Source organism: Aquila chrysaetos, chromosome 9 (genome assembly GCF_900496995.4).
Source record: "Aquila chrysaetos chrysaetos chromosome 9, bAquChr1.4, whole genome shotgun sequence".
NCBI lineage: Eukaryota > Metazoa > Chordata > Aves > Accipitriformes > Accipitridae > Aquila > Aquila chrysaetos.
In genome coordinates this window covers 11635818-11875008 of record NC_044012.1, presented here as the reverse complement: position 1 = coordinate 11875008, position 239191 = coordinate 11635818, and the positions used below count along the sequence as shown (strand labels likewise).

General features: G+C 42.0%; 3 protein-coding genes and 1 pseudogene across 5 annotated transcripts; 1 reads left to right on the top strand and 3 right to left on the bottom strand.

Moving 5' to 3' along the window:
• Positions 1-17824: 17824 nt before the first annotated feature.
• CEBPA (CCAAT enhancer binding protein alpha) lies at positions 17825-20593 on the bottom strand. The gene has a single exon (XM_030026234.2). It carries the CDS (start codon positions 20452-20454, stop codon positions 19477-19479), a length of 978 nt encoding a protein of 325 aa, XP_029882094.1. The 5' UTR covers positions 20455-20593; the 3' UTR covers positions 17825-19476.
• LOC121233521 lies at positions 20532-21179 on the bottom strand (annotated as a pseudogene).
• A 17906-nt stretch (positions 21180-39085) lies between these two features.
• Positions 39086-46605, top strand: CEBPG (CCAAT enhancer binding protein gamma). 2 transcript variants are annotated; one of them, XM_030024024.2, is made up of 2 exons: positions 39086-39199; positions 44432-46605. In XM_030024024.2, exon 2 carries the CDS (start codon positions 44539-44541, stop codon positions 44989-44991), a length of 453 nt encoding a protein of 150 aa, XP_029879884.1. In that variant the 5' UTR covers positions 39086-39199; positions 44432-44538; the 3' UTR covers positions 44992-46605. The 2 variants fall into 2 exon arrangements, with proteins under 2 accessions (XP_029879884.1, XP_029879885.1); XM_030024025.2 differs by lacking the exon at positions 39086-39199 and adding an exon at positions 39707-39855.
• A 3559-nt stretch (positions 46606-50164) lies between these two features.
• Positions 50165-227436, bottom strand: PEPD (peptidase D). Of its 2 annotated transcripts, none has more exons than XM_030024016.2 (15): positions 227351-227436; positions 189730-189913; positions 188309-188436; positions 171961-172024; positions 169881-169928; positions 168131-168192; positions 161255-161299; positions 152514-152589; positions 151030-151076; positions 113489-113557; positions 105992-106069; positions 88631-88779; positions 70452-70636; positions 59119-59310; positions 50165-50838 (listed from the first exon to the last, which is right to left on the bottom strand). In XM_030024016.2, exons 3-15 carry the CDS (start codon positions 188356-188358, stop codon positions 50689-50691), a joined length of 1215 nt encoding a protein of 404 aa, XP_029879876.1. In that variant the 5' UTR covers positions 188359-188436; positions 189730-189913; positions 227351-227436; the 3' UTR covers positions 50165-50688. The 2 variants fall into 2 exon arrangements, with proteins under 2 accessions (XP_029879876.1, XP_029879875.1); XM_030024015.2 differs by lacking the exon at positions 227351-227436 and adding an exon at positions 195301-195383.
• Positions 227437-239191: the final 11755 nt, after the last annotated feature.

The window sequence follows — 239191 nt, the reverse complement described above, 5'->3', positions numbered from 1 at the left end:
TTTTTTTCATCTGTGGCAAGGATTTTAGTCAAATTGAATTTTGCCAGGCTCACTAAGGTTATTAGCAGTATTATTAGTCTTAATAATACCAACAGTAATAATAATACTCTGGATCACCGTAAACCTGAAAACATCTAAGTACTTCACAAATATTAATTAACAAAACTCAATAGGAGGTCTGAGAAACCAGCAAAAATTGTCAGCCTTGCTTCAGAGCTGAAGAGCTGAAAACAGAGCCACAGCACAGAAGAGGCTGTTTGCTTCATGAGTTTCAATTAATGGCTGTTCCTTTGGTGTCATGAAATGCCAGGTGCCCAGTGCCTCTGGCAACACTGCCAGGTTAAAAGCAGCAGCCCACAGCAGATATCTGGAGCAGCAGAAGTCAGTAGTAAGTTTGGGAACTGGAGTCAAAAGGATAGATTCTTCCACTGAAAGCTGGGCTTTCAGTAGCTGCGCCGCTTAGAATGGGACTATCATCAGATGTGCCCCAGGTGTCTTGTGCCTTCGGATCCATGACCAATGGCTCCTTGGGCACTTTGGAAAATCCCACTCCTGCTGATCTTCAATGAAGTTGAAGACCAAGAACACCCCTAGAACCTGCACATGTCCCCAGCGTATGGATACCCACTCCTTTGTCAGCCTTTATATTAAGCCTTTTTGAGTGGAGGAGGCAAACTGACAACCACAAGGAACCACTCTGCAATAGCTGATGGCTACTTTTCCTACCTAATTATTTCCCTGACTTCTCTCTACTGGTATTAAAGCTCCAGTGGTGGCTAAATCATGACAATGGCACCAAGGAGTTTGCAGTATTCATCTTGGTTGTAAGATAATTTATCCTGCAGGTATCACCCAAATCCATTCTGAATCTCACAACATCAGGCACTCGGATTCCTAACTAGTGAAGTCTAAGAGTCTTTGCAGCAAGGGTTAATTACTTGTATTAATTGCAGACTCCTCTAAGGTACATTATGCCACACCATACAGAGGATTGGACATATAAATTGGAGAAGTGACTTTTTTGTTTCCTTGATTTGTTCATAAAATTTACTATTTGTAGGCATAAAAAGGACACAGGCAAAGTCAATCTGGATGTGGTGTTTGCAGTCAGGAGGATGCAGTGCCAAAAGCAACGGCCTCACAACTGAGAGATCCAGGTGCAGTTTCTCACTCTGACACAGACTGCTCATGTGATCTTGAGCATGTCACATAACCTGTCTGTCCCCACCTGTAAAATTAGTATAATAGTAGTTAGTTCATGTTAAAGCCTGAAAGATGTCAAAACAGTAAGAAAAAGAAAGTCTGTCTACACTGAGTCTTCATCCATCAGTGTCTTCTAAGAGTTACAGAAAGCAGTGTAACCAGACTGACTCCATCTCCCTGTCTATGATACAATCACTGGTCTTTGCCTGGTGGGCAACTTTTCACTCTGTGACTGTGCTCACTCCCTATGCTCTATGCCCTGTGAAGACATTGTCTGAGAACCTTTTCTCTTCTCTGGAAAGGTGGATGGCAACCAGATGCTCTAACTTCACAGTCTCATTAATTCAATTTACTCCACTTAACTCCCTCAGTTCTTCACAGAGTTAGGTTAGATGTTCAACTTTGCAATGAATTTGAAGCATCTCATTTGCTGACAATAAATCCCAACGTCTCACATGTTCCTTTACATCTCCTGTGATACCCGCTATAATTGCTCCTTACAAAAAAGACACAAGCCCTACAGCTGAAGTTTTCTGAGGTGGTGTTTTTGGGGGCATGGTGGAGTTCATTTTCCTCCACTTCCCTTTGTCTCGGCAGCCCCAGCACCAGCTATTCCTCTGCAGAAACACACTGGTGTCACAGAAGTTTTCAGTCATGTGATGCCTAGTATCTTTAATGGGAGTCCCACAGCTGCCATCCCACACAGTGCTTTGAAGACCCAAGCTCTGTGTTTCATCCCAGATAGACAGTCTATAAAAGTCTCGCAAACAATTCAGGCACAGTCTCTGGCTTGTCCAGCTCTCACCACTGACATGTTATCCTACAGCAGAAGCAGCCCCCAGGGCTTACATTCGGGCAGGAATGGAAGTGATGCCGCGTCTCTTTGGGAGCCCTCCTAGCCAGCAGATCCTAGAATACACAACACAAGCGAAACAAGGCGGGGGTCCTCTGCACAGCCCTCTGGTGTTACACTCTCCGGGCATAACATTTAGCAAGCATCAAAGAGGGGCAGGAAGAATCCCCCCACACCAGCTCGGCAGGAGTTTTGGGGGTTTCTGCGGGGTAAGGCACGCTTCATCCAAGCACACACCCTTGGCCTGCAGTCATTCTGAGTGCCATGGAATTACAGAGTAATTTCTGAAGAGCTTTTGTGACTGTGATAGGAAAAAAAAAAAAATCCAGGGCAGGATGAAGGGAAGGCTGCTTGAGTCTGTTGAGAGCCTGAGAGGACACCTTTGCACGGGACAACTTCCCGTCCGTAGGCTGGGGACAGTTGTGTGTAACCTGTGCTTGCCACAGGAACAGCTGCTCCAGATTTGGACAGGACCCCCCCCCCCCCCCCCCCCCCCCCCCCGCCTCTCTTAGCTGTCTCACCCAGCTGTGAGCTCTGTGCCCTACAGATACGGTGGCCTCTGCTGCGGTCCTGTTTCCCTTGCACAGCAGGGAAGGACAGACAATCCTACAAGCAGGGAACAGGACCACAGTGAGGAAATCAGTACCCTGATGGGTTGCTGAGGTCCCAGACTCATGGGCACATGGATACAACGCAGGTATCAAAGAGCAGGATCGCGTCACCACAGCTTGCTGCATCCCTCCTCCTCACCTATCCATCAGCTGCTGAGAGCAGCTGCCCAGTGGGGCAGGCCTGCTCCACGCAACCCAAATCTACGGGAGCTGTTCCGCACCTGCAGCGGTGCAATGGTGCAACAGCTCGTGTCCTTGCCTAACCCTTCCTTCCTTACGTTTATCTCAGACACCAGGCTTGTCAGTAGCTGTCTCCTTTACTGAAGAGCACACCTGGGTGTGCTGTCAGGTCAACAGGGACACAGGGAACAGAGTCTTGCCATCACCCTGTTCTCTGGCTCTTGCACAGCTGCAGCAGAGGGTGTAGGATGGCCATCTCTGGGACTAGCTCAGTGCCCAGCACCTCAGCCCTCTCCTTCTCTGTGGCTCCTCTGTGGAGGTCGCCCTCCGCAGTGCAAAGGGAACAAGAAAGATCTGGAACGCTCTGTGGCTCTGTGCTGTTTTCATGTCTGTTTACACACATTACTCTCTGAATGGGCAGAGGTCTGTGAAACTGCTGATTCATGAACATCTTTGCCATCTGTGGCCTCTTCAAATGAGAGTTCACCCTGACCCAAGGATGATTTACTTTTCTTGGCTGTTCATCTCAAACTGATGCTGTCTCCAGTCCCTCAGACTTCGAGGGATTTGGGTAAAAATAAATATTATTGAATCTCTTGTGAAGCTGTTGAGTTAACTCTGAGGAGAGAAGCATTCAAGCCTCTGACAGAGAAGGGAAAGATGTCAAGAGTTAGTGCTGGGGGATGACTTCTCACCAACTTCATACCCAGACATCTTCTTCAAACCTACCAGTATCAGCATATTTGCAAAGTCACGGTTTGGAGACTACTGAAGAATGAGCAAGAGCCTCTGACACTCAAGGGCCCTGAGCTGGGTCTGAGTGTGGATTGGAAACAGGTTAAGCTGCAAAATACTACACACATCCATCCCAAACAGGCTACAGCCACCTCCTGTCCCACCACCAGAAAAGCTTAATTTCCTTCTTCCTCACCCCAGCCATCAACAGCACCTCTTTTCTGCAGATGATTTCAGCTTTAGCCCTACTGCCTTTCCCTCCTTTCTTTTCCCACTGTGCTCTAACAATCTTTTGTTGCCAATCTACTTTCCCATGAATGATCACAGTCTCACCAAGCAGGGCAAAGCTGTGGTCAGTAAGATCTCCTGCCAGGGCATGTTATATGACACTATTGTGGCCAAGCAGCTGCCCCCTTCCTCCCCCCCAGCTACGTCTTCCTACTTGTGAAACCATCCCCTCAGAACCAGAAGAACCTGCTCCAGGATAAGGTGCCTGAATAGGGCTAGCAGGAATTGCCCTTGAAACTTTGTTATTAGAGCTGACACCAGAGTCCAAAGAGGTGCTGCTCAGCTGCACCTCCCACTAACGTCACCAGTGTGGAAGGTGCTTTGCATGCCTCAATATTGGCCCCAGTGTTATCACAAGACAAATCATAACCATCATAATAAAATTTTGCAATAACCCCAGTTTAATTAATAGTAAGGAGAAAAAAGTCTTGCCAGGCCAGATGGCAAACCTTAGTTTCTCACGTGATGACTGTCAAATTACCATCTCCACAAAAGAACGTCACAGAGCACATTTAATAAACCTTGGAAATGTTTATCAAAGCGGCAGTGAAGATCCTGGCTGATCTACCAGGATCTGTCCACATGAAGGAGCCAAATGCAGAGTTGGGTTTTAGTAAGGACGTACTTGCATAAAACCAGACTTTAATTGAACTCAGGCACTGAAGTCCAGAGTCACAGAGGTCACTATCTCTCAGCCACCTGCACTCTGTGGTCTCTCCTTGGTTCACATTCCAGTTTTCTGCTTCCACACCTGCCCAGAACAGCATCTCCATGAGATGCACTTTATGCTATCCTCCATGGGCATCCAGAGATGAGATGGGACTTTGAACGCCCTAAGGCATGGGGTCTTGCAAACCAGCTCCAAGAACACTAAATGCAGCCTGAGGCTCCTCACACCATGAAGCTCTGATCACTTCACTCTAAAACAGAAGCTGCCCACCAAGAGCGGGATGGGGAGAGCAAACATCCTGTTAGTGGAAGGCATGGTTTCACTCTGAAGAGCTTCACCCGGAATAGCTGATCGGCCGGCAGTTAGACAGTCTCATGGGAAGTGAGAGATGAGCACTCTCAGATTGAGGAACGCATTGAACCCAGGTCTCCCACTTCCTCAGTGAATGCTCTAAAATAAAAGACAGTGACTTAGAAGATAGACACCAGCCAGAAGGAAGGAGCACTACTCTTACTTCCAAGGTATTGCTGGCACCGTCCTTGGGGGAAAGCATGCCATCAGAGTCTTTATAAGACTCAAGCATGAAGTCCTGAGTGAGGTTTCTGTGCTCTCATGGGATGGCAGGGATGTGAGAGTGGAAGATTTCTGAAACACCTGTATTTTCAGTCTGCCCTCTAGACATCAAACGCGCTCTCTGTTTGGGAGAGAGATGTGTAGGTTAGGTCTTGATGTAGCCCCGATGTGAACAGGGAGACTGAGGGGGAAGGAAGAGTTATGCCATTGTACCGCATCTCTGCTCCGGTCCCTGGGCGCACACGCTTATCCGGGCTACAGTCTCCTCAGCCTGTCCCAGCAGCCTGGCCTGCTGACTCCTCCCCGTCCACAGGCTAGGAAGCCTTGGCACAACAGCACTGCTTTTGGCTCCAGGGTCTGGCTCTTGAGGCTAGAGATGGCGGCACCTCCTCTTTGGATACCTGTGCCCTGTACTGAGCCTCGCATACCCCGACCCACAGTCAGTTAGCACTTCCCTTATGGCTCAGGGGACTGGGGTGCCTGGGGGGCACTAACAGCACAAGGGTCTTTCATTTCATCTGCACTCTTTGGATGAAAGGATGTGGTTCACTGAAGCTTTATAGGTCTTTTGGCTAGTGAATGGACACGTTCTACAGGAATTTGTTTTGGCTCTTCTATGTTTTTTTCTTCTGATAGAACAGGTCACTGAAAACTGCTTTTTTCCCCCTTTGTAGAAAATAGGAGAAAAAAAATGACACTTTCACAGCGCAGTAAAACATTCTTTAAAGTGTACTAAGTTCTGCCTCATCTGGGTGAGAGTGCATTGTACTTTCATGGCCTTATGTGTTATCTGGCAATAATAATAACAAGAAAACAAACCTTCCATATAAAACAAAGCAATAAAAGTGCATCAGTTGTTTCAAACGTTGGCTGGTAATGCCACACAGAGTATTGTTAGGCCTGTCATGAAAAAAGGCAACAACACAATTTTTGCAAGCTGTTTCTCTTAGCAGATGGCATTTACATTTTCAGTGTAACTCAAAAGGCTAAAGTGACTGACACCACTCTTAACTTTAGTTAAACCCTACTATTGCTGCTGCAGCCACTGCAGAGTTCTGCTTTCATGTTGCTGCTAGCGCAGGGAGTTTCAGAAGAATTTTGGATTGGCTTGGATACAAGTCTAGCAGGGTGCTACAAATAGAAATAGCAGAAGAAGGTAGTAGAGTAAAAATATGCAGTGTTAGATCACGGGTAGAGAAGTAGCGCAGACAGGAAGTCAATGAAAGGGATAGGCATGCTGTTGCTCTCTGCCACTTGCTATGATTTTGAATGCACTCCATTTCCAAATCCCCGACAAAATTCCCACTTGCATTAACCTTGCCTCCCTCCTTCATACTGACATTGGTAGCCATTCTGGATAGAAAGGCAGCCACACTAGGAAAAAGAACGGCTGCTTTTAAACATGCCCCTTCAAAGCTGCCCTGTGCATTGCATAATAGTTCACACGGTCACCACACTATAAAGTTTCATCTCACAACAGGTACAGTGGGGCTGAAGAAAGAACCCTGCACTTGAACCCTTCTGACCTTTGGGGATACATGTTCATAGTCTGGGCTCAATCCATGGTGGCCCACATCTGAAAATCTTGGTGCCTGCAGCCAGGCTTTGTTGATGCACCTAATGGCTGGGCTTAATTTTCCAAGGTGCAGACCATGTCCAGTTCCTACTAACTCCTGTGGGATTCGTCAGTCACATTAAGGAATCTGAATATGGATTTAGGAGCCTAACTTTTGGCACTTGAGGTGGAAAACTTTAGCCAATAAGACTGCACAATCCTATTACCATGACAGCTCGGGAATGTGAGAACTCAGCAGTTTGGAATAAGGCGCCACATTAAAAATAGATTAAACTGAAAACAGCCCTTATGGCCTACGGCGCCTAGGACAAGTGTCTGCCAGCTGAAATGCCTTGTAGGTAACTGTTTGCTAGTGAATCAGGTGCTGGCTGAAGGTGCCCACAGTTGCCTCAAGACACAGACAGATTTTTTTTCCAGAGACACTGTATTATTTTTTTTTTTTAGCACCATATGAAACTCAGCAGCTCCAACCCTAAGGGGATCCATGCAAACCTCCTGCTTGCTCTGATTCCCATGGCACTCACATCCACTGAGTTTCACTTTGAATTTCAGCCTCACAAATCTCCAAACTCGCCCTGGAGTGATAAACTGTGCCAAGCCAGGGCTCCAGCTATGGAGCAGGGCTGTTCCCTTTTCTTTTAACACTACTGTGTGAAACAGTGGAGGAATCAAGTTGCCCTACTGTGACACAGGAAAAATATGATCAGCATCCAGTGCAAGGTGTTGGGAGGACTTATTTCCCGGTCCATTTGCAGCCTGAGGGTGAAACAAAGGGTGAGCTTGTTTCCCTGGCTGGCGTCTTCCTGCTAGCCAGGGACAAAAGTCACTTGTGCCTTTGGTTCTCTTAGATCTGTCCAGCAATGACCACAGAGATTTGCTGACCTGCCGGTGGGCACTTCTATTCATGGGGCAGTTGATGGGGTTGCATTTCAGTGGCTCTGCGTTTTCTTCTCCGACAGGTCCCAGAGGACAATGATGCTTTTATGCTTAATATATGCTGTCATTTTGTATTATATCTTTTCTTTGGAAGTAACTTCGTAAATGACCAAAACAAAACACAATCCCAAACCCCAAAATCCAAACACCAAAGAAAGCTGAGGAGTGCTGCAGACATCACAAATGAATTACTGACCCTTCAGCTGACACGGAGTCAAAAGAAGCCATAGCCCTGCCTGCTTTACAAGAGTGATCTGCCATAGAGTGGTGGTTACTGGTCACTAACATTACTTCCCTGGATTTCTGCTCTTTTTCTTCTCCAGTCCCATGATGTGGTGAGGCCCTTGATAGAGGCTTTTGCTGCTGTATCAGCATTTGTGGCACAAAAAAAATTTCTGACAATAGAGCAAACCTTCGGATTCCACAGCTGGGTTGCTTAAAGACATAAATGACCAAGCACAACCCCAGCGACTAACTGTCCTCCTCCTCCTCCTCAATCCATCCTCCCATGCCTGATTCATGCAGCAGTCACAGAGTGACAGCAAGGGTTACAGTCTTGCATAAAGAACTGACAAATGACTTGCTCAAAGCAGACTGGATGTATTCGCATGTAATGGCTCAATGTGCTGGAATAATATTACAAGCACACTCCATCCAATTTCATCTTCAGCTGAGTATAGTAACTCACTGAATATTGCAATAGACTTGACAGATTAAGAAACCTTTTTATTTTATTAGGTTTAATTCCCTGCATATCTCTCTTTATTTTCCCTGCAGGATCGTTTGGAAATGCCTTACAGTAACAGGATCAAGAAAAGCATAGTATACACCAGGTATGTGAATGACTACCTCTGCCCCATGATAAAAACAATGCCAAAACTTTGGGGGGATTTCAGATTAATTCTATTTCTGTAGATACAAGTTGTCTGAAAACATCATTGACTAGGTTCTGGTGGAATAAATAAAAACAGGTAAATGATAGATGGGGATATATCTCCCCCAATCCCTGGGTTTTTCAAAGACGCCCCTACTGTCTACACTCCACACGCAATCTATACATTTTAAGATCCAGAAGGCACTTTTTTTCATACGTAACTTTAAAAATTTACACTAGGCTTCATAATCCTAAAATACTTCTGTGGCACAAAGCCACATATGCAATACGTGGGTGGAAAAGCTGTCAGCATAGCGGAAAAAATATTCTGCTGAAACTCAAAACTTTGCAGAAACAGCTGAGTCACTCTTTTGCAGTTAAGGTAGTCTGGGCTTGTTACCCTCTTCTACGCCTCTGGATGGTGTCTGGCACACACCCCCATCCTCTGACTGCCAGTGACTCCAGTACACCTCTAAATGAGAACTGCCTTGGAAGTATCTGGCTGACTTTCCTCACACAGGTGTATCTTGTCATCCACACACATGAACTGAATGAATGCTGACCATCCTAGAGACTCAAAAGCTCTTGGGTACATACAGCCATGCGGGTAGATTTGCACTGGCCAATTCATAGATATCAACTCTACTCTGGTATCTGAGACGATACTCAGCAATATTGCCAACTTATGATTTGATCACAGTTCTCAAGGCAAACAATGTTTTCCTGACCTCCTGAGAATTAATGCTTTTTTATCAAAAAGCATGAACATAGTGAAGGTTTGAAAACCTAGCTCAAGTGCACTAAGATAAAGGAGTGAGACAAAAAATTGAAAAAAGATCTCCTCATTTATCATTCTCCTTTTTTCTTTCCTTTTCCCTCTTTTTTTTTTTTTTCTTTTTAAGTCTCCTGATTCTTCAGTCAGCATTATTGTTTTTGGCTGGGAAGAGGGAGCTGCGTATGAGCCATTTATTTGCACATAAAATTACTGAAATTGCAAAGGTCCAGAAGTCATTACTGCCAACAGATTATAGACTCTACTAATGCAGTCACATATGAAATCTATAAAGCTCGTTTTAATAGGAACTCTAGTACAGCTTATACATTTTGATCCCCAGAAAATATAATTTGCCTTGAAAATCTTTTGATCCTTTGACCTGCATTTTAATCAGAATGCAATATTTTCCTGAAAACTTGTATTTGTGTGTCCAAATCAGAAAAGTCTACATACACATAAACAACAGCTTAATTTGTATGTGCAACAATGTGCCAGATTTTCAGCATGTAAGAATAATTTTCGTATGAACTGCAGCAACAATATATACTAATTACCTGCACCATACACACACAGCCATGCAAATGCTATCACTGGGTTTCACAGTTGCTTATGGGGCAAGTTTGCCACTGTAAAATGGCAATATCAGAAGGTAACTTTTGCATTTTAAGCCCGATGACGACAAGCACAGTCTAACTGACAAATCTTCCACAAAAGCTTATTTCCCAGTTTTGTGTTCAATGCTAATATGATAGCTGCTAGCCAGTCTAACTTGCATCCGTGTTTCCTTCTCCAGTGGGTGGATATATTCCATATTGTACATCATAAAAGGGTGCCCAGGATATAGACATACCCCAAACCTGAATTGTTCCCTTACCCTGCTCTCCCATCACACTGGAATTATGGGTGGGACACTTGTGATGGAAGAAATGCAGGGAAGGATTCCCCTACGTTTCAAATTTTTCTGAAACTTTTCTCGTTGTTCTCATATTTCACAAAACCCAGCAGTCCTCCAGCAAGAGCACTTTGCTTTTCACGGGAAATGACTCTGACTGGGGCAAAAATATGCTTTTCTAAATAAACAGATTATGTTATATAGCATGAAAGCTAAAAAAATAAAGTAGCCTCATCACGCCTACACCCTGCCTGCCAGCACCAAGCACAAACACATGCCCAAGCTTTGGCTGGATACCATTTCAAATGCTAGGCCCTCCAAAAGCAGATGTCGGATAGCTTGTTCTCTCTTTAGCCCTCTCTCTCCTTTTCCTGGATTCCTCTCCTTGAACATTTGTTCCCTATCCAGTTAAACTCGATGCAAATTTTGCCACTGGCAGAATCAAACTCTAAATATCCTCACTTCTACTTCCTAACTGCAGCCTTTTTTCTTCTCTCTTCTGTAACTTTCCCTCAGTATCACATTTTCTTCCAAATACATCCCTCCTTGTCTCCAATGGCCTGCAATGACCTGTGCTGTAGCACCATGCTGACAAAGGGAAACCTGCTCTCTCGTTCACATATGTTTTACACACACAGCAGCACTGGAGACGGCATTGCTAGACTCATGTTAGAGCCTTGCTGTGCTCATTTGCTCAGCCCTGTTTCCTCAGTTAGTCCAGAGCACAGTGCCTGCTGTAGCATGAAAAAGCAGAGCTAGGACACCAGCTGAGCTTCTATCACCATCAACTGCATGATTTGCAAAGGGAAGAGCAGCTGCATCAATACATAAACTTTCTATTAGCAGCATACCCAAGAAAGAAAGGGTAGACACAACTCGGTGTCCTTCCAGGAAGCTCCCTCCAAGTCAACCAGTAATGCCCAGCAAAACCAATGAAAAGACACCTGTAACCCATATCAGGCATGGAGCAGGCATCTTGCACAGAAGTATGTAAGCCTTTAAAAACCATTGCTCAGTTATAAGCACGATATACAAATACCAAAACATATACTGTTCAGCTGAGCCCTAAAATGTTTTCATTACTTGAAATCTTCTCCTGTTGGCTACTGAAAGGGGAAGAGCAAATTTCACTTGATTAAACGAATACATGAAAACTCTCTCAGCTGGTTCCTCATAAGCTCTTGCAGGGATAATTCAGGTCACTGACGAACACTGAGGAATATATCCAGCTACTGAACAAAAGTCATGACGAACACCAGTCACGTCAAGAAACACCTGTCACTGTTTAAAATTCTAAGGAAATCATCCATATACAAATTAGCTAATAAAAGTTACAGTTATATTACCGATAGCTAAAAATTCAGATTTCCTACACCACTTGGTAATCAAATTACAAAATAAATTACATGACCTAAATTAAAAATGTGAATTACATTCTTCACATATTATATAATGACCTATATATTGTTATGGGTCTCGTGAAATACCCACTTGGAATTTACCTTAGCAAAGGCCGCCTTTAAATTGGTTTTATCAACTCAGAATTCTTGAAGTGATATTTGCAAATGTTATTGCTCACAATGCAAACATAAAGCAGTATACCTAGAGCTTTATTTATTTACATTACCTACATGTTCACTTAAAATCAGAACTTGATGCTTTCATGTGGTAATCATATATTGATATTGACTTTTTCAAATAAATGCTGCCAATAGAGTTATTATATACATTCCTCACTTAGCAAGCCAAATAATAGAGTGCTATTCTTAAAACTGCAGTCTAGGGAATCAAATCCTAGTTTTACTGCAGTCAATAGCAACCCCCCTCGCCTCCAGAAACAATTGGAATAAGCCAATTCTGTAACCAATAATAAGATAGGTCAAGAAATTTTTGGTATGAAAACTCTGGCAATCCCATTCTTTTGATATTTAACATGAGTTCCAGTAAACACAGGAGGGTTGCTGACTGGAATGAAGCAAGCAGCACTGGCACATAGCCTTCCAAATTTTATATTATTTTATGAGAAGTCTAAATGCTAATTTGCACAATTATGAATCAACAACAGACACTCATTTCAGCCTGACTCTGTCATCACGGTTTTAACTGAACTGGCATGTCAATAAAAATGTGAAAATAACTTTTAAAAAGTTAGTGAATATACATTCCCAGTCCACCAAACTGAACTTGGTTCCACCAAAGCAAATTAAACCCTAATGTATAAATGACAACATAATGAAAGTAAAATGTATATGTGACAGAGATGACTATAAGCTTGTATATAAAAGCTAGAATATGTGACACAGTGACCAACAGCAGGTTTGGCATTCAGCCCTGATCTCAAGAGTTGCTGGTTCGGGTGTACTTACTGGTATTTGTTCACATCATCTCCCCTCCCTGAGGGACTTCAGTACAAATCACGTGGTGGATCCAATACATATCAGCAGCCCAAGATTTATGCGGTTCTTGAGACAGGTCTACAGCCAGATGCATTAGAAGCTGTGGGGGGAATACCCAGAGTGAGAAAACTGAGGTACAAAAGTTTCCCGGTATTCAAGAAAGTTCGGAAGCATTTTGAGACATTTATTCAGCCAAGACTTTCCCTGAAAATGGGATTTAGCCAAAGAAAGTGGTTTGAATGCCTAAAGTGGGGTTAATTCCTTAATGTCGTTCTCTATTTTAAATTTAAGTAATTAGAGATCACAAAACCCTGCTCAGAAAAGGTGCTGTGCTAATCCCTCTCTACAGTCACTCGCTACTAACTCTCAGTGAAGCTGCATTCAGAAAAGCATCCACTGCTCCCTACTACTGAGCATCCTCACATTTTGAAGAAGTCAAGTCATCAAACTAATAAAGGAAGCAGTAATGCCTAAAACTAGGGGAGGTCTTGAATCTCTCTGTTGTTAAAATATAAGTTGCCCTGCTGCATAGAAAATACAGTCAGCACAGGTAACCAGAGCCAGCTTCCAGCACATGGGCCCAATCCTGTTCCCACTGAAGTCAGTGGCAGAACTCCAACCTGTTTAATGGGAATGGCAACCAGCTTTCTATCTACTTAATATAAATGAAGATACACATCTCCTCTTTGACATATTTTGGGCTCAAAGCCATTGGCTGACACTTGTTTGGTTCTCTTCATGTATGTGACTCATGGGATAATATAATGCCTGATTTCCATTCTGTCAGACCTGTCTTTCTCCGTGGTTAACTATTAATTTCAGAGGCAAGATGCAATACTGCAGTAAAATAGGATGGTGTTAAACTAAGAAAATTGCACTTAAATATTTAGAGTAAATCAAGCAGATTCCCTTTTGTGAGGATTCCCTTCCAATTAAAGAGGCATACCCACACAGTCCTTAAGACATCAGCCCATTGCTCCTGCAACGAGAGGAAGTTTGTGGAAGTCTCTAGCAAAGTACTTGGCAGGCAAATGAATGTAAACACACTGCCTTTACCCCAGCAGGACGGCTTGAGGAGCAACCTGATAATGGAAATGACATAAAAAAATCTTTATTCCAAAGAGCTGATTTTTGTTTCAGGCTACCTACACAGAACTGGGTTACTCTGGATATACAGGGGCTTGATAAACTATGAGTACATGCTGATTTTCCACCGAAGCTGTAAAGTCTTTGGGATAAGGGCTGACTTTCTCTGTTTGGGTCCATAGCCTAAGTTTGAGATACTAAGTAGTACCATAAAAAAATATATATATATTAGTAATATACTATGGACTGGAAGGAATTATCTGAACAGACTTTCTGATTCTTCTGAAGTTTCTTGTGATATGCTTATTATTACTAAGTGTTGTCTTGGCTTTAAAATGCAGTTACCTCAGATATGATACAGCAAACCACACTGAAACACAGATATTTCCGTGCAAGGTGTGTGTTTGTATGTGATTTCACTTGTATAAACATGGATTTCATTACAGGGGAAGAAAGTGATGCCCAGAACCAGAGATGTCAACGTATCAAACGCTATTTTTTTACTTAATCTATTGTACCAAGAGAGGGCAGTGGGCCTGATCTGCCACCCTTTACTCAGTTAGACATTTGCCATTCTTTTCACCACTGACTTAGATCAAACCCAATTCAACCAGGAAATTCAAACCAGTAAGCACAAAGCACTGAGAAGCACCTGCTTTCTCCTAACAGCAAAGCATCTTCCACTGCCCCCCCCCCCCCGCCCCGCAGCGTGGAAATTTGTGTGGAGCACTCCAAAACCTGTTCCTATCCTCCAACTCCCTGAAGCAGGTGGATGAGGCAAGCTCCTCAGGGGCAATTCATCCATTGCAGCGGAAAAAAAAAACCAAACCACCGAAAAATCTCGACATTCCTCTGCCACCCCCAACCTGCTGCAGGACATTGCTATGGTCGTGAGCAATCTCTCAACTCTGTACACAGTGCTAGCAGACAACTACTCCCTTCCTCCCCAACATGTGATTACTCGCTCGGCCTCTCAGTCACTGCCCACCCCCACGTCTCACCCCCTCCATGTCCCCAACCCCATGTCTGGGACTGGCGAGGGGTGGAGAAGGAAGGACTGCCCTGCCACACTTGTGTGGCAGGACGGGCAGAGGCTGGCAGCATCGTACTGCTGCGTATAAAAGGAACAGGCTCGGTGGGAAACTTTCAAAAAGCCACCCCGCGGTCGTGAAGACAAATGCCGCTGAGTATATACACACCCACAGCACCCCGCCCAGCACTGGAGCTGCTCAAGCCAGGCTAGTCTTGGTGTGGGGTGCGTGTGTGCGGGGAGATGAGTGGGAATGCCACATGCAAGGCCAGCCCCTGCCCACAGTCCTGCCACACTTACCTGCTGCATCCACGGCACACTGCAACAGTGCAGCCTCTGCCTGCCACCCTTTTCTGCAGAAGCGTGGACTGGCAGCTGTTTTCACATGAGCGTGCTGGACTAGACGATCCCCAGAGGTCCCTTCCAGCTCCAACTGTCCTGTGATATTTGGAGTAGACAGTGCACAAAAATCCTTTCCACCACCCAGCGTTTATAATGCGTGCCTAAATACTGCTGAAACAGGCAAGGCATGGGGTCACACTTGAGACCGGAGCATTGCACTACTGCTGGCTTTGACCCTGGTGTTAAGGCAAACATCCCTGAACATGCTGCTGTGAGAACTTTTTAATCTGGGCAATGACTCGGGGACTTGTCGAAGGCTCAGACGTGTGCCGGCGTAAGGGTTCAGGTCGAGAGGAAGAGAAAATGCAGAGCTGCAGCTGGGGAGGGCCGGGAGGGGGCTGCCGAAGCAAAACGCAGGCTGCAAAGAGCACAAAGAGGCTGCAAAGAGTGCTGTGCTGCGAGAACTTTTTTGTCTAGGCCACGGCTGGGGGCCTTGTCGAAGGCTCAGCCTACAGTTAGGGTTAGGATTAGGGAACGCTGCTCGCTTTGGCACTGTGTTTAAGGCAAGTGTCTCTAAACACTTTTCTGCTATCAATAATTTACCCTTCGTAATATTCCAGGGCATGCTGTGTTTATATAACTATTGAAACACCTATGTGGTAGATAGGTGATCTTAATTTTGAATCATAGAACGGTTGATTCTTCTGCCACTGAAGACCTGTTTAATCTACAGTTCATTTAAATTAATGGAAAAATCTGCTTTGTCTGAGGCCATAAATGATTTGCTGAAACCACACACACACAGAGTGAGTCACAGTTCAGAACATAACTCAAACGACCAGGACTGTATTCCCAGGCTTTAACCACTACATTACAGTCCCTCCCACATATACCCTGCAATAATCTTTGCTCAAATGATAACAGCGTTTCCCCACTTTACACGTTGGACGGCATTACTCAGTAAGGCACATCATACCCGACGGGAGTATGGCTCTGCAGGGCTGGGGGAGGAAGGAAGCACAAGTAAAAGTCATTATTTTTGCCCAACACCACTAGAACTTAACTCTTCCCTTGGAAAATTACCAGCTCTGAACCCCCTGATTTACACCTAACTGAAAAATAAAATTGTTAATCCTGACCTGCACTCATCTCTCACCCATCCCGAGGAGCGAGTGCTGGCAGACCAACCGTCACGGTGGATTTTGGAGGAGCAGCCCTACCTTCCCTCCGCTCCGCAGACTGGCACGAACCCCGCCGGGAGGAGGCAAAGCCCCTCGGCACCCTCCGAGCTGCCCCATGGCCCGTGTGGCGGGGCAGCCGCCGGCCCTGGGGGCCGAGCGGGACTCGCACGGCTGCACCTGCACCGGGCCGAGGCGCTTTGGGAGTCCTCCTGAGGACACGGCCTGCCTCGCGGCCTGGGCGCCACCGGGTCAGGCATCTGTGGGTCCAACTCCCTCCTCGGGGTGCTTAATTTCTGCCCGTCGGTGTGCCGCCCCGGACCCACCACGGGGGCAAAGGAGCGATGGGGAGCTCAGTTCTCCCGGGTGGGTATCACCCTCCCCGAGAAAAGGTGGACAACAGGTGCTGCTGCAGGGGAAGGGACCCGCGGCAGCTTTTCCTCACGCTCCCGAGGCACAGCCCCAGCCCTGCCGCCGGCCCGCCGGGCAGGCGGCGGCCCAGGCCCGAAGCCCCTGGAGGGGACGACGGGCGGCGGCCGGGGGGCCCCGCCGACCTCCCCGCACGACGCCCGGGCCCTGCGCCACAGGCCGGGCCGGGCGTTCCTCCACCTCAGGGCCGGCCCGCCGCCACGGGGCAGCGGCGGGAGCCGCCCCCCCCCCCCCCCCCCCCGACAGCCGCCCCTTCCCGCCTGGCGGCGCGGGGCCCTATCGCCGCCCGGCCTCGCGCCACCTCCCCTCCGCGCGCCGCCGGCCCCGGCCCCGGGGCGGGGCGGGAGCCCCCGGCGGGACGGCCGACCGCCCGCGCGCAGCGCCGCGTCCCCGCCGGAGCGGCCGCTGTCCCCGCCGAGGGGCCCGGCCGGAGCCGCCCACGGGGCCCCGCGTCCCGCCGACACCGAAGAGCCCCCCACACCCCCCCCGGGGCGGCGTCTCTGGGCCCGACCCGACCCGACCCGACCCGGCCGGGGCGAAACTCCCCGGGGGAGGGGAGGGGCCCGGGCCGCGTCTCGCCGGGAGGGGACGGGCAGCGGCAGCGCTGACGGGCGAGCGGGGCCTGGCCCTGCCCGCGGCCTCCTTTCGCAAGCCGCCCCCCCCCCCCGCCTCCCCGCCGTGCCCCGGGTGACAGCTCGTCCCCTGCGCCCCGCTGGAGACCCCACGGCGTCCCCGGGACGGGGCGGCGGGCAGCCAGGCCGGACGGGGCCCGCGGCTGGGGCAGCCGGCGGCAGGCCCCGAGCCCGCCTGCGGGTGGGCTGCGTGTCCCCGTCGCCCGGACGCCTTCCTCGTCCCTGCCGGCTGCCTGTCCCCGCGGCCTGACGCCCGGCGGGGAGAGGCGGCGGGCCCGGCGCAGGCTGGACGAGCCCCCCGGCCCGGCCACGGCGCGGGTGGCGGGGTGAAGGGAGGGTGACTCACAGGCACACATCTGACACCGCAAGGATTTAGGAAATTGCCGTTCTCTTAAAGGCAACCGTGTATTTATTTCTCTGGGGCGAAAACGAGGGAGTCGCGCTCCACGAAGGCGCTTCGGTCACCAGTCTTGGCGGGGAGCGGGATGCCCGGTCCGGAGGAAGAGGAGGGCTTTCGCGCTCCTGCTACAGAAGAAGAACTGGAAACACACAGAGAGGCGGATGGTTATGGGAGAATATATGCCGTTTATTTATGAACGTAACCAGGACTTCCGACAAACTTTATATGCAGTCCCCCCCCAGTTCAAAAAAACCCCACCAATGTGTGTGCATATACATACATGTATACATACCCATACACGCACACCGCATACGCACACGGCACACGCATACACACGTGCCCCCAGCACTGCGCTCCCGCTGTCACGCCGTCAAACAGCTTCACGTCTCCACCTTGTTCTCCTCTCCCGTCATGACTATTTCAACTGGATGAATTCTTGTGCAGCTACGACATGAGGAAGAAACGCTCTGCATCGCTACCAGCGCTCCCTGGAAGGGGGCCTGTTTGTTTGTTTATTTTTCTCTCACCCTGGGAGAAGCTCCAGAGTCCAAAGGTGCCGCAGCACCAGGGACGAGCCTCCTCGTCCCGCTGCAGGCACCCTGCAGCCCCACGGCCTGCACCCCCTCCCAGGAACCCCCACCTCGGGGTCGGGAGGCAGCGGCCAGCCCCGGACAACGTGAAGGCGGCAACACACGCTCACACTCGCCCAACCACACAAATAATAAAATAACATTGCAGCACAAGGGCATAGTCTCTGTCACCAGATAAGAAAGTCGTGTGATGGCAAAGATCTAAGTAATGCAATAAAAATAAAGTGTAGCTAGTATACACGGAAAGGCTTTCTTTCACATTACATGAGGCACAGCTTGGACAGACAGAGACTCGGAGAGGAGCTAAATGTCCTGGAATAAAGCAAAATACACTGAAAGTTCATAGTAAATACCCGCATCGATAGGTATTTATTCATTTGTGCTTCGCCACGTCGTGACATACAGTACAAGACACTGCTGCTCTTCCTTTTGACGGAGGGAGCTCACCACGCTCCCTCGCAAGCTGCTGCTCCAGCAGTCCCAGGCCGTCCAGCGTTCCCGCAGCGGCGGCGGCCCCTGCCCCGCTCCCAGCCAAGGCAGGGGACAGGGCTCGGCAGAGGCAGCCCAGCCAGGCTGGGGCAGTCCTGGCAGCAGTCCGGCAGCTGCCCCACACCTCAGTGCTCCAAACGGGCATCCGGCGCTGCACGTCTCTCAGCCTGAGCCCTCTTCTCCTCGCCGGCCTCCCCGCAGCTGCCCCTGCCTGCTGTACCGCAGGCCAGCTGGGGGAGGAGCGGGGGGGGGGGGCCGGCTGGCACCCCCAGATGCCCCGTCCCTCAAGCCTGCACATCCCTCACTGTTTTGCTTCACGCCCTGCCAGGCTGGGGGGGAACAGCTAGCCCCAGAGCTCCTGCAGCCAGCTTTTAAGGCACATCTGGATCGCTATGCGTGCTTTATTACTATTATTGTTATTTACCCTGTGTAGACACGTGGGCTTTTTAGTTTCTTCCTTCCCCTCGCCCTTCCCCTTATAAAACCCACCATGTTTTCAGCTTATTCGTGTGTCACCCCTAAGGCACAAACCTTGTAATACTACAGCTGCCTGGCTTCTCGCATTGGCCGTCAACTGTTAAAAACCAACCGAAGAGAACCAAACCGAACCCCCGACCTCCTCCCCCCCCCCGAAACAATCTGAGCTCGCTGCGCTCCGGCACGGAGAGTGTCTGTAGGCGGGCGAGGGCAGCCCGGCAGCGGGCGCGGCGGCCCCGCCAGTCCCGGCGCGGCGCGGCGCTAGGCGCAGCTGCCCATGGCCTTCACCAGCGAGCTCTCGGGCAGCTGCCTGAAGATGCCCCGCAGAGTCTCCAGCTCCCGGGTGAGCTGCTCCACCCGCTTGCGCAGCCGCTCGTTGTCGGTGGTGAGCTCCAGCACCTTCTGCTGCGTCTCCACGTTGCGCTGCTTGGCCTTGTCCCGGCTCTTGCGCACCGCGATGTTGTTGCGCTCCCGGCGCACCCGGTACTCGTTGCTGTTCTTGTCCACTGTCTTTTTCGATTTGCTCCGGTGGTCCGCGGGCATCATCTTGAGGGCGCCGGCGGCGGGCAGGCCGCCGGGGGGGTGCGGGTGGTGCGGGTGGTGCGGGCTGGGCACGGGCGTGGGGGGCGGCGTGGGGTGCCCGGGCTGGAGGTGCATGGTGGTCTGGGCGCAGTGGGCGATCTGGTACTGCAGGTGGGACGGGTGCTGCTGCGGAGCGTGGTGGGGGTAGAGGGCCGACAGGGCCGCCGACTTGACCTCCTCCTCCTCGCGGGGCTCCTGCTTAATCACCAGCGGCCGCAAGCCGGGCGCGGCGATGCGCTCGTAGAGGGGGTCGAGCTTGCCGTCCATGTAGCCGGCCACGCAGCCGAAGAGCGGCTGCTGGTGGTGCTGCTGCTGGTGCCCCGGCGCCGAGGCGGCGGCGCCGGCCCCATGCATGCTGTGGAAGTCGAAATCCCCGGCCAGGATGGCCTTGGCTTTCTCCTGCTGCTTGCTGTGCTGGAAGAGGTCGGCCAGGAACTCGTCGTTGAAGGCGGCGGGGTCGATGTAGGCGCTGATGTCGATGGAGTTCTCGTTCTCGCAGATGTCGCCGAGCTCCGCGCCGCCCGCAGCAGGTGCCGCCGCCGAGGGAGCCTCTCTGTAGCTGTAGGCGCTGCCGGGCAGGGGAATCTGGAGCTGGTGGTGCTGGCCGCTGCTCATCGGGGGCCGGGAATCGACCTCGTAGAAGTTGGCTTGCTCCATGAAGCACCTACAGTCTGCCGGGCATGGTGAAGGGCTCCTGCAATCCAGGTTTCGGACGGCAGCGGCGGCGGCAGACTCTACCAAGCCCGCGGCACCCCGCGGCACCCCGGCCCTCGGCGGCGAACGGCACCGCGGCACGGCGCGGCACGGCGCGGCGCTGTGCTGTGGGGCACGGCACGGCACGGCACGGCACGGCGCGCCCGGAGCCCGTCCCCCGCCCCAGCCCGCCCGAGCCCCGCTCGCTGCCTGCCTGCCTGCCCTGTTGCTAGTGGGTTGCCGCGGTCCTGCGTGCCGTATATATACACCCCCGCAGCAGGGCCGGGGATCGCCCTCTAGTGTCCAACCTCCTGCTGGGAACCTTTGACCACCGCGCAGCCGGGTCTTAGCGCCCCGGCAGGCCAGGAGCGGGCCGGCCGCCCTCCCCCGGGAACCGCCGCGGGGCGAGCGGCCCGCACGCCCCGGCCCCCCCCCCCCCCCCCCCGCCGCCGCTCCGAGCTCGGCGGCCGCGGGGCGCTGGGCTACGCCCGCCGAGGAGGTTCCGCGCTGATAAGAGGCCCGGGGAAACGGCGCGGGGACTTTGCGCCCTCCCTGCCCGGGGCCGCTCGGCGGGGCAGAGCGGCCAAAGGCGGCTGGTACATTTCCACCGCCCGCTGCCAGCCCTGCGCCGAGCGCTCCGGCCCGGCGACGCCCCGGCCCCGCTGCGGAGGAAGGCTCAAAGTCCGCCGTCAACCCGCGCGTACTCGCAGATGTCTGGCCGGTCGGGAATAGCCGCCCCGCCGCGTGTGCCTGCGGGACCCAAGGCGCCGCTTCACCGCGGCGGCGGTCACCTGCCGGCAGCGCCCTGTCGCCGGGCGGGCTCGGAGCCGGCGAGCGGGGCGGGCTGCGGCCCGGCTTCGCCGGCGGGACCCGCGGGGCTCGCCCGGTGACAGCGGGACCCGCGGAGCCCGGCCCCGAGCGGCGCTAGGACCCGTCCGGGGATGGCGCCCGGCGGGCAGGGGGCGGAGACCTCGGGGAGGGGGGGGTGCAGCGGAGGCTCCCCCGGCTGCGCTGTGCTCGGGGGTGACCGGCCGGGGGCCGCCCTGCCCGCTTCTGCGCTTGTCGGCGGTCCGTCAAGCCCGGAGGAGCTGCCCTCCCGGGACGGGGACAGCCCGAGCCGGGCCACCTGCGGGCCGGCCGCCCCGCGGCGGTAGCCCGGTGCGGTGCGCTGCCGGCGCCGGCAGCCCCGCGGCTTTCGCCGTACGCACGAAGGGTGGGATAAACGCGCGCGTCTCCCCCCTCGCCCCCCCCCCCCCGCACGAACCAAGCAGGTAAATTTAATTACAGATCTCCCAAAATGCAGACGCAAGCAATCTCGGCCAGTGTCGGGCGCGGACCCACTCCCGGCGTTTACCCGAGCTAAACCCGGGCGCAGGCGGGCCCCGCTCCCGCCGCCCCCGGCGCGCAGCGCGGCGGTAGCCGGGTTACCCGGGCGCCTGCCCGGCCCCGCGGCGGCAGCCTCCGCCGGGACGCTGTTGGCCTTCCCAGCCTCCCTTTCCTGGCGGCTTCGGAGAAGGAGATCGCTGTCCCCGCGCCGCGGGACCGGGGAGAGGAGCCGCACGTCTCGGCCACCGCGCCTCCTCTCCCAGGGCAGCAGGGTACGTATGTTCGTGCAGCCGCAGCCTTCCTCGGAGCCCCGGCTTCGAGCTTCGGCTCGGGAGGGGTGAGGATGCGCGCAGTTTCCTCCTGCTGCCACCCCTCGCGGTCTGCGGAGCAGAGGTATCTGTCCTCCCTTGCCCACCCCCCAGGTGCGCCTTAGGAAGCCCCACGGGCATTCAGCTCTGCTGGTCCAGAAGGTCCCTTTGAAACCGGCGTAGAGAAAGGACAAGTCAAGGCCGTTGGAGCAGGTGCAGGCTTAAAACTGCTACAGGAAGATTTGCAGAGAAAATGATTCAAACATAGCGATGGCTGGAGGAAAAAAAAAAAAGTTGTCTTAGTTCTGGATGTTCTAATAAAGCAGAAACTTGTGACAGTAAATTCCGTGCTCAGAAATGGTTTGACAGATTCCTTGCCATTAAAAATAATCGACAGAAAGTCTTAAATGGGAAACAAAATTACAATGTACCAGGAACCCACGTTTTTGTATCACACAATGCACATGTGGACCTCTGTTTCACGAGCAAAAGCAAGGCCAGCAGAGTCAGTTGGCTTTTGCACTCTAGTATCCTCTCAGGAGAATAGATTCTGTAATTACAGCAGGGAAACATATTAATTTACGAACGACAGAACATAGTTTTCACCGTTCACTATCAACAGAAGAAAAATCAATCCTAAATTCTTTTTATATACAGTCAGTATTTTCTAAAATTATACGTGTTGGCTTCAACGCAGCAGCAGTGCCTTGCAGGGGTGCTTCAGTGGTCCACGGGGAGCTGTAGCACTGTCTAAACAACCAAAACACCAGAAAGAAGTACTCTGAACAAAGTCATGACACAGAGGAAAAGAGCGTTTTGGATGCTTCAGACTGGAGAGTAAAATGTCCCCAACTGCACCCGACTGTCCAAACTCTGCTTGTTCTACTCAAGTGAACCCGTTCCCAGAAAATGGACAAACCCCAAAAGCTGGACTTTTTGCCTGCTGGGAGAAATATCGTCTGGAATAGTAGCTGGTAAGCAGTTTGTACTCAGAGCTTTCGAAAGGCCTGATCCGACTCTGAAGTCAGCAGAAACAGGAATAGGCCATGGACATTTAAAATAAAAGGTCAGTGCTGCATGAAACGCAGAAGCGTATAACTAAGTTTGTTATTTAATAACAATACCTACGCCTCTGTAGTCTTAAAACGCTCTCACATTTTATAATCATTCTGAAATTAAGGCCTAACCACATATTAAAAGAAATTCAAAGTAAATCAGAAAGTTTAGGATCAGATTCCATTCCTAATTACTGTAATTAACGAACAAGTCCCCGCAATTTAAGGACTGGTTTGCTCAGTATTTTTTCTTTTTACATAGACCCCTTTTATCTAAGCTAAGAACTTGCAAATAATCACTTTTTACAAGAAAACATAAATTCCTGTTCAAATTGTTTTAATATGGTATAAAATGAGATTCCCAGACTTAGACAAATAAGACAATTCTTCGTCTTTTTATTGTCCGTCCTTCTTTGAAGGCAAATAAAATGTTTAGAACCTGATCATCCCTCAGACAAGCACAAATGCCTATTTCCACATTCATATCAACAGTGACTGATACCAAATATTTCAGATCTTATGTCAAGAGAAAACTTTTGTTCTCATTGCTTCAGTTACATGTGTCAGGGAGTTAATTTAACTAAAAGAGGAAGGATGTGTGTTGTGTACTATGGATCCCTGAAGCATCGTGGCTGTCAACTCTTGAGGGTGCTATTCTTCCATCTCAAAGCAGATCTCGCTGTCTAGAAGCTAGGGGAGGACAGGAGAAACGCTCCACAATTCAAAACAGCACCAAAAGTCATTTATACAAAGTCAGCTGCGCTGGTTTCTGCTAGCAGGGAAGGAAACTGAATAGAAACCATGATCGTGGAGGAATGTGCATATCCATCTGCTTTATATAAGTGAATTTTGTGACTGCTAAGCATTTTTAACTGCACCGGAACACTGAAGTCTCTTCATTTCACCTGAACTTGGCTCCTGTGCTGTTCTCAGGCCTTTGACTCCCATGGGCTGCAAAACAGGTTACCTGGCTACAGGATCCAGGCTGGCTTTATAGGCTGCATGGGCAGTACAGCGCTCTGCTTTCTGGTCCAACAGCTCGGAAGTATGTACAGAACATGGCATGTGGCAGCCCCGTTAAGAATCAGAGTGCTATTACACTTTTATTTTACTACCTTGTTAAACTAGAGTATTTCATTGCTACTGACAATGCTCCAGAACGTCCTGTCTGCACGCAAAACTTCTTCGGGTGAATGCCAGCGTGGTCCAACCTCTCTTCTCTCCCATCTGCAGAAGGGGTGGGGGGTCAGGGGGGAAGGAGACAGATTTGGCTAGGGCAGGGATGGGCACTGCGGAGCAGAAAGGACAGTACGGCTGTCCCGCAAGTGACAAGGGGACATTATCCTCAGTTGGGCATAGTGCTGTGACCCAAGCACACCAGGGGAGTAGGCAGGGATGGAGCAGCAGTAGTTTCCTATGCGAATAAAGAACTGGCAATCTACCATCTTACTTCTTGTGGTGTAATGAAACACAAACTTCTCCCCTCTCCTGTGTTTTCTGCCCCAGGGAGGGGAAACATGATGCTGCACATAAAAGCTGCCACACATGACAATTTTCAAAGGAAAAGGCTTTATGTGCCAAAGCCTTGGAGGCCAGTAGATCAGTATGCAGCATGGTATGACAAGTCAGCCAGGACCTTCCCTTCAGCTGGGCAAGGCAGCTGGTGACTGATTACCATTTTTGATGTGCAGTTTGGTCTAATGACAGATGATTTAATTACTTATCATTACAGTTTTTCTCCTTTGGAGAAACACTGTTTACAATTCCAAGGTGAACCAACTCAAATCCATGCTATCTTTCTCTTCCCTTTTCATATCATTCCCCTTGTCTTCAGGGTCTCTATGACCATGTCCTCAACCCTTGCTGTCCTTGGGCTCTACTGACTTCTGGCTCCTCTCCTGAGAGCTCGGTCCTTTGCAATTACCAAGCTAGCCGACTGGGAGCATCTTTTCACTTCCATTTGCCTGATTACTGCTCACCTCCATTCAAATGGTGCTCATAACCCAATCTGTTTCCAACTTGTCACCTGTAATCATGTACAATCAGTCTGTGAAGTTGTAAGTAAGTGGTTTATCCATTCACAATTTTTGCATGGTTAATGAGCCATTACGTACATAGTTCCTGTTTTATAGTTAGGACCGTATTTCACTGACCAAATTCATGGTGCCCAGAATATTCCAAATGCTTTTCAGATACAGGATTAAGTACTATTCCAAAGAACACACAGTTGAAATACCACAAAAAAAGGATGTAATAGTATTGCTCCTCACCTCTCACCGTACTGTTTTCTTCTGCAGTATTAGGCCATCACCTTTGCCTCAAGGCTTCCCTGAATCATGTTTACAGTTCTACTGGTATGCATCAATTATCCCTTTGCTCAATATTTGGCCTATCCACAAATCATCCATTTTTCTCTCTAGTCTTTTACCTCAGACTAAACAATAACCTCCCTTCTTTCACACCTGAATTTACTTTCCAATCCTCTGTCTACCTTACAAACTTCAGTGGTTTCTCTCATTATGAATAGCTCAGGATCTTTCATTCATTCATGGTTACATCTCCCTGGGAGGTGAGGCAGTGTTGTCGCTCTCTATTTCACAGCTAGAGAGCTGGGAGATGGAATGACTTGCCAAGGCCATACAAGAAATAAGTAGCAAAGCTGCGAATTTCATCTCTTCTATGACCTGAGCTAATATCACAACCAATGAGTATTCAAAAATTTGACTACTGTTTCCCTACAAATGAAACACTTCATTTTTCATACACTTCCTTGGTATTTTTTTTTAATGGAAAAGCTAAATTAATTTTTATCTTGAAATAAATTTATTTCTGAAGTGAACTGCCAAGACAATATCATTCTTTTCTTTTTGATTTTTGCCATTGTATCCTTAAGGGAGCATATAGGAAATATAGCTTTTTTTTTTTTCTAGACACCAGCCCTAGTCTATTGAATTGAAGACTCTCGTTGATCTGAGTAGGAACTGGTGCAGACCCTTAGCTGGCACACAAATTGTGCAGCAGAATAGTAATAGGGTAGTTATCATACTCCAAACTCAGTTCCCAACTCTGCTTTTAGGGGCAGAGCGTTCTCAAAATACTCTCTGAAAATTATAACTCTTAGAATATGGTTGGCTACTTTTCATGGCATCATCCAAGATGTAATCCAAAAATGGAGATTTAATCTCCTTGTAAATCCAGAAAACTGCAACATATCTTGTACCTGTGTTTGCACACAGGTGACACCAACTTCAGGCATTTAATTTAGATGCTCTCAAATGAGCTATGCAGGGAACTTAGACTCACAAATCTCAATGTCCTGAACTGCACCTAAAACTAGATACCGAAATAACGGGCTCTTGATAGTCTTGTCGTGCATAAAGTCAGCTGGACTGCACACCTGGGTTAGCATCACTATTTAACAAAATCCTGCTAATTACAGCAATAGCATGTCCTCACTTGTATGAGTAATTCACCCTGATACCCAAAGCGTATTATGACTATCAGCTCCTCCTAAAAATACTAATTTGCAATACTAGCTAAAGTAGCAGCTAAGGCTGAACACGTATATTGGTAACTGTTCCAGAGCACACCTATGTCAACACTATCATGTAACACTGAATCACACAAGAAGATGTTTGTCTATTATACATGTATTCTGACTTTGCATTAATCCTTTGAAAATATTCATGTAGTCATCCTGTAACATTATTCACACTTGTTTTAATGCAAAAGACAGTTTATTGGGGTAAGCATAACCTTGGCAATGTGTATAGTCAATCCCAATTCATCCAGTTTTCAGAAGGTACATTTACAAAGATGGGCTAATACATTTTGAGAAGGCTACTTAAGTAATGAGGAACCTTGCCACTGACATAGATATTACTTTTTGCTGACCTCAAAAGACTTTCAAAAAGAAGATGCTACAGCATGGCTCAGGCTTCATCACTCTTTCTAAGTAGTTCTTGTTTGCACTATGGACATTATTCTGGGAGTGTCTGCAAAAATAAAATAAAAATATTTATATTATGGAAGTACCAAAATATGTTAGGCACTTTCCAAAAGTATAGAAAGACACCCTTTGCTACACAAAGAATTTACAATCAGAAGAATGAGATATGAAAAGTGAGAGCGATGGGACTGGAAAGGAAGACCAGCTTGTAAGAATAGAGTCATGCCATTTCTTAATGATGTATTTTAGTACATGACACATCCTGACATGGACTAAGTTCTATGTTCTCATCTTCTCTAAATCAACTTTACTCCTCTTTAGGGGAGATTGTTACGAGGATCAAAATTAAACTAAAGAGTAAAAATGTGGTAAAAATTTACATTCTGTAGTATAGTGCAAATATGAAAGCCTCATGCTGTTGTTCCACAGATGAACACATTGCTGAAACCATGGCAGGCTTCAGCAGGATGAGAACTGCATGAGGCCTCTCAGAGAACTCAAGGATCTGGTGGGCTTTTTACACTTCTCTTACATCAGAGCTATTGTGAGATTCACAAGTCAGACAATGGGATAGCCTCACTAGCCAGTAGCTCATAGTTTTTGATTCCCAGCCTGCAAATATTCGATGCTCAAGGTATCTATGGAATTAAGGACTAAGACCTGGAAATATGAAGATAATACACCTTCGGTGCAACCCATCTTTTATTAATGTCATAAAACATTTGACTTCAGTGGCAGAAAGGTTTGGGGCCACACTTGACTCATATTTTAAAATGTCAGGGTTTATAAGTATTGACTCTATATTCAGAGAAAGCACTTTTACTGCTCAGTGTGGATGCCATCTTGTATCTGAAAATTTGACCTCCCTGTTGAGCTAAACTCAGCTTTCTCTAATTATCCCACTGCCAGCCCAGGGATTACTGGCATGAGTAATCTAAGCAGGAGTTGGCCTACTAAATGAAAAATGTCAAAGGCAGCGAGAGGGAAGGGAGTCACAAGGAAACTCTGCAATGTTCTTGGAGTCACTCGGTGACATCTCCAATGAATCCAAACCGTGATCAAATCAACTGCCAGCACCGGGGAAGAACAGACGCACAGAGGAAGGAAGCAAGTCAGAGGCAATCTCAGCTTGAAAATGATCAGAGTTTTGTTATTAATTTCAAGCTAATCGTAGTGATACTTCCGGCATCAGAATCTCCCTGACTCTCTTAAGAATAACCACTGCACAAAGATGAGACTTAACAGGCAGCTTACACTTACGAGCTGGCATACAGTGCTGAAGTTCCCACCTGCAGCATGTTGACCCCGCCGCAGAGCGATTTCACCCCAAGACTGACCATGCAGCAGGCTGATGGGGCAGCACCGTCTCTCCTGCAACCACCTGCGGGTGACATGAGATATGGCCCTTCATTGCATGCAGGGATTCCAAAGGTCACTCAAAAACATCCAGAGAAAGGACTTGGCACTCCTGCCTGCTGAAATAACACCTGGTCTGCCTTCTAAGCCTTCACAGAAAGAGAAGTTGCACACAGTAACATTCAGCATGCCAGTCCTGTTCATAAAAAATAAGGAGACATGACTCACCACTGCATAAGTTCCGCAAGACTTTCATATTTACATTTTTCTGTTCAAACTGGAATCTTATGCTTTAGGTAAAACAAGTCTTAATCTTGAGTGCAATAAGAGTTAATCACAAACCAGGTGAGTCTAACGATCAGTAGGTTTTTCCTGAAAGGATCACAGTCCCATAAAAATCTAGGAACTAAAGTTGGGGGGTTACAAGGACATTTAAAACTTTTGGAGGAAAACAGGTCTGGCTACCTCAAATTATGAAGCTTGGAACAAACCATTCCTTCTGCTTAGTTTTTAAAGGCAGCTGACAGCTGAGCTACAGAGTGCTTTAAATAAATACTATCAGAATTCGTATGAATAAAATCAGAAAACTTCTTTTGATGGAAGCCATCATATTTTTAATTCATTTTATGGAAGCATAAAAATGATATTTTGTTTGCAGTAATATTTCAGCAAGTAAAAAGCCAGTGACAGTGCAAGGCAGTTTGCAAGATGTTTTGGTATCTAAATCCTCATAAAGCAATGCTGAAAAGGCACTGCCCTTCAGCTAGGAGGTAGCAAGAATGTCATGTGACTTACATGGCCATACAGTTAATAGTGGAGCTAAGTATAATCAAAGCTAATCATTCAGCAAGAGCTCTGGGCTGAGAGGTTTCTAATTCCAAACAAAAAGTGCTTGCAAACTACTTGTGTTTCTAAGTAAAAAATGAACCAGCGATGAATTGGGTTCCCATACTGCACAAATGTCTATTTTTTTCTTTCTACTGCTGTAATTAAAGATAGGAAATGGATTAAGTTTATGGAGTCTAAATTATTCACTTCTTTGAATAATTCTTTCAGGCCTAAGCAATTAAACTAGATGCTAATTTTATGCAAGTTACATGTCATACATTAATGTGAGCATACATCCTACATTCCTTAACAAACCCCAACATTCTATTTATTAATGGAGAATATGAGCAGTACAAACTGCTCAAATTTATGACATAAATGTGGTAAATATAAAGCAAAATTTAACATGGCAAAGTAAAATTTAATTTTAGAAAAATAACTCCTATATTCTTTAAAAGCAGGCAAAACCTCCAGATTTTTAATTACATGAGTTGCACGGTTCTAAAAAGAATTCAAGCAACAAGTTTTAGTGTTGGGCGCTACAGTACTGGATTTTATTTTACTAAAATAAATACTTTTAAAAGGAAGATGATGATTTAAAAATGTGCATGCCACAGAACCCATAGCATGGGGAGGATGAACCCGTGCTGGTTGTCTACAATCTGACACTCAGCTGCCAAGAGGACAGAAAAGTGTAACTCAGCACAGAACCCTGCTGCTCCCTGTCAGAGAAACAATTGCTGACAGTTACCACAGCCAACACAGCTGGTATTTAGGTTGGATAAGGCAGTACAGTTGATAGCGGGTCAGTATTTTCTATTAAAAAGGGGCTATTCCATACGAGCATGAATGTTCGTATGGGTTTAGAAAGGCTTAGTAGATGGAAGTATTTATATAACTAAGTGCAGGGCTTATGGATCATTTACATTTAACTTAAGTCGTCAACAGATCATTTGCATCTATGGTAGGCTCTAGACCACATGCGAATGACTTTTCTCCTTTATTAATAAACTGAAATAAACATCACTTACCCAGCTCAGGATGTCATTGATAAAAGTTTGAGGCTCCCATTTCCTTCTCTTTCATGGAAGTGCAAGACACTATGGGTCTCCTAACTATAGCTGCCCCTTGTACATAGCTGTGCAAGCTCAGCTGCTGATTCCACTGGATATGCAAAAATTGGTGCCTGTATTTTATGGAAGACAATCAAACCCTAAATATCTGTGTCCCTATTATGAGAAAAGGCTAAATGTTCAAACTGTGGGAAATGCTGCAGGTAGAGAGCTCAGATCTTCTGACACATCAACTGCAAACTCAGTCTTCAGGAAGCCAGACTTTGTCTCAGTGCCCCTTGTCTATTTGCTTCAGTGGGCTCAGAGCTATTCAGTCAAATCTCCCTCGCAGCACTGAGATACTTCTAAGTCCTAGGATCTACATATTTTGGTCAGGACTAAAAAAATTCCATCTGGTGGTAGAGTATCAGAACACGTGACGTATCAAATTTAAGCCTACTGAAAATCTTTCCAGAAATGTATTTAAAACCAGAAAGAAAGTAAAAGCATGCACGCTCTTCAGTTTTCCCATAGCTCAGCTACCAGTGCTGCTATAGCATGAAGTATCCGAGAGCTGTCTGTGAACTCTCACTAAACCTACAGCCACAGGTAGCATGCCTTCACATGATGAAAGCCAACAACATATAGACTGTTTCAGAATACACTGCAGTATTCTCTCCTGATGCCATATACTAGAGTTGAATAAATGTCCCTACATTAAGACAGTGTTCACACAAATTAAGTATTTTGTTATAAACTTTTTGTGCTTAAGGCATTGGCATTTGTGCCCAAGGTTTTCCAGTTATTTATGGCACCAGCGAAGCACAACATCCCACGTTAGCTTGTTAGCAGTAAGGCAGTCTCTCATAGCTGGAGTTCTCTGGGACTGGCTGCCTATGTGCATATTCCTGCTAGGACTACACATACACCTGTGTGCACTCATCCTGTCTTCATTTTGTTCATAGGAAGGAGAAGACCAGCACAAGCATTACACCCCCCAGTTTTGTCCCACTTGCTGAGTCCCTTAATGTCAAAGGGCTTTACACAAGAGGAAAAGGAGGACGTGAGGTGAAAGTACACATAAACAACGTACCTCGAAGAATTTCATTTCCTGGTAAGCAAAGTCCTTTTCTCCAACTGCCAAACCACATTACCACTGGGACTGTGGGTGACTTCAAAGCAATGCCTGTACTCCCTGGAGGAGGGCCTCAAAAACCTGGACAAACGATTGTGACTTTTACCACATTCATTGTGCGCTTTGAAGTTTTCTACAATTGTGTACGCCTTGCTAAAGTCCTCTTTGGAATGTGTATCTTCAGCAAATATTGGGTATGCAGAGAAACAGTGTTCAGGGAAGCCACCGCGCTTTAGTAGAGTAAGTAAGTCTCAGTCTCTGCCAAGTGGCTGCTGGAATTGTATTGATTGCCAGTGCACATGCAGCACTGGGAGTCTACAGGAACAGGTTCAATATATTTTGAAGTGTTTTGTGCTCCCATCAACTTTTCCTTTGCATGTTACTCTTTTTTGTCCCATATTTTTGCAGACAGGCTGTTCCCGTCTAAGTCACCAACATCAACTTTGTTGTAATATTGCTGATCCTGAATTCTTTCCTCAGGCAAAATTCCTGATAATTTCAGTTGGTGTCTTAATTGTGTAAGAACTTCTGACCAAATAAATCATGCCTGATGCAGGAAAACCTCAAACGATGGCTAAACAACTCAGCACAAGGACAGTTTTCTCTGTACAGAGATTTGCTGAGTTGGTTTTTAAGGCCAGTGAGGTGCAGAAACATGACTTCAAAGGACATACTAGTGATGGAGGGAGCATAAAGCTTCTCCTGACTATCGGAGGGAAATCTGATCTAGTTACTGATGAGAGAAGAGAAAATCAGATGAACCCTTCTCCAGTGACACTGTTGTCCCTGGGACATGCTACAAAAGTGGCTTTTTCTACAAATTTGCCTGCAGTGTTTACATTCAATAGAAACCTAACACTAGATTCTCTGGTTAGTATGTTAGAAGGTATTCAGAGCCAAAGAGCAGAGCTGTGCCCCACTCTTTCTTTGGAATCTGCTTCCATTTCAGGAGGCAGAAAAACCAGTTAACTCACCAAATGCAGAGAATCAACTTTCTGGAAGGAGGATGGCACTGCTGAGATAAGTACTTCCCTTCTGCTAGGGACAAGAGATAGACTCTACTTGCCTGAAAAAAAGTATTACTGTCACTGATTATCTAGCACAAAATTCTCCTAGATGTTAGTAGCAGGAGGTCAATGACAGACACGCTGTAATCGCCAATACGCTTTCTCAAATTGTCCTCCCACATATTTTGTATGATCCAGGCATAACTAACTCATTTTCTGTTCACTTCTATGAACTGAAGTGAGGCAGAGTAAACAATCAGGTGGACTATCCCCTGCCAGGTGACAAGCTCTCAGTTTCTTTTTTCAAGTGGCTGTTTGTTGAGCTTTTTATTGTATTTCAGAGATCATATAGGTTGCAGGGAATAATAAAGCCATTGATAAGAAAGAAGTTTATGTCCTCATTCTCCCAACACCATGAGACTGAAGAAGAAACAGAGCTATGCCTCTCCAATTTCACTGCTTTTCTGGAAGGATGTCATGGTTTAACCCTAGCTGGCAACTAAGGACAAAGGGTATTTATTTTAGGCTGCTTTTCTGAAGAACCATTTTGAAGCCTGGATAAAATTCGTGCCTAAAACTATTTACTCTTCCTGATATCCTGTGAATAAGGTAAAGTTCTTCACTAGAGTATACCCCATGACAAATAATACCCTAGTAATTATGGGTGGGGATTTTCATGCGGTGACTGATGATGCCTTGGAAAAGAGCCATGGCACTGTGCATTCAGAAGCTAAGCTATCTAAATCCCTGCAGACCTCATTTATGCTTTTGGGAATATAGGACAGGTGTGGCAGTTACTAAACCTGGATACTTGAGAATTCACCTCTTATTCCCAGGTGTGGGCCATTAATTCTCGCTCAGACTTGTTCAGTTCTAACAAGTCTCTTTTGAACCAGATTTTATATGTGCACATATACACACACGATACATAGCATTTTCTTTTCAATCCATTTATCTACTTTGTTTTTACTCATCTTTAGCTATGCAGCCTCACCTTACCTAACATTTTACATACACATGGCAGCAAACCCCAATATTGATCCGTGGCAGTCTACAAATCCCTGTCACATTCTGTGGATACCAGAAGACTCGCAATTTGCATTGTTTAGTACAATTACTGAAGAAGTTCAGGTAAAACTCAAGCCAAGCCCCAGTACAATTCACAACAATGGCTATACCAATTTTAATTGGATCACTAGACATAAGAGCAAAGCCAGAGAACACTCAAACACAAACATAGGTTGATAAAAACTGTAAAATCCTATAAAGAACTTAAAGGAACATGGCACTCCTCCTTTTTGTTAGATGCTCTTCCAGAAATCCAAACACTTTGGGGTAATGTGACACACCTAGAGCCTCCTCTCAGACCAGGCATTCTTCAGGGACACATTTGATAAAAATAAAAAACCTGAAATACCTACAAGAAAGCTTCTAATTCCATATTCTGATGTTTCTATAGAAGGTCACAGATAGTAACCCCAGCTGCTTCACTCACTTCGAAGGGACTTGTGGCTACTGAACACTAATGCGTATCTGGTCATCTTTATTTACTTAAAATACATTGGTCATCTTCCAAGCCATCCTCTGGAGTACTGTTAAGAGGGGATGATATATGTTAAATTTTGAAAAAAGCACACATTTTTTCTGACAATATTTTTATGTGCAGAGAATTGTCACAAGACGACAAAGGACTACTTGGGGTAATGAGATGGTCTTCTACCTCCAAAACCCTCAAGAGGCCACTGCTGTAGTGGCACACTTCTCAGATCAAAGTAGCACCTTGTGAAATGAAACATCGGTATTGGAGAACCTGAGCTGGTTTGGCTTGAAGCACAAATTCCTGACAGCAGGAGGGATAAGCATAGGCTGGGTAAGAGTTTCACTAAAAAATAAATTTATCATCAACAAGTATTTTGTAGCTATGAAAGAGAAGCATCTGATATGTGACTGTTAAAGAACCCAGCTTACTAACCAGAATAATGTAAAAAAAAGTGAAACTTGCAAAAATAGGCACACCTTTACCTATGCAGCTGGCTAATTCTAAAAGTGCTAGCTAAAAGTTTCTGATTAAAAAGTTTAAATTCCTGATAATGGCACGAAATGAAAATACGGCAATTAAGGCACTAAATCTCAGGGTAAAACTAATGCAGATTCTACTTAGATGAAATCAGTCCGTCAGGCATGAAGTACCAATCCCCCACTTAAAAATGTAGAGGAAATGGGAACAGCTGTAGCTGGAGAGAAGTGTGGCTTGTAACACCTATTAAAGTGACAGCTTTTTTTGGGGGGGGTTCTCAGACATTGTAAGATTTCTGTGTTAGCCTGATTCATTTTGCTATCACCCAATAGCCTGCTGAAGATGTAGGGAACAGCTGTCTATTTTTTTTTTTCTTCTTCTTCCATTTGAGAAACATACCCTTTATTCTGCCCACGTAATTGAGTTAATCTGTTTTCAGAAACCAGTATGAGTAACTCTAGATATCTGGATACTGGATAACTGCAAATAAGGGTAGTAGTACTGGAAGATGCAGAACTAGAAACTGGAAATACTTAGTTGCAATACTTATTAGCTGCATAGAGAGAAAGAACAAAGGCATTGGATTTTTCCTGTAAATGAACTCCAGGCAGTGTTACAATAAACTGGATGTTTGCTATTAGAACAGAATGGCTCCTTTCTTTACTTAGTATTTTCTAGAACAAAAGCGCTGTTAACTTTCCAAGGCTATAGTGAGTCAGTGCTAGAATTAGAAGTATGATCCTGAAATAGTGGTCACCACTAAGCAATGTTTCCTCTCCTTTCTCTTCACCTATTCAAAAAGGCTACCTCTGACAAATCATCTATTAATAGACAAGTTTCTATCATTTAAATTATTAAATGGGATTGAAAAAAACCACTCAGAAATTCTGTGCTTAACAAGTATAAGCTTTTTCAAACAGAGGTATTCATAATGCTTTTTCTTTCTGAATTTTATTTTTTTGAAATATAGCCAGATTCCTGATAAATGAAACCCAGCAATCTCTCTGCTTTCTGAAGCTTTTATAACCTCAGCTTTGCAAAATTTAGATTTCTAACAATAGGATTTTGATCTTGGTGCAGGTCAGTCCTGAATGCAAAAAGTAATTCTTTTAATACCAAAATGCAAGGGCTATTAAGAGAAGGGAGGTTTGCAGTAATAAGATTGGGGAAAACCTCTATTACAGACTTTGTATTTCTGGGATATTCCTGAATGAATGTCATCTCCTTGGTGATCGTAAGGAATGCAATCATACTCAGAGAGTGTTTCTATCTAGTTTTGAACAAATCTAGGTTGAGAGAATAGGAGTAGCAGTTACCAAGAAAAGCTTTTATTTTGTTATAATTCAGTGCATTTGCCCTCAAATACATTAACACACTGTACATCACAGCCTGCAATGGTGTGTTTTTACCTAAGGGGCCTATTTATTTCCTCTCATAAAATATATATACAAATACATTTATTTTCCTCTCTTCTAAATCACTGGAAAGGAAATGACTGACTTCTTATCTAGAAGAATTCAAAGGCATGGATGTTAGACCAGAGGAAAAAAACTACACAGTAGCATCACATGTGAAAAGTAAACCTTTAACAGAAATGTGCAAGTCTGAAGTAAAAATATCCAGTGAAGGCTTATCCATGAAGGAAAGAGAGGTAAAGAACTGAATGTTTCGAGAAAAATGTATTTTTTAAAGTGTAGGTTGTAGTCCAGGGTGTTTGTATGGTTTTTATTTTAGGACAAAGAAATAATTGCCCATAAAGACAGAGGTAACGTGCATAAACAGTGGAATTGGACACAACAGAAATTATTCAAATGGCAACAAAATAGTTTTCACACTGTTAAGTGGAAGGCTGCCGAGAATGTCTTAAATGTTTTTTTAAGCGTTAAGAGAACAGACTGAGTGGGTAATAAACAGGGACATTTACCCCCACAGGCTCCTCTGCCCTTTATACCTTCTGCCTCCAATTCCCACAGTTTCTATTTCCTTAATAGCCTTTCTGCCTCTAACTGTGATTTGCGGTGGATTACTTGAAGATGCTGAATATCTGTGTAATTTTTTTTCAGCACTACATTCTTTAAAGAATCATGAGACCAGATTATGCACATGAAAATAAGCTACTATTACAATATTATCTATAGTCGTAGAGGTAGACCGTTGCTATAGGAACACATCCAGAATCAGAGTGAAAAGGACTCCATCCCAGCAGGGACCAGCCTGCTTGCGACACCCGAGTCCAGAGCTACTGCACAGCTCATGTAACTTGTAAATAAGCAGGTAAAGTGTGTATTTCAATGCCACATCTGAAGTGCAGTTGCCCATATATTACTGTGATTACTTTTTAGGTCACTTCCGTAGTATTTTATTTTTACTGTAAAGCTGTGGGGAAAAAAATAATCCTGCAAACATTAAAGTACACTGTGTGATGGTTTTCCTGTAATAGGCTACAATGCCAACCAAGCGCTGGAGCACCTTATGTGCATGGAATTATGTGTGAGCTTTAATGTTTAAAATTATCAGACTTCATGAGAATAAACTGGTCTACATTTTATTTTCTTCAGCTTGCTTTGATGAGGATTAATGAATGAATGGTCATAAAGTGCTCTAAAATCCTAGGAAAGCACTGTAAGAGCACACACTTACTTAACTATTGTGAGCAAAGGATAATGTTTAATGCTTACCTGGAATTTCGCTCTAGCTATAGATGGATGAGTCATTGTCACAGAAAATGTAACAGTTTCAACTGAGAAAACATTAGAGATGTCAAAGCAAATACTTGATGACTGACAAGGAAAAGTATCTTCATGGTAATGAGCTGAGTAAAACTGTTTGCCCAGACTAATCCTCAGAATTCTTCTGCAAATGTGGTTTATTTTCCACAGGGCTTTACAAAAACAACAACAAAACCCCCACACAACATCAGACAGCCATAAAAATGGCAAATACAAATAATTATATCTACATTACTGAGCTCTGCGACTGTGTTTACAAAGCTGATTCTTCCCTCTTCTTTTGCCGACATGAAACATTTCCCAAGTTAAGTCTACGTGCTAAACTGGAGTAGCACACAGACTGGTACTTTTTCTCTGTGCATTTAAAAAATCAAAAACTACTTTCGCCAGTACCGTGTTCACTGTCTGCACACCTAAACTCGTTCAAAACTTGCTTATAAACCAATGATTTTGAGAACTGCCCACTGCAAATATGCATACCTATGTACTGAAGTGTGTATTTCCCATTCGAAGAGCTATAAACACATCCGGCACACATACAACTTAGAGATGCGAGCATATATATTTTTATACTGTGCTTGTTTAGGCAGAACTATGGTGATGTGAACCGAAGTGTCTGGAAAATATTAAGGGCCAAAGAAGTTCTTCTCTACAAAACGTATTTTACAATAACAAACACATACCACTGAATCGGGGCATAATCTTCCTATGACATTTAACTCCTATGACCTAGATGTTTCCTAATCTGCCAGCATTTAGCTTTTCTATTTTTTTTAAAGTATGTTTGAAAAGGAGAATCAGCTAATAATCTACAAAATTTAGGATTTTGCCACAATTTCTGTTGTCAAGAGAACAGTCAACAATTTTATTTGACGTCTTTGGTATTCCTTCCACTGCACCTCACGACATCCTACAGAGGCAAACCATACAGCAGCTACGTTGAGATGGAAATACGCTGCCAGGTGTTAATTAGCAGCCCAGGAACAATTAAGAGATGCCAATCGGTACAGAAACACAACACGATCTTCTACTCCGATGCCCGTGGGGCGCTGGCCAATTCCGTGCCAGCTGCCCCCAAGAAACCACCCAGTCTGGCCCCGGCCGCGGCCTCGCGGGGGGACCGAGGCTGCCTTCTCCCTCACGCGTGGCCCGGGGATGAGCTCCCCGCGCTGCCTGTGAGGGGAAGTTACCGGGGAAACACGGGTTCGGCTTCTCTCCCTCAGGCTGAGGGCAGAAGGCAGGCGTGGGGCCCGCCTGGAGGTGCCGCCAGGCTCCTCGGCCCGGAGGACCGGGGGCGGCCGCCCGGCTCCCCACAGGCGGCGGGGGAGACGGCCGCCTCGCTCCTCTTCCCGCCAACGCCCGGGGCGGGAGGGGAGGCCTCTCGACGCCTCCTGCAGCGCTCCCCCTCCGTGGAGAGGGGAAGATGGCGCCCGCAGGCTGGGCCAGGGCGCAGCCGGCCGCTCCAGGGACACGCGTGGCCGTGCAGCGGGTTTCCCTCCGCCCCGCCTGCGGCAGCACGGGAGCACAAACCCGGGGGAAGCCGTGACACCGCTCGGGCCCTCCGGGCTCCCGACGCGGCGGGCGGGGCCGGCGCCGCCCCGTGCAAGCAGGGCGCAGCCTCACGGGACACGCACCGTCCCCACGGAAAGAAAAAAAAAAAACAAAAACAAAAAACAAAAAAAACCCAACCCCCCAAAACCAACAAACCCCACCACAACACGGCCTCGCCCTTTAAGAGTGCCGGCGGCCTGATTGGCCGCGCCGGCTGCCAATCCGGGCGGCTATTGCATCATCCCGGCGGCCGGCTGGGTGGCGATTGGCGAGGGGGCGGGCGGAGCGGGAGGGTGTCGCAATCGCCGCTCGCCCGCACGCCACACTTTAAAGAAAGAGGCTCGGGCCCGGCCCGGCCCCTCCCGCCGCCGCCACCGCCCGCTCGCCCCGCCACAGGTAAGCGCGGCCGCGCGGGGGGCGGCGGGCCGGGGCGCGGGGAGGGGGGAGCCGGGGGGGCCGCGCCGGCTCCTCGCCCTCCCGCCTCCCTCCCTCCCGCCGTGTCGCAGCGGGCGCCGCGGCGGGCGCCGCGCATGGGAGCGCATGATGCAATCGGCGGGCGGCCCTGGCTCCCCTCCCCTCCCCTTCCCTCCCCCGGTGAAGTCACGGCTTGGCAGCGCCGGGCACCCCCGCGCCCCGCACGGGCGGGGGAGGAGGAGCGGCGCGGCCGCCGACGGGCGGCCCCCGGGCCGCGGGCCCGCCGGGGAGGCCCGCGGGGGAGGGGAGATGGGGCGGGCCGGGCCCCGTCCCGGGCCCGGTCCCCGCGGCGGCTCCGGCCCCGCCGGGCCTCGCCGGGCCTCCCCGCCCCTCCCCGCCCCGCGGCCGGGCCGCGGCGCCTCCAGGTGCTTGTGGCGGCGGGGCCGGGCGGTCGTTACGGCTCGTCCTCCGGCGCCGCAAGGCGCGGCCGTTAAGGAGGGCGCCCGGCCGAGGGAATGGTCTCCGAGCCGGGCTTGGGAGCCCGCCGGCGCCGTTCGCCCGCGCCCGGGAGCGCGCAAGGCCGCAGGGATCCCGGGAGCTGCCCCGAACCACGACAAAATGCCGTGCTCTAACAAGCGGTACTCTTCTATTCTAGCTTCTCAGTGGAGTTTTGAATGTCTTGGCAAATCTTTTCTGGTTCCCGACAAATCTTTATAGCTCCAGACGCAACTTTCGAAACGGGTCTGTCACAGAAAGCTCGATGTTGGTTTTAGCTCTGACATCTGGTGGGAAATAGCAGTCATTAAAACAACTCAGTACTCCCCTCAGTAATAGTGCCATGCTGCTCATAGCGCCTCTTCAGAAGGTATAAAAATTCATAATTTGAGTAACTTCTGGATTTAAGGAATTAGTTCATTAGAAATAGCTACCTTCATTATAATTCGAAAGACAGAGTCAAATTGATACCTCCTTGCCTCCTGGCATCTGGGATTGTTTGCAATTCTGTCATCAGCGCTGCTAGCCTGCAATTAAAATACATACTTAAGATGTTACGAGCACATTTTTTTAAGGATGTTGGAGTACATTTATGAAGATGTTGGAGTGCGTTTTTCTTGTAAGGTGTATGGAAAAAATGGGGATTCTGAGAAAAATACGGGAAAGTGATGTTGTCAGCTGTGGCAACTGATGATAGGTTTGAGCTACCTAGTCTCAGAAAAGTGGTTGCCGAGCCTTCAGTATGTGAGAGTTACCATCAGCTCTTACTAACTTGCCTGTGAGAGTGTGCAGAAAACCACTCAGGAGCAGGCCCTCCCAGTGTTCTGTCATTCTTTGTACAGGGTCATCTGGATTTAGAGTCAGATCCTACTGAGGTATTGCTACTGAAGTCAAAGAGCAGGGAGGCCACCCATTGCTGCTCAGATTGGGACCAATTATGCATTAGACAAGACAGCTGAGTGAATTTGTGCAATAAAGTCATCTTGACTAATGATTAGAATCAACACAGTCACATCTCAGAAAAGGAGCAGAGAGAAGCGCTTTGTATTTTTTGCTGCTAAGTAAAAAAATTACTGATTTAATTAACAAATTAAAACACTTCCCCCCCCCCCCCCCCCAAACCAAACATTTGGAAGTTTAATTTTTTTTTTTTTTTTTTTTTTTTTTTGGTGAAAGCAAAGATAATAAAGGCCTTGATTTGCTTGGGAGTCTTTGTGGTCCCTGAGGAGTGCTGTCAGACAGTAAGAAACATCTCTCTGCCTGAGAAGACACCTCTGAGTTACCAGCTATTATGCTGTAGTGGGTGGTCAGTTGGTGGCCCAAGGAGAGAACAGGGCAGTTCTAACTGGCCACTGGAAACACTACCATGTGCTGGGTGGAACCAGCCTAGGGCTGTCGCTGAGCTCAAGCTAATGAGCAGCTTTATGGGAACAAGATGCTCGGAAACTCGGCTGGCTCTCCAAGAAGCTGCCTCCTGCTGTGCCAGGGATATCATCCATTCACAGGAAACCAACCTGTTTGTGGAGAGGAGCAGTTGTGTTTGTGTGGCACAGTGTCTGAGAAGCGAACTCTAAGACCCGTCTACCTCCCCACCCTCATGGCCTCTCCCGATTACTGTGTCCTTTACCTCACCCTTTTTGAGAGCCCCCTCTATATGTCTCATAGCTGCTGCCTTTAAATCTCCTTGCAGTATTCCCTGAAGGATGCCCCATGGCACCTGTTGCTATCCAGGATATCCTTCCCTCTTGTTGTTCTGTTCAAGAACCGACAATTTGTAATAGGGATCCAGCCTCCAAATAACTAGGGGGAAAATCAGTTTCAAGCCTCAACAGTTACCACTCCTGGGTTATCTGTGATGCAGGACAGTTAGTGCTACTTGCTTTGCATAAATTAGTTGGAGCAGGACAGAAATTCAGGTGTCATTTCTCCCACGTAAGGGTTCAGATCATCAGGCCAGGTAAGAGTGTGACTCACTCAAGAAATAGTTATTTGATACAAAATGGATTGCTTCCAGTGGGAAGGAATTGAGGGAGACTTGTTCTTGCTTGAGAGGTGTGACACTGGTTCATCTTCTCTGCTTATATCCATGTACTGCCCAACTAAAATATTCCATTAAAACGCGGTTTAATGGAACAATTTTTCCTTTGAATTATGGGGGAATTTGATAGAGATCTGAAGGGAATGTTAAAGCAATATTAAATAGGTTCGATAGCATGGAGAGAAATAGCACATGGAACCTGATGATGTGAAGAAACGTGTTACAGGTCGGGTGGGGTGCCTTCAGGGGCAGGAGCCACCCCTTCCTCTGTAGTACCTCATGAAGCACAAAAAGCAGATCGTGAAAATGGTATGGGTTACTTAACTGGGCTGTCCAGATGAAGTTAGCAAGCACTGGTAATATGTTGAAATAGAGGGGACAGGAAAGCATTCTGTCTGACTTTGAAAAGATGCCAAAAATCAGTGGAAAAATTCAGTTGTCGGAGGCGATCTAACAAACAGAGCTATATAGTCTTTGAGGGCTACAGAAATCCTGTATTTAAAAACAAAGCTGAGACAAAGCCAGTATGTGCTCCAAGAGGAGCATACACTTGCATCTTGACTAAAAATGTCAGTGCAATCATACATGCACAGCTATTACAACTGGCCCTGCCAGTCTGGCATTTGTGCACAGCGACATCTTGTTAGCTGTATATGCAGTTTAACTGCTGAACCAAATTGCTTATTCAGTCAGAATCTAAGACTTAAATGTGGTTTGCAAAAGTTGCTTTAAGAGTTAAAATCGGGAAAATACTAAATAAAAAAGTTAGGCATATATGTACATAGATTTAGCTATACAGATTTCAAAAAGAGTTGATGGTCTCTTTCTGCCCTGAAATACAAAAATGAAAAGATTTCTTGATAGGAGGGGTGTGGGTGTACTCACACATCTTCTTCACTTGTTTTAAGTGAGACGACTTCTCAGTGACAGAGAATGTTAATTCTGAATAACATTTGAGCCAAACTTACTAGGCTTTTCCATGAATTTTACTGAACCACACTCTGTTCTGGCTCCCTTATTATGGAAGAAAATTTGCTATTGATCTAGACAGTAGAATTTTAACCTTTTTAATGATACCCCAGCAGAAGGTAAAACAGCAACTCAGACTGCTGAGAAAAACCAGCAGACAAGAACAGTAAACAGCTGATGAACCCATGAGTTTAGAACGACCAGTGACACACAGCAGCTCATTTACAAACATCTCACCACATCCATTCATCAGCTAGACACAGGAGTACAGTCATCCGTCTCTTGTGCTGTTACTGATGCAAGCCGTAATCCCTGGGTTGGACACTGCCGATACTGGGTGCTTAGCCTTGCCCACCGCTAACTTCAGCTACTTGCTTTCCCAGCGGGTCCTCTTGAGGATGGGCAAGAAGGATGTTGAACACTAGTTGTGTGATACTGCATGTATGCATGCAATGCAGTCTGGTCTTGGACTAGGATTGTTTTATGCCGGTTAGATACTTTTCTTTAACATGACAAGAAATCAACACTCGCTTGACCGATTGCTGAGTACTTTTCATTGGAGCTGTAGGTAGGCGTTTCAGGCACTTAGAACAACCCTGTTGCCCTTCCCCTCTTCTCTCCCAAACTTCTCTCCCAGACATTTAGGAGGTCATCCCATGAGATGGGAAGAGAAGGGGAGCAGCTGTTAGCCTTGCTGGGGCCGTGTCCCTGCAGCAGCTGTGGTGGAGTCCTCCTTGTGCCACCAGTAGGGTCAGGAGCAGGCTGACCTCAGCAGCAGGGCAACGTGAGTCAGGTGAGAGGGTGTCCTGCTTGTTTGTTGCCTGGAGAGTGGACAATGACCAGTGCAGGAGCTACAGCAGGGAACGTATTTTGTGGACAAGTCAGCTGTGGCTGCTGTCTTCCTATGGGTGGCAACAATCCCCTGGTCTTTGCTGGGTAGTGATTCTCACATTGCCATCACCCTGTGTTCCTGTCCCACCTGCTCGTTACAGTACTGTCAGAGGCTTAGCTTGTCTTACCTTGCTTGTGGTTGAAGGGGTTCCTTTAATGTCACTCAGTCACAGCCTTTGCAGCACACTACCTTTTTCCATAGATAATTTTTTTCCACTTGGTACTAGTGAGACCTTAAAACAGTCATCAATTTGGACATCACCTTCAAGTGCTGTAAGATGATCGAGGAAGGGTGGACAGTCTGAGCACCCTCACTCCAGAGAAAAGAGACCAGGGAGGAATTTGTCTGTGCATACACCCAGAGGGATGGTCTGAAGAGGACAAGGATCAAGTACTCCTGTTGGTCAAGAGTCAGGCTGTTAATAGGTTTAAGCTGCAGAAGGAAAACTCCAGTCTGAAAATTAAGAAAATTATATAACTGGAGGAAAAGTTAGACAGTGGAACCTGTTGCCAAGACAGAGGTTGTGAAACTGGAGATATTCGAGGCTAGGCTAGACACCCATCCATCAGGGATGGCTTTGGAATAACTGAGTAAAGCCAGTGAACAATGCAAACAGCTTGACTAGATGACCCAGTAACAATCCCTTCCAATCCAAATACGTTCGAGAGGCTTCTGAAATGTAGTTGGCAGCTTGTCCACTTCCAGCACAGTTGTGATGTGTTATTGCCAGATGTACCATCAGTACCTTATGCTAAAGTCAGTGATGTGTAAGATTGTAGCTGAAGCTAACACCTTTAATAGCATTTTTTTTCCCTACTAGGTTCACCTTGCCCTTAATCCATGTGAAGACCTGTTGGAAACACCTAGAAACACAACAGTTTTCAGTCTCCTAATAGATTCTGTTGTGTCCAAGAAGAGCCTGTCCAAATGAGCAAGACATCCCAACAGAACACCGCTACAGATGCGAACGGAGTAAGCGTGATTCACACCCAAGCACACACCAGTGGTTTGCAGCAGGTTCCCCAGCTGGTGCCCGTTGGTCCTGGTGGCGGAGGCAAAGCTGTGCCTCCAAGCAAACAGGGAAAGAAAAATTCCTTTGTGGATAGAAACAGTGATGAGTATCGTCAGCGCAGAGAGCGAAACAACATGGCAGTGAAGAAGAGCCGGTTAAAAAGCAAGCAGAAAGCACAAGACACGCTGCAAAGGGTCAACCAGCTCAAAGAAGAAAATGAACGTTTAGAGGCAAAAATTAAGCTCCTGACCAAGGAGCTGAGCGTACTGAAAGACTTGTTCCTTGAGCACGCACACAATCTTGCAGACAATGTGCAACCTGTTGGCACTGAAACCACCACAACAAATCCAGAAAACAATGGACAGTAGACATTGTTGCAACCTTACGAAATGAACTCTGGAGGTGCAGCTTGTCTGCAACGCCCATGCAGTAACCAAGCAAAAACACTGTTCTTTTAACCATCATTTTGTCAAGATTTTCTTCTTTTAACCATCATTTTGTGGAGATTTTCTTCTTTTTAGGTTTAACACTGAAGATTTGATACAATTAAACCAGAAACTGATTAGGGTATTTGTTTTAAATATTTTTCTCCTCTAAAAGATTTATCTAATAAATGCAGACCTAAATTCATAGTCAACAAGGAGCTTAGTATTAGGGAAATAGCATTTTCACAGGAATGTTCACTTACCTTCTTACAGTTTGCATAATGGGAGGGATCCAGCAGGATGGTTTACTGTAGTATCAGAAACTCGTAATTGGATAAAATGTCTTTTAAATACCTTTTAGTGTATTTAAGTCCTTTGTTTTCTCCGTTACATATTACAAAACTGCAAAGGCCGTGGAGGGTGTTTGCTTTCCTGTTTGGTGGACTACTTTAAATCTGTAGAGCAAGTCCTATAAAGCACCACTTAGGTCTTTCCTGTCCAGTTACAGTTAATGAGGAGGGTGTAGTAATAGTGAGCTGGGATGCTTACTGATGTTTTCTAGAAAAGTAGCAATATACTATGATGATATGGCAGTTGGCTTCCAAATGAGTCTGAAGCACCATGTACAAGAGGTAAAGCAGCACACTGACAAAGCCTTTTAAGCCTGTGTTCACATTGCTCACATAGTGACTGGGGCCTTATAAGAACAAGATTTTGGTTTTCAGAAAATGTCAAAATGCTACCAAAAAAACCGTGCTCTGCAAAACTGCATTCTTGCTGGGGTGCAGGTATTGGGGAAAACAAGATGTGCAGCTTGGCTAAGCAATGAAAGGGGTAGGACGGCATCTGTTCAGCCAGAATGTATGGATCACTGCTCGTTGGCTTTTATCTCCATTTTCATGGCTGTTCAGATTTGCAACCCAGATCTTACAGAAGTTCACAGCTCTCTTAAAGATAAATGGCCCTAGTCTGAATAACTGATTCAGTGGAATTTCTATAGTCATCATACAGTTGTGTGAAGGAGTATCCTCGGTCTTGTTTTATTTTCATAAAAGTTTTTCTATAGCAACTTTTTTAATGCTAGTGCTAAGTCTTTGCCATGATCCATTACACAGTGGTATGTACTATACTGAGGATTTAAACAATAAAAGTAAAGCAGGAACTTTGATGTAACCTTAATTTATTTTCATTTTTAAATATTTCATTGATGGTATGGTTGTGTTACATTTAACCTGTGTGTCTGGCTAGTGGATTATTACACTTGTCTTAGTTTCCCTCCTAAACTACTTTTTTCCATAGATTATTTTGTAGGATGCTTGTTTGCCTTGTATCTGTACTTAGGAAGAGAACTTGGATATTATCTCTATGAAGATGCTGTTAGAAAATGAAACCTTGAAAAGTTCTTTTTGAATTTAAACTTTTAATACATGTGGAAAACTTTCATGGATTGTTTTGGATTCTGGTAGTCTTTTTACAAAGATACAGTTTTTGGTTCTAGCTGCAGCTTAAGTAGGTAGGGTTGAAATATCAGAAGCTAATAAAAACATTTTGCTTCTAGTGCTGGCCTCATTTTTCCTGTCTCTTTTCTATTTCCCTCAAATGTAGAGGTGCCCACCACAAGCAGATGTCTTTGAGAAATCAGTGCAACAATCTCCATTCCTGTCTTCCGCTCAGGTTTTTACTCAATGGAAAGAATCAGAAACTCATTACAGTTTTGGCTTAATTCCTGATTTAAGGGGAAGGAACAGAACACCAAAAACTACAAGGGAAAAAGATGACCTGAAAGCATCTCATTTGTTAACCGTGCACCTACTCTGATGCAAAAGGCAGGAGCTAATCTCTTCCCTCGTTGTCTGCTCTGTGAACTGGGACTAGGTGGCCCTGTTGTCCTGCAGTTGGTTTGACAGGCTGATGTGGAGTCCTCCCCTAGTAACCATAACAGGGGCTCCAAACCTCTGGTATTTGTTTCTGATTTTGGTGAAAATTCTTAAATCTCTTTGGGGGTAGTATTCTTTCTGATGCTCTGGAAGGTGACTTCACCTGTTACTCCTGACAGCTCCAATTCCACTTCCTTCTTGTTTAAAACAAAACCACTGAGTTATGAAAAGTCATTTGTTTGCACAATGACATTTCTGGCTTAGCAGTCTTCACGCTTGTTTTGTTTGCCTAGGGAAGCGTGTAGGCTGTGTGCAGCACATCACTTTAATATGTGCAGCCATGGACCCAAGATTATAACAAATTGTTATTTTAAATCTACCCTCAGAGTTAGATTGCAAGAAAGGTGTTTGTTAGTCTATTATTCTAAGCCCCCTCCTGCCAAAGTAGCTGTCTCAGACCCCTGAGGAGCAAAGGCTGAGGTGAGGCTTTCCTTCTCTTTGCCCGAAGGTGGAGCAGCGCAGGCTGTATGACAGCAAAATGCCTCAATCTTACCCCTCCGCTGCAAGGCACAGGAGAACACCCATACCTAGGTGACTTGGATGATTCTCTCTTCTTCCTAAAGAAAGGCTGGAATAAATGCATATCTACGCAAGAAACTTTCAGTGTAGGCCTATAAAAGTTACGGTTTTCCTTTTGACACGTTTTTCTTAACAACTACAGTGCCCGTCACTACAAGAAGGAGCATTGCAGCACTGTATGTTTCACCAGGAAACCTTATTCCTATTTTCTCACTGTACCACTAAAAGAACAGGTCTACTCTAGCCTCCATGAGCACTAGGAGGCTCTACCACTTTAACTATACCCTGTAGCTGCAGCAGCATAATTGGCGTGGCGGATAAATCCAGAGTGCATCCAACCCTAGGGAGCTGAAGCAATTTAAATGTATCAGTTCAGAAGTGCTGGGACCTTTCTAAACACACAAACTTACTCAACATAACACACTCTGTTATTTTGGTGCCACTCTATTCAAGTCTGCACCAAGGGGAAAAGGCATTTAGGAAAACATGATAGCTAACAGCCTAAAATATCCTAATGTAGTCAAAAAGAAAGTTTGTCATGACCTGTATCTTCCCCCCACTAATAACATTTTAAGTGTATTAAATACCACTTTGCCTTTATTTAGAGGCTTACTCTCCCCTCCCCCCCCCGCCCCCGCTAATTTAGAAAAAAGTTCTAATTCACTTTTGGTTTAAGTGGATAAAAATTACCATAATTACAGAACAGACTTCTGGAAGGAAGAATGAAATTTATATTCACCAAGTTCATGGGCCTGATCATGAAGGAAAATGGGAGATGGTGCACCATCCCAGACCAAAACGCATCCATGTCTCGGGCAAGCAAAACACCAGAGAAGCCAGTTACGTGAGCGAGTGCTTTCCCCCCAGAACTTGTGGTAGGGTTTCTTTGCTGGTACATGTCAAAGCAGAACCAGTTCTGCCTCCTGCAGCCTGCCAGATTGCTCGACCTGTTCTACAGCAGCAGAGCTCAATATTTGCCAAGATTAATCACAGGCAGGGAAAGGCCTATTAACTAGACTGGGGTTACGGCTTAGTTGAAACAATTCCAAACTCTTTTTTTTGAAAATCTGTGAAGTGTTACTTTAAAATAGTAACTGCTATTGAACCCAAGTAGCAGCAGGTTTCAGAGTGCCCAAAGCAGTGAGCGATCTCATGGGTGTGTTCAGAGCATGCCACAGGAAAGCACTTGGATGTGGAGGGAACAAGGCTGAGGCCACGAGCACCGTCTTGCAGTGAAAAAACCTCCTGAGTTTTAAGAGGAGACAAGTCCAGAGCAGCGCCAGTGTAGTTTCTGTGTTCTCCTATCTGCAAAGCTACCAAAGCAAAGCCTGATGCCCTCTGCATAAGTACTACATTTCAGAGGTACGAGACTTGCAGTCGCCACAGAAAGAAGCATCAGCCCAGTTGCACATCCAAGCTGCTGATCTCACACCCTCCCCTCCTCGCCCCTTCCCCTTCCCAGTTGAGACCTCCTGCACTTACCTCTTACAATCCAATGCCGAGCAACCTTTAAAAAAATGTAAGTAGGCTCATTTGTTAATGAAGCGACATTACATTAAACAAGGAGCAAAGTCCCCTGGATTATTTCACAATGTGTTTCTTTAGTCTCCAACATGCAGTTTCCTATTTAGCAATGTTCACCAAGCTGTTACGAATAAAGAACAGGTTCTCATCACACAGAATTAGCAAAAAGAGCTCTCTGTAGAGCAGCACATTTGACAATTTTTAAGGAAATTATTTCGGACCTAAATCCAGTCCCGGGTGGGGGCACGAAGACAGCAACACTAGTAGTTTTTGACACTATCCAAGCTCATGTTGCGCTGTACGCCCCATGTAAGACAGGCACTTGCAGGCACCCAGAAGCTCACAGTTGGTCCCATTGCCTGTGTGCCAGCTCCGGGATGTGAGCAACAGAACTGAGATGCTGAGATCATCAAGTCAGCTGATCCCTTCGTAGTAGGAAAATCCTCATCTGGCAAGTGGTAAGACCCAGAAAGGCCCTGACACCCTGCTGTGACTTCGGTTCCCCCTGACACAGCAGAGGGATGTTCTGAAGTGCCTTGCAGCCAAACCGTGCAACGGAGCCTGAAGACCGAACAGGAGTTTTGATGTGTTCATAAAGGGAGCAAGATTATTTTTATGTAGTTACAGCAACTAGTGCTATTTTATGATGCAAGAAACGTATTTATTCTCCTGCAGGCTGATGAACACCTACAGTAAAGAAAGGCTTCTCTGGGTAATTTAAATCCTGTATGAATGGAAAATAATTTTTATGATCATTATTAATATGTTTGTGGTGTATCCAAATAAAATTTACATGATTTAATTCTGAACCGGCTAACACTGGACAGTTAAAAATAACTCTGTCATTCTGCACAGCATATGCTGCTGAATGACCCTGAGCCCTGCAGCAATGATACCCCCTTCTTGCAATTTCTAAGGCTCGCGAACACCACAGCAGTCTATGTTTTTAAGGAACAAATTAGATGGACAAACCTAATAAGCAGTGGGCTGTGTGTGAAGGGTCAGTACACCCACTACCCACAGCAGAAAAATCTGGCTAATGAAGGGTCAAAGTTTCCAGAGCACAAATTGGTAGAAAGGTCAGATAAAGAAGCAGGAACGGGAGCAGAAGAGCATAATGATCACAAAGTTGTGAGTGTGATGCCAAGGATGAATTTTAATAAAAATTTGATTCTGCTTACTCCATTGACACTGAAATAAGATCCATAAGAAAAATATAAGTGTCATTACGTCCACCGAGAACACCTGATTTTTCTTCTATGTTTTGTGCAGTACTTGTGACGAAGTTTAAAAAAGGACTTAGATTGTTACAATTGCTGACAGCATTCAGATAATCCGTTTGGTATTTTAGAGAGTCCCAATCATCAAAATTCAGATTTAATTGCAAGATATGTCTGAGCTGAGATTTGACAGAAGTGTAAGCCCCACTGATAATGCAGCAGGGTTACTCAAGTGGCACATGGTAACGTAAACTGCTGATTTGAGTTACCTGGATATCAAGTGCTGAAGTCTTCTACCTTCATTTTTAATGAATCATTCCAGTTAATAGCCTGCCTGCCTCTCTTGCTATTAAGAATTGGATGCATTTTATTTTATATGCTGCAGCATTAAATCAGAACAATGACTGATTAGTGTGAGACAGTAAGTATCATCCTGAAGTTTACTGCTTTTGGCTGGAGAGGCAGTCAAATGACTTGGCACCGCTTTGGCCTTCTGCCATGAAAGCCTCTATTTCTTCAACAGTACGCGGGACGCACGTTAGCAGCTCCATTCCACTGGCTGTCACTGCGATGTCGTCCTCGATCCGGACCTGTTACAGAGAACACGTGGTTACTAAGGGATTCCAGCTGGGGATGAGAAGCACATCGGGCAGTGACAGCAGCGAGAGCACAGGGCGCGTTTCAGTCCGTGGTGCTGATGCAACACCAGGCAGAGCAACATCCCGCAAGCACCAGAACTGCCCATTGCCACCAGCGCCGTGGCGCAGAGCTGTGTAGGGTCCAATCCCCCCTGGGCCACCGGCCCCTGCCACCCTCCTGGGATGACACAAGCTCCACGGTGACACCCAGCAGAGCAGCCCCGCAGGAGGTGGTGGCCCCGCAGGTGACTCGGCTGGTGCCTCTGCTACCTCGGGTGCACTAGGGACAGGCTGAGCGAGATGCTGCATCGGTGAGCTCATGCTGTGTCCTTACATGGGGCCAATAAATCTCAACCTCCTGACATCAGGAGCAGCAGAAGGAACATCTTCCCCTGAATTTGCCTCCAGCCTTGCTAGCGCATGGCTTGCTACGGAGAGGTTCAACAGCAGTGCCTCCTGACGCCCAAAGTGCCGGTTCTCAAAGCGGTCCTGTTGCTGAGCTGCAGTTAGCTGCTCTTTGCACTTAAACATCACATTCTCTTTTCTCTAAATACAATAAACATTCAAAGAAGGAACTGCTACGTGAAATAGCTTGTAGCTGATATTCAAAACATTGAATTTTGAGCTGGTAGGGAAGTCCTAAGCAGGTCAGATGTTCCTTTGAAAATACAATCACTACATTTCAAATCATGCAAGGAAAAAGCTCTGTTTTCCAGCTCTTGTTCTGTTAAAATGAAAAGTATGCTCCATTTCTGTTTGACTCTAATCTCTTCTTACCAGTAAATATGCCTACACAGTCATTTCCCGTTATCTTATCAGAAAAATGTTAGCAAGTCGCTAAGCTGCAATAAAAGCAATTTTAGTAAGGTGTAAAATCCAAGAGAACACAAACTCTGGGGACTCCCACCTTACAGTTGCTTTAATTGTTTCTGACCTCTTGACATTTTCAACTAAAAATAAAGCTGGTTAACATTTGTACTTCTGATTGCAAAATAATCCATTTGTTCAAACAAAATGAGTCATCCAGTCCTTATTAAACTGTTTAATGATGTCTTTGCCAGATTATTTCTTTTACTTGGTATCAAGTTAAGTGTATTATAAAGCAGAATTAAATAAACAAACTCCATTGAGTTCACACATTTGATTTGGACAGCTGTAAATTTGAAAGCCCTGAGGCTCTTTACACTCCGTGTGCCTGAAAGGCCGGTGCCTTGCTGCAGAAGAGGAAATCAGCAACACATTGAACGGCTCTGTACACTTGAACAGATTTTAACAGGGTGGGTTTTTTGATTCATTGCTTCGAATTTAGCCAGCTGAGCAAAAAGTAACCCAAGGATTCAGCAAGACGGTCGCATTGCATCTAAAGGTGAATTGTGCCCTCTGCCTTGCAGCAGCCCCCAGCATCTGTCCTGTGGGGTCGGGGGCCTGGGCACAGCCTAGCTGGGTGGACCAGCCCCTGCCAAAAACCTGCTGGTACCAGGCGAGCCCTGCAAAAGTGCCAGAATCCAGGGGACAGACCTGGTGACGTGGTAAAAGCCAAAGGATCACGTTGGCAAGCACACCAATGTAAATGGAGCTGGGCACAGCACTGATGCGGAAAGTAAAAATGTTAGTGCAAAAGTAAGTCCAAGAGCAGAGGGCAGGCCAGCCAAAGCTAGAGCTGACTCTGCCTATGGAGAGAGCCTCTTCCTGAGCACCGCCGGCTTCACAAACCTTCACCTGCTTGAGCAGAAATTCCCCAGTGTATCTGCTACAGAGAAATATCAGCCACAATTCATCTGCTTAACCGGTAAGATTAGCAAAAAAAAAAAAAAAAAAAAGAAAAAATTTGTTGGTGTTTTCCACTTCAGTGTTTCATGCCTTCACCAATACCTCGGCACTCTTTCAGAGGACAGACTGACTTAAAAGCAGAGCAGATGAAAGCCAAAGAGGGAGGGGGAAGAACAAGTGGGACAAGGTGTCTGTCAATGCTGTACCCTCTCTAGGCCATAAGAAAAAATCAGGATGGGGAAGGAGCTGGAAAATGGAGCTAGAGTGATGAAAGGAACCAGGGAAAGGAAGATAGAGTGAGGGAAGACAGGGTTGACAAAAAATGGACAAAGAGAGGTGGGGCTGGCTAAGGACTCCAGGAAGGGAGATCCTGGTGGAGGTGAGAAGCGAGACACCCTCAATAAGGAGAGCACACGGGGGTGCTGGAGCCACCTAAGCCGGGGAACTGAGAGTTACCAAACGGGGGAAGATGGGGAAACCCATCAGTTTGGAGTGCCACACACAGCAACTCATCATATAGGAGAAACGTTAGATCATACAATCAATCCACAGCTGTGAATTGCTGTGACAAGTAGGAGAGCCAGCACTGTCGCACCAGCCTGCTCGCCATCAGCAACTCCAAATGGTCTTTGGGATGTAGCTGGAGGCGCACAGACCCACCGCTCCCATGGGGCCTCAACCATCATCCTGGGAAAGCTCCAGCTCTTTCTCCAGGATCTAACCGTTTCTCTTGTCTGGATGAATCTCACCTGAAATGGGTGCTTGCCATAACAGAGAAGACAGACTTCTCACTCTCAGTGCACCTTTTTCCTTTGCCTAAAAGCAACACAAGTGCAGAGGAACACAGGTTCTCAAGGGGGAGGAAATTTTTGCATTTGCTCTTTTCCTTCACACACTCCATGCTTCACCCTGAGCTTAAACTCAGCAGCAGCAAGAAGCAGCTTCAGAGGACCTGCAAAACCTTCCCTACAGGAGAGCCCGGCATTTGGTCTTGTCTTCTATCCAAATGGACAAAAGATGCTGGATCTGCCTGGCAAGGCTCACTGGCTTGGGACTGCCTTTCCCAGCGGGGGACAGTGGTTATGAAACTTGCTCTCAGAGCTGTCCCTGTTTGCAGGCTCTTTGTTCAACAGTGCTGCTTGTTACAGGGCTACGGAGTGGTTTGGAATCGAACACGGCTTAAAGGAACAGCAAACTGAGGTGTGAGGTTTGTTGTACCAGCAGCTTTCAGCATGCTCTGCAAACACCGCAGGGGAGGCTTTCCTTTTTTGGTGTGAAACGGCACCCTTCAAAAAGCACTCCTGCAAAGGTGAGGTGGCCAGGAATGCCAGGACTGTCCCTAAAATGCCTTTTTCTTATCAAGGGTAGTGGCATGATCTGTCTAGACAGACCTGACTGCACAACTGCCTAATGCCAGCAACAGACCATCAAGTGGCTCGACTGAGCGGACCCAACTCTGTCCCAAAGGAGGGCTGTGCGGGCATAGCCAAGGACAGCATAGGAGTTAAATACCAGGGCTGCTGTCAGCTATATATACAGCCTCGCACTTTGTCCTGACTTACTAATACAGTCATGCTCCCCAGAGCCTCCTGTGTTATCTTCCAAGGGAAGGGGGTTGTAGCACTCATTCATTTCTTTTGGATGATGATATATATAAAAGGGTTTTGAGAACCAAGAAACAATTTTTGCCAATTAAATAGTCCAGATTTGCATGATGACAGATCCCAGATGTGATTAAAAAATACCACTGGTGACATGTCTCCTTTTTTTTTTTTAATCTATTGAGCATTTGTTTCATTATGGCTGTGGAAAGCAGCAATACTATCGCTGCAAGATTTAGAGCACGAGACTCGCCTGGGAAACGATGACAGGACATGGGCCACACATGCTACCCCACAAAGTAAATTAGCACATGTGCTTCTGTCCGGCTGAAGGATCCACGTGTCTCTTTTTATAGCTGGTATCCTACAGAGGCAGATGCATGTAGCCAAGGGGACTTGTTTCAACTCACCAATAATTCTTAATAGAGCAAACTTACCACGAGCACGGTTCAACTTCTATATTTCAGGGAAACTGGTTAGGAAATAGAGCTGCCCTTATGTCAAACCCAGGGATAGGCAGGTACCTTGCAGGGTTGGGGAAAGCACTTTTCCTGTTACCATGTTACACAAAGTGGCAACGCCAACCTGTTTTCTGTCAAGGCTAATAGGCTCTGTGCTACACAATGACTCTTTCTCAGCCCATGCTGCCAGTCTTTCCTCTTCTTATTCACAAGCAAGTCCTCATGTAAGGCACACTTTATTTTAAAGGTCCACATATAAATATTTTATAAAAGAGGATCAAGATCAGTAGGGTGAGATCACGTATTTTATTAGATCAACTGATACAGCTGGAAAAAGAAGCTTCAGGCACACAGTCCCTTCATCCAGGCTCAGAAAGAAGCAATAAACTATAAGCTAAATACAGGTTAGAAACAACTGCTCTTACCTTAACCTAATTATGTTAATTAGACAACTTAAGAGAAAAGGGTTAAAGAAGGTTTATAAGCAACTAGTTGCTGGTTTTGGGTTGCCTACAACTATCACTTTTCTTACAAGAACTTTAAAGAAAGCTATGTATTTCATTATGACAACTGCTTTTCTATGAAAACTTTTCAAAAAATGCTGTGTAGCATTATTACTGCTGCATAATATGAAATATTAAAAAGCAGATGAGCATAATGTTTATTGCCTAGTAAACTATTTCATTCCACAACACACATTCACCATACACCCAGAAACAGAGCTCAACCTTCTGAAAAATAAAAATCAGGACAGAGACAACTGCATGGCTCTCTGAACCAAAGGTAGAAGCAATTAAATATCCTGCTTTTTATTTGGTTTAACATTTGTTCCTGAGTAAGGGAAGTACTATTGTTTTGAAAAATATTGTAGTATTAGCGGATCTGCAAGGTCCTGGGCTTTGTAAATCTATTTAACTTTTAAATGAGAAAAATCTGCAAATGAGTTTTAACATATTAAGTCTAGAGCTAGTTCTACAAATCCTAGGGAAAAATAAAGACTGAAAAGAGACTGAATATTTAAGGCCAAAAAAAGACGGAACAGTTTTACTGGGTCTTTGAGAAAACATCATATGAACTGCATGAATCAGTAATCAGCTTATGAAGAATGGAAATGTCAAACCCTAAAGGGCAGCATTTTGGAGTTGGTATTTCCCCTTCCCTGAGGAATCGGCTGCTTTTCCTGAGCAATATATACAACCGTATAGACATACCTCTATTTGCACATCTATGTTTATTTATGAGAGCGGCGCGGGTAGAGTCCAGGCAGAGCAGAGGTGCCCTGTGACAGGCACTGTGCCAGTGCCCGACGGCAGCCCTTGCCCCACAGAATTTATGACCTCAGTAAATTGGACCTTAGTTTTGCAGATGGAGAACTGAAGTACATGTGACCGACTTCCCGAAATTGGCCGAGGAAGCTTGTGAAGGATTGATCTCAATGGCTGTCAAGTAAAGAGTTTAGGGCTTACAGACAGGGCAGCCGGTGCTCTCAGAAGCAGATACCCTAGCAAAACTTCTTGCCTCCCTCCAGAGGGATCCGTATGTGACCCAGAATAGCTCTTGTTTCGTAAAAGCCCAAATTACGAGGTCCCTGAGCAGCAGTCACAGCCACGAAGGCCGGGCATCTGTGTTACAGGGACATGGGAAGGCTGGGCTGCCGACGGACCTGTTCCGAGTGTGCGCGGGAGCGGTGCCGGTGCCGCCAGCACACGCCCCGCACGCCGGCAGCAATGCAGAGCGGGCGACGGAAAACCTCCTGTGCTCTCTCATTCTTTCCTGCTCTTGCAGCTTTTACAGTCTCTTTATGGCTAATACCAGGCAGCATGAATTACAATAAATGGCTACGGTCTTGCCCTTTTTGGCACGGCAAAAGAGCTTCTCTTCTCAATGCAGAGACTTGTCACAGTCAAGAAAATTATCCAAAGCCCAAAAAAGACATGAATTCAAGGTGAATTCATTAAAATCCACAAATCCCCTGTGTGGACAGTCTTACTCAGAATTACTTTGGTTAACTTAAGTTCATTTTTGAAGTGAATTAAACTAAACCGAATTAAGAACATTTTAATTAGTGCTGAGCTCTGCAGAGGGAAATGGACTACTTATTTCCTTTTGTAGAATGTATTTTTCTTTTAAACTTAAAGGAAGATTGGATAGGCTGTGGTGAGCTCTTTAGCTAGAACTGACACCAGTACTAACCCCTGTACGGTTAGTATTTGTCAGTAACAGCACTAGGCTTCACAAGATCTTTTTTAATCATGTGGAGAGAAAGTTTTCTGACATGCTTTTGAGAGAAATACTTACTCATTCTGGATAAACTAGAATGAACCAGCATGCAGATAACTAGGCACTGATAACTGTGTGCTACACAGCACAATTTGCATCTTCTATTTATGCGGAATCAAGTCAGAATTGTAAAGATGGAAAAATTAATTTTGATTGCATTATAATTCAGCTTTTGTGTAGAATTCAGAAATATTCGGATGTACTTCAGTCTCACATTTTATTTCCATTCTTCTCCTGGACAAAATCAAGTGACAACATCTGGCTCAGGGTATGTGTGTATTACTATTTTTTTCTCTCTAAGTAAAATGTATTGTTCACAGGGGGATCAGAGATTTAGATTTTTGCTCAATCGTTTTTGGGCAGCTCCCCCTTTTAGCAAAGTTTGTTGGCTAGCTCTCCTTACAAGTCATCATTACAGGAAGCTAAGCAAAAAACAGGGGAGAAAGTTAGACTTTGCTTGAAATCTCTGGAACAAAAGTGCCTGATCCAGCAACTTATTACCAAGGTAGAGATCCTGTGCTGTCACTCCTATTCCATGCCAACACAGGCAGCAGGTGAGCCACATGCACGCCTCAAGCTGCAGAGCTGGAGTGCGCACTCACAGCAAGTCATGGAAAAATGTGGGCTTTGCTGAGCATTTCCAGAGGAAGGTCACTAGGAATCAAGGCAACTGCCGAAAGACTCCCACAGAATGTTTACAAGACAGTTAAACCTGTTTTTGTTGCAGTGTCAAGCTACACAAGTGCATTACAGTGTTCCTTTAAAATATACTTCGGTGTGCGGTGCCATATATAATGTGCTCACAGTTAGAAAATGCAGAGTTAGCTGCCTTTTGTTCACCAGTATCTCAGTTGGCTGGCTGGCAAGTCTTGATAAAGAAACAACACAGAGACAGGTAACATCCCAAACCTCAGCAGTGAATTAAGTACCAGCGAGGGTGAAGTCCCGCGTCTCTCGATAAGGCTGCACACACATCATATGGGGAGCCTCCATGGGCGGCTGCCCAGGAGCCCGGCTGGTTCACGCGACTGGCGATGGCACACACAGCTCTTGTGTCAGGGTTGGTGGTTCAAAGCCAGCTCAGACCAAAAGCGTTACAGTAATTACCCTCTCATGGCTGGTGTACAGTGATAAATTAGTCGATGGGAGCAGCAGACAATTCCTAATGAGTGACTTTTCATACCAGAAAATCACCGCTGTTGCCAGTGATTGTTAGCTTTGTTGAGACTTAGCAGAAAAGCCATGAGGAGGATGGGGCATTGCAGCTGCCTGCTCTATCTTCTCTGTGCATGAATACGGAAGCTCGGAGAACAATGTGGCACCCTTCAAATGCTCGCCCTGCTAAAATGAAAACCCACTGGAAGCCACTGCAACTGCTAAACGCTCTGTGAGGGCGGTGGCTTTGAATGGGAAATGTGCCCTGGAGAGCATGGAGAAACAAGGCCCCTCTAACTTGCACAGCAGCTGCCTGCATGGGAATGATCGCCCAGATCACGGCTACCTCCCGAGTCAGCCAACCTTCCTGCGCGCACTCTGCTGCCCGAGCCTGCAATGCGATAGATACCTTGAGCACGGGTGCTCATGAAGACCATCGGCCACTCCCTTGGAAAAGGGAAGGCTTTACATTCACACATTTTGCGCCATTCTGGCAATGGTCCAGTAAGAGCAATATTGCTGTTTTTCTCTACTGCCTCCCTGGCTTAAAAACAGCATCAGGCTCTTCTGCCCTGGGAGGGAGCACCAGACTGTGCTGCTGTCAAGGAAGCTAACTCCAGAACATGGACCTTAGTCTCGTATTTCATAACGTACATGTTTCACACATTGGACAAAACACCTACCTGGCAAGTCACTGTACAGTGCTGGCAGAAGGTATTTCAATCAACAGAAAAATATGGGTCTATCGTTAATCAGATCTCGCAAGTATAAAACTGCATTTAAAAATAACACCCCCCCCCCCCCTCCCAGTTTGTCTGCAGGGTCAAATGGCCCAAGGTGCTGCTTCAGGAACTGCCCTATGTGCAATACATTACAACTTCCAAAAGATTTCTTCTCAAGTACAGAGTAAAGGCAAACAAAGAGAAAACCAATTTCAGAAAACCATCCGGTTAAGAATTACTCACCCCACCAAATCCTCTAAAGCGCTGCAGGACATCATTGTTGATGAAACAGGACTGCGCAGGATCACGGAGGGCTTGGTCCAAGAGGTGGTCGATGAAGTAGATGCCTGGCTCGATAGTCAGCACCATGCCCTGCTCCAGGCTGCGGGCGGTGCGCAGGCTCCTGAGCCCTGGCAGGTCAATGCGCTCCACTCCCTGCGGAAGAAACACTGGTTCTGACAGACAGAAAGGCAATCCGTGGTGACCTTTTATCAAGACCCTCCTACGCCAATTGCTCCATAAGAGACCCAAAATACAAAAACTAATTGGGAAGTAGAGGACTGAAACTGTGCTGTACAGTTACCTCTCTCTCATCAGTCCCTCACTTAGCTTTCATGTACATCAATGACCAGCTTTCAACTCAACACCCAAACTGGTTTTTGCACCACAGAAATCCTGGCTTTGGATATGCTTGATACCGTCACTCTCTGCCTTGGGAGAAGTACTGCACTACAGAGAAAAAAATACTTACTTGCATTATTTCTTTCTATACCCTCCCTTGCAAAGTACAAAATTTTAAGCGACGTGCAAATCTTGAAATGCCCCCTCCACGTCACGGCTGAAATAGCTGAACTATGCAGCAGAGAACAGTTTCTCCAGGGATACACGAATGCTTATTCTCACTGAATGTTATTAAAATTACACATTTATGATCTTGATTCAGGAGCAATGAGTCTACACATGACCTCATAAAAGCAGCCCATTTAAAACTAAACTTTTGTCAGATTCAGACTTTCAGGCAACATGGTGCTGACTGATATTATTAAAAACTAAGTCAAAACAAGTCCTGACTAGCAAAACATTCTCTTCTTCCCAAAAGCTGGTAAAGTAAAATGATATATGAGGACGTGCTTAGTCAAGGAATTAGAAACACTGCAAAGACTAGTTCAGGATATTAATTTTCTTCCCCCAAATGTGCCAGGTATTGCAACATCGGAATAAATATATCTCAATCCCATTAGCTTTTTGAAAATTCTTTGCAACTGTAGCAAAATTTCATCAACAAAATATTGTGATGACCAGTAAACAGCTCACAGGCCCACTAGCTGGCAAACATGCACACACACTTTGCTCATGAACACTTTTCCGCTTCAGCCAGTCAGTCAGAGGTTAACAGGTCTGCAAGACCAAGGTGTTATTATCTGGTCTCCAGGTAGGATTCCCAAATCCTGCTTCTGGCCAAAGTCACCGTAATTTTCCTCGCCAGCAAAAGGAGCGACTCCTTTCAGGATCACTAGCAGCGTGACTGGTGTCACGAGGATGAAACATCCCCTTTCTCCAGGACAAAGCGCGCTGCCCAGTGCCACCCCTGGTGCCTGGCAGCCGGGGCTGCACGTCCCGGCATGGCTGTGCTCCCGTGTTTCTGCCAGATCAATGCAGGGGGGCAGAGGGAGGCAGGAGCATACCCTGCAGATTAGCCACGTTTTCGTCTCATTGAATCATTCGCTCTTCAAAGTGTATATAGCCTCACAGCACTGTTTGCTCCTGAGCTCCACTTTCAGTTCAGAGAAAGCCTGTTTCACAGAAATCCTGCTTGCAACAGCCACTCAGCAGTGTTTGTTTTATTCTCACCGGTCACCCAGGCAATACTGGGGCTGATTTTTTCCCTTTGCAGAGCTTCTGTTCCAATGCACGGCATCTTAGAGCAGGCAAGATTTTCAGAGCTCACCAGCCTGGACATCTGTGGGTAGGTTTGCCCATTTTTCAGAAATGCAGAGCATTTGCTTGCCCTCGCAAGCCAGCAAGTGTATCCTGACCATTTTCACTGTGTCTTCAATACATTTTATTTCCTATGTTTGATCTGAATTTTGCAGAGCATTATATTACACTAAAATAAGAAAGGACAATTTCGTTTTACTGAGGCTAGGAAACAAGAATACTCTGATGGTAAGCAAGGCACTTTGCATTTATATTCTTATCAAAACCCAAAGAGAATCAATATATTTCTAAACTTGAAACAATAACTGCACTGAAATGGAGCCATTTTTCTTTCTGCTGCTGCCCCATGGGGTTTGGCATCTCACATATTCATTGTAATGAGTAAAGGAAATGAGGGCATCCAATCTTGTGGATTAATCTCTCCATGAGCTGTAAACAATTAGATTAGTGTCTGGACCTTTTGGTGTCTTGCCAACTATCTATCGGCTGCTTTACAACAAACAACCCATATTTGGCTTTTAAGTACATTTCTCTTCAATTCTACTTGTAAATGCCTTTTCCGAGGCAGTCAATCCAAGACAGATGCTAGAAAGATGAATGCGCAGCGAGGAAAACAATGGCAAACACCCTCTGAAGGCAGCCCTGACACGGCGTCTGCATTTTTTTTGCCTTCTCTTAAAACAAATGAGGTTTACCACCAGGTGTGACAATCAAGCCTCAATGCCCACTTCAGATACCTCTGTACAGCTGTTAAGGCAATGTGTAGACATTTTCTCTGGATTGCCTGCAGTCTGATTCTGCTTTTAGTACTTCCTCCAAGAAGCTCATAACACAATTACAGCCCAGCAGCAACACCCAGGGATTCATGTTTGGAAACCTCCTTCAGCAGCACAGGCTCCCCTGGCTGTCAGCAATGCAGAGTGGGCACCTGAATACTCTGCTCCCCCCAAAGTAAAATTTTAACTTCTCTAGAAGGAATTCACAAACAGTTTTTGATATTCCCCCCATCCTGTCTCAAGTCTAGGTTGTGTCGGCTCTTGGTTTCATCTCCAGATCTTTGGATTTTGCAGGCACTGAAGCCACTGTGTAAATGGCAGCAGCTGTATCTCTTCCATGAAAGCAACTCTAACGGGCCTTCAGAGAAAGGGTAACACTGCTCAGCTTTTCAAAGACAGCAAGCAGGACACCAGTGGGTGGACATGCAGGGACGAAGCCCTATGCTCCCTTTTAATGGAGGCTAGCAAGGTGTTTACGAAGAGATGCGTGAAATGGATGAAGAGAGAGACAGGTTCTGGCTATCGCGTGTACGTGGCCATGCATACCCTGAGCGGAGGACAGTCCCAGTCCAACTTGCTGCAAGGCTGAAGAACAACATGAGCTGGGACAGGGAACAAGCAGAGAGGGGAAGATGACCAAGCGGGGGAGATGAAAAAATTCCTTCTTTTGAGAACAGCACTGGATTAAAATGTTCATCAAATCATGGCTTCAGCATCCCAAATGACATCTGATCTCTGGGCACTCGTGACCATCTCAATAGCCACCACGGCCATCACGTCTAGGAGCTGACAGTTCTCAGCAATCAGTCTGCTTCAGTTCATGAAAACTAGAACAAACTGAGGATTTTTTTAATGACTGAAACACTACCACCCCCCCCCCAAACAGAAGGTGACAGGTCTGAAACAAGGACGTCACCATTTTCCACCAAGTCAAACCCTGTTGGGAGCAAAGCCTTGCACTGTCATTCATTGGTATGCATCTTCTGCCGTTAACGGATTTTCTTCTCTGTGAGGAGGGAACTTCCCTATATTTTGCAGCTAAACAACTAACGCCTTGTTTTCAACAATAACCATGATGTTGTTTTGTAGTTAGATGAAATGAAGAGTAAAGAATGTTAACACTGGTGCAGCAGCTGCATGGATATCTGTTTCTATTACCGTTATACCCTGGAGGTCCAGCCACGGAGCAGGACCCTGTCACACTCAGTGCTGTACAACTGTAAAGCATAAGCTGGTCATTTGCCTCAAAAAAGTGTAGAGAATAATCTAGAAAATATTAACACCTAGGCATCTAAAAAGAGACTCCCAGTGATATTCTGGGAAAATTACTTTTCAAAGAACTGTTTATTTTCCTGTATATTGCAACAACAGACTATATCCAAAATTGTTTTCTAAGACTGATTTTATTTGGAGGTTCTGCTCACATTTTAAAATTGAGACACTCCCCCCACAGTAAGCACAGATGTATGACACTGTCATTTGTGACTGTACTCCTGCCAAGAACATCAGATTCCAATTAATGGTTCATGTAAGGTAACAAAACCCAGCATGTCTAGGCAATAAGGACTGTCAAGGGAACAAGAGAATTATTATGTAAACTGATTTCATTACTATGTAAGCAAAATAAAAGTTCAAATTAAGTTAAGTGTGCAAGTAATATAAAATATAGATCTATTTTTGGAATAAGCAGGGAATTAGGAAGTATGCAAATATGTCTATCCCCCAGAAAAGTGGCTGTGGAAGACTAGAAGTTGCAATATCCCCAGAATACCTCAGTATAAGGATGAATTACTGCCTGCTCCTATGCAACTCAATGGTTAATGGGTGTATATGTTGTTTTTTTCCATGGAAGAACTGCAATGTGCATCATGCTGGATCTTGTCCCACAGACACCGGCTACCAAAGTGATCAGAAGCAGAAATAGCTTCAGGCCCACTTGGGTGAGCCTGATCTTCGGTCCGTCTTTGGATCAGGACAGAAGAAAACCACAGGTGATGTCTCTGTGCTGCCTGGTCATTGCCCACAGGGCCATTACACTAGCTAGGGATGCACAAACGCAGAGATGCAAGGACACCCTCCCTGCTGAAACCAGGGGCTGCAACACTTAGTTGCCATCCCCCAGAAGTTTCCTCAAGCCAGCAACGGCAGCAAAACATGGCCACAGCACACATCCCCAAAGCTACTCATAACTGCAAATACTGAACCACGTAAAAGGCTCACGTAGTGACACAAACTAGTTTCTGGTACTTTTTTCCAGCTAAATCATCACAGAACTTTTCTGAGCCTAACAAATAGACTGTTGCAGTTGGACCACGTTTAGTACAGTGAAGTCCTAACCATTTTACCAAGCTAAGTGCAATCAAGTATTTAAATTAGTCAGAATACTAACATTATATTTCGATTACATGAAATCAACACTGAAGTGAAATCTCAGCTCTTTGACTCTTCCTTATTCTCCCACTGCATGTACCCAACTTCTAATTAGCCCATTTATTGTAAAAAGAATGGAGCTCTATGCAGCTAATAAAATAAAAGTCTTGAATTCCATTTCACTTGTCTCCTGGTCCCTTCTCTCTAAGCCCTTGTTTCTCTTGCTGAGTGCTACTAATGAAGATTAGTTTATTCAATCTATCCTGCTTTTTCCCAGCAGCCTGAGCTGCCTAGTCACCTGAAGGAACTGCTCATCAGTCTTGCCTTTGGAATCAGCAGCAGGTTACAGGAGAACATGCCCCAAGCACCACATACCACTTGTGGCATTTTTAAGTCAAAGCTTCCATTTCTGCAGGAGAATCTAATTACTAGCTGGAGCTTTTGGGACACAGCTCAAAGTTAATATTGGGGGAAAGGAGGGCACATGATGTTTAACTGGCTCTTTTTATTTGAAACATTTTTGTCTTTTCCTAGGTATTAACTGTGATATCAGGTTTAAGCTGCTTAATAACTTTCCTGTTATTGCAGGGAATGAAGAAGAATTGCCTGCCACTTGTTCAAGGCACCGCTGCCTGCTCTGTGTCAGATAGAACTGAATTTCAATCCATTGCTACAGCGTGCTTCTGAGGATAACTTCCCGTGTCATTTTTGCTTCCTGATCCTTAGATGTCACCAAGCTCCACTGCTATCATAATGGAAATAATAAAACATAGGTTTTTTTTTCTTTTTTCTTAAAACCTAACCGTGAGGAAAAAAAAAAGATATAGCACATAGTAAAAATCACCAAGTTGACAACTACAACATAAACCTGGAAGATGAGGAGAATATTTAGATAGAGAATTCGTAAGACATGAGATAAAGAATTGCAAAAGCTACCAGCAACACTGTTTTAAAATGAGACCAGTGACAAGCACCATTTAAAGTCTAATGGACAGGTTTTCTTGTGAAACACTGAAAGCATATACAGGCGATGGCCATAAATGAAAGAGCTTTTTCTTTTGTGATCCTTTGATACTAATATTAGTGGAAATTGCATAGCAGAACCCCTAAAGCATGCCTAGGATACTTTTTATACCTTATTTTTACATATAATTGAAAGCAGGACTGTACCATTTTGGTTTTTCTCTCCTCCTGTGCCTAGAATAAACTCTTCAAAACCACACAAGCTCTGTTAGTCTCTGCTAAAATGTCAGAAAGATTTGGACAATAAATATTCAGATAAAAACTCTCTCAGCACACAAAGTCTTTTGCAACAAACTTCAACAAGTAAAACAATCATAAGCAAGTATCTCCTTCAAAAAAATTAACCAGAACTAATGAAACTCAAACCAAGCAACAAAAACCCCCCAAGTACATGACACTTTCTTTCTCAGAGGAGGGAAACCCGTGGTATGACAGGGCATGTTCTGCACCATGGCACTGCATTGACACAGCACCTGAGCCTTCCCTCCTCTTCTGCCTCTGCCCAAGTCCTAAGCTTCCATAAACACCCAAACTCCAGCATCTGTCCTCACAGGGAAAAGCTGCTGGGAACCGATCACAATTCTTCTGAGCCACAGCAAGGTAAGAAGATCTATTAACCTAACTCTGGGAGGGGTTTAAAATCCCACAGGAGAATCTTACACTGCAGGAAGCTCTGCTGGCTGGCGTTAGACCCAACAGATAACGGTAAGCACTACGGATTTCTGTGCTGCTCTGCATGGAAATGCTGCGGAATTTAAAGTCTTCACCAGTTTGTTTCTTGCCTGCACTCTGCCTGCTCAACGGCCCACACAACCATAGGGCTCTGCTATGGAGGAATTCAAAGAATCAAAAAGAAAGTGATTCAAGGGGACCCCATGACGTAGAAGCAGCAGGTTTTTTTTTCTCCTAATCTTTTCTCAAGGCGTACAATCGCTTGCAAGAAGAAAAACTAAAGCTAAAACTGGTGGAAGGCCCTTTTACTCTTTGCTCATATAAGTGCCTACCATACAGGTTGTTTCATGTTTGCAGGTCCTGGGTACGCACAGCTAGAGCAAGGCTTTGCAAGGTTATGACCAAGTGAAGCAATTTGCATCACTGGGGCTCTACATAACAGCTTTAGGCTTCTTGGTAAATTCACCTCATCTTCTGCTTCTTAAAGGAAAAAACATTAATGCATCATTTGCAATGCTAACCACAAAAAAATGAAATCTTCTGCTTCAGCATAAAGTAGGATACATAAGGAAAATAATTTTTGCCAGAACAAGAAAGGGAACAAGATTATTCCTGTATTCTCTAGTAGGTTTGGTGACCTAAATCCCCAGACAGTCATCTGGGATCCAGAAGCAAGATTTCTGTTAGAGCCAGATGCAGCTTGTATACCTCTCTGAGTAGCAGAGATGTTCCCCAAGCATGCACAGTAATGGAAAGACATGGATAACTCCAGGATCAAAACAAACCTCTAACCTTAATTTGCTGATGCAGAATAGCGATGAAAGGATCAGCTTTTCATGAGAATAGAGAATTGAATTAAAACTTTAAACTAAGGTAAATCTTATAATTTTAAAAGACAAAACAAAATGAAACTTGTAATTCACAAGATGTTAAAGTCACAGTAGTTATTAACCTAACTTAAATTAACTGGCTTATTATTATAGAAAGTCATCAAATGTACTTAGCATTCTTTAGAGCCTTACAGTCAATTAATATAACATGAAATTGAATCAACTCAAGCATCTAGAGACACAGAACCTAGATTTAAATGAAAACTTCAGCCTCATCTACCTCAGGGTCTGAAAATTTGGGATCACCTACCACATTTTCTCCATTGCAACAGGCACAAACCCTCATTTATATCCCATATCGAATTTACCCAGAAACAAATGAAAGAGTGTGGGAAAACCATCTCCATGATTAAATTTTACAGCTGAAGCTAAGCCCAGTGGAGTTTTCACCCTTTGAAGCTAGCTCTGTCTGACTAAGGGCCAGATTTTCTGAAGTGATTAGTACCACTGGGGCTGAATTTTCAGAACTGCTCAAGTTGTAGTTAGACCCTTAAAAGAAGTAGACAGATTTTCAAAGAAGCGTTCGATGCTCGGTTTCCCCGTGAGGAATACCACGGTACACTGTGGGAGACCTGACTCCCAAAGGAGCTCTTGACTGCCGAGTACTTCTGAAAATCAGGACATTTACTTACGTGCTTCAATGGAAAACATTGGTGGTTACGCTCTTTTAAAAATCTTGCCCTAAACACAGTTGCTAAGCTGTACTTATTGCTGGCCAAAACCAATTATTCTTTATCATGGGAAAAAAAAGGAAGGGAAGTGTTATATTTTTCTAATATCCCAGAGTATCCTTTGCAGAAAATGTGCAAGTTTTTTACAGTGTTTGTCAAAGAGGAAGAAAGTGCTTGTTCAATGCTGCATGTGAAAGCAGCTTACTGGAAAAGATGAAAACTTATTATTGCCAATTTTGAAAAAAGAAATCTTTGGCTACTAATGAATAACTAATCTAAGCTAACAATGTCTGGAAATAGTTTTTTTGGAACACACAAAACTTTGTGACGGATAAAAATTAGGAAATTAAAGCTTATTGTATTATTCCAAATGTAACTGTTTACACTTGAGGAAAAATAATGGAATAATATCCACTTGGAAAGTTTTTATTTTTAAAAAATCCTTTGTAATACTCCCAGAAATTCCCTCAGCCAAAAGCAAATAACTTGCTTCTTAACCAGCTAGAAAAAAGAGCATGATACTACAGGCATGGGCTCAGTGTACAATAAACACACAAATGGCTTTATGAAATTCCTTTGAAAATCTCGCTAGCTGAGATTTAAAACGCACCAAAAATCACTCCACAGCATACTAGATGTCTTCAAAATGCATTTTCTCATGGAACAACGAGGCATAGATGAAAAACCTTCTCCCATTTAATACGGACACGTATCACACTCACATGAGAGGTGCCCAATTGTTCACGTTTTGATTTACCTGGGGAAAACCACGTCCCCTGAAGCCTTCCAATGCCTCTCTGGCCCCGCAGCCCTACGTCTCCCTCCTGCCGTGGGCAGGGACCGTGCCTCCCATTAAAGCTTCAAGCCCAGAGAAGCCTAATGAAGTTCACCCCATCGACAGGCTTTTGATGTGGGTTTTCCACCATCAGGTGCTCCGATGCTCAGGTACCTCACCTTAGTCAAATGACCCAATATAAAGAACCTCATGCTTTGGGTCAGAGAGAAGTGATGGGTCTAACAGAGGTGGAATTAATGCTGCAGGGAGAGTTTAAACGGGCTGCTCTTCTGCAGCACCCCAAATTCATTCTTTTTCAAACTAAGCTGATGCCACACATCCATCTATGTGCACATTTATATGCAAATACAGGACTTCAACTATTTGTCTGTGAACCCACATACACGCTTCCCTCACCTTCAGGAAATTTGTTATTTAGGATTGGATTTTGAAAGTAAATTAGCCATGCAAACATTCTTAGTGTAAGAATGCAGTTGCATGTCTACACAAACAAATAATTTTAATATTTGCAGGTATAAAATTCTCTATCTGCATAGAGCTTTGGTATTTCTACATGTTAAGTATGAAAGTGGAGAGCCTAACTCATTTGACAATACAATCCCTATATCCATTTTTATCTATAACAGGTTGGTCTTTCAAAACTGAGGATAGATCGGTCTGCTTTCAGAAAAATGACGCTTAAATTATAGAATACACTGGATAATTAACAGTTATAAATTTGGTCATATGTAAATAAAAATTGTTTCAAAAACTGATTCTGCGGCTCATATGCCACACTACTGAGAAACCTGCTGAGAGATGGAAGGTATATAGGGTCCATTGCTCTATACTCCCCCAAAATCAGTTCTAGAAATCTCCCTTGAAATTAAGGTACTTGCTCTAACCTTCAAAGCATACAGTTTCTAAGTAAAAACCAAGCATGGTACTTTTCACTCTCACAGTTCTCACTAGTTATCTCTTTACCCCACCAAGTCTTGAACATGTGCTCCAGTTTCCGTAGTAAGTCCACCAAATTCAGAAATGTTATTCACAACACAAGAGAAAACAATCTAAGCAAAGGCATGCAACATTGGAGTCCTGGATTTTTAAGTCCATGAACTCTCCAAGTAATCACGTCCCTTGTGCTTTGCTGAATGCCTCTATTTGTACACAGAGAGAATGCAATTGGGAAAGATAGAGGGGCAAACATCCATCCTTTCTGTATTAGCTAGTGAAGAAACCTTAAAATCAGAATAGGGTTGCTTTTGATTTTTGTTCCATTTTTATTACATGTAAGTTTATTAGCTGATGCCAATACATTGTCACCACAGTATTGTGTCTCAACAATAATTATACTGTGAACATAACGAGTACCCTCAAATATTATATACAGTTTCTTCCCCGCCTGCAAAAGTGAACTCAGCAATAGCAGCTGTTACGTAGCCTGTTCACCCAACATGAACATGCTCCAAAATATGCTTAAACCTTACCTAACAAGTTCTTAGTTTTTTTCAGGTTCTTGTAAAAGAACATCTTGCACAAGAGAGAATGCAAGTGATCCATTTTCATACTGTATTACTGAAAACCCTTAAACAGTTAGCCTCAAATAACCAAAATATAACACACAGAAAATCTTTCTGAAATATTTCTGAAGCTGCTGTAAACTTCCTTTCTTTATTCAAACCTTAAGTTCAATTCCCTGTAGAGACTTTTTTTCAGTATCATTGCAAACTTCTTACCATTTGTTGGTTACAGAATTTTACCCATTCTGCTTTCAAACTACAGTCATGAACCATCATGTTAATTCAAGGAAAAATGTAATCATTCTGTGTTTTCTGCAGAAACTCAGAATACAAGAGGTTATGCTTTCACATTTGCAAAGACTGGAAGACTTGATGGATTTTTTCTTTCAATTCTCATTCCAGGACAACACATCTACATTGGTGTCCATGTTGACACCGGAGACCAAAGTTCAAGACAGGAATATGAGCCAGCTTGTTTCCATACGACACAGCCATTGGGATCTACTAGCCCAGGTGCAGCAGTGGGCTCCCACAGCTGTCTCACATCTGGAATGAAGCAAGTGAGTCTTCCCACTACAGGTCTCAAGTAGACTTGAGATGTTCTCTGCCACAGCACAGGGTATGCTTGAGTGATATACGTTACAGTGGTGACTCATGGAGGAACAACATAATGTATGTAGAAATTGAACAGATTAAGAATGCCCAAAGGGTGGCATCAGTTAACTTGTCCCCATAAGCAATTTCTGTGTCAATGAACTAATAGATTCCCTTAAAGTAAACTGCATAAAATATCACATCCAGAAAAAGACACGCTTAAATGCACATCTGCTCCACCTCTGAGAAGATGCAACCAGCTAATCGTGCATAAACTAAGAGAAATGCTGATCAAATTGAGAGGGGTTAATCTGCAAGGCAGTTGAGAATGGACTAACACTAACCTCTGGGTAGCCTCCAACGTCATGCACGTCAATTCCAAGTAGATGTCCAAGTCCGTGTGGCATAAATATTGCACCCAGATGAACCTTCACCATGTCATCTACATTGCCTTTCAGAATGCCAATTTTAGTCAACTCCTCCAGATGGACTCTGTCAGCCAGACGGTGCATATCAGGCCAGGCGACCCCTTAGAGAGCAGAAACAAGCAGCTGAGTTAACTATTGCTAAAAGTTTTTAAAGACGACTTTCAAAAAGAAGATGTAACACATGTGCCCTTTGTTTATATAAAAAACAAAGGTGGAAAAAGCAACTATACTAGCACAAAAATACTTTAAACAAGACAAAATCATCGTAACATGCACACGATGCACAGAAAACTACAACCGATAAACAGCAGCACCTTATAATCCAGATCCACGTGAAGAAATGTTAAGACATTGTATCTAAACATGTCTATGCAGATGCAAATGTATCAGTGAGTTTTCTAAAAGAATGTCAACTGTAAAATACAGTTATTTAAAATGCAGAGCATAAAATATTACTATCCTATTATTTTCAATAATGATCATACCCATTTAGAACACTTGAGATGGACACTACTTTTCTACATACGTAGAAGATTTAAAGCCCACATCTTTCTGGCAAAGACACTCTCCAGAAATTAATGATTCCCTTGTGTTAATGGGCTGTGTAAAACACAAGTCCTCTAATACACGTACTAAAACAGCATTACAAAATACTGTTGGTTGACTAGAGACAGAGTGCCAGGATACATTAGATTTCTATTATTTTGGTATAGGATACAATTTTGTTTGACAAACTGCTGGGGGGAGGAGGGAGGAAGAAAGCAGCTCTTTTGTTAGTAACACAGTACTGTCTTAATTAGTTCACCATGGCTTTGAGTCATCATCAACTGCGCGGTTGCAGAGTCAAGACAACTAGGGCTAAGGTACAGTAGAAGAATATTTTCCTTGTTCAATTTTGGCATGATTAAACAAATAAAGGCCAAAACCCCATCAAGTTCCATTTGCTTTAATCCAGTTAAACATGCAGCTCTAGGGTCTTGTGAATATGAATGCCATATCATAATTACATTAGCACTTTTACTGAAAGAACTAAGGCTTCAAAGGCTGAAATAAAATCATCCTGTGGGAGTGCTTAAATAAAATTCAGTTGTCTTATATGACTCCCATATAAAGGTCGGAAACAAAATGAAGAGGAAGTGGCTGCTCCGTCTTGCACACCGTCCACACAGAAACCGATGCACTTTTATGCTCCCATTAACACTGACTGGGAATGAGCTCAGCTTGTAAGTTAGTTAACAGGCAGTGTCCTCTTCCCCATCAGATTACTCGGAGATCAAACTTGCTAGCCTGTTGCATGCATGCAGCCAAAGAAGCACCTTCCGTGCCCGAGCAAGACCACGAGACAGAGGTGTGCAGCACAATACGCTGGACAAACTCTCGGTTGCTGTTTCCTCACAAAAGCCAACAGTGCCCAAGTGAGTGAAGCTTACTCATAAAATATGTGCAGTCTTCCTGTTCCAAATGTGCTATTTTTGTGTTTTCCCTCCGTCAGAAAGGAATTTAGATTTTTCCTTCATTAAGAATTAATACAACTATAACCAGTTGTTCTTTGACAACTGTGTTCAACTTAATTATATTTTACAAGAATTTATCTTTTTATCTTTTTGAACATGGACCGTATTGCAATTTTCACTTCTCTAGATTCATCTATGTTTCACAGCTGTCTCACAATAGGGTCCAATATATTGCATGATATATTGAAATCATTACAATCTATTACATCGATATTACGGATATCAAACTGGAAGCATTACTGAATCACAGTTGCTTTCCTCTCTATTTTGTAGTTGTGGGAATACAGAATTTCTGTGTGTAACTCCCAGTTCAGCTTCTGCACTTTGCAATCAACTCTAACTGCTCTAAAAATCTTTAATATTCTTTCTGGGGGACACTAGATGTTCTCTTGAGAAGTCTCCCATGATTTCTTAGCTGAGTCTACAAGTCTTCTATTTTCATCCCCATGACTGCAAAGCTACACGTAACGTCTGACCCTGGTCAACTATTTGAAGCCTCATCCTCTCTTGATATAAACGAAGATAGAACTCTGTTGCTGGAAGAGAAAACACAACTATAACCCAGATGCTCTGAACCAACTTAAGATGAGGTACCTGTTGTTTGCAGTACAGCTTCCCTCTATAGCTGTGCTGGTACTACTTGTCTCAATCCAAACCCACAGACTCCACTTCGGAGTGGAGCAGCACCTTTATCAAACTAAGGAAGAGATACATCTAACAAGAGATAAAGATTAAACTGATCAGAAATAAAACCACCAAAACCACACATCCATTTGTCTGCAGAAGTTTAACAGAGCAAATGAATGAGTCTACTGCCCTAACTGAAAAGATTGCTATGGTTGTAAATCCTGAGTATTTCTGGGCACTGAGCAAATCCATCAGAGCCCCTTCTTCCCTCGCCTCTACTTTTTTCTCTCATTGAGAAAAAGCACGACTATTTCCCCTCTCCTCCCGCCAAGGCTCTGCGTTCTCCATCTGTTTTGGTTTTTATTCATCTTATCTGTTTCATTAGAGACTGAGGACAACAAAAAGCTCCACTGCGAAATAAATAATGAGGCTGGATGGAAAATCTGCAGCTTTGGGCTCTCTCTTGGAACAAGGGCAGTGCTTCGGACAGAGCCCAACAAAACAACTCTGGACCACTCTTTTATCATCTAGCCAGTGCCATCAGTTTTGCTAGAGATGGGAAGTACTTCAGCTCCAGCTCTCTCATGCATGCTGCAGAAGCTGCAGATAGCACTGGGACAGCTCTGGCTGGAGGGAAATTAAGCCACTGCTGGAGGCACCCCGCTAAATAGTACAAATCTTGTTTTACCAGTAAATACGTGTTCAAATAGTCTTAATTTTTATATATATATATAAAAGTGTTATAGATAGATTGCATTTTCTATTCTATTGTCTGGCTTCACATTTTATTCTACTATGACTCCAGTGTGGTAGTATTTTACACTATCAGACCACTCCCCTCCAAACCACTTAACCTACAAGCATTGTATAATACGGTCACACATACACAGACTATTACTAGACAAAATATGAGGATATTTTTGAGCTGACTAGAGACAGTGAACTAAGTGGAGTGACCTTACTGGTCTTCACTTAAAAAAATTGTGATATCCTTGTCTTGTTTGATATGAGCTGATTCCCATCATGCTAGGAATAAACTTTAATAATAAGGTACAAACAGTTTTTTCCTCCTTTTTTTAAACAGGCAATTCGACAAAGAGAAAGGATCTAAATGCAAACCTTCAAGCATTTCCTAGTACCCTTATTATCTTAAAAACATTAACTTTGTTAAGAACTACTTTACAGCAATAAGGCAATTACTTAAAAGTACAGAACGCAATCTATGGAAGAAAGGAAGCATCCTAATTCAAGAACGATCTCTTAGTCCATTTTACATATAAAGTATATTCATATGCTGTACACATTTCATACACCATACACAGATATACAGAACTCTTCAAATTTATTTTAAACCTAAAATTGTATTAGGTTTACCTGGCAATTGGAATCTTTATAATACAATGGCCTGTGCAAACCCAGCTGTCTCTGGGACTGGCTGCCATGTCTGCACTCAACTGTCATTTAAGTTAACTAGTAAGAATACTTGAAGAGCAGAAGTCCTCAAATTCTACTAATCTAATTTTCCTACATACATACTGAACTCCCAATAATGGCAAAAAGCAGAGAAGGGAGGAAAAATTAAATATCACAGCTACCTTGACTAGGAAAGCCATGAACAGAATTTTCTGGTACTCTCACATGACGTGCAATTCAACAATCTGGACGTGCCAGAAGGACTTGCAGTAAGGATATGTGAATCTCTGTGTTAAAGCACAGAGATATCTGTATTCCATTCAGACGTCTGTGTGCACATCTATGTGTGGATAGCTTTAGCATGTTAAAACAAAGAAAACTATAATTAAGAAACCTCTGTGCCGGCAGCCAGGGAACGTTCTGCCCAACAGGACAGCATTTGCAGATGTGAAGAAACACTAAACAATGCTGAATGAACAACATTTTGTACAAAGAATCCTTAATTCATGGAGGTTACTTGATGTTCAGGCACTTCAGTTTTTTGGATTAATGGTGGCGTGGTGGAGAGCTCGGTCACCCACCACAAGCTGATGCAGCAGAGGTAAAACATGTTAGCATTCTTGTAGTGAGAAGAAGCAGTTAAAAAAACAGCTAAAAACCACAAGAAAACAACTTCCACACAAGTGGCTCTAACATCAGTTATGTGAGTTACTGCAATGGCTGACTGTTTTGCAACACCAGCCTGCACTAAGCTCCCACCACCAATCACCCACTAAGAAGTTTTACTCGTGTATTATTCAGGACTATTATTTTTAAGCTTTGGTGAAGTTTATCACAGTTGCAGACATGCTTTTTGTGTAAAAAGGTTAGTTCCATTATTATCTTTAAGCCAATTTATAAACCAATTATAGTCCACTGACAGATGAGGTTTAGAAAGCTAGATTGGAGGGTCCTTGGACTTTGACAGCTTGTACCAAAATGAGTCTGCACTCAGGAAAATCTGCTGATGATGTGTCTGCTCCATTCTTAATTCTCTGCCAAACGAGATACTGGGTAATACAGGTCACCGAACCAGCGATTGGCTCCCTAGGAAAGCTCAGTTACCAAGGCTCATTAGGTTGCGATTCGTTACTTGCCATGCAGCATGTGCTTGGGCGAGAGGCCAGGACAAAAAGCACCTTTTACAGCAACCAAAGCATTTGAGATCCCTTGAGATACGGAGTGAATGAACTACACAGCAACGACCAGACAGTGCATATGTCTGATAACAAAATGTGACAGATCATGGATTAATTAAACAACATATAACTATGGAGCCTATTAGTTTTCAGATACCAGGCAAACAGCATAGCAGAGGTCTGCAGACGTGTGAGGTATTGTGTGTAAAAATGGCAAACTTAATGTATTAAGTTTACTAAAAGGGTTTTTTTTAAATTTACTCCCACCAACCTAAATGTTATCTGATATTCTTAGATACTACTGTGACAGAAAAGAAAGAGATAAAATGAGTATTGTTTTACTTCCTTGAAAATATTTCCTCTCTAATTACCTGTTTGCCAAACCCACCAAATTTCAGATGAAACACCATGTTTTAGGGACTCAGAATCATCATATAATGATCTCTTCACTAATCTGTGACCTCTTTGATCACACCATTGACAGGGAAGATTTTTGTTAAAAGAAAACCAACCCCAAACCAAAAAAAACCCCAAGAAATGCTTCTAGTGAAACCAGAAATCAAAAGCATCTCTACCTTTTAACGAACATAGCATAACTTTTTAAACAGTAGCATTAAAAAGATCAGTTGTTATAACACATCATACTATAAACTGTTCCTCAGTTGCTGTTAACTCACTGGTATTTTCATTCCAGTGATTATTTTCTGATGTTTTATTAGAAGCTATTTGAGAACATAAAGTAGAAACAGCATACAAAAGTAATTTAGAATTACTGCGTGGTATTTAGCCACTTTGGTCAGAAAGTGCTCTGAAAAGGCCTAACAGGATTTTTTTGGCTGCTACTTAGGGTACTTTGTGGTTGTAATGTGACAATGATTAAACCACAAATGATTTAGCAGGGTTTTTTTGTTGTTGTAGGGTGGGGGTTTTTTGCCAGCACAGATGTCACAATCTTACTAAAAAAATGAGTATGGCAAGGTTGTAGTAACTTCTCCCCAAATTGTGCTAAGGTTAAGTTACATTTCATTTCTGAGTGTCCACAGACAAGGGCAAAAGGCCTGATGTCCTCTGGCAGTGCCACTGAAATGCAGACATAACACGCAATCCCTGTCCAGCCAGCAACCCACTGGAACAGACTAAAATCTGCCAACACGCAGTGACCATATCAGCCATAAAACAATAGGTCCTTAAAAATTCCAATCTAACCCAGCTTAAAAAACCAAACCAAAACATCATTTAAATACTAAAACCAATTATTTCTTTCCTCTTCACTTGGGTGCTAGAGAAGAATCTGTTGTATTTCTGATTTTCACGCTTTCTTTTTGGCCCACTAGATGAAATACTCAGTAGTAGCTCAGTTTTCGAGCTTGGTTTCTTGCAGCACCAGTTAAGGCAACTCTGCAACGGGGCGAGGAATCAGAGTGAGAAACCAAAATGCTGTACTCAAACATTGACAATGTCTGGGCAACAGTTAAGCTGTTCAAAGCTTCATATACTGTGTAGGTAACTACCTGTAAGACTCACAGAGTCAGCATTAGATAGCTATATGGATGCCTAATTCAGGGATGTAATTTTAGGCTATATTCTACGGCAGTTGCATGGCTCCAACTGAGTGCCGTATGAAGAGAAGAGCCTGTTAACTTTCCCATGCTAAAAAGGTGATGGCAGCTATATTGAATTTGCTGCTGTGTCATACCTGCAAATACCTGCAGTACTGACGGCAGGGATAACTAGACTTCAGCCTGCTCTGTGCTGTGAGTTCCAGTGCCACAGCTCCAAACTAGGATGGACTCCTTCAAAAACCATCCCTTGATTCCCCAGTAAGATGCACCTGCCTGACAGGAGCAGGATGACTCCTCATCGCCTCCGAAATTCAGACCTCTTCTTCAAAAGGCTGAACAGCGTTGTGCTATTCAGTTGTACTGTGGTATTTCTTTTGCATCACTATGATGGAAGTTTTAAGTGGTAAACCCATGCTCCTCATTATAAATCCTGCACATGTTGATCTATAACACATCAGAGGCAACACCAAGATAAAGTCTGCCATGCTGAAACCTTAGGAAAAGCAATTCGAACGGATGCAGACGTGGAGCAAGAGGAGGGATTTTTTCCATGTTTGGAAAGATGCAGCACTGGGATTGAGCAGCACCAGCAGATGCTATGGATTTTACTGCATGTTCCTTCCAAATAGGCGTACGTTCAAAAGAAGAGAAAAAAGATTGGGGGAACGAGGGAAATGCTTGGAGGGAGTGATTGCAGTGTGGAAACTTATCAATCTTTGAAGCTTAGAAAAGACTCTGTTTAGATAAGATTCAGGGCAAACAGCATAATCTATGTCTAGCAGGTTTGCACACTGACAGCTACAGCTGATGCAGTGTCAAGATCGAAGGACTCAACGAACTTTGTACTTCAACTCAAATTACAATGTATAATGAGTGCATTTCCTGAGTACTGAACTGGGAGAAAATCAGTGCACCAGTGCACATTAGACCACATAAAAGCAGCTTACTCACCCCAAGGTCACTGTTAAAATCAGAATTGTACAATGTTACGATATTATAACCTGCTACAATTAGGAAAAAAGGATTTTTTTAAAAAAATAGCCTTAAACCAAAACCCATTCACTAGAGAAAGGCTAAAAACCTGCAGCCAATTTAGGCTCTAAGTCTGTAAACACTTCTACATGTATTTGCTTTGTACAAGCAGCACCTTTGAAGAACCACTGAAAGTAGAAAAACCCACGTGCGCAGTTGGGCTGGAAAGCTGCAGCTTTGCCCCCAAACCACGGCAGCTCCTGCAGACACTGCCCCAGAAGGGCTGCTCAGAGACCTCCACACGAGAGGGACTTCAGGGCAGAAAGGCCCAACTGTTTTAAAGTGCCTGGTTTTATACACTTGGAAATAACTCAGCTTTATTTTAGTCTTGCTAACATTGCAGTGGTCACTGTATGCATGGGTCAGCTCCTGTGCGTTAGTCACAAGCAGGGAAGAGCAGCTCCCAGAAGGTTTGCAGTCAGACTCACAGTCTGAAATCTTGCATTTCAACAGATTGCTGCTTGCACAGTGGGACTGGAGGATCTGCTGAATTTGACAGAAAATACTGCCTTTTTCCTTCACCTCTTGCCGTAGGTTACTGCTATTCTGGGCAAGGTTAAGTTACGTGTCCAACAACGAAAGCTCCAGTAATCAATGACACCATTTTTATTTAATAATATCTTGCAAGAATCAAGGATTGCAACTTGATTCAGTATTGTCTGTGCATCCTTTAGTTCCTTCAGCTTTTATTTCCTAAGTGGTGGCTGATGCTTTAACCATTTATACTGACAAAACTGGAATTAACTTAGAACAGAAAGCTATCCTATGTTTTCTGGGTCAATCTCAGAGAGCTAGTATTCAAAAGGAAACTCATTTATGAACATTAATGCTAGCAAAAACCACAGCCAACTCCATTCGGTAGAGGAGAGAGCAGACTACAAATAGCTTTTTAAAACATATATTGACAAGATTTACTTTGCAATCTGTCTTTAACACAATAACACATTCTTAACTGCAAGGGGGGAAAAAGTAATACTGCAGTGTCATTCAGCAGGATTTGTGAATATCAAGTACTGGTTACAACATGCCCCGAAAGCAGTTGTTCTTCAGAGGAATTGGTATAAAATCTTCAACTTCTGTCATTAATGTCTTATTTCTGAAAATAATTGTTTTGCTTCAGATATTACAGCAGATTAATAATGATCAGCAGCACTTTGCCTAAAATATGTCAATCTGAATGGGAATAATTCATATGGGCATTTTGAAATTATACAAACTGTAAAATAGACTGTACTCCCACACTCTTCCCTGTTGTGCTGTTGTCAAAAGGTCCAGTTTACAGACCAATTTCTTTCTAAAAATTCATCAAAATTAGCTACTGTTTTTATACAGCACAACAGACAAGCGTGCCCACATGGTGTTCTACTAAGTACAACTCTGAACTAAATAAAAAAAAAACAAACCCAAAAAAACCTCAAATGACTTGCATGCAAAAAATGCCCGCTGCACGTGAATGAGAACCTTGTACTTAACTTGGAAGGAATAAATATTAATAACATTTCCAATTATTTTCTTTAGGTATAATAAATTTTAATCCTAGTTGAATACAGTGACAATTGCCCTAAAGCAGTATTCAAAATAGTAGCAAACAAAAATAAATCTGAATTCTAAAGAAGTTACAGAACTGTCATGGACAGAACGAAGTAGTAATCTGTGTAGTTGCAAATTTTGATTTTGCATATGTTCCTAAGCACAACTCTGCTCAACTTAGTAAGAAAAACAACTGCCAGTAATATGATCTGCTATGTCAAATACCCTAGCTATTAGTTTCCAATTAAACAGTTCTTTAATTATTTGGGTTATTCTAATCCCTGGTCTTAGTACTATCCTACTTGAGCTAAATTTTCCACTATTCTTTTTTCGTTAGAGACTTGTTATTAGAACATAGAACAGGGAATCACACTGCTACTTTGAATTCAAATCACAGCATTTTCTGTTGTATAAAACAGGTTATTTATGAAACCAGTACTTGTTCACTGAAGCTACTTCCTCCTGACAGTCTCACTGAAAGAACAATGCCTCAATATTTAGATACTGAAATATTTTCAGGAATACACACCATCCAAAGTTTACATTCTGCTGTCCAAAAATACAGACCATTCACCCTCTAAAGTCCCTGGGCTTATATCTACCTTCATGAGCTTTACTACTTGAATCCTTTAGCAGCAGGCAAACACGGTGGAGGCAAAACACTGGAAAATAAAGCTGCTGCTTTGGTTTGTCCTAACTGACAACATTCCTTGGAAGGATGTACATGGGGAAACTAGCTGAGGCGGGCCCCTCCATTGCAAAGTGGTTAGGAAGCTACACCAATGAACAAGAATTGAAGAAATCAGGAGAAAGGCACAAAAAGCGGGCATAGGGTTTCACACAGCAGCTCAACACTTGTGCAGTTCCAGCTGCCCAGAAGACACAGATCAAGACCAGGTGGGATTACCTTTGTTTAGCATCCTGCACCCACAAATACACAAGGCCTCCTTCGGTCCTCTGCCACTAAGGGGAAACCAGAAAGAGGAGAGGCCAACACTCAAACTCTAGGCACGACTGCAGCAGCAACCTAAATACTAACATGCTGAGCCTGGTTTTAAGGCTGTGCGTGGCAGGTGGCACACCATGGAGTTGTCACACTTCATCCTAGTGAACTCCCAAGGACCTTTTCTCCTGGTCCTTAAAGGAAGGCCTCAGAGTTAGACCTACAGAAGGGTCTAATACCTTTCTCTGAATGGTTCTGCACCTCCCACAGTTTGGCCCTACATCTACTGAACACGAGAAAGAAATGAGAGTGGAAGGGTTACTGCTAACTTGACAGAAACACCTTCAGACACCTACTCTCAACTGCAAAATGCAAGACTTGACCTGGTGAGGCAGCTGGAGCAGGGACAGAGGAGGGACCGTCAGCTACAGAGAACTTTCCGTGGTCCAAGCCATACAGCTGCTGGCCTGCGCTCACTGCCTGTTTGCTCCAACCCTCTCCGCTCGGCCTCTTTACCTCAAAAGACCTTAGCCTTTTAGGAACTACTTACTTCTTTGCATTTATTCAGCACCTACAGCAAAAGGGCACCCATTCCTGGTAGGCTCTAAGAAGCAGCTGATATCTTCATGATCAATTAAAGGATGTTTTATTTGCTTGGCACGTGGGTTTACTTCTTTGCCTGAAATGTTTTTGACTGTACTTTGTTTTGAAGTGTACCTGACTGTACTTCTTGGTCAAAGATTATACGGCAATCCTGGCATCAATGAAATCCGCAATGGCTGATCTTTGATCCTGGAAGAAAGGATTTAAGAACTTAAAGACCCCATGTCTTTATGTGAAACTTGAGTTCTGGGAAAGCTATAAACCGGCAAGGAATCTTCCAGCCCTAATATGGAGAAACCTCCATCTTCCATTATCAGAGATGTTAGTCCTGGGATGGAGATTTGTTTCAAGATGTTCCTCAACAGCATTTATCAGAAAAGCAAAGCCTGAAAGCCAGAGGCAACACGATACTCACTCTCTTGGATAGTAAAATGCAGGACTCTGGGATATGCAAATATCCCTGAACATGAGCTCCAACTTGAAAAAATGGAGAGATACAAATCCTATAGGGAGACCCTATAGTAACGTCAGCATCCCAAAGAGGAAAGCTTTCACACTGCACATAAACTGACTTGGTGAACAACAACTTCTGTGCATATTTGGAACTGTTTTTTATTTTTCATTTTATTGAAACAAACAAACATCAATCAGCAAATATTCCCAGCTGCACAGCTAATGTCTGAATGCAATTTCGGTTCAATGGGGACTTTGGATATACAAGCTTTTTAAATCATATAAATGTAGAGATAGGGAATTGATTGGCTGCCAACCTGGCCTTACTCAACTGTTCCTTGGGAGCAGTTTGCTAGACAAAGAGATCTTTTTTTTTAAACTGGAATTTAGGACAATAGACCTTACTGATCGAGGTGTTTTAATTCTTTCTCCCTCTACCTCCAAATACTAATGTGTATAAGCTTAGAGATTGAAAAAGGATTTTTTTTCTCTTTTTTTTAAACATACACAGGTTTTGCAGTAGTACCGGGAATGTTAAGCACAACAAGCTCCCTTCCTTCCCCTTCTCCTGTGACTTTCCATTACTCTACAGAGAAGACAGGGAGGAATGTTCGGACGTCCCAGAGTGCAATTGCAAGGGATGAAAATGGAAAGTATGTGATTGCTCCAATATTTAGCTCATTAATCTTAAAGACTCTGTTTATGATCTTCTGCATTAATCCAAAATAGCTTTAATTGCAAAGCTTAAAGATAAGCGTGCTTCCTTTTTATTTCTTCTCAACACAGTAGCAGATTTAATGTATGTGAGAAACTTCAACGTTTCGCAAAATAGAAACTGTATATAGAAACGTTCTATATGTAGAAACCATACTGTCCTCATCAACTAGGAATGAAATTTATAGAACTCTAATTATTCATATTTTTTAAATGCTCAAGATAATAAACCAAAAAATAAACAGCAGAAATCAGAGGCTGGACATGGTGTAAATACACAGTTATTTGCTAAAGAATAAAAAAGAAGCTACTCCACAGTAACTTCCCGAACACTATCAGACTCGTATGTATCACTGACAGTAAAGCATCCATACGAGCACAAAGTGATATTCAAAGCTGGGTTAAGTATGAACGCGCTTCACACAGAAACTGAAGCACATCACTATCTGTTGGCTTGCAAAGTACTACCTCCCCTGTTAAGAGCTAGAGCTGAGCTCACAGGCATTGATTCTCATCAACATCTCTTTTTCTTACATCACTGACATTTTCATTTGCACATTTCAAAACACATTTGGAGTCATGGAGTGATTTAGGTTAGCAGGGATGCCAGGAGGGTATCTGGTCCAAACCCTGGCTCAGAGTAGGGCTAACTTCAAAGCTAGATCATGTTCCTTCAACAAGTTGTTTTCTAGAAGTTTCAGAGAGGGACTTTCAGCAAAACCAAATATTTTACATGTTTCTTCAAATAGATTTATATTAATGACAAAAAGCAAACAATACTGGTCTCCCAGGTGTAACTTATGACAAATGATGGTTAATAAAGCTATTACAATGACATTGGATCTAACTTACGCAACTGGGATAAAGAATGGAGTGAGACAGGATTTGGGAACAATGCACGTGTACCCTTTCAAGTTCTTCAGATCTTTCCACTATCAACAGACCTGTCAAACTTGCTCAAAAAAGGGTCTAATCTACCCCTGCAGTTCAGACTTTCAACTGCTACCATGACGGTTGTCCATTGGAGGTACTGCAGACATCAGAGTTGAGACCTCACACCCTGCCATTAACCATTACACTATATAGCCTTATGCCTACTGATGTTGTGCTACACAATACTTTCTTTTTCCACCACAGTTTGCTTTTTTAAGCCTGGGCAATTACAGGGGTGAGGGAGAGCTACACTAAGAGCAGTATTTTTACGATTACAGCATCAAGGACTCCAGACTTGGGCATTATCAGTTGATGCTGTCTGTGAGAGCTTTGCTGGGACCCTCGGTGCTGACGTGTTACAGGGTCCAGTCCTTCGGTTAAATGACCACCTACTCCTTGAGATGGGATTTCAATAGTAGCAAGGCCTTTTTGATGCTGCTGCCTTTTTCAGTCCTACAATAAAACTTTTAAAACTTTTTGGAGATTTTCAATGACACTCACCAGAGGAATATACGCAGTGCTACCTTTTGTAATATAGGCAGCTGGCTAAAAGACAGAAGACCTGATGCAAGCAAAACTGTGATATCCATTCATGCATTACTACAGACAGGAGAATTCACATGGAGGAGAGCTTCAGAAGTACCTCAAGCCCAGTGGAAAAGCTTCCACCAGACCAACCAAAGCTTCCTACCAACCACATGATGCAAATCCACAGGAAGCCTCAAGTTCATTTAGTTCTAGGGCTACCTTATTTCCAGAAGACTCTAGCTTCAAGGCAAGCACAGCTCCTGCTAGACCACTGAGAATACCTGTTCCTCATATGACTCCTCTCCCATCTGACGAAAAAGCTGGAGGTGTGCAGGAAGAGAAACAAGAGACTTCACAAAAAAAGCAAGCATGGCAAATGCACCTGAACGTTGCCACTGGGAATTAGCAACCATTCTTGCCTCAGACTCGCAGCAGGATGCTAGGCAACTTGCTTCAAACACAATTTTTAATTTTTATTTATTTATTTTACATTTGTTCATTAATCATTTTCTTTCATTTTACCAGTGTCTGGCTTGACAACCTGGAGTCTGATTTGCAGAAAGGCTGGGCACTCACAGCTGTAACAGAGGTCAAAACAGCTGGGATTTGAGCAAGAGCAATGTTCAAATCCCTTAAAAAAAAAATCTCAAGTCTGATGAAATTCAATCTTGATCTTGGAATCCCAAATGAGTCAATAGCTTTTACACTAGCTTCTCCAGCCTGCCTGCCACTGCATACAGAAGGGGAACTGCTGCACACTTTCACATCACTAAGATGAAGTGCAAGTGAACTTACTGCCTGCCAAGCACCTGTGTACTGTTATGATGAGCACTCAGAGAAAAACTGGTGAGGACGTTGATAATTCTGGATTCAGAGCAGGTTTTGAACAGTAGGCAATAAACAGCTTTGGGCCATGCATGGAACAAAAGGTTAAAATAAATTACTGAATAGCTGCTCTTTAGCTCAGCTCTTTCTGTTACATGCATTGCGTGAAGATAGCAGACAGAGAAACAATGGATGTATCTACAAGATTTTAATTCCAATCATCCTTGGAGGTGAAATCTCTCAGTTGTCCCCACTTACTGTGTTTTGGTTTACGCAGTGGAGTTTTGAAGTGCATGAGCTGAATTCATTTCAGATGAAAGTAAACGGGGAGATGTGCTCCAGGAGTGCACCTAATGTGCCTCAACCAATTCAGTAAATCTAATGAGATTAAGAAACAATGCAGAAGTGAGACAAATTAGCACACTAACTTCTGGAATACTCTAAGTCTGGGATACTTGGCTTTACAAGTTCACTCTTTTTTAACAATTCTTTTTAAGTAGAATATCTATGTAAAGACAAATTGCTTCTCAAATGACTGTTCTGAGTAAGAAGTAGATTATGCCTCAGCCACCGAAGTGAATGGAAGTGTCAATATTCTGCACATCCGCCCCTGTATTTTAGTTCTGTGGAAGAATAAATTTAACCCAGATGGACTTGACCGCATTAAGAATATCCCCTAAGTAGAAATGCAACATTCCTCTCTGACATTTTGGATCATGAGCCTGACTTTGTAGGAAAGAGACAATTATCCCACTGCCACACAAGCATGCCTTTTTGACTCTTTCACTTCAGCGACAAGCATCGCTGTCTTCATAGGAGATCCATGTTCAGTAGTTTCAAAATTGCTGCTTATGCAAGACTGAATATGTCTTTCTCCCCTTTTATTTTAAGCAGATTTGGTTTGTGGCAGGAGTTGTGATGACTGCACTGAATTTGGGCTATAATCCCACAGAGAGTGTTTCTTAACTTTCAGAATATATTATTTGGCACACAGAAGGAATTCTGTTCTTTCAGTTGGAAGGTAGGGAGACCCATACATGTGATTTCAGCTGTTTGCATGTTTGGACCATGCACAGGATGTAGTCATATGAATGCTTTTCTACAATAAAATACAATGTTTTGGAGTATTTTAAAAATTATGACAACCGTTTGTATATAGAACTATAAACAAAATGTATTAGGAGGTCTATTATCTCAGAAAGTAACTTTACTTGAGAGTCAATTAGGTTCATATGAGAACCAAACTGAAAAAAGAAATGCAAATCTCTGAACTACACACATCTATATAAAATGTTTTAAGGTTGCTAGCAAATGTGTGTCCTTCCATAAACACAGTTATGTAACCCAGTATTTGGTTAGTGACTCTCCCTAAAGTACTTGCTCCCTATCTTGCAATGAGAAAGACTCTGGGAATCATTAACCTTCTGAAGACAACAACTAGATGTCCCCTGTGACCCTTTGCCACAAGGCATAATTAAGGCCCCAATTCTGCAGCTGGAGAGAAATGCTATTTTCTACAGTTGCTGACTCTGCTGCGTACACTCCTTCTACGCAGCCTGCCCCATGAATGGTTACTGCCATGTGAGCCAAGTCACTTGACTGTCTTTGATCTTAGGAACCCTGGGAAATGAAGACAAACAAAAATAATAGCAAAATGAACAAGGGCTCCATAATTCAGAAAATCTGACTAAAACATGATGGGGCTGGGTTTTACATTTAGTGCCTCTAAACCCACAAGCTTTTCTGCCTCCTTTTTCGGAGATCTAAAGTATTAACTTTCCGTCAGACAGGGAGAAGAGACACTTGAGAGCTGAATTCACATCATCCCTTCCTGCTCCCCTCTGTGACAGTACCCGGCTCCCCCAGGAGTGGATCCTGGTGCTTTAGTCAATGAGCTAACAAATTAGGTTTGTTCAACGAGACGAAGGAGGCTGCAGCCTCTCCCACAGAAACAGCTTTCTCTGGGCAGCAGTAACAATACATTCAGTTTGCATCAACCCCTTTGAGGGGCTCTGGGGTTTCTCAGCAGCCTCAGAAGTATGTGACACTAACCATGCTATGAAGGTCAGTGTTTCTACTTCTTTTTCTACAGCAGAATATTAGCCTTCCAGGAGATCCAATGCCACTTTCAACTAGCCATCCAACAGTACATGACATGGCAGTTTGTCTGTCTGTCTCGGTGTTCAATTAAAACAGCTTCACAAAACATTTTAAAGGAATTTGGTGGAAGGTACAAAGCAGATACATTTCTTTCAAAGCATTTATGAAAGCCTTTTACAGAAATGTCTTATCTCCTATGTTCCCTTTAGTAAGAAAACAAAAGAACTAAGTAACTATTTGAATAACATCTGATTTTTAAAATTATTTAAAGTTGTATACAAAAGAGGATGTCTCTCTAATCCAACTCATTTCAGTTTGAACTGTCTTTAGAACACTGTAAATTCATTTCAGACATTGTAAGTACTTTTCTGCCAACTACCTATTTTAAGTGTTTCATACCAATTTCACTAGTAAACAGTCTTTGGCCTTTGGTGTGTTTTTGAGAGCTCATCAGAGGAAAATATAATATTGTCAGATTTTTTGCATCAGTGGACAGATGGGTTAAAAGGTGCAAAAGAACTAGGGTACCAGCCATACGGACCTAAAAAGCAAACTTTTCCAGATGGTGAAAATTTTTGCGCATTGAAGGACTCTACCCAGATCTGTAATTCAACAGAGTGTGAAAGGTCCAGGTTGCATTTCACTGCACAGAGGTACCAAATTAACCAAACCAATGAACCAGTCCATAGAACATGTGTTTAACCTGCTTTCTGTAGCCAGAAAATTCATGATTACTAGTCTCATAAACAGCATAAATGCATTTGCACCATTCTTCTAAACAGGCAAGACAACTAAAGCATAGTGAGAACAGAAAGTTCAGTCCCATCTTCTGCCAGACTTTAAGAATCATTTCTCTGTCTATGAATCTCAAACTCCCAAGGTTAGTAAAGGATTCTTGCAACTACTTTAAAGAAATACTTAACTTGGTATGTCCTTATTTTCTGACACTGTAAATAAAGTGTTAAGTAAACTAAGGAATTCTCTACACCATCCTGAGTACAGCATCATATTAGGTCTCAAGTTCTGAAGACAGTCCACAAGTTATTAGCATGAAATACTGCCAAAAATGTTACGTGAAGTTAAAGGCAGCACTGAAATGCAAAGCAAACTATGAAGAGGAACAGGAACAAGATTCTTCAGGGGAGAAACAGCAGATGATGGAGAATGCATTTTCTTATTAAAATGGCAAAATATCTAGTCTCGTTTTGCAGATAAGCTTCAAGTGTTATTGCTTCCTTCCAAGCTCCTCAAATGAACAGTGCTGCTGCCAGCTTGTATAACAGGAAAATTACGTATGTTCTGATTGGCAATCCATAAAGCCCATGCACTCAAGGCCCAATGATTGAAAGCTAATATGGTAAATTTAAAGGATAAGTGTGCTTTGTGCATTAAGTACATTTTTCTCAAAGCTGTTCTATTAGTAATACTGAGAAATGCTCAAGTACCTTCACCAGTGAAAGACTCAAAATCACAGCAGCAGTTAGCTCTAAAAGCATTTATTTGCTGCCCTGAAAGCAGAATCAGAGAAAAATAAGATTTTCATCAAGCCAGGCAGTTGCTTCAACTATGAAAATGTATACTTGATGAATTAGCTTGCCTGCAATTTAAAGGCACACAGTGAAGTACCCAATAGCCAGTGCTTTCTAAAGCTTTTTAAGGCTAATTGAGTATCTCTCCCAAAGATGCACACTCCATCCTCTTTTTCAACAGAAGATTTCTATTGAGCTTACACGTAAAATACAGAAAATGCTTGAAACAAACCGAAGCACAACACACATGTTCACTCAAACTCTGACTTCAGTCTTTGGCATAAGCTTCCTGACAAGATGGCTGCCAATGTAAACACACACCAGAGTAACAACTGTCACCACTAGATTAAAGGAATTTTAAAAAAGTGGAAGATTAAAATACCTTTTTAATCTTATTAGTAACTGTTTATGTGCTATTTCTTTAAAAGTGTTGTATGGAAAGTGTTGTGTGTCCTACCTCTATCCTCCATCAGGAGCTGTTTAAACATGGAAATTAATTTTGTCATCTTGTTCCTTTCCAGCACTTTCTAAAATCCAAACATAATTGTCTTGACAGCCTGAATGCAGCCATCAAGCTCGTCAATTCCTGCTGACATGTACCCATCTTTTACCTGGCTTGACTGCTTTCATTACAGCCCGCGATGACTTCAGCACTGCTTCATAGATAGCCCTCTGGTCAGGAGTGAACTTTCCATTTGCAGGGAAGGTGCAGGTGATGTCAGAGCCATAGCAGTAATACTCTCCTCCCATATCAAACAGGCTAAAAAGGAAACAGAGGGGGAAGAAGTGAAAATTTAGTTCTAAAGAAATAGTAGAACAGGACATTTCTCTTGCTCTGCACTTAAAAGCCGTCTGCATTTTGGTAGTTGGCCATATAATCACTATTTGAATGCTGTTCCTAAGTAAAAGGAGACAACAGTCCCTCGGAATCTCCTAGCAGAAGGGTATCTGCATTACATATGGCTTAAATTGACACCCTTATGGACTGCTCTAGTCCTGGATGGAAACACTGAGAGAACACATGAAGGAAGATAAAAAGTACATAAGGAATCCACTTCAAGCTCTTCAGTTCCAGTTTCTAGGACCTCTTCTCAGAAGAAAAAACATGTCCTTTTTTTCTTTCCTGAGAAATGCTAGCATCACATAAAGGGTCTAACCTCAAAACTTAACAGAGAAACGTTAATTAAATTATGGCCTTTTGCATCTAAGTGTCAAAACGCATCTGATGGTTTAAATAAAACGTCCCCAATAAAGGCTGACTGCCACTGCTCACAATATAAACTTTCCTTGAAGACAAACTTGCCTAACACAGATTAAAGAAACAAGGATTATGGGAAGATCCAACCAGAGAAGAACATTTAGTACAGTTTTCTGCATCAGAGATAAAAGAAAAAAACCCCAACATAAAGTGCTGTCTTTTATGGGGACAAAAAGCCTGGTCTACCCCTTCAGAAACATATTTCTTCTGTAGTTGAATCAATGATTCACCACTGATTGCTCAGCTGCCAGAAATCAATCTACAAGACTAGCAAGTGGGTCTCCGCACCCTTGTGAGAACCAGGTTAGACATTTGCAATACTATGCTTCTTGAGCCTACCTGATAAGGCACTGCACTGGTTTCAGCAGGCTCAAAAATCAGCAAATAACAAAATAACCATTTGGACCAAACAATACTTGAGCAAATAACCCCCCTAGTTCATCATATATTGATTACAAGAAGGCACATTTTACATGTAAGACTTTGGTCTTGACACATAGTATTTGTGTGAACTCCTGATTTCTTAGGTAATGAATCAGAGTTGAAATCTGCTAATTTAAGTCTTCTTCCAACCACCTCAAACAACTGTATGAGACTCTTATCATCATAAGAAATATAGTTTTCCTTCACTGTGTTTGAAAACCTTGAAGTTTTCTTCCTCTGGCTTCTGCTTCCCAGTAGGGTCAGCCAGACAACACAAGCAGAGGGAAGGACACTCCACTGGGGCACCCTCTCTGCCACTGAGTCCTAATTACCAAAGTAATTAAGAGAACTTTGCAGCATAGCTCTGTCCTCAACCAGCATACGTGACTAGGTAAAGATAAGTATAAGCTACCACAAAAAGTGCTACAGCACTCAGCTGTAAATGTTCACCATTTCCAACATAACTGCCACTGAAAGCAACGGACAATAAATAAACAAAGGCAACCATGATAAAGCTAAATAATATTTCAGCAGGGTTGGGGCTCTTCTTGCTGCATTGCATACACAGACACATACTCATGAAGATTTACTCCAAGAAATTTTAAAATCCACCCTACAATTTCCTCCGTGAACAAATCTTTGCACTGAGTGCAAGCCCTGCTGAAGTCATCGCCAGCCTCCCCAAACTGGGCAAGGTTCACCTGCAGAGAGACTTGCAGGACTGGAACTTCAGGAACAAACTCAATGGTTTACAGCTGCGGAACTGCACAAAGCTTAAAGCGACAGGAGCAGACTCCTTAGGAGAATGCTACAGAGAGAACTGCAAAGTTATTCATGTACACGCAGAGCTAATACAAACACTATATACATTCACTTAAATATGAAATACGGTATGTTAAAATGGAAAGTTGCTAATTGGAAAAAGATACACAATAGACAGCAAATGTCAGACCCACAGGGTAAAAAACCCCACGATTTGACACCAACATAGCAACTGTAAACCAGCCTAGCCAAACCTCAAAATCAGAAACACCATCAACACTGCCTAAGTTTTGATTTTATGGTTAGACTCACTTCTAAAAATAACTATAATGATACACACAGAAAATCTAAGGATACAGAAAACTAGTTGCAGCAACTAAGAATCATGTAAGCAGCTGCTATGTTCTCTAGCTTGCCAACAAGATAAAGATTTCAGATTAGTTACAAATCTTTCAATCTATCCCAGACCAAACCCTTCCAAAATCACAAATCAAGTTTCATGGTGCTTTGTGGGATTTGCAGCAGTTTTGTGGCCTAACTCTGCTGCATTTACAACTGTAAGTGTCCATTCAGCATGGTGACAGTAAACCCGTGACCAACAACCTCAAACTCCCTGCCCATGTCTACTAAGTTGCTATGCTTTCTATATTTTACCTGAAAAATAGTTATTCCAGACTTACCACAGGCAAAATTTTAGCTATGTCTTTAACCTTGCAATTATCAGCATTTTCTCAAACCCACTCATCACTCTGTAGTTGTTAAATAGTTTTTTGAGTTACTGGAGCACCAAGTAATGGAAAAAAAAAAAAAAAATCACAAAGCTGATGGAACACCAAAACAAGGCTCACAAGCTAGGAAGCACCATTTGTTCAGGTTTCTTGGCTTCCAGACAAGAGGAGACATGAGGGAAGATGATCTTTCAAATTCCACCTCAGAGCACAACACACAAGCCAGCCTGTATGCTTCAGTGAAAAAGCATCCAAACCAAACTGTACATTTGGGAGATATTTTGGCTCTTATTGGGAATTCTCTTCCATTTAACTTCAGTTGGGAACACATCCATTAGTTAAAATGTTGCCCAAGACATGGAAATAGCCCAGATGTTGTAGTTATCCTGAGGAAATAATGGGAGCTTGAGAAGATCCCAGTTTCGTATCTTTGCTTGCCAGGCAAAATAAGTGGTGAAGCACATTTAAGTCAAATAAAATGCATGTGAGCTACTATCTTCTGTTGACTAACTGGAAAAAGTTTCTAAAAGCAGGTTCCTTAAATCCTGGTTCCTTACAAAGAAATAAATTTATTTTACCCTGAAATTAGATGGTAACTGCTAGGAAACTGCTAGTAAAAGAGATATTATTAACGTATTTTAGTACGTTCTCAATTGCATGTACAAAATTACCTGTCTGATAATGCAGTCTTACAAGGGTCACGTACAGAACAACTACTTAATGTTATTTGGACTGTTACCAATGTAGCAGCAATCTAAACAAATTACACGCACAAATGAAAATAGGCCTTACAGGCATCTTGATCTATAGCTTACCTTTTAAGAACTGTTTAATGTAGAGTAACATATGCAATAATATAACAAAATATCTCCAAACTTTATTATATTTCCCTTTTACATAAGATAAATTAAGGGCTACACATCTAGCAGACTGTGTATGTTGTCCATTACAAAACTTAATTGTGAATTCAGTTTTCTGTTAAATGAAGAAAAATTTAATTCCAGAACAACCCTTTCCCCACTCCTTTTTCAGCAGGGATGCAATTGTTAGTTGCTGATCTCAATGAATGCAGAGATGATGTGTCTGAGGCTGTCAGGTTTCCGAGCAGTCTTGAACAGGAAGGTGGCCAGAGGAGCGTCAGTGATCAGAGAGAAGCACGTGGCTGTATGTCAAAGTTCTCACCGATTTAGCTTGATGCTGGTGAAGTCTTTTATTGCATAGCTCAATCTCTTTCAAAACCTTCCAAGAGAGAAGCTCATCTTGCTTTGCATCACTTTGTTGGGAGCAAAAGCAATGAACACCTACCTGGCTTCATTTTAGGGTGAAAAGTACATGATGTATAAAGGAGGTTTAAGAGTCAGAAGACCTGAGCACTCTCTAAAAATCCCATGTTAATCTTTCAATTTGTTTTCTAGCATGAATAAGAAGCTATACCACAAGTAAAAGACACATAGCAAAAATAATCCAAACTCCTTCTTGGAAGCATGGGCATAGCTTTCCTAAGGGAGGCTTCAGTTCTGTGTATATATATAATTCTTCCTCCCAAACATATTGCAAAATACTGCATTAACTAAAACTGAACAATGCAAAGTATGAGAAAAATCAGATAACCTGTCAGTTGCTCTACTGACAGAATGACTTGCTTACATATCATTAATAAGTTAGCCAACAGCATCAAAAAAAAAAAAGTTGCCTTCTGCATCTGTTTTAGAAGTCACCTTCAAAAATGACTAAGAGCATGTCATTCCTTTCACAGGGAAAAGGTCTGACACCACAACTTAAAATCATTTTGTACATAAAACAGTATCAAGTTGAAAAGAAGCCAAAACAAGTGTCTCATGTCACAGCCTTGGAGAAAGGATCGGCTGGACGTGCCACTCCTTACAGGAGCTTCTCAGCTTTTCCCTGGCAGGTCCCCGGCGCTGTTGGCAGCGGCCCTTCTGCGTCCAACTGAACTGGGGTTCTGCTCCCTGCGCAGGGACCCAGGACGGGAGTTTGGAGAAAATATTTCAAGTCCTGTTGATTTTAAAGTGAATACAGGCTTCTAAGTCAGTATGGTAACTGAAATGCTACACGACACGATGCGCAAAAGCTCTTTTCCCTTCCCGTCCCTCTGAAACAATACAGATGAGTACGATGTGGCCGTGTTACTTTCAGAGAATATTTGCACCACAAAATGCAAATTTATAGTTACATTTTTGGCTTTCAAGCCCAGAAAAATAATATGCATTTTGATATCAATTTTAGCTTTCTTAGCCTCTGACTGTGAAGCACCACAAAACACTTTGTGTAACACTTTACATTTGAAAACTGTGGACTATAAAGAGCCGTGGTTCTTTTCTTCATAAAGTCACTGTATACCATTTTTTTAAAAATAAAGCATCATCTTCCTCTAAGCATGTGTTTTACTTTTATAGGCTTGCTGACACTTTTATTGTCAAATAATTTGAAACTGCCAGGCAATGAAGCAAATTATGGCTAATATCACAATGGGAAGCAATACTTTATTTGGGATATCTGAGCCATGTGTATGAATCGTTATGATCCAACCACTAACCCAACCCAAAGACAAGCTCTCGCAGGCATTTCTCAGGAAGCCTACAGCTACTCCCACGAGCTAACACGTAAAGCCGTTGCCTTCCTGCTCTACAGATCTGCTCGGTCTGTACACTTAGAACTGGATCTCCTCACGATAGTTATAAAAACAAATTATTGTTCTGCAGTTGTTAAGGACGCAGAGCGATGACTGCAGTGAAACCCAGTGGATCTCCTCCTGGTGCAATGCACTCCAGCATGGGGTTGTACTGAGTGTCACCTGCCTGCAACCCATGTCCTCCCCAGCTTCTGTTCTCAGGACAAAACTTTCCCTTCCCCTGAGTGGGTTTGCAAGACTAGCAATTAGAAAACTGCTATCACCGTATCTTACCATGCACTCCTTGTGCCTCAGAGGTGAAAGGTAAACAGGTATGAATACTGATGCACTTATACTCAGCGATGTTTACTGAGGTTTTAGGGTTTTGAGCCATTATTAACCAACATACCTATGAGCAGCCACGCAAATGAACTGGTGCCAGCCCAGTCCTAGGACAGCAGCAATAAAGGTACACACAACCTTTTCCTCCTCTTACTGCAATAAGAGCAAGTCATGCCCAGCTGGAGATTTCATTCTGTGTGATCTTGCCGTACTCTGCTCTGAGTTCACAGAGAGCGCTCTATGCTTTACTTCATGCAGCAATTAAATCTTTAAGTATTCATGCACTAAAAAAATCCAACCATTTGTTTGGTTAAACACTTCTAAGGCAATTTTAAGCTTAAGGGAACTAGGTATCAGCACTTCTATGAGTTACATCTTTGGAAACATGCCGACTGATTTGGAAATAGGGTGGTTTAATAGCAGACCACAAGAATGAATTATAGTAAATGATATCACAAGTAAGAAAACGGAGAGTTAAGTGAAACACACTTTTTCATCCACTTGCATCCTGACTAGCCAAGAGTTATCAATTAAAAAAGCAACACCAAGCAAGATAACATCACAAACCCCCCAAAAGAACTGGAACAGTATAGTGTAAAGTCCTACCATGCTCATGAAAGTTTTTTTTCTTAAGAGGTGCCCTGCTGTGACCAGCTTCCATCTGACATGGTACAGAGAGAGCTTGTACCGGCTCTGTCTTGAAGCCAGGCTTGGCTCGCTGATTTAAGGCCAGCTTTTTGTTGTCAGCACCCCTGGAGTCAAGAGTAACCTTAGAAAAATGCTAGAGAATATTTTTTGTGTAGGAAATGTGGTTCTGGATACTCACAAGAAAATACCAAGTTTTTGTTTAAGCCTGCTGTTCAAAAGAAGATCCTGTAGCCCACACAGGTAATGCAATTACAAGAGACACGAAATGGCTACATGACTATTCATCTAGCTGCGATTTACATAACCACGTGGCCCCATATTTTTTATTTGTCCTCAACCATGTCTTTCTATCTTGTCCACCTTCTCCATGACTTTCCCATCTTTGCTTCTCTTGCAGCACTGTCTCACTTAAGGCTTTCCCAGACCATTATAGATAATGGGAGGCTTGTCTTAACCTTTTCTCACAGAAGATGACAAGATATGCCACTAAGCTTTGCTCAGATAGGAAGAGGGTGAAAAAAACCCCAATCTATCTACATTGAATTTTGAAGGAGAGAGGATTGCATACCTGTACCTCTACAATGCCAGCTACAGACTTCAGTGGCTGTAGCAAAAAATATACAGAAGTTTGAGCTGGCTGGATAAAACAAAAGAGAGCCAAACAAAAAAGCCTTCTCCAGGTGCTCGTGCCCTGCACTGCCCAGGGTTTTCTCCCACTGCAAGAGACACAGAGACACGGGCTCCCAGAAGCAGGGCAGCAGCGTGATGCAGAGATGAGCAGCAGTAGGCGGGTGTGCCCTGTTCTGCCTCACCATCACAGGGAAGGTGTGCCTCTGCTCTGCTGCTCCATCCCCACTGCCCAGAAAAAATGGTTTCCTCAACCAACAACAGTGTGTGGGAGTGTCCTCTCTCACAATGATTTGATCCAAACAGAAGAACTTCAGATCCATTTACCTCACAGGATATGAAATCTCAGTCTCACTGAATTCACCAAATAAGCTGCACGTAAGAGTTGGTTCAGTAAACACCCACGTATTCTAGTAAGATTTTACGTGCTATTTTCACACACAGGTTAAGGAGGAGTCCCTTGCTTACAGTATTTATCACTTGGAGAAACCTAAGACAACAGCCTTAAACTTCTGCACTAAAAAAAACAGTTTCCATGATCAAATATAACCCCTCTTCCACCCCCATGCAGTTCGCATTAATGCCTTATTAAAAATGTTGTTTGCCAGAGCAACGAGCCAAAGAACTTTTGATTGGCTTGTTCACAGCTAAATTCGCCCGCGTGCCATCTCCCAGTGTTTCTACTAAGCAGAGGGATGTCTCTAATACAGAATTGCGGCACATAAATAAAGAATTGGGAACACCAAGCTAGCATTGCTGGGTTAGGAGAAGGAGGCAGCAGCAACGGAGGCTTCACAAGATGCAGAAGGTAAAGTGTCAGTACTGCCTACTTAACATCTCTGCTAGACCCACACAGGCAATATGCCAGAGATCAGGAAAAGTCTCAGGTGAAGTTCTGACAAAAGGGTTACCTGTTTGACTTGTCTTTTTGCTGAATGGGCGATTTTTTTTCTGGCTTTATTATCCTAATTATTATCCATTTTTAATTGGCATATTTAATAAGCAAGAGTACTCTCTTTAGCAGAGACAATTCTTTGCTGAAAAGTCAACCAAACAGAGATGGCAGCAAACCCCAAATTTTGGCCAGTTTCCATCCGTTAGAAGCCTCCCCATTGGAAAGGCAGTAGCTGGGGCATTCACGGCTCCGGCTGACTTGCTCAAACATGGAGCAAGGATGTCAGAGCTGCAGGGAAGAGAAGGGAGCGTGCAAGGAGAAACCTGTATTGGCAGCTGAGTACTTCCCAATCAAACTGAGGACAGCAAACCTCATTAGCTTCTCACCAGAATGTGAGATACCAGCACAGGATAACAACACCACAGCTACATTTTAAAGTTACTAAAATTTTGCAGTTAACTAAGCCAGTCCATTTCTAGATGTCTACTGGGAAGTGGAAGGTACCTACTGAAAGTGAATTGTAGAAGTTTGATACTTCTAACACCGGCCACCATTCTTAGGTGCTAACACTTGGGCTTAAGAGCCTTAGCTTTCAGCAGCTGTTTTTGGACACTCTGACCTGTGTTCCCCAGTCTGGACAACCACCGGAGATCACAGGAGTAGGTGAAGCGTCAGACCTTACTTATTGATTTTTACTGTAAATACTGTCAAGTTTTCTTAGGTATGTATGTGCGCATTCACACACACACACGCGTCCATGTAAGTAAAAGGCTAACCCTTCCAATTTTTTTCCATGATGAAAACTGTGCCAGTGTCCAATGGTACAGGTTCACTTAGTTTTTTTAGACATCCTATAGTTGTTCTTGGGGTTGTTCAAGCAACCTCCAAATTATCAGTTCTCAAACGGAATCCACCAGACAGGAATTTCAGAGTACTCCACAGAAGATGACAACTGAATGCAAAAAACCAGACCAGACAGTTGCTAGCCTTTCCATGTACAGGTCCAAATGTTCAAGCCAAGTGCACAGTAATGAAGGCAGCAACTAGTATTTCGGAAAAGGAGGCTGCCCATTCCCTAGCCAAGCATGCTATTTTGCCAGTAAGAACATTTGTTCCCTATTCAGAAGAAATACCTACTCTTCATGGCAGCACCTCAAGTCGAAAGTACAGTACCGCAATGTACAACTGAAATCAGAAATATTCTTGCCTTAAAGACCTAGATCGGCTCAGCCTAGATGTGGAACAGTACGACACTAGAAGGACTCCTCCTGAGGCCCCGGCTCCGCAAGACTTTGCCTCCACCATGGGGTAACAAGTGGTTCTCTGAACAGACACAAGAGAAGAGCCCACGCTGCCCCGAATACAGGGACTGGGAATTACATCTGGTTTGGGGGGATACAGAAAGGGTGCGTTGGAGACTAACTGTACCTTCCCTCTGAGCCATACAGTGGTTTAAAAGCCAGGCAGACTCCCTCTAAAGTTGTATTTTGACCCATACAACTCAGTGCCCCACATCAAGAGCAAGGAGAAAGATTTTGCTACTGAAATCCATCCAAGGTAAGCAACATCCATCAAGAGTATTTCTATCATACTTTTTGTGTATCTGTATTAACAAAGACCACCATAAAAAGTGGATTACACTAATGGCATTTATAAATGACCTATATTAAATCAACAGCTATTAAAAAAAAATACTAGGTTTTACCCTGCTTGTTTTCTTTAAAGAGACAAACACCCTAGTCAAATCAGTCCAACAGCAGCCAAAGCAACTTCACGCTCTCAGGTTTTTTCAGACCACGCTGGGAATGCTAAGCTAAAACTATGACAGATAAAACTCATTTACAGGTGACAATTAAAAAGACATTTCACATACACTATAGAGAGCATAAAATTAAGAGGCAGACCATAACACAGCACTTATAGGAAAGCTAAAATTTGTTACAGCAAACACGCTATTAATGCTTAGCGACCTCTGCTTTGGTTAAAAGGCTTACACATTTCTGACACTAGGCAACCTCATAGCCTGAATTAACCAGTAATAACAGAACACATATTCAATTAGAGCAAAATTATTGTTCATTCTAGCAACTATATTTTTATATTTTTAATCAAATTATTTTTTTCTAGATTAGCATAAAATTAATATAGTCTATAGGTACAACAAAAGGAAAAATAGCTACACTTGATGAAAATAGTAAATATTAATCAAACCAGAGGAATCAAGCCAAAGGAATTATTTCAGAAATGGATAGCCAGTTGATTTTGCAATCAACCAGTAAGTAGTAGCAATGTAGTTCGTATTATTATTAGAAACAAAACCATAACTAACAACAAGTTGTTTCAAAACTGCAGACTGAAAGGTTAAAGCTAACCATAATTTTTGCATATTATTACAGCACCAAACTTCAAAATGCATAAAAAATGCACGAGGCCAAATGAAAATACTAGTCTCACCCACATAAAATACTTGAGCATTTACATCTGACACATTAATATCCTGGGATCTTAAAAGCAGTGCTTTCAAGAAGTAATAAATACAATATTTTGTTCCGTAGGATAAATTGTTTTAATAGCAGACAATGAAGTACTTAGAGTACTTGGAAAAGGGAGGACTTCTATTATCTGATGCAAAAAGATTGGTCAGTTCCTGCTTTTTAATGCAACATTGCCCCCACCTGGACAAATGAATTTTGGTTTATAGGTTGGCATTAGTATCGTAAAACTTGATAAAACACAGTGTAAATTCCGAAAAAGAGTTTGGAAAAGAGTCACAGCAAAGTTCTATCATCTTTTGTAGTATACTTTTTTCAATCTCACCTAAGTCTTTTACTTGACTTATTGAAAGTCTTCTCAATATTTTCCTGAAATAAATGATAGCCACTCCGTACTCATAAAAAGTCCTTTTATATTATACCCTTACTCATTCCTGCAAAACAGTGCATTTTCTACAAATAATGCTGTATACTATTAAGATAAATATGCTGATATAGTTTCAATGCAGTATGTATACTGCATATGCATATTGTGTGTATATATTAAAGATAAATGCACATAGCTTATACAGAAAATGACAAATCTTTTGATTGTAGAAAACCATGTATTATGCTTTTAGATCAAAGAAGTAAAATTAGCAAAGTAACTTCTATTTTACCTAATAGAAGGCTTAGCCTTCATGAACAACCATGAACAACTGTATCTGACCACTTCTTGCAATAAGCAACTTTCTTTTGCAATATTCTTCACACACCTTGGAGTGACCAACAACTCCAGGAAGCCTGAAAACTGTCCTTCGTCTATTTTGAGTAATTAAAAAATCAAAAGCCCTGAACACTTAGCATCTTCCTCCTCTTTTTCATCCAGAACAACCTTTCGCAACCATCTGTACTTGCAGTCAAGAAAAACTCCCTATGATGAGCAAAGCTTCTGAAACGACAAGAGGAGGAGCACTAGAAGTTAAACAGGATCTTTTCACAGCACCGGAAGTTATAATAATAAAAAATTTATTAAAAAGTACATACAAGTGCCAAATGGAAGGAAACAAACCCAAGTTTAACACAGCTTGAGTGGAATGCACATTATACTCATAAAGGCAGTGCTCCTGGAAGGCTGCTGTGCCTTTGGTCTGGCAAGTACAACCCGCATCAAAACATGGGACAATCATCATCTCCTTCCAGAGAGCGCTTATTTTAGTGCCCCCTGGTGTCAGTATTATTCTGATGCCTTAAATTTGCATTAGGATATCAAGGAAAGAAATAGAAACAAAAATATTCCTCAGACTTAAATTATTCTGATAAAGTCTTTTTGCAACACTAGACTGCTTTCCATACCCCCAACTCTATTTTTTGACTAAGCAAATAACAATACCCGTTAATATAGCCAAGACATATTTAAACATTTAACACAGAAGCATTATGCTAAGATTGTACTTTTATGACAGGATGTGTTTGATTTTGTGACACTAACAAAACCTCCCTAGTGCTTAAAATCTCATACCTGAATGCAATAAAACTATTTGCAGGTAAAACTTGTTTCACTGCTATCACCAGCAGGTCGTGGAAACAGCAGTGAGCTTTTGCAGCAGGAAACGTTCTGCTTCACCAAGGATACTGTACTCTTCCCAAACTTTCACTGAAATCAGTAAGCTTAAATCTGAGACTGTTAAAAGAAACAGTCAAATAAAATGAAAGACATCATCTGACGATCCAACCTGCTTCCATTTAAACTTCTAAAGTTAGTTCTATTTTATAAATAATAGATAGTCCCACTGTGAATACAAGGTTAATGGTCTCTCTCTCTCTGAGGTCTGCTGCACTTCACAAGCGGTTGATGCTGTACTCCCCTTATTTATGCTTCCACCCAATAATAAACTCTTAATAAAATTACACTCTGGCCCTCACTCCAGGGTGGACTGGTATCCCCTGCTAATTGCCCGTGCTGCACCGGGCTGTGGACCCGCAGGTGGACGTACCAAAGCGTCCGTCTTCCTTGGGGTGTGCGGAGCAGGCACAGCACAGCCTCGGGGCTCTGCTGGCGAGGGCGCTCCGAGCGGGGACCTGCCCACGCGTGGGGAAAGGAGACCGCACTACGCATCCGGCAGACCTTTGTTAACAATGTGACTTAGGAGGATATTTCAAAACGTTAAAGATGTAGAGTGCTTCAGCAGAACAGACAATTCTTTTCAGCATTTTGTGAAGCCAGAATGGACCAACTAACCCCCCCAAAATGTCATCAAGTGCTTGAAGGTCAGCGAACCTGCCAATAAAAGTTGCTTACTAAGTGCTGAATTTTTGCTGAGACACGTTTGTCACATGCCATAAAAAGACTGAGACCTGCAACTTGTGACACCTGCAGAAAACCATCTCAGGTTATAGCTGTATCTGTTTCAGTGACATCAGGGGTCAGGCTTTTTTTCTCACATTTCTATTATTTAAATGTGAGCCTCATCATGAAGAATCAATCTTTATTTTAAGATCATAGAAGCATTTTCTATTTGTCAAACATTGCAGGAGCCCTGCTGATCAATTGCAATAAAACAATCAACTCCCGACGTGCAGCAATGCCAAGAATCCACAAAGGCAGGCTGCACAAACCACTAGGCTGCAAATTGAATGCAATAAACTATCATTTTCCTGAAAACCTTCTCAAAACCAAAACAAAGTACGCACTTCAGGTTCAGCACCTCCGATGGTTCCTACAACAAACTACCAAACTACAAAGGTGAGAAGAGACGCTTGCCTTGCCCCAGGCTTCCTCTGCTGCACCCTATCTAGTTTGATGGCCAGTGTTCTCCTTCCCCGACAGCCATGGTGTGGCTCCATGCTACTGCACTGGTAGGGCAGGGGCAGAAGACAGAAGGGAGGACCCAAGGGGATTTGCTTCCTTCATTTTTAAGAAAGCAGATGCTTTCATTTTTCAGAAGGCAGATGCTGATTTGTTGAGACCAATGATTTTTGCAGAAACACACTGGCTTTGACTGAACTTTTCACGGATGCTATTTCCCAAGGTCAGGTCATAACTTCCAGCCAAAGTCAGAGATCAATTTGAGGAGAGCTGAAACCAAAGGTTTCTGTCTCCCACGAGGGTTCTCTAACCACTGAGCCGATCTCTTTCCCGAGTGCAAACAAAAGCAAAATAGCTGCATAAGGAGAGATCATGAGACACTTGCCCAGGAAGAATGAGTAATGCAGGGGACGCCATTGGATGGACTGGAGCCCCAGGTGCTCATTTGCTCTTGATTCTTGCATAGCGGGAAGTCGGATCTCTGCTCCTTGAATTTACTTGGAGTTTTTTTTTTTTCGTTTGTTTGTTTTTTATTCTTGATTCGCAACTTTTAATTTCATTCTACTCCCCACCAAACTTTGAAAGACCTTTGGTTATCCAAACTGGATTGCAGGGGCTGGGAGAGTGGCTCAAAAATGCCTGGAAAATTTGGTTTGGTTACTTTCTGGCTCTGGCCTTGATGGAGGCCTCTCGTGTACGGGGCAGGAGACTGCAAACTACAACAAGCACTTTTGCTTATGCCTTCACTTTCCTTATTACAAAACGTAATTACGGCCTCCCTACAGAAACAGCAGGCATCTTGGCACACAATGAGTAATGCAATACCTTGGGATAATGCACTAAAACCTCAGTCTTGGGTGCAGTTTCTATCCAAGCTGTCACAGGTTTAAGACGACAGAAGAAAATCAGTATTTGTATGTTAGCCTGGCTGTACGTAATCACTGCAGGCCCTGATTTGCAACATTCTGAGTAGAAGATTTTATGCAAAGGTAATACCAAGTGAAAGGGTAGAGTGCCTAGAGTTGTGATTCACCAGGGTGGTCAGCCTACCCATTTATCTGCATGACCTTTTTGACCATGGAGATAACAGACACTTGCTTAGGAAAAGTGTTTGGTTTAGACCATATTGATCATACTATTTAAATGTTCACCACATAGATGTTACAGTACATGAATTATTTATATAAAACTCTGACTTGCTGTTATTGCAATGTTTACTTTTAATATATCAGTTAAGTGCACATATCTATTGAATATCTAAACTTCCCTAAAAATATTTATTTCTATGTCAATCATAATGCTTTGTGTTAGTTAGCTATTTAGTTTGTAATATTTAATAGACTGAAAACGACAGCCCTGCTTAGCAATACAGTCCATATCAACAAGAACTGTCAGAAATTTTCTTTACAGTCCTTGCTTTGCATCTTTTGGCACAGAAACTGTACCTGTAAAAATGTGGATTACGATGCAGTATCAGTGATCTAATTCCATACCAGTTTCTTATAGAAGCAATAAACCCATTTGATGTAGATTAATTTTCAAAAAGGAACATCACAAAACCAGGCTGTTCTAAACCTGCCACAGTTTTTAAAGGAGGAGTCAGGATAACAGTCTCAAAAATAAAAAAATTAAAAATGCAACAGCACAAGTATTTTTGCCTATGATCTCCTGTTGCTACTACCAAATCCTTGTAACTCATATTCTTAAAAAAGCAAACAAAGCATGCACTTGAGTGCTTCAAAGAAGCAAAGCACTAGTCTTCCAAATGTATTTTTTCTAACATTCAGGTGCTTTGCTGACTTATTTACTAAAACTTACTGCACTGCACTGCTTTGTACATAAAAAAACCTCAGCAGCACATTTCGGCAAAACTCTTGAATGTTAGTCATATCCACTAAATAATGTTAAGAAAAAGACATGAAATTCTACTGAATAATTTAATAAAAATCATACCAAGTACCCAATCTTCTGATTCTATTACATACAAGTATAGGAATTGTTAAATTAGATTTATACCAAAATACTGGCAGAAGCAGAAATAACCCTTAAAACACTTCTATCTCTTTTTCACCAAAAGTAAAGCCCTTTTTTCCCTACGTTCAGGGCTTCCTAAGATTATCCAACAGAGGGCTCCCAGTAGCTATTAAAAAGCTTAATTGAGAGCCAAATACACAAACTCTAACGTATACATACAAATCAGCATACTGTCATTTTAATAACCTGTTCTGTATGCACATACACGCACACTTATACCCACTTTAGAAATTTGTAAAAGCATACAGTAAAACCACCCAGGTAGTGCCTTGTCATAATTTGTATGCTGCTAAAGTAGGCTAGCTCAAGATTTTTTCTAAACCACTATTTTTAACTGTGGAAAATGAGTGTCTTTTTAAATTGTCTTTATACAAATGAAATTACATTTTCTTATCATTTCTTTACTCCCACTTGAGAAAAATACTACGAAAATCACGTGGAGCAAAGTTTGGCTGCTACCTGAGTATCAACCAGTGCGAGGGGCAAGGGCAGAGACGGAAGCGCAGGCGGGTGCTTGTGCACACAGAGCACTTATTTGCTAAAGCCAATCTACACCTGACAAACTTCACCTCATCAAGACAAAGATGCAACTGGACCACTTCAGCAAGAGTATATTTCAAACTAGATTAAACCTTGTTCTCTTTGTTGAGATGGTTACAAAGTGGGGTTGCAGAACAGTAGTTTTGAAATGCGTAAGTAATCGATGTACTTGGTAGGTTATGCTTTTCTGACATTCAGATGTCTGAGGCTAATAAAACCCTAACATTTTTTTAAGATTTTGCCAATACAGCAGGAAATGTGAGTTTGCAAAGAGTCTTGGTATGTGCTCTTGGGGCTCAGGAAGGACTTCAGCCATCCACTAAACTGACCTCAGAGACTGTTAAGTAAAAAGGTCCTATATATACCCTTCACCATCTACTATTCCCCTCACCATTTAAAGGCCTTAATTTTAAACACAGGACATCATAATGCATTGTGGCATTTCTTCTCTCAGTAACATATGCTGAGATTTCCTGTAGACTACACACTTTTTTTGAAAATTTAATTGAATGCCACAGCCAATAGTATCATGTTGGTGTGTCCTGCCTGGTCAAAAAAACCTCGCAGCACATTATTTGCACAAACACAATGTGATTGTAAGTCAAAGCTATTGTCCTGCAATAAATTAATGTTAGTATTTGATGGGTTTAGTAAGCTATTCACCACAGACGAAGATAACACATAAACTATTGTACAAGAAGCTTTTAAAAAAGTTTTTACAGTATTAAAAAGAAATAATTACCTATCTGTAATTCAGTAAGTTCATTCTGCAGTGCCTACAGATGTGCCCAGAACATTAGCCAACAAGGCATAGTTTTTACTTCTGAGGTTCAATTTGTTTTCCATAATAGCTTTTGAGCTTATTTATAATAATACTAATTTGCTTTCCTCCACACCTGTACATTTAACTGTGAAAATACATACCTGCACCCTTTTTCCACCTGCTACAAAAGTAATCTAATAGATTGTCGGTAATTAACTCCTCTAAAAGTAATTCTGTGCTTTTATAAATGCACACTTTTGACCAAAGTCTTAGGAGGTAAAGTACAAAAGTTATATTCTGCTACGTTACGCATCACACAATTACGTTTGTCTTTCAATTTATAGCGATGTATTTGGTGCTTTCATTCACTCTGCTTTTATCTGCAGTCATACTGCAAAGCATGTGGACATGTAATGCAAGTAGAGAAAAAATTATGGTATTTGCAACTGTATTATGGTAATGCTAAACTCTAAGCAAAACCTTTTTAGAAATTTTTGGCACAATACAGAAGTAGAAGCACCCTGCCCTAACCCGAACTGAGATGAGTTTGATCTCCTCACACATTCAAAAGTCTACTTTCAGGCCAGGGTGTCTGGGTACACGTAAGCATTTAGAAGATCTAATCCATACTGCAATTTGATGCAATTCTTTAAAAGCAGCCAACACTCTCTTGACCCTCCACCCCATCATCAGAGCCAAGGTTTGGATCTGAGGTTCAACAGCAAACTCAGATGCCAATTTTTGCAACTGCCCTTGTACTTAGAATACAGCCATTTCTTAAACTAAATTTTAAGTGCCTTTGGCACAGAAGTGTTTGAAAACAATCTCTCTTTTCCCTTTCAGCTGGAGAAAGTATACAGGACCTCTGGAAGAAACCTGACTAGTCTGGCATGCAACATTACATTCTATTTCAAAGATTTGGACTTTCATCATTATGCAGCCATCATTTTACTGATTAAGTCCAAGAGTACATACAACGCATGTATGGAAACAGTAGTCATGTAACAAAAAGATCAAATGAACTCTGATCCTTTACTTACCACAAGTCTCCATCTTCAATAGTCCTATCATTTGGGGCTCCAGCATGGCCGTAGTGTAAAACAGACGAGTTCTCCCCACTGACAGGTGAAAAGAAAATTCAGCACAATTAATGGAAGAAGAAATGTTAACATCTATAACATGAGAAGGAACATTGTAAACATCAATTTATTCCAATATTAAACTGAAATTTTGCAGTCTGGGAGAACTGCCATAGGACCTGCCTTGGCATGGGCTATAACAGCATACCCTGCAGCTCGCTCAGCAGAAATGGGTACAGAATGGGCATTTTGCTACTCTGACTACAAGATACGACCTTTCTGCAGAAGGAACTTAGCACAGTTCATATAAATACTTCCCACATCCATGACAGTGTTAAGGAAGCACTTATGCAAGAGTAATTTTTCAACCTATACCCGTTTATTTCCTTCTGAATTTTTTTTAAATTACTAAGTGGTACGTTTCCCTATGTGAGGTTAAAGATTCTGAGGCATAAAAACCAAACTTCCACTGGAGTCACATCTGACATGTTTGAAACACTCTAGCGACTACTGGGACTGGAAAAATTCAGCTGTCCAAGTGAACAGTTCCAGTTCACCTCTGGCACGGCTACGCGTGATGTCTGCTGGAGCGGACACACTGCACGCCGCTCGGGGAGCATTCGCAGCATACAATGTCAGCAGCAATAACAGGCATGAGAACTGTCACTCTATTCTTACCTCTTATTAAAAATCACATTACAAAGGTTTTTATTCCTGGAAACCTTTCAGACTAAACTGCTGATTCACAGGAATAAAACATGTCCAGAGAAGGATGGACCCTTGTTCTGTGCTTCTGAAGCTCCACCATCCATTCAGTGACCTATATTTGTCCTTGGCGTCCTCTCTTGTCTACTGACTGATATTCCCCCACGTCTATCAAACATCAGTTAACAGATTGGTAAAGATCTTGAGCTTTACCTATTTTTCTTTTACTATTCTCCTCAGATAGATGCTCCCTCTCTTTTTCTCTTCAAAAAGCTAGAAGAATTATATCATATCCAAAAATACACGTGTTGGGACAGGGTTACTGCAGCATCTCACTGACCCCTCCAGCTGACTTGCCAGTCTGTATCTCACCTTTCATCAAAACTGTATTGGTCATTCTGCTCAAATTTGATTATTTCAAGTTGTGATGGTGAAACAGCTTCATATCTTAGGTGAAAGGAATCTGAGGCTCAATTTCAATGAAACTTTTGTTGTATCTGGAATAAATGTGCCATCTGACATAATTCTCATATTAGACTTCTGGTATGTGGAATTACAAAAACAGGAAAATGTGGACTGTATCCAAAAAGAGATTACCTTCAAGATACATTAAGTACTTGTGATCAGTTAGGTATTTAATAGATCATTGGTCACTCAGATATAATAACTCCATAAGGAATGATGATGGAGGAGAAAGTAGGTGTCGCCTTCAGTTTCTGAAGGCTCTCAATCTAAAGGGCTGGATCATATTAATATTTTGAAAGCAGTAGGTTTTTATTGTTAAGTATTTTTTAGCATATAAGAATCACTATGTAATAAGGCAGTGAAGGACAATGTTTCAGAATCATGGGAATGATTTTCTGATACACAGTGTATTTCTTAAAATTATACACACTCCAAAGAGAAAAATTAAAGTTGTTCAATCAAGAGTTTGAAAACCCCACAGAATTAAGGCTGCAACAAATTTGTTTTGTGATGCTGGTCCAATGGCTTAAGCACAGTTTTACAACCGGCTGCTAGCTGGCTGCTTTTTACTTCCTGGACACCTGACTTGGGAACCTATGCTGTTGTGCAGATAATGAAAAATGGCCCCATAAAGCTTGCACGCAAGATGGAGACAGACGTGAGCTTCCTTCTGACTTGTCCTGTCTACTGGGCACTGGTAGAATAGTTCCTTCTGGCCACAATTCCAGTTTTCCATGCCAGGACGCTTTCAAACTTAGTTTGTCCTGTCTGAAAAAAAGATCTATAATAGGGCAATAGACTGCAATCAAAACAAAAGGGCCTTCTGTGCCAGGCGACACATACGGCGGTGTCCTGGTTTCGGCTCAGACAGAGATAATTTTCTTTCTAGTAGTGTTGTGTTTTGGATTTACTATGAGAAGAATGTTGATAACACACTGATGTTTTCAGTTGTTGCTAAGTAATATTCAGACTAAGTCAAACATTTTTCAGCTTCTCATGCCCAGGCAGCAAGAAGGCTGGAGAGGCACAAGAAGTCGCGAGGGGACACATCCAGGACAGCCGACCCAAACGGGCCAAAGGGGTATTCCATACCATGTGATGTCATGCCCAGTATATAAACTGGGGGGAGTTGGCTGGGGGAGCGGGCAAGTCAGGGAGCGGATCACTGCTCAGGAACTACCTGGGCATTGGTCGGTGAGTGGTGAGCAATTGCATTGTGCATCACTTGTTTTGTATATTCCAATTCTTTTATTACTATTGTTTTAATTTTTATATTATTATTATTATGATCGTTATGATTTTCTTCCTTTCTGTCCTATTAAACTGTCATTATCTCAACCCACAAGTTTTACTTTTTTTCAATTCTCTCCCCCATCCCAGTGGGTGAAGGGGAGTGAGCGAGAGGCTGCATGGTGCTTAGTTGCTGGCTGGGGTTGTTTAACCCACCACAACAGGCAGGAACCATGTTTCCAGCCTCAGCCATCTTCTTTCACATGCAGGTGACAGCAGCGGAGACAGCTCCTACTTCTGCATTGGACTATCAGCCTGATGAGAGGAGGCAGCAATCATTACCTGCCTGAAGAACTGTTTCCCAGGTGGAGGGGCTATGATTTGGGGGCTGCAGCACTTGGAAGCAACTGGAATGACCTTGGTGCTATGCATGACACTGTGAACCCACATGCTTGGTGTTTAAGGAAAAACACAAAAACAATAAAAAAAACCCCAACACCTGGTGCGCACACACACGCTCCACAGCAGTTTATCAGGATTTTAGCTGCAGATACTATTCCTTATCTCCCTCTAAAATGGGGATAAAGCAGAAGCAAATAGCACATGCATATATTTATGATCAACTTCTAAAAAATTATCATGAAGCTTAAGGGCATGACTCCCTGCTAATGTATTTGCAGATAGCTTGTTTACTTATCACATGCTAGCACCTCAGTGTCATATACCATACCAGCTGCATAAACAAGTCATATATATGCTTTGAACAATAGACATTGCAAATACAAAGATGGGGGATTTCTTTTGCACATTTTAAAGGTTTTAGTTTACAAAATATTTCTGTAAGGCTCGGCACCAACTGTTACGGAAGATGCGTGAAAAATCTGTGTTTCAGCACCGTTAGTGAAGCGTTAAGCAGCACACAATCTTTCTTGGCATTTGAGACTCCTTATCCGTCATGCACATCTTGGCTCTGTCGCATAAATGGGATCGTACCACAGAGAGCACAGTTGGTGCTGAAGACCAGATATGCACACCATATGCATTTCAGGTTTTTTGTCTGTTTGAAGTGATTGGGGTGAGGTCTGCTCACCTGGGACTGGCTCTGGACAGGTCCCCTGGGCTGAACACCCATTAGCAACCGAGGCACAAGCAGACCTGCTCCTGAAAGCTCCCCCAGCTGTTTTTCACCCAAAAGAAATCGAGCATGTGCACTCTAGGACTGGTCCCTGGCTCTGAGCAAAGCTCCGCAGCTGGGGACAAGTGGGAGATCTTGCTTCAAAAACGCACTACTGACCAAATTAAAACACCGATGTGGACACACCTCCAGCCCATTGCTGCCAAGAGGTGCAAGTCCAATCCTCCTCACAGAAAGCGTCTTTACCACCATCCCGAGATGAAGGCAGGAAAGATGCTTTGGGAGCAGTGCTACAGAAGTGATATTGTACCCAACAAGGTAAATGCTACAGCTAGCCAGAAATTGTTCATAATGATTCAGTGAGACTTTCAAGGTGGCTTCAAAACAATTTAAACAAAACCCCCAGCCACTGGCAAAGCAAATGAGCCTTCCTGTAGAAACTATTTCTTTTCTTCCTAAGGAACAACAGTTGAAAGGTCTGGCATTAGATCACCAAAGTCAGGGTTTAAAATGAAGCTCTGTGGGGAGGCACGGATCACTGGCAGCTCTGCTGCCTTCCTGGAGGTCAGCACCTCTGAAAACCACCACACGTGGGGATGCCAATGTCTGCCTTCAGGCAACAAACCTGAAAAATTCTCCAAGAGATTTCTGTGTATCTATTTTTATTACTTTAATAATTTGCCTCTAACTGGTGCCAAAGATGTGTTTGTTACAAAAAGAATTGCGTGAAGCAGTGGAAAAGCTGCAAATTAACACCACTGAGAATGCAAACAGTAGGAAGAGATTCAGATTACTAGGAAAGGACAGAAAGTCCCCAAAATACATTTTAAATCAGAAAACACCCTGAAAACAAATGATTAGAAGAAGGAGAAAGAGGAGGAATGTCAGCAGTATTTTAAGAACAGGACTAAGCTGAGCATTAAGCATTACAAAAAGTGCAGCTATTAGCTCTACATTAAGAACATCTAAAGAAAACCCAACAGACCATTAACTAAAACAGCAAACTATTTCCATCATGATTTAAATAATAACATCATTCCAGAAGGAAGCACTATCAGCCTTCTCTCCACTTTTTCATCTAAGAGATGAAATCATAGAAAGTTGTACTGGAAAGAAAGAAAGAAAAACAGATTCAATAAGTATTCTAATCTTACCCAAAAAGCTTTACTTATGGTGATCCTCAGATAGAGGAAGGCATTTTACTGCACTATGTTACTCTTAATCACTGGTATCATCTGCTGAGAGCTGTTATCTGCCTGGAGACATCCGTCAAGAAGATCTGAACTTAAGTCTAAGATGCTGCAGTATCAGGTAGTAGCTGACCATGGCTTCTGCGGTGGTTGCAGAGATACTGATGCCTCCACCTCACCTAGCTCCAGGTGGAAACTCTGCACCTGGTTACCAGTTGATGCCATCCATTGTAGGGTCACCAGGACGCACTGCGCATGTAACTTAACCTTTGTTTTCCCTTTTGTAAAAATAGTTGCTTAGTACACTAAGACACTGCAATGAATAATTCATTAGCATTTGAACACTACCTGGAAGTCAACACTTTGTGGATTAGTGCTAAATATATCCAAGTACATTTATCGAATACTACCATTCTCATTTAATTGCACTTACGTGACGTCTGTTTGCGCTTCAAGCCACTTACAAGTTGACAGTGTTTGAAAGCATCGCTAACTACAGAACTAACCTCACTATGTGATGACCTGTAATACTAGTAGACGTGTTTTATTACTCTCAACTGATTGGACAGTGAATACGTGCAAGTGAATACATAAAGCGTATTTGGTCACACCAAATATTCATTTAACATCTCCCGAAGAGTGTAACACTGGACAGGGACAGCAACAAATGCATGCACTCAACGTGTGGCCAGTCATTTATTTCTGTACTGAAATACGTATTGATTACTCTTGATTTCCAGCTTAGTGAGCATCTTTTCTAAAATCTGAATAACAAGCTTGGTTTTTATTTAAAAGCATGATTGTCTTCTATGGAAATTATCAGGCCTGTAATCTAAAAAGGAAAGATCCTGTCAAAATATCACAGTTTTAAGTGTCAGGAAAACAACAAAAATCAGCATGAATAGAATAAACCACAACTATTCAAAATCCTAATTGCAAAAGCTATTTTTAATCATAAATGTAATTAAGTGTAATATTTACAATGCATGACATTTTCATGGTAATAAAAAATGCCTATTATTTTTGCCATTATTATGTTAATTGAATTCATCAGATAGATCTACTTACATTCATTTTATTAGGACCTAGCTTAAAACTGTTAATATTATTCATTCTTACTTCACCACTTATAGTCAGAATATAGCAATTTACGGACAAAGGCCTTTGTATTCTATCTTATGTAATTATTATTTTTTTTAAATCAAGTTTGTCTGCACTTTTATAGTGGTAGGATACAATGCCAGCTCCCAACTACAACAGTGAGTCATGATATCATTAGGATCTTGCATTTCACGGGCAGCCCTTCTCCATGTATGAAATCCTCCAGCAATTCAGAGGCAGCTCAAACACTGCTCCCATGCCCTGCTAAGCCCCTCCAGTATGGTGGGAAGGGACACCCAGGAAGCTCCTGTCATCACCCACTTCTGAACTACTGCTGAGGTTTTCTTCCTCCTGGGTTCCCTGAGCCGTGTAACACAAGTCCTGGGTTTTTCAGTCCGGTGGAGTTTAGCCTGTCCCCATGGGGTCACAAGGACCCACTACACAAGCATACGGTAGACGTTTCTATAGGTTCAGCGAAGCCATTGATGTTCTCTAGCACCCAAACCAGATCCTGCAGCACGGGTTCTGATTTACTGTAAGTGAATGTGAAGTCTGTATGGCTGTGAAAAACCATACACAGAGACAACTTCATTTTACCATCACAGCCTGTGAAAATACCATAGAGATGGAGTCTCATTTCAATGGGATGCTAATTCTCAAGTTATACGATGGCACTTAAAGCAGGAAACTTTTCAGACAATTTAGATGCACAATTTGCCATAAAACTGCTCATGCTCCTACTGCAATTTTGCATATAAATTGGAAAATTGCATTTACAAATAAGCAATTGAGTAAACAGCAGAAAGAAGCGAAGATGCTAATTGTCCTTATTATCTCCAAAGCAATATAACATTATTGGCATTAACGTAAAAATTATTTTTACTAAGTGTATGTGACTTCAGTGTAGGGCAAATGTTTGTGAGTAGCAGATGATCTACAAGTAGAACATATATACCAACATATATGCCTCATCTAACTGTCTCATATCTCTGATCAGATTAATTCCACTGACTAAATAAGATTAATCTCTCCACAAAGCACACAGCTGTCCTTCAACATGTATCCTACACTATTCTCTTGAAATTCTGCATATTAAAAATGTACATTTCTACAACTGCAGGGAGAACTTTTGTAATACTTTCCCAAATACAATACCTTCAACACTAGCTGTTCAGCAACAAAAAGAGAGAGGAAAAAATTTCCAAATTCCAAGAAGATTAGCTTAATCACATCCTAACCTTTGAGGCAAAGAATTTTGACAATGATATGAAATACTTAAGGTGTATTTCAAAGAGAGTATTTTTGAGCAACAGAGAATAACTCTAAAGGCCTGCTCCATAACGCTATTTAATAAAAAAGCCAATTGCAGCACAGATGTGAGCATAAACATGATCCTGGCAGTAGCAGCAGTCATTGGGGAATCTCTTGAGTGTAGCAGAAACTGTAATGGAGTTATTTCTTTAAGACACAGCGCTAGGCACCTTTCTTTGGCTTCTCCAGAGGAAACAGTTCAAAACTAACTCTGGTGGCACTCGCAAACACATCATGTGCCTAAAAGGAACAATTTTACAAATGTCCAGTGGGAAACTGACCATAAAGGCTGCAACAGTTCAGTATAAACCATAGACTTACCTGCCACAGATGCAAGTGTAGGAAGTGTGGCGCATGCCACCTCGAGCATAGCAGTAGTGCTGGAACAGGCTGCAAAGAAAGGCAGGCAGTAATTAATAATATATTCAAAACCACCACAAGACAGGGAGAAAAGCAAGTCTTGCTTGAGTACAGCTGTGTTGGTGCAAATCCCCAGCTCCCTGATGAGGCTCTCTGCCCATTTCTGCTCAGCTGAGCACTCAAATCCACCCACATCCACAGCTCAGCAGTCCTGCAGAGTGTCACGCAATTTCCACAATGCCCATTAAGCAACTCTGCAGCAGAGAGAGGGGCTCGAGTGCAGCTCGGTAACTTCAAATGGCAAATTGCTTTCCTTAACAACTGAACACAGAAAGGCAAATTATTGTTGGAAAAAGGTAGTTCACCTGACCACAGAACGAACAGGATGGTTAACAGTTAAATGCTGAAGCTGGCCAAACTCTCCAAAGTGGAGTTGACAAAACCACCTCTTGCTGCTTTTCAGGCACACAGTCGCATCCACGATCCTGATTTTCAATCCTGCTGCCTTCAGTCTATGGTGTGTAGATTCAGCAAAACTGAAGTCCAACCAACACTTCACAGGGAAGGAGCTTGCCAGACAGGGCAAAGCTCTTCTTCAAAATAATTTCAGCAGAAGCTTTCTCATTTTTACCACCCCACTGATACCCTCTGCTGAAAGCTGAACTAAATATCCCTATGCGTGTGTGAAGCCTGAATCGCATCCGACTGTGCTGTACACCCTCATCTCCAGACAAGCCAGCAGAGCTCCCCCATTACGTCAAGCCAGGCACCTTCTGCTAGCATCACAGTCCATGCTGGAATGGATGGTCTCATGTTTTCTTGTCTGTAGCACAACAGACAAAGAGAAAACATAAGACTATACAATTTCAGATCATGGTACCTAAATACCTCTATGATCTTCCACTGCCCAAACATGGAAAAAAATTAACACAGACTCAATCCCAACAGCAAGATGATAACGTGATAACATTAAGCTGAGTCCTCAACAACCTATAAAGAACATTACAACACAATATTGTTTGCTTTTGTGCACGTGAAGGACAGGGAAGGGAAGGAAGAGAAACCCCATCCTCTCCAACAGTACTCCTCTCACACTGCTGTCCTGCTGGAGGAGCTGTTTGGCCTTAAAAGCATTAAAACATTTTCATCTTCACTGTCAAAGTCCCCTTCACATGAGGGCAGATGTGCCCAAAGCACAATTAATATAGGATTAGGTGCTTTAAGAGCTAAGCACATATCATGGATCCTTTTATTCTTTTTGAAATATGCTCTAATTACAATCCAATTCCCTTTAATACAGAATGAATTTCAAAAACTCATTTGTTGTAATACTGAAATCATTTCATTAACACAGAGTGATAATGGTGCTATTCAAAGAATAGAGATGTTGTGATTTTGTCCTTCTGCAGCAGCAATCCACCGAACACAATTCAAATTCTTTGAAGGATATTAAAGACATTACATGTTTGTAAATCCAAACCATATTTTAAAATTACACAAAATGACAGTATTTAAGAGAGAGGCAAAACAAAACATACAAATTAATCACACAAGGAAAAAGAAAAGCCTACATTTAGAGGCTTAGTAGGGAGACCCAGTTTACAAGATCTCTCTTCTGTTCCGAATGCTGTGGTTTTACAAGGTAGAAGTAGTAATTTTGTATTGCCCCAGAAAACAGTAGTGATAGGTCAAATGACAGAGAAACTAAGGAGAAACTCTGACATGGTGAGAGCACAGCAGAGGTATCACTAAATTGACCTAATAAAAATTTATCACCTAAACTGTCATTTGCTCTGATGCAAACATTTTTTCACCAAATGGACATTTCATATGGAAACCAAGTTACGGATCTGCTCTTTCCTAGCACGCTTGCAGGCAAGGTTTACTCTGTAAGACACGACACTATGCACAAATATTTTGCACAATAACATATCATGTTATATATGTATAGTTACATTTTAGGAAGCAACTTTTAGTGTATTTTATAGACCCTTCACCTTAAATGATTGAATAAACTATCTCCTCTAGACAGCAACTTTCAGTAACCTTCTAAAGAGCTTTAAAAATGAAATAATGAAGGTTGTAAACATCTTTCCATCATCGGTGATGCAGGGATAGCAGGGTTTATTTTACCATATGACAACTGATCACATATTCATGGTTGCAATTTATATGAAACTGTGCAGCCGAGTAATAGTATTCACCTTTTGCAGTACTCCCTGATTAGCAGTAAAAAGTGGTAAATAAATTAAGACATGCTTCATATAATCCAGCTGTTGCCTGAACTTTGCTTCTGCTTTCTAAAAAATGAACCTGATAGTTTCATCAAACATTATGGACTTTGTTTTAAGAGTAAGTAAGAAGTGGTTGTTAATGTGACTGAGCTGAAGATAGTACAACTTTGCCAGGTAATGAGTTTTCTGGTAGTAAAACTACTCACATCACTTTTTTTGAATTTACTTTTTCAGGCTATGACTCATTAGAAACACGTTCATGCAGTTGGAAAAATCCATTTCTGTCAGAGACAGCCAACATCCTTGTACAACATGTCTTAGGTAAGTGAAAGATTGCATATCCCTTTAATGGCAAATGCTGGCTTTTCAAAGCTGAAAAATGTATATCTAGAATTAGAGGAGCTGCCAGTACTTTGTAGTTAAAATCCTGGTTCCGCTGAAGTTAATGCAGATTCTGCCACTAGACGTCTTCCCACCAGGATTTCACTGCCTACACACTGCAAGTATCTCTATCCAAAAGTGCAATACAAAAGTATGAAGTCTGAAATAGTTGGATAGAATATCATTTAATCTGGCAGTCCACATATATTGCAAATACTGCATCTTGAACTTTGCCTGGTCTTTTTGACTGGAAGATATGTGGGTTTAGGCAGTTTTATGTTGGTGCTGGATGCTTTGCCATGAGCTTTTAATGCAACCAACACAGATACAAACGTTAAGCACCTCATTATGTTCTCCTCCTTTCATGGGTTTCAAAGCCTCCTGTCATGTTTTACACAATATTTCCCTGGAGGGTGTATGTATTACTTGTCATGCACGTACTACCTTGGTGGTGTATACAGATCAGCCATTGGTGTATTTGCATGTCAGACGTTACCTTTTAAATGCATGCCGCTTTGAGCTGGCATGGGTTTTGCATTGCTTTTGAAACAACTTTTTTTTTTTTTTTTTTTAATTTAGAGGTATATCCTAGGTTTGGTGCTTTTTCTTTTTGCCAGAAAACATCAACTTCTTTAACTAATTAACAATATGTAGAGATCGAAGGTAGTTTTAAAAACCTCACTGTTTTTTCCATTAACTTAAAAAAGAGCAAGTATTAGCTGCCATCAACTCAAGTAAATCTGACGTAAGTGCACTTGCCCCCACCCTTGCAAATTTGCTGAGGCACAAGATAGCATTAGCCCCGCCGTTCTGCTGAGTCTTGACTACCTTATTGACTATACTGACTTGAGAGAAGAAAACTCCACCTTCAGAAGTAATGGGTTCTTCTTCATTAGAAATAACAGAAAAAGTATATACTTGCTATATTTGAGATCGTATGGAGTATTGCATACATCCAAACAGAACTCCAGAATGCTTAAAACGCCTCAACTTCAAAACAGCCTAAAAAGCCATTGAAGTAAAACCTTCTATGGATAGTCTTTCTGACAAATTATAAGAACCACTCTGACAACGATGCTTGTGTCTTATGATCATCTTTGGTCCAGTTTCTACTGCTATCTAATGCACACTGACAATTACAATCAGATCTGTGCTAGGAATGTCAATTGAATCAAATAAAGTAGTTTAATGTCAACAGTTTTCCTCACTTAAGTGGATTTACAGAATAAGGGCACTTAAAGCAAGAGGGATAGAAACTATCTGTAATTACATCCCTCGCACTTTTTGCTTATTTTCAGATCTTCCTCATCACTAGAATAACATATCCATACACACTCAGCAGAGTGTGATTTTTATTTCCCAAAAGAAGTAAACAAGTAATCTCTAATTTGAATTCTTGTCATCAGCTCTTCTTGAGTTATAACAAATATTTATAAGAAAACCACATTTTGTATTTCTCAGCTATTCACTCCTGAAACCAAGACACTTCTAGATCAAAAAGGTTTGATTTCTGAATAAAAATCCAATTGAGTATTTTGGCCTGTATCTTACAAGACAGGTAAAAACTGTAATTAGAGAAAACGCAGTAAGTATGAAGAAAAGAAAGATAGAGAAGGAACAAAAAGTGGCAAAAAAAACTATTAAAAACTTAAGCCAAGTTTCTATAACATAGCCCAATCCATTCCTCAGGGGTATCTTCTGATGGTCCCTCTGTTCCAGCCCCACATTCCTAGTAACTACAGTGAAGCGCTGCAGAACGAGGCGTGCACATCACTTTGGGATGGAGAAACAATTACTCATTCCAAGGTTTCCAATGAAGGAGGACCAAAACCACTGAATAACCCTGTTCATTACTCCCAGGTACTGGAGCCCCATCAAGAACACCTGCTGGATACTGGTAGTTCAGGAACCAGAGTTTTAGACTGTGTATCAGAGAGATCTGCTGTCAGAAATGCAACTGCCTTGTGAAGCATACAACGTACAGAAGAGTCAAGGCCACTCATGGGTTAGTATCTCATTAAGGTGCGTATACTGAAAATATATTTATATACAAAATTTTTCATACTGGATCACTCACTGGTTTGAGGATGTTTCAGATCCACAATAATTTCTTCAGTGCACCTTTGAGAAAGTTGCCTCCTAATAAAAAGAAACCTTTACACACTTCAAAAATAGCATTCTTTGAACACAGCCTTTGAGACTTGCATTGAAATGCAAGCAGGTAGTTTTGAACTATAAATTGGAAACCACAGCAGCTTAAGGGAGTTCTGTACAGAACTTGGAGGATTTTCTGTAGTTTTTTGGCTTTTTTTATGAGTACAGTTGGAAGACATAGGTGAGTATCTATTAGTTATCTGTGCACCGAATTACTTTTGAATTACAACTAGAACATGCCCTTATGCTTTTGTACTGTGTAAATATCAAGCTTAGCCATAAGACAGGCTAAAACCCAAAGCTTTTTGAAAGAATTCACAAAAGGCCAAATTTTCCAACGCTCATCTCTCTATTTATGCCAGGACCGAAAGTCACCATTTTGGTCATTTAGACACATAAATATCTTCACATGAGAAAGCTATTAAGCCCAAATAACACAAAACTGTTAAGCCACAGCATATATAATTTGTCCATGTTATCTGAAGTATACTTAACATCATACTAGGCTGGAATAACCGTGCACTGAGGAGAGAACAGGAGGCATCAGTAACAACCCATCAGGGGATATACAAGCAAGGCGAGCAGTGCTTCCTTTAAACCTGCCCTAGACACTGTGAGGTTCTTAAATACAGAGCATTTTTCTTTGCTAACCAATTTAATTTGGTAATGTCATTCATTTTCCATGGGCAACTAGATGCTTTAAGGCTTAGTTTATCTAATCCTATTTTCATTTAGTTCACAACACAACATTGCAGCACTGCAAAACACGTCTGAGGTTGTTTCAATACCAAAGTCAGTACTTCATTGCGAAAGAGTAAAGAAGAGGAGTGGAGAAGAGTAGGAGAAATAATCCAGTTTGCTATTAATGAACAAATGGGGGATTACAAACTCGCACCAGAACAAGAAAATTAGCACTATGAGCAGATGAGCAAAGGTTTCTTCTACACCTCGGAAACAGCATCATTAAAGATTTATGAAAGCAATGTTGTTATTTCAGTGGTCTACATGACTGGAAATTGTTTAGAACAGAACTTACTGCTCCATGAACAACAGGAAACAGAACTACTTCTACGCATTGACTTCTTAAACCCAAGTGTTCACGTTACTTCTAATGAAAATTTTAGAGATTCAAACCACTGGCTGGGTTATTTTGCATGCTCATGGAGTAGAACTGCTGGAGCTTACTATCAACCAGAAATACTGAAGGTAGCTATACTTTGAAGCACCTCTATTTAAAATTGTCCTCATTTGTATCATGCACAAGCAGAAGTAATGTGTTATTTTTTTTTAAAATGTTGACCCTTCTGAACTCCCAGATCTAGATTCTGTTCTCATTTTTGGTGTGTTTTCTTTAACTAAGTTATTTTTATTTATATGCAGCAAACACTAGATAATAATATGTCCTTAGAAGAGAAAAAAAGTTATCTGAGCTCAGCAGGCATAGAAGAACTGTAACTTTAGCAAGCAGGTATGACACACGAAACTGGCAGCATATTAAGGTAGCTACAGTGCAGAACATCTATTATGAAATAAGGAAAAGCTGTGTAGAAGCAGCATAGAAGTGAGTAGTCTCACCTTTGTAATCAAAAATTCATGTTGGTATTTCTAAATGTGCTACTTCCCTTTACTAAAATGCATGACAAGCCAGAGCTCAGGGCTGGAACAAAGGGTAAGATTACCCCAAAATGCAGATATATTTTAAGAATACAAAATGACACAGATCAAAAGGAATGCCATTCCTTCAGGAAACAAAGCCCACAAAGGCAAAGCCATTTCACCAGCCATTAATGCTACCTGGAAACCAGAGACACATTAGACAGAAAGTCCATAAATAATACAAAAACTCGGCACTGTCACATATGTCATATATGATTTGCAATGATTGAAAGTAATTGATAATCTCAGTTCAAGAACAGAGAGTTTAGGTGAGGGGCAATTAGCATTTTAATTGCATAATTGGGAATTATAAATTACCTGTCTTATGTAAAGAATAACTGAAGAGATTATATGACATTAGCTGATATTTCATCTTGTTGGCTAAACTACACGGTGGATTTAGGGAATCTGGAATTGCATTTTCCTCACACACACACACACACACACATACATTTTCTTTTTGTTTTTTAATTTCATGGCTGTCCTTTTATTACCACAGTTAACTATTCCATATGAAGCAAGGTTTCCCCCATCATTTTGCAAACCTAAAATTTTTGAGTAATTTTTGGGACAGAGAACATAAAAACAACATGACTCTGTGATACTGCAGTAGTTTAAGAATGTCTGTGGAATTATCTCCCCTTCTCCCTCCCAGACAGATTGATATAAGTTTCTTCTAACAGCTCTGTTTGAGTTTAAATCCTTTTTTTCTTCCCCAGTATGAGGAAAGGGCAAGAGTTTTAACACATGCAGTTTTAAAGAAGTACATATACCCACTTTCACTTGGTTTGTCTTTCATCTAGTTCTACGCTGGTGCAACATTTTTCTGTGTCACTCTGAAAATTCATCAAACTATGCGTTTTCACAGAAGTTCTGCTAGCCCATTTCATTACCAATGTTCTAATGCAAACAATGGTTATGTATGTCTGTAACCTCATACTCAGCTGCTGCTTTTCCAGAAGCTTGGCAAGACAACTGAACAGGTAACCTGGAGACAGAACAGTTGCCAGAGTGCTCTGTAAATACACCTTTTCAATAACTCAACCTTTAAATTAACACTCAAGAAGCCTGTTAAGAAAGTCTTCAAGTATGGTTGTCAAATTATTGTTTTCCTGAACCTCTTTTAACTCTACTCAGAAAATTCACCTATCATTTGTCAGAATTGTTTGATTCAACTGCATAAAAACCGGTTGACCTACGGATTCAAACATTACATCTATTAAACTATTGAAATCCTTGCAGTTACTGTTTCACAGCAATTAAGCTGATTAAGATATTCATAGTACAAACCTGCAAAGATTTCGATGTTAATTCTGACAAACTTGCAAGTCAAGGTCTACCACACTTTCTGTTTTTTTCGTATGCAGCAGCTCAACCGGCAGTAAGTGTGTGCGCTCTATCAGCAGACGAACATGCCTCTTCCAGAGCTGCCAAGTCTGCCATGGGGCTGTTACAGAGAATACAAATTAAGGTTTACCCAAAGGATTGCATCAGAGCTCCAGTGAGTCAAAGAACTACCATGAACTAACTGACAGAAAAGCATAAATAGTACAAGAGATTGCCATCACTGAGATTCCAGCTATGATTAGACCATTGCAAGTAATGAAACTGAATTGATTTGAGTAACCATCCCTGCAGCTGGCAGAGGTAACAGACCCTGTGTGAAATTCTGGAGTCTACTGCAACAGCAAGTGAAACAGTCTTCAGCTGCCCTCCAGCTGGGTGGTTCAGTACTGGCATCAAGGAGAACACAGCCGTAGAGCATGCGTTTCAAGGTGGGAACTTGTCCTTCTTCTACACTGTGGTAACATCACCTTCTGTATGTTGCTTCATGCTCCTGCCTGCCTGTCAGTCTGGAACTCCCCATCTGTTGTATTTAGGTAGCTAACACAGCAGCGGAATCTCCTCGTGCACAGCTCCTGTACAGCAACGTGGAAGTTATAAAACTTGAATCCAGGATTTATATTCATCCATTTTCTACAGCAGAAGGATTTTAAAATGAGTTTTCAATCTTCACCAAAGACATAAATGGAAAACAGATCCCACTGCCACACTACAAAGCAACAATCATTATGAAGGGTCTCTGTTTTATTTCTTCACCAATTCTAAATTTCACTTGGAGTCATATCCATTAGTAACAAGGCAGAACTAAATTCTGCACTAGTCTAAATTTCATACTTAATCTAATATTATGGAAAGAGATGGCATGAATTTTTCTTGGACTCATTGCTTCATTTCCAGCTCTAATAATTCTAGATCTCAACTGGCATATTTTAAATTAAATTTTTTGTAGTTTAAACCTATTTATCAACAGCTAATTAATGAGGTCTAAATCCTTTGATGACAGAATGATTAAACTGCATTTTAACTAATCCATCTTTAATTAAAATGCTGCCAGCAAACCATTTCTGGATGTGTAAAAAGGACACATTTATAGAAGCTCACTCTTTAACTATGCATTATGTAAAGCCAATAATTAGAAGAACTCATGATTTCAATTATATTTTAATTACTGTTACATATAAAACATGCTTTAATAGATGTAATGCAATACATTTTCTTTCTTTACAACCCACTAATCATTCCTATTGGGGTGACAACCAAATAAAAGGAAGTTTAATATGTGCGCTAGTACAGGAATCTTGTTTTAGCTTTGAGCCAATTCTCTCTCCATTTCTTCTTTGCAACAGAAAGGTACTTAATTACCTCCAAACCTAAAACAGAAACGAATCCCTATAAATCCCTGTTAAAACTCTAAAAGGAGATTAGTGGTAACTGACCATAATAAAGAGAAATGCTTTATCCTTATTATTACACTTGCATGTCTTTGAGTTTCTTCAACTCAAAGCACCCGCTAGTTAATGAAAAAATATAAGGGGACATCTGTACCAATTTTCATACTTCTTTCCTTTACAATTTTGGGAAACCACACGAGCCAAGAGATGCTTTACTTATTGCAGGAGCCATCAATTTTCATTTATTTAGGATACCCCTTTGCCTCTGTCTGGGAAGGGAGGGTGGCAGATGAACATAATGTGATGACTGCAGCCAACTCCCCATTATTTGCATTAATAGGAGGCTGAGACTTATAAATATGAAAGTGATGCAAGCTTAACTGTTCTTTACTATGGCTAAGTCAGTTTTTAATGCAAACATGGAACAAATTATTTCTTTCTGAATCACAGAGAGTACAGATAGCTGGTCAGGAACACTCAGTATCCTGTAGGAATTCAACCTTTAAAACTGCATGTTATTACAATAGGTATTTTTTGCTGAGACAACCTAAAATTTGATAAATTAGTTATTAAACATGTTTCTAAACTCTGCATGTTCCAAGTAGTTGTATAACACAGAATATTCAGTCTTACGGTTTCGCTGCTTTCAGTGATCTGAATCTAGCATGAGCAAACTAATAAGCTTATGGCAGAAGCCTACTTAATTTACCCATTACACTGTACTTTACAAATATTCAAAAAGGTGTATTATATTATTTCTACTGACTCAGATATGTTAAATTTATTTTTCATAAGCTGATTTCTACTGTTTGAATAGATTAATGAAATTGCTGATATTTTGGTTTATTCCAAGTTTTCTCTAAAAAATATTTAGCATTTAACAATCTCTGATAGTAAGATGCTTTCACATCACAGGCGCCTATGAAGTGACTGAACATACAGACATTGAAATACCCGCACAACAAGACTTAAGCTACTGCATAGTTTGATTTCTATAAATCCTTTCCTCTCATTCCCCTTTTTGTCTGTTCCTGCTTATAGAGCAAACTCTTAGGGGCAGGGAATGTATTTCACCACTTTATAAAGTGCACTGCCCGTTTATATTCTGATTAAATAACAACACCTTATTATGAAGATAATATGAACTGTATCTCCTTAAGAGCGAGAGAGCATATCTGGAAAGGTCATTTTGAATATTTAGGTATCCATACTTAACAGATGTCAAGAATGAATGCTGATGTGGCAACGTGCTTTATCAAGGTTTATCAAGAACACTCCTTACTTTTTAAAAGATTACACTAGATCTACCTTGGAAAAAACAAAAAAAAGCAACCCTCTTAAATTTATTATGTATGGCATCCAATTGCTGTTCCACCACGTCAGGAGTCTTGTGGTGCCAACACAAGTGACAAGCAGACAAATGAGACAGTACTTCCTCACATCACCTGTGCTCCCAACCAGGTTATTGTTTTTACTGTCTCTTATGTGTCTCCCAGTATGAGGTCAAGGACAAACATGCTTAAGGACTGCACATACAGTAACATTAAATAAGAAGAAATATTCAAGAACAAGAAGTGCTGGGGAAGGACAGTAATTAGACCAATACCAGAAATAACAAATCAGATATATATGGATGAAGGCAACAGCTTGTCTTACGTGCAATTTAATTTCCTGATGTATTTGAATGCTAACTATAGTAACTACTTTTGTTTTAAGATGGCACTTTGGCCGGTAAGTGCTATGATTTCCTTCTCTGTCTACAGAGACTTTCTACTGAGGCAAGGACACAGCATGCAGATGCCAGCTGCCTACTTGCTTTCACGCTGAGCGAGTCTAGTACACCAGAGTAATGCAGGAACGGAGAGGTGACTAGTTATTTTCTCAGGGGGATACTTTTTTGGAGGAGCTCATGCCAGACAATTTTACTTCCCAGAAGGCAGAACTCTGCAACCGTGCCTGGATCTCCAATACGCTTTCTGGAGTAATGCAGTGCATTGCTGCTTCCCTAGCAGAGAACATGCAACTAAATATTGAAAACCTGGTTAAGTATTTCAGAATAATCTAGTTAACTCCAGAACACTATCCAAACTTTTCTTAAAATTGCATTTTCCAGCCCCCAGCAGCCTACAGTAAGATGGTGTGTTTGGCTGGGTCTGCTCCCAGATAGTGCATCGTCAAAAGAAAAGAAAAGTTTTCCTGGCCTGTGCAGATAAATGACGGATCAGAGATGTCCTTCTCTAATCTTTTTGACCATGTTTCAAAGGTCCTGGTCATATAAAATGAGTGAATAGCTGCCCAGAGGACAACACCATTTACCACAAATTACTTCTTTATGGAAGAATCAATTTTATAGTCTCCTGAATTTCAAACACTTGCCTCTTCAATTCAGTGAAATTACTCTTTTGAGAGCCAAGCCTGAGATAGATGACTCCAAGGTTCGACTCTTGGGGCTATGAACTATCTGTTATAAAAATTGAGGGAGGACTTATAAGTCTTTGAAAAAGATTCCGAGTAAAGAAAACATGTATCAACACTTTAACATTATATGGCTGGAAGTGTCCAGATTAATTTGTTGAGTCTCCAACAATCTTCTGTCCCAACAGACCAGAAAGCTAAATTCAAGTCAATCAGAACCAGAAAGCGTTTTCAAGAGACAGAAGAGGCTGTCCTGGAAAGTCCAACATGCATGTTTTTCTGCTCATGCAGGGAGAATTTTGCAAAGCTGAACTCATGAGAATAAAGTTTTAAAAACATATTAACTGATTTAAACTCCTAAGACGACAACATGCAACTTTCAAAACAAATACCATTGCAAGACATGGGGAACAAAATCAAATACGTACAGCAGAGATGATTCCAACAGCTCTCAAGGTCTTGCAGTCTCAAAAAGAAATCCATAACACTGATCACGGTTCCCTTAGTCCACGCTGCAGAGTACGAATCATCATTCAGGTGAAAGCGAAGGGAAAGTACACCCTCAACAGAACTTTCAACAATTCAAGCTGTCACGCAAGGCTTGACAAATCCACTTGCCTGCTCATAAGTGACACAAAGAAAATTGCCCAGCTCTGTGTTCATCAGTTTCTGCAGATCTACTGCTTTTATTAGAAAGAATTAAAACCATAAGGATTAGAAAGATGACATCAACCAACTATAAATGAGCCTAACATTTCACTGCGTGCCTAAAACTCTGAGGAAGTTTCAGTTACTCCACTCCTGGCATTGCAGAGCCTTCACTAGCAGCAAGTAAAACAAGAATTCTAGTAGTTGGCCAACAGTAGAATTTTCAGATCTGTTTAAAAAATATGAAAAAAAAAGTTTTGTCCCGATGCTGCACATATACTTAGGGCTTGAAACTGCTCATGTCAAGATGTCAAACTGCATAGCAAAGCCACATCTGCCGGGAGGCACAGTCATGCTCCCGTACCAAAATGGCATCATCTGTTCTCTCTGTATAGAAGATTTGTTACCCACCAACCATGGCTCCTTCTCCCTAAAGGAAGGTGAAGGCACACAAGAAAACAGGGCAACATGCAGAGGGCAGTACTTGCAGGACAACAGCTCCCAGACTAACCCCACAAGGTCTGCAGTGCTTGCTGCTGATGTAGGTGAACAAGCAATCACATCCCCAAAGACAGTGGAAAAAGATCTACATAGTCACACTGCCTTAAAGCATGCCACAGGGTTTAATGCCACCTCCAAGGAGCAGCGGGTTCATCTGTAAAATTCTCAACATTCATTTCTTGTCTTGCAAATCTCTGCAACAGGGATGTGAGCGGCTCCAACAGACAGTCCAGGATGCCTATAAGCCACTGGCCCCAACTCTGCCAGGAATAGAAGTGTTTTAAATACTTCTTGATTCAGCTGGCAGTAACCTTTTCACTAGTGTATTATACCTTTCATCTCCCTCTGGAGGTGCCTACACACAGAAGAGGCAAACCTCTTTCACTGGATTCAGTAAACTTAGGAGATATAAACAGAAATATGGGCTTTATTTGCCATTCCTCAGTGACAAAACAAGTATCAGATGAGATCAGTGCTGAAACCCCATAAGCAGGTTATAGGAGCAGCCACTCTTACCATCAGATTTGACAGGTCTCCACAAACACTAAGCAAAAAGACCTGGCTCATGCACTGAGCACTGGACAGAGGACCAAGACCGGGGGGATGTCAGAAGACCAGGACACATTGTTGAAGACCATGGCACATCAGGGAGCAGTGAGGGCTGCTGAATTCTCTGAATTCAGGGTAAAGTTGAGGAAATATTGACCACTGGTTTGCTCAGACACGTGTTTTTTTACACTTAACCTGCCTAAGTCCTTAGTCAGAAAAGTCTTTGCCAAAAAAGCTGGTTTTCCATTTTAAAAGTGCTGATTTTGTAAACAGATAGAATTCACCATTTCCCTTGTTTATGGTTGGTATCTTACCTATGTACCTCAGTTTCTATTCGAGTTTGTCTGGCTTCACCATACAGCTACTAAACACATGGGGGATTTTTGTTTAAGTGCCCAAGTAGCCCCCAACAGTACCTGTACACTCATTAAAGGAATGCTTGTATTTACCAAAATGACTATTCTCAGTGTGTAGGCACTCTCATTTCTCAAGGAAAAAGTGCTCCTTGCCATCACTTTCAAAATGGAGCTGACATAGAAGACATTAGCAGTGACTTTCTACACAGACATTAGACACAGAAATACTACAGAGAGAGATTTAAAAAACATTACCTTGGACTAGATTCATTCCCCCTGAGGTAATTAAGCCTTTGTTCTGATGTATATATAAAAATCTCATTAGCTGTTTCTGAGAGAGTTTCACTACACAGAGGACATGTTCAGTTGTTTGCAAACTCTCATGTCTAAATTATTTCCAGATCACAAGTCCAGTATTCTCTAGCTTTCATCTACATTCTTTCTTCTTAAACTTATGACCTCTCTCTTGTCTATATTAAAAAATTTTAGATTAATAAGCTCAGCTGATCAAATGATCCAGATCTTACTGCTCAACCTTCCCATCATTTTGATGACCTACTAACTCTCAAAGGTCTACATCTATATGATTTATTGGGATCTCAAAATTACTTCTAGAAGTCAAATACCATCAGATTTAATATCAACTCCTTTGTAACCCCACTTGTGAAAAAAGAACAAGCGCTAGAAGATGACTCGTTCTTGACAACTCCTTCTGTCAGTTAGCCAGGTTTTAATCCATTTAATGTGTACCTTATTAATATTGTATACAACTAATCAGAATGTTGTGTGATAATAAGTCAAATGCATTACTGAAGGCTAAGTGTATTACAGCCATGGTGTTAACTTTATCAACTAAATGTAATCTAATTTAAAAAATTAAATCCAGGTTTCTTTAATAAGATGTCCTTCATAAAACCACATTAACTCAAATTAATTAAATACTTGTCCTCCATTACTGGAACCTCGTATCAGCACTGTCATAGTTGCCAAACAGGCTTCCCTCATCAGGAATTGAACCCGGTACCTCCCACAACCCCAGTCTGCACCTACTGGTTGTTCCCTTTCCCCCTGCCCCAAGGGTAAATCAGAATGAGATGACCTGCTAAAACTCAAACCACTTTTTAGATCTTCCATACTGCATACATATATTGGTATTAAAATAGTTAGGAAACAGCAACAGCAAAGAAAGATCATTCATTTTCTCATGAAACGACTGTGCACAGTTTTTCACTTTTAATATTACATCCAGTGGAGAAGAAATGGAAGTGTTAAATGAGGTCTGTCTACATCATAGATTAATTTAATAAAGTTAATCATGAAATGATTTTTATATTTGTCGTGGTTTAACCCCAGCCGGCAACTAAGCATCACACAGCCACTTGCTCACTTCCCACCATTCCCAGTGGGATGGGGGAGAGAATCGGGGAAAAAAAAGTAAAACTCATGGGTTGAGATAAAGACATTTTAGTAGGACAGAAAAGGAAGGGAAAATAATAATAAAGCATACAAAACAAGTGATGTACAATACAATTGCTCACCACCCACCAAACGGTGCCCAGCCAATCCCCAAGCCGTGGTGCCCCCCGGCCGACTCCCCCCAGTTTATATACTGGGCAGGACATAACATGGCATGGAATACCCCTTTGGCTCATTCGCGTCAGCTGTCCTTGCTGTGTCCCCTCCCAGCTTCTTGTGCACTCCCAACCTCTGCTGGCAGGACAGTATGAAAAGCTGAAAAGTCCTTTACTTGGTATGAACACTGCTTAGCAACAACTAAAACATCGGTGTGTTATCAACATTCTTCTCATCCTAAATCCAAAACACAGCACTATACCAGCTACTAAGAAGAAAATTAACTTTATTCCAGCCAAAACCAGGACAATATTCAAGAACATAAATGTGATATATTAAAGCAATTGGTAGCTAAAAAGCTAATTTTAATTATTCACTTTTCAAGTATATTTTAAACTGTATTTTTTAAAGGACTATTTATTTAACCACAGATGTCAGTTGGGTGGTAACTCCACCAAACGAATGACTTGTCCCCTTCATTCTTGAGTTTGGTTACTTTTAGTTGTCCCCAAGTATTCAGCAGAAACCAGTTATATCAATAAAAAAATGTCAGTTTTGATCTGCCTCATGAGATGCAACAGCTCCAGATAGATTTTTCAGTCAAAAGACGGGGTGACTAGAACAGCTATTATTAACAGCCATTAGACAGAGTGGCAGGACCAGAAGACAGCTCCCCAGATTTAGGCTGGATTAAGTGGATACTGTACACAGACAAACCTTCAAGCACTGTAAATAACTTCAAAACCCTACATAGTGGTTGAACTCTCTCTGCTGTCAGAATTGGTTAGGTCACATCACGTAAGATGTTTTACAGCAAAGTGACAAGCACTTTGCTAAACGGCAAACTGTGTATGGCTTATCATAATAAATTAAAATTACTTAATACAGGTACTTGAGCAAAGGTCTACAAGAACAAGTGAGGTACAGGAGATTGTTTGACACAGAACTAATCAGAAAATCACTACAGGAAAGCAGAAAATACATCAGCTTTGCTAGACATATCACTGGCTTTTAAATAACATTTTCTGCTTCTCCCCTGTGCTATCAAATCATGCTTTGGTTTTATGCCATCTGTACTTAAAATGGACTAGTCAAATAGAAATAGTTTTTAATTGGGCAGATGCCCAAGTTTCATGACAGATAAAGCGTTAGGGTAAATACCCAGTTTTCATGAGCCAAAGACAGGACTTCAGTATTATTCATATTAAGAAAGGAATCAAAGCAAACCTTTGCAACTAAGATGTTACACGACAGTTCCTGGTTTTGTTTAAGAAGACGCATAGTGATCATGATAGCATTTAACCTTTTGTTTCATTTTGTTTCTGACACGTTTGCCACCATCCATCCCCCCAAACAAAATCCCATAAAATACAGAGCAGTATAAAACTGAGAATGACTCCGAACTGCAATAAACTTAACCCCAAACAGCTATTGGAGAAGGGCTCAAGTGATCACAGAAATGCTGCCATTTCTTCTTTATTAGTAGTATGTTCAAAGTCCCCCTTATTGCTCTCTGAAGCTCCAGGTTTGTGTTCTGCAGCACTGCAACATTCATAATAGAACATACAATGGAAGAATTACTTTTACTCAAATATTTCATGCTTTTATGCTAATTACCTCTAGGAACTTCAAGAGAGACCACTCTATGCAGCTGCAGTCAACGGTTTCTTTAGCGTGGTACTAGGGAAGAGGACTAGTGTGCAAGCAGATTGCACAAACTTCTGCCATTCCTTTTCAACAGGAGCATCTCTTTATGCCCCTCCTGGATTATTAGTAAGGCTTTGAAATCAAGAGTAGCCGAGAAGATAGAAGGCCATTTTAAAAAGCATCTAAATATCTTGGAAATTTAAGCCTGCACCCCCAAAATACTAAAGCACTGATTCATACTCTATCCAAAAAAGATACAGTTGCCTTTAAAAAATCCAGCCTTTACAAGCTTAAATTCTACTGAAAAGGCACTATGGAAGTGGGACTAAAGCACTTTTCAAAATTGAAACCAAGGTCTTTCCTTACATTAGCAGCAGCTCCTTTGATAATCTAAGCTGAAAGGAATCCAATACATTTTTTGCTCTCTAGCCTTACTTTTAATTCCCTGTTAGCTTGGATAACAAAAACAGATTAATCCATTTCACTTGTAGCTTCTTGTGCACCAGGTGAGCTTGCCAGCCACCAACACAGCCCAAGCCTGCCTTTGGGAAAGCACAGCTCCCCCAGGCTTCTTCAGGCAAGTGAATTATTTCTACCAGTCTTCATTTAAAAAAATGGGAAAGGAGAGGCTTAAGGATAACATTTAACAATTGTGGTGACTCTGTGGAAAGAACACGGATTTTTAATTTCTCTTTTCAAATTTCTAATAATTGAAAACAGACACCTTTGTTAAAATGCACACAATATGGAAATAAACTGCAGTTCTCCAAACTATTTTGTTTACTTTCTTACAAAATAAGCAATGCAGTAAAAGCTCTTTAAATTGCTACAAGTCATCTTTTCCAAGTGTAGTCATTCAGATTTTCATCTTGATCACAGTTAGTCAAAACAAGGCCAAGATGTGCAAAGCTCACCCGCAGCTAAACAAGTGGTATTTTTTCTTTGTACTACTATTTTTATAATACATTTTATCATGTTTCTCTTCAGTGAGTTTTCTGCATAGTCTTGCATAACTGCTTTACGAATACTCCAAGCTTTTGGGGGAGAATAAAAAAAGTTTACCTATTTATTCCAGCTGCTTTCAGTACTTGCAGCAATTACCACACTAGGGTGAACTGCAATTTAGAGACTACTCAGACTCATGTTCCTACTCCATCATTTACCAGCAGTTTAATTTTGTTCTCCTTATATTCACTAACCGTGTTAAGAATCTTTAAAAACAAGTCTACCGCTCTTTAATTAGTCATTTCCTGAGTTGTATTCTGCTTTTATTTCACCTCTTAATGACTAACAACAGCAACAAAACCTTGTAATAAAAGCAAATCTGATTAGCTTAACAGAAATCTGGAATTCAACCTTAATATACTGAACAAGCATAACTGGAAGCTATATATTGCATTTGAAAGGGAAGTGGGCCTTACGGGTGGCTTTTGGGGCACATTTGAGTATTATCACAGAGGAACAAGAGATCCAGCTGAGGTTGGCCATTTGCTGTTATAGGTACCGTATGGAGAATTGGGGCTTCTGCTCTGTCTCCACAGAGAAGAGAAATAATGAAAGGAAAAGCAAAAGGTGGTCAAAGAGACTTGTTTAGCATCTCCTGGCAGAGCTCAGTACAGAAACACATTTTTAACTTCTGGTCCAAGCCTTAGCCCCTGGATACTCTGATCCTTGTCCCAGCTGGTTGAGTTGGCGGTGTCTCAGCTGGCAGCTTTCTTGACTTCTGTTATTAGATGAGCATTTACTATAATTCTGGTTTTCTGTTCTGTTCTCGTATGACAACTGTTGTGCAAGGCAAGTTCATCTACCCCCATTAATTAATTACCTGTACTAACAGTATTAAAAAACCCCGAATATTTTCATACCACAGGATGTATAGGGGCAAAAGCCTTCATAAGGCTACGTGTTGTCACACTGGCACTTAGTGATGCTTTGATGCACTCGCACCCAGACAACAGCAATCTTTAGCCTCAGAGAAAAATCATACATTTAGGCCAATATGTAATTCATTTACTAAGGATTCTCATGTGCAATAAATCCTTAAATAGGGAATACCACTGGACTTCACAGAAAATCAATCTGATACAGTCTCCTAACTGGAAAAAGATAAAGTATACAATATTCTATGAACAACCTATTTTTATTCAGAATAAAGATAATTATATAAAGCCATATACAGCTTCTGAATTTGCTATCTACAACTACCAAACCATTACCTCTCTTTGAATCTTCTTTGAATAAAAAGGAGGAATAAACAAACAAAAAAATGAAACAAATAACATCTTACCAACCTGATGAAATCCTAGTGTCTTCTCACACTCTCAAAAGTCCCTTTGCTGCCCATTTCCCACTCTCCTTTCCTAAAAACCCTGTTAACACAAGGAATCTGGTTTTGTTTTTACAACTTCTTGATATACTTACTCTACATTGAACTTTTCCAATAACAGCGAGTTCACGTAAAATTTGTCTATGTAGATTCTTTGTTGGCTAAAGATCATGTCTATATTTTCTTGTACTTGCTATTAGGTTTAGTAGCCTTATAAGCATTCCTCTTCCATAATCCCTTTGGACTTCTGTATCTTTCAACAAAGTCTCCTCGTAATCCTGCACTCTGACTTAGAGCAGCATTTGCTTTCTCTAATCACTCTGAAAATCAAGACCTTTGAATGCAATTATAGATACAGGGTTTTATATAGCCTAGTCTTCTATGACAAGAGATCAGAACTACACACCAAATCCCCACTAAACCTTTGTGTGCTGCTGAGGCATTTTCCTGCAATATACCATTCCCACTTGTATTTACTTATACTGAAATCTGGGGTGTGCGACTTGGTTCTTCTCATTTCAGTGGTCCTCACCACTGTGCTGCAAGAAAAAACCCAGTGTTCACAGGCCGTATATGGCACACAAACTTTTTTTGCAGACTATGGACACATGTAACAAACCCTCAGGCAGGAGTGAAGTATTGTGGCAATGACCAGATTCACTGGTGTTTTCCTTCTCACCTCTGCAGATACAGATGTTTAAGAGTTGTTTAACAGTCCTGCCAGCCTCCTGCATGTAGATCGGGGAGATAAATGCGGACTAACAGGTCTTGCCAAGAAAAATTTGGCAAAGTTCATGTGTCTCTCCCCAAAACTGTCACTGTAGGATTGGGACTGCAAGAATCTTCAGAAGCTGCTAACAACCCCACAGGGCACTGCCGTTCCAATGGCCTTTCAAGAGAGATGTGTTTCATACCTGTAACGACAACTTCCGAAGCTGCTAAAGCCTCTAAGACATTGTGCTCCATCAGGGCTTATTTAAAGCAATTTTAAGTATTAGAGAGATGTGTGTATGCGCATACATCCCCTATAAACTGAAATACATACAAGTAACATTTTAAACATACATAGAACCTGGCTAGAGTACTTGAACTTCATTCTTCTTTCACCCACACAGCCTGTTTCATCATGTCACACCTTTCAGACTTTCCATGTCAGTGTTTCTAATAATTTCACCAGTGATGAAAATGCATTCTGGAGGCTAACTAGTGCTATTTAAAAAATAACAGTATTCCTTTTGGTCTCTTTCCACCCAACCCTCATTAACAAAGGTTTTGACAGCCCATGTATCTGCGGAAAGCCCTCCTGAATGTTTCTGCACTTTGCAATATTGAACAGAGCAAGCTCTGTGCCAAGTACGCAGATCTTGAAAGCACTCCTGATGACTTCATTTGTTTCAGAATTTAACCATTCAAAAATCACTGTTTTTCAGCTCTTACATTCTCCCTGCAGTAACAGATTGTCATTACTTTATGCTTTTAGAAAGACAAAATTTTGAATGAGAACATATAAAAGATCAGGCTGATAACAAGCAAAATTCTGAGCTCAGGTATTTTTAATTTCTACTCTAATCTCAATTTTTTTTCAGCTTCTCTACTTCATAATTTTTTTAGCAAACTCCTTTCACAGTTATTTTCTGAACTATCCTCTTTCAGGTTCATTACTGTCTATTATAATCTGTCCCCAACATTTCAATGAAATATATATCCCATGTATCCTAAATAGTGGGACAGATACTGTGAGGCAACTTTCCTTGTTTTAGTACATTGCATGTAGCTGAAGAGAGACTAAAAAAAGATTGAAAAGGTGCAAGTGAAGAGGGAGGGAAGGAGGAAGAAATAAAGATGCTTGCAGACTTGCTCTCTGGTGCAATTTAAATAGCAAAAGGGGAAAGAAAGTAAAAATAAAATAAAAAAGAATAAATACCAGTTATTAGGCTAGTTCTTGTGAAATAGCATGTCTCCATAGACATTTCAGAAATGGCTGCCAGCCAACTATTTTTAAGCAATTCCAGAGAAACAAGATATGAAAACGGAGATGTTAAAAATGAAGCTGGAAATTTGAACTGATGTCTAATGCCATTACAAGTCTGGAAAGCAAGAGAAGCTATAGTTTCAGCCATGATTCTTCACTGATACATGTGTACAGGAGCCTCACCAGAGCTCTGCTCTCTGCTTCAAACTCCATGTCAGCAATTGGAAACACAATCGTGGTTGGTACAGAATTTCCATGTTATTTTTTCTATACATCCCATTCAGACAAAAAAGCAGCATGTAGCATGCACGTAAAAAGCTATCTTTTGAATTTTGAGCAACGTAACATTCAGTCCAGTGTGCAATATGATTTAACATGTATTTTTAGAGGAATATCTTGCAAGACAACACTCTGAAGTATTTGTTCAATGAAATGTCATTCCTATCAACAGTCCCATTCTTTGGACAGTCACATCGGACCATTCTTTCACAGCAAGAGGTAGCATGAGTTTCAAGGCCAACATTTTTTGCTGAGTCTTTTGCATAAGATCAAGTCTGTATTGGAAGAAAATACAGCTCCCCCCCCCCCCCCCCCCCCCCCCCCCCAGTTCTCAACTGCTTTCTTTTTTTTTATTATTCCTTAAAAACATTCCTCAGCACAGATTGAAAGCTTATGCTGTTCACACTCAGACCAGCATTACCATGCAGGGTTTATAAGTATATCTCAGAGAGGCACACTTCTAGGGAGTTTAACAGATACTTTGTTATAACAATACAAATCAGCAAGACTAGTGGCTTTAAAAAAGTATTCTTGTTAGCAGTATGCTGTGTGAACATTACTTTTATCAAAACCGTGTGCCAACTCACCCTACAAATAAATTGCAACCTCATAAAGTTGTCAAAATTGTATCCCTTAGGAACAACAAAAGTTTGATTCACATGCACTTTCTGCATTGTAAAATATTTCATATTTTGTTTCTCCTATGTAAAGCGTAATAGGCTACATAATTTGATTTATACTTTGGGGATCCAGTACATCTATTAACTATGTAAAAGACAGCACACCAAATATTTCACAGTTTATGCTCCAAGTTTCAAATATTCCTGACACTGAAATAATGAATGGGTGCAGGCAAGAAAGCATTGGGGGAAAAAACCAAACACCCAACAACGAAAAAGAATTGTCTGCTGACTATTGGCAGCCTAAATCATTATAGAGTAAACCAGGAGCCAGACTGGGGAAACATTAGAGAGCTGAGAGACAAAAAAAAAATTAGCTTCCTAATGCTAGTATTGGGGTGGGGAAACATTTTCATTCATGTCTATACCATCATTTACACTGAAATTAATATTCCTGTATGAACTGAAAAAAATTATTTTATTATGAATAAAACATAATGGATTAATTTGAAATATGAAGAGGAAATAACTCTAGATAGATTGTTACTATGAATGAAAACCTTACCTCAGTTCACAAATTACTAATTTTGGAAATGAAGATCATATATGCAAGTTAGTAGCCACTTTTCAAAAAGATCCCCCACAAATCCTTGTTAAAAGTCACATCAGGAGAGTCTGGCACATAAACTAAACCCCCCTGTCACTATGTGCACATTAATATAGGCACAATGACATTGACAGCACTCTGTGCACTCAAGAGTTAAACTTGTACTTTTGAACAATTCTTTCCATTTTTCAGATTATGAAAACACAAGTTTTCTGGATTTTAATAGCAAATAAATTGTTCCAAGCAGTGGAAACAACTGTTATAATACACATATTAAAACTTTAAGATCAGAAAGATCAGCTCTTCATTATGTCCAAGTTTTACTAATGTATCAAAAAAAGCCTGTGCATGTGAACAGGTCCCCACACAACAGTATTGCCCCTCTGGGTATAAAAATGACAAACTACATCCACAGTTGCAGTACACCCAAACTCTGTAACAGATTAGATTTAAAAATGAGCAATGTACCAAGGCAGCTATTAGTCTTTCAACTCAAGTGTCAACTTCAAACAAATTAACGACGGAGCAGTCTCAACCAAATGGTGTCTTGACAATTACAAACTGCATTTCTAAATCCAAATTCCAGTGCAATATTCCTGAGTAAGTTTTCTGAACTGTAGTGATTTACTTGAGTAAAAAACATAGTGCCGCATGTGGTTCTGCAATATTCTGCAAGCTATCACATCCACTTCACCATCCAATTCTTTAATGAAAGACACATAGTGGAGATGAAAGAAAGGAGATCAGAGCAGGAATTTGATATACAAGAGCTGAAAGTTACATCACATGTGCAATCCTTGTCAAATTGCTCCAACTACACCCGTCTACAAATAATCTATAGCTAAGATGAAATTGAATATTCTCCAAGAACCAGCATGATGTGAACCATATCTCAGTTCGAATCTACAAAGGAATTGACCAATACTTGAGATTTTTGCACACTATCATCTACTTTCAGCACACACTCTTGGAATGAGAGAAGACAAGTTAAGTAGACAGTAACAACTAATTGTATGGCCCTTCCCTTTCCCTTAGAGGTTTATTTTCTCTCTTCAAAGCTTTATAGATTGATTGTAAAGCCATGCTGTAAATCAAAAGAAAGCCACTACTCATTACCTAGTTAGAATTTCCTGGGCTCTTACTGTGAAGCTATTTCTCTGCTGTTTGATCTCAAGGCCACCGGCAATGTCTACAAGCGCACTACCTATCATGGCAGCTGATACGCATTTTTTCCCAAACCCCTTTTCAGCAGCTTGATGAATTTCCACCTGCATCCAGTTCTAAAGAGAACCACAAGATAAACGATTCATGGATTCAAAATACTTGTTCAGGTTGGAAGAAAGACAAATATATGTAAAGCCAGCTCGGAGTGACTCAGAGTTAAAGAAAATCGAGTGTATGGTCTACTGGTGTAGACCAACATGCCCAGCTGTGATTGCCTATGCTCCATCTGAAAAATAAAGGAAGTAATGCTCCCCCCCCCCCCCCCCAAAAAAAATGAAGATTTAAAACTACTGTTACCCCTGTAAAAGTTATCTCCCAGCAAGGAAAAATACATAAAAAGACACATGCTTCCTGCTCATCCCTATCAGCTTCTAAATTTCTTCCTGATGTATGAAAGATGGCATGGAAAGTTCTATTTTCTGGGGTTTTTTTATCTCTGAAATACCAGGAAAGATCAAGCCTCTTCTTTCCAGTGTTGCTGGAGGGCACTGCTCAAACAATCCACTTTCCTTTTCCAGTCCTTCAGCAGGTAACAGCACTCAGTCCTTCACTTAGGTTCTTTCTAGATAAAAGCAAATACTTTAAGCCAGATTTTCATCGCTGCCAGCTTTGAAAAGTTCTGTACCTCTTGTTTTAGTACAAACAGTGCACACAGCTATGAACAGCAGGTCCCCGCCAGCAAGCCAGCCCACTGCTGCACAAGCCCTAGCAGCTGGGGCTAGGGCTGGGCAGGAGCAGCAGCCCTGGTTGGATGCAAGAAAAGATACCTGTAGGAGTTTGAGCATAGCTCTGGGGTATAGGGACTTGTGCTGTGAGGGGCACTGGATGCTAGCAGAGGGCTAGCAAGCAGGTGTGGAAGCAGCGAAGGAAGATGAATGGTACCTGGTAATGACCTGGCATTTATTTGGAGTGACAATGGTGACAGCTGCGATTTGCCACAATTTGTAGCCGTAAGTTGGAAGCCTGGAGCCCCACACCCCATTTAGGTGTTGAGAATCAATGCAAGGCCACCAGCAGACTGTCAAGATGAACTTGGTGCAGAGCGCTGGCTGGCATGGAGGAGCAGGACCCCATAATTGAACTGGTCCCAACAGCACCCTATGGGCTCCCCACTCAGCCCCACTGGCCACGGCCAAGCAAGCTGGCACAGTACAAACCTGTAATACACAATCTTTGGTCTCACACATTCAAAAGTAAAATACTTTAAGAGTCTCTACCTACACATGCTTACACTCATTGATTTTTCCAAGCTGTCTTTAAAGAATCAAAGCAGTGGCAAAGGGCATAACCCTATCCTTCCTTGCTGCGACACCTCACCGAAGAGGAGGGGAAAGTGGAGCAAGATAAAATATATAGGCTGAACCTTGAAGGAATGAAGACACCTGGCAAACAGCAAAGTAATTTAGCTAAAAATAACACATAGGGATCGTGCCCGCAGATGTAGGTACAGCAAGGGTGCCTGCAGAGAAGCAGTACATTTTGTGTAGAGCAAGTAGGATAATGTGCAGGAGGTTACAGAGCTCCATGTAAGATCTGGCCATCTCACCTGAGCTCCATAACATGGTACAAAATCTCAGGGCAGTGCATTTCACCATAATATTTTGGAATACACTCTTCTATATTTGTCACAATATTTTGGAATGAAGTTTTGAACTGCTGAATAGGCCTCACAAAATCTTTTAAAATTAGTTCTTCATAGAATTACACATGTTAAGCATAACTGAACCAAAAATAACTGAACCAAAACCTAACATAACTTTCCTCCGAAAAAAAATTTCAAATTTCATTGGAAGTTCTACACAATAGCCAAATTATATCACTTGTGTCTGCCCACACAAATGAATCTGCATCCTTTAGCATGAGCCCAACAGAAGAAAAACTTACCGATTTTTACTTGCAAGGTTCTCCATTTCTCAAAAACAGAAGCTCTTCACTTAATGTCGTCTGAGACTATTTTGAGTATCATCAATATTTTAAATTTAGAAAAGTACCAAACAACGTGATAAATACAAATCACTGAGGGGAAAAAAAAAGTACAAATGAAGGTGACTCCTCCTGCCCTGTGGTTGGTATATTTGGGACCGATTTGTCTTTATGCCTCACTGCAGTATTACAGTGAGAGGTGCTTCTGCCCATCTCAGACTTGAACTTGAGAGACAGGTAGCATAACACCTCTCAGCATCTCACAACTACTTTCACTTTGCAAAAGCCTTTGAACACATGATGCAAGTTCTATCCATTTCATCACAGTTTTATCACAGTTAATGACCAAATTGTACTTAGCACCAAAGAAGATACATGAGAAAATAGAGGGATGAGGGCAGGAAATCTGCTGCATTTGGATCTGCTGTTTAAAGTAACAGAAAAAATAGCATTTTAACTTCAGCTAGGAATAATGCACATGCTTTGATTGATAAGACTTAAACAAACAAACACCAGAATTAAGGAAGTGATAACGCACACGTTGCATCTCTTCAAAAGAAAGCAGATTCCCCTGAAGACAAGCATCAGCTCCTGCTACCCACTGCTTTCTGCAGACCGATGGCTGGAATATGAGCATACTGCTCTTGTTCACCAAAACATTTCACTCATGCATAATGAATATCAGATGCTAACCCGTGTTCCTAAGCAACCCCACACTCACTCCACATTCTCCCCCTCTGCCACCAGTAGACAAGAGGTTTTAATCATCAATTCACACTGCACCCAACATGCAAGAATCCCGTCACGAGAGGCTTGGGCACAGCACTGCATTAAGCTGCATCAGGCAGCTTCAGCCCCTGCTTTGTCTTCACCAAGGCATGCAGACTATAACTAAGAGACAGCATTGTTACCTTTGAGTTGTTTATAAAGACAAGTTTTTTAAAAAAAATCCTGGCTTAAACATAAAATGCTTGCAAATACAAGCTAAAAATTTATATTCTTGCCAGCAGGTATGGAAACATTCTTTTAGAGGTACTGAGGGTTAAACTTTTTTCTGACATTTATAATATTCAGTGCTGGAAAAAAATCTCTGCAAAGAATAATTGCTCCCACAGGGACCAATCCATGGGTCACAGTTTTTTGCACTTGACGGCAACAGAGCCTTGAATGAGATTTTCTATAAAACCTAGACTTAAGCTTGCAGCATAATCACAACGCTTGCCCTAGCTCTAGAAGCTGAACTAAAGCACCACTTCTACAGTGTAATTATTCCACATATGTTCCAAAAACCCATGGGGAAATTTTATTATTCAGAAGAATAAATAGGGTAAAAATAAATGGTTTTTAATTTTAGCCAATTTTTACACTCCTTATGAATTTTCATTTTTCTTATGCAAGTTTAAGTCCATGGGAGAGAGGATTTGCCTTGAAGAAATAATTAAACTTTCATCTTCAGTTATGCTTCTTAGCAAATACACAGCCACCCACATAGCACATAACACACAAGTGCTATTCAGTGACACAGAATGCCAACATAATCACCAATGCTTCATAATCTTCCTTTCAGTTTCAAATTGAATATTTGAAGTTTGAACTTCTGTTCAACAACACAGAGTAAGCAGAAGCACAGTAAGGGCTTAGGTTAGGAGGAGGTTGGGTCCCAATATAGAGCTTAACTTGCCCTCAATACTTTTTTTGAATACTTGAAATTATTCTTAGAGAATAATGCAGTAATTTGTCATATGGGATATGTAAACCTACTACCTTAAGCATAATAGAAGATTATAACACTCAATTTATGAACCAGTTTTAGTCAGCTGCAGAAGTTGGAATTTTTCTGGGAAGGGAAGCAGAGAAAGCAGGACTCCACCTGGTTCAGGAAGATGCAGGCACATTTTGCGACTAAGTCTACACAGGACCCCTTCTCCAATTCCTGGGAACATTTCAACACTCCTTTCTTAATGCAGGGGCCAAACAAATGACTACAGAGGTGCTCCGTAGGCAGGTCACAAAATCTGCATGTCCCCAAGCTCATTCGCAAGCAAGCCGCACCCTGTTCACAGGGTCCCACTGATCCATTCACTGGCCTCAAGCCACACACCATCTCTGCATGTGCTGCTCCTTTTTCCCCAGAGCTCAGACTGTTTTCCAGCATCTGAGCTGGCTGAAGAGAAGGGCAGAAAGACCAATCACCAACAGTTGAAATCAGAGGTTAATGCACACTGATGGGCTGAAATATAAGAATGGATTAGTTTTCAATGCTTATTCTAAACTGCACTAGGGACCCAGAGAGCAGTAGTTTAGCAATCTTCCTAAAGATGCCAAATCTAGCTCCAAGGGCCTATCATAGTTGGTAAAATCACTACATTGATCCCAAGTATGAAAATGAAGCACAAAGTAATAGAGAAAACTACCAGAAGGAAGTGACAACTTCAAGTAACAGAGACCTCCTTGCCCCTCCTGCCCCAAATAACCAAGAAGCTCACCTGACCCAAACAAATTCAAGACCCTCTAGGAAGGTCTTATGGACACAAGCCTCTCTGATCTGCAACAGCAACTGAAACAGCATTGGCCAGGACCTTCCTCAGTTAAATGGTTTCTTCTCATACAATACCGACTTCCTTCTCACAAAGCCAGGACTTCTGATGAAAACCACATAACTCCTCCCTCAACACAAACATCTCTGAAATCTCCCCAAACCTTGCAGGATTGGGGAGGCAACTCCTTGCCAGGCTGTTGCCATTTCCAACCATAAGAACGCATTAGTCAGAGACATGTTGCTCTTCTCCTCCTTCGAACACACAATAAAGAAAAAAAAATTGTCCTGGAGAGTTGACCCAATCTAATGTATTACACCCAGCATCAAACCTTCCATTACAGAGCAAATCTAGAGATTAGACAGGCAAAAAGCTATTAATAAATCACATCTAACAGACTAAACTTTACACAGTCCAAACATTTACAACTTATAGGTACACCTTGCACCCAAACAACTTCACACAATTTTTACAAACTACCTGCTACCCAGGGACATAAGAATGCCTGCCCACCTCTGCCATTCAGTGCTGACCAAGAGGATGTAGCAGGTTCATTTTGAAATAAGAAAGCACAGAAAATCCAGTCCAATACTCCTGAAAGATACAACATCTTACAAGAGGATTGTACCAAGTGAGAAGTGATGGCAACTGTAATTTACACTAATGAATTAACTTGTGGAGCCTTCAAATATCACATATCTCATTGGTTCTTTTAAATACACAGGTTTCAGTAGATGAATCAGAAGACAGAGTCAGTTGTCAGCAAATCTCTTCATATCCCTCACTTCCCGAGACTGCCTCAAGGCTCAATTTGATCTACTCCGGAAGAGCTGTTGAAAGCAAAATTCAAGTAACCCAGAAATAATGTTGGGTTTTGAGGAGTTCCCAACAGGGGCAAATTCCTTTTAGCAGAAACATCACCTCTACTGTCTAATATGATTCAGGTTTCTCCCCAGTCCTAAGTTTCACTTAGAGCTCATTTTTCATCACTTCTGCCTCGCAACTCAACTCTATTCTGCCCTGCTATGTGACTCAACCTTAGTTACACATGCAGTCTTCAGTGCTGCTCGGACAGCAGAAATGCAGCATAGTTAGGCATAAAGACTTCAGCGCTAAGCAAACTCCAGTACTCTCGCATCTCTCACTACAGGCAACCACCCGCAGCTTTGTCCTTTGCTGCCTTCATTACTTCCCATACATGTATTTTTTCAATTACTGTTTGTAATCTCAGACCTTAATAAGCATCAAGTGACCTAAGCCTACCATCTATCTCCAACAACACTTAAAACCTCACTACCATATAGGTCAAAAATATTACAACATTTGAGAGCGACACAACATTCTGCAAATGAGACCAAGCTCACCTGCATGGAGAACCAAACTAAAAAGACTATCACTTATCATCCTGTAATTATAATCCTGACCTTGTGTTTTTCGATACTGCTGATAATGGGTACGCTAAAAAAAACTACCACCTGTCAAAACAGTACACAGTTCTGCACAAGTCTTCCCCTAGAGAGATGATGCAACAACAGAAAACCAAACAAAAACCAACCAAACAAAGGAACCAGCAGGATAGATGTTAGAAATGCTGCTTAATAAGCTGGAAGGTGGCACTTGCACACTATGGTGATGAGGATGCTCTAAGAACCAATTTGGAAAAGAATTTATGCAGGTGGCATGCCAGCGGCTGGGAACAGAATCTGCTCATTTTCTTTTTATCTGTGTAAAATGGTTTTGATTTTCAGAAGGTCAGTGTGCGACATCATGTTATTAATGGACAGTCTTGGTATTCTACCTATTTCCCTCAAGTTGGGCCTCTAGTCTCTGAGCATGATCACATAGCAATTCTGGTTATCAAAAGATGAAGGCCAACAAACACAAAATTCTCATCTGTCTGCTTTGACAGTAATTAGCAAAAATTATTGAACTAAAGCTCACAATGCAGATAAAGCCTCACATATGGTAGAATCTTTACTTTTGACTTGTCTGAACAAGCATGAACAAAATCCACAGCAAATAATAATGACTTCAGCCTGCTGTCTTTTACAATGAGTTCCATTTCACATATCTCCAATCTTAGCTTGTCATTAGCAATGCTAATTAGTTCACTATCTCAATGCCATACTAGATTCAGTAAAAACTGAGATCATTGCTAATTTGAGAAGAAATGTTGTTCTTTCCTTAATATAAATAATAGTAACAGTCACTCTACAAAACACCCACAGAAATTAATATTGCTTGTAATTTTCAATCAGATTCAAAATTTAAATAAAAATTGCGACTACCTTTTGATTTCCAAAAAGATAATAAAAGGGTAATTACAAATTATCACAGCACTAACTAGATTAACAACCCTGTGAGGACATATAATGACACAGCATTTAAAGTGGGGTTATATCTCGCTACACAAGCAAGCCCAGTTCTATACGCACACACGTTGCATATACATCCTTGCACAGCTCTCTTTCTGAAGGGAACCATTTTCTAATACCAGCATGGTAACTGCTCTTTGGTATCTGTGGGCTGATAGAGGGCTTTATTTTAAAGCTCTCACACAGTCTGATTCCACAATTTTTTGTAGAGATAAAACCCAATTATGTGGAACTTCAATCACAAGTCACAAAGAGACCTGTGCAATTAAACAGCACTCTTCTACACAAAGAGCTAATTAAAGTGACAACAGGAGGTGAACCAAGTTGTCCTCTACTGAAAGTGAGAACATACGAGCTTGCCACAGGACGTCCTGCAAAGGGAAAACGCCGAGAGGTTACTGGGCATATACCGGAACTGTTCTGTTCCCTCCCACAGTTAACGGAGCCCACCACCAACCACCACAACCACACAGACCAGCAGTTCGGGCAAACCGGGTCTCAGAGGCTCCAGTGCCCCCACACTCCCCTCCGCAGGAGGTTTCTGCCCCCTCCGTGTTTCTCCTCTCAGCTGGGGAGAGAAGGAGAGCAGGGCAACTGGAAATGGGTACACGTTTGCCAGGGCTGGGGCAGCTGGAACCTCTCAAAGTGGATTTACTACAGAGAAGCACTTGTCCTAAAGCAGATGAGGTGCTGAGACAGAAGGTCTCCATCTTCAGGAGGTAATCCTCACTCCCACTTCTGCTGAGTTGAGTGTGTGTACATATGCATTTGTGCCTCTGTGGGTCACAGAAGAGGAACAATGCTCGAGGGGTTTCTAAACCAATTTTTAAATTCAGATTTATTTTAAGACTATTTACAACCTTAATTCAGTTGGATTAGGAAATCAGCAGAGACAGCCTAATTTAAAACATCAAAGAACCAGCTGTACCTGAGGGAAGGTAGGCAGAAGGGGAAGGCTGCAGGAAGTGTCTCTCTGAATCCAGTTGCTCTTCCCAGCAAAGATATTATATCTGACTTCCCTCTGGGCACTGGACACCTGAGATTCAGCGGCTCACTAAACCTAAGCAATTAGCAGCTACCTGAAATGTGCTGTCAGAGCTGCACTAAGCTGCTTACCTGGCCCTGGACCACTGTAGGTCATTTCATACCACCATTTTTAGGAGGCTCTGGGTGACCCTGAGCTGCTGTCTCCCACCAGGTGCTCCCCTGGCGGGGGTGCAAAACCATCAGCCCACTGGCTCGGCTAGTCACTTCCCCGCCGGCCCCAGTATGATCCCTGTTGAACAGAAGCTCCTGGGCTGCTATGCAGTACAGACATTTTGCTAATACCAGAAATTGCTGATGATCTATTTCTTCCTTCAACCCTTCTACTAGAACGAGATATAAAGGCAAATAAATAATAATGGGTACAGGATTGTCTTAGTACCAAAACACCGCCCGGACAGCAGGCAGACACATGCACCAGTCCTATCACACAGGTGTGCAGAAACAAAGGGAAAACAAGTGGATTTTTATTTTTTTTTTAATGTGGGGAAAGGCCACCTTCCTCCTCTCTTTCAGATTTTTTCATGTATTTTAAAGTTTTAAATCCAGACTTTTGATAGCCGTAACCTACATTTAAAAAGCCATCACCTCTAATTGTGAGGTAGCTTTGGGAAACAAGGCTGTCAAGCCATTTTCAGGCTACAAAACGCTACCAACTGTTTAAAAAAAAAAAAAAAAAGGAAAAAAACTAAAGGAAAAGAAAATCACATTTCAGTAACTGAGCAGACTGACATGCTGCTTGAGATTAATGGAGTGTTGGTCTCTTGTTTAATAAAAATAAATCCTATACACAAATACCAGTGAGGGTCATGACACAATTCAACACCATTCCCATGTCAAAAAGCAACTGTGAAGAATTCACCTGTGTATTTTCGTCAGCTGCAACGGGCATTCTTGTTTACTATCCACACGCACTTAGGCAAAGGACTTACAAAGGCTACGCTTGAGCTGAAATTCTAAATACAAAAACTGGATCGTGTAAAAAATAGAACTATTTTAAAAGATTATTTGTTGCAGAAGTCAGTGACCTTCTCAAGAACATTCAAAGAGCAAAATCTATAAGGACGTGGTAAGTGGCAAATCCTGATTAGCTAAAATAATCAGCATTATTAAAAGGAAATACCCAAAGGAAAAGAAAATTATTTTGTCTGTTTTCTCTTTTCTAGTGAAATAACATGTATGTTTTATTTTCATTTTGTTCCACTGGAGCAGAGGAGAGAGATAAATGAAAGATGAGAGCCATAATCCATGAGAGCACTCTCAGACTTCCACAGATAGTGAAATTTAACATTGACAGATATGACAGCAACTCATCTCAGTCTAAGTTCTGCTTCGGAATCAGGGACAGCACTAAAAAGAATAGGGATAAAGAACTCATATCAGCCTTGGCTGGTAAGAGAGGCAAGTTGCAATAATAGTCTGTAAGCATTATAAACCAAGAAGGAAAAACCTCTGTAGCTGCCTTCTTGCCATTTTATTCTTTAAATTGTTGCTATTACAGCAGAGTGGAGTTTAAGTTTAGTATTTACTTTGAAATCCCCACAATTATTTGTACGGTTGTACAGACCTAGAAGATCCACTGCACTATATACAGAGGGGACATCTCTACAGTTGGGCAACAAGCTCTTGACCTGGCTGGCACATGCTCTGAATAAACTCCAACTCCCCCCTCTACAACCGCATCTGGAGAACCAGTGTCACACCCAGGAACCTCTCCAGCTTACTGGTGGTAACTGACTGCTGCGAGATCGTATAGAACATATCTTGCCCTCCGTCACTTGTACCAACCTTAGCACCAAAGCATTTAAAGCCGTAAGGAAACGCAGGCAAACCTTACAGAGAGGAAAGCAGACATGTGGAGATCAAGCGGCTTCCCCTAGGCAAGCCGATAATAAATCCTACAGTGCCTGAGCAGTGCCCAAGAGCTACAGGATCACGCATCCTCTGAGCAAGTACGGTCAGATTCTTCTTACTTTGCTGCTTTTACTGATGGAAACAACACACAAAGTACTGTTACCCACCTCTGACACCGCGCATCACACTACCTGCCCTTTACACTAGCTCCTTTGTTTTAGAAGAGCCCACTCTGCAGGATCAGGATCCAAGTTTTTGGATCCTAGGTGCTGGAATCAGAGTTATTTGCATGGTAACACTAAGGTGCTCCTGTGTTCAGCAGTAGCTCAGAGTTCAGAGACAGTCAAATAATCTAGGGAGATCTTGGACAGGGCAATGAGCATTTAGGCCTGGCTTAGTGCTGCCCAGCATCATCAAGGCAATGATGACTACGTTATCATTTAATGAATTCAGGACTGTGCACACACTCCTATCACAGGGCCTGCAGTGCTATTAAGAACAGGATAAAAACTTACAAAAACGGGCAACGCACACAATAGCTACATGTCCAACACTCTTTCTATAGAAAGTTGCTCTTCTGTTGCTACAGCATACACTTTCACATCATTCCCCAATCAAATCAACAATTCCAAGTAGCCATCCTGATCTTAAAATTGTTCTTTTCAATAAAAAAGGGAACAAAGGAGAAAATGCACAGAAGATTCAAAACTTCATTTGGTAAATACCAAGCAGATGAATAGGCAACACTCTAGAAATTGATAAACACTGATCTAAAGAGGTATCTCCAGCACTTCAGAGCATCCTGAAGAGATGATTGTAGGTCCTAGTTAGTGCTTTCAGTGTGTATGTATGTATCTATCTATATACACACAAAATATTTGTTTATATATACACACTTAAAACAACTTAGCTGAAATCACAGATTTTTTTAACATACTTCTCGAGCTGAAGAGATTTCTTTTACCATTTTGCTGTATTTTAACAATATATTCACTACAGAGCAGTTTTCCAATTAAAAGCCTTTAATTAAAAAGAAGATTAATTAAACATGAGATAAGCACAAATACTAAACAAACTACTTCAGAGAAAATCCAGAATCTGACCTACCAAAATTACTTTATATGCAATTACACATGCTGTGAATTACTGTTTGTAGATAATTGCCTTGGCTGTCTCCTTAAAGTTAACCGACCACATATTAAAGTTAAATAACATCAAACCGAAAAAAAGAAGTCAGGACTTGCAGTTAAATGTGTTGTTTTTTACGTACCTCAGCATTAATGCATTACTGGTTCAAAATCATTTACCAGTGGACCTTAATCATAAAGAATACTTCCAGCGTATTTCTGAAACTAGCTTTCAACCTTCAAAATAAAAGACACTATCTTATCTAGAGATTTCTCCAGAATTTACTTAATTTGACTTAAATTACTTCTCAGAGAATAATCCCAATCCTAGAAATAGAACTAGCTTTATATATTGTTGACTCTTAGAAATATTTCCTAGATTATTTTAACATGTTCTTGCTGTATGATACAGTAAAAGTAAAGATTCATTTTTTGTAGGAAGGCTGCTTAACCAAATGAACAAAGAAAAGGCAACGCTTAGGACCTACATGTAGTAACAGAAAATTTTAATTGCTTTTGGGATCTCTGGCATTATTCTTCCTAGCAGACAGGGTCAGACCAGCTTTGCACCCAAAACCACACATGCTATACTCCACAATGTCAAAGAATGAAGTAAAGGAATACGAAAGGGGGTTTACTGGCCACATTTCAAGAGATATGTATATTAATTTCAAAAATTCACAGTTTCACAGCCATCAGTGGGAACTGCAAATACACCTGGGGAAGAGGGTCACACAATTCAGAAAGCTTTCACAAAGGGAGTGGAAGGCCTAGAAACATCAGAAAATGAAAAACTTCATCAACTTTTAACTGATCTTTTAAATACAAGTGTGAATACTTTTGATAAATCTACACAGCCTAAGAATTTTGGTTCTCTGCACCCTACAAAAGCTGCCTAATGCAAGCTGTCTAGCCTGTTGACCAAAAAAAAAAAAAAAAAAAAAAAAAGATTAAAAACTCTACTATTTCATTGAAAATTGTCTATTTTTGGATGTTACCTATTTTTAGGTCTTTGAAAGTTCCCTTCTCAGACTACATTAATGGGTTTATCTGCATACAGAGTAGAGATTTCCTAGACTGTTTTCTAACTTCATTTATAAACATTTCAACTACACATTTCTTGCCAGAAAGGTGTGGAAATGACAGGTTTGCATTTTTAGGACCCTTTTCCCCTAAGCAATAAGGGAACAGAAACCAGAGCAGGGATGAATTCCACCAGCAACAGAAACTGAAGTTCTCCAAGGCAGACACTACAGAGGTAGTCTGCCAAGACCTCTTTCATTGTGAAATAACTTCAAACTCTTTCAAGAATTGTAATCTATCAAGACATATGGAAGAATAGAAGGCAATTTTAAATAGGTTTAATAGACAGTTGCCTAATTTTTATTTTTTTTTTTAATTGAAAGACACAAATAATCTTTTCAAAAGGTTGGTGTGGATGGAAGAAGCTAGCCAGAGAAGAATGAAAGTCCTGGAGTGAAAAATGCGATATACCTCATAGACTTAGAGAAGAGTGTATATGTATGTATTTGTTGCATGACATTTAAAAGCACCTGAGATCAAACTCTGCTTTATGGAAATTTTTCATCACTATTTTTTTCCAGAGCCAAAATTTCACTATCTGCATGTATAGCATGGGCAGTGAGTAAAATGAACACAAACGCAAGGTTCAGTAATAAAGTTAACAGGGGAATGTATACAACACTTTTTTTCCCCCCTGTTACCTCATGGTATATGTAACTGCAATTTGAAGCCGTCAAATTACAGGCATGAGCCTATAGAGTCTGTAGAAATTTAAACTGCTTAAATGTAACAATAGTTTTTCCATGTTACATATGTTCTAAAGGCATCATTTGTTTTTTGAGCTACATTGATATCCTGATGACAAATATCAAGGCCACTTCATTTTCCCCTCACTGGGCGCCACATTAGCCTGCTTACCAACTTTTGAAAAATTACTGTCAAGAAACAACAGTAACTGAGATATTACTGCTATTTTCTATTTCTTCATTATGCAAATACTTTGAAAATTGAAAATACTGTATGCGAGCTAAAAATAAAGGGACTTGGTGATCAAAACTGTACTTTGTAAGATAGGCTGCTGATGATCTAATGTAAATATTGATTTAAAACAGGAGGCAATGTTTTCCTTGTATCTAGACACATCACTACTGTATCGGTTAGGAGCAGCCAATCCTTCCTATATATGCCTGTACAGCATGTTTTCTTCAACATAAGAGATATATGCTGTATTCTTATTGACTTCTTAACAGCTGTAGTAACATCCATTACACTTGTGAGATGAGCTCCTTGTACAGGCTAAGTACAGGTAATGCCGACTTGTTATTGCAGGCAAAATGTAATTGAACACAGCCTTTTTTAAGGTTCTTAAACAGTCATACATGCAGTCTCCTAAGCATAACAAGCATAAGGGCAATGTTTATCCATAAACACCATTTTATGGGATGGCTTCAAACAATAACAACAGCTATTTTGTAAAGCTTCTGTAAATTACTAAAACTCCAGAAAGAGAATTATGCTACACTAAACCATCCCCCCAAAATAATCAACCATCATCAAATGCATGTTTGAAACTGATGAAGTACCACCTCAAAATAATAAAACAATGCTAACACCAGTCTACAAACAGCAATGAGCTCTCAGTCTCAACTGAATCAATGCTACTGCTTTGCCTCAGCTATTGCTTCTACCCCTACTACAGAGAGACTTTCTCCTTTTTATTACAATTATTGAAAGAACTCTTACCTCTCCATCTCGTATTCTTTCATACCTGCTTTTACTGCCTTCATTACCTGTAAGATACATATTAACATGGGACATTCATAGCAGAAGGGAATCTTGTATTTATAAATTTATGACTTATGACTGAGTATCTCCAGAGGAACCTATATTACAAAAATATCATCTGTACTTCATTTAAATTTACATCAGTAGATGCATTTTAAAACTACATTAGAAATCAAACTCATTTTAATCTTTATAAATGCCTACAGTCTCCAGCAATAAAGCCAGTTTAATTGCCAAACTACTATATCCTAGTGAAGTGCAGCTCATCAAAATACCAATACTTAATTCTGAAAGCTCTGGTGAACTTGGCAGCAAGTCCTTTTGTTTTACTTTTATGAAACACTAGCAAAACAAAACTGTGAACTGGAATATACTACAATGGTAGATTGTCTTTCATATTTCACAGTCTGAATCAACAGAAAGCTACTGGAGTTAACACTGGTTTACAACCCATAAGTCTGATTTTTGTTCTCAGATTTGCTGAGAATGTACACCAGTTTTATTCCTTTGCCTGTTTGTGTATTACAAAAGTTCTAGGCAGCTGCTTTATAGAGGAAATTCTCTCAGATGTGATAACATTATTCCACGATGATGAAAGACCAAGGAGAATGAATGGAAATGACTATCCCCAGACTTTGCAATTTTACAATATTCACTTTAAAATATTTTTACACTTCATGGTTCAGAAATCTGAGAAGCAGAAGCAAAGACAACAGTTGAGTCAGTAAACTCATCAGCTACTTTTACCTAAGCTCCCTCTGGTCATCGCTCAGAACTCATTGCATCTCTGCATACCTATATGGAGTACAGGATTGACACCCAAGTTAATCTTGTCATCAATACCAGTAGAGCAGTATGACTCCACTGGTACAGTGCTAGGTCCAACCTGAGTAGCCTTGCTGAAAGCCTGGATTTGTCTTTGCCACACTGCTACGTCAACAGAATAGCACTGTGAAGCACCATACTGGGGGACATACCCATCTCTGAGGAGCAACCTAAGGAATCTTTGCACTATTCTCCACTGTGCATGGAAAGACTCCTTCAGTTTGTAAGGACCTGGAGAGAATAACCTGCTAGTTAAACTTTTCCGAGCTGCACATGCTGACATGGGCCAGAAGAATAATCTTCATCTCTTCTTTCTCCATCACTATACAGGTATTTGTGCATACAGGACAGATAGATTGCAAGCAGGTCACCTTCTGCTGAGGCTCCAGCTCTTACACAAAACCACACTTCATTTTTCACACATCACAAATGCACCAGTGAGTTCAAGGACAATGCAAGGTATATTACTGGGCTGTAATAGGAGGGATATTATCCCCTTATTTCTATCCAGCCTTTCCATTATTTTATTACTAAGCAATTCAGCGTCGCTGGGAACATTTTCTGAGTACCAATGCTACACTAAGAGCAAAAATTATTAACAGTAAAGGATCCATTACCTCTTTATGAGCTTCACTGGAGATTTTATTGGTGTAGCGCAGAACTTCCAACTCCATGTCTGTCTTAATCACACGACTTAAAGAAAAGTAGAACAGATATCAGGTTAGGTTGCAACTTCACAGCTTAAGAATACGAAATAAAAAAACCCTGAAAATAATATGCATCACCTATGGTAAAATTAGATCAAGTACACCTCACAAGCAAAGAGCTATTACAGTATTCATGACAGCAAAGTTTTGTTGGCATTGATTCACCATTAGCTAAACAATCTCACAAAGGGAAGTCACAAGCATTTCAAACATCAGCCTGCATTATTTTAATACTAATAAACAAGTGGTCCAACCAACATTTTTTCAACTCATTCTACAATACATTAGGAACAAAAGAAACGTGTTTCTGCATTTGTCATGGCTCAAACACTACTTCAAACAGAACATTTCTACAAGCATACTTGATTTACTTTTTAAACACAATTTGAAACTAGTTTACATAAGGAAATTCCCAGAGCTCCAGAATTTCTATTCAGCACAATCCCAACTCCCACCTATTTGCAATACCTCAAAAGGTGGGGGCAGGGAGGGGTATGTGAGGAAATGCTATTTCTGTTTGATATTAAAAAACCCAAAACATGAAATTCAGAAACAGCAGCAGCAGCAATTATAGCCATGATGTCCACTCTCTTTGACATGCTTCTGAAGGAGGGAAAAAAAAAAAAAAAAAAAAAAAAGACAAGCCAACCCCCCGAAAACCCCATCCTGCTCTTCATGCCTTAAGAGATACTGTATTTGTGTCTATTTATGAGCCTTGATACTCTGTTCTGAACTCATCTCAAAAATTTACCATTAAACTCTTATCTACTTACACTACTTTCTACCATGTATTTCAAATAAAAGCAGCTATTTAGTGTGACATGAACAGGGAAGCAGAGATAGTTCCATACCTTCTATTAAAAATCACCCACTCCTTCCACTGTTACACATACTGATTTCCTAATATTTCTCATGCTCATCTCAAAGGCAGCCATGAAGTACATACATACTGTTTACAAAGAACAAAACTACATCTACTGAATTGCATGAAAATATTTAAATTGTGTTTTCCAGCTCCACTCCAGAGCTTGCAGCAGTTACAAAGTACCATAACTGTTATATTTTGAAACTGCCACCAAGACACCCCTTTTTTATTATAACATGCTCCTACTCACACTGCTGTAGAAAACTATTTACTGTATATCTGCTCCAGTAGTTTGTTTTAATGAGTCCAGAAACAGGTTTCTCAGCCATCAGTGCCTCTGATGTGTGATAAGAGCATTTCCCACAGACAGTGATTGCATCGCTATGTGGCACAGCCACTCCCCTTCAAACACAACTTTTCTGGCAAGAGTAAAGGTACCTTTGTAAAAGTGCTGATATCAACCAAAACGCTCTTACAGAAACACAGTAGAGGGGAAAGTATTGACATTCTTAGCCAATTGGAATATGACACAAAATAACCATTATGCACATTGAGAATGAGAAGTACAAGGTTTTGGCTGGCATAGAGTTAATTTTCTTTCTAGTAGCTGGCATAGTGTTATGTCTTGGGATTCAGCAAGAAGGCTGGAGGGGCACAAGAAGTTGGGAGGGGACACAGCCAGGGCAGCTGACCCAAATGGTCCAAAGGGGTATTCCATACCATGTGACATATGTGCCCAGTATATAAACTGGGGCAGTTGGCCTGGGGGGAATCACTGCTCAGGAACTAACTGGGCATCGGTCGGCGGGTGGTGAGCAATTGCATTGTGCATCATTTGTTTTGTATATTCCAATCCTTTTATTATTATTGTAATTTTTTAATCGTCATCATTATTAGTTTCTTCCTTTCTGTTCTATTAAACTGTTCTTATCTCAACCCACGAGTTTTACCTTTTCCTTCCGATTCTCTCCCTCATCCCACTGGGTGGGGGTGAAGTGAGTGAACGGCTGCGTGGTGCTTAGTTGGTGGCTGGGGTTAAACTATGACAGGGTAACAGATTGACATTCTTAGTCAATTAGAATATGACACAAAATAATCATTATGCACATTGAGAATGAGAAGCACAAGGTCTTAAAATGCATGCCGAGGTGAAAAAATTACACTGGGATGGTATAATCTGCTCACCATGGGTGAAGAAACAAACTTCTGCTTCTGCCTTTCAGCTAAGACATAAAGAACAGTAGCTCAAATATATTCATGTTAGAATGAGGTACCAAAGGCTTATAGATTTTTTTTTTTTTTTTTTAATCCCGTTCTTCGGAAGACTGCATGTGCTAGCAGGATAATTTAATACTTGTTTGATGTGCCTTTATATTACTTTCAATATACAGTACATATCCCTGATCTGCAAGTGCCTAAAATACAGGTTGTTTCATAATTCAGTTGTCTAATCTCTTTATTGGGATCTGCTAGTAATACAAGTTAGTAACTGCTCAACAGCAAGTGCAAACAGTATTAGAACCTATTTTACTTGACGAGGTCATAAGGCTTCAGAGTCAAGGTATTTATTTTAGACCATAACTTCTCAGGTATCTTTTTGCATATACAAATTCATGCTCAGCCTCAGACAGACTTTTTATGCAATGCATCACCTTCATTTACACAAGGTCAAGCACCAAAACATTTAATGGAAAAAGTGTAGTCATTCTGAGACCAACAAAACCCACTACGCAACCGTTAGTAGGAAAGAGAGGAAGGATGTACAATTGTGCGGGGAAGATGATCAACTTCACCCTCCACTAGATACTAGATTCACTAGACTCCTTTGTTGTCTGCAGTGGTACTGTTGATGGAGTTCCCACCAGCATATTTGGGTACCAGAAGGGCATGTATTTCACCACCTTCTCACTGTTTTGATGGCATAAAAGCAACACTCTCCTAAACCAGGTTTAAAGCATTGCTAGTCAAGCACTGTGGTTACCACTATAAGGCAATCTTGTGGGTGATGAGTGGTCCACAGTTCTCATGATGTTTTCCCCCCACTTCCAAGATAACGCTAGGAGGAAAGTCCCACCTTTGTTCACAAACGTGAACTTCAATTTTCTATTAAAGACAGCTCTTGGACCAGTTACACACTCTGCATACATTCATTAATATTTTAATGGGAACAAATCATTTCCAGGCTTCAGCTAATGCAATTGCAAAAATGTACAGATTCAGCATGTAATGCAGTTCTCAGATTAACAGGCAAGCCACTCAATGCAATCAGGTTAAAATAGAAGCACAAGTCTCCTACTGTCTTTGACCTATAACTTTTAATTCTTTTTTTTCCCCTCCATTTTACCAGTGTAAAAACATTTCTTCTTCCTCACTCTCCTCTTTTACATGTATTTTGTGCTTTTATTTGCACTTGCCACATGAGCAGGTGGTCCTTTCATGTATGTCAGTCATCCAACAGAAGAGAGAAGCTTTAAATACAAATATCATTCCAGTCCTAAAATTAAGTTTGGGCATTTGAGGTGGCTGGATACCAAATTTCATGCACAACCTGTCTTCCATTAATCAAGTGGTCAAGCGCATACAGAATTTGAGGCAATTACAAGGCTGAAACTTGCATGACTCAACTACATTTTCCTAAACCAGTGCTTTCCTGCAAGATACACAAATGTTTGCCTCTCTATGTGCATTCACCATTCCTGATCATACCGCCAGTAGTTTTTGTTCCCAATTATCAACTCAGTGTTTATCAGCTGTCTTGTTTTATGGTTTTTAGTACCTGCATGCAACCTTAAAGGCTGCTTTCTTACATGTGTGGAAAACGTCTGGGTACATCCACTTCTTGTCCTTCTGGAAACATTATGTTTACAGACCACCTAGTAAGTATAGACGCTGCCCATGTAGACAGACTCCACAGTCCTGCCTTGTCTTCACTCTTTTTCACCTCCGCTGTTACATTTCCACATTTTATTTATAGAAATTTCTCTACCATAGTTGATATACTTATGCTCTTCTGCAAGCTTTCGCGTAAGAACTTGCTAACTGAATTAGCATCAAAGCCAGTAAACATAGTAATGCACATATGCAAAGGAGAAGCATTATAGTACAATTCTGAAAGTTGCACGAACACCAAACACGGGAGTTCATCTTGAAACAGTTCAAAAACATGTTAAGAGGTTTACAACATAAATAAAAAAAAACCTCTGAAAAAACAAAAAGCGTAAGCCCAGCTTTTAAGACATTAACATACAGATCACTTTCCCCAAAGAAACAATTATAGCTTTCCATCAAAGTAATGCAAAATACAAATACATGAAGTCTTCCACACATAACTATCAAATCCCATTTTCATAGAATCATTTAGGTTGGAAAAGACCTTCAAGATCATCAAGTCCAACCATCATCCATGCCCACTAAACCATGTTCTGGAGTACCCCATCTACACGCTTTTTGAATACCTCCAGGGATGGTGACTCAACCACTTCCCTGGGCAGCCTGTTCCAATGCCTGACAACCCTTTCAGTAAAGAAATTTTCCCTAATATCTAACCTAAATCTTCCTTGCCGCAACTTGGGGCCATTTCCTCTCGTCCTATCTCCAGCCACCTGACAGAAGAGACCAGCACCCACCTCACCACAGCCCCCTTCAGGTAGTTGTAGAGAGCGATAAGGTGTCCCCTCAGCCTCCTTTTCTCCAGGCTAAACAGCCCCAGCTCCCTCAGCCGCTCCTCATAAGACTTGTGCTCCAGGCCCCTCACCAGCTTGGTTGCCCTTCTCTGGACACGCTCCAGCACCTCACTGTCTTTCCTGTAGTGAGGGGCCCAAAACTGAACACAGTACTCGAGGTGCGGCCTCACCAGTGCCGAGCACAGGGGAACAACCACCTCCCTGCTCCTGCTGGCCACACTATTTCTGATACAGGCCAGGATGCCGTTGGCCTTCTTGACCACCTGGGCACACCGCCGGCTCACATTCAGGCGGCTGTCAACCAGCACGCCCAGGTCCTTTTCCACCGGGCAGCTTTCCAGCCACTCTTCCCCAAGCCTGTAGCGCTGCATGGGGTTGTTGTGACCCAGGTGCAGGACCCGGCACTTGGCCTTGTTGAACCTCATACAACTGGCCTTGGCCCATTGATCCAGCCTGTCCAGATCCCTCTGTAGAGCCTTCCTACCCTCAAGCAGATCGACCGTGCCTCCCAACTTGGTGTTGTCTGCAAACTTGCTGAGGGTGCACTCGATCCCCTTGTCCAGATCACTGATAAAGACATTAAACAGAACTGGCCCCAATACTGAGCCCTGGGGAACACAACTTGTGACCTGTCAACAACTGGATTTAACTCCATTCACCACAACCCTTTGGGCTCGTCCATCCAGCCAGTGGATTTTCATCAAGGTTACAGGAAAATACAGTATATACAGACACAAAACAAGCCGTACATTGCTAAACGTTTATCTTCTAGCACCACCACGATTATGGTAGACAGACATTGGTACACTAAAGTAACAAAAGGCCATTTTGCTAAGTGCTAGCATAGAAAAATTTCCTTCTGATTACTAGGGAGAGAATTTGGACAAGTTTGGAATTCGTCTGCTGTTAGATGACATTTTCTTTTCAAAACAGTGAAATTAATACTTAGGGTATGCATTCAGTATCAAATTTGAAATGGGAGCCCCGTAATTTTAAAGGAAGTGTTTAAAAGTGTTTGGAAAAACATTCACTCAATGGAAAAAAAAAAGTGAAAATATGCTCTGCAAACTGCTGAAATCCAGTCTAAGGTCAAATTCTTTTATGTTTTATCCTTAAGTTTCATAGCAAGTCAGAAAATGTTGAGATCTTGAAAAAGGATGAGTAAGCAAGGGAGGCAACAGATTCTTAATCACAAATGCTTTGCCCCTTGTCAGTATTGAACCATTTTCTCTGCATTTTATTAGACGACTGTATAATACTAGAGTTGCCTTTTGTAGCTCACAGTTCTCCCTGGCTGGTTCAGGAAGCTCACCCATTTCACCTCTTGCTGGCAGTTTTGACAGCATGGTACAGATTGGAGTTTTTCTGCCAAGTATCATGTAAAACAGAGTAGTTCAGAGCTTACTGAATTTGAAATTATATGCATCCATGCAAGCATTTGATTCAAATGAAGCAGTTTCCTACCCTAGAATATAATAAAAAAAAATTTCATCTTCCTAAAGGAAAAATATTCTTAATTCTAAAAATATTATTGCTTTCCAAAGAAAGTTTGTTGGGCAATTACTTGACATTCCAAGGAAATTTCTACTTTAGGAAGTTTTAATACACATAGCCTGTCATTCACATATTGATTTCATCAGACACTTAAATCCTAACAATGGTCTTTAACATACTTCTGACTTAAAATGAAAGCCACCAAAGTCGATAAAACCTTTTAAAACACTTTTGAATGCAAATCTGAACTTTGGCTTCACTTAGAATTCCCTTTCCTTGAAAGCCAGATGGAGGGAAGGTGCATACCAAGCATCTCTCCCCCTTAAGATCGCAGGGAGGACAAAATCAGAATTCCAGGCTGGCAGTCACAATTCACAGAAGAGATTCTCTCTACACCAAAAGGAACAGCTCCAAGTGCTGCCTGTCTACTACCTCAATGCTCCATCTATCTCAGTACAACCTCAGGGCATGGACCTCATGTTTGTCCACCCCTGAGCTTCCTGAAGATTTAACCTCCCATTAACCCAAACCGCAGAGGAGAAAAGCTTATCAGATGACACCTTGGTAAGGTGGATGGAACCAGAATGAAAGCTAACTTGGGAACAAGCTTGTAGCCCTAATCCAAAGTCTTCTGCAGCTAAAATTGTCATCTCTCTCTCCCTGTAGTGCTGCTGTATCTACAGATCAAAGCTTGGAAGTTAGACCAGGCCCTCTGCAGGTCCCCTTTCTTGCCCCTTGTCTTTCTCTGCTAACAAGAGTACAAAAAGGCAGGCATACAAGAGGAGTGCAAAAATGACACTGTCAGGTTAAAGATGTAGCTCCCTCCTCCGCTCCTCAAACAGCTTGTCAGGTCACTCGGAGAAGCCTCCTCTGGCTGCTGGGCACATGATAATGAAGTATCAGAGGCTGAAAGTTCCCAATGTCTTAAACAATAAAAAAGCCCCATGCCCTACACCAAACCAACCAACTAGAACTCAGGAGCAGCCACCTCTACAGGAAAATAAGATTTTATGAAGAACTTCTAACTTGACTTATCCTTTCTATTATTTTTGTAAGCAATGTAGCACAGCATCAGGTGTCTCAGAGCATGTGTGAACATTTCTAGATCTTCCCTATCAGTATCTGTAATGACAGGAGCTTGACTAATTCAACACTAACAATATTTCAAGAAACCCCAGGTTTTACTGAACTCCTTCTTTACCTAATTGTGTTTAATTTGTGCATCTGAAAAGCACATCCCAACACATCAATGTCCGAGCTTGTGTTCTGTCTACATTACTCAGGACTTTGCACCTCAAAGGCTGCAACAACTCTTAAATTCAGAAATCAATTCTACAAGGTAACTTACTTGTTTTGGAAAAGGAAGGGTCCAAATTCTAGAAGGACAGAATTTAAAGGCAAGATTTAAAAATTGGTACCCTGAGCTTTCTGTGTTACAAAGCACTCGCATTCCCCCCGCCGCCTCATCAGCAGGATTTGCAAGCAATGAGTCCCACTGCTACACATCTCCAGGTCCACCCATGACTCAGTGATGCAACAATGTCTAAGTAAAGTTCCCCCGCTTCCCAATTTCCTTTACAACTTTTTTATGTCGTGCCAAGCAATGAAAAATGGCTATAACAACAGAAATGTGACCTATTAAAACTTTTACGCGTTCTGAAATCGCATTGATGTTCAGAAAACATCTCCACAGTTTTCAAGCCAGCAATTAGATGTAGATGAAGACAGTAGAAGATTGTTCTCAGTGTATGTGCTAATAAGAAACATTAAAAAGAATAATATATAGTAGCATATAATACAATAAGCTACAACAGTGGTAGTCAGAGTGTACACTTCCCTGCTTGTATTTTAAGATTTTAAGCTTATCTGTCTTAAGTAAGGATTTGCTTCCTCATTTTTGGATTAATACACTGAAAAAGCTTAGATAAAACCTAATTCATTAGCAAAAATCCACTATGTTGTTTCTTCAGTTAATTTCCTAAATGGAAAACTAGAAAGCCCTAGTTATGGAGCAATCCTGAGGACAAAGTCAGCAATGCTGACCAAAAGAGGAAAACAGGTAAAATGCAGTAACTTTACAAGCTACTAATACACTTAGTCACACTCTAATTTTGTCTATTCTAGATATGCTACAGCAGACTTCCCCTAGAATTACCAAGTATAGTTACTGAATAATAATTCAACAAAATTACTGCTGTTAAAATAAATCCTAGAAAAGTAATAACACCTTATTAAATATTACCTGTTCAGACACAGTTTTCATCTACCTTTGATTTTCATTGTAGAATATGAATTATCCTCAGTTCTTTTCCTATTCATACAAATTCACATTTAAACAAATGTGACTTAACTCCTAACACATTCTATAAAAATATATATCCAGACACAATGCTTAAGAAATGTCACATAAATTCTTCACTTTTCAGTGCTGTTACCTAGCCCTGTTTTTACTTTTGTACATTATTTCCACCCCATAACGTGAACTCAGCTTAAAATTAAAACTCATATAGTAAAGTAGGAGGCTTCTGCTGAGCAAATCTCTCTGAAGCAATGGTACAGAATATAAGCACATTCAGTGTACTCAAGGAGAAAGATTTTATGCTACTCACCATTCTGCAATTTCAGGATGAAGGATTTTGTTGTTCACATTAAATCTACAAAAAACCAAAAAATACATATATTGAAAATCAGCCAGACACACAACAGCAGAGACTACTTTTTTTTTTTTTTTTAAACTGGGTCTTGTCTGCGAATGTGAAAACTTGTGAAAGCAAATATTGCATTATTAGAATTCAGTATAGATCAGTATAGATCCCAGTGAGGAGAATGCACACACTCATCTTCACTGTGCAAGTACTTTGTACTTTGAAATACATGAGACTAAACCAGATATGTAATTTTAAGAATGTACAGAAACCAGAGTAATAGTATGTGCAAGACATTTATTAAACTTCTTTTGACAAAGATAAAATGTTATCAATTCACTGGTATGAGCGTGGGTTGGACCAGATCGACCTCCAGAGGTCCCTTCCAAATTGTTCTGTGATTCTAACTTTGCTCCTCAAACACCCTTCAATGAAATTAAACACAGCGAATTGCTAATTTCATCCCTTGTTTTATGCCTTCCCATTTTTGTGTGCACAGAACGTGGCATGTGATAAACAAGCTCGCTTTGAGGACTGTGAAAAGGAAAGCAACCCCTCTTTGTCTTTTCTGATCTACAGAAGAGGCAAAGCAAAAGCCTCCATCTCACCTCGGCCTCAAACACTTAGCTATTTTTCTGTTTATTTTCTACATTAACAATTTATGTATTCTTGGAACTATTTTGAGGCTCTCTAAACAATAACATTACAGTGGCCAATAGAGTAAGAAGCTGAGTAATTAAGTGGAACACAAATGGATTTTCAAGCATTGTTCAAGGGTTTTTTTGCTTACAACTTAAATGCCTAAGGAGTGTTCTGCATCAAAGATATTTCGTCTGACTCAGGACTGTTGGCTCTTCAGTTAGGGCATTTAAGAGAATTAAAATGCTCCAAGGCTCCCAACAGATCTTCAGAAGAATGTTATAAGGCAACAAGTCATTTTCCCACATTTTTGAAGGAAAAATTAAATCTATTTCAGGTTATTAACCATTCTTGATACCTCAGAAGGGACCGACTAAAGCACAAATCCAATTAAAAAAAATTATTTAGAAGTCACTTCTAATTGTACGAGGGTCTTCCTGCATCCTCAGATAGCAGGAAAAAAAACCCCTATGTTTCTCTTTTTCAAAAACATATGCTCATAAACTTATAAAATCCTAACAAGGCGAAGGTTAATAGCTTTGTGTTCCTACTCCAAGATAGAAAACAACAACTTATCACAACGTTCAACAAGGACAAGCTGTATGGTATTCAGTATTATGGGTATTAATTAGAAACCACTGGAAAAGCAGCACAATACAAAAAGCCACAAGTCTCACGACAATGCATCATTATAGAATAAAGTTGGTCACTTGGAAACAAGAAAGTCTCATAAAACCAGATAAAAAGGGCACTTTTTCAATTTAATCACCACCATCCCAACAACTATAACCTACGTACACCAATGCAGAAATAATTCTGGAATGGAAGAGCCAGTTAAACACAAATTTATACAGAATATATGAATGATATAGTAAAATCAATCTATAAAAATTCTAAAAAACCAAAAGCCTGAGCTCCCTGTTTGGCTAGAAAGCATACCAACTGACACCACCACAGAAAACCAAGACAGAAGAATTAAGCTGCAGCTGCAACAACAGACACAAGGACTTTCAATAATTGTCACCAGTGTATCAGACAGAAAACAGATCAACGAAGGCAAGCGTAAGGAGACACTGCAGCACTGCAGAAAGCTCCAACACCAGCTCTATGCAAATAAGACAAGTATAAACTATGGTTATTATGAAGTAACAAAAGAAAATAAAGGTCAGGGAAGGGAGGTACAGAAGGCAGCTGACTTCGACTCTGAAAATTCACATCTCTTCTCTCAAGAACCTGTCATGCTCACTTTAACCACAAGCACAAACAGATGAAACCAAAAGCAAATCAAATAAGCCAAACATGAACTTCACAAGAGAAGATTGTTTCTCATCTGCATATTAAAAAAAAAACGGAGGGGGGGGAGAAATTGTACACTTACAATAGCTCAAATAATGCTCTTTTAGAAAAGCAATTTCAGCCAAGAGGTGTACCATCTCTGTCGCAGTCCCTAGATTTTACCTTTCCTGGCCCTAAAGGTTCTTCTTGAACAGTCCGTGCTGCCGGAAATGCAAGTTTTACTTACTGGCTGAGGCCACCCACTATGTGGCAGCTCCTTAAAACTCTAGTTGTTGTCAATTGGGGAAGCTAATTAAAAACACAGAAAAGCAGTAGGATTGAAACACGAGGGTGCTGGGGGCGGGTGGAGAAGAGGCAGAAGATCATCAGCTGAACAGCAGTTTTATCTCTCACCTGAAAGAGACTTTCTGATATAATGTCAAGTAAAAAACAAGATCTTAGACCTATGGGACACAGCATCAATTCAGATTTGGAAGAGAATCTGATCTACTGTACATAGCTTTTTCAACGAAGCCAATGATTAAGGATTGAACTGTCTCAATTCCACTTAGCTCGTGATAGCTGTAGGTCCTGTGCAAGTGGCTGCAGAGCCACCTGTTTGCAACTGCTAGACTTCTAAAGCTAATGACTCAAATTACGCTTCACTTTAGTTACCAACAAGGTAGCTAAACAAACCACATCCTAAAAGTTACTGGTTAAATAGCAAGCTCAAGGGGAAGAGCTTGTCATCACCAACAGAAGTACACAAATGGTGTTTAATTCACGTAATTTGTGCACACAGTCCTACATAAAATCACCCTACCTTGTCCTCCCAGCAAAGTTTTGATCCTGCTAGACAATAAACAACTTACTGTTAAAAAACATGTACTGCCCTAACATTAAGAGGCTCATGTAGAGCAATCCAATTCTACATTTTCCTGCAATCTGCAAATTGACAATACTTAGATGACGAGATATATGGTCTTGAGGAACAAAACAAATTGACATTTTGCTACGGTTGCAATCTGTAACATATTAATGCAACCATTTAATCAACATAGAACTAAGAAATACTACACTGAAAGGCATGTCCAAATTGATTTCATACTCAGTTGTCCTTTAAGATGCGAGACAATTTCATTAGTTCAAAAAAAAAAAAAAAAGGCTAGAAATCTACACCTCCTGTATAATAACACTGTATAATGAGACCCTTTTTTGTCAGTTTAACAAATACACTTTGTGTATATATGGTGATAAAGATCCAAAACATATTCATACACAATGTTAGAATTTTCTACAGTTCTTCAACATGGAGAGCCTTTCTTCTAACAATTGACTTCACTACACAATAGGGAAGAGGCCATTTAGATGGTCTTCACTGTCATACCCAACAAGTGCAGTTCTGAGGGAAAGGAATTCACCGAAAAACTTCATAACATTAGGTACAATTGCTTAAACTGTCCATCATTTACATCAATCGATTCTGAGGATGGAAACCTCCCAACACAGCGAGCAAAGATTTGGCTCAGCAGTGTTTTAAAGTATATGGCACATTACTGTTTATCCATACAGGTTCAAAATCCATTTTCTGTATGGTGAGTCACATCACCTCAAAGCATTTTTACCAGTGCTACATAACCGCCACATGATTAGATTTAAAAATTCCTGCACATTTTCCAGTCTGAAAAATGGGTCAATGAATTAGGGGGAAAAAAAAATATGAAACTAGCCTTTATTAGCAAACAGAAATACATATTTCTAGAAAACTATGCATTAGAACTACTTTAGATATCTGCCTTCTATGCTTAAGCCATCTGAAGCAAGTGAGAGCAAGTCACTTCTGTAGGATTCGTAACAGCTGTAAACAAAGCTGACCTGAGTTACCTGCAGCAACATTAGTAAATGGTCCAAGTCTCCAAGTCCCTGCCCCAGAGTGCTCCCTCCACTGAACCACGGTGCTACCCACCGCTGAGCAGGGTGACTTCCCAAGTACTGCCATTCTCCATTTTTACAGATTGCAGCAACATACAAGCTTTATTTAGTACAACATACTTTGCTATATCAGAGCGCTATACATAAACTAATGGGAACCATGATATAATTCACTCTTATGGGCTCTATTATCAGCATAAAATCAAGTTTGATCATTGCTAGCAGAACAAAAATAACTTAGGGGTGATCTTCAGAGTGAGCATAGAAAAAACCCATGACCACACTAGTCATTTTGTCTCAAATGACTATTTATTACAGTATAAAAATTAATCAAATAGTTAGGTAATTATGTTCCAGAAGAAGTTCAAAATGTTCAAAAAGTAAGACAGGGAAGCAACATCATTAGTGCAAGAAAAAAGCAGCTTCTGACAGGAACAGGATGAACAGCCTGCAAAGAGAGCAAGATTCACCTTTTTCAGGAAATGATACATTATTTCTATTATTATCCATCACAAAAAAAAAACCTCAACCCCCCCCCCAAAATACACCGGGGCACAGTCAGTCTAGGAGAAAAAAGACAAATGGGAGCAGGAGGAACACAAAACGGCTCCAGCAAGGAAATACATCTTGGCCAGGTAGCCAGAAAATGGAAACACACAAGAACCCAGGAATAAAATACAGCATCATAGCTAGGGCAGAGCCCGGCCGAGTGGAGGACAGAGAGAGCCAACAAGGCGCAGTCACAGGCAGACAGGAGGGAGCACAGTTTGAAGGTACACGTTGCCTGGTATAAACTCCACGGTTTGAGTCCTCTCGGAAGAAATCAATACATCCGAAATATTCGTGTTTCTATAAAGGAAACATTTGATACAGGAGAGGTGGAGAAGCAGGAAAGCAGGAATGCTGAAATTTGTTTGGGTCTGTGTCGAAAACAAATGTAAAATGGACTGATTTATGTGAGCAGTTACAAAAATCTGAGACGAGCAGAGTTTAAAAGGAAGCTCACCCCCTCCTCCACCCCCTCAATTAGCAGCGTTCACTCTCCACATGCCCACCGCCGGCACGCAGACCAAGCACGCTGTCACAAGAGACATGACAGCCCCGGAGAAGACTGAAGCAGGAGTCAGGGAGATCAAGGGAAGGCTGGAGTGACAAGTGGTTTGAGGGCACGGTATCTGTCAGAAGAGGGGAGTGGATCTTCAGCACATCCAACAACAAAATCAATGCGTGCTCTTCCATACCGTGAGCACAGGAGGGGAAGACACCAACCGGATCTGTCAAAGGCAGGAAAATTAACAACTTGGTGCCTAGGGGTGGAGAGGAATGAGCATATCCCGGGTCTCAAAAGAGAAGTATCTGCTAAACAGCTGGAAATCGCCCCTAAAGAATGGAGAAGCACTCCTCCCGGAGCACACCGACAACATGTTTACCACAAACTGGGAAGCCAGCGATAAAATAGCATTAATCCCTTTAAGTGTTGCAGGAGACATGCTATTAAAATCTCAAAGCAAGTGCTAAATGGAGTGGCTTCCTAACTTAATGTTGACTAGTAATAGAATGTGTTACTAATTAAACTCCAGTTTTTAGTGAAATTCAGGGGGAAAAAAGGGCTTTTTGGTACTTCGAACAGACCTTTGTACATCATTCCCATAAAGAATTACTGCTGGAGTTAATAGCTTGTTTATATTTCATGTGGAGGTGTCTCAGATAAAACTGGAGGTATCGCTCCACACGGATTTTGGAGTCCACCTGTACCTGGAGAGCGTAAGATAACCGAGTACCTACTTGGTCAAAGCAACAGAACATCATACTGGTGTAACAGAAGAAAGGACACCAAATATTCATTAAAAACGGCTTGCTTGTATTCTGGAAGAGTTTATATTTAATTCACTGGGCAGCTAAAGATGTCTAAATGTCTGCCACCTCGGTCCTCCAAATCCCTGACAGAATCATTAAGTTTCCATTTAGGTTGTAGGGGGCGAACAAAGTAAGTATGGAATCAGATTCCAGATTTCAGTTCACATGACAGAGAAAAGATGATCCCAACAGAAAGCATGCTCTCAGACTGTACAAATGAGTGCCCAGACTTTCTGCAAATTCTGTGCATTACGATCTTCACTGCAGAATTAATACACTGTCGACAGAAGTGGATGGAGAAAAATACAGTGGGGTGACTGGGAGTCAACGATCATAAAAAAAAGGCCACCTACTCAACATCTAAGCATGAGTGTGTTTATTTTAACGGGCTATTTAATGGGGGGTGGAGGGTGTAGGGGTGTGTGTTTCTTTTTTGCCATACACTTGAGCTAAAATGGAAAATTATCTCATTTTAGGATATCATAACAGATTAGACAGTTGTATTTCATTCAAAATTGAGGTCATCATCCTCACATCCCAGAGCAGGCTGTGATATATTTTTATTTACTGCTTTTCCAAAATACTGCATGCAGGAAGACATTTTCACCCCACTAGAAGCCAAACTTCATAAAGAGACAACATCAAGGGACACTAAAAGATCACATGTAGGCAGAAGAGTGATCTTTTATTTTATACCTGTAATATGACATCTTTTCAGAAGATTGTGCATACCAGAATCCCTAATACCTACCTTAATACTGTACAAGGAAGTCAGTAAGAGAAAGAAGCTACTCTTAAAGATTAATTTTTCTGAAATCTGAAAACCAAATATTCCAATCCCAAAAGTGGAAATGGAGGTAAGGGGATGAGTCTGTTTGGCTTTAGATACTTAAAGCAAACACAGAGAAAGAGAAACACTGGATGATCTTAGATGCAAAAGAGATTTCCCAAAAAACCACCACTGTACTTCAAGTCATTAGAAATATGTCAAACATTTTATTTCCAAAGACATACCGATACATTTGATCTGCCATTCAGCATCCTGTTATTAGGAAAAAACATGATTTAATGTGAAATATAAAATGAATTCAACATAACCATGCAACAATTAATGTATAAAAAAGCCTTGTCACTTACTGGCTGATTCCCTCAAATGAAGCTTCCTTGGAGACATTTCCACTATCAGTATTAACACCGCGCTAGGAAGGAAAAGATTAAAAGGACCATGATTCTGAGCCAAACACAAGTATTTAAAATTTAAATCAGGGGGAGAACCTGATTGCAGCAAGTCTTTAGGAAAACTTATACGTAAGTTTACTTGAATCATAATAAATTAAAAAACCCAGACTGTTTGTTCAAATGCAGACCAATATAAGAAATCATCGGTTTCACAGGAGACCAGTGTACAACTCAGGTTAGGATGTGCTGCTTAGGAAAATGGCAAGCTTTGATTTCTAATTCCCTTATGTCTTGAGACAGAGCTAGGAGACCTATATAATAATAAAGGGTAAGAGATTAACGAACAGGCAAGGTTTCTTCTAAAGTAATTTCATTTAAAAATAAATTACTATGCACTGCCTTGGCAATGCTTACTATTTAAATTTGCATGCCATTCCCCTACAGCTTTCCATTCGAGCAAGTAGCATAAGCAAGACTATTTTGGCTGCTACACAGCAGATGAACACTTCTGACACACGTGCCTGGGAAACCTTGTGGAGCAGCATTACAGTTCTGTATTTGGAATGAGAGCACAGGAGGAGAGGACCAAGTTTCCATTCAGCCAGGAGAAAGAGAAACGCTCTTCCCTTCTCTGTATACTTCTTCATGGCAGCGGGAGGAATGTGAAAGCATCACAGCTTCATCCTCTCAGCCAAAAATTAGGTGAAAATTCCTGATTATAACATGACACTCACAGAGTGACAACTGCTCAACAACTTGATGTGCACAAATGCACAGTAAGAAGCACAAGATGGTCAAATATTATCTTTCCCACTCATTTCTCTTAAAGAACATAAAAGAAAGCTATAGGATCATCTTTTGTATGTGTATGTGTATATATACAAATATAAGTGGAAGAAAGACTGAAAACTATTTACAGCCTTTGCTCTTAGTGGATAAAGAAATCAGATCTCATGCTATGTGACTGCTTAAGGAGGGATTTTTTCTTAAGAATTCTGTCTGGCACCTATCATGGGAAAACAAGAAATCCAGAGGCTGCCATTGCACTTGCTGTAAGGGAAAGCTCAGAGTCAGCAAATCATTTCTTATACAGATTGGGGACAAGAAATCAGATACTCTTAATAGTGAGAGGTTTACAAAACATCTGTCAAGGAAAGCAGCTGGGGGAGAGGTAGCAGGGAAGAAGAAACTTGCAGCCTTTACCTCCACTCATTCATCCTTCTTCCAGAGAAATGAGCAACCACCATTCAAAATACTTGGCAGGCATTTGATATCACTCCCTCCTCCCAGAAGTTGTTTTCACCAACCCACTCTATGCAGAAAAAGTATTCCCTGAATCCTTGTGGGATTCCCATAAAAAGGCCCAAACATGCTCATGACATGACCAGAGAAACATAAGAGAAAAAAGGATTTTGGAGTCATTGTACATAGGCTGGAGGATAGCATGGTCAATGTTAGATAGGCTTGTCATGTTTTACCAGAAAACAGGTAAAGCTTTTGGCAGAGTGAATATAGACTGGAAGGCCAGAGGTTACAAATCTTGAGATCATGGAGGGGCCAGAAGACTAGATGACTATACACAGTTGACCTCAAATTTGGCAAAGATGGGGAGGAAAAGATAGGGAATGACACTGCAAAGAAATGCTGAATAAACTGATCTCCTTATTGGAGAAAATGAGTAGTTAATCTTCAGAATAATGTGACTCACCAAAGTAAGGAGCACAGCAGGTTTCTTCGAAGACAAGACACTGGATATCTAAAAAGAAGTTTTAGATTGCTATTATTTTTCTTTTTTTCTTCCTCATAATCACATTGATAGCAATTTCATCAACATTTGCTGTGTACAAAGTAAACGAGCTGCAAAGACAAAAACGCTCCTGATATCTTTCAGATATTGTCGTATTACCTGAGACATGCAACAAGATCAGTAGATCACAAAATATTTAGACAGAAGTGCAGTGCTTAAGTTGATGGTGTCTACTATAACTTGTCTATTGTCATCATTTGGAAGACAGAGGAAGTATGAGCCAAAAAGATGTAATGTCACAGAGAAATGAGGAACAACAGGGTGCTCTATCCTCAACGCACTACTGCATATAAAACACACATGCATTAATAATGTTACAATCTGCTAAATACTTAGTAATGAATATTTACTGTTATTGTGACTGGGTCATCTTATACTAATACTTCCATTAGGCTCCTTCAGTACCTTTCAAACATTTACAAACTGAGAACAAAATCATTGGGCTTGTAGAGAACTAGGCTTTCAGAGCAGCTGCAGAAAGGTGGGCGCTGAATTACACATTTCTTGAGGTAACAAACAGATGACATAATTCCATGGAGCACAGTTCTACCAACTTTAAACCAGCTTAACAGCACGCTAACAATATTAACAAAAGAAAGCATACGGCAGTGAGGTTTAAAAATACCAATTCCACATTTATTTATTTTTTTTTCTCCCCATGAAATATCAGGATTACACACTTACACAGGTTGGTCATTTGTTGACAAAAAACTATCCTGTAAATAAGGCCCCTAGTGTCCTGACGGTGGAAAGCCAATTCCTTGGCAAACCAGGCAAAAGTTATAGGAAGAACCTTTGAAAGCTGAACAGTTTCGTTGCAAGCTTCAACAGCTTCTAACTTCAATACACGTAGTTCAGGTGGAAAACAGCCTTTATATGCTGGGACAATTTACTGGTCCACATAAAGAGCTCTTTTTCCCAGCAATATGGTTTTTAAGCAGTAAGGAAGCAGAGAACAGAACTGCAATAAGGGCATTTGTTGATGGAAAGCAACCCAAAACAACTAAGGTGACCCAAAATAAATGCGATTTTTAAAAATAAAACGTGTATTTTTCACTTGCAATTTTCATCATCTGACAGATGAGCATTGGAGCACCTGCACTCTACACAACTCCAACTCATGTCAAAAAGCAACCTCTCCACAGCTTCCTCCACCCCCAGGTACTGAAATATAGGATCAAACTTCACTTCATAGCTGGACTCATTATGAAAATGAAATGGAGCATCCTCACAGCTGATGAGAGCAAAATTTTTGGTCTAGTGAGTCAGTTAGTGCTCTGCAGGGACATAAGTATCAGAGTCTTCCTTTTCAAGCTGCTCTCCATGAAAATCACCCACAGAGCTTGGCATGAATACTGCCCTCACCCTGCTGAGCCTTCCTACCAAAGAAAAGATAACTGGTCAGGTGCACAAGTATACAAACATCTGCTCAGAAATGAAATGAGAAACCTAACTAAGCAAGTCACACTTGCATTTAAAAATATGAATACATTTGCTTATTCAAATATTAGAATGATTCAGCATAACCTAAGAGTAAGGAAGGCAGCCTTTCCTCACAGCTCTTTGGAGGCAAAAAATAAATGTAGGCTCCCAAGTGAGAGCTAGGACACGCAACCTCCCTGATAGCAATCTCCTCAAATCTCCAAGGCATTGCAAAAAATGTATTTAGTAACACACTTCTGTTGGATAAAGACACAGACTGACAGGGCTTGTGATGCACAGAACATGTTTATGAGACTGTCTTTGGATTAAGACCTTATTGTTCAGCTCAAAATGGCAGCCTTTAAAAAAAAGATTTTTTAAAAAAAAATTACAACTACTTTGTAAGAATGAAGGACACTTTCCAGTAACTGGAGAGGGTGGGAAAGGTCCCACCAAATCATAAGACATCCAGTAAGCAGAGGACTAAAATTAAGCAAAATCATTGCCACATATTGATTTTGTGTTCACATAAAAATATTCAGACACAGAGACAACTCACCTCGTTCACATAGTGGACTTCATCCACAGCGTATTTTTTCTTGAAGAATTCAGGGGGATGAATCCTTTGGAAAAGAACAAAAAGAAACATTTGGTTTTAGCTTTACTGTTATATTTAATAAGGCCACAGACAAAGAAATAATGTCCTCTATTATCACAACAATAGAATCGGATATGAAAAATGTTTTAATAATCTTATCCTTGACTCCATTTCTCAAAATAGGAGATTACACAGAAAGTTGCCTCAGCTACAAAAATCAGTGTGCTTTAATCCAGTCCATGCCTGATACTTAGATTTCATGGTCTCCTCCTGAATTAAAGGGTTTTTTTTTCCCCATTCACTCTACACAAGACAATTTTGTTAAAGATTTTTGCCATGCCATTTGTATACAACTTTCCAACTCACCAGACGCTGCAAGGATGTGGAAATAGCAAAAGACCGGTTTGCCCTGTGTTATATTCAAAGAATGAACAGAACATTCATTTTCTACCCTGGTAACCCCTCTGATATGAACACAAAGCAGGCTGAGGGCTATTAAGACATGGGCTCTGCCGCCTCTATTCCTCAGGACACCAGAGATCCGCCCCTAACCCAACAGGGTGTGCAACTTCACATGTCCATGTCCAAAACTAAATCACTTCAGCTGGTTTCTCCCAATACCCAACCAGAGACTTTCTTCAAAATGCAAGAAGAATGTGAAAGATCTGCTTGCAGTCGGGGCAGACGCAGGCGTGGACCAGCGCTCCAGGACTCCCCCAGTAGCCCCCATACCAGTGGCTGTACCATTGCTCATCCCTTCACTTTATGGCAGCAGCCAGTTATTCACGAGACTTCAGTCTCTGATTACAATTCTCTATCCCCCCGAAACTGGAATAAATATAATCAGTGTAATTATGAAAATGTAATCTCAAAAGAAAAAAAAAAAAAAAGAAAAAAAAAAGCCAAAACCACCTGGCTTGCATCCTTCCACAGAGTTAAGAAAACAGGAGAAAGAAAAAAAACGTAGTTGCAAGAGCCAGAATTTGGAGGATCCTGTGCATTTTTCTTCCTGAGGGACAGCAGGAGAGCAAGAGGTGTGCACAGGACCGAACTTTCAGCTGTTTAAACATTAGACTACAGGAGCACAAGACCAACTGGGGAAAGAATAAATTAGGCTGGAGACCAAAGAACATTTCTAACCCTTGCAGTGAGTAACAGCAGAAGTGATGGGACAAACAGCTCAGCATCTTTAGGAGGTGCTCCATAACAAAGGCATGTATTGTAGCTGCCTGCAGTACCAGGTGGCTAGAGCTCTGATTTACACCATTTTTTCAATCTCGTGCACTCATTTTTCATTTTACATTCCTTTATGCTCCAAACAGTACCAGGCTGAGACATGAACAACAACATGAAAACGTTTATGGTGTTCTCAAGCAGTAAATTACAGATTTTTAAAAATTTATTTATCTGTGTACTACTCAAAAGTAACACAAAAATATCTCATTATATGTTCCCTTTTGCAATGCTCCTTTTGCGGACTCTTCCCATCACTATTGGAGATTTCAAAGCAATTATCATTTACCTTCTCTCCCTGGCTAATTTCACATATAATTAAAAAAATCCACTATATACTCTTATCTTTCTATACCCTGTATTTTATAGTTCCCTTACCTCCAACTGCTGCATACTCTGTTTCTCCTACAGGCATCTCCTTTTCCCCTCCTTCATTCCTCACACACTGAAGTACTTCAATATTCCAGAAACATCACAAACAGATTTAGCACTTTCCGTTTTTGTTCTCTTTTACAGTTTCAACCAATTCATCTGGTATCAGAAGAATCCCAACTGCAAAACCAGCTAATTTATAGCCAACTGTAATTTATGTTAATATATGCTCTTTAGAGCAATACCTGCAAAGCACCATTTACAATTAGCTGCTTTGTTTGAATTGAAGAACTGTTTCTTGTAAAGTAAATATTTCTTAAAAGTATACCCACAAATATGCTGGATTTTATTCACTTCACTTAATGCAGTTTAAGTAAGAGTAGGTCTCATTTTCCAACACACCAATAAGAAAACTTCTGCCTTTTCACAAGCTGTTTTGTTTTGTTTTTTTTTTTTAATTTTTTTTTTTTGCTAGTTGCCTCCTATAATTGTGTGGTCTACAGCACACTGCTGCTAACTTAATTCTTTGGTTATGGTTAATATTAATCCATTATTGATTCCATTCCAGTTGTAATCCCTCCAACATCTCTTCTTATGTACACTATCACTCTTGAAGAACAAAAGTAGCTCATCATCCTTTCAAGGCTGAGGATTTTTTCTCTACTTTGAGAGAAAGAAAACAGCAGCTTCCCACAATCCTCCATCCTCTCTCTCAGCTATTAAACTAGGTCATCTTCCAGATACTTTTGACTCCATCACACCTAATGATAAGCTGCCACGTTTCCCAGATGCGTACCTCCTTGCTGCTCTTGTTCTTGCTACCTTGCTCAGAAGTCAGCAAGACTTTTAGTACGAAGTAGAGAGCCACACTTCCCAGCTCCTCTCTGAAGCACTGAAGGCCCTGCCTCACTTCTTTTCTTAAGCCATCTAGCACCTCTGACTAGATGGTAAAATAAATTCATGTACACTTCGCACAAACGACCATCCCCTACCCATCCCACAGGAGCCATGATGCTTCACTGATGAAGCCACGTCTCCCACTAGAAAGACTTCTGCAAAGACCTACCCTACTGCAGAACCATACAGGTGGAAGGAAAAGTGCACATGGAAGTCGACCTTAGAGAGGAAAAATTCTGTGCTGTCACATATAGAAAAGCAGTATAGAAGGCAAAACAAAAGCTCAGGGAGAAAGAGGAGCAAAGATGATCCTCATTGAGACTTTTCCATATTCTCTCCAGTCTCTTCAATTTTTTTCCCAGTTTAGCAGGGATCTATGAAAGATTATTATGCAGCAACACCTTAGTTACTGTAAAAAAAGTACCAAGGCAGAGTTCCTTAGCAGATACAGGGCTCAGTATTCATTTTTATCCAATTTAAATGCAAAACAGGCTAAAGTCTAGCACTGACCATCATTGTCACGGGGAACAGTACCTTCCACAGAATGCTCACTGGCTTCATGAAAATCAGAAGTTACATTCAGTTATGATAATTTCAAGTACATCTGATACTTCACAGAGATGAGGAGTACTTCTCTCTACAAATAACTCTCAGGCAGGTAGAATAAGTTAATTGGTTACAATTTTTAGGTTTGCCTTTGTCTTTTGTAACGCTGCTATGGGCTGCCAGTTTCAAAATTCTGATTAATCACTGCAGAGACTACACGCAAAAATCCCCACAGCAAGTCATAAATTAATTAGAAGGATTACCCAAGTGGAAGATACGATCCCAGATATTATTGAATCATGTCTCTCCTTACCTATCAAAAAAAACCCCAACCTTTTGTAAACAGATGCAAACAGAAGCAATGGCCTAATTTTTTTACAGGCTTAGGGGGAGGGAATGTGAAAAAAATTTTAGATTCCCCGGCATAAATTAGCAAAACCCTACAGAGAATAATGCACTTCAGCCCTAAAAAGGTTCAATATCCTTTCTCTATAGTTTTATAACTCCAGCCAAGCAAATAGCGGTGTTCTTTAGACGTGTCAATAGTTAGCTTCCACAATAGTAGGAGTCATCATTTTATCTCATGATGGAAGTAAGTAACTACAAACTCCTGGAACAGCATCATGCCCAAGTACACATGCTGAAGTGGCTAGGCAAAAATCTGGCATCTCATAGTTCGTGGCCATTAGAAAGAAAACGTTAAGAGTCCAGAACTTCTACTTATTTACAAGAATACAGTTCTCATTTTTTGTCACCAAAGCTTCCCTTAAACAAGAGACTGTCTCTAGTTCACCACTTAAAATTAATCACAATTTCCAATCCAGTAAAAAAACTTGAGTTATTCTGGGTTAAACATCAAAGCTATTTACATTCTGCTGATGTAAACTCTGCCCTCTCCCATGTTCTTCTACCCAATCTAGTTCACCTACTTGGTTTCCTGCTCTCAAGATTTTCATAGCAATTGGGAAACACTGAAGACGGCCTAAAGATGAGAAGCTACATTTTAAAAAGAAGATTCAAATTCTGATGCACTCATTTTAACAGCTAAAGTTTTATTAAAGCACCAAATATTGAAGATTCACCTTTCAACCATAACAAGTGACAACTTTATTATAAACAAAATTCTACTGAGGTAGCAATGGGAAAAGGAGGAAGAGGAGAAGCAGCAATACTTTCACTATAAAAATACAGTGTGAAATGTTAAGTCAGACACTAAATACCCCACGTTAGCTATACCTCGTTTCTCTTAAATATCGATCAAACGTGAAAACTACCAGCAAAAGAGTAAGGGAGCACAGTATTAAAAACTAGTAACCAGGAATTCCGGTCAGTCGATCAGCTTAGTGAAAACTTCCAAGTTTAGAATAAACTTTTCCATTTGGTTTAACTAAATTCACAGCAGTACACGATGGCACGTTTAAGAACCAAGAAGCTTCACCAAATCACAACCTAATCACACCAGTGAAGATTTTTCCATCAACTTTGACAGACCACAGTATTACAACTGGCTCCACTTCAATGCGATCCTTCAAACAGGAATGTAATACTGACTCCTCTGTTTATCCATCACTAAGATGAACAGCTCTGACAGCCAATCTATAAATACACCAAAAAATATATTTTGAAGCTTTTATATAGTTGGACAAAATTCAAACCTCAATTTTTTTTGCAGCATTTTATTAACCATGTTGTGTTTCCACTTTAAACCCAATAAAAACTTGGTCTCATTGTCTAACACCATTTTAAAGCTGTTGTTCATTACATTGCACAAGAATTCATAACAGCAAATCTTAAGAGGTTTGTACAAATTTGACATTACTGTAAGAATTCCATTAAGCAACATTTCTTTGTATTCTAAAGGACTCTGGAGCAATAGCCTCGTAATACCAACACGATAAAAGAGTGTTCTAGTTTTCAGAACTGCATTCAGAAGAGAGGTACAAATGAGATGGATCTAAATCACAAATGCCAAAGAAAAACTGTGAGCAGAATTCATAACAGCTGATAGCTATTCCTGAAAGAAATACATCTAACCTAATATATTTCCAACCTAATTGCTGATATACATTCACATGTATATGTTTTCATTTGCATCTAAACGTTCTTCCAGACAATCTTCAATGTATGTATATAACAACCTTTTCCTGCTGGTCACTTTATGTGTTCATTTTTTAATGCTTCTAGGACAGATTTGCATTTTTTACAGTGGATCAGCTCTAAAATGAAATTCAGTTTTTCCTGAAGTAGTCCAATTTAGATTTTCTTCAGCATTTCAGCTGGAGTTCCTAATTCAAGATTACTTATCTTACTGCATGGCCTAGAATGTAAAACTATTCCTGCTGAAAAAAAATATTCTTAATGGTATGTTCTTTACAAAAATTTGAGAAATTCTAGCTGGCACTAATTTCAAAACATCTTCCACACATTCTACATTTTGTTACTAAAAGACTGCAGACACACACTCAAATAGATAAATACATATACACCTCAGAAATGACCTGAGCACCTTCAGCAGAGCAAGTCAACAGCAGGAGGTCCTGAGCTTCCTGAAGTGTGGCAAGCCGATTGCATTGTCTCCTCTAAAAGTTGCACAGGATTCCTCCCTCTCCGCAACACAGATTAATCAAAAAGCTGTAGCGTTCTGCACCCTGTTAACACCAAGTCGTCACACGATTCGCTGCATCAGCCAGTTCTGCACTAGTCTGCTACACACATTCAGCCTAAGAAAAAGTCCACTGAATTGCAAGGTGCCTCCATAGGGCTGTCTTAATTTCAGCGCTACTTTTACATACCTTACATTTCCTAACATATCTGCAAGTGATTCACAGACTAGAAAAGCCAGGAGAGATCAGAATAAGCACATGTATTTCATTTTTAGTTTCATTTCTAGATGCTTTCATTTTCAGACATCTGATATTGTTGTATGTCCTGCTGTTAGATTTTGCTACAACATCCTCTCTCTTCTCTACTCAAATTCTTACAGCAGCCTGGAGAAGCCCTTGGTCAGCTCTTTTAAAATATTTGGATAACAACATAACCTTTAGGAGCTACTTAACTTTCTCTAGGTTTACTGCTGGAACAGAAACTAGTTCACTGCCATCACTTTGTGGTGCTTCACATATTTTTTGTTTCTCTCAAATACAGAATGAGAATACTTCATTGAACATTTACCCCAATAACAATGCAGAAATGGCAGTTGTACCAGTTCCACCTACTAGTAGAAGCTGTTTGAATTGTAACCACTATTTTTGCTTTCTCTTTCGTGTTGTACTAATTCTTTGCCTTAAGCTTGCCCTGTCATCCACCCAGGATTGTTCAGAGCTCCCCATTAGCTAAGTTCTCTTGTGATCAGCTTGTCAGAATAGGCAGACACATGAGAACCATCAGCACGCTTGTATTGTAGGTTTTATGTTCACTTACACATTACAAAAAACAGTTCTTACACCTACACAAATTATTACAAGCCTTTAATATTAAGATTTGAATGGTTTTACAGAATTCCTTAAGTCTTCGCATCTGGCCTTTTGAAGTTATTCTGAAAGAAGGGTGCCTTACTGCACTCCTACATATAAAAGAAAGCAATAGGTGTAACCTAACATAAGCTCCAATGTGAGGTAACCGTTCTCCTGCAAAAGGAAATACTAAGTTAATACTACATTGCACAGACAACAAAACAGTATTCTAGGCTGTCTGACCACACATGCTATCAATGAACATATATTAAGGCCAAATAATGAAAATCACCTGCAATTTCTAAGCACTGAATCTGGCTTTAGCAAAAAAACACATCAGCATTAATTTAATGTATTTTTAAAAAGCATCAGTAGGAATCTCTAAATGAGAATCAACAACCGTTTTGAGGATCTCTTAGTATGTGAGGGAGGAAGACAGCAAGTACTGACACAAAGCAAGACATGCCATACTAAAGACTCTCCTGCAATTAAAATACATATCCACAAGTCTTGTCCACTACTTATTGTCTTTCAGATCCACAGCTCCCGGCAGTTACCAGAAAGCGATGTTCTTCCAAGCAGTAATTAAAAGTAAGAATTAACATAGTTGGAACAGTAACAGAATAGGCAAACATCAAAGACACTTATTCATGACAAAGTCTAAAGCAAAAGGGTTTCTACACAATAATGTTCAGGGTATACTGCTCTCTTAAAAGGTCCTACAAGTATTATTGCCTAAAATGCATGAAAAAAATGTGCAAGCTCATATCACAGAATCAGAAGAGGAAGATTCTTGATGCAGTGAGGCAGAAAAGCTAAAATTAGGAAACTTCACAGTAAAGCTTTCTGCTTTATGGAGATACAACAGTATTGTTTCCTCCATTCCACCCTAACTTTCAGAGTAAGAATTATAAAACATAAAAAATTTATGGCAAATCCACTTTATCCTGAGCAAATAGTCTCTACTAAGCAAAGTAAATGTCTGCATTAGCCTGCACATAGTGCCTGTACATGGCACTGCAGCATGCACACATTTACTGCCAGCAAGTCATTGCATGAGTTACATCCCATTTTTCCTCACTTACAGGAGGGGAAACACATGCACAAGGAGTTAACTGGACAAGCGTAGTCTTCAGCAGTTGAAGTTTGTCGTGGTTTAACCCCAGCCAGCAACTAAGCACCATGCAGCTGCTCGCTCACTCCCCCCCCGCCCCGCCAGTGGGATGGGGGGAGAGAATCGGGAATAAAAAGTAAAACCTGTGGGTTGAGATAACGACAGTTTAATAGAACAGAAAAGAAGAAACTAATAATGATAGTAATAACAATAAAAATGACAATAATAATAATAAAAGGACTGGAATATACAAGTGATGCACAACGCAATTGCTCACCACTCACCAACCGACACCCAGTTAGTTCCTGAGCAACAATCCCCCCACTCCCCCCAGTTTATATACTGGGCATGACATCACATGGTCTGGAATACCCCTTTGGCCACTTCGGGTCAGCTGCCCTGGCTGTGTCCCCTCCCAACTTCTTGTGCCCCTCCAGCCTTCTTGCTGGCTGGGCATGAGAGGCTGAAAAGCCCTTGACTTGGTATAAACACTAATTAGCAACAACTGAAAACATCAGTGTGTTATCAACATTCTTCTGGTGCTAAATCCAAAACATAACACTACACCAGCTACTAGGAAGACAATTAACTCTATCCCAGCCAAAACCAAGACAAAGTTCTCCACAGTCAACAACTCATTTCTCAGGCCTTGCTAGTATGAGCTTAAAGCAGAGTAAAAGTTTCAGTGAGACCGCATACAAAGAATAAGAATCTTGGCGAAAATTAAAGCAGATGAATAGAAATACATCAGCAAAGCACGTAGAGCCGAAGGAGGAAAAGGGATACAAAAGCAGTGTTTTAATGCTGTCAGAGATTCACCAATAAACTCCCTCCTCATTACAGTATCATCAAGTTAACAGATGGCAAAGCATTAACCAAACAAGAGGGTGTCGAGAACTGCTAGGAAGAACAACACAGTAAGCTTTACAAGATACCAGCAGATGTTCCTGACTTTGTCCAACAAAACGCAATCACCTATATAGCCAAACAGAATTTCACTATCTCAAAGAAGATTAAAAGGCATCAAGCTACATTTAACAGAACAGTACTAATGGGCTCACTGGTATCACAGGCAGCCTCCAGCAGCATTTTGACTACCTTAATATTACTTCCTTTCCACATTTCTCTAGATTTCAGTTTTATCCTTTGAAAGACACAAGTACCTGCATACGCGTAAACTCAGACTCCTTGCTCCTTTTGATACAGTCTAGACTAAGATGGATTTTGAGAAAACAACAGAATTTAAAAGAAATTGAACTGAAGATGAAGACTCAAGCTGATTCAACTGGAAAAGGTAACCACGTCTAGCAGTGGGACCAAACAGTAGAGTCCACATGCATGATGCTGGACATAGGATGCTGGGTATACGATACTGGACTTCCCAATGCTACACAGTTATTCTGCTTTTGCATAATCTGTATGAGCAACACACAGACCATTGGACTTACAAAATCAGAAATAAATATTGAGGAGATTCTCACGGTTCTTCCTGATAAAAGCCAGGCTCTGAACTACCTATTTCATCTACTTCAAATATACAGTCTGCCTGCTCCTGCTCAGCTATTCCCACCACAGGCATTCCCAAAAGATGAAAAGTTCTTTACACTTTCTATAAATTCTACCTCAAGAGGCAGTGCCTCAATTAAACATTTAAGAGATACTATCAAGAGCTACCCAAAAAACCAAAACCACAGAAAACTTGCAATTGGTAACCTCTGCTTTATTTCTCTCTGCAAATAAAATTTTTCCTTGGAGAGAAGGGCTCTATACTAGTACAGAAAAAACTGTGACAAAGGAAATGTTTATACACTGAAATCCCTGAAAGATTTCTTGTCGCATAAGACTGCTGACAAATATTCATTAGAAAGCTCTCTTCCCAAAAAGAGAGCACAAAAAGAATTACAATGCTTAAGAGGGTAAGTGTAATTTCTAGGTCACCATAAAATAACAGTGTTCCATTCAAACACTGGCCTCAATTCATGTTTCTTAACTGAGAAAGTTACATACTGAATCTGTCAATAGCAAATGTTCTGCTTCTACTTTGGAAAAAAGCCTATATTGGGAGGAAAACCAGCAATATTTTATGTCCCACCCATAAAAGCACTATAGCAAGCTCTGGAATGTGTGCAGCATGTCCCCCAGTTTCCACATTATTTGGTAATAGCATGAAAGAAAGCAGTAGTGGTGTTTAGAGCAGCATTAAGATGACCTGAACACCTTTAAGAAGGGGATGATAATATTCTCATCTTACAACTTGTAAAGAAAACTAAACCACAGAGAAATTGAAGGAACTTGCCACAACAACTCATTGAGCACAAAGAACAGGCAGAACCTACCCATGCAAACAGTGCCAATTCACTATGCCACGTTGCCCCTGTAAGGCAAAGAAGTATCTGGCATCCCCCAGGACTAGGGTCAAGGCGATACCTGCCGACACCCAGAGCCCCAGCAAGTACACAGGCAAAGGAGTACACAGCAAGTAAAACACAATCTGCCTGTTCTTCACTCACATTTAGCTTTTAAGAAGCATTAATACTGATTATACTCTTCCCTATCCTATTTTAACAAAACAGTTGGGGTTGTTTTTTCCTCTTTGTATGGTTCTCAACAGAGACAACACTGTTTCAGAGAGTCCTTCCCGAGCGTACAGACAGACACAGCACAGGTTGCAGGGAATAAAACACCTAAAGAAAACAGTTAACATCAAGAGCTGAGAACATGGAATTTTAGAAGTGAAGGAATAGAGGCACCACTGTAGGTATCACTTGAGAGGTTTTTCACTGAAGTGCTTTCTCAAATCCAGGCCGACAAGAAGCAGAGAGCTCTGCACTCAAACCGGGTAGCTGCACAGCAGAAGGCAGCGTGGAGGTGCAGAGCCTTGTTGGAGCACTGCTGGAAAATCCCCACAGGCTTTTCCTTTGCTGCAGCCTACCTTCCTACCAGCAGCAGCCCAGTCCTTGGAGGAAAAACACATGGCATGCCTGATCAAAAGAAAACTTGGATTCTCTGATATTTCAAAATGTTATCAGGAGTTTGTATCACTGAACTTGATACTCCTGCTAGCGCATTAAATACAGTATAAAATAAGAAATGCCAGGTGGGGGTTATCAACATTCCCTGTTGTACCGCAGGAACAAGACATGCGTAGGCAAGACTTAACTTTCTCATGCTGTGGTTTGAAGCCACATCAGGATATTAAAGAACTGCAGCATTGTCAAGCAGATTTACTTAGTGCTGGTTGTATTTCTCAATACACCTGAATCAAAAAGACATGAAAAAGAAGCACTTTAACACTTACTAAATCACCAACTTGTGCATCCAGTTAAAGATGTATGCTGGTAGAGATTGCAAATCAATGGACTGATATAAATTACTATTATTGTTTAAAACACTCTCAACAAGAAATACAAGGAAACTTAGGCAGCTAGAAAGCAAAGATTTGTAAAAATAAATACTGAAGTAAAAGTCATAGAAACAATACACATTCATCCTGGACCAGCAAGGCTCATGGACAATTAGAATACTGGGACAATAACTAAACTGATGAGTTGAGAAGTCAGAGCATTTGAGCAGCACTGTTTAGAGAAAAACAATCATCAGTAAAGTGGCGAGAGCAATCCAGACACTAATTATTCTGTAAAAGTAATTTTTATCCAGAGAAATACCATAATAAATGAATGGGAGACAGAAAATGGAAATCACTGTACTATGGAGAGAATTGGAACCATGGAAAATAAGCAGCATGGGGAATTGCACAAGTAAGTCTCGTCAATCAAAAGCAACCAGCTTTATTGTACAGTTTTGAAATGATCGGATGAAGGGTAAAGCAACAGATGTACTATCTGAATAATAGTAAAATATTTGATAAAAATCTCTCTCAAGACTCTTACTCTCCAAAATCAACTCAAATTGACTTGGACAGGAACACTACGATGTGACCTGAAACCCAATGACTAGTCATAACAAAAAATGAAAAGCCAAAAGCAGAAAAGGAAAAAAAAAAAAAAAAAAAAAAGATAAAAAGATGAGCTTTTCAAGGGCTGGGAAACCCTCCAACCACCACACTGAAAAGTGCTGTATCAATTTAGACTGATGTTCTCAGAAGTTAAAGTGATAAACAGCAATGGACTGCAAGTCTTGATTAGTGGGATAGTGCAAAGACTGAAATCAGTTCTGATGCTATTCAGAAACAGAAGCAGGACTGAACATGTTCGGGAGATCCACAGATGGCATTTGCAGGTGGTAACAAACTTCACAGATAAATTGCAATTGCCAGTTGGTACAAAACAGTAATAAGATGACCTAAAGTGATTAAAAACTGTTGGGTTTTTTTAAACAGCAAAATAATGATTCAGTGGGTAGGGGGAAGGGACAAATGGCAGAAAGAGATCAAACCGATGGGCACGGAAAAAGAAAACACTAAACATATTTCATTTTAGAGAAAAAATTACAAGAAAAAATACCAGGGGATGATATGGCGGATCGGTTCAGAAGGTAAAACCAAAGACCCTTCTAGAGTATACGATCTGAATACACAGCTCGAGAGCATGCTACAGAGAGGAGGACCTGTATGCACCACATCAATAAAACTCATCTAGAAAATGTCCTTCATTCCTGCAAAATCTACATCAAGAAGAGCAATTAAGGTGATGTGGAGTTTGGTCCCTACAACACCCACATACACTCCACTACCTTTCCAAAGAGTTGTCTCCAATTTTGGCTTGCACAGAATGGGCTCACTATAGACCTTGCCTTCTTGTAGCCATGCCTAGGGCTAATTAATACACCAGTCTCAGCCACCATGATGTAGTCAGATAAACATACCACGCTGTACACAATTTAATACTCACAATTATTCAAAATACAAATGCCACAAAATTTCACCAATCCCCATTAAGAAAAAGAGATCAAGAAAGCAATTTCTTAGCTTCTAATTTTCATGGTCACATACAGTCTATAGGGGAAAAAAAAAAGGTAAAAGCCTAAAGAGCCTGAAAAGCTCTTTTTTTTTTTTTTTTTTAAATTACAAAAGCATTTGGGGGGAAAAAAGCAAACAAACAAAAAAACCAACCACATACTTCTGCACTTTTTTCCAAAGGCAGTAAAACTTCTCAGCTTTGCTGAAGTCAGTCAAGTTTAATCACCAAAACCAAAGGTTGATTTTGGTTGTAACCTACTTAGAAAATGATGACAATGTTTAAAAAGCTTCCTCATTAGGTCACAGAGATATTATTAACATTTGCAAAGCATTTCATTGTGCTTTATTACAGCTCCAAAGTGCCACACCAAGGTTCAACTTTGCAAATACAGATAGCTTCCAAACAAATTCATGGAACAATGTTACTCACAGTGGAGGCAACGCTAGATTAATGTTGTTATACTTACCAATCAGCCAGCAGGGCTTCAAAGAAAACACAGGAAATTGCACATAAATATTGTTCTGTCCCATTTACTATGTATTTCTAAAGTTAGAGCACGAAAGCGTTAAATATTTTTGTTTTCCACTAAAAACACTCTTTACGTGGCAAGGCAATTAAGTTATTTTGGCATCCGCTCCACAGAAAGCAGCTGCTGTACAGTATGTTTTACTTTATAAAATATCTTTAATCAGCACACTGACTAGTTCTGTCATTTATAATTAAGGAGGTAAATGGCAGGTGCAGCATTAATTAGTGAAATTGAAGTCTCTGTGCAAGACATGCAGTCGTACCAACTTAATGCTTCATACGAATAGAAACGATTGCTAACAGCTTTGCACCACAAACTTGACTAGGTAAGACCATGCCCAGAAGGAGGGACATTTACAACACAGTTATGCTTCTTAAGCCTTTTCAATCTTATATTACCAGATTAATTGCTTAAACTTTTCCTCCGAAAGTAAGAATAGAAAAATACTTCAGCAGCGCAAATCCTACCCACTAAGCCATCCTGAGAGAGTCGGTTTCTGCCTTACAAACAACTGGAGGGGCAGGGGACAGAGGTACAGATCAAGAGATAGGCAAAGTGGTTCTCTTAGTTGAAAAGATTTTCCCAGCCAACAGCTAAGAAATGGGCTAGCCAAACATTTAGAGAAATGCCCACGCTCATAATTTAAAAACAGAGTGACTGTTGTTGCAATCGCTTCCCAACATGAAAGTAGGACGACCAGTCCTACAATTACCCTCATAAGAATTCTGAGATTGCCACCTTAAGAGGTTGTGGGTTTTTTGGAGAACATCCGTAGTCTGTGAGTTAAAATAAATCTCACCTCCCTCTTAAAAGTGCAGAGTTTATTTTGGCTTGAAGGACTTCTGAATGGTAGCCTTACAGCTATTTACAGATCTTCAGAGCATACACATTCAGCAAGAAGTCCTACAAGATTACCACTTCTTTGGAAGTGTTGCTTGTCACCCTCAACACCGGTACTATGTAGTGCTGGGTCCTTGGCAGACCACAGCCCAGGGTGGTGCGTTCATCATCTCCATGTTCACCTGTTCTGCAGAGTCCCCAGGCACCACCTCAGCATGCAAAACTGTTCATAAAAACAAGTGCAGTTGGCAAGACTAAAATAATTACAGTGTTCATGGTCTCATTTGTAAACCAATAGTCTGTTCATCTCCAAGCAAATGCTCTCAGACACTTCATTGCAGTCTTAGTTTGGCCAAAACCAATTATGAAAGAAGCCAAGCCACTCCACTTTTGCATTACTTCAAGGCAAAAAGATTAACCCTTCTGACTGCCACATTATCTAAGCTACATTTCGAAAACAACTCAAATATGCGTCCTTCAGAAGTGAAAGCACAACAATACATCAAAATACATTTAGTAATACAGTAGTACCAAAATAGTAGTAAAGAGCCTTCTGCAATAATTTTAAGAGAACATATGCATTTCTGCCTAAACTCGTATAGCAGATTCCCACATCTGTCAAATAGAAAGCAATATAAACACCAGGCAAAGCAAGTGCACCCTGTGCTATGAACTAGAAGACCAGCTGTAGACCTCTGTTAAATACCAACCTCGCAAATATTGTACAAGGCATTGAATTGATTTGTGCTTCGTTGATGTTAAATGAATGTTTCTTCAGCGGGTGGATAGTGCCTTCCACACGCACAAAAACAAGCACTCCCAAGGCAAACTATAGTAGATAAACAGCAGCGGATGGAAGGCAAACCTATTTGTGTTTTTCTTTCAGTGCTAATTTTGACTTAAAATTGAGTCTTCTGGGAAGGAACACAATCCCTAGCTGTGTGCAGTACCCCCTGCCAACCAACTTATGAAGCAGAACTGCTACTGACTCACAAATGAGTTATTCATCCATCCCCCTTCTGACAAGCAGAAAAAGTACATGACCACAGCTGACAGAAGAGAAAACAAAGATTCAAACCAAGGGATTCAGGAAGGGTAAGGAGGAGAATTTAGAAAACAAGGATGCTGTGATAAAGACAATTTGTTATACTCTGCAATAAGATGCAACAATAAACCACTTTTAACCAGACTTGTAATTCTGTGAATGAACCAATAACAAGTGCTGCACAAACAAATCAAAAAGGCTACCATTTATAAACACCACAATATTTTATTTGAAAGTGCAAAATGAGACGGTGGAATTTCAATAATATTTTTAAGCCTTTTCAAGATTTCAGATTAGGCACAATCAGCATGGGTAAGAAACAGCTGATTTGAACTAGCAGAAGAGAACTTAGGAGGAGGAAAAAGCTTTGTCTATAAATGGGAACAAGCACCACTAGGGAACAGACTTTACAGAGTACACGTGGGGGTTAAACAGAACCCACCCTCCCAGACAGGTGCAGCTCTCAGCTGAAATATTTCAGACAGCAGTATTCACATTTTTATGCTATCACAAACAATTTCAGTTCCCAGGCAGGTCTAAGACAGTGATACTCATATAAACTCTCTAAGAAGACAGCAGCCATGCCCTACCATATGGTCTGGCACAGTTCAGCATATGGGATTGGTTCCGATTGTTTTCCTTTTCCCAAAATTAGCATTAAAATATAAGTGATAGCTTCAATTAGAAGCGAAGCAACCTGAGCTCAAAATATTAAATTAGAAGTAATCTAATGTTCTGAGACAACGCAGACAACAAAAAAATTTACAGTTTGTTAGAGGTTATAAATACAATTAAGACTGAGAAAAGAAATGAACACATAAATAAATCAATTCCTCCACTACTGTGGCACTGAGCAATATTTACTACCAATGTGGATAGAGAGAGATATGTTTATGGCATACTCACGGAACAGAATTAAAAATCACATTCCCCAGTCTGTCAGTTCATATCAAAAAAAGTATCAAAGAGGCTAAACTACCTTCCACCATTCAAAAAGCTTCATTAGCTAAGGTGGCTGCAAACTGGTAAAGCAACCTGAAAAAGCCTGCTTTACTATTTAACTTGTTCAGTCTTAACACAAGACTTACTTTTCTCTATGGCTCAGCTTCCTTTCATGGATACCATGAGATCCATGGATTCCAATTCTAAAGGTATTCTCTACCAAATGGTGGTGGATCATTTGATATCATATGATCGATACCAATTGATCGCATTTTGTATCATTGTATGTACATATCACTAAAATTCACACCAAATTATTTGGTACAATCTGATTAAAATGAGATAGCATTCCAGCTCTACAGACAGGTACGTTATATGAAGTACTCAGATATACCGGAACACAGTTAAAAGACATCTTACTTTCCCATCCAAACTGCATAGCTTTCAGGGAGTTGTGGAACAAAAAGCATGGATCTTCCAGTATCAACATCTACTGCTCCAAAGCAGCCTGCTTCAGTTACTCCAAAAGTCCAGTGAAAGTAAGATTCCTAGGTTAAAACAAAATATATTCTTAAAAGAAAACCCTCACTTCTACCAGCTCTAAAAAACACACTACAGTACATACTAATTCCTACTTCCACGTATCTGAAAGAGATCTCTCTCACTTTTGGAGAGGGGGAAGTGGTTTAGGTCTAAAGCTTTTCAGACTGATTAGTTTTAGGTTACAATAATACAAATCCCTCTGTTGGCAACTGGAAAGGATCAGAGATTAGTAAGCTACCATAAGAAATAAACAGGTCAACTCAGCACAATAAACATACACCGCACAATAAAATACATTCTTCCAATCTAGAATTAGGGAACATAGTATCAGGAAGAAATAATCATGTCACATAAGACAAGGCAAAAGCAGAGCGCAGCTTCATTGGGTTGTGATGGCAGAGTGAAGTGAAGACCCAGCCTCCCCCAGAGAAGAGGAAGCTGCACTAGGAACAGCCTTTAGCCAAGAGTTATTTTAAGAACAAGCAACCAAACAACAAAACACCTAACAATACAGAGATGAATTTTGGTAAGGACAGACATATGTTCTGATGCACCCTGAAAGGTGCATCTCCTCCAAAACCAGACCAATAACTACATTAAGATATGTGCTCTCTAGATTACAGTTTATTCTATTTGTTTCTTCATAACATACAACAGCTCAATTAAATTCACAAAACAAAGTACTGTAGCAGCCATGCAAAGTATGGGGTATGCATAATTAGAGTTCTGTTATGCCAACTTCCCCAAAGACTATGAATGCGTTCAGCATGACATTAACAAGTTATTAAGTCCTATTTGTGACAGAAGAACACATGGGTACTTAAGGAAGAGTCTAATTTGAGAAGACGCATGTTGTAAATTCTAAGATACATCCTGCTTTGTGGAATATGCCATTTACAAAAGCTTGAAATACGCTTTTCTATGAATTAATTCAGTTTAGGTCCACTGTAACATGTTTCACTACAGAAGGAAGGTTATTTTTTGGGTCACAGACAAGACTGAAAAAACTAAGAAATATTCCATTGCTGTCTTTAATATTACATTAAACACTGGTAGGCAGTAGGGCCTTGAACAGGTTTAGGCCTTTTAAATCAGATAATGAGCCTGCATACTAAAGCACTGAAAGAGAGAGTAACTCGAAGCTGAAGAGGTAATGTTATGAAGAAGCCAATTTATTTAAGCGAAGCAAGGCAATGAGCACATGAGAGATAAAGGGAAAATAATTAAAAGTCATTAAAAAATTCATGCAGTTGAAGAGAGTTTCTTAATTTGATTTTAAGTTTCGATTCAGCTCTTACCTGGCGAAACACGATACCAGTATCAGTACAGTATCTCTGGGTTTCTTCTCCACCCTGCAGCAGAACAACTGAATTCTTCTGGACATCCTTATTCTGTCTCAGGCGATCACATAGTCGTCTTCTATTCAAGGCAAAAAGCGCTACAGGAACTTTCAAGGTCTCATTTCCCAGCGAAAATGAGGGTCTAGAAAAGATTATTTTTTTTTAATTGACAATTAATGGAAGACAAAGACAGTGGTTAGCACGATTCAGATGCACGGTGTTTGTTACTTTAGTCTAGAACACAAAAGGAAGTTCAGTTCAACTCTACAAACAAGATGCTAATCACTCAAGGGAAAGAGATGCTGTATACATGGATCATTCTTGAGCAATGATCAAACATTGCTCATATGAGTACAAAAGGAAAAAGATGGCAAGAGGAGACAGGGCTGGCTGCAGCTATGGCCCACAGCAGGTCACTTTTACATTCCTTTAGGTAAAGCAACACGAAAAGTAGATGCAGAAAGTGGCAACAGCCTAGTTTGGCTGAGTAAAGGCAAAACAGGAGAGAAGAAAATGAGTTCTGGGTTACTGAAAACAGAAGTGGAAGGTTACATTAAGTCTGGCAAACTTCAGCCAGTCCTTCTGGGAAATGTTCAGTAGCTGAAAGAGGGACTGGAGAGAAAAGATGACGGATAGCAGATGCAGGACAACAGCTTTTCCCATACTCGCACAGTATCGGCAAATTTTTTTTCTACGTACATATGTTTATTCTTGCATGCATACAAGCGGCTTCAGCAAGTGACTGAACTCGCACACATGGCCACAGGAGCAAGTCCCGGGTACCAGTGACCTCCTGCTATACATCACTACTTGCCCCTAAGGCAGCACAAATGTGCTGAGGCAGCCCAGAAAGTTTCTGAAAGATTGTACTCAACAGAGCTGCAACTGGGAGAATACAGTTTGAAAGTAGAGCGCTCTCCCTTAAAATAAACTGGTTATTAAGCAATTTAAGGTGTTTAAAGTACTATAAGAATATATTGCTGATTCATTCACATTTGTTATAGGCCCATACCTGCACTTTTTCGAGCTTTACCAGTAGAAGCACAGTAACTTGTTGTAGGATTTTTTTTTTTTTTTTTTTTTTTTTAAATCAGGTGAGGAGAGAAGAATCTAAGAGCATTCCCTTTTTTTTTTTTTAATGTTTAATATAGCAAAGCTGTGCTTTGGAGCTTCAGTATGACAGATGAATACTGTTTTATCAATAAAATCCTATGATTTAAGTCCAGTTTGTCCCTCCACCTCAGCTTCTCTCAGCTTATTGAAGACTGACTGGCCAGATGGTCATTTTCTATCAGATATGCTTCTAGAGCAGATGACAGAAAGGTGCAGTTAAATTGTTACTACATTAAGATGACAACAAATGAACCACCAAGGGACTTAACCTTAGAGAAGCAGAGCTCCGCATCTTAATTACTATATAGTTGTCACAGGCAATCTGAAAGGTAACCTTTGATTTATAGCTGCATAAAGTAACCTCCTGAAAGACTTTATCAGCATCAGAAATGTAAACGCTATAATTTCTTACTGCAGACACAGCATAAAAGAGCTAATAAAATATTTTATTTTACTTGTTTATAACTACTTGATACAACAGCATAAGTAATTTTAGAAGGTGAAAGACTGCTCTTGCTAATCCAATTTTCGAACTATCTGCCTAGGAGTTCAGCTGATGGTGCACAAAACCCAAATGTGTTTATTTTTATTACTTTCCCCCCACACCTGATAACCCAGCACCATGGCAGGTGATCACTACAAGGGCTACAGACTACCTATTGCAGCACATCAGCATAGTGTGGAAGGACAGCATAAGCTTTTGTTTTGGGGTACTCATGCCTGTAGGAAGAATGAAGCAAGTTCATACAATCCTAGCAAAAAGCTACTGAAAGTTTTAAATCAGATAGCGAATCTTAAACTAAATATGAGCAAGGCTTTTCAGGTGCAAAGCTGTGGCTCAGCAACTCAGCAATGCACAAGAGGTTGAAAACGCCATTATCCAAGCAAGATCACCCCCTGGAGTCACTCCATGCAGGGGCCTGGAAATCATATGCTCACCTTATTGCAAGTATAAAAGGGAAGAGAGAACATCATCAGATACCCTTATGCCATAGGTTGCTCTCAGATCTTTTTATCTGCTGATAAAAAAGAACAAACCCAAAAAAAGGCAGAGGTTGTAGCACAACCTGTCTTATGTTTTGCTTCAAAGGAAGGAAAAAAGTCACCTTCATTGTAATTTTACCCTCTTCACAAGTTTGAGGGTTTTTTGCTGTGATTTAAAAAAAAAAAAAAAAAAGACTCTGACCTCCCTCTTTCTCCAGGCCTATTCCTACACCCAGGAGCTCACAGGAAGCTGCTACAAAGGCATATTTCCACCTCCATTAAGTTTACTATTAATGCTTTTATTGCACTTAAAACCTTTGACAACCAAAATGAGACTCAAGGAGAAATAATGACGTCAGGCAGCAATTCCTACTGGTAGTCTCACTAAGCCACTTAAGAGCGTTTTTTACTGGGATCTTAACACTCAAGCTGAAATTCATTCTGGTGCAAAATGATGGTTCTTCTGCACATTTTATCTAAGCCCATGGCAAAACTATGTTCTTCCTTACATATATATATAACAGATTCCACTTTCCCTGCTTGAATTTGATGCCACAATATTCATCAACAGCAGAATTTGGCCCTGTACAGTTGTTTTGGACTTGCACAGTTTTTTCACAGGCATGACCTTGGTCTCTATTTTAAGGCTGCTGTAACAGTCACAGCAGCTGAGCATACTAGACCCCACAGCAAGGGTTGCAGGATGCAGGAGGGCTGGGCTGAGTGTTGTTGCAAATATTGCTCTGTTCCTCAGGTTCTCTGCTGAGCGCTCATATGTTAATTCATGCCTTGGACAGTACAAGCTTGCCAAGCAACAGACCTACTTTCACAACTGAAATTCTGCGGAGAAAACCAGCTAGGTTTCAGAGAGGACTCAACTTAGAGAATTTTGCTTCCTCCACAGACTTTGTTCTCTCTTTTCTCCTGCAAGCACTCAGATACCAAACTGATGGCACCCTCACGGGTAGACTAACAACATGGCAAGACACCCACAGGTGCTGCTCTGCCTGCAGGGACTGGGTCACCCTGCACGCATGAGCCCAGTGCGAGCTTTCCACAACTTGCACAGAAAACTCTTTTCAGAGGCTAGCACTGACAGAGAAATTTAAGTTTTACACAAAAGAGTATGGCTGTACACCCGGCTTTCTACTGCAAATAATGATTTAGGAAGAGAACTCTCACAGTACTCAAGATCACAAGAAAAGTATTCACCCACAGGACTGGCTGTATAACCATCGCTCTGTTGTGACTATTGCCCTGTTACTAAGAAATACATGGCAGGTAAGTAGGTTACGTCTGGCCTGGTCTTTTTTCCGTATTCCTTCCAGCCCAACTGTTACAAACCCCTGTGACTACGCAGTACTGTCTACGCCATGACTATTATTTAGCACTTTTTCATTGTCAAATATAAGATTGCTATGCCACTTGTAATAAGTTGAGCGGGTACATGCATGTAACTGCCTCACATTTGAATCAACCCTGAAAAAACACATGCAATTACAGTGTTATCAGCATAAAACTCTCTGTTATTTGCCACCTAACAATATTACCATACAGTTCTTTCTAGAGAGGGAATTACAAGCTTTCAATTTTTGTCTGTGATCTCTCACCACACAGTTTATATCACACGAGACACACAAATATCAGAATTTAATCAGTACGATAGATTGGCTAGTCCTTCAAGGTGTTTCTTCTGTTGGTGCAAGGACGCTGGCATCTCCAGCCACAAACTCAACTCAAAACTCTCATGCAGAGTTATACAATTGATAATGAAGCGTATTTAATGCAAGCACTGCTTTGTGGTGCATACCTCTTTGAAGCTATGCAGGCTTCTGCAAATAAGCATTAGTCGGTGTCAGAAATGGCTACTTGCAAGACCAGGACAGGACAAGTCAAGCTCAGCTTCCTCATTTTCTCTAGTCTGGTACCAGAATTCAGCCACTGCTCAGTCTGGTAAGCGCCTCCCACAGTAGCTGACAGTTTCCCTGCTGGCTGTCACACACAATTTTTATGATCACTTAGGCCCAAGGCCACACAAGAGCTCTCTTATTCTACTGGAAGTGAAATGTAGCTAGGAACATTACACTACATCTGTTTCTTTAAAGGACATTTTTCTTTTGTTTGGAACTGTTGATTTTCAATGCTTACTTCAGAAGTTTTGTATTTTCAGAGAGCTTACATTTTGTTACTGCATGATCCATCTAACATTTTGGATTTGTTTTGATGCAACCACCCCAACACACTAGTAGCCAAAAATCCTATTTTATTTCTGGTTTTCCCACCATTTTTCAGTTAACCTTTTGTACTTCTGTTTTTTCAGAAGAAAATTCATGGACTGCCATTTCTGTTCTACTGAGGTCACACAGACAGGATCCAGATCTCAATGAAGATGAAAAACCACTGAAACTACTTTTCAAGAAGTTATTTGTTTGTTGACTGGGCCTTATTTATTTATTTGTTTGTTTTGAGTAACAGTGATCAACATCAGCTTGAAGTCTAGCCAATTTTTAATGCTGTTTCCACATCAAATACGTTAAGTGCAAGAGGCCTATGCTAACAGCAGCACGAGCAAATAAGTGATACAAGGGAAACAATAAAAGCAGCTACTGCTGTTTAAGGCGTAAACTGGATGTCTTCTTCATGGCGGACTTGGTGCTCCTTGTAAATAAGTCAACAACTTGAAGTCCTGGCCCCGTTCCATGTCCCACCTACCTACCCCAGCCCAATCGCGCTCTCCGCAGGGCCGGGCAGGAGCGCCCCTGCACAGGGAACACCTGGTCAGTGCTGGGGGAAACCAAGGGCAGGAGAGGACCTCACAGGGGAGCAACCTCTGCCCAAAGACTAAAGAGTCAGAGCCAAGTCCCAGCACAACCAGTTTTTGGCAACTATGAAAAGCTCCCCCCTCATTTTTATTCATTTTTAATGGCACCTTCTTAAAGCACTGGAAGAAATGGCTGAATTTAGCTATAAAACATGGGAGAGACCTTATGCTAAGTAATCCACAGCCACCTTTAAACATGATTTCCCACCCCTAACGCAACTTAAAGGATAACCCACGGCTCGGGGGGAGGCACTGCCAAGCCGACCCGGCGGACAGGGCACCCGTGGGACCCTCCACAGCTCCCTCGCCGCCCCACGCAAAACCTGCTTTCTTTTCAGCGAAACAACCTGCCGCCCCGCCGGGCCCGGCCCTCCCCAGCCGGCTCGGGGCAACCGCCGCCCTGCAGCACCCCCGACCCACCCGGGCCCCTCAGCGAGACCTCGCAGAACCGAGCCGCCGCCGCGTAGCACCCCACAGAGGAGGGGGGATGGGAGGAGTGGGGTGGGAGCCGGGAGGACGCGCAGCTTCGCCGCGGGCCGGGACGCAGGGCCCGGCGGGCTCCTGAGGATCGTGGAGCGCCGGCGGTACCGCGACCGAGGAGCGACGCTTACCCCGCCGCCGCGGCCATGTTGCTTCGCCGGACTTCGCCTGTCACGTGACGGCGGGGCCGCGCGAGCCGGGCCCTCGCGGAGGGGCGCGGCGGCCCCGCCTCAGCGCGGGGAGCCGATGGCGGGGCGGGGCGAGCGGCCCTCTCAGGGGAGCCGGGCCCGCGGCCCACAGCGGGCCTCCAGGGTCCCCTCCTCAGGCTTTCAGACATAGATCTGGCAAGGGAAAGACCCCGGCGAGGGCCGGGACTTGGGCTCCTTGTCACCTCAGGGGTGGTGTTCATTGGGAATGCTCTGCAGCTGCGCCCGAAACCGGAGAGGTGGCTCCGTAACCATCACCTCAGGTGTGGGCTGCTTGTACAAGAAGTCCTCGAAGCTAAAAGCTGTATAATGGCAATACAACCTTTTACAGGGATTGCTGTCTTTTCCAGCAGAACTCCCCTAAATGAATGGTTGCTCAAAAAATATGTGTAACGTGCCGTGCTGCTATAATCCCTGTAAGAGATGCTTTCCACTTGCATTTTGAAATGGAGAAGGTGTTTAACAACAACCTTGAGGCATGGTCCGCTGTAGTCAACGCCAGTCCTTGGACTCGTCCCACTCTGCTGAATATTGCTCCTATTCACACAGATTTCTTCAGAACTCGGGTTGACTTGGTTTTGCCTCAAAATTATAAGCTACCTGAAGAAACCAACAATTTATAGGCCAGGGTTCACGTGGCCAGTAACTGCCATACAGCAGCAAAAGAAAATACCCAGTAGCATGAAATACAGGATAAAGAATGGGAGAGAGGAGCTCTGCTTTGTGACCTGAATACGTTGTTTCACTGCTCTGTGCCTCAATAAAGCAGTGATAAGTACTGCTCTGAGCTGGCAGCTCGTCGCAGGTACTGCTGCCCGCCCTTCCTGGCAGGAAAGCACGAGTCCTTGCTCTGCTGCTGCTGAGCGATGCCGCTTCTCTCTTGTTCTGGCACTGATCTCAAAAGAAAGTACTGTGATACTGTGAAATATTTGGCTAATGTACCTGGAGGGTCTGCTTCCGCCACAAACGCTTGGGAAAGAGAGAGGAATGCAGGGCAGCGAGAAGAGGAGGCAGGAGAAGGATCATAAAGTACCTGGAGCTTGACGTTCATGTTTGTTATAACAAATCAGTGCACTGTTATTAAGAAACGTGCATGATTAAACCCCTTTTTTGGCTGGCCAAATTGTTGACTAGGAGTTGGGAGAAAACTGCAGCTACTCACGTACAGCTGGCTCTGAAGTAGCATGTGAAAGCTGCGGGGCAATCAGAGGGAATGACTGGTTTCAGAAAGTCTGGAGAGGAGTGTGTAAATTAAGAAAACCAGAAAAGTCAAGTAGTCATCCTCTAGCTCTATGTTTTTATGCCCAAGGGTCTCAGACCTTTACTACAAAATATATAATGAAAGAATCAGAAGCTTCTTTCACAGACTGCCCATTTGACAAGAAACAATACTGATTTTTGGCTCCAGATTAATGGATAAAGCCCCATTTTAGACATTACCATTGATAAGCTGTTGAATTTCAAGGAACTTCCTTCAGTTCATGCAGACTGAACAAGTTTTTTAATGTAAACTGGAGCAAAATATTTTACCGCTTTCAGTCCCCTAGTGGTGCTCTCTTCTGCTTAGAGTCCAACAGGATTAGCGGGAGGAGGCAGGGAAGCTCACTTTGCCTTTTCTTCTCCTGTCAGGAGTAGAGAGAAAAGACTAAAGCCTTCAAGGCACTCTTCCAAATACTGTCCTTAGTGGCTTTGGGCATTCATCCTTCCCAGTTCCTCTTTGCCTACCCATACACTTGCCGTCCTTAGAGAAAAGGTCTCCTGCATTGTAGTATCTGCTCTCTAAAATGGGTTTTCTGCGCCTCTTTGTCCTGTTTATTTTAATTTCCTCATCTCTTCCCCTTGGTCATTTTACCCGCCTTCCAAGAACAATCACTGAGATTTAGAAGAGTTACCTGCATTGTATTAAATCTCAGCAGAAAATAAGACTCCATTCCTTAGGAAAAAAACCCAAAACTAACATGTTTTATTTTATGTTGTTTGTTACCTAAAATATCTTATTCTCCTGTCTCAGGATTTGAAAGAATGAAACTTCTGCACTATGCACAAATTAAATTAATTTGCAAGGTGGCTATACTGGCAGCCAGTTGAAATGCCAGCCACAGGAATGATACTGGCAGCCAGACTGGGAGCAAGACCAGCTTTATTGCACACATAGATAATTCTGATTCTTTCTGCACCGCGTTTGACTCTGCAACTGAGATAATGCAGGGGTAGACCTTAACATCCGAGAGACTAGTTTAGAGCCTTTCCCTCTAAAACAAGGTTTGACTGACCGTTACTGTCACTTATCTCCCAGCAGAACTTCTCTCTGTGGTCAAAACCATCCTCTGTGATGTTGAAGGCCTGATTTTGCACTTTTGGCATCTTCAAAAATCCCCACTGTAGCAGCCTAGGTGTACAAGAGATGCAACACTGCAACACACGATGGGATTCTGCACTAGCCGGATTTTTGGTCAAAAATCTGGTTTAAATCTGCCATGTGAGCACACAAGAAGCATGGTAAGGGCTCTCAATCTGTAACCGTTACTCAAACACTGAGCAGAACAATATGCTGTTTAAATAGGGAAAATTCAAATCTGCAGAATGAGACAAAGCAAAATAAAAAAGCACTTGAACACAAGCATTCCCTGGCCTGTTGTGTCCTTGCATTGGGGAGGGGGGAGTAACTGCAGTCTTGCTCTGAATTCAGCCAATGTCTTTCTGAATTACATCCAGCTGTAGACAGCCCCTGAGGGTCCCTAGGAAAATTTCCTTTACCTCACCTCTGAGACTCAGCTGTGTATCTCTGCCCAGCTCCTACGCAGTTTGTACTCCTGCTCCTCGTAGGACCTTCTGTCTCTCCTCAGGCTATATGTACTAGTTAGCCAAAAGTAACTAAATTGCATAAGAAGCTCTTTTTATTCTTATTGTAAAAATTTAAAACAACTCAAATTTTCTCACACAGACATTCATTCACCTGGCAGAAAAGACTTTGGAAATATTAACAGAAAAGTTACTGTAACAATTGGTCACTTTACACCTAGACAAGAAAACAGCATTGATAAATTGGTACCAGTACTTTTCTATTGCTGTTCATCTCTCTATATTTTAAGTGTTTATACTGCTGTCCAGGCAGGATCTTAGATTTCAGCACCGTCAGTGAGTGCATTTACAGCTTCTGTTATCCCAGCTGAAAAGAAATAATGTTAGGTAAATAAACCTTCCTTTTATTATATGAAAATTACATAACTGTTGTGAACAAAAGTCAAGATATTTTCCCCTGGTTTTACAGTACAATAGATGAAAATCCAAAGTTAGCAGGGGCAGATGCAGTCCAAATACGAACTGGGGGAAAAGGAAAGGCACTGCAGCTGTGATGACCGCATGTGCGAGGGGATCATCACCCCTCCCTTCTGCCCTCCAGCCCAGGTTGGGTGTCAGAAGAAGAGCTAAATTACTCTCTGACTGCTGCACAGTGCTTGAGCTTTTCTCCTGCTTTGGGAAGATGCAGTTGATCAGAGACCCGATCACCTGGGGCTGGCATGAGGGATCACAGAGCTACACTGAGAACCACAGTAAGAAATCTTGAGCTGCCAGCGTCATGACATGAAATGGGGAACAGGGTCTAATGCTGAGTGACTAAGGTCAGCATAGACCCTCCTTAGTAAATCCTTACCTGGATGTAAGATTTCACAAGTTTCAGCTGCTTTCCTAAATAGAAAGCTTCCATATGATACGTGCCATCACAAAACCAGAAATAACAGGAAATGGTGATTTATCAGCACAGAAATTTTTCTAAGTTCAGCTGGATCTGTTTTTCTGCTGATTATTCCCCCAAATTTTTGGAAGCTAGAACATTGCTGGCTGAGATGCTCTGTGACCTTCTTCACTTGGATGGGAGAGCAGTGGCTAGGCAAAGAGCAACAGATAGAGTTTGTAGGTATATGAGTAAAAGTATTTCATACATTGTAGAATCAGCTGTTTGTCCAAAGTAATTATACAGTTTCCGATGTTAAAATGTGTTAATACTGGTTTTTTTCATTGATTTACTATACATAGATCCCTAGCATTTCATCACTGAAAGATAGATGTGCTGCCTTTGTTTGATACAACGGCCACAAGTCTTTAACTTGGAATTAAGATTACAAGGTCCCTTCAAAGTAACAGATTGAACAAAAGCATCTGCCTTTGGCATTTTCATCATGAAACAATTTTGAGTAAATTTTCCCTCAAGCACTAAATGTATACTGCTGTATTGATTTTTTGGATCTTGAAATAAAAGCGTGATTTTCCCAAAGCCTGCTTGAACTAAATTATTATAAAAGACAAGAAAGGTAAAGCATTACATTGCCTCATTACTCTCCCCATTGACTTTCACTTCAGACTAAGAAAATCTAGTATAGTCAAAATGTGTCCACCAAGGATTGGACAGTCTAAGGTAGCTTCTCTGGCTATTGACAAAATTTTATAATTTTGGGGGGGGGGGGGGGGTGGTGGTGTTGCAGTTCCTTAGTATAGACTCCCTCTGTTTCATTTAAATCAATCTGCCCATCTGTATTTATAAGTTGCTGCCATGGGAACCATTATCTCATAAAAATGTATTAAAACAGTACTATCAAAACTGCTTGGAAGACTTCTTTTTAGTGGGGGTTTTGGTTTGTTAGGTTTTTTTAAGAATTAGCGGCGAATGTGATGATCTCCGTAATGTTTCTCTAATATCTCTGCCAGCTTGAAAGAATCAATTTTTGTATATTGCAACACATTGTTTTGCTTCAATAAAAGGAGGCTTCTCAATGATTTTCAGTCTGTTTGCTCATATATTGGTTTTTTTGCTAACCCACGGCCATGAAGGCACAGTTTACACCTGCCTGTGTGTCCTTTGCATAGTGCCAAGCACCATGACTCCTTTTTTGTTTTTCTAAGAGTTGTGTGCCCTTGTACTACATAAAAAAATGTGCTGTGTGATTTGAGTGTAGTCATGGCTAATTGCCAGCTATAAGAGATAAGCCACTAGCCTGTATTTTCTTTTTTTATAACCGTTACTAGTTAGTATGATCGATGGACATTTTTGTTTATTCTAAGTAAGTTTTACAGAAAGTGCTGTAGTGAAATTTTACACCACTGGGTTTAGGACATGAATGTAGTAAGTACCACTGCAGCTGTTACCCCAACAGCATTACCAATGTTACTGTAGACATATCTGAGAACAAAATTCCTTCACATTACTCATGATTTATTTCCTCAGCATTTCTCATTTTCAAACGCACAGCCTTTTTCTACAAAGAGGAGTGGCACACACTGGTAATATTTTGAAGGGCAAAACCAAAGGTGCTTTGCACCATCTTCTAGAGTAGAAGCATGGGAAGAAGCTGATGAAGTTCCTGTACTGTGTGACAGAAAATTTCATCTAGCCTGCCCATATGAACATACGACCATTTGTACAATGGGAAAGCATCACTTCTCATGCAAGTTCCCTGTGGTACCACAAATTTACCTGAACCCCTGCAATATATTGTACAGTTATAATACAGAACATGTTTACAAATCTTAATTTTTCTTTCATTACTGTCTGCATAATATACTCTCCACCCAGTGCATAACAAATCCCCAAACAAGCTTATAATATGCTTATGCAAATATTTTCTCAAAAGATTAATGCCTTCAGGTTTTTGCAGATTACGATTCATATCTTCACACCGATTTAAAGTCAGATTTTCTACTTTTTTGGTAAGAAAATCCTCTTTAATTATTTACTGTTTATATGGAAAGTATTTTCCACTCTGAGATCTTGCATTAAAATTTTAAGCCAGTGGTTTATCAAGATCTGCATTTTGTTGATGATGAAGAAATTGCTTTCTCTTACACAGACCTGTGAGAGTTATCTGAAATGAGTTCTTTCAGGCTTTGCATGGGCAACATTTCCTTCTTCTGCCTGAAACAGTCCTACCCTCCTTGCCAGGAAAGAAAGACCTGCTTCTTCTGATGCTGCCCGCTAATAATAGAAACCACCGCTTCTTCAGCTTTTCCTTTCTTGCGCTGTTCTGTTGTGCAGCAACAGTCGGTCTAAGAGGGCTGAGTGACAGCAAGGTTGCCATGGAGCCACGTCTGCCACCGCCATGAACTCGGTGGTGTGGCTGTTTCTGGCCAAAAGTCATCAGTGTTCCTGCCCCAAAGTGACTCCCAGGGTTAGCCCTCAACGCCAATGGCAGAAGATGAGATACACGACTTCCTATTCGTACAAGCCACTCATCTAATCTCTTTTGCATCTGACTGGAAATTTAACCCAGCTGGCTCCTGGCTTCAATTTAAAACCAGTGATAAGCAACTGGCCATCAGATTATCTATCACAGCTTATGTCCTGTGACTGCAGCACTGTTTCAATTTGGTCAGACCACTTGCACTACCTAGTGTCCAAAGCCCACTCCCATAAGCAAGCTCTAACCTGGGAGCTTAGGAAGGAACAGAGGGGATTGTGCAATAACATGCTAGAGGAAAGAGAAGATAAAAAACAAGAGCTTGTGAATCAGGGAATTCAATTATCTTTTGAACTGTAAAAAATGGCTATTTTACACAACTGGTCTCTCCCCAAAAGACAAAATACTGGCTTTCTCTCAGGCAGTGGAAACTGTGCCAAAAACATGCAGTGCACTATGTTAAACGCCTCTTCACCTTTTAATGAATCAACTGATTAACATTTATTTTTAAAATGGGTCATATTTACAGGCATTTTTCAAAGACTACCGATTTGATAAGAATGAGACTCGGTTTATTGCAGAGACACTCAGCCCTTGTTTCCAGGCTTGTACCTGTCCGCTCTGTGCACAGCTGCCTCGTGCTGGCAGCCTCCTTGCAGATGTTAGGCTGGACACGGGTATCTACAAAGTGACCTGGATGCATGCATGAAAATTAGGCTCAATGAGATCCAACTTGGGCAACGAAAATAATATCCACAATTATTGTCTGTTTTTACACGTGATTTCTAAGAAATGGTTATTTGCTGTCTCAAAAACTCTGTTTTGCTGAACTACCCTTTAGTTCTGTACAAGTTTAAACCATTGTGAGGACAGCTTCACTTGGTGTCCATCAGCATTGGCAGTGTTAATGTAATTTGTGCTAAGGAGATTGAGAAAGGAAGCTCAAAGAATGTGTGTGGTTTAATTGTGTGTGTGTGTGGTATTTCCAAGCATCCTATGTTTCAGGTGGCATCTGTCTGCATCCTTGAAAATAAAAAGGCTCACACAATTTCACTAATGTGGTGCTACAGCTGTGCCATTTTTTCCCCCTTAAGCCCCGACAGGCATCTTTCTTTGTTTGTATGCAGGGGCTCTGTTTGAACTGTTGCCTGGTGTCCTTGCTTTGTGTGCTGACAGGAGAGGTGATTTTTTTGTTATGTTTTTTTTTCATTTTCAGAAGATGTGGGAACTTTTTTGCTACCATTACTGTTGACAGCAACAACTCTTCTAGTCCAGGCTGGCATCATATGATGGTCAGAGATAAAGAATTCAGCTTCAGAAAATAACGTGGGCTCTTACTGAGTTCCAGAACTGGGGAGATGCCAAGCAGCAGCAAAATGCAGGCTTCACCCTGGGATGCTGTCAAGTTGTAGCAGGCAGCCTGCTCTCCTCCAGCCCCATCTTCCTTCCCAGTGAAAATATTTAGGGATTTATACTGAATATCAGGAGCTGTAAAGCCGGTATAAACCAGAACAGTTCCAGTATTAAACGTGACAAAGCAGTGCTCATTTAGGACCTGACTTTGTGTGTTGTTTTACTTCCTACTAATTGCATGTTTTAACTGTGCAGCACCCCTTTCATGATACCGCCCTTCCCCTTTTGCATTGTATGAAGTAGGGGCAGAAAAGCATTAACATTTGCTGCCTTCCCAAGACTGAAAAGAGGTAATTTTCACTTGTTTCCAAAGTTACAAACAACAGAGAAGGAGAAAACTCTCCAGGTTCAGGCTTCTTTCTGAAATCACATCTTAGGGCACTTTGGTACCGTCCACCAGCTTTATTAGCGGCTCGGGGCTGCGCGCAGCTCCCTCACTGTGTGAGGTTCTCCCAGTTTCACTTTTCTGGAGTAAGTATGGGAAAGCAAATCTCTGAGTCACACCACAAAGCAGGCCCGATGACAGGCTGACTAATGGTGCTTTGACAACATCCAATAGATTTTACAGAGATTAAGGTCTCGTCAGAAATTTGTCAGCAGTAGTTTAGGAAATACTTACTGAAGATTTGCAGAGTTAACAAGTCTGTGGGTGTTTGCTGTTCGGCTATCTACATAAACAAACAGCTGGCACAGCTGGAATAAAATCAGCAAAGTTGTTACTAATTTAGACTCTTTGGGCATGTCTCTGCTCCAGGCACAGAAATGACTGTGCTGGAGCGTACTGGTACCCCAGCTATTTTTAAACCACCTAGCTTGGTACCAGAGGAAGCCAGCTACAGCAGCACAGAGCTCATCATGCATTCATTTACCCGGCTTTTTGGCTCAAATACTAGTGCCAACAGGATTAGCTAAACCCTTTTAAAATCAGAAAAAGGCGATACAAAGGACTTGATTCAGCAACAGTCTGATTCAAAGAGAAAACTCACAGTTGCTCACCCTAGGAGCTGTGACAGGCTGCACAGATGAAGACAAGAAGCTTAAATTTGCTGTAGTGGACAACAGGGAGGCAGGGACGCAGTAAACATACTGGCTGCTGTGGGGAAGGGTCTGGCCTTCACTGTGAATCCTTTATGTCATTGCAAATGGAAAATGTCACATGGAAAAGAAGGAGACTCCTATTAATAAAGAGTCATTGGGGTAATGTGGAGTAGAAGAGGAGGAGGGATTGTGTCTGGACTTGTTTATCTGCAAAGAGCTTTATGTGCTGCGAGAGCTCTGACTTACTGCTTCTGGAAGACTTTTCTAACTTCGGTGTCAAAGTTCAGGAACCTTTCCCACATCCCCAGTGCTAGCTGGCAGAACAACCCCTTTGTTTCTAGTAATTTCTTATCAACAGTGACTTGTTTTATGCATGTCACTCTTGTTCATTAGGGGCTGGTCAGACAAGCAGGACAGGCAATTGCCCAAGGCAGTCAAATGCTCACAGCGTGATAACTTCTCTCTAAGAGGAAGGACATAGTCCCACTTACCTAATAACCTACTGACCTATCCCTAATCTTAGATTTATTCTTCATGCTAGCTTGAGAGTCAGTAAGATTAAAAAGTGCAATAAACAGAAATGTAAACTATAAAGTGAAAACATCCAGTAAAATTCAAACCTCCACCACGAGCCGCACTGCTTGCTGAGATCACAATCTGTCAGAACAGGACTTGCTGAGAAAAGCAGTTTCTTGCAAAAGACTGCCTTCTTGTTCAGAATATTTAGGGCCATGGCTAAGGCGTGGATCAGGGCTAGGTCCTCAGAAAACTTAAGTGAAGACCACAGAGCTGTACATTAAGAAGCCTCCTAAAGCTATGCCAGCCAAGCCCAAAGGGGCCGACACTAGAAATTGTAACCAACTATTAACTGGAGAGAAGCACAGTCCCTACAGTGCACTGAAGAAAGAGTGAGAAATGTCATTGCTATGGCACAGTGCAAGCCTGCCAGACTCTAATGAGACAGGCAGACTAACGGGGGAAGGATGTGGGAGATGTTCAGCAGGAGCAGGCCTCGACCTTGGAACTGAGCCCAAATTCTGTAGCTGAGAGTAATAATGAGAAAGGCAAGATCAAAGGAGACAGCTCTAACAAAGAGGCGAAAGAGATAGGTAAAGGCACGCGAGCACTTACCAAGTACTTGGCTTCTCAGTCCTTTGCTTTGGGCTTGACCTCGTGTTCTCCCAACTCTCTCTCCCACCGTCTTTGTGAGCCTGAGCCCGCTGAGCAGGCACATCCTCTAGCTGAGCTGGTGCCGCACGTTGTATACAGTACGCCTGCTTGATACATTCACAGCCATTATGCATGGGTAATTTTTATTACCCAGGGGCATTTCTCTTTTACATATCCCTAGATACAATTTTACTGAAATAATTTTCTTTTTTATTGGCCTCTTACATTGTTAGAGTGCCCGTGATTTCCCCAAGGTTAGATGATGAATGACAACACATCATACAAAGACAAAATACAGGCATTTGCCAACTATAAAACGGATTTTTTTCATTTGATATGTTTCCTTTTCTTGTGCAACAATGATAAGCAACCTTGATGGGATGAACAGTACAAATAGAAGTTTAACAAGCTCTCCTCTGAATCCGGGATCACACAAAAAATAGATTCAGTAAAGATACTAGATTTCTACTAACATGATGGACCTTTGGAAAATGGATTAACCATTTTAAAGACAATTTCAAATATAATCAGCTGGGTTCAATCCTGCAATTAGTTGTGCCTGGGCAGCCAGCTGGGTCCTTGAGAGGTTCCAGTGACTTCAGCAAAATCAGTGGGAATGTAGAGAGACAAAACCTTTAATCTCTACGCTATCAAATGCAGGCTCAACTCCTCAGCAGCTTAGGGGTCTCCTTTCCTCCCTTCTTTTTCCCCAGACCTCTCCCTCAGACCAGGCAGCACAGACACCCTGCCAGTCACCCACGAGCAGGCAGCGTGTCTCTTTCCCTCCCACCCTCCCTTCTCCTTGTGAGCATTTGATCACAGCAATAGCTCCCGGCCAACGCCATGCAGGAGGCAGCTTTTGTACCGACAGTATTTTCTGTTCAAACAGGCATTCCCAGCTGCTCCCAGGGAACAGAACATGAATATCATTGCTTTTCTGGCTGAAGCTATGTGATCTTAGCCAAACTTCAATCTGACCAATAGGTCTTTCCTTAAAAAGCCAGGGAAGAAGTAGAAAGCAACATGTGGGTGTCCACAGGCAGGTACCTGGTGTGAGAGTGCTGCCGCACCCGTGGATGAAAGGGGCTCAGGGACGTTCCATGGAAAGACAGTATTGATCCAAACATGTGAACTGACGTTTCCTCTCAAATACATGCAGACTGTACAGGCAGCAGTGATTTGGCCTTACGAAAACAAATTCAGATTAGAAAAGTAAAGAGAGACGATCAACACTATTTTAATATGTTAAATACTTCAAAAAAATCCAATTATCAAAATATCCAAGTGAACATCGTTAGGCTCGCTGGCCTGAAGGTGAATATTTTTTGGTGGCAGAATGGTAGGATATAGGAATACCAAGTGCCCCAAACACTACAGAAATACTTCAAATCAAATACTGTACATGTACCTATCCACACAATACTGGAGGGAGAGCAGGTAGCCAATTTTATCTTGCTGTCTTCAGTCCTGGCTTGTTGCCCAAACAGCCACGCTGAGGGTGATGAAGTGCCACCTCAGTTATTTCTATCCCCCTTTTTCAAGACCTGTTCCAACACTCAGTGAAGCTCACTGAAAGACTCCAGCTGACCCAAGGCTTTGGTTGACCCTTGTACCCTAATTTCTTCTATTACCAGGATGGGGAAAAAAAGATTCTATTGTTTAAAAAAAATTACCAGAAGAGAAAAAAACAGCAGAATAGAATTTCAAAGCATCAAGTGTAACTAACAGGGTTTTAAAGAGAAGAACTAAGCAAAAAGCATAAATAACGTGTAATCCAAAAAGACCTTAGAAACAAGTTATGTGCCTGAACTTTTGAACTCAGTCTTTCCACTGTACTATCATATATAGAAATGACATGACTGATGGACTTGAAAGCTACATTTCAAATTTTGCAGATGAGATTAAGTTAGAGAAAACATCCAAACCATTTCTAATACAATGGAGGTGTTAGATTGATTATACTCTTGGATTAACAGATGGTAATTGCAGATACATGAAGACTTTTTAAGTCTTCAAGCAAAGAACCTGCAGAAGAAATAGCTATTATTTGGGAAGACACTGGAGCAATCTGCCTCATAAAATAGATAAAACTTACAGTGTAATATTGTTAAGGTTTTCAGCCAATGTACATATGAAATGAAAAATAGAGAATCAGATTGCTTAAGGAATAATGGAGAGATAAAAGGACCGACAGTTTTATTGTGTGCGGCACTGGTTAGATGTCACAGAGACTTCAATCACCAAAATGAAAAAATATTTTCACTATACCAGTAGCGAGCAGAGAAAGAGTAATGTAATTAAGGGTGTACTGAGACATGCAGTGTCAAACCTCTGCTATCACTTGGAAGAGCCAATACTAAATCAAGCTATTCCACACAGGGACTCGAGGCTAAGGTGTACGACTGCCCACGCACAGCCAGCTCAAAGAGCACACGCAGCCAGCCAGCACAACTCACTCACCGAGGAGTGGTAACTCAGGTGTTTGCGCCCGTCTTGCAAATACAGGATTCATGACTACGCATCTTGCAGTATTCATGCCCTTCATGAAGATCACACGTGGTATCAGGCTAGCACAAAATGTACAGCAAAGTATAAAAATACTGTGTAACTCTTTCGCTAAGTTTTTTTAGACAAGTTGCAAATAGGAATCCCTAGCATTTCAGCATTAGGTGGCAAGTGAAAAGGATCCAAATGTAGTAGCTATAACATCTCATGATTGATCTAATGTTTCTGTGCTTGAAGTAGGCTTTTATATCCAAAGTTCTGCCAATCATATATAAATTGCTGACAAAACTATGAAAATGAAAACTAAGGGTTTAAAAATGCAGAGTTTTTCTTGAGCGATCATAATATTGATAAACAGATGGGCTGGGTGATACGAACGCACAAGCCTCCCCATACCAGGTGCAAGATTTCTGTTCTCGCCTACACGTACATAACCATGTTTGACTCTCTCATCCATGTTCCGTTGATTAAAACTATTTATTTGGGATTTTCTAAAGCCTTCATAAAAGCAGTGTATATGCTGTGGAGAAGTGAAATGATCGAAGTGTTTGCAACAGCTACTACCTTGTATAGTCCTGGAACAATCAATATTGGTCCTAGTATGATCCAGCGTTACTGTGACAGACCTATGCTGTGAGAGCTTAAAGAAAGGCAATGTTGGATTGGTTCTCAGAGCCAACAAGAAACAGATGCCACTGACCAGATTTTTTTTATTCTACAAAATAGTGTCCTTTTGTTCACATACAGCAATCATTAAGAAGTATTAGATCTTGATCTGTTTGTCACAAAAATGCTATGTGACTTCCAAAACCCTCCTTACCCCTGGCATTTGCAAAAAAGGAAAGTTTCCTGCTATTCAACAGCTTCCATCTAAATTGGGAATCCTCCTGACAAACTGGTGGCACAGTGGTGCAGGAGCACATACCAAGGGTTTGTGTAGAAGTAAGAGCAGCTTCTCTCCCACATGCAAGCTTTCCGAGTTTGAATTCGAGCATGGCATTTATTTGTTCAGATGTGGACAAACGTGGAACCTGCTGAGAGAAAGCTAACTGGAAAATACCAGCTTAAAATAAGATCCTAATCTTACGTGCCTCAGACAGACCTCTTGAACATGGGAGATGTGAGTTCAAACCCTTTTGGGGTGAAGAAATCCCTTGCCTCCTGGCCAACACCACTTCATAAAAAGAAAATTCAAGTGGATGGCATTTTCCTGGGGACAACCTGTGGTAGCAAGGGAGACCCGTGCAGACCTTGCCTCCTGCTCTGTGCCTTGCCCATCTGTCGTGGTTTAACCCCAGCCAGCAACTAAGCACCACGCAGCCGCTCACTCACTCCCCCCCACCCAGTGGGATGGGGGAGAAAATCGGGAAAAAAGAAGCAAAACCCACGGGTTGAGATAAGAACAGTTTAATAGAACAGAAAAGAAGAAACGGATAATGATAATGATAACACTAATAAAATGACAACAGCAATAATGAAAGGATTCGAATGTACAAATGATGCGCAGTGCAATTGCTCACCACCCGCCGACCGGGCACCCAGCTAGTCCCCCAGCGGCGATTCCCCGCCCCCAGTCCCCCCAGTTCCTATACTAGATGGGACGTCATATGGTCTGGAATACCCTGTTGGTCAGTTTGGGTCAGGTGCCTTGGCTGTGTCCTGTGCCAACTTCTTGTGCCCCTCCAGCTTTCTCGCTGGCTGGGCATGAGAAGCTGAAAAATCCTTGACATTAGTCTAAACACTACTAGCAGCAACTGAAAACATCAGTGTGTTATCAACATTCTTCTCATACTGAACTCAAAACATAGCACCGTACCAGCTACTAGGAAGACAGTTAACTCTATCCCAGCTGAAACTAGGACACCATCCTTGCAGTAAGAAACCAGGACCCGCGTTGAGACAATCTGCCTGAAAATCCCACCTAAATGTCCATCTCTCCTGAAATCACTCCAATGTGCTAAAAATATTTTAGCAGTATCTCAGTTAGAAGTGATTTCTTGTGTAGCTTTCTAAGCACCAAGAGGAGACACCTGTGTTAAGGACTCAGGCTGTAGCCGTTAATCAGGAAAACCTCCCTCCAACGTAACCATGTCAAGACCTCCAGATCGTTCTCTAACACCATGGATTTCTTTACACTAGCTAATGGAGGGGTGTGCAGACATGTACACACGCCACTGCTTTATCTGTTTCCCAGGTTCAGTCGTTGTAGTTTGTGGGGCAGTGACCAGAAGAGAGAGCTCTGGGTCATCCCCTGCAAGGGTCAGAGAGTTGTCGGCCACCGGGTACACACAGCTGGCACTGCAGCAGCCTCCTGGGGAACTCCTAATCTGCCCTGTTGTGAAGATTGTTGTGACATACCACTCAGAACTATGACAAGAGCAATCAAAAGACCTCCTTGCTTCAAATGAACCACCCCAATTCACTCCAGGGCCTGAAAACACTTTGGAGATGGAGCTGTTTTTACAAAAACTGCAAATTTTTACTCCTAACAGATTTGCCACCAAGTCTTATAATAAAAAACAAAAAAACCCCAAATCTTAGTTGATTGAAAAGGATGCTTATTTTCAGTGCTGTCTTCCTGCTGAGTTTCCGTTTAAATGTAGGCTTAATACAATTTTCCCCCATAAAACAAACTCACAGTCTGGAAAATAGGGAACCTCCTCATCCTGCTTTATTGCTTAAACCAGACCTCCTGGAGACAGTTCTTACTTTGCAAGAAAACCCATGTTAACAGTGACAAATAAGACTGAGATCAATGTTTTATTAAGGCCAGACTCCTGTTACAACCTGCACAGATTATTTTAAATCATAGCCTTTGCGTCCAAATTACAATTTTCATTTGAATAGTATTTTTGGATAGAGAAAGGGATTTGTTCTCAGTGTCTGGAATCCCTGTTGGGGTGGCAAAAATATAGCAGGAGCTGTTGAGAAAGTATGCATTCTTATATTAAAACTATTATTCTGACCAGAGCTCGCATATGCGACACAGCACATATACTTGTAGCTATCTTTATTTCCATTTAGATCTGTTCTGTAGCAAAAGCAGCTTTGTCCTTGTAGCCACTGCAGTAGCATTGAAGAACTTTTAAAGCAGGAGCAGACAGAAAGGATTTAATTATTCTTACCTCGGCTGCATGTTCGCACATTTCTCTCTTGAGAAAACAAAAATTCTGCACATAGAGTTGTTTGCAAACTAATGCTTTAGATACATTTCTGAGTAGAAGTTAATTTGCTTGCACATTTACAGTAAATTTATAGCCAAATCTAAGTTTGGATGTCTCTGAACAAAGCAGCATGTTTGAGACATCCGTATCAAACGATAACAAATACTGAGTTATGTGCACTTAAGCCATATCAGAGGGCAAGTTGTTATGGCAGTCTGCTCAGCAGGAAGCCATTTAAGATAACATTGTACTGAAAAGGGGCATAGATTTCAGAGCGCAAAACCAGTAGATATTTACATTTTGACTTCTTTATAAAATGCATCTAGATCACATCCAAAATATTAAGCGTCGTTAACTGCTCATACAATTGCCAACACCAAGCCTCTGGTCTCCTGATGCAACTGCATGACTTGCCTGAATGGGACAGCTGAAGGAGACCTGCCTGCAGATCAGCTCATGGTTTATTTTGGGAGACGGACAAAAAACTGGGCTCTGCAAAAAATTCATTGTCCTCAGGGACAGAACACTTCATTTTGTGTGCTGTACTGCTGCACAGGTACCAAAACAACGGAAAAGGCACAAATATGGGAGACAAAAGGACCGGTGGGGTTTGGGGACGACTGCTTTGAAGTGAACCTGGGGCGGTTGCATGGGGATGTGTAGGGCCATGAATCCTTCCTCGGCTGCAGCAGGACACCACTGGAGCTGACGACCGAGCTCCTCCTGTCCACCAGTGACACAAGAAGACTTCTGTTCAAAACACGCACAAAATGCTGGGGAGCAAGGCTATAGGAGGCTGTTTTCTCTGTGTGTGGATAATATAGCCACACCATCCTGCTAAATAGCTTAGTGCATGCACAAAACTTGATTTGGAAGTGCTGAAACACCACTTCAGATTTTAGGACTATAATTTTAAAAGCTTGGTTGAGAATTCTATCAGAATATGAAAATTACACGGATAAACTTAGCTTCTCTGCAAAAGTGACACATGCTCCAAAAGCCTCCTATTGACATGTTTTCTGTGCTGAATGCTCTCTTGAACTGGAAAAATAGAGCTCCCAACTACAAGTTTCTGACTCCCATTCTGTTATACATACTGTATGTGTGCAGATTATCATAAAAGAAAATTAACATTTTCATAAACCAGAAAGTTTGTGTTAAAGTCATGCAATGGCTATTTATAGTCTTATTACTCTTTAGACCCTGGTAAATAACTACAGTATAACAACCACCAAAAATAATCACATCATGTGACATTATCACACTCCTATTAGTTACAGTGTAGAAAGTGAATAATAACATGGTAAAAATTTCCTCCGTGGCAGCTCTGAAGAGAGGCCAGAAGGACAGAGGAGGAGGATGAAACACAGATCTGAAAGCACAGCACATCCTGCCATCTCCCTGCGTGAAGATTAGTGGCCCACCATGCCCCAGTGGAATTGCTTCACAGTTTTACACTGCACTCAGAGGAAGAGAGCAAAGAAAATTAGGAAAGAAAGTGCCGTTTGGATTTGTATAGTCTCAAATAATATACCTCAAAAAGTTCATGAATTCAGGCTATAATTCTGCCTTAGATTATGATCATGTGAATAAATCATTCCTTCTGGTCTCTGATGGATTTAAGACACCTCCAGCCAGACTCTCAGAGGAATGAGATGCTCACTGTGGGCAGTGAGGGGGTGTTTCCAGCTCTGCGAGTTATATTCTTCATGAGCTGCTTCTCCTTCCACAGCACCCCCCGCCCCCATTTTCTCTCCTCCTTTGCACATACACATACAACACGACAAACTTTCTTCATTCTCCCTCCATGATACTGCATCGTTCTGCTACTTATGTGGAAGGATGAAGCCAAGAGGCCAAAAGTTTTGCTTCATTCCACAGCACAGAGATGGGGGAAAATGATAAATTTATGGCAAATCACGAAGCGTTATCCTGCAAACTGAAGAAGGTGCAAAGCGGAGCCATCTGGCAAGTCTCTCCTTCCTCCCTCTGAATCGCTGTCACTTTTCAAGATCAGCCTGTGTTTTCTGTCAAAAATTGGGAACCCATAGGCCATGGGCTGGGAAATATCTATAGAGTAGGTGGAACGGGGAGGCAGGAAGCTTGAATCCTTACTTGATTCTTTATTTTGTGTTCATTTACTTCCAATCTGCTGCTTCTACTTCTCCTAGGAGAGGGAGAGGAGCTGGCACCCAGCAAGTAGGCAGTCAGTCGGTCCTTTGGCCGTGACCACCAATGCTGGAGTAGTTGGGAAGCAGGACTGAACCCCAAAATTTCCTGGGGGTCCTTCATTTCTGCAAGGTCACGAGACCAATGCACTCAGCCTGCTGCAGGAGACCCCTCCTCTGGGGAAAAAGTATCCCCACCTGCACCCCCAACTTGAAGGCTGCAGCTATTTTGACACTTGGCTCCATGTTACTGCATTTAAGCAAACAAGCTTCTGCAGAGACCGAGAGGAGCGTGAGCACAAATTCAGCTCTTTTGCTGAAAAGCGAATTTTTCTCTGTGTAGGTATGTGATTGTTTAGGCCCTGTTTGAATGAAGTTCATGGATAAGCATGGGTACCCATGACAAAGCAGTGCGCACAGACCTGGGTGTTCTGCATGGGGATAGACGGGTTAGGACATCCACAGTGAGGAGGATCTTCCACATGAGGGATGACAGTGAATCACTTCCATCTGTGATGTAAAAGAAAACCTTGCCATTTCATTCTATGTACTTGATCTCCTCTAAGTACCTTTCCATTTGTCCTATAAATAAATAATAGTTTTACTTTGAGTATGCTGTTCTTGCAGGTAAGTGGAAAAGGCTTGTTCCCTTACCAAGCAGGAGAAACGTATTGGCTATAAGAATGACAACAAGGCAACATTTGTAGAGCCCAGCAAACCCTGGGAAAGAAAACAGAAAAATGATACATAGAGTGGCTCTGAGTTTACTTTGTTTGCTGTTCTTATTCTGCCTGCTCATTTCTGTTACCAATCCAAAATTCTTGAATCTTTAAGGGTAAAATACTGGCTTAACTAGCAAAGCAAAGCTTCGCTGTAATCACAGTCCTGACCCAATTATTTCACTCTGCTGGGCAATCATTCCCTTCCATAGGTGAGGACTGCAATGTAGAGCAGTAGTCTGGAGTGAAAAAACTGCATGAGGGCAGGATCATGCCCTTTTTTTTTTGCCTTTTCCTATACTTGCAACCACCAGAACTGTTGTGATACATACTTTGGATAGGTCCTTGTGAGAATACAGTACATGGAGGCATGTATTTCCATGCATTTGCTTAGGAGTCACAGAGGACTTCATTTATAGCTTAGTACCATATCTCTTCCATTGAAGGACCACTTTTTTTTTTTTTTTTTTTTTTTTTTTTTAAACACAAGCCATAAATTCTTGATCCAAGTACTTAATGCTTAATTGGGACTTGCTCTCATGTCAGAGACTGCATCACAACATAAAAAGACAGAATGTGTCCTTTAAACGCTATGGAAATATTGCCCCTTACAAAGGTGCACAAAATGCCATAGAATGCAGAATACACTTATGTCTCTTTTACTCATACTGAGATCTTTGAATAGTTCTACTGAACATTACCATTTATTTGACTGGGGCAGTATTTACTGCAACATATTCATGCTAATTTTCAGGCAACTGCTTCAGTCTGATTTATGATGTAAGTTCTTTCTTTTTTTAAGTCATTCATGCAGACTTTTCATTAAAGTAGAAGAGAATATATAATGGATTCAATATGTAATGCGAAGATTAGCTTTGAAAATAGACTTATTTCTGCCTAAGTCATCAAATATTACATGTACATGAGTCTAAGTTCTGAGAAAGCCAAGTGAAATAAGAAGTTGCCTCTGAAGATGATACTGTGGGTGCTGGGTATTAGAGAGATTTTCCATTTGTTCAAAGTCTCCTTTCTACTTCTCTACTCAGATCTTCCTTCCCAAATCCGTATATCCTCCCCTTCCATATCCTGCAGCCTCTTTGCCACCTCTGCTCCCCGAGACTCCCTGACATCTCCTTTTGGCAATCTTGTGTCCTCCAGTATGCTTGTCTAAGGTGTGGGAGATATGGTATATGGCCTTCCAATATTTTTGCAGCATCAAAACTGGTAACTAGCCAAAACGTTCCATCCTCATTTGGCAAAGCTTCCACTGAAGTTAACAGTTAAAGAGTCAATGAGTCATTTTGCCTGATTTGGCCTTAAATGCTGTGTACATTAAAATGGAAAAGAAAGCAAGGAGATGCTGTCATTTAGCATCTCAGTATTTGGGTACAAAATTAAGAATCAACGTCTTTTCTCAAATTAGAGCAGACATGAATTCTTAAGAATAAGGCAGAACCTACCAGCAAAACATACAAATGAGTTCTGAAAAGCTATTTCTATTAATAATGAGCCATCAGTCCATCTGGACAAGATTTTTAAGTTCTCAGGGACATTTACAGGCTAATAACTAAATCAAATTGGGTAACAAGGAGATGAAGGAACAGAAATGTTCAAGGCATCAGCTACATTAAATGGAAGCAAATGGGAAGATATTCACAGAAATTATTTTTCAGCAGTTTGCTATGAAGGATCTGCCAAGGGCATAAGGTAAAATTGAATGCTTCAGGAGTAAACCCAACAATGACATACATGTATTTGGATGTCTAGGAATACGTAGCCAAAACGAGCAAACAAATTCATGAAGAATCTGAGCAGTTTAATAATTTGGCCTACAGAATTTCAGGGCCAAGACAACATGCACTGGTGAGCCAAGGTAATGCTAATTAAGTGTAGTTCTCTGACATACTACTACAAAGGACCAAAAAATTGCTCAATTCATATTTGATAAATAATTGATCTGACAACTTTTTTTATTTATTTGGAATAAGGTGCATAGTGATTCACCTTTCTCCTTCACATCTTTATTTTCAGCTTACAGAGCTGCATAAATGACTAGTGAATATATTAATCGAGCGTTTTATTGGATCAGTTTTTGAAAAATGCTTGTAGACATCAACTGTTTTTTCCTTTTCATTTTCTTGCTCACGTCATGCCGCTACACTGAAAGTTACAGATGGCCAGGAGCACAGGAATCAGAGCCTCGGGGAGCCCTCAGCCTTCTTGGTTACAAACAACAGCAGCAAGCACCTCTCCATTAGCAGCGAGGAGAAGGCTTCAAACACACTGGTGGCAACCCTGACTCCATCCATCAGGACCATTCCCCTTTTACCCTAGGAATACCCAAACCACTGCAATAGTCTTGTGAACAAGAGAAAGTATATTTACATACTGCCAGAGCCTGAAGTATTCTAGTGACTGAAATTTCAAGAAGCTTAACACTTTGCATTTATTTTTAATGTTACTCTGTGTAAAATCAGAACCATTAAAATTCTTTCTGTGAAGATATTTCAGTAGAAGCTTTGCTGGTAAGATGAGAAGATGCCTGTTCTTTAATCCCCCACATCTTTGCTCTATTTTTCCTGCTCTTCTTGTTGCGTTCGGTTCCTTCACTACTAGCTCAGTAAAGCAGAGCATGAGGCTACTGGTTGTTTAAATATATTTGGGGGAAAAAAGCAAACCCCCTACAAAACCCTAACTAACAGGATTGCTGTAAGCCCTGAGGAGCTGCAGCATTGCCTCTGCGCGTAGGTGGCCTGAGCACATGGCAGACACAGCAAAGCACCAGAAACCTAAATACTACCACAGAGTTGAGGATCAAACTCAGTTCAAGTGCAAGCAAGTGTAACTACATCCAAATCAGTAGCTGCGCCTGCTTTTCCCAGTACGGTTTTCTGCCAAATGCGTGTACCAGCAGCACGTCCCCACAGCCAAGGCTGGCTGGCCTTCCAGAAGGCCCTGCTGGCCAACAAGGAGGGACTGTGCTGGCAAGCTCAATTAGCCAAAAACTGCCGTTTTACAAATGTTGTTTAGCAGTACTGTTATTGCTTCTGTTCATTGTGGGCTAGGAGGTCTGTACTGCTTGGGAAAGGCTCAAAATTATGAATTCCTACACAAGCGACATGTTTGCATGACACACTTGCATGTCACCTTTCCTCTGCAGGGAGCGAGGTGAGGACCAGATGAGAAGCTGGAACTTCAGCAACGGGCATAGTGCCCCGAGATTCCCCTCTGAAGCCCTAGTACAGCAGGTACTACATGTGGAAGCTTGCAGGATGCAGAAAATCAAACAGCAGTACAAACCTTATCAAAGCCCAGCTCAAAATCAGTGAAGATTGTGCCATGCTCTTTTTTAAAGCCTTCTGTTCTGCATGGCGTACATTACAGTGACGTTGGGTCAAATCCTGAAGCAGATCAAAGCTCAGACTGACTATTCTCACATGCAGATCCTACTTCAAATAGAGAAATCGGAGAAGGGGAACGAGTGATAAAACATACTCCAAATGCCAAAAGTCATCCCCCAGCTACTGCTGAGCCAGAGGCGCAGTTTAACTTGCCATGACACGCAGGGAGCAACAGCATCACTTGAACAAGCAATCTAACTTTAGTGTTTGATATTGCTTAATCATAATGAATGATGCTCGGCCTGTCTACCATGTGTCCCCCAATCAGAGATTCTTCACGCTTTTACAGCAGGCCTACTCATCTTTCTTCCTAAAACAAATAATCTCTCAGTCTCATTGTAAACCACCAGTGACACTTAGTATTCTGATCACTCCATGCAAGTCCACCTGGTATATAGTGTTTTAAATCCAAGCACTGTTATGGCTATGCATTTTCACTAGCTTCATGGTACAACACAATAGCTCTATTCAGTAAGAAGTAAATCTAAATTCCAATCCTCAACTGATGAGGTTTATATAGTTGGGTTTGGTTTTTCCTTTTTGACTTTTATGCATCTTGAAACCACATCTGTCAAAACATGTTAACTAAACAATGGGATACTTAAACACTTGCTGCAATATCAAGAAGCTTTTTCTTCCTCCCATTTCACTGGTTACAAACCTTTTTGATCTTAAACAGTGACAAAGGATCATTGAAAAAGTCCCCACTGCCTGGTAATGTCTGGAAAACGCTATTTATCCTAGACAGTTTATCAATGTGTCATTTAGCTCAAGAAGATTATAAGAAGGGATGAAACACAGCAGCTCCAGAGGGACTTTCAGAAATCCTGACAACACCCCCGCTTGGCTCCTGGTTTGTCTGCCCCCACATCCCTGCAAAAAAGGATCCTACCAAGATTTTTACTCTGCTGCTGTACGGATGGAGCTGTGCAACACACCCTTTTGCTTGGCAGCGGTTGAAATCTCCAACCTCACTTCCCCTGAACATGAGGTGTGATCCCAGACCAAGAGGGATCAAGAAGCACACAGCACTCCAGCAGCAAAGGGAAGCAAAATATGGGGTCTGCTCCAAGGAGCACTAACGTGACCTGGAGTTTCTGCAGGGACCCCGAGTCCTTTGTGAATGTTTTTGCTGTTCTTTAGGCTGAAGTCATTGATAAAAGCGGAAGGATAGATGTGAGCCTAGGTCTGCCTAATCTGCCAGGTCTAAATGATGTATTGATAAAACGATAATAATTTCCTGTAATCCTGGAGGCTCTCCTTACACCTAACTCCCCTCATTTACCATTGTCCTGCTCTCCTGGTTGTAGGTACTGCCCATACTTCCCCATTAGCCTCTCTAGAAAACTTTTGTGTCGCATAACTCCTTGGTGTGATTTATAAAGCTATCTAACTTGTTTTCTTCCTAGCGTATCTTGTGTAACCTATTTGTCTTTTTATCACAGCATCTTATCTGCCCCTTATTTGCTGTAGCTATTTATCAAAGAGTTACAATAATATCTATTCCTCTAACGTTATTGATGCGGATGCCTCCACAGTCAAAACCTCAGCTTCGTCACAGGCTGGCCATACTGCTGCGGTGCTGACAGAGGATGGGCTGCGGAGCAGCGGCACCCCGACCAACAATCCTGCGGGGGAACTTCACACCCCCCCCACCTCCGCCTTATCAGCTTGTACGCACACGCCTCGGGCAAAACATCTCCGGTTTGCTCTGTACAGCACCAAGCACAAGGAGATGCCCCGCCGTGTCTATGCACCCAGAGAGCAGCAAGACAACTAGCATAGACCCACCATCAGCCGTTTTCTGCAGCTGATGAGAGTTCGCTTTGACTTTTGGAGACTGATTCGCACTCTCTACCTTAGCTTGTCTATTGTAAATGAGTTATACTGGTATTTTGCTGCATGACAGAAGATTTACAAGGCTTAGATCATTCAGTATGTAGAGCCCTCTAGAGATGTGCTTAGTTTTATTACTCTATTGCCAATGCTATTGCTGCGATAGTTGCGGTTACTTCTAATCAAATACCATGCTGTTCTCATCAGTCAGTGACAGCTTTTTTTGGTTAGTTTTGGGTCTAATTTGCTAATTAACATCAGCTTTAAGAGGTAATAAAAAGCAAAATAGCGACAAAAATATTGATGTTTAATATTCAAACAAGGTAACAGGAGAAAATGCTTCTTAGGGTGCACGTATATTTGTATACATGTGCACACATCTGGGGGTGGAGAGATGTTTCAAGGTGTGTGGTCAGTAAAGCATCTTCCAGGTATTAGCTCTCCCAGACAGAAGGGGTTTGTGGTGTGTGCTGGGAACGCAAAGCACAAACTCCTTCAGAGCCTCATTCTGTGTATTTAATACTGGAAGTTGTATAAAACTAAAATCCATCAAGCTGTGTGTTCTCATCAAGAGATCTCTTGAAGCTTCTCTGAAATACAGAGATGCCAGTCGTACCACCCTGAAAAAAGCCAACAGGCATGTGCAACCAGGCTGCCTAAAATGCCCTATGCTTTCACCAGCCAGGAGATGCTCCACGGGGTGCCTCGGGCGCTGGGAACTGCTGCAGGCAGAGCAGCGGTCCCTCAGGCAGTGCCTGCTACCACGTGCTGCCCAGCTATGTATTTGATAACAAAACTCTCTCCTGTCAGTGGCTGCTTCATGCTCTGAAGCCAGGGGGTTTATTTCTAATTGCACACACACACATTTATAAATATACTTTAAGCACACATCTTACAAATTTCTTCTATTTATTAAATCTTCTCTAATGGTGTGAATTCTCATTAGTCACATAAATCAATGCCTCACTCCTTTTCCCGTGAACATCACTATATGTTGATACCCAAAAGCCGTGAGTTCCATGCACTCATGATGTATTGTGATAAAAAACCCACTAGTTTTTACATTGTTGTCTTTCAGTGCAATTTAACGTTTCCCTGTCATTTGATTTTTTTAAAACAGCAAATAGGAAGAAATTTGACTTCAAATTCTGATTTATACATTAACTCCTACTAGTTTTCTTCAGAACTAGCTAGTCTTGACCTTCTAACCCTGTCTTTACACAGAAACTTATCTAATTATTAGCAATACAATTCTCATTTACCAGATCTATCAGGTACAGAAAAATCTCAAAATGGGCAAGTGTCCTGGTTTCAGCTGGAATAAAGTTAATTTTCTTCTTAGTAGCTGCTATAGTGCTGTGTTTTGGATTTAGGATGAGAAGAATGTTGATAACACACCGATGTTTTAGTTGTTGCTAAGCAGTGTTTATACTAAGTCAAGGTCTTTTCAGCTTTTCATACTGTCCTGCCAGCAGAGGCTGGGAGTGCACAAGAAGCTGGGAGGGGACACAGCAAGGACAGCTGACCCAAATGAGCCAAAGGGGTATTCCATACCATGTTATGTCCTGCCCAGTATATAAACTGGGGGGAGTTGGCTGGGGGGGCACCACAGCTTGGGGATTGGCTGGGCATCGTTTGGTGCGTGGTGAGCAATTGTATTGTGCATCACTTGTTTTGTATACTTTATTATTATTTTCCCTTCCTTTTCTGTCCTACTAAACTGTCTTTATCTCAACCCATGAGTTTTAATTTTTTTTCCCCCAATTCTCTCCCTTGTCCCACTGCAGGGGTGGGAGGGAAGTAAGCAAGCAGCTGCACGGTGCTTAATTGTCAGCTGGGGTTAAACCATGACAGCAAGTGACAAGCATGAGAGGAGTACTAAGAAAGGAAATGAGGTGGAGGGGTTACAAGTAAAGATACAACAGAGGTACAGGGAGAACAGCAGAGGGTGAGAGTAGCAGTGCTTTACTAGTTGTAAAGGGTTTAACGTTTTTTCCAGCGCGGGCACCAAGTAGCAGAAAGGAGGCGGTGAAAGTAAAATAAAAATCAAGATTTGGGAATGGATCCTGGTCAAAAGAGCTGGGAAGTCCAGAGGAGGAAGAAAACAATATTTCCTGAAGAGAGGCGATTATATTGTACCCCAGGGAAGACTCTTGTCCAGCTGCAAGGCAGACTAAGGTCCTACCAAGGGTATAGCCGCCCCAGGCAAGCGCTCCCCGAGGAGGCTGCCCTTGGCAAGGGCAACATTTAAACCACCTTCTCTCTCTTCAGCTCATCCATCAAGAATCACTTGTGGCCTAATGTTGAGCCCTGGGGTATCCCATAAAGAGAAGGGCTTGCATAGGATGGGTATCACTAGACTTCTATGGTGAATACATATTGACTAAGTGGCCTAATGCAGGCAGAGCAATTCCAGAGCATCTGCCAAGGCCCAGGGACTTTTTGATACATGTAAGAAAAGTAGGACAAATTAAAATCCCCCCATTACTTCCCACTCCGTGCCTATAACGCCTCAAGGGCCAAAGGACAACTGCAATCCTGGGATATAAAAGGACCGACTCCTGTGGGAATTTGCTGCAATGCTGAGGATGGCTCAAATATCCTCCAAGCTGAACTTCCCTCAGCATCATCAGCCAGCCAGGGACTGGGCCACCATTAGCACATGTGCCATCTGGGGAATGCAATTTCCCCACGCAGAGGGCTCTCACAGCAGATTTGCTGGAAGGAAGATGAATCAGACTGAATTGGGACACTGGAGGAAGGATCCCACTACAGTTGTGAGAGGCCAAGGGCAGAAACTAGAAGGGGGATGTCAGGACCTGCAAAATAGTCTCCTTTAAATCTTCCACAAAGGCTTCCTCATGCACTGGCTGAGCCCACAAAAATTGAGACGTCAGAGAGATGTGGTCAGGCCTGAACAAGGGGAAACAAAAGGCACTATTTTATCTGCAGCAGAAAGGCAGTGGGATGCTTCAGGTACCAAGTGACCTGACCGGAGAATACAATAAGCATTATGAAGCCTGCAGTAAGGAGGGAGAATAATTTCTTCTTTTCAAAATCAAATTCAAGTAGAAGCAGCCTTAGCAAAAGCCACTTTATATAAATTAACACAATTCTTCCATATATCACAATGACCGGTTAGGCCAGGGCACTTTCATTGTCTGCAATTTCCTCCCAGCTGCAGTCCTTTGGCTTTGCCGTACACAGCCACGTGCGACAGAAACGCAATAGAGCGGCTCGGCATGAAGACAAGGGCTGTCTGTGATACTTACCAGTTGCCTTCAGCCTCCTAAATGGTAAATGAGGGCCAGATCATCTAATTAGTCTACGCTGACTTAGCATAGACTAGAACAAAGGATGGAAGTGACTTCAAGACACATTTATTTCTGTGCGATTGCTGAGCAACTCTGGAGGAGCAGGAGGGCACTCAGCAGCAAACCCGCGGTGCGCCCACCACAGGGTCTTCCCCCTGAGCTCCCTGCCCGTCCGTGCACCGTGGCTTTACAGAGTGCCTGATCCTACCAGGGCAGGCATTAACAAATTGCAAAGTAGGCTGGAACAAGGCCAGTGAAGTCACAAAACACGGTATAACTAAGAAATTTGGCAAGTAACTGAATAATTGGAGGAAAACCAGGAGTGTCGTACTGCTGCTCAGCAGAGGTGAATACTGATGATTTTGAGGCTTTCTTTTGAGCAATAATCTCCATGAAAAGGTCAACACCATGTAGATGGTTAGCAATTAAGACCTCTGATGGAAGTAACTATCACCATCTACATTAAGGGAAAAAAAAGAAAAAACAAACAAACAAACAAACAACCCAGACCCAAGGGTACTTGAGTAAGTTAGATCCTTCCGATTGCTTCAGCCAATTAGCTCCTGAGGCAAATAGCCTGTAGGTCCTTACGTGGAACCAGTCAGGGATATCATTGGGAGGGACCAGTCAGGGATATCATTGGGAGTTCACCTTCGAGAAGTCATGGAGGAGGCACAGGACAATTGGAAAATGACAGTGCCTGTGCTGAACACGGGGGAGGATGGCAGAGTGAGGAATGAAAGGGCAGTCAAGAATGCTGGAACAAATAAACAAGTGATTTGTAAGGCCATGGAGGACATGAAGGAGATGAACAGCACTGCGCATGAATCTGTCACGTAAAAATAATGTCAAAACAATATCATTTAATTTTCCAACAAGGTAGCAGACCTTGTGGCGAAGGGAGAAGGGTAAATGTCATACTTCACCTAGTAAGACTCTGACACCGTTTCCCATGGTATTTTTATATAAACTGTGGATACACAATGTAGATTAAACTACCGTAGGTGGATGCAAGAAAGACAGGGTGACTTAAGCCGGGGAGGAGTTATTGATTGTTTACTGTCAAAATGGAAGGATGCACAAAACAAAGGTATTCCTTGGGGATTTGTCCTGAGCCAGCTCTGTTCAATGCCATATTACAGTGACCTGGAAGGTAGGATATAGAGTATTCTCAGTACATTTGCAAATGACCCCCAGCCAGAAGGGACTGCAAATGTGTGGGAGGATAGGATCAGAATTGCAAATGGTCCCAACAAGCTGAGGAACTAGCACAAACAATAGGGTGCATTTCAATTAGAGCATGCAAAAATACTCCACTGCAGAAATACAGGATGGAGGAAAATTGATTAGTTGGAAGATCTTTAGAAAAGGATCTAGCAATTATAGTAAATTACACTGAGTGGGAATCAAGAATGCCACAATTTTGAAGGAGACAAACATGCATGCATAAATAAGGGGATAGTCTGCAAGTCATGAAGAGTAACAAGGCTTTTGTTGGGAAAGTTTAGCCAGTGTGGGGCATTGCCCCTCAGGAGAGACCTGGACCACTTGATAAGTGTCTGAAGGAGAGTAGTGGGAAAGGTCAAAGTCCAGGAAATGGGCCTACATGGAAACTGTGAGTGAGTATTTTTGTTCAGCCTAATGTTCTGGTGCAAAGACACGAGGAATCAAATGCTTTCTTTGTCCACTGCTGGCAGAATAGGAAGCAGTGGGAACCCAGCATCCCTGGCCCCGCACAAAGAGAGTGGCAGCAGAGCTGGTTAATACAGACACTGGGGAGGGGGTCTTCTCTTAGAAGAAAAAAACAAAACAAAACAAAACAAAAAACCCCAAAACAATACAAAACCACTCAGATAATCTGAAGCCAGTTTAGCAGGTGCTCACACAACTACTTTAGACTTCAAATAATCAATCCTGATGAGAAAGGCACCGCCAAGATCAGCATACAATCATCAGGGAGTGTTAACCACTGAATAGTTGAGTTCAAGGTGTGCCAGTCAATCAAGGGGAAAAAAATAATGAAAAACATATCCCACTTCAAGGATAAAAAAAAGCCACGATTTGTACATTCAGGTGATTGCAATATTATTAGAGAGGTCATCACACTGAATATTCATCGATTGCCCTAGGCAAGGGCTTAAAGTGGTCAGAGAAGTCTCTGACTGCCCAGCAATATAATTTTATTTGTTCTTAATCAAATTTTAGGATCAGGCAAGCTTGTGTAATTGCACTTAAAATGCTCCCTTGCTGGACATCTATCCCGTTCAACCTCACCTCTTATTGTCTAGCCTTGTTTCTTGGGGATTGCTTTTGCTTTAGCTGCACAGAGCCTACTTCAAAGCCTACGGAAGACAGCTTCTTAAAACGCAGGCAGTGGCAAGGAGCCCTTCATCACCATCCCAAACCCCTCAAACTCCTGCAAACCATCAGAAAGGTGAAGCACTTTGAGAGCAGTGGCTGTTTAGCTCAAGCACACCAGCACACTACTGCAGCCACCAGGACCCACCTCGAGATCCAGCAAAGTGCAGTGCCCTTGGCCACAGCAGCCTGCTCGGATCCAGCACAGGCATCACCAGTCTGGAGCGGCATTGAACCATCTAGACACAACTGTAACGAGTCAAACTTGTTTCTAGCAAAAAACCCGCAAAGCCCAATTCACAACCACCTTGCTTTTTGCTGCTTATAGCCATAATGATGATACTCACCCTGAGAAACTCCCACATCTTACTCTGACAGTAATACACAGTACTGTAACATTAATGAATTAGCAGTAAGAGAAAACTACTCATTTGGAAGAAGGCTTCTGGAACAATATAAAGCTGCAGGAAACCTGCCTGATTTGGCTTTTGGCAGGTTCTGCTACTAGCTTTAAATTAACACTGCAAGTGTTACCAACTGATTCTCTATAGGAACTAGCTGAGTGAACCTGAGCACACCTGTAATTGCATGTTCAAGTTACACAGACCTCAGTTTTCTGTCTTAGAACAAATTAGGTTTATTTTTAGGTTTTTGTCTCCACCTGAATCCAAAGCTCCAGCCACAGCATTGTAATGTTAAACCCACAAAGGTCAAAATCAGAAGAAAATTATTGCACCAGCCCTTATGAAGTGAAACGTGCATTTTACAGAGCTCTGTTGGTAATGTTTTGTTCTGCTTTTCTGTTCTTTCACAATTCTCTGTGCAAAGAGACTATTTTGACATGAGCATTGTATTCTGTGAATGCTGGATAGGAACAACTTCTCCAATTTACACAAGCTTTTTAAAACTAAGATTTTTTTAGTATGATCTTCATCCCTCCCATGTCAACTTAGCAGTGATTGGGAAAGGCTAATTGGGTTCTTTGTGTTTTCTTTACATCTTGAGTATAATCATGAGGAACTATTTGTTTTGCCAGATCAAGGTAGCTTAAGAAATACTGTAAGAGCTAAGGAGATTTTAAAATTATTACATTTTCTGTGTTCTTAATAATCTATGATGAATAGGAGGAAACTAAAATGTGGTAAAAGCTTGTGGAAAACTGAGAACTTTTAAAACTAAAATTAAGAACTCATCCAACATGCTTATTACCATTGCCAAGAGCAATCTGGAAGTCAAAGTTAACAAAAAATCTCACCCCAAGTTATCCATGTCTCACGCACTGTCAAAACCGCTAAAGTATATCAGATCTTTCAGTCAGCTCTAATTAAGAGTATTTTGGAGACAGAAACAGAATTTAATTCCTCCTAATCTTGGTAGCACAGAACCTGCATTTTCTCTCAGCTTTTCTTTCTGCATCAAACTTTGCCGTTTCACCTATCAGCTTCATAGCCCCCATTCCCAGGCTCTGCTGTCCTTTGTGGTACTCTTCTGGAGGCTGGCATTCACCAGAGACATTCAGAGCAGACTTTAGACTGTTTTTACTCCCACCAAGAGACCTACCCAGGGCTAAAGAAGCAGAAAATTGGGCAGCCATGTAGGCAGTTTCAGCAGTGTCTCCATTAGCAAGTAATTTGGTTCAGCTGGAGTGGGTTTGGGAGACTAAAGCAGCAGGTGCTGATACCCTTCATATCTCCAGCATGTGGGGATTGTGGGTTTAATTTGGATTAGATTTAGCTTGATCACCTAGAACAAATCTTCCCCTTGCTCAGGGAATCAACACTTTCTGAAGAGAAAAAGCATTTGGTACACTCCAAAATAATCTTACGGTCCACGGTGCAGTTCAGATCCCAACGTCCCATTAAACACTAGAGACCATCAGATGGCTCACCTCAAAGCACGCCGCTGCCCCTACCTAAACCACCGTGTTAAAGTCCTATCTTCCTCACTTCTCCTCTGTCCCAAATTGTTGGGAAGTTTCTTAAGGTAATTGGGTTCATTTTGGGAGGAATGCTGCAGATGCCTTGAAAATAGGGGTATCATGCAAATCTAACAATCTCAGTTATGAAGCGCCTTAATTATGCACCACTGCTCTGCATTACATAGGTCTAACTCACATTTGAAATGCATTCAGCTTCCAGCACAAACATTAGATTCAATTACCATATGATTTTTAAGAAACGGTAACATTGCCAACTAGCAGAAGTCTACCTGAGCTATTTCAGCTGGTTTTGATTAAAGCAATAGTGCACGTTTCCCTTCTCTATGCATTACAAACTTAGCCTCCTTCCTCTTAGCTACAAAGTTGAGATCTAAGGCGGCAAACCCCCCAAAGTTTACAGAGAAAACCACCTTGCCTTATAATCTCAAGATACGAAGAAGTAAATTTCCAGTGTAGTGAGTTACCCACCCAGCTGCATTTATTATGTGTTAAAACTCCCTGTGCACCAAGCAGAAAATTTGCCCCTAAGCATTTTTTTAATAATTTTTTTTCCCACCTTGAAAACTGCCAGAATACTAAACAGATTTTTAGGAAATTGCTCTCAGTGGTAAAAATTCACCATCTGATCTCCAAACAGAATTATAAAACTGAAACACAGAGGCCAGATACAGCCCTCTAATTAGGAGTAGGCAGTGATTTTCTGGCAAAACATGTTTTGTCAGAAAACGTCAATTAATCAACTTCCCCCCACCTCCCCCCCAAAAAAGGAGAATTTACCTATTTCATTGAAACGTTCCCTGAGAAAAGCCTGGGTGCCAGCATGGACAAAGCAGGCTGCTTTCCCGCCTGACTCCCAGCAGAAAATGGAGCGGGAGGTGCCGGGGTGCCAGGCTGGGACTCTCCTGGCCGGGAGCCCTCCCAGTCTCCTATGTGTGCTATTTACTGAATAATTAACCATTTAGTGGCCCCAAGAGCCTGTAAGGCAGCCCAGCAGTTCTACCACTCTTGGAGAAGCAGCAAATTAGAAGGTTGTCTCCTCTCCTGCCCTAATTATAAACCATCGGGACTGGGTGCTTAATACTGGTGTACTGGTACATGGCTCAGTCCCAGTGTTCTCAGTTTGAATCACTAAGTGAAATTATTGTAAGTCACCATGGGCTTTGGCTAAGTACAGAGGGTAGCTTTGGACTATGGCAAGTTATTTAAGGATAGTAAATAATACGGATTTGTCATTTCTTCTGCAAAATGTGAGAAAGGCTATCTGCCAATCTCTCCCCTGCTCGCAGCGCTATCAATATCCCACTCTCTTGACTAGACTTTGGCCAATACATCACAAACTGATGCTCATGGTTGAAATTCATTAAGCGATATGTCTGGGTTGCTTCTTCTGCAGGAATGAGATTTTCTTCTGCAAACCAAGAGGTGATGAAAATTCCCTTTGTAAATACCAAGGTTGCTTGAAATCTTTCCTTCTAATTTTCTTTTATGAACACGTTGGGGAATTTTTGTGTGGCATGACCAAGGGGAGGGTTACAGAACAGGAAATGGCAGATATTTTTTTTTTTCCCTCCTGAAGAAGTCTGCTTTTTATGGGAAAGCTGAAAACATTTTAATTTTCTCCAGTTCTGAACTAAAATTATTTATTTTTGTAGCTTCTTAAGGCTTCTACAAGAAATCAAAATTTTTCTTCCAAAAAATAATCACTTTGCCAAAGCAGGACAGTGAAAGGAATGAATAGCAGCCTGTTACTGACAGCTGCACCCCTCAGCCCTGCTCAGCGCATTGTGCACATCAGAAAGACAAAGATGTGAAGAACTATTGATCACTGCTGCTTAAACGCACTGAAACTCTGAATTTAACAAAAGCACAGGCCCGACACTGGAAACTTCTGTATGTTCCCAAGACAAGCACATTATAAGCATGGCTTGTGGAGACTTGCTCATGGTGCCCCAAGTTTAGTTACTTTCCCCAGAAACAAACCTGCCTTGGTCCTGTTGCAGGTTATAATCTGGGCCATCCAAACAGGCTGTCACTTAATGTTCAGCTTGGAAAACTTTTATCATGTCCATAAAGAATTAGATTGTGGCCACTGCACTCATGCTGAATCAAACAGGAATTATAAACAGTCAGAGCAAACCTGAAATAATGCCTTGCCAGTAACCCAGCCACATTCTTTTAATTCTCTCTAAATCTCTGTGCTCATGGAAATCCCACAAGAGAAAATCTAAATAAATGAATCATAATTATAAATGTTGTTTATGTAATTGGTAAATGATGCAGAGATAAGTGAGCACTGCTTATTCCTACACAAACACAAATTAAATATGGGCACTGCACCAAAGATGTGCCCTCTAGTACTCCAAATCTAACAAGGTTCAAAGTTTAAAATCGCAGCCCACTCCTATGATTTGCATCTCTTTCTGTCATACCAACCCTTCCCATCTAAGCACCTCCATATACCAAGGGTCCCAAACTGGAACTGTGGATCAGGTATTTTCAAGAAAACATAAGCAGCACATTTTTCACTTTGCAAGTAAAAAAGGAAAGGGCAAGATAATCCGTCAGCAAACTGACCCCTTATAGGGATCATAGGCAGTCCCATTACTGCTATGACAACTAGCTCAGCTGCGAGCCAAATGCCTGGAAAAGGCCAGCCAAAAACCCATCAGTAAAAACTCATTTATCACTGCTAAAGGAAAAACCAGCGCTGCCATCCGAGGCCGGCATCCACGGAGCCGGCCAGCCCCTCTCCACAAAGGCCGGGCTCCAGAGCACAGCTCCGCGCCGCAGAGCGAGCCTTCGGGGCTCGTCAAGGACCCGCTCCTGACTGGAGACAGCCATGTTTCTATTCAAAACAAAATCTATTAAAACAGAAATAATTAGCGCAGGGCGCAGTCATTGGGAAAGCTCAGAGGTTAGCATGCTGTCGCTGAGTCACTCTGAGCCTGCTACACAGCGAGGACTCGCAATGCATTGATTTTAATATTTTACCAAAGGAACTTCAGAAATTCAGAAGATGGTGGAGCGATGAAGCCTATAAATAGTAACAAGCAGGTTGTTTGAGCACATCCTAGCTTTTTTTTCAACTCTGTACTCCAAGGAAGCACAATGCATCCATACCTTTCTTTAAAAACATCTTTTTTAAGGACTTCAGTGCTGGTGGAGGTGCTGGATTGACAGCTCCGGAGATTCATTCTGCTGTTTACCCACTGAACAGGCATAATGCAGGCAGCACAAACTTTGCTGAGCCTGCCCTACCAATGTGCCTTTGGCACTTATTAAAAAATTTAACACCCTCAAATACATTGTATGCATTGCAAAGGAAAGCAGGCTAGAGCACCCAGCATCTCAGCCGGCAGCAGCGACCCACTTTACGGCTGTGCTAATCACACACAGATTGACATCGTATGAGCCTCCAACGCCCCAGCGTTTTCGCATGACCTCACGGGCAGTGAGAGAGATGCAGATATACTATTACTCAGTATTTCTGGTGTGTTAACGTTAGTGCTAATGCACCGCTGAGCCCCAAGGAGGGTTTTGGAGCAGCTCTTTGCATCAGACTAAGAGCACCGCGTGCCCCCCTCCGCAGACAAGGCTGGGGCAATATTCCTCTCCTGAGGAGAGGCAACAGCATTTCTTCCCTACCTGCCCTGACACAGAGCACCGGGGATGCAGGGGAGGAGCGGTGCGATGTGGCCTGCCAAGGCCAGAGGAGTGGGGACACGGCCGCGAACCTGCCCCTCGTCCCCTTCAGAAACGCGCTGCTGCCCGGCCCGCTGCCCTGCTCCCTCGTTGCACTGCTCAGGCCGCGTGCAGGGCCCATCCCAGGGCTGAGCGGGACAGAAGGGCACAAAAGCCATGCAAATTCAGAAGTCTTCATTTTCAGCAAGAACCCACATCTAGCCTCTCCAAACTGGTGCCGGGCAATTTGCCTGAGGGACCTCATACACAGCAAATTCTCAAATTCACGATTTCTTATTTCAGCAGAAGACTGGCAGTCATTACAAAAGCAAGACAGCGATGTAGGAGTCAGCAGACAAGAGCAGGAGGTGGAAGTCTGCTGTTTAAATATCTTCTGTACACTGTGTAAACAGATACAAGCTCAGCTTCCTCAAATTGCTTTACTAACCACATTAACCTCCGGGACTCCCCTTTGTTTCCTGGGGTGAGTGAGTAATAACTCAGGGATACAACAGTAATGGCTGAGCTCACTTTCCAGTGAGTATCGTGTGAGATGACTGGTACAGCATGCCCTACATCTGAAGCGGAGGTTTTCAGAAATGATGTATTATTAGCGCTGCATCTGAAATAAGCCAGTAATTGCTTAATGTTTTATATTTACATGGGCTGTACATTATGTTTGCTCTGAGAGAGGGAAGGAGAACTAAGCGGGAAAGGAGTTTGCAATAAACCTACAGTAAGCAATAAAGAGCTATAAACGGTAATCTGTCAATAGCGTCAGCTTCGCTAAGGGCTTGATTCAGAAAAAGAGGAGCATCCTCAGCTCCCAACAGATCTAAACCAGCCCAAATTGGATGTAGTACTTAGCAGGATTGAGCCCTTCCTGAAGGATGAGCTATTAAATTTAAACATACATAAAATCTTATTTGAAAGATCATATTCATTATTAATAAGAGGAAAGATGATCTTTCAGATAAGGCACTGTTGCGCTGGGACTCTGCAGTGAGCTCCAGCTCTGCTACAGATTCCTTGCTTCATCTGGAGTGACTTCCTCAAGGTCCTTGCTCCTCACGTCTTTATCCTCGCAATGGGGATAATTCCTCTCCTTCCCTCCCCGTACTGGGCTGTGTTGTCTTTCTATGACCGTGTATAACTCCCAAGTAAAAGCAGGCCCTCCAGTTCAGCTGTAAAGTAAATAATGATTGGTAGTAATAATTTGTGAGTACTTTTTCTTTCTTTCCATCTTGGTAATTGCTTCCTACAATACCATACATCACAGTAATATTCTGTCACAGTGGATTGGATTTATGCGGTGGGAGAAAGGGGCAAGGACCTATTTTATTTCATTTGTGCAACAAATGAATAATTCTGCAGAGTTCACCATATTCCCTAAGAAACTGAGACTAAACCAGCTACTTGCTGGGTCTTCATTTTGATCACAAAGATGTTTGGTCTCTTCTGAGTTTGCTGGCTATATTTAAACTTCTGTCACTGGGAAGTGGAGAAGAACAAAGTCACATACACCAACTTGTGGGTGCTCATCTGTTTTTAAAAACACAAACTTCTGCAGAATTTAACAGCAAAACTGTCTCCACTGAGAAACAACCAAACCCCAGTGAGCAAGTATGCAAGTACGTGTACATGTTTTTACAGCGTAGTGTGAATACAAACTCAAAGTGGCAGTGGATAACCAAAGTTTGCAATCTACTTGTTTTCCAGGTCTTCAGTCTTCAATTTATGTCACATTGAATACAAAATGAAACGGCTCTTTGCTGTATAGACTGAAGAATGCCTCTGAAGTCAGCTATAATAGCTAAAAGCTATTAGGTTGGGCATTTTTTATGAATGTGCAATGTAGGAAAAACCCACCAGAGAGAGTACTCTGCATGAACCAGCAGCTGTGGTGGAGGGTGGAAAGCTAGGTAAGACAAGGAGCACTACCCAACCTCCTACCAGCTACACACTGCCATATGGTGTATGGTACCGCATAGAGAAACTGGCAGGTATAAGGATATAGGAAAACTGGGAGCTATAAAAACTGTGAGGATATTATACAAGGATTACCATGTTATACATATTGCCGTCTACTGTGGGCAAAAAGAAAAAAAAAAAAAAGGCGAGAAAGAAAGAAAAAAACCCAACCAAAGCTAATTCCCTCAATTTACATACAGTTGTGTCTTGCAAGTAAAATACAAGATTCAGCCGTTCTCGGCTCCTTGTGATTCCAAGAGAAAAGCTGCTCGAGTGGTAAAAAGGTCGCACAGGGGTGAGACGCAGCCAGAGCAGAAGGAGAAGGCATGATAAAAAGAAGAGTCTGGGGTAGGAGGGAGCGAAGGGCAGAGATCCAAGATTATAAAACCCAGGCAGGTCTTGCATTAACATGACAATTGCCTCCTCAAGGGCCTGCTGCCTGTACAAACCGGCTGGGCTCGGTCCCCAGTGCCACTCGGTGCGGGGACGAGAGGGGTCTGCAGCTCACAGCTTCCCCGCGCCCCTGGGGCCGGTGTGGGCAGCAGCCGAAGTACACAAGAGATGAACGCGGTGCCAGGGCACAGTCGAGTAGCCCAAGACCGATTCCTCGGTACTGGCTCGCCTACTTGGGGATTATCTCAAGGTACAAACATCCATGCAAAATAAGTTATAAACCAAAATCACGTCAGTCCTGCTCTTTGCGGGCAGTCTCCCAGTGAGGTGTTCTCCGCTCCTCTCTGCACCTGGCATCCACCAGAGCCGGCTCCCAGGACGGGTGGCAGCAATCTCACACCGCCCCGGGGGGGGCCAAGGCTCCCCACAGGGACAAGCTGCCAGCGACACCAGCCCGCTGGACCACGCCAGCCCAGCCTTTGTGCGCTCAGGCAGTCTCTACGTTGAAATCCAGCACGAGATACACAGGACTTTGGTAGTACAACATAGGACCCACGGCCCTGACTTCCCTGACATCAGAGATCGGGATAGGGGTGATAGCCTAACTGTGAAGCAGAGCTCTCCCTTCCCAGTGCCATCTCTTCTCTACACCTTTTTAATAATTCACACATACAACGATGTCTACAGAATAGCCAGGGGAGGCGACAGGACCCCCTTCTATGTGATCACGTGAAAGACTTCCACAGCGACAGCACTGTACACCACAGAAGGTAAGAAACCCTGGAGGAGATGCCACCATACCTGGTTACTGAGAGCGCTTTATCAAAATTATGGGAAGAAAGAACTAATTAGCAGTGAGCAGTAGGGGCAGATGAACTCTTTAAAAGGGAAGACCTCACTTCTATGCCTATGGCACCTCAGTAACAAGCAGAAGGGAGAAGAAATATAGAAAGTATGTGAGTCTGATGAGAAATTATTTGAAAATTCATAGACCAGGACTGGGCATTTAGTTACAACCACTGAACAAGAAATGCGTTAGCTGCTCTATCCTAGGAGTCACTGCAGAGAGAGAAGCCTCTTGGGCTCCAGCACGCCTTTGCTGGGGCAGGGATTTTCTGCAGGTTTGCAGACAAGAAAAGGGATGTTTCAAGGTGTAGCATCCCAGAGCAGGGTGCCTGTATCTCTCCTTACCAAGGTGACAGTAGCTGTGAATACCATCCAATGCTGAGGGAATGAGAGATCGTACTCGCCTGACCAATCAACCAAAATCAATCTGAGCCCTAATAAAATGTATCCCGTTATGGACTAACCCAACCCACAGCAAACTCAAAGCAAAGACCTCACTGACATCAGTGGGAAATGGCCGAGTCCCAGGTGGCATTTGCCAGAGGCAAATGGAGGAATATTTGCTCAAAACACCTATTAGCAGGACAGTCAACAGAAGCCTGCACACACAACTGAAGGAGAAGCAAATTGGGGCCTTCGTGGTAAGACAGAAATGGCTATACTGAAAAACTGCTTTCCCAGTGGTCTTTGGACCCCTTCGCAAGGCTTCCCGATAGTGTTTGTCCATGGACAGCACTACAAAGACTAAAGAATCTGGCTTAACAAAGAGAAAAATATTTTTCTGAAAAAACCTCAAGTCCACCCCACACATAAATGCTGTGCAACAAGATACTATTAAAATAGCTTGCGGGAAAATCTTCCAGTTGGTCAGCCCAACCCGTGGATCTGAGTAGCTTGAAAAGTCCGAATATATTTAATTTATTATTTTCACCATGGAAACGCTAAACAAAACTGACCTTTTCAGTTTCAATAAAACTGGATTTTCCTGTAGGTCCCCTGTCAGCCGCTGCAATAATAAGTGGAAGCGCTAAAACCCGGAGTTATTAAAAACCGAAAAAGAGTAAAATGGCACCCCAGCCCTGCTGCTCCTGGGCTGGATCTGACCACGCTCGGTCTGCCAGGAGATGCGTACTCGCCTTCAAACATTTCAGAAAACCCAGTTCCATCTCTGATTTTGCTGATGCAAATCTGGAGCATCTGCTAACTTCCATGAAGTTAATCCTGGCTTGCTGGGTCCCACTCGGACCAGGATATGGCCATCACATCTCTGCTGACATGCTGCAGCTACTTTCATCTCAGGCATGCCATTTATGGGGTATCTTTGGTACTGCTGACTATTCTGGTGTATTTATCTTTCCCCATCAGGCGCTTCATTTACCTGTTCCTAGCAGAACACTAATGCACAGTCTGCAGTCACCAAGGAAGATGCATCTTTCTTCACTCTCCAAGATGCTGCTTCTCTCTGCCTGGCCAGGGCAATGATGGATAAGGGTACAGATCAGGGAATGGAGCAGGGTGGGGGAGATGGAGAGGGGCATGGGCAGGCATTCATAGAATTATTTCAAACCCAGAAGTTTCTTATGTTTTTTACCAAGGAATTTTGGCATGCCTGTCCTTCAGACTACGACCAGTCTCAAGAGCAATAGCTATAAAATATGGCTAGAAAAATATTGAAGATGTTTATTTAGATGCGTGCTTTGTTAAGTATCCATTGTTTGGCAGCAGTTGAACAAATAAATTATTTCTCCCTTGTGTTTAACTTCCTCCGGTGGCTGGGCAGCCTGTCTTTGTTCGGGAAGGTATCCTCAAGCCTGATGAAATTCAGGCATTCACATCTAAGTCAATGCTCCTGGAACCGGGTGGTTTTGAAGTATCCTAATCTACATTTCACATGTCACATTTTTAGTAAAATATAGATATGGATAGGCAAAACATAAAACACAGCAGCTTTTAATAACCCTCTCAGATCCCAGGCAAACCGCATTGTTAACAACCGCTACAACCATCTTCCAGCGTGTCACCCTCCTCTCCCCACTGCGCGCCGTATTAGCTCAAAAGGCTGTCTTTTCTGTCGAGACTCAAAATGAGTTGTTAACACGCCAGGTGCATTTGTTTAGTTAATTCACGTGTCGGACAGACAACAACATCTGACTCCAACCAGGAGCCACCGCACGTGAGCCTGTGAGCGGGGCGAGGAGTCGCCGCGTGGCCGCAGTGGCACGGGAGCCGCGGGGACGCACGGCCCCGCTCCGGCTGGCTCACGGCGTGCCGCACCTCCGCTCCCCGTGCCTCCCTTCCCCATCCGTAGCACGCATGAGGCTGCATTAAATCAGGACTGCGTTTTGCTGTGCTTTCAGTAAAATACTGCCTGGCTATGAATGCAGTATATTACAGGGACAAGATATGGCAATTACCGAGTATTGGTGATGACTGCTTGCCTAGAGGAAAGATGCAGAACCAGACCGAACCTTTTTTCTCGGCAGCTCTACCGTCCCTTCGGACTTTCCAACATATAAGATCATGTGAGTATCTGATCTCACATCGCTTTCTTTTTGCTTTTATGACAAAAGTTCTGGCTCTCCCCATTCCAGCAGCGGAGCTGATCCCCGGTGGCCCAGCCTCAGTTGAACCTTATTCCACATTTGTTGGCTGGGGCAACCGCAGAACATGCTGCTCATTAGTGAGGCTACAGCTTTCAATGGTGCTACCCAGCTCTCCCTCATACAGAGGCATGGAGGGAGAAGTACCCACCTTCTGCTCCCAGGTACCACCGACTAGCCACTGATGGAGCACTGCTTTGTCCAGATTCCTCTTGTCTCTTCCCACGGCCTCCTGAAGTCCGGGTGTCCCAGCCCTCTTCTGGTCAGGCACCCCCAGCTCCTGGAAAAAACCTGGCTGGAGCAGAGAGACGGTGGAGACAAGAGCCCCAGCAGGTGCTTGCATGTGGGGAAACTGCTCTTTCAGTTCCTGCTCCACCTGAGATGTCTTAAGCTCGGCCTCTGCCTCAACACAGTAATTTTTTCCTTGGCAGCCTGAGTAAAAATAACTTTTGTTGTTCTGAAGACTATCAAAAGTAAAAACCAACAAAAATAAAACCCCTTTTCCTATTTCCCGCTGTCATTTTTGGAGGAGCTTTACAGGCTGAGGTGGTTGGCATGGGAATAGCTTTCAGTGATACTATTACCTGAACGTCATTGTCATGTCACTTATTGCAGTTACCTAGTGCATGTGCTGCAACGGCTCTTAAAGCCGCGCGTAGGGTTGGGGCCATTGGGCAGGACTTGTCACAGCTCCATGGGATGAGATGGTCCGTGCTCTGGAGAACTTACAGTGCAATGGTATAACGGCACCCTTGGGGCTGCTGGGATGTCTTCAGGGAGGTCTGGGTTCAGAGAGGCCTGAATAAAAGCAATTTTCAGCAGACTTTACTCAAAGTTCACCAGAATGAGTAGCTCTATGTTCCCAGCCAAGAGTCCCACCTCTGCCAGCTGTGTCTGCGCTGGAGAGCCGGCAGTGCCTTCAGTGGGGAAGCTACCGGGCTTTGTCAATACAGGGCAAATTACAGAGATAAGGATTTTAGTTATTTATTTTGTACACCCTGTGTAAAGAATGTTACTGAAGACCCATAGCAAAGCCAGCTGAAGAAAGAAGGAAATAAAGGGAGCAAGCAAAAAGCTAATGCTGAAGTCGGGACAAGGATGAGCCTATCCACGAGCTCCGAGCTAGAACATTTTATTTTAGACCTTTTATCTGTTGTTTTGTTCTATTTACTGGAGCTTTAGACCTTTGATTCTACCATTGCATTTGCTAAAGGCAGTACGGATGATTGCATCTGACACATTTCCTCTACTGGTGACATTCAGGCACCTCTCGGCCACACGATCAGCGCATCCTGGATGCCGGACGGGAAGTGCATTAGGAGATTGCTCATCCTCTCGGAAAGTCCACCTGGGACAGCCGCGTGTTGCTAAACCCCGCATCAGATGGAGAGACCAGGGCATTTTTGCACAAATCAGGAATTCGGTTTGTCACAGTTCACAGCTTGGGCAGGCAACCCAAGGCACGAAGCTGGTGGTTCACACTCTGACAAGAAACATAAGAAAACAACCCAGAGGTTTTTAAAATAGGCATGACACCGCAGGCAGAGGGAGGGAAGATCCCAGAGGATCTACGTCCCAGCCCCGCGCCAGGCTGCACGCACTCAGAGAAAGGTTCTTCGAACAGCACCGGCCTCTCTCCCCAGCAGAGACGTTAGCTCTGAACTTCCTACCAGCAATCTGGCAAATGAGTCAGAGCCAATTTTAAGCCAAGTGCTTGTGAGACGGGGGTGGGGGAAAGGGGAAACCTTTTCACAGTTTATTCTGCAGGAATGAAAGGTCTGATATGGTTCTTCATTTCAGCCCCACTCGGTAAACGCAGCATCTTCAGAAATAGGTTTCCTCACGTAGAGGGCCAAACGCAGTGCTGGTGCCACCCCACTGTCCCCGTGGTACGCAGAAGTGGACTTGGCCCCTCTCCCCCTTAGGAAACGCGATGACTATTGCCTTCCTGAGACAACTTTATAAGAAGCTGGGCTCGAAGGAACTGTGCAAAATCAACGACTGCCTGGGGGAAATTAAGCAAGCCCCTTTCTGCACATCATTAAAGCCCAAATTTTAAGGAAATAACCTTGTGCACTTCAGATAGTTTGTTTCGCACTGCTAGTTCTTCAAATGACTTTAAATTACACATGCTCAAATAAAAAAGGACAGGCAGTGAATAGTATGCTGTAACTAAACATTTCTCCTTAACAGGTAGCAGATGAGATGCCAGCCATATCATACAATGGCATAAAATCTAAACAGATTTTCCTAATATTTCTTCTTCACTTTGATTCAAGAAAAAGAGGGCTCCTATTTGCAGCCTGTCATGGAGAGCTCTGAACACTGCTGGGTTTTTTCCTTATTTATCTAATTTTCTAAGCACATTTCTCAAGAATCACCCATGGACATTTCTAAGTTTTTATATTTTTACTCCAGTTTTTCTCAGTCCCAGTATTCCCACAGGAATTAAAGCAACTGAACACAGAATCCTCACCCTTGTTGATCTGTTTTGCTTTCAGAGAGACACAGCTCTTTGTGCAGACAAAGAAGACGACTCCAGACATTTGCTCTACACCGCAACCCATCCTCCTCACTCCTCTGTGTAGTCATTAGCTCTGCTCATCCGTTATCTACTCCCTGGGTAAGTTTACCATGCTGCACGGCAGCACGGATACAAAGAGAGGTGAGGGTTTATGTGATAAGGCACATTGTTAGCGTAGACAAGGCAGCCTGGTTCACCTGGGCTAAGAGGAGCCCTAGGCAAGGAAGTCTGTGTCTTTGATAAATCAAATTACAGCCACTAACACCTGCTGGTGAAAAGCCCCACACAAGGAGGCCCATCATTAGTATTACGCCGTATTACATGTTAGCATAATGCTGTCTTGCCCGTGCGGGGACCACAGGGAGAGACTTCCCACAACCCATCGCCACTGGGAGAACTGCTAGCAGTGTTTCAAGTTTCTTGGTGCCAGCTGCCGTCAGGAGCCTGAGCAGCCCCTGCTTCTGCAGGTACGTGACTTGAAACAGATATTTCAAAAGTGCCCCAAAATAAACGCTAATAGCTGCTGGGTCTAACTATTTGCTGGCCCAGTGGCCACTGCTATCCCGTGCCAGACACATGGGGCTGCCTTCTGCTGCCTTCTCT

Coding starts and splice junctions, on each gene's coding strand:
- CEBPG (XM_030024024.2), top strand. CDS start 44,539: ATGAGCAAGACATCCCAACAGAACACCGCTACAGATGCGAACGGAGTA.
- PEPD (XM_030024015.2), bottom strand. Junction 106,070..113,488: donor TACACTTGCATCTGTGGCAG/GTAAGTCTATGG, acceptor TTCACCTGTCAG/TGGGGAGAACTCGTCTGTTT. Junction 88,780..105,991: donor ATTGAAGATGGAGACTTGTG/GTAAGTAAAGGA, acceptor TTTCCTTTTTAG/CCTGTTTGATATGGGAGGAG.
- CEBPA (XM_030026234.2), bottom strand. CDS start 20,454: ATGGAGCAAGCCAACTTCTACGAGGTCGATTCCCGGCCCCCGATGAGC.